The sequence below is a fragment of the Bufo gargarizans genome, chromosome 3, assembly GCF_014858855.1.
Source record: "Bufo gargarizans isolate SCDJY-AF-19 chromosome 3, ASM1485885v1, whole genome shotgun sequence".
NCBI lineage: Eukaryota > Metazoa > Chordata > Amphibia > Anura > Bufonidae > Bufo > Bufo gargarizans.
Genome location: NC_058082.1, coordinates 421,058,934 through 421,347,291, shown reverse-complemented (window position 1 = coordinate 421,347,291; position 288,358 = coordinate 421,058,934). Strand labels below are relative to the sequence as shown.

Below are 288,358 nucleotides of genomic sequence, written 5' to 3'. Positions count from 1 at the left end.
AAATAGCCTGCCAGATCTTTAAACGCTAGTGTGAAACTAGCCTAAAAGGGTTGATCCTAAGATGTAAACACTTCTCGAGGGTCTGAAGAAGTGAGTAGTTTTCTTTTTTAAATATTGCTCCACTTTTTTTCTTTCAAAAACTGGACAATCCTTTTAAGCCATGGTAGAGAAAAAAAATCTATGAGATCAAGAGGACTAAAGGTTTTAGGCTACTTTAACACTGACGTTTTGGATTTCCGTATGTGAGATCCGTTTTGGGCTTTCACAAGCGGTCCAAAACGGATCAGTTTTGCCCTAATGCATTCTGAATGGAAAAGGATCCGCTCACAATACATCAGTTTGCCTCTGATCCGTCTCCATCCCGCTTTGGAGGCGGACACCAAAACACTGCTTGCACCGTTTTGGTGTCCATCTGACGAAACTGAGCCAAACGTAATGTAAGTCAAAGGGGACGGATCCGTTTTCTATGACACAGTCTGGCACAATAGAAAATGGATTCGTCCTCCAATGGTGTTTAAGACGGATCCATCTTGGCTATGTTAAAGGGACACTGACAGGCCGAATAAGCATAATTAGCTGTATATATGTATGCACACCCCTGTCCACCTTAAAATGATGTTTTATAACCTGATAGAATTGCTCGTTTTTCTGCCCAAGGGGCGGCGTTTCAGCTTTACTTCTGCCCAGGCAGCCGCCCCCCAACCGCCATTTTGAAGCGCCGCCCAGCTCATCAATATTCACTTCGCTGGGTGGCTTCCGCACTGCTGAGAAAAGTGCCTGGCGCAGGCGCAGAACGCAGAGGCTGAAGCGGCCTCAAAGAAGCAGAGGGGACGCAGGCACAATGTGATCCCGGCCAGTGAGGGTGCCGGGCGCATGCGCCGGATCTCGGAACGTCGGGGACAGCAGAAGCCGCCCAGCGAAGTGAATATTGATGAGCTGGGCGGCGCTTTAAAATGGCGGTTGGGGGCGGCTGCCTGGGCAGAAGTAAAGCTGAAATGCCGCCCCTTGGGCAGAAAGACGAGCAATTCTATCAGGTTATAAAACATCATTTTACAGCATTCATAAGGTGGACAGGGGTTAGACTTATATGTTTTTATTACACAATAGAAGACCCGTGCATACATATATACAGCTAATTATGCTTATTCGGCCTGTCAGTGTCCCTTTAAAGATAATACAAACCGATCCGTCTTGGCTTTGTTAAAGATAATACAAACAGATCCGTTCTGAACGGATGCAGATGTTTGTATTATCTGAACGGATCCGTCTGTGCAGATCGATGACGGATCCACACCAAACGCAAATGTGAAAGTAGCCTTAGGCCTCCTGCACACGACCGTTGTGTGCACCCGTGGCCGTTGTGCCGTTTTCCGTTTTTTTTGCGGACCCATTGACTTTCAATGGGTCCGTGGAAAAATCAGAAACTGCACCGTTTGGCAGCCGCATCCGTGAGCCGTGTTTCCTGGCCGTGAAAAAAATATGACCTGTCCTATTTTTTTCACGGCCAACGGTTCACGGGCCCATTCAAGTCAATGGGTCCGTGAAAATCACGGATGCACACAAGATTGTCATCCGTGTCCGTGATCCGTGTCCGTGATCCGTGTCCGTTTTTTCCTATCATTTCAATGGCAAACTTGACTTAGATTTTTTTTTCATTTTTCATGTCCGTGGATCCTCCAAAAATCACGGAAGACCCACGGAAGAAAAAACGGGCACGGATCACGGACCTACGGACCCCGTTTTTGCGGACCGTGTAAAAAAACGTTCGTGTGCAGGAGGCCTTAGTCGTACATGGCACTTCTTTCTGTTAAGCCATAAGGATTTTGTTCTTGTTAGTCACCCACTGCTTTGGGCAAACATTTGCTGTCTGTGCACACAACCATGCACAGATAATATACAAGTCAAGACAAACATTGTAAATATTGTCACTTCTTCGGTTTTCTGTTTGTGTCCATACACAATGCTGTTCGACTGACAACTACCTCTTCCAACCTCCTCCACATACACATTTGGTTTGGCCGTGTATGTACGTGCATTCACTGGGAAGAGAGGAGGAAGACGCTGGCAAACACAGGGCCGTATTTAGTGTTCATGCTGCTCTAGGCTGCCCCCCCCCCCCCCCCCCATTGATGTCCATATAATTTAGATCCGGAATGCTCAACCTGCAGCCATTCAGCTGTTGAAAAACTACAACTCCCAGCATGCCCTAGTAGCTGTATGCTGTCCTGGCATGCTGGGAATAGTAGTTTTGCTAAAGCTGGAGGGCCGTAGGTTGGGCATCCCAACACTTCCTAGGCCATCAGCTATCCCTCACAACTCCCTCATATACATGCACGCTGAACTGAAAGACACACTTAAAAAAAATCTACAAAACACTAACCCTGGGTTCACACCTAAGCGTTCCTCAAACGCGCGTTTTACGCGCGTTTTTGTCGCGCGTTTTTATGCGCGTTTTTTGTAATAGTAAACGCGCGTTTGACGCGCGTTTGTGTCATTGACTGCAGTGTCCTATGGCCACAAACGCGCGTCAAAACGCCCCAAAGAAGCTCAAGTACTTGTTTGAGCGTCGGGCGTTTTACAGCGCGTTCGTACGCGCTGTAAAACGCCCAGGTGTGAACCCTTCCCATAGGGAAGCATTGGTTTTCATGTCTTAAGCGTTTTACAGCGCGTTTGAACGAGCTGTAAAACGCTCAGGTGTGAACCCAGGGTTAGGGACAGATCACACCTAAGGTCCATTTGCACCACCATATTTTTGGTTTGCATCCGGATGACCCATTTATTTCAGTGGGGCCAAAAAAGATGTGGAGTGCACACAGGGACTAAATTTTATAAGTACCAAATTACCTATCTCTATATTTTTGGAGTGTGGAAGGAAAACAGAGGAACCCACGCAAACACGGGGAGAACATACAAACTCTATGCAGACGTTGTCCCAGGTTGGATTCAAACCCAGGACCCATATATCGTCTGTATAATCTGTACTCTGCAGCTACAGACCTCTTGGCACACATGGCACATTAGATCCTGCCCAGGTAGACTTGGGTCAGAAATGATTGAAAATCTAAAATGTAATCACCTCAGTCAGTCCATATATAAAATTTAATCACCCCAGTCCATATATAAATAGTAATCACCTCAGTCCATATATAAAATTTAATCACCCCAGTCCATATATAAAATGTAATCACCTCAGTCCATATATAAAATGTAATCACCTCAGTCCTTATATAAAATGTAATCACCTCAGTCCATATATAAAATGTAATCGCCCCAGTCCATATATAGAAATGTAATCACCTCAGTCCTTATATAAAATGTAATCACCTCAGTCCTTATATAAAATGTAATCACCTCAGTCCATATATAAAATGTAATCACCTCAGTCCATATATAAATGTAATCACCTCAGTCCTTATATAAAATGTAATCACCTCAGTCCATATATAAATAGTAATCACCTCAGTCCATATATAAATGTAATCACCTCAGTCCTTATATAAAATGTAATCACCTCAGTCCTTATATAAAATGTAATCACCTCAGTCCATATATAAAATGTAATCACCTCAGTCCATATATAAATGTAATCACCTCAGTCCTTATATAAAATGTAATCACCCCAGTCCATATATAAATAGTAATCACCTCAGTCCATATATAAATGTAATCACCTCAGTCCTTATATAAAATGTGATCACCTCAGTCCATATATAAAATGTAATCACCTCAGTCCATATATAAAATGTAATCACCTCAGTCCTTATATAAAATGTAATCACCCCAGTCCATATATAAAATGTAATCACCTCAGTCCTTATATAAAATGTAATCACCCCAGTCCATATATAAAATGTAATCACCCCAGTCCATATATAAAATGTAATCACCCCAGTCCATATATAAAATGTAATCACCTCAGTCCATATATAAAATGTAATCACCTCAGTCCATATATAAAATGTAATCACCCCAGTCCATATATAAAATGTAATCACCTCAGTCCATATATAAAATGTAATCACCTCAGTCCATATATAAAATGTAATCACCTCAGTCCTTATATAAAATGTGATCACCTCAGTCCATATATAAATGTAATCATCTCAGTCCATATATAAATGTAATCACCTAAGTCCTTATATAAAATGTAATCACCTCAGTCCATATATAAAATGTAATCACCTCAGTCCATATATAAAATGTAATCACCTCAGTCCTTATATAAAATGTAATCACCCCAGTCCATATATAAATGTAATCACCTCAGTCCTTATATAAAATGTAATCACCTCAGTCCATATATAAAATGTGATCACCTCAGTCCATATATAAAATGTAATCACCTCAGTCCATATATAAGTTTCAAAAGGCGATTATTGGTTTTTAGCATAGATGGGTATGCATTTACATTAATCAATAAAAAATATGTTATACAAAAACACCAACAATTCTTGGAGAAGAGCATATCAAAATATACATTGTTTTGGCATGTTAATAAGGATAGAGTAGATCCTAAACATGAGGAGAGAGTGCAATAACTCAGTGACATAGTTCTGACAAGCAAAATAATCAGTATCAAAGAGAGACACTATATCTTAAATCTGGGGCATGTGAGGAAGATAGCCAAGGTTCCCAGACCTTTTCGAAAGTTAGGAATGTGTCGGAACGGACAGCCGACAGCTTTTCAGAGACCATGATTTTATTAATCCTCTCAATAACAACTTGGAAAGACAGCGAGTCAGATCGCCATTTGTAAGCTATATGGATTCTGGCAGCTAACAGTATATATTGAGAGAGTTTAAATCTGGCAAAGGTTAGCCAATGAGGCTTATCCCCCAAAATGCAAAGTGGCAACGCAAGGGGATAGTTACAATCTAGAACCGCAGAGATCAGGTTTGTTATTTGGACCCAAAACCGTTTAACCACCGGGCAAGTCCACCATGTATGAATCATGGACCCTTCCTCACTACATCCTCTGAAACACATAGGGGAAATTTCGGGATATATAGCATGCAGCCTCGTAGGGACCAAGTAGGTTCTGTGTAGAACTTTTATAGAGGTTTCCGCCAAAGTAACCTGCCAGGATACCTTCGTAAGGGTTAGTGAGCGCTGGGACCATCTAGAAGGGGAAAATTCTTGATGCAAGTCTCCCTCCCAAGCTCTCATATATGCTAATTTGTGATCTCTGGGGATAGAATTAAGAGCTTCATACATTCTTGACAGGAGACCTTGCCTATATAGCGAGAAATTAATAGAACGCTCAAAGGGGGAGAATTCTACTTTACGGTCAGGAATCTGAGTAGACCTGAGGTAAGAAAAAACCTGGTTCATGAGGAGATATTCTCCTACCGGAGGTGAGTATTTTTCTTTGAAGTCCGAAAGGGATATCAGTTTACCTCTAATAAGGAACCTATGGAGAGTACACAGATTATTAGGCTACTTTCACACTTGCGGCAGTGTGATCCGGCGGGCAGTTCCGTCGTCGGAACTGGCCGCCGGATCCGCCGATCTGCTGCTGACTGAAAGCATTTGTGAGACGGATGCGGATCCGTCTCACAAATGCATTGCAAGGACGGATCCATCTCTCCGCTTGTCATGCAGACCGACGGATCCGTCTTGTACATTTTTCTCATTTTTACCGATCTGCGCATGCCGGAACGACGGATCCGGCATTCTGAATGCCGGATCCAGCGCTAATACATTCCTATGGGAAAAAATCCCGGATCCGGCGTTCAGGCATGTCTTCAGTTTTTTTCGCCGGAGATAATAGCCTAGCATGCTTCGGTTTTCTCTTTTGCCTGATCAGTCAAAACGACTGAACTGAAGACATCCTGATGCAAACTGAACGGATTACTCTCCATTCAGAATGCATGGGGATATGCCTGATCAGTTATTTTCCGGTATAGAGCCCCTGTGACGGAACTCTATGCCGGAAAAGAAAAACGCTAGTGTGAAAGTACCCTAAGGCCTCTTTCACACTTGCGTTGTCCGGATCCGGCGTGTACTCCACTTGCCGGAATTACACGCCGGATCCGGAAAAACGCAAGTGTACTGAAAGCATTTGAAGACGGATCCGTCTTCAAAATGCTTTCAGTGTTACTATGGCAGCCAGGACGCTATTAAAGTCCTGGTTGCCATAGTAGTAGTGGGGAGCGGGCGAGCGGTATACTTACAGTCCGCGCGGCTCCCGGGGCGCTCCAGAATGACGTCAGAGCGCCCCATGCGCATGAATCATGTGATCCATGCGATCACGTCATCCATGCGCCTGGGGCGCCCTGACTTCACTCTGGAGCGCCCCGGGAGCCGCACGGATGGTAAGTATGCCGCTCCCCCGCTCCCCACTACACTTTACCATGGCTGCCAGGACTTTAGCGTCCCGGCAGCCATGGTAACCATTGAGAAAAAGCTAAACGTCGCATCCGGCAATGCGCCGAAACGACGTTTAGCTTAAGGCCGGATCCGGATCAATGCCTTTCAATGGGCATTCATTCCGGATCCGGCCTTGCGGCAAGTGTTCCAGATTTTTGGCCGGAGCAAAAAGCGCAGCATGCTGCGCTATTTGCTGTGGCCAAAAAACGTTCCGTTCCGGAACTGAAGACATCCTGATGCATCCTGAAGGACGGACTGTCCATTCAGAATGCATTAGGATAATCCTGATCAGTATTCTTCCGGCATAGAGCCCCGACGACGGAACTCTATGCCGGAAGACAATAACGCAGATGTGAAAGAGCCCTAAGCTAACCACCAATTAAGTTTGTGTCCTTGCAGGCCTGGGAGGAAGGCAGGGTTACCTACAATACTCAGTAAAGGTGAGGGCCTGGATTGCATATTAATTTAAGTCAGGGGGGATTTATTACGGACTGCTTGAGGGGCCTCAGTCCATATATAAAATGTAATCACCCCAGTCCATATATAAAATGTAATCACCTCAGCCCATATATAAAATGTAATCACCCCAGTCCATATATAAATAGTAATCACCTCAGTCCATATATAAAATGTAATCACCCCAGTCCATATATAAAATGTAATCACCTCAGTCCATTCAGGTCTCTTATTCAGCCTTCGGCGGGCTGTGTGGCTGGCTGCTGCAGTTGGTGCTCACTGCTCAGACTTTAGTTCTAAGCTAGCCAGGGCTCAGGGGCAGGAGGTGGCCGCGGTGCTCACAGGCCGGCAGGCGGATGGGCCAGTAGTCAGAGCGCTCCTGCTTCCTCCTCCGTGGCGCTGATAGAGTCCGTCACTGCTAGAATGTGTGTGACACATAGAATCGCAGTTTGGGTGGCCGATTTGCAAAAAACTGATCCGCAAAAAATATGGATGACATCCGCGTACATTCCGTATTTTGCGGAATGGAACAGCTGGCCCCTAATAGAACAGTACTATCCTTGTCCGTAATGCGGACAATAATAGGACATGTTCTATTTTTTTGTGGAAAGGAAATACGGACATACGTATATGGTTCGCAAAAAAAATGGAACGTAAACGGAATGAAAATACGTTCGTGTGCAAGAGGTCTTAGGGCTCATGCACACAAACGCATTTTCTTTCCGTGTCCATTCAGGGTTTTTTACGGACCGTATGCGGAACCATTCACTTCAATGGGGGCCGCAAAAAAAAAACAGAAGTTACTCCGTGTGCATTCCGTTTCTGTATGTTTGTATTTCCGTTCTGCAAAAAAATAGAACATGTCCTATTATTGTCCACATTACGGACAAGGATAGGACTGTTCTATTAGGGGCCAGCTGTTCCGTTCCGCAAAATACGGAATATACACGGACATGATCCGTATTTTTTGCGGATCCATTTTTGCGGACCACAAAATACATACCCTAACAGTATCAGCAAAGTTAAATTAAAATACATAAGATACATCATTGCTTTGCTCACCAAAGGCCTACTTTTATCACTGCCTCTAAGAGTTTGCTATTGAAGATTACAGGGAGGAGATTGAAGAATAAAGAACTACAATGCCCAGCATGTCCAGGGTATTATTATGTGATATCAGAGGACATTACAGAAATGAGGTATAAGAGGAGAGAACTGCAACTCCCAGCATGACATGATGTGATATCAGAGGACATTACATGCAGGAGGTATAAAATGAGAGAACTACAACTACCAGCATCTCCTGGCTATTATTATGTAATCTCAGAGGAAACTACAGGGTTGAAGTATAAGAGGAGAGAAGTAAAACTCCCAGCATGTCCTGGCTATTATTATGTGTTATCAGAGGACAATACAGGGAAGAGGAGAGAACTACAACTCCCAGCATTTCTCTGTCTCTCGCACTAAATCCATCACTTTGGCTTCATATAAAGCTCCACCCTTTGTGTCACATGATATTACCCCCAGCTCACTGCCTTGTCATCAGAGCAGCATATACAGAGCAGGTCGGTAGTCCCTACTGTTGTATCCGCCGCTGTCTTGTGTCCCTGTTATCAGCCATTTGCCGAGTGCCACAGTCCCCCAGGTGACCAGGTTCCCCGGAAGGCGTGGGGGATGGGAAAAAGACCTCTCTCTGACACAGCCCCCTCTGCTGGGCGGCACCCTAGGCACGTGCCCTTGGGTGCCTAATTGTTAATACAGCCCTGGCAAGATATCTACAAAACCAAAGGATCAGACATTGAAATGAAACCCTCCCAATTCTTTTCTACAGATGAGTCAGAAGCTTCCCATATACCTTAGCTCAGAGGTCAGCAACCTCCGGCACTCCAGCTGTTGTAAAACTACAACTCCCAGCATGCACATTTGGCAGAACTCCTATATGAGTGAATGGAGCACGCTGAAGTTCTGGAAGTTGCTGACCCCTGCCTTAGCTTGTAGGCTGGTCCCACAAGAAACGGCAGTGGTGGCATACAATCATCTGATGTGTACGAGGGACTGAAGTCCACAAAGTCCAAACCAACACAATCTTGTTTTATTATTATTTTTATTGTATAGGGGGTGGGTGAATTATAATACTGGACAGTACATGATCTTAGGTCTCGTAGGGACGACTGTTCCTGTTTTTAGAGGGAGCCTGATGGGTCATGCAATGCTCCCTGGGAAAAAGGGGCCTTGCATCAAAACTAAGGCTATCAAACAAATCAAAAGTCTTCTCCAAAAGAGTCAGCTGCAGAAAGCTGCATTCCAACAACGTACCTGTATAAAGGTTATTGTTTTGCGCAATAACTTGTATTTTTCAAAAGCATCATTTTGGGTGTGCATATATTACTAATTGATTTGAAAAAACAATTCTGCCTTTATTTTGGGGGGGGGGGGGGGGGGCGACAGAACCACAACATACAGCCACATTATCATGTATTGAATTCTTGTTTGAAGAAGGTGTCAGATATGCAAAAATCAAGGAAATTATGAATTTCTATGACCCTATGCAGTGTATTCTGGCCGTATTCTACTTTTTTTGCACTGTAACACCATAACCGATCTTGTGAACACATTCTAAAATTGTCAACATGGATCAGTAACTCATTCTTTGTGTCTGTTTTCTTTTAGTAGCCCTTGGGGCAAGTGGAATAATACTACATGTGATGAAAACGGTTGATGTTTGTGAGCCGTAACAGTGGTGCTATTGTACAGTGCCGCCTCCCTAACACCAAATACATATTTTGCCTGTCCGTATCATCATGTTTCTTGAGGACAAATACTGCCATGTAAATATAGTAGATGACAACCTCTTTCTAACAAAGCTAGAACCAGCCCTGCACCTCACATGGATCCAGAGACCTCGACATTGTGGCAAAGGGGTTAGGTTAAGTAATTGGCATGGGGTGGGGGGCACCGTTTCAGTTTTCGCCTCAGGCAGCATAAAAGCTAAGGGGGTGTGTCCATGCTCTCCCTATTACAGCTCAGGAGGCAGTTGAAGGATGTAACTGAGCATGTGCGGCCTTCTCAGTGAGCTGGTCAAAGAAATAAGAAAAAGAACAAACAGCAGGTGGCGCTATACAGATACATCTTATTGAATAATTCAGTGGCTATACAAAATTTTTAATTACATGCAATTATAAAAGTATTTAGATAGATCGCCTGGTTTTAAAATTGCAGAATACTTTTCGTGGGACACCCCTTTAAGGCTAGGGCTACACTGTGACTTTTTATAGCACTACTGATTGACTTTTACTATTGTACTACAGCTGCGGTCCACAAGTTTGCATTCAAATGAATACATTCATTTGGACTCAGCTGTAGTTCAATAGTTCAAATCAATCAGTTGCACTACAAAAAGTTACAGTGTAGCACTAGCCTAAATATATATATATACATATATAAATATATATTGTAAGGGATCGCTCTCTCTCAGGGGGTCACAGACTTCGTCGCAGACAACAGGATTTGTATCTATGACACCGGCTGACCTGTTACATGTGCACTTGGCAGCTGAAGACATCTGTGTTGGTCCAATGTTCATATGTGCACTTTGGATTGCTGTGTTGAGACTCTTAAAGGAGGCTCCACAGTGTTTTCTGTAGCTGGTCTCCCTAAGATCAGCTATTGTTTTGTTTGCGTAGTCTCCAAGGCATTGCTCCCGGTTAGCCAGAATCCTACTCCACACTGATGAGGGGCAACACCCCGAAACAGCTGTCTGTGGAAGGATAACTGACTTAGGTCTTCCCCGTCACACCCTTAAAGCTTGTAAAAGAGCGGGATCTTGACATAGGGGCCACTTAGTATGGTGGATTTGGTGATCTCTGTAATGGGGACACCCCTTTGCTTGGTTTTCCTTCCTTTGAGGGATATCTGGCTTTCACTGTGTTGAAAACCAATAACTGGGGCTCCACCGTTATTTTGCATATCAATGTTCATATGTGACCGCATTGCTGAGAAAAATTAGGTTTTATTGTATGCAAATGAGCCTCTAGGAGCAACGGGGGCATTGTCTTTACACTTAGAGGCTCAGCTCTCTCTGCAACTGCTGCGCCCTCTGCACTGTGATTGACAGGGCCAGGCAGTGTAAATGTGATCATGCCCCCTAGAGGCTCATTTGCATATAATAAGGCACACATGAACATAGGACCAACACAGATGCCTTCAGCTGCCAATTGCACATGTAACAGGTCAGCCAGTTTCATAGCTACAGATCTATCGAAAGATGCCCTTTAATGAAAACGTGAGTCCTGAAGAAAAACACAAAGGACAATTTATGCACTAAGGTCTGACTGCTGGGACCTCCATTGATTCTAAGAACGGCGGTCCCATACACCCATCCTGATGGAGAGGCTGGTAGTGCTTGTCTGTGCTGGAAGTCCCATAGAGTTGAATGGAGCAGTAGCAGAAATGCATGACTACCACTCCATTCAAACTGGGTTCACAGGGCACAGCTCTCAAGACTGATGGGGGCCCCAGCAGTCAGATCCCTTACTGATTACAAACTTGTGGGGCACGAGTAGTTATTAACCACTTTCAGCAGTCCCCCCTTCAGTGAATGGGGGACTGCTGAATTGTGTTAATAACTACAGTGAAGGGCCTAGCCGTCTGGGCAACCCCACAAATCATCCATAACAGTGCCATCCACAGATCCCCATAAGTGTCATCCACAGATCCCCATAAGTGTCATCCACAGATCCCCCATAAGTGTCATCCACAGATCCCCCATAGGTGTCATCCACAGATCCCCCATAAGTGTCATCCACAGATCCCCCATACGTGTCATCCACAGATCCCCATAAGTGTCATCCACAGATCCCCCATAAGTGTCATCCACAGATCCCCCATAAGTGTCATCCACAGATCCCCCATAAGTGTCATCCACAGATCCCCCATAAGTGTCATCCACAGATCCCCCATAAGTGTCATCCACAGATCCCCCATAAGTGTCATCCACAGATCCCCCATAAGTGTCATCCACAGATCCCCCATAAGTGTCATCCACAGATCCCCGTGTCATCCACAGATCCCCCATAAGTGTCATCCACAGATCCCCCATACGTGTCATCCACAGATCCCCCATAAGTGTTATTCACAGATCCCCATTAGTGTCATCCACAGATCCCCCATAAATGTCATCCACAGATCCCCCATAAGTGTCATCTACAGATCCCCCATAAATGTCATCCACAGATCCCCCATAAATGTCATTCACAGATCCCCCTAAGTGTCATCCACAGATCCCCTCCCCTAGCTAATTTATTCACTTCACTTGCCTCAGTGTAATCTCGCACAGGTGCACTGGCAGAGGCATCGCCGAACGAGGTGCGCTAGAAGACGGCACATGCGCACTTCGCTCGACGATGCCTCTCCCGTTGCGCCTGTGCTACATTACACTGAGGCAAGTGAAGTGAATAAATTAGCTAGGAGGCGGCGCCGCGTGCCAGTGGCCCCCACCGGCCCTGCATTCAGGGCACAGGACAAAACATCCGGGGCTCCAGCCCCGAATGTTTTGACCTAACAACGCCCCTGCTTGTGAATAGGGGATACGTGTGTTTTCTGGGACAGCCCCTTTGTTAGTAATAGGTCCTCTTTACAGTGTCCATATAAATAAGATACAAGTAGGTTGATGATTTTACAAATGTTGAATAAACGATTCTATGGTGATCGTTATAAAGACAACACCACACACATTTTAGCCGTTACAGTCATTCATATTGGCCATCCATGTTCAATGACTTCGGGCATAGGAGGAACCATCTTTCTGGGAACATGCTTTCAAAGAAAGTTCATTTGTCTATAAAAAGATCTTTCATAAGCTTCATAAGATCTTTGCCCGACTTATTGGATGATGACATCAGTTGGCTGAACTGATCATTCACTGTTAAATTTACCTGATAGTGATCAGATGGCCAAGAGAGGAGAGAAGGCGCTCATAGGTGAGGGTAAACAGATAGATGTCCCTTCCCCCTAACCAAGATGAGTGAATTTACTCACCTGGTTTGGTTTGCACTGATTGTGCTGCAACCTTGGTGGAGGGAAGTTTGAAGAGTTGAGGTTGTCTGGGTTGGTGCTGCCGGATGGTGTCCGAAGTAACCCTGGGCGGGGGCAGACCGCCACTTGGGTGGGTATTGGAATATAAAAAAGTCTCGTCTGCACTGGATACGTGCGGCGAGCCAATGGACTTAAGGCGCAACTCACAACCCGAGCTTGGATACGAGAATTTTTTTATTTTGAAAAGACGACGCGTTTCGGGGTACTCAGGACCCCTTTATCAAGTCTGTATCCTTGGCAACGTGAGTCCGCTGGTGCCCTCTCCTGGAGGTCCCTTTCAGAAGGAATGCTGATGGGGATTGCTGGAGAGTGTCCTGCTGTTGCGGCGCTGTTGTGCTTGCTGCACGTGTAGTGTGCAGTGTCAACTACACGTGCAGCAAGCACAACAGCGCCGCAACAGCAGGACACTCTCCAGCAATCCCCATCAGCATTCCTTCTGAAAGGGACCTCCAGGAGAGGGCACCAGCGGACTCACGTTGCCAAGGATACAGACTTGATAAAGGGGTCCTGAGTACCCCGAAACGCGTCGTCTTTTCAAAATAAAAAAATTCTCGTATCCAAGCTCGGGTTGTGATTTGCGCCTTAAGTCCATTGGCTCGCCGCACGTATCCAGTGCAGACGAGACTTTTATATATTCCAAATTTACCTGATAAACAGTCATTATTGTTAAAATCATCCATTTTCATCAACTTTCACATATATGGCCTTCTTTACAGCTGACCTATTGAAAAGTAATTTCTCTGGAAGTGTGCATCATTTTCACAAATGGTGATTCATGTCTAGTTTCATCCAATGCCAAGAACAGATGAGGTCCCACCAAGCAGATCCAGGTCTACAGGACAAATGTAATCTACATTTACTGTAGAATCGAAGCCCGAAGTTCTTCACCAATTTTGCCTCTGCGAAGCCCATACATTTTAATGCCAATAACAGGTCATTAAATGAAGTTGGGGAACTAATCAACTTTGGATCTAGGACCTGAAGGGCAATTCGCTCACCCCTAGTCATAACTATGGAAATGAGCAGTGTATATGATAGAAAACTGAATCCAGCCAGCAAAGGAGGCAACATGGACGATCCCAAAGCATCAGTAAGTGCCTTGTATTAACCTCCTCTACATAATAAATGCCACTTGCTGAAGTGAGACAACCCCTTTAATTGTACATCCCCTTAAAAGGGGTTGTCCAGGTTCAGAGCTGAACCCGGACATACCTCCATTTTCACCCAGGCAGCCCCCCTGACTTGAGCATCGGAGCAGTTAATTCTCCAATGCTCTCCTTTGCCCTGTGCTAAATCGCGCAGGGCAAAGACTCTTTTGTTTACAATAACACACTGCTGGGCGGAGGCTTCCGCCCGGCAGTGTGTTCGGTGACCTCACCTGCTATGATGGGCGGGCTTTAGCGCTGCCCTAGCCGTTTTACTGTCTAGAGCAGCACTAAAGCCCGCCCATCAGTGCCGGTTACTCCCTGAGCAGCTGGAAGAAGAGGCTTCAGCGCTCCGGTACGTCACCGAGTCTAAGAAAAGTTCACTTCCGGTGATGAATTTCCTATTAGAAAACACGTGCGCGTTCGCGGCGCTGTACTATTCTGGCCAGGAAGAAGTCCCCATTGCGCATGCGTGGCGGCGTGCGCGTTCAGGACAGCGAGAGGCCCGGCCGGGAGAAAAGAAGGAGTCTTCTGCGCAAATGCGGCCACCAGGATTCCGGAGAAGAGCCGTGGCCGTAACCAGGGGAGACTGAATGACAACAATGAGGTAAGTGGGGATGAATTTTATCCTAAATGGTAGGAATTTGTTAATCAAATATATTTACAAAAATGATCACTGTCACATGATCAACAGTGATCATTATGATGGAATACCCCTTTAAGGAGGGACAGGGCCTCATGCAGGACGGTGGGAATTTTTTATATAACCAGTCTGGTCAAACCTATGGGCAGCTGCCCAGTCTAGTGCAGGCTACACTGGCTGTATATAGTGGATTGTTACGTTGAAATATTCCAAAGTATAGCAGGAGGTCAGTACTTCCCACAGAACAGCCACCAGTAACTAACAGCCCACCCTGCCCATACTCTCCTCGCTCCCTGATTAGACTTCTGCGACGTTCCGTTTGGGAACTACATTTCCCCGCACCCCCCGCGCCGGCCGCAGCGCATGCGTGCGAAGCAGTAGCTGTCCGCCTCACCCCCGGGCGCTGATCATAAAGGTTCCATCCCATGGGCAGTGCGCTGCGCTCGTTGTTGTGTCGGTTCCTGGCCGCTGAAGTGTGAGCGGGCACGGGCTGAACCGGGAATGGAGGCGGGCGATCGCCGGAATGGCTCTTCTGGGGGCTCCGGCTCCTTCCAGCGGGAGTTAACCCGAGGCTTCGCCTACTACACTAAGCACCTAGCCAGGCTGCATCAGAATCTGCGAGACACTAAGAGATTCTTCCGGGACATAAAGCACACGTACAGCGGAGGGCCGGACTCGGAGCTGAACGCTGGAGAGCTCGGTAAGTGTACGTCAGAGCTGTGGGCACACTGCCAGGGGACTACAAGTCCCAGCATGGCGCTGTCAGGTGTGTGCGTGCAGTGGTGGCATCTGGATGCTGGGGACACCCTGCGCCATCAGCTGCCGCTGGTCCAGGGATCCTCCAAGTGACATGGAGTTTCCCATAGCAACGAGAGTTGGCCTCTGGCTGGTATAACTTGTGATGTGGGCACAGTGTGAAGGACCTGATGTTGGGAGGTCTTCTGCTGGTCTTGTAGGTTCTCAGCTTGCAGCCTCACTTCTCTTTGTGGTCCAGTAGGACTGTGGATGGCATTCCTTGCATGGATGTGGCTCTGCTACATACAGGTGTCTGGCTGTGAAGGTATGATGGCCTTCGGTTGGGTCTTGGCTTGAATTGAGCTGCGGACCATACTTTCTGGAGGACCACAGCGCCTCAGAAGTGGTGGACGCCTATGTATCTAAACAGGGGCCCAATAATAGGTCACATCCAATGAGGGGAAGAACATGGCAATCTCCCCATGAGAGCAGCTGATTGTGGAGCTTGACCATGATGGACCTACTTACAACCTCACAGATACTCAGTCTCATGTGCCCAGCTCTCCCATTTAGGCCTCATGCATGCCATCCAGTCAGTTTTGCGGTCCGCTGATCTGCAGAATACAGATTGGGTCCATGTCCCGGCCATGTTTTTTGTTGTGGACCCTTTGACTTCAATGGGTCTGCGGTCTAGTTTTGCAGAGGAACATGGTATACGTTCTGTCTAGAAGTCACCTGTGTGCTTTCCACATCTGTAAATTCAGCTAAGATAGACCATGTCTTATACTTCGCTGCAAAATGCAGACCGCGGACCCATTGAAGTGGGTTTGCAAAAAAAATGTTGGCACACGGACCGCTTTTATTTTTTTGTGGTTGGTAGACCTCAAAATGCTCAAGGCTTTTAGGGGTTGTCCAGGATGTTAAAATGGATTAAAAAAGCCCTAAAACCTTGCCCGCCGATCCTGCACTGTCACTCTAGCGCTCTCTGCCATTTTTGATTACCTCTCCGCAGCGATGATGTCACATACATCCACTAGGTACTCGCTGACCTCAGCGGTGCTAGCATCACAGTAAGGCCAGTGATTGGCTGCAGCGCTCATGAGGATGTACGTGATGTCATCACTGCAGGGAAGGAAACAAACAAAAACTGAGACCACCAAAGCATCACACTAGAACTACAGGGGACTGAAGAGATGAGAATTGATGTTTTTATCTTTTTCCAACCCTGGAGAACCCTAATCTTAAAGGTGTTGTCTGGTTTGGAACCTTTTTTGTTTCCGTTTGAGGTCTTTGTGAAAACTCTTGAGGGAGTAGATATTGGATGGATTGTTTACATTGTGTCCCCCATGTAGGTGGGAAACCTCCTCCCCTTTATTAAAAGGAAAAATCATTGTATGAAAGCAGATTACCCCTTTAAGATGCTTCTACAAGACCAGAGTTTAAAAACTACCCCGGCCACGTGCCGGTCACCCCTGAAGCCATTGATTGGCTGTCAGTGGTGACGTGTGTAGATGGCATGTCACACTTTGGCTCCAGCGGGGAGAAGGGACAACCCATTTAAATTGATGGGGGCATTGCTGCAGGAAAACAGGTGCTGATCTTTCCTTTCCGCCGTTTTCTCGGTGTAGCCTCCACTTTGGTTTTGACTCCTAATCACTGATGGAAAACAGAGGCTTAAACTAAGTTACAGGGTTTTTCTGGAACTCTGATATTGATGGCCTGCCCTGTAATATAGGGTATCAATATCAGATCAGTGGGGAATTGACCCCCGCACCCCTACCGGACAGCAGACTGAAAGGGCTGCTCTGCTCCAACAGTCCCCTTCATTGTTTACCAGACACAGCGCCGTACGTTCAATAGTGGTTGTTCCTGGTACTACAGCTTACGTGGGTAGGTTCACACATTTTAACAGCCTGCTAGAGTTGACAGGGTCCGGCCTTGCCAGGTACTGCCATTCACAGTGGTAATCCTATTTGCTACAATGGGGTCCGTCTTCTTTCTGCCATGAGTGTTGGGTTTCAACCAGACAGAAATTGGTGCGTGCAGTGGATTTTGCCTAGCCAAAACCTGGTGCTCATGTAGTATATAGTCAGTGAGGTCCGGCGGTGCCTGTCAGTATCAGGCTAGGCCACGGCCAGTGAACACATCTGGCGGAACAGCCTGCCAGATCGGGTAAACGGAGATGTGAACCTACCCTTACGGGCATCACCAGGCAGATCCTATAAGCAGTGCCTGGTACGCTTACCCAACCCCACATTCAGCGCGTTACTTGGCGTTCCTGTACGGTCTGACATGTGAACATAGCCTTAGATGTGAATGGAAATAATAAGAATTGTTAAATTTTTTTATTTTATTTTTTATGTACCTCCCACAAATCGTCACAAGTTGAGTAAGGACTTTCACACGGGCATGTGCGCCCCGTTGCCGTATTGCAGACCGCATTTGCGGATCCGCAATACATGGGTGCCGTTCTGTGGGCATTCCGCATCACTGATGCGGACCCATTCTCTTCAATGGGTCCGCAAATCCGTAGATGCGGAATGGAAGCACTACAGAGTGCTTCCGTGGGGTTTTGTCCCGTACTTCCGTTCCGCAAAAGAGAGAGCATGTCCTATCTTTTTTGCGGAATGTCCGGATCGCGGACCCATTCAAGTGAATCGATCTGCTGCGGCTGCCCCACGGACTGTGCTCGAGCACGACCACGGGGCACACACGCCAGTGTAAAAGAGGCCTAAAGCAGAGGTTTTACAAAGTTGCTCATTGCTGTAGATTCATAGAGGTTGTCCAGTTTAGGAAACGCTATGTATCCCCTCGTATTGTATCCGTAGGACCTGTCCTTTATTACATGGACAACCCATTGATTTGAATGGTCCCTGTATAATACTTAAAGGGGATCTCTGGGAATCAATTTTAATGGCCGCCAGCAACCTTGCACTTGCAGAGCTGTCTCGGGGAGTCGGGGCCTCACTACACACTGCACTCTGGCACTTGCATATACTACATATTGGTGAGTTTTCCTGTCAGGCTGCTCAGCCATGATGGCATATCGTAGGCACAATCTCATCATTACCATCCCCTAGAATCATTGGGTTCCATGCATGGGGGACTTTCCTGGATATACAGTATACCTCCATCATAAGCCACTGTATGCCATACCTCAGCTATATAAGGGGTTATCCAGGAATTTGATATTAATGGATAGGTCATCAGTATCAGATTGGCAGGCACTACCACCGATCAGCCGTATAAATGGGCCCCGGCACTCTGCAAGCATTTAGTTCTCTTCCTAGGCCAGTGATGTCGCCGTACATCAGTCATGTGACCTAGTCGCAGCTGTAATACCAAGCACAGCCACTATACAATGGCGCTGTGCTTGATCCGCCTCTTTAAAGTGGGGGTCCCAGGTGTCAGATACTCGCCAATCTGATATTGATGACTTGTCGTAAGGGTAGGCATCAGTGTGAAATTCATGGATAACCCCTTACTGTAAACAAATATGCTGTGGTATACACTGGGTGCACAGGGGCTTATGGATACCTTTGCTGTATGTGTGAGTAGCTTTCTTGATACATTTAGCAAATCAGCGAATGTGAAAAGAAAACCAGGTCTGAACAGAGCCTGACAAGTAGGCATTGTACAAAGTCTAGGATATTTTGGTAACGTATATTCTGGGTAATGTCGCCATATATATACATAATGAGCAGTCCTATACAACTTTCTAGATTTAGAAACTTACAGAGAAATCCTCCATTCTGCACATAGACTTACTGACACTGGCATCCTCTGGGATAAGCCTAGGTAAAGAGTCTCATTGTGTGCGTGCGCCGCTCATATAGGGATGCATGGCTCCCTTGATTCTTTCATCTTGTGATTCAGTCGCACGGGACTTGAGCTGGGGTCCTGGGAGATTTTCTTAGGGATATAACTATGACCTGAAGGCCATTGCTGTGTGAGAAGTTCTGTTCTTCCTCTGGGACCAAGATGCATCTTATATTTTAAGTGAATTAGTTGGATCCTGTTTGTCCCAATCATGTGATGCAGTGTCGCTGTTAGCCTGACAAGATGAAAGGACGGCCGTGCCTAGCGGTTACCGCGGATTAACACTGTGCAGCGTCGTTTCATGCAAGTATTTTCCGTAGGCTTTCCTCACACTTTTAAAATATTTTTGGCTTGTGAAAAAAAAAGTGAATTTTATGTTTTCTAGTTACAGTCTATGGTGAAAAAAGCCACACCCAAAGCATGATGCATTTTGAATGAAGGACCTCTGACCTTAAAAAAAACACCCAAAAGTAAAGAAAAATGGCACAAAGAGGGTAATATTTTCTTACTGATGTACGGTAAACACTGGCTGCAGCATTTTCTGAAGAAATAAAGGCCCCAAAAAAATGCTGCAAAAAACTGTCCCACATTTTCTATTGAGTAATTTTGCCCCAGAACTTGTTGCATGTCATTATAGACATGTTAGGGCTCTTTCACATGAGCGTGTCCCTTGCGGGAATCCGCTCCGTGTGTCAGAGGGGGATGGTGCAGTCTGGACTTAGGAAGCACAGGACATTATCATGATTGATACTGCTGTTACGGAATCACACTGACAGCTTTATGTCACTATTATTCCGTTACAGAAAGGTCAGGCAGAGGCACAAGGGACACGCTCGTGTGAAAGAGCCCTTAGTGTTCATCTTAATATATTCTCCTGGCTTTGCGGGAAAATAGGTTTAAATTGTAACACTTTGAGCCAAAATGCTTGCACAAAAAATGTTGCAAAGTTAAGCAGCGTTCTGGTGTCCGCCTCCAGAGCGGAATGGAGACGGAACGGAGGCAAACTGATGCGTTCTGAGCGGATCCTTATCCATTCAGAATGCATTAGGGCAAAACTGATCCGTTTTGGACCGCTTGTGAGAGCCCTGAACGGATCTCACAAACGGAAAGCCAAAACGCCAGTGTGAGAGTAGCCTAAGCCAACCAATAGTTGGTGTAAAGTCCGAGAAAGGTGCCTGTCCCGGCACCACATTTATCATCCTGCCCCTGTGATAAATCTGACGCAGCTTTAGACTTTACGCCATTTAGACAGGGTTAGTAAATCTGATCCACCGTTGGGCCCCTTTCACACCGGTGTGTTCAGGCTACATTTCCCGGACCGAGCATGAATTATGGCGCTGTCAGTTCTTGCTGTACTCCCAGCGTTATCAACACGCTCATGTTAGAGGCCATAAATCCTAAATTGTCATGTGTCTGGTGGCCAGCCCTGCTTGATAAAGGATTAGTCACTGCTGTAGGTGGATAGCCGTATTCTGTAGTATGCTCATTGCAGGTTTACGTCAGCTTGGGCAGAGACTGACACTTGTCTAACGCCAGGTTCACGTCACCATTTTGTTTTCCATTCTGTTGATCCGTTAAAAGAAGAAAAAAAAAAATCTGAGCTTTATTTTGAGCATCGTTGTGCTCATTTTGCGTGTTTTTGTCAGTTCCATCAGAGATCTGTTTTAGACTGCAGAAAAAGTTCTGCATGACGGGTGAGAAGAACGGGACCAGAATTGTGGTGCAGTTTGGGGGCAAAATGTAGCATTTTAGGCCACACGTCTCTCCAACTAATCTCTGCTTCCCTTGATGAGTAAGTTATAAAAGTGTAGAGACTCTAGTTGCCCCAAACTGCACCAATTTGTGTCACTTTTTAGACCAGTTCTAGGTGCAGACACATTAGTGAATCTGGGCCTTTGTCTTTTATTTTATTTTATTTTTTTGTGAGTGAGAGACCTCAAAGGTATTGTCCAGCCTATGTTGTGACGGCTATCACTAGGGTAGATGCACACAGCAGTGCCGTTTATGTGGATTTGCCACGCAGATATTGTGCAGTATTCGCTGCTTTTCCACATCAAAATTTGCATGTGTTACTTTTGCATGTGCAAATTTTGATGACAATTTGCCCCAAAGCTCATACATTCCATTGCAAATCTGCACAAACAATTGGCATTATGTGAATTTCATAATCTGCACCACAGGTCAATTTCTGTGTTTAAAAAAAAAAAAAAAAAAAAAACTCATCTACTTAGCTGGAACTGTATGCTGGGATAGAATGTAGGCTGCGGATATTCTGCATAAACTTAGAGGTTGTTCCATGATTAATGTAAAAAAAAAATCAGACCTCATATAGTACATGACAACCTCTTTGTAACAATGCTAGAACCAGCCCTGTACCTCACATGGATCCAGAGATATCCAGCTGACAGCTCAGGGGGCGTGTCCTTTCTGCTGCAGCTCTCTTCCTATTACAGCTCGGGATGTGGCTGAAGGATAGAACTGAGCATGTGCGTCCAGCTCAGCAAGGTCGACAGAGGTAAAAAACAAAACAAACAGCAGGTGGTGCTATACAGATAGTCTATTGAATAACTCAGTGGCTGTACTAAATTTTTAACTACATGCAATTATAAAATAATTCAGATCCACATGCTCGTTTTAAAACTGCAGAGTATTTCTTGTGGGACAACCTCTTTACATGGGTATTGTAGCCATGGCAAGTGATATGCGGCTGTCTTCTGGTCTGTGAGTTCTGACCTCGGGGACCTGTTGTCATTCTTTAGCTGGCCATACACTTGGGCCGCATCCACATGGGATGTACTTTGCTGCAGAAATTTGCTGTGGTTTTCGCAGCCGTGAATTCCATGGTGCTAAGAAAGCCATGCAGCTCCACAGGGCCCTGCAGACCCTTCATTCTAGTGATCAGAGAGGGTTTCAGTGGCAAGTCCCCACCATCAGTAAGTGACAGCGTATTCTAGGAATATTGTGGGAATTCCCTCAATTATCCTCCTAAAATACTTCAACAGCCCGATATAGTCTAAACCGAGCATAGTCAGCGACATATAGAGTTGGAATTATTATAGGAGGAGGATGGTACACAATACTAAGCCAGTTTTGATCAATGAGATTCCAAATTTCATTTTCCAAAGGAGCTGTGAAAAATAAAATGCGGAACCTGGTTGCTATGGGCAACTAAGCCAGTTTTCCCTTACACCAGTTTTGATAAATCTCCCCCATTGTGTTTTATTCCACTGCAGGACTTTCCGTTTGAATGCCCATAAATGAGATTCAAACATATACCGCGACATTTACTTTAATGGGCCAAGCAGGGTTCGCAGGATTCATCTTCAGACTCCATTTGACCTGCTTTGTTTCCGGATATAATAGTGGACTTGTTGTTTAGGCACCCTCACATGCAGCAGATTTTATTACGGAAATTTTCTACAACAGAAAATTAGTTCCATTCATCTGAATGGGTCCTGCAGAATGCCATGTGCTTGCCCCCAAAGAGCCCCATTCAGATGAATGGAGGTGCAATAAAATCTGCTGTGTGCGATGGCACTCAAAGGCCACATGCACACAGTGTGTTATGCACAGATTATCCGTGTGGATTTTTTGTGGAAAATCCTCAGTATAAGGGCTCATGCACACAACCGTATGCCCTCCGAGACATACGGTCCGTGAGCGGGCCATATGTCCTGGAGTGGCATACATCATGCGCACAGCATCATGGGTTACTATGAGACTGTGCGCATCGGGCCGCCCGCTGGGATCTTGTCCCGCACCCGTATGATTATGAGTGCAGGACAATAGTCACAGTAACCTATGATGCTGTGCTCTCCCGTGCACACAATGTATGCCGCTCCGGGACATATGGCTCGCTCACAGACCATATGTCTCGGAGCGCATACCGTCGTGTGCATGAGCCCTAATACAGTATCTGTGTCATCTACACAGTGCGGATATTTTCCATGTGTAAATCGATCTGCGGTAGGGATTTCAAGATCCGCAGCATGTCAGTTGTTTGTGCGGCTTTAGGGTACATTTACACGACTGTAAAACGCGGATATGCAAAATATGGATGACATCTATGTTGCATCCATTTTTAGTTTTTATGCGGACTTATTGACTTCAATGGGTCAGTAAACCACATTTTGTGGCCAAGAATGGGACATGTTCTGTCTATTGCAGAACAGAGATACAGATGTCTTCTGTGTGCTTCTCACACCCGTAACACTGTTCCACAAAGTAGGGATGTACCGATACCAGTATCGGTATCGGGGCCGTTAATGGACATTTGCACGAGTACTTGTACTCGTGCAAATGTCGCCGATACCTCATGGTTCAGATCAGCGGTGGCGGAGGCGTGTCCCATCTTCTTCCGGGCGGTGGCGTGTCCCATCTTCTCTTCCGGTCGGCGGTGGTGGTGCTCCCAGCTGATCAGCGTGGTGATGGCAGCGGATATTATGCACCTGGGGACGTGCTGGCTCGGCAGCGGCAGGAGGAGGCCGCCTCTGGCTGGGGTTCTGGACATTATCCTCAGGGGACTGCAAGAAGCTGGGCCGGAGGTGGAGAGATGGCAAGAGCTGCCGGAGCCCCGGTACTGCAGTCCGTTCTTAAGTTTGCCAGCCACATCTGATTCTGAGAAAGCTGTGTGACAGCCAATATGGCCGCCTCTCATACGCAGAGCCATCCAGAGCAGAAGTAGGAGGAGCTGGCATTGAGAACTTCAGGGAAAGTGGCTGACCACCCCTGTGACTGCTGTGGTTGTCACCAAGGATCTACCAGACTGGGAGCACTTCTGGCCATTAAAGGGGTTGTCACAGATTTATGCCGGAAATATGTAAAGAATATCGAAGAGGTCACGTGGCTGTACTCTGTGCAACTGCATGGGAAGGATTACATCAGGCCAGGTGGGTATGATGCATGAAATGGAGAAGAAATCCAGTTAATTTCTCTCCATTTCATGTTAAAACAGACAAACAGTGAATAATGAATAAATGTGGGCAGAGCACTCAAAGAAATCCAGGACCATGTGATTACACAAGAAATATATAATTTTATTTAATTATGCTGTTGGGTAGCACACAATAAAATCAATAAATGAATAACAGCCTAAGGTGTAGATAAAATACTTGGCTCTATAGATAACAGCACCATACGAATATAAACAATGCATAATGTAGCAGACAAATAGAATATTGATAGCTGGAGACAGTGCAAATGATCATAAAATGCCAGATACAATATTCAACCCAATGTCCATAGAAGGGGTATGGATCCCCCTAACAAAAATTGAATGGTACTAAAAATCGATCCTATCCAAAGTCCTGCAGACAATCGATTAGCTCCAATAGATTTTCGAGACCAAGAGAAATGTTCATATGGCAATTTACCAGTGAATAATAAAATAATGTGGTGGTGGGGGGCAATGGGCATATAATAGTGATCCCCAACCAGTGTGCCTCCAGCTGTTGCAAAACTACACCTCCCCAGCATGCCCACACAGCCAAAAGCTGTGCGGGCATGCTGGGAGTTGTAGTTTTGCAACAGCTGGAGGCACATTGGTTGGGAAGCACTGTTACATGCCCATTTATTAACCCTTGTACAAAGGAAAAGTAAAGCAGTTGTCCATAGCAACCAAATTCCAGCTTTATTTTTTTTTTCATTGCCATCAGCAACTGCGCCGCTATTTCTTTGTACAAAGTTTGATAAATCTCCCCTATAACTAAATTAAATTTGAAGTAAAAACATTACCACACCGTAATTGGTATTGGTGAGTACTTAAATAAAAGTATCGGTACTCGGTCTTAAAAAAATAAAAAATGTAACATTTAACAAACACATGCAGCTTTTGGTGTGGATTTAGCATAGAATGGGAATAAACTACCCTGCCATGTGCATGTACCCTAACTGTTCTTGGGAAGGGTTACATTTAATGGGGTTTTGCCACCATAGTCAATGATGACATTGCTGGGTCATGCCACCACTTACTAATTGGTTGGTGTCTAAAAGCTAGGAGCCATAATGATCCCTAGAAGGAAGTCACCATAGAACTTGTTAAAGGGGTTGTCCCCCGAAAAATATTCCAGTTTTCAAACCAGCACCTGGATCTGAATACTTTTGTAATTGCATGTAATTAAAAATTTAGCATAGCCGCTAAGTTATTGAATAAAATGTATCTGTATAGCGCCACCTGATGATTTATTTCTTATTTCTTTGACCTGCTCACTGAGAAGGCCGCACATGCTCAGTTTCATCCTTCAGCTGCCTCCTGAGCTGTGATAGGGAGAGCTGAGACACGCCCCCTTAGCTCCAGCAGAAAAGACACTCCCCCCGAGCTGTCAGCTTGATATAAATCTAGCCGAGCAATGAATGGGGAGATCTCTGGATCCATGTGGGGTACAGGGCTGGTTCTAGCTTTGTTAGAAAGAGATTGTCATGTACTATATGATGTCTGATTTTCATTTTTTACATTAATTATGGAATAACCCCTTTTAAGCATTGCAGTACCTTGAGGGTTTATCCCTGCTGCCTGCTATATGGGGGACAGCAGTAACTCTCTATTCACTTGTATAGGGCTGCGTTCTTATCTCCTGTGAAGCGAGTGACTATGAGCACCGCTGTGCAGAAGACAGCCTGGGCCCCTCTGTTCTCTGGGTCAGTGGGATCCCAGGGGTTGGACGCGTAGCATCATGATGTTATACAGGAGTGGATTTCGTATCTATGGGGCACAAAGCAAAGTTATGTCTGGGGGACCTGTCACACTTTTCGATGTCAAACTGTGCCCCATCATACTGTGAAGCTCCACACCCATCAGGTCGCTAACCCCCACTCTCAGCCTGGTACAGGTCTACAGCTGGGCAGCTAAACGGGCTGCAGAGGTGGCATGTCTGTCCTTATAGATTTTTTTTTTTTTTTTTTTCATCCAACAGTTTGTGGCCAGCAAGGGGCATTTGTGTGGTAGTAACGTCCGCCACTGATGCCCTGGTCCAGGCTTGATATTTTTCTCTTTTGACCATTACAGATTTCTGATGAGCGCATTTCCACCCTCAGACAGATCAGATAGTGGAAAGTCTCTCCGGTTGGTTTCTATGACAGTCTAATGACTTCTTTCCTCTATTTATAGACGACATGATGTTGTGATGCAGAGAAATACGAGCCGTCATCTCATCCCCTTCCTTTTTAGATGTTGTACTAAGTGTGTGTAGATTTCTCATCATATACCTAGTTTTCTTTTCTAATGATGTATAGAAATAAAGTTGAGTGAAAACAAATGTCCCTCTGAAATGTAAAGTTTAATAATTGCAGTTTCCTTTTCTGTATGTAATACAATTTTACAGTAAGGAATATTCAGTGTAAAACACAAATTGTGTCGATGTACTACTACTACGGAGGAGGGGGCATTCACTGGGGGAGGTTCATCAAAACTGGGGGCTTAGTAGTAGCCCATACCAACCAATCAGATTCTACCTTTTCATTTTTCAGTGCTCATTTGGAAAATAAAAGGATCAGTCTGATTGGTTGCTATGGGCTGGCTTTCCTTTGCACCAGTCTTACAGAATCTCCCAGAGTGTCTCCAGGATTAGTCTAATTGGCTCAACTTGTCAGTCGGCCATTACATGGTGTGACTGTCTGTCAGGCTACTCTCACACTGGCGTTTTGGATTTCCGTTTCTGAGATCCGTTCATGGCTCTCGCATGCGGTCCAAAACTGATCAGTTTTGCCCTAATGCACTCTGAATGGAAAAGGATCCGCTCAGAATGCATCTGTGTGTTGTGTGTTTTAGATGGAATCGGTTCTCACGAAATGTTCCAAATTTGAATGCTTGGATAAATTTGGTTAACGGGGTTAAAAGCTATGAGAATGTCCCATATAAGCATAGAAATAGTCAGGAGAAATGGACTAAGATTTGGGAGCCCTGGAGGTTTTAACTGTTCTCCCTCCAAAGATTGGGTCCGGAAGATGCGGTGCTGAAAAGAGGCACGGAGAAGAAGCCCGTAGAAGCACTGCGGACTGCTAACTTGGGTTTTCTATTTGTGCCTCTGCACCACAAAAGTATTGCATGCACTACTTTTTTGCGGTTTGGATCACGGACCCCATTCAAGTGAATGGGTCGGTAGACGATGGGCACACGGTCTGTGCCCGTGCATTGCGGACTGCACATGTTCGTGTGAATGAGCCGTAGGTTGGCGAGGCATTGTATACCTCACTCACATAACAATGGTGTTGCAAAGTCTCATGTTTATGGTTGCACACATAAGGGCATATGTATCAAAACTGGTGGAAAACTGACTTGGTTGCCCATAGCAACCAATCAGATTCCACATTTCGTTTTCCAAAGGAGCTTGGAAAAAATGGAAAGCAGAATCTGGTTGCTATGGGCAACTAAGTCAGTTTTCCTTCACACCAGTTTTGATAAATCTCCCCCACAATTATTATTTTTTATTTATTTTTTTGGTTAAACCAAGAAAACACCAGATCCGTATGTTACATATTGGTCAATAGTAAATTCTAAAACCTCTTGGGCCCCATTCCATCCACATCCTTATGTCCATTCCATAGTCCTGCGAAAAAGATAGATGTTACAATGGATCCGCAAAAAAAGCAGATGCAACACGGATGTTGCATGGACCTCATCTGTATTTGTTTTTATTTTATTTATACACATGTAGACCCCAGAATACATGCGGTTGTGTGAATGCACCCTTACACACATTGTGTTGTGGTGGTCCTAAACATTTTCCGTGTTTTTTTTTTTTTTTTTTTTTTTTTTTTTTTTTTTTTTTTTTTCCCTCTCTAAATCACAGCATTTTCTGGGTGTGACTTTTTTTTTTTTTTTTTTTTTTTTTTTTTTTCTTTAGATATTTTCCCATAGACCTCTGTAGAAAAATAAGCCTGTAAAGTAAGGACTCTTGCAGACGAGCCCGTGCGGATTAGGTCCGGATGCGTTCAGCGAAAAGTGCTCTATTTTCAGTGTTGTCTGCGATCGCATTCAGTTGTTCAGTTTTAATCACGCAGGTACAATGCGATTTTAGTGCGTTTTTCACGACCGGGATAAAAAACTGAATGTATATAAACAACATCTCTTAGCAACCATCCGTGAAAAACGCATCGCATCAGCACTTGCTTGCGGATGAGATGCAATTTTCACACTGCTCCATTCACTTCTATGGGGGCCAGCGTTGGGTGAAAATCACAGAATATAGAACATGCTGCAATTTTTCACGCAACGCACAAGTGATGCATGAAAACTTACGCACATATACACAGCCTCATTGAAATGAATGGGTCCGGATTCAGTGCGGGCGCAATGCGTTCGCATCAACCATTGCACCCGCGTGGAATACTCACTCGTGTGAAAGGGGATTAAATAAAAAATAATTTTAAAAGCCACCACGTAAAAATGCTTGAGTAGTTACAAGCCAACCTCCCTAAGCCCTGAGGGTACTTTGACACTTGCAGCAGAAGATTCTGGCAATCCGGAAACAAACTGATGGCATTTGTCAGGCTGATCCGTTTTGCCGGAACACTTAATGCTGGATCCGGCACTAATACACTTCAATGTAAATTAATGCCGACTCTGGCTTTCAGGCAAGTGATCAGTATTTTTGGCCGGAGAGAGAACTGCCGCACGATGCGGTATTTTCTCAGTCAAAAAAACGTAAGAGGGACTGAACTGATGCTTCCTGAACAGATTGCTCTCTAATCAGAATATATGATGGAACTCAATACCGGAAAACGAAAACGCTAGTGTGAAAGTACCCTGGATGGGTCTTTTTGCCTAATTTGCACATTCCTCAGTCCACAGAATACAGTTGAAGGAAAAAAAAAAGCAAACCTGACATCCTTTCACTAAATGTCTCTTGACGACTGGAGAACGGCAAATGAACGTGGCAGATCTGTAGTCCGCATGGGCACAGCTTATTACCAGCGGCTTTTGTATTGGGCAGAATTCTTCCATCAGTCGCTCATTTGGTTTGTCCTGCAATACAAGATGGATGAGAAAACTGATGTCCCAATCTTCGTCTAGAGACAAGGGAGCGCCTGTGTAAAACCGGCAATACAAGCAAGATGGCTGCTGGCCAAAAGCAATTTCTCCCATGGGCATAGACATGGATGCTCAGCTTGCAGTAGGGAATACTGTGATTTTAAAAATGAAGAAATAAAACCTTAAAATGTGGCGTCTGACTGAATTATATGAATGGGCTTTAAAAATGTGTTTTTATTACAATGTGATTTTGTATGCAGCCCGACTGCAAATCAAGGTGTGTTTGAACACACTCCCATGGACAGCTTTGTAATGAGGTTCTCCTCAAGGGTGGGAAAAGTTTCCTGTAATAAGTCTGGTCTTCTCTGTCCACTTGTCACTCTCTAATCAGTGGCAGAATTTTTCCCCTCTAATGGGTTGTTAAAGGGGTTGTCCTGTTTCCCAGGATAGGTCATCAATATTAAAATGTAGATGCATTGGGTTCTCTTCCCTGTGTTCCTCTTTGACAGCGGAGCAGTGTAATTGTGTCTTCTCCGTCCCATTCCCTCGACCAGTGCACACTGATGTGGTTGAAAATTAAGAATAAGAGTGCTGCCCTTTTACTTTTGAAGTTCTAACCATAAGATAGTCCATCTCTTAAAAGCAGGAGAACCCTTTTGGCCTCATGCACACAACCACAGTTTCGGTCCACATTTGCGGATTAGATGCCAACCCATTAATTTCAATGGGACCGCAAAAGATGCTATCCGCATCCATAAGGCCATTCCACAGCCCCGCAAAAAAGAACTTGTCCTTTTTGCAGACAAAAATAGGCATTTCTAACAAAGGGGAGGGAGTGCGCATACGCAGACCGGAAGGACTGATCCTGCATTCCGGCAAGTCTTCAGTTTTTTTTTTTTTCCCGCCGGAAATAAAACCGTAGCATGCTATGGTTTTCTCTTTTGCCTGATCAGTCAAAATGACGGAACTGAAGACACCCTGATGCATCCTGAACGGATTACTCTCCATTCAAAAAGCATGGGGATATATCAAGTTCTTTTCCGGCATTGAGCCCTTTTGACAGAACTCTATGCTGGAAAAGAAAACCGCTAGTGTGAAAGTACCCTTATTTCAGCTAATGGCATTTATTATGTAGAGGAAGTTAATACAAGGCACTTACTAATGTACTGCGATTGTCCATATTGCTTCCTTTGCTGGCTGGATTCATTTTCCAATACATTATACACTGCTCTTTTCCATAGTTACGACCACCCTGGAATCCAGCAGCAGTGGCCGTGCTTGCACACTATAGGAAAATGCATCAGTCTTTCTGGTGGCCAGGACCGTGTAAGTGCATATAGGCCGGCACTTTTTCCTGTAGTGTGCAAGCATGGCCACCTCTGCTAGATTGCAGGGTGGTCGTAACTATGGAATGGAAAAATGAATGAAGCCAGCAAAGAAGGCAATATGGACAATCGCAATACTTTAGTAAGGGTCTTGTATTAACTTTGCCCACAAGATTAATCTCATTTGCTGAAGGGAGACAACACCTTTTAAGTTTTTCACTTTAGTGCCTTTTTCTTTTTTTAATTCTCAGTTTTAGGCCCCTTTCAGATGAGCAAGTTCTATGCATTGCAGTGGCAGCATGTGTCAGCGAGAGCACCTGTCCAGACCTCCCAGCACTGACAAGTGGCATAGCATTATATTGATTTACGATGCTATGTAGCCCTTATTGGATAACGCGGACAGCATTATGTAATCCAATACATTCCAGAACTGTAAGGGTTACATAGCATCATAAACCAATATAGTGCTATGTGACCCCCTTAGTGCTGGGAGGTTAGGATGGGTGCTGCCACATACTCATGCTGCGAATCTGAAAGGGGATTTATAGAAAAGAGGACACAATTTGCATTTCATAGTCTAAAACCAAAATTATAATATACTAGATACCATTCAATGTATGCAGTGTATAATAATGTCAGACTGACCTATAGACCCAGAGTTCACCTGGCACCAGAACCCCATTGTAGACATATATAGACTCTCCTAGTGATTCTAAATGTGGAAACCCTCCATACATACATTTAATTAGTGCCAGAATTCTGGTGGAAAAAGTTACAAATGTTGCCACATGCCATTTTTGAGCAAAACTTGCTATCTAAATTTTTACAAGTTACAGGCTACTCTCACACTGGCGTTTTTTGCTTTTCCGTTTGTGAGATCCGTTCAGGGCTCTCACAAGCGGTCCAAAAAGGATCAGTTTTGCCCTAATGCATTCTGAATGGAAAAGGATCCGCTCAGAATGCATCAGTTTGCCTCCGTTCCGTCACCATTCCGCTCTGCAGGCCGACACCAAAAGCTGCTTGCAGCATTTTTCTGTCTGCCTGACGAAGCAGAGCCAAACGGATCCGTCCTGGCACACAATGTAAGTCAATGGGGACGGATCCATATTCTCTGGCACAATAGAAACCGGATCCGTCCTCCATTGGCTTTCAATGGTGTTCAAGGCGGAGCCATCATGGCTATAGAAGACATCATGCAACCAGATCCGTTCATGATGGATGCATGCGGTTGTATTATTGTAACGGCAGAGTTTTTGCAGATCCATGACGGATGTTCAAAAACCACTAATGTGAAAGTAGTCTTGCATATTAACTAGGTGAACACCCAATCTCAACCTTTTCTAAAAGGTGCAAAAAAGGATGTGGCGTAACCCCTCTAGACAAAGGTGTATGGTTGGTTAAAGGGATTCTCACTTCAGCAAATGGCATTTATCATGTGTTGAGAGTTATAGAAGGCACTTACTAATGTATTGTGAGTGTCCATATTGTCTCTTTTGCTGGCTGGATTCATTTTTCAATCACATTATATGCTGCTTGTTTCCATGGTTACACACCACCCTGTAATCCATCAGTGGTGGCTGTGCTTGCACACTATAGGAAAAAGCACCAGCGTATATGAGCTCCTGCTGTCCCAGACACCAGAGAGGCCGGCGCTTTTTCCTATAGTGTGCAAGCACGACAACCACTACTGGATTGCAGGGTGGTTGTAACCATGGAAACGGGCAGTGTATAATGTGATTGACAATTTAATCATGCCAGCGAAGGAGGCGATATGGACAATCACAATACATTAGTAAGTGCCTTGTGTTAACTTTTCTCTACATGATAAATGCCACCTGCTGAGGTGACAAAACTCCTTTTAGAATGCGCCAGATTTGAGAAATTTGGTGCAAATTGCAGCAACACAGACTTGGGCCTCTTGCACACGAACATGTGCGCCCAGTGCCCGTGCATGAACACCCACCATGGGGAAGCCGCAGCGGATCTCGGACCCATTTACTTTAATGGATCCGTGATCCGGCCGTTCCGCAAAAAGATAGAACATGTCCTATCTTTTTGCGAAACGGAAGTACGGGACGAAACACCACAGAAGCCCTCCGTAGGGTTCTGTTCCGTTATGCAGAATGCACACTGAACAGTGCCCGTGTATTGCGGGTCCACAATACGGCCACGAAGCGCACACGTTCGTGTGCAAGAGGCCCTAGGGCTCATGCACAAGAATGCGTGTATCGTGGCCTGCAAGCACGGGCATACACATTTAGGAACATAGAATGTGTCGGCAGATAAGAACCATTTGGCCCATCTAGTCTGCCCAATATACTGAATACTATGGATAGCCCCTGGCCCTATCTTATATGAAGGATGGCCTTATGCCTATCCCATGCATGCTTAAACTCCTTCACTGTATTTGCAGCTACCACTTCTGCCGGAAGGCTATTCCATGCATCCACTACTCTCTCAGTAAAGTAATACTTCCTGATATTACTTTTAAAACTGTCCTCTTGTAGCAGTTTTTCTTCTTTTAAATATTCTCTCCTCTTTTTTACCTTGTTGATTCCCTTTATGTAGTTAAGTTTCTCTCATATCCCCTCTGTCTTGTCTGTCTTCCAAGCTATACATGTTAAGGTCCTTTTAATCTTTCCTGGTAAGTTTTATCCTGCAATCCATGTACTAGTTTAGTAGCTCTTCTGTGAACTCTCTCCAAAGTATCAATATCCTTCTGGAGATATGGTCTCCAGTACTGAGCACAATACTCCAAATGAGGTCTCACTAGTGCTCTGTAGAGCGGCATGAGCCACAAAGCCAAACCCTTGGTTCAGACACCATTCACCAAGCCATACATTGAATTCCTTAATGCGCATCTTCCTGTCATGCTGAAGGTTATGCACAGGCAAAACTGCAGAGAATGAAAGTTGATGCAACCTCTCATATATCCTTTCCAAGTGTGTAAAAAAAAAAAAAAGCTTCCTTCACCTTTTGAAACCTTATTGCAAGCCAGGTCATTTGTCCCAAGATGGACAATAACATCCACCTCCCTTCCCTGCTTTGCTTGCCTAACAATATTAAGGGTATGTCATCTATCCCTGCTAGTGGTAGCACCAGCGAGACATCTCGCAAAACCATTTTCCTCAAACTTCACACCTCTTATGATGGAATCGCCTACCAACAGCTGCTTACTATCAGTCCTCTCCTTCTCCTTTTTGTCTTTGGCTGCAGCCTTGCATACTTTAGGCATGGGAGATGATTGTTTCTCACCCACTGTGCCTGAGCCATCTTCCATGTTGCTCTTGCCCTCTGAAAGTGCTGCAAATGAATTATGGAAAGCCACAGACTGGGAGACTGGTCTTCTATCCACAACTCTGTCTACCAGACCCATCTTCCATTTCTAGGGGGCCTCTGTGGCAGTGGCATTGCAACGTTTTCAGCCTGAGTTTAACGGTTAATTTACAAATCTCATATTTCAAAAATGCAATTTCCTGCTGCATAATGGAGAGCTGTCTACAGATCAGACAGCATCCAAACCTCCGAAGAGTGGAACCTGAAATAAAAGCACAACAATTTCTGCACAGAACCAGGTCTGCCATTTTAAAGAGGGGAAAGATTTTAAACAAACAAATCATACTTTTTTTTTTTAATTTTATTTTTTTAGATTGTATCCACCTCTAGATTACCTCCTGAGTATCTCCAATGTAGTTATAAAAGCAGCACTTTGAAAATGCAGCAAGGTATGCTTGGACAGGCATTTATGTCCATGAGCCCTTTGGCTTCATTCACACAGTGAATCACAGACGTGTGTTGTCCATGTTTTCCATTGACTGCACTCTATTTATAGGCCTCATTCACATTTTCATTTTTCACTGACTTGTGCACTCCGCATTTTCTATAGGTGGCACACCTACTTATTGATTTGTATGTGTATTTTTATTTATTTTTTGCTGTAAAGACACACACTACTTTGGTTATGTGGACCCATTGAAGTCTATGGGTTTGTGAAAAATCACTGACGGAACATGGATGGCATCCAGGTTCTGTCAGTGTTTCCCGGACCATTGGTAGGAGATAATCTGGAAATTAATTTTCAGCTGAGCAGCGTCTGTGGAATAGGGCAAAAAACAGACACTTGGAACAAATGCTGATCCTTCCCGAATATCTTCATGGATGAAACACGGATGGATGTGGACTGTGAACGTGGCCTTATTCATTTTAAAAAAAAAAATTGGGTGGGGGTTTATTGCCTAAGTTGGGACTTTGTCCTAAGAAGAGATGTGTCAAACTTTCAGTAATACCATTACTTTAGGCTTCACACCTGACTTTTACATAAACATGCGAAGAGTGCACACAAGCCGGTGAGATCAGCATGGTTCCCTCGGGCAGAAGAAGCAGTCTGACGTTGCTGGATCCTTGTTTGCCAGGTCATGACCTGCCAGAAAACTGTAAAAATGTGCACATATTTGCATGTGGATTTCCATATTCTTTCACTACAATTTCCCATGAGGTAGCATACGTAATGGTGCTTACTAAGCATGTGGATCTAAGTATTGATAAGAGGACCTGTCCGGTCTCAGGACTTGTACTCTTCTTCAGATGGCTATTCTGACGCATCTTTTCTTACAACTCTGTAATGTTCCTCTGTTATACCTCCTAGAAATGTGTAAGAAAATTAACAACTGTGCGTTACCGTTCAACTTTCAAAAAGGGTGAGTCTCTACACAGTCGGACACTGGCAGCACTGATTGGATAGTGTCGGTGTGTAGGAACACTCTACCCAACAGGTAACACGCAATTGTCAATATTTTCATACCTTTCTAATAGGAATAACAGGAATGGCACAATGCAGAGTTGTAAGAAAAGATGCTCCAGAATTCTTGAATTGGGCATGAGACATCCAGAGATCTGTCAGGTTTTCCTTCATGACCAAGATAGGAATAACCTGAATAAGGCCTCATACACACAACCGTTTTTCAGGTCCGCATAACTGCGGCTCGGATGCGGACCCATTCACTTCAACGAGGCCGCAAAAAATGCTGACCTCACTCCGTGTGCTGTCCGCATCCATTGCTCCGTTCCGAGGCCGCGCAAAAAAAAAAAAAAAAGCATGTCCTATTCTTGTCCGTTTTGCTGACAAGAATAGGCATTTCTACAATGGGCTGCAAAAAAACGCACGGTCGTGTGCGTGAGGCCTAACCCTTGGTTTGGTAGGAGCACCGTTAAAGGGGTACTCCGGTTGTGATAAGTTATCCCCTACCTTATCCAAGATGGGGATGACTATTAGATCGGTGGGGGTCACACCGCTGGGGCTCCTGCCCATCATGAGAATGGGGACCACTTACCTCTTCGCAGGCCCCCCACCCCCCGAGTTAAATGGAACATCAGTGCACATGCCTGACCTCCTTCTCTGTTCATGTCAGGGGGCTCTCTGTTCTAGCCTTCTGTGCTGCATTGTTTGCATGGCTCCCATTCACTGCTGTCCGGTATAAAGAGTTGGTGTAGGAAGGCCACATGCACATAATTGCACCGTGTTTTGCTGTCTGCAATTTACGGATCCGCAAAACACAGATGCCACTCCAAGCAGAACTGGCCACCCATTATAGAAATGCCTATTCTTGTCCTCAGGACATGCGGGGGCCACAGAACTGAATGGGTGCTGTCTGCATCTTTTGCGGTCCCCATCCAAGCTGCAAAAAATGCAGCCTGGATGCAGACCAAAACAACGGTCGTGTACATGAGGCCTAAGGCCGTTGTTTTGGTCCGCATCCGAGTTGCATTTTTTTTGCGGCTCAGATGCAGACCCATTTACTTCAACGCAGACGCGGGTGGCAGTTGTAATTTGCGGACCGCAAAACGCAGCGCTGTCGTGTGCATGTAGCCGAAGGCTACATTTGTCAAAATTACTGCGACAAATGATCACACACTTTTTAGAATGACAGTCATGGTGTCGGGCTCTGACATGCGACATGAGTCTCATAAGAATCCTTCCAAGTTGGATTTTTGTATGACACTATAGACCAGTAATGGTGAACCTTTTTATAGACAGAGTGCCCAGTATAGTATCTTCCATGTACTTTATCCTTTAGCTATAATAGCCGGCCTACATAGAGTGCCCTGCCTGTGCTGTCCATAGTGCGCCCTGCGCTGATGAATGGCAGGAAAAGTCTAAGGCAAATTGCAGAACGCACACAGATGACATCCGTGTTTTGCGGACCGCAAAACACACAATGGTCGTGTACATGAGGCCTTAGTCCTGTGATAATGTAAGTGTTCTTCATGTGGTCTTGTGTTTAATCATTTGCATCTCTTGCTGCTCGGGTAGTTTCTAGAGTTGAGCCGGACATTTCTGGCTGCACTTCTCACAGTGGCGTGTGGAACTTGAGAGCTTGGCGTAGAATCTTGTAAGTTGGTGAAGTTTGACATTTAGCAGCAGTTACGTGCACTTGTAGAAGTGGGTTTATTTTTATTTTTTTAGACCTACTTTTAGAGTGTGTGGAGTGTAATTAAAGGGGTAGTCCCATCTTATAAAGTGGTGGCATGGCATATTTCATCTCTGATAACTGGGGTCTGACAAGGGCACCCGACCACCCATTGTTTAGGGAGATCTACTATAGTCCTTTTCAATTCAATGAGGTTGGCTGCATTTCCTTGCTTCTCCGGGAAGATGGGAGCACCACTGTACAGAATCACAGCCCTCTTACACGAGCCAGGGCTCGGAGAAAATATTGGAAGCGAGTGTTCAAACGAATGCTCATTCCCCATAATTGCCCTGTTTAAAGATGCCACCAATCGCGTAGTGATTACATCTTTTATGCGGCACATAAAATCTTTGTTTGCCGGCAGCATACCGCCCTCTGTAAACCAAAATGTTCTACGAACAATGAATTTGTATGAGGATAAATGATCACAATAGCAATCGTTTATTCCCATACCACGAAGATGATTGCTCTTCCCTTGGATCAATAATCAGGTAGTTATGGAGAATAAACTGTTCCCGATAATTGTCAATGTATCCCCTTAACTTGGGTTATATTTACATGGTATTAAGGGGAGACAGAAAAATCAGTCGTTGAATGCAGGGCTGTGGAGTCGGTGTCAAGGAGTTGGAGTCGGAGGCAATTTTGGGTACCTGGAGTCGGCAAAAAATACTCAGACTCCTACTAGATTTAAATTGGAATAAAAATATAAAAAAGCAAGTTTAAATGTCCCAATTCACTAAAAGTTATAATTAATTACCGTATTTTTCGCCCTATAAGATGCACCTGCCCATAAGACGCACCTAGGTTTTTGAGGAGGAAAATAAGAAAAAAAATGTTTTGACCTAATGGGGGCATCTGTGGGGGCACCGTTATGGGGGATCATTGTGGGGGCATCTGTGGATGACACATATATAGCATCTTATCTTATGTGTCATCCACAGATCCCCCCCCGCCCCCCATATAACAGTGTTTCTGTAATGGCAGCGGGGCCCGGTGCCTGCTTCATTCATAAAGTGGGCGGAGCAGGCGCGTGACGTAGTGAGCTACGCTACGAGCGCCCGCCTGGCCTCCTGACTGCCAAGAAGTTTTTAAGATGATTGGAATACTTTAACAATACCCACAAGTTAGATATGATTACCGTATACTACAGTGAGCGGGGCCCAGTGTAGTAGAATACAGTGACTGCACCGGGCCCTGCTGCCATTACAGAAACAGATTCCGCCCCCAGCCCCTCCTCCCACTCAGCCTATTCACCGGACGGTCGCAGCATTCGCCCCCATAAGACGCACTGCTATTTTTCCCCCACTTTTGCGAAAAATACGGTACTTCTCTACTGTAAGAATAAAGGCCAATGCATCATGTCATCGCAAAACGAACACGATAAGTGACCATGAAGAAGCTTTTCATATGCTTCACTATATGGCACGCAACGCACAGTTAAGGAGCGGCAATACTTATACTTTCCATGGTGTTGTGTTCCGCTGTTACAGGGAACGCAACGCCCATGGTTAACCTTGCCTCTTACTGATAACTGATTAAGTGAATATGTTTTTTGCAGGACTAGGCACTTGTATAAGTGAAGGCAATGGATGGTCAATAGCCCAAGATTGAAGCTGTAAACCATTTGAAAAACTGCTGTCATTCAGCTAAGGCTATAAAAACCTGTAAACTCGATTGTTAGCTTAAACTTTAAACATGACTATGGGATTCTACTAGGGAAATCAGGTTTTACAATAAATGCCCCGTCCTGGATCCCCCCACTGCCCGATCTGCAGCAGAAGATCAGCACACAAAGGAGAAGGCAGCAGCTTCCCAGCCAGTAGTTCTGTGGTAATGACATTCGCATATTAAATACAGAGGAGTCGGAAGTACCAAAAACGGAGGAGTCTGAGTTGGACCATTTATCTACCGACTCCACAGCCCTGGTTGAATGTACCTCCAAAATGTTATGTTTTCCACATTAAGGTGGGACGTGGGTTTCGGAGTGCACCGTTTTTGTCCATTTTAATGGCACTGATTTCATCCAGGTTAGGGCAAGAAAAACAAGTCCTCTACAATGTGAAGGAGGTGTAGCACTGAATCAGTGGTTTGGCCTGTTGGAGGCCTCAGAGGTCAAACGCCTACATATGATAGTTATAGTGGTTCCTCGAGCCACCCTTTAAAAGAGTTGCGCTGTTACGTTTACACTGGCCAAGGAGCAGCCGATTATCGGGAAGGAAGCATTCCTTCCTGCCAGTTGGCTGCTTGTTCAGTGAAGGAGACTGCTGCATTTCCATGCTGAGATCTCCTCCACAGTATGTGGATGAGCGATGGCTATTGTGGTTGCTCTTCGTAGAGCTGCACTTTTCTGCTGCCTAGAAACTATTATTGATGTACCTGCAAGAATGGAAGGATCACCCAATTGAGTGAGTGTTTTGCTTGTTCATCGGGTGATCGGGGGCAGATTGTTTGGAATTGGCGTTCACAGGAACACTTGTTTCCTATAATCAGCCCGGCAATCTTTATTCTCTATTTATTCTCTATTCACAGGGTAGGAGAGAAGTGTCTGTCGAGCTGTGGTCTGACCGCTGAGGCCCCAGCTGGTCACTAGAATGGAGGGGGGCATGTGTTCTCCTGTTTGTATCGGTGGAACCCATTGAGCTTTGTCACTGTGCTTGTACTCAGCTATAGTCAGCCACAGAGTTTGATGGAGCAGCAGCACGTGTACATGAGTCCACTGCTCCATTCAAACAGGGGAACATGGACTCCTGTTCTATTGATCGGGGGGGGGCGGCGCCCGGCGCCCATTGGTCAACCCCCCCCCCCCCCCACCAATCGCCCTGTCCTGTGGTAATTATCCTTTTTTTTATTGTTAGGTTGCAATTTATCTAATCCCCCGCACTGGATTTGGCTTTTTCAGATCCAAAATATATATATATATATATATATATATATATATATATATATATATATATATATATATATATATATATATATATATATATATATATATATATTATAATCTCTATCTATATCTCTCTCCTCGTAGTACAAAAACACTGCATTTGTCCAATCTAAAGCGGTCCCTGAAATTAGCATATTAATTAGTTATGGGGAGACCATTTTCAGTTGAAAAGATTGTTTTACATAGTTATAATCATTGGTTCTAGTACAGAGCTGGGAAGTTATATACAGGTCCTTCTAAAATTTTTTGCATATTGTGATAAAGTTCATTACTTTCTGTAATGTACTGATAAACATTAGACTTTCATATATTTTAGATTCATTACACACAACTGAAGTAGTTCAAGCCTTTTATTGTTTTAATATTGATGATTTTGGCATACAGCTCATGAAAACCCCAAATTCCTATCTAAAAAAATTAGCATATCATGAAAAGGTTCTCTAAACGAGCTATTAACCTAATCATCTGAATCAACTAATTAACTCTAAACACCTGCAAAAGATTCCTGAGGCTTTTAAAAACTCCCAGCCTGGTTCATTACTCAAAACCGCAATCATGGGTAAGACTGCCGACCTGACTGCTGTCCAGAAGGCCATCATTGACACCCTCAAGCAAGAGGGTAAGACACAAATAAATTTCTGAACGAATAGGCTGTTCCCAGAGTGCTGTATCAAGGCACCTCAGTGGGAAGTCTGTGGGAAGGAAAACGTGTGGCAGAAAACGCTGCACAACGAGAAGAGGTGACCGGACCCTGAGGAAGATTGTGGAGAAGGACCGATTCCAGACCTTGGGGGACCTGCGGAAGCAGTGGACTGAGTCTGGAGTAGAAACATCCAGAGCCACCGTGTACAGGCGTGTGCAGGAAATGGGCTACAGGTGCCACATTCCCCAGGTCAAGCCACTTTTGAACCAGAAACAGCAGCAGAAGCGCCTGACGTGGGCTACAGAGAAGCAGCACTGGACTGTTGCTCAGTGGTCCAAAGTACTTTTTTCGGATGAGCAAATTTTGCATGTCATTCGGAAATCAAGGTGCCAGAGTCTGGAGGAAGACTGGGGAGAGGGAAATGCCAAAATGCCTGAAGTCCAGTGTCAAGTACCCACAGTCAGTGATGGTCTGGGGTGCCATGTCAGCTGCTGGTGTTGGTCCACTGTGTTTTATCAAGGGCAGGGTCAATGCAGCTAGCTATCAGGAGATTTTGGAGCACTTCATGCTTCCATCTGCTGAAAAGCTTTATGGAGATGAAGATTTCATTTTTCAGCATGACCTGGCACCTGCTCACAGTGCCAAAACCACTGGTAAATGGTTTACTGACCATGGTATTACTGTGCTCAATTGGCCTGCCAACTCTCCTGACCTGAACCCCATAGAGAATCTGTGGGATATTGGGAAGAGAAAGTTGAGAGACGCAAGACCCAACACTCTGGATGAGCTTAAGGCAGCTATGGAAGCATCCTGGGCCTCCATAACACCTCAGCAGTGCCACAGGCTGATTGCCTCCATGCCACGCCGCATTGAAGCAGTCATTTCCGCAAAAGGATTCCCGACCAAGTATTGAGTGCAGAACTGAACATAATTATTTGAAGGTTGACTTTTTTTTTGTATTAAAAACACTTTTCTTTTATTGGTCGGATGAAATATGCTAGTTTTTTTAGATAGGAAATTTGGGTTTTCATGAGCTGCATGCCAAAATCATCAATATTAAAACAATAAAAGGCTTGAACTACTTCAGTTGGTGTGTAATGAATCTAAAATATATGAAAGACTAATGTTTATCAGTACATTACAGGAAATAATGACCTTTATCACAATATACAATTTTTTTTTAGAAGGACCTGTATTATATTGATCTTTCTGACGTACCATAAGTGTACGGACACATGGCAGCTGAAGGCATGTGTGTTGGTGCAATGCTCAAATGCTGAGGAAAAAAAAATTGTTTTAATATATGCAAATGAGCATCTAAGAGCAACAGGGGCGTTGCTGTACACCTAGAGGCTCTGCTCTCTCTGCAACTGCTGTGCCCTCTGCACTTTGACAGAGACGGGCAGTGACCCGGTAATCCCCCCTGGAGCGGACCTGGCGTTTGTGTGAGGGCATTGCTTGTTCTCTAACTTGCCACTTCTATCATCATTCTCTTGTTTGAATCCTTCTATTTGGTGAAAAACAGCGCGTTTTCCATGACCTCTGCTGATTTTGGCACCTACTCATTAAAAGGAATTGTACTTTCCGGATTCTCTGGAATTGTTTGACCATGCAGGCCTGCTTTCCCATATGCTGGCAAGAGAGAACTTGTTAGAAACTACAGGATGTAGTGTTTATCTGGACCTGGGGGTATGCATGAGGAAGGTTATCTTGGGCAGCGGTGTCTGCGGCGTCACGCCTTGTGCCCTTGGAGTGTTTAAAGGAACGAGTTATGATCACATGGAGTAACCCCGGGGCCGCCTTATCTATTTATGACAACATGTAGACAAAGACTATATTATTTGGGTGTTGGGTTCTTGTGTGGATAGCATCCCTAGACTTTTTTTATTTTGGGTTATATTTTAAGACCGGAGAAGTGTGGAATTTATTCAACTACAGAAGATAAGCCCCTGTCTAACAATCGTTATCGGCTCATTGAGGCTCAAAGGGACACTGACAGGCCCAATAACCATAATTAGCTGTATATATGTATGCACAGGTCTTCTAATGTGCATTAAAAACATATAAGTATAACCCCTGTCCACAGTATGAATACAGTAAACTCATGTTTTATAACCTGAAGTAATCGCTTTTTTTTCTGCCCAAGGGGTGGGGTTTTAGCTCCACTTGCGCCCTGCCAGCCGCCCCGCAACCGCCGTTTTGAAGTGCCGCCCCCAGCTCATCAATATTCACTTTGCTAGGTGGCTTCTGCTGTCCCCGACCTTCCGAGATCCGGCGCATGCCCAATAGAAAGCTATGGGTGCCGGGTGTATGCACAGAAGCTGAAAGCGAGTCCGATGCCCATAGCTTTCTATTGGGCATGCGCCGGATCTCGGAAGGTCGGGGACAGCAGAAGCCGCCCAGCGAAGTGAATATTGATGAGCTGGGCGGCGCTTCAAAACGGCGGTTGGGGTGAGGCTGGCTGGGCGCAAGTGGAGCTGAAACCCCGCCCCTTGGGCAGAAAGAAAAGCGATTACTTCAGGTTATAAAACATGAGTTTACTGTATTCATAATGTGGACAGGGGGGATACTTATGTTTTTAATGCACATTAGAAGACCTGTGCATGGATATGTACAGCTAATTATGAGCATTGGGCCTGTTTAAGGGGAACCTGTCATCAACTATATGGTGTCTGTACTAACGACAGCATAAAGCAGAGACTGTCATTTAAAAGTGGTTGCCAAGAACCAACATGACAATCATTGCAGACTGGGCCTGGAAAAGAGTCACGGCCACCTGAGAAGAGTCCTGGTTATTCATGAATTCCTGCTCTCCTGCCACCTGCTGATGACTGACAGTCTCCTACCTAGTTTTCTCCCTTTCTATCTAGGAGAGAACGGCCAATCATCAGCAGATGGTGAGAGAGCAGGAGATGATGAATAACCAGGACTCTTCTCAGGTAGATTGGACTCTTCTCAAGGCCTGGGCTGTAATGATTATGATGCTGGTTCTCAGCAACCACTTACTTTTAGCTCATGAATGGCACACCGCTGACATCGGCATTTCTGTCACTACTTTATGCTTCCCTCAGTGAGATCAGCATAAAACTGATGACAGATTCCCTTTAAGGCTACTTTCACACTAGCGTTCGGCTAGCGTTCGATCGGATCCGTTCTGAACGGATCCGATCATAATAATGCAGACGGAGGCTCCGTTCAGTACGGATCCGTCTGCATTATTTTAGCAAAAAAAAGCTAAGTGTGAAAATAGCCTAGTACGGATCCGTCCAGACTTTCAATGTAAAGTCAATGGGGGACGGATCCGCTTGAAGATTGAGCCACATTGTGGCATCTTCAAACGGATCCGTCCCCATTGACTTACATTGAAAGTCTGGACGGATCCGCACGCCTCCGAACGGCCAGGCGGACACCCGAACGCTGCAAGCAGCGTTCAGCTGTCCGCCTGTCCGTGCGGAGGCGAGCGGAGCGGAGGCTGAACGCCACCAGACTGATGCAGTCTGAGCGGATCCGCCTCCATTCAGACTGCATCAGGGCTGGACGGCTGCGTTCGGGTCCGCTCGTGAGCTCCTTCAAACGGAGCTCACGAACGGAAACCCGAACGCTAGTGTGAAAGTAGCCTAATAAATGTACTTTTTGGGCCAGTTCACACCACTGGTTTACAGTGCAGAATCTGTTTGTTTTAATTATTTTGCACGTCGTGTTTTATTTTTATTTTTAACATCTTTTTAAGGTTGTTCACTTCAATACAAAGCTGCATTTTCAGCGTGAGGTTTTTGGTGTGGATCTGTGCCAAAAAAGTGCAGGAAACGCACAAATAACGCATGGACTTGCATGGAGCTGTTTTTTAACGCTTCGCATTGATTCTACCCCAAGATGGGGCATGCTGCTGCTTTTTTCCACACCTCTTTTACAGTTGCTACTTCCCATTGAAATTAATGGGAGGCTGTTTTGATTTTGAGGCAGGTGCATTGTATGATGTAGAAACTAGTGGACACTAAAAAAAACCTCCTGAAATGGACTTTACACCGTGTCATTACATAGGATGGCATCTTGCTAAATCTAGCAAACTAGTGCCGGATGAAAGCCAGTTATTTGCAGATGGGACAAGTATTGCGGATAAGGCCCTTAAGTACACTACGTGGAGTGAATGACAATAGACACCAATGGAGTTTAGTCATTTGCTCCTCAGGGCGCGCTCGAGGGCCTAGTCTGCAATATTTAACCTATATAGACGCTCAGGTTAAAAGTCCATTTGTGTAATAAACCAAATGCTAAATCTATGAGCTTGAGGACTAAAAAGTGCTGTTAAAGGGTTTCTACCACCAGAAATACTGTTATGTAGCTGACTGACATTAGCGATGCGCCCATGTCAGCACTACATAACAGTATGTTTCTAATGTTAGTCCCTGCAGCCGTTTTTGTTAAAAATGCACTTTTATTATATGCTAATGAGCCTCTAGGTGCTATATGGGCGTACAATCGGCACCTAGAGGCTCCGTCCACTCACCCTGTATTCCGCCCAGGTCCTGTGTTGTGCCCGCCCAGCTCCTCTTGATTGATGCCACTGTTCCCTGCATCGTTGGCGAAATCCCACGCCTGTACCGTTCACTTCGGTCTTCGGCGCAGGCGCAGTGAGTGATGCGATCCTGGTGCCGGCTTCCTCACAGCGCCTGCGCCGACTACGTCACAGTGAGGAAGCTGGCACCAGGATCGCATCATTCACTCACTGCGCCTGCACCGAAGACCGAAGTGAACGGTACAGGCGTGGGATTTCGCCAACGATGCAGGGAACAGTGGCATCAATCAAGAGGAGCTGGGCGGGCACAACACAGGACCTGGGCGGAATACAGGGTGAGTGGACGGAGCCTCTAGGTACTGATTGTACGCCCATATAGCACCTAGAGGCTCATTAGCATATAATAAAAGTGCATTTTTAACAAAAACGGCTGCAGGGACTAACATTAGAAACATACTGTTATGTACTGCTGACATGGGCGCATCGCTAATGTCAGTCAGCTACATAATAGTACTTCTGGTGGTAGAAACCCTTTAAGAAAGTTAGTGCAACCAGTCAAATCATATCTTTCATTCTGAAATTTTCTGTGGTAAAATGAAAGTTGTCATGTGGGCAGTGTGCTTTTCTGAGGCCCTCGGTGCCTGTACAGCGGCCATGTTATCTGACAGATTGCAGCGCGCTGACTGTTGCTCTTAGCTCTCTTACATAGGGTTAATCCGTATTAAAATAACAGGCATTCATGGTTTGATTATGAGCAGTTTTTCACTTTCACATTTTTTCTTAATTGTTCCAACTCATGTTCAGCAACAAATTTGTTGGCCTAATTCTTAATGCTGCTGGCTGGCATGTGACTCTAGTAAGGCTGTATAACCCCTTACCCGCCCATTCCTCAGGGGGGAATTTGTCATCAAGGGAAATTTTTAAGTCAATTTTGCTGGAGTCTGCCTTGTATCCCCTAGTTTGTGCTACAGTTATCAAAGGTCACATATTGTGTGATAAATTTGGCTTTTGATACCTCAGAGACCCCCAGCGATCGCTAGAACAAGGAGAGAAGCGCACACCTCACGCTCTCTCTCCTCGCTCAATTGAAAGTCTGTGGGCATGTCTCGCTTCCATCCTCTGCAGTGAGGAGTGTAATATAGAAGTGCTTCTCTCTAGTGGTTCCAGAGATTAGTATGGGTCTCAGTGCTCAGACCACCATAGATCAACCTTGTCATATGTCTCTGACGTATCAAAATGTTGCCAAGACTTTTCTTTTTGTCTAGAGATGTTACTCCACTTTTTGTATAGCATCCCTTACTGGAGTGACCACCCTCCTGTTCAGTAAATTACCCCCACAGTGTTTCTGGACAACCCATTTATAAGGGTCACGCAGTAATAAGCTGGTAAAGGGATCTCCTACTGCTGGGACCATCAGTGATACGTTTTCTGTTGTGGAACCTGGCTGCAAATATTCCTTTGCCGTGCCACCAAAGCGGCCACATTTTTGTGACCGACTGCTGCTTATGTGATCCAAACGCATTATCATAGAGATCTATGGTGCGGTGATTTCCAGCCCGACCTCGGGTCTACTGTCCTGTACTGACAGCATTTAATTACGGGCCAACAGACCTGCGGGTGAGCAGGAGCTGGAAGCATCATAATTCCCTGTGATGCAGTGTGTCTGGCTTAAAAACATGAGCTGCATCATAGTGCTCTATGAAGCTGTGTGTACCAACCCAAACGCGGGCCTGTCGTCCTGAGACCTCTCCCTCATAAAGGAAACGGGACGGATCCGTTTTGCAGCCATAGACTTCTACTATGATGGAATGCCTCCTACAGGCATTCTGTTATGCATTCAGTCATAGAACTGCGTTATAGTCCGTGGTAACGGAATCCATAGCGCAATTCTGCTTTTACCAGTAAACGAATCGCAAACAAATTATATAAGTGAATTTGCTACGTTTGTCTCACTTCAGCAAATAGCATTTATTATGCAGCAGAAGTTAATACAAGGCACTTGCTAATGTATTGTGATTGTCCATATTGCTTCCTTTGCTGGCTGGATTCATTTTTCCATCGCAAAATACACAGCTCATTTCCATGGTTCTGACCACCCTGCAATCCAGCAGCGGTGGCCGTGCTTGCACACTCTAGGAAAAAGCACCAGCCTATGGGGGCTCCCACGGTCCCAGCCACCAGAGAGGCTGGCGCTTTTTCCTATTGTGTTCAAGTACAACCACTACTACTGAATTGCAGGGTGGTTGTAACCATGGAAACAAGCAATGTTTAATGTGATAGAAAAATGAAGCCAGCCAGCAAAGGAAGCAATATGGACAATCACAATACATTAGTAAGTGCCTTGTATTAACTTTCGCTACATGCTGAAGGGGGGACAATCCATTTAAAGGGGCATTCCTATCTGGTGCATTGATTTCAAGTCGCTTGGACCTTCAGCTATCTGATGGCATATCCTAGTGATCTCAAATTAATGTCAATGTCCCATATGGGCCAACCCCTTTAACTGGATTTTTTTTTTTTTTTCAAGGTTTTCTAAGCACCTCCATTAAGTTTTGGTATGCAGCATTTTATATAATGGTTTCATTTTTGTGTGGGCTCTTTCTGATTCAGCTTTTTTTTTTTTTTTTTTTTTTTTTTTTTTTTTTTACTGATAACGGCAGACACAGGCTTTCCCCTGTGATAACTTGTTGTTCCAGTTTTCTTCATATTACATTAGGGATGGGTCAGAATGAAGTGACAAGTCATTTTAGCTGGATCAGCGCTGAAGGTTCCCATTGTTTGACTGCTGGTACTTGGTAAAGGGTTACATGGTGTGTATGGAGAGATCGAGGTGGAAAAATCCACTGTGCGGGCAGAAATTGATTGCCTCTTAAAATGTTGGCGTGATTTAGAAATTTTTGTGCTTTCTCTAATTCTTCGTCCATAGTAACATTTCTTCTCGCTCGCAGGTCAGCTGAATTGCATCAGTTTTTCACGACAAGAAGAAGACTACTTGAAGGTGATTGTTCGCTGTCGGCCATGTCTGTTTGTCCTGGGACAGAACTGTGCTGCTAGAAGCCGAATGGTTAATGCACTTTTAGGGGATCACCTTTTACCAGTTGGCGTGTGTTGCAACCCCGAAACCTGCAAGAGGAGGCGCATCCGTTTTAGGCATGGGCAACAGACGCTGGTGAGCTTGTCATTACCGGACCAGTATGAACTAGTTCATCAGCTAGTAGCCCATCAGGGCAAGTGGCATACCATTCCTGATGAAGACTTGGAGGTGCCAGAGGACGAGGAGGACCCTGCACACAGGCTGGCAGAGTTAGAGGTGACTCTGCCTCATCAGTTGCTTCAGGTAGGTATCCAGTCTCATGAAGTTATGTGGCTTTACCAAGAGTTTTCTTCTGTTAGAAATGGAAAGATGTAGAACATCCCCCTCCTTGCGATGGGAAATTAATGTACTATGCCAGGACCTTCACTTCCTTTAGATTGCAGTGATCACTTACCGCTAAACTGCACTGCAGGTATTTTAAAGGGTTTTCTGAGACTTCTCTACTGATGTACATATTATCCAGAGGATAGGTCATTAGTATCTGATCGCTGGGGGTTAGACACCCGGGATCTCGTTCTGATCAGCTGTTTGAGTAGGCAGTTGTCCTCACAGTAGCGCCATGGCCTTCTCTCAGCCCACCAAGCACAGTGCCTAGGTCATGTGACCAATGAAAGTGACGTCACATGGTCTAGACTAAGCTGTGAGAATGCCGTGACCCTACTGCGAGCACCAGTGCCTCTCAAACAGCTGATCAGCGGGTGTCCCATGTGTCAAACCCCCACCAATCAGTTACTGATGACCTATCCAGAGCTTAGGCCATAAGTAGTAAAGTCTCAGAAAGCCCCTTTTATATTCTGCGGTGTTCTACACACAGTCCTTTTCTATGCAGGAATGGGAAAAATAACCCTTTTCATGCAGAAGAATGCCATACTAATCCTCCTAAAATATACTAATGTTTGTTCGGCTTCAGTGGCTGTGTTCCAGCACTGTTCTTAGATGCAGTTGTTAAGGTTTTACCCAAATAACCTGTTATATACCTGTACTTATTCACATTTTCATGGCTTCTGCTTGTTGTCAGTGAATGTAGTATATTTTTGTTCAAACCCAGAAACTAAAATTTGGTTCTAAAACTGTCTACGGCCACGTTCACATTCATTGTTTAATCGGTGATTCCTGTCAGGCCTCATGCAGACGGCTGTGCCCTATTGCGGCCCACAAACAGCGGGTCCGCAATATGCGGGTACCGACCATGTGCTCCCCGCATCACGGATGTGGACCTATTCACTTGAATGGTTCCGCAATCCGGAGCTTCGGTGCGGATGAAGACACGGAAGCAGTACACAGTGCTTCTGTGGGTTTTCTGTCCGTGCCTCTGCACTGCAAAAAAATATTGTGTTATTTTTTTATTTTTATTTTTGCAGTGCAGGCGGATCACAATCAAGTGCACAATGTCCCGGCTGCACAATGGTCGCGTGCATGAGGCCTCAGTGATTGTGAGCCAAAACCAGGAGTGGACGCTACACAGAGATAAGGCATAATGGAAAGCAACTGGTTTTGGCTCTGAATCACTTATGGAAATCACTTGGTCTTCTTTCAAATGAGCTTGCGGAAATCGTGCTCTGTGTGTGAGCTTGATTTCCCGTTATAGACACTGCATCTGCATCGCTTGCATCTACTGAATTGTACTGGCATAATGCTGTGTATTTTAATTCTGTAGAAGTAAGGGCAGGCAGAGACACACAGCATTATAAATTGTGATAATGCTGTGTCCTCCTAAGAAATGAGCAGTGTCCATAATGGGAAATCTTTTGCACAGGGAGCGTCACGGGCCCAAAAGATCGGTCTCCACTCCTGACGTAATTGCTTGAATTCTTCATGAAGTATCTATCCTGGAGCAATCTTCTTACGACATTGCATTTCCTCCACTGCTCCATTCAGCTCTGTGGGAGCCCTTGTACTTGGCTATCCTCGCCAGCCTTGTAGAGTTGTATGGAGCACTAGACTCGCGTGTGTTTCTGCTGCTTCATTGATGGAAGAGTGCCCCAGTGGTTGGACCCCCGCTGATCAGACACTTATCTCTTATCCTGTGTCTTGGTGTAACCACTTTAAGGTGGCCTTACACCTAAAGCCTTATCCACACGTCAGTGATTTCCATCAGTGATTGTGAGCCAAAGAGGTTCCACAGACACAAGGTATAAGGGAAAGATCTGCCCCTGTTCTGTGCTTAGAACCGCACCTTGTTTTGGCTCAAAATCACTGATCAAACACTGACATGTAATTGGGGCATAAGACGGAACATTCAGGCTCCCCCCTTCCCCCAAACACATGCATGCTGGGTTCAGATCAGGGTGCATGTATGCTGAACAAAACCTGTCCAGGTGGCTTATCTTCCTTGAGAACAAAAGGATCAGGCCTGTTGAAAATCCAACATGCCTTAGGGTCCATTAACATGTCCGCATCCGTTCCGCAATTTTGCGGAACAGGTGCAGACCTATTTATTTTCAATGGGGCCGGAATGTGCTATCCGCATTTGCGGATCCTCAAAAAAATAGAACATGTCCTATTCTTGTCTGCAATTGTGGACAAGAAAAGGCATTTTCTATGAGTGCCGGCGATGTGCGGTCTGCAAAATGCAGAACGCGCATTGCCGGTGTCCGTGTTTTGCGGATTCGCAAAACGCATATGGACGTGTGAATGGACCCTTGCCCATCTTACTCCTGACATAGGCCGTCGGTGGGGAATTAAAAATGGTGGTTTCATCTAATTCACGGTGGCTCATTTGGTTGGCACTGGTGCCTTGCTGCGCTGGGGTCCTAGGTTTGAATCCGACCAAGCACAATATCTGCTTAAGGGTTTGTATGTTCTCCCCATGTTTGTGTGGGTTCCTTCAGGTACTCCGGTTTCCTCCCACACTCCAAAGACATACTGATAGGGACCTTAGATTGTGAGCCCCATTGTCTGTAAAGCGCTGCGCAATATAGAACGGCTATATAAGTGCATAAAATAAATAAGTGTGTAGGGCCAGATATAGGGTGCGTTCACACATAGGCTTTTGCATTCTTGGTGGATATTTTGTGGTAAAAACACCAGCTCCAGATGTAAGGTGAAGGTCTGTGGGAGATTTAAAATGTAGGACACACGTGTGTGTGTGTTTTTTTTTTTTTTTTTTTTTTGAGCTCTTGCCGTTTTTTAGTGGGCAAACACACTGATCTATATTTTTATTATTTTGTCTGCACCTAAAATCTGTATAAAAACTGGCCAAAATTTGTGCGATTTTGGGGTACTTATGGTTTCTACACGTTTTTCCAACATGCTTGAAAAGGGGATAGGGCTTATTAGAAAGTGTGTTGTATGTGCACCACTTTGCACTAAAATTCTGTCTTGCAGTAAGGCTCCTTTCACACTAGCGTTTTGGCTTTCCGTTTGTGAGATCCGTTCAAGGCTCTCACAAGCGGTCCAAAACGGATCAGTTTGCCTCCGTTCAGTCACCATTCGCTCTGGAGGCGGAGACCAAAACGCTACCCGCAGCGTTTTCCTGTCCGCTATGTGGTGCGGAGTCAAACAGATCCGTCCTGGCACACAATGTAAGTCAATGGGGATGGATCCGTTTTCTGACACAATAAAAAATGGATCCGTCCCCCTTGACTTTCAATGATGTTCATGACTGATCCGTCATGGCTATAGAAGACCTAATACAACCAGATCCGTTCATGACTGATGCATGCGGTTGTATTATGGTAACAGAAGTGTTTTTGCAGATCCATGATGGATCTGCAAAAAAAGCTAGTGTGACAGTAGCCTAAGCCAACCAATAGTTGTTATAATGTCCGTAAAAAGTGTTTATTCCTGCACCAGATGTACCATGATAAATCGTCCGCAACTTATAGTAATTATGTTTTTATTTTATTTTTTGCTGGTTGAGAAAAAAAAAAAAAAAAACAGCAGTGCAGGGACCATGAGGGTGCAGATCTGTATGCGTAAAATCTGCACCAAAACTGCATTAAAAAAATGCGCATAAATCTGCGCCATTTGTTGCAGGTTTTTTTTTTTTATGCGGTTAAAATTTTGTATTTATTTTTTGGGGTGCAGATTTTCTGTTCTATGCAAACAAGCCCATTTAAGTCTGTGTGGAAAAACCCTCCACGGAAAGAAGCAAAGTCTACATGACATTCGACAAATCTCAATTTCTTCAATACAGTACCACAAAATCTGTTGGTACTGTATTATGCTGCATTATTTTTTCTGCATGAAAATCTATACGGGACCATGCACAGATGAAGGATTTTGGGTGCAAGTTTCAGAGCGGATTCGGTGCCCCCCACGACTAAGGGCTTTTGCCGCACAGTTTTCAAGACCGCAGCAAGAATCTACAGGTCCATTGACATGGTTACCACGTGGACCCCTCATAACGCCGTGATTTAGCTTCATTCAGTAGACCTAGTCCTAGAGTGGGTCCACGTGAAAACCCACGGTAGAGTTGTTTTATACATGGCGTTTTCATGCAGCTTTTGAAGCCAAAACAGAGTGGCTATTAAAGGAAACGGAACGTCTGTAGACGACGCGCAGCATCTGACATTTCAGTGGGTTTGCAGTGCAAGTAACAACTTTTTAATATTTCCCATAGACCATGATATTTGGTTCGTCCAGTTGCCCAGACGTGCCACTTTCACAATGCTTGGTGTGGAGTAAGTGGGTTAGCCTTTGGATGTTTGTTCCACCTATATAAGTAGTGCTGAATGTTTAGGAATATTCCTACTGTATTTGACCACTCTGCAAAATGAAGTCTCTAGACTCCCCTTCCTTTTTACTCTTAAAACACATTTTTTATTGCAGGAGCCCTGGGAGTAGTGGCACTTAAGACTGATGTGGGCCATATTTCTCCTGTGACCTGTCTGTGTGGCCCTTGTCAGCATTTAGATTTACTGTGTGAGTTTTGGCTTTGCCGTCCTCCACTCCATTTCTCTCCCATGCATGTGATTGTCTCCTCCCTGGTAATGGGCAGAGGGCCCTTTGTTCCCATGGGACTAATTTTTTCCCCATAAAATAGTAGATATAAATTATTGTTACTTACGTCCTGGAATAGTCTACAAATAAACATGTACATGGTAAGAACACGTCATCCAGGATTTCTGGGAAGATGATGCCTACTATTGAGGGTGAAAATGTGGTGAGAGACCCATGCAAAAGCTGGTGTCAGTCATGGGGTTGTGGGTGTTAGTTTTTTGTTTTGGGTTTTTGTGCTACTTTACTGAAAACTCAGATGTTAAAACACACCATATAGGTAAAAACGCTGATTTTGCCAGACTTTTCTTTTGGTTGAATAATAAATAAAATGGTGTCGGTTTGTATGCAGAAAATCCGCATGAAATATGCCTCAAACCCACACGAAATCCACACTATCACTGTTTTGGTACCTTTTTTTGTGTGGTTTGGATGTGGGTTTTTGTTGCAGATTTTCTGTTTTGTCAACATCCCCATTGAAGTCTATGGGGAAAACCACTATATATAGGGTGCCCAAAACGACATGCTGTGGATTATTTTAAAGGGAACCTGTCACCAGGATTTTGGGTATAGAGCTGAGGACATGGGTTGCTAGATGGCCGCTAGCACATCCACAATACCCAGTCCCCATAGCTCTGTGTGCTTTTATTGTGTAAAAAACGATTTGATACATATGAAAATTGCCCTGAGATGAGTCAGAGCTTGAAAATTGACTCTCCTCTTGTCCCACAAGTAAGACATGACTTATGTTAATTTGCATATGTATCAAATTATAATTTTTTTACACAATAAAAGCACAGAGAGCTATGGGGACTGGATGTTGCAGATGTGCTAGCGGCCATCTAGCAACCCATGTCCTCAGCTCTATACACAAAATTCAGGTGACAGGTTCCCTTTAAAGCCACATGGCAGGTAAATTTCCCCACAGAAAATATTTGACAGATCTCATTCACTTTGCTGCTATTGTATTAGGGCTCCTGCCCACCACCGTTGGTGTTTAGCGGTCAGCAAATTGTGTATCTGCAAAACGCAGACTGGCCATGTGCATTCCGTATTTTGCGGAACGGAAGGGCTCGCCCCGTAATCTGGACAATAGGAGATGTTCTATTTATTTTATTTTTTGTGGAACAGCCATGTGGACATACAGATACAGAGTAATTTTTTGCGGCCCAATTGTCCTTTGCCCAAAGGGGAAAAAAAAAAAATAATGTTCCAGCACTGGAAGAGCTAAAGGACCTATGGTGAACTCACAGGTCATGTGACCATTAAAACAGGTGGTTGAGAAGGACCTGCGATGATATCACCATCATGTGACCACTGAAGGGGAGGACGGTGATGAAGAGATGAAGAAGCTGTGGTGAGGTCTTCTGCATGAGGAGTGGTAAGTGAAGGAAGAGGCACTCGTTTAAAGGGAACCTGTCACGTTGAACATGGTGTCTGAGCGTCGGGCAACCTGGTATAGATCAGGAGGAGCTGAGCAGACTGATATTAGGACCACCTCTTTGACTTTAAAAGCTAAAACAACTGAAATGTTGATGTATAAATTAAAAGTTTTACAGAATCTTGACCCCTAGAACAACATATCAATCTTCTCAGCTCCTCCTGCTCTAGAACAAGCTGGAACCTTCTTTTTTTAATTTTAATTTTATTTTATTTTTTTTACACGTGTTTTTGTGCAAAACCTGCATTTACTTCTCGTGTACATAAAACAGTAAGGGTTTTTTTTTTGTTTGTTTTTTTTGTTTCCCCCCCCCCCCCCCCCCCCTGCTTTCCATTAATTTCAGTTGAAGATTTAGCATGGATTCCGTGCCAAGATAGGGCATGCTGCTTCTTTTCTGGCGTGATATCAACATGGTTGCTTCCCATTGAAATTAATAGGAGGCTGCTTGGAGTCATTTCTGGTGCGGAAAATGTGTGAAAATTAGCGCCTCTCCCTGAGTGTTTAGCTGCATTGAAGTGTACTCTCCCATGCCTGTCCAGTGCTGGTCTCCTTTTGAAATGGGAACTCCTAAGCCTGTGATGGCTAACCTCTGGCACTCCAGCTGTGGTAAAACTACAACTCCCAAGATTCACACTTGCTTGGCTGTTCTCAGAACTCCATAGAAATGAATGGAGCATGCTGGTAGTTGTAGTTTCACCACAGCTGCAGTGCCAGAGGTTGGCCATCGCTGTCCTAGGAGAAGTACTTCTAGTCCTGACGGCTCCTCTCCCTTGATTTTGAGCATGCTGAAAAATCGCACAAGGCAGATTCCAGAGCAGAATTAGTTAGGTTAACATGGGAAGAGGTGAACTCCGTTGTGGAAATCTGCAGCATAAGGGCTCATGCACAGTGTGTGCACGCCGTTTGCGCATGCAGACCCATTGACTCGACTGGGTCCGTGACCGCAAGAGACAGTCCGCACTGCACAAAATTAGGACATGCACTGCTCCATATCTGGCGGGTCCCCATCCTTGATGAGGAGTGCACAGGGCCGGCGCCTGTACATTGCGGACCCGCTGTATAAGGGTCCGCAATACAAGCACGGGGCACACATGAGTCCTAAATTGAAGTACTGCAGATTTAAAATCCTTGTGGCTTTGCCTAGTTGGCATAACCTAGAAGCCTAAATCTACCTGGAATGACCAGACGGAATGTTCCGATACATGTGCATTTACCGTATATTGTGGGTTTCAACTTTTGCAATACAATGACTGAATTCCACGTAAAATCTACCCCATTTGGTCTGGATTTTGCTACTGTGGAATTCGGGTAGATACACTGTGTATACATTGTCGGGGTTGTCTCACTTCCGCTAATGGCATTGATTTTGTAGAGAAAGTTAATACAAGGCACTTACTAATGTATTGTGATTGTCCATGTTGCTTCCTTTGTTGTCTTGGTTCATTTTTCCATCATATTATACATTGCTCATTTCCATGGTTACGACCACCTGGCAATCCAGCAGAGGTGGCCGTGCTTGTACACTATAGGAAAAAGCGCTGGCCTCTCTAGTGCAGGGTTCCTCAACTCCAGTCCTCAGGGCCCACTTGCTGGTCATGTTTTTTTCAGGATTTCCTTAGTATTGAGCAGGTGATAGAATTAGTGTCCATGCATCAGGACTTTCCTCAGGCATTCATTCTGTGGGATATTCTCAAATCATGACTGGTAGGTGGGCCCTGAGGACTGGAGTTGGGGAACAGTGCTCTAGTGGCTAGGACCGTGTAAGTGCACATATTCTGGTGCTTTTTCTACGAGCACGGCCACTGCTGCTGGATTGATTGCAGGGTGGTTGTAACTAGGGATCGACCGATATTTTTTTTATTTTTTTTCTTAGAGCCGAAACCGATAATCTGTGATCTTTCAGACGGAGAGCTGATAATTTATAGCGATATTTTTTAGATCTCATAATATATATTAGTTGGTAGTCACTGAGGTGGTGGAAATTTGCATTTGACACTAGTATATTATAAATTGACTACCAACTAAGGGCTTTATTCATTTATAATTGACATTTATACTAGTGCCAAATGCCAATTTCCACACCATCCCCCTCCTCACTGACATTATTAACCCCTATCAGAGCTCAGATGAATAAAATAAAAAGCTCCTCACCTCTCCTGCGCCGCGGCTCCTCTTCATCTCCGGGTCCAGTGTCTCGCTCCCCTGTGTTCTCCAGCCCGCGCTGCTCTGTCACCTGACAGCGTGCAGTGTCAGGTCATAGTGCGCGCACTACGTCCTAATGCTGTATCGGGTCAGGACAGTGCAGCATGCGCCACATCAAAGACGACCAGGGAGGGTGAGTATCAGAAGCGCTTGCTGCGCTTCTTCCCTGCTCCTGGCACCCGATGCATACTAGTGCGTGCTTCCATAATGGAAGTGCTCACTAGTATTCGCTTTATACGCATTATCGATATATCTGCAAGGTTAGATGCTTATACCGATGATGTACAAAATCCTGAATATCAGCCGATAATATTGGTACTTCCGATAATCGGAGATACCTAGTCGTAACCATGGAAACGAGCAATGTATAATGTGATGGAAAAATGAATCAATCCCCTCATTTGAAAAAGGTGAAATCTGCAACTAAAACCACAAACATAATTGACATGCTGAGGATTTAGAAATCCGGACAGCAGTTTTGCAGAGTTTTTCCACATGGGATTGTGCGCAGAAAAAAAAAAAAAAAGTAAACGAGTTCAGGCGACCTAAAGACATTTTTATCATGCACGGCTTGCTTTAAATTCTGTGTGATCTGTAACCAAAAATTCAGCAGTTTGGATGTTTAATGGCTGACATGTTTAGTGACTACATTTGCAGTCATTACTCGTCATGTCACAGTGCGATCTTGCGGTCGCCATCTAGCGGTATGTCAGCCAGCAGACTAGTGTAAAACTGGTGTCCATGCGCTGTTACATGAGTACATACAGAGTGTTTCCAGTCAGGTAAACACCTCATGTTCGAGGGCTGATGTCCTGGAAGAGTTCCCAGTGAATGTATTTTTCCAATAAACTCAGCAAACGTCTTGCTCAGAACTGTTATTTCTGCGTTCTCTCGTTGCTTTTCATGCTACTTTGCTTCTCCCTTTTTTTTTTTTTTTTTTTGTTTTTGAGCTCTGGCTTCCTCCTTTGTATAACGGTCCTGAGTCTGACTCATCTGTCCCATCTCTCGCTCTCATGCAATCCCCTCCCTCCCCTTCCCCCGGCATAGAAGATGAATTTCCTTTTGGGAAGTTATAAAGTGGCGCAATCGCTTTCCGATACTGCAACCAGCCTTGTGCAGCTTTTATGTTGAGCTGTGTCTGCAGGCACCAGTAAACACAAGTCTTTCGGATTTGGGCTTTGTCATTTACAAAGAAGGTGCAGGCAGACTGTTGCAGAGTAGAAAGGGGGAGAAACGGGCAAATACTGCCTGCAGATTATTATTATTTTTTTAACCCTTTGGAGTCTGTGGCTGACATTCGTGCTTGTTGAGGGGAAATGTATCAGTCCCCACACTCCAGAACTCCAGGGTTCAAAATGTCACAGAATATTTTTTTTTTTTTTTACTTTTTGCACTTCTTTGCGCAAAAACTTTTGTGCACACTTTTTCCCCCTTTTTTTTTTTTTTTTTTTTTTTTTTTACATCACTCATTCCAGTTTTGAAAAGTGGTCGTAGATCGATGAAGGAAAAAGCGGGTTGCTGGTGGCTCACCTGGCCAGTACAATGCCTAGGTGCTCTAGGTTTGATTGAGGAGGAAAGTATGCAATAAAGATGTATAATGAAAACCGGCACTCTACACCTGGTGATAACGTAGACAGATTGATGGATAAAATTATGCATTTATTAATTATCTATATCGATAATATAGGAAAGGGTTTGGTTTAGAGGGTAATATTCAGCAATGATTGGTAATAATAACCACTTTCGTAAAAAAATTGAAGGAAAAAATAGGAATTATTAAAAAGTAAGAATAAAATGTACAATGGGAGTGCAAATGGAGCAATGCGGTGGTCGTATTGCGGTAATTACCACCTTCAATAGTTTGTTGGCACTCTGGTGGGGGACATCTACCCACCAGAGTGCCAAAGAACTATTGAAGATGGTAATTACCGCTATACGACCACCACATTGCTCCATTTGCACTCCCACTCTTTCATTGTACATTTTATTCTTACTTTATTATTTCCCTTTTCATTATTTCCTATTTTTTCCATCAATTTTTACAAAAGTGGCTGAATATTACCCTCTAAACGAAACCCTTTCCTATATTATCGATATAGATAATTAATGAATGCATATTTTTATCCATCAATCTGTCTACATTATGCTTTAAGAGTTATTACCAGGTGTAGAGTGCCGGTTTTCATTAGGTCATAGATCGATGTCAGATTTACTAACTGCAACTTTTCAAATAATAAGACACTTGCTAAATTTGACGTCATACGCCAATGCATAGTCATAAAAAAAAAGCAAATGTCATGTAGCCCTAGCCTTACCAACAGTGTAGTAGACATGTTTCATGTTGATGCAGCGTTGTCTGTAAAACAGAGTGATCTGCTCCTGGTTAGGATTTCTGTTACAGTGGGGCAGAATCTAGGTGGAAATATGACCGTTTGGTGCTTTCCATCTTCTAACAATTTCAGAAATGAGGCTTGAAGATTTTTTTTTTTTTTTTTTTAAGCTGATTGATGGCAACAACCATTGAGCCAAGTATTGGTGGCTTTTGTGAAGCTGGCGTTTGTTCACCATCACTTTAGCTTGGGAATCCAGCAAGATGTAGAAGACAGATAAGTTGATTGCATTCCGTTTATTTTGCTGCTGACCTTCTAAATGAGGAAAGAACCACTTCCTTTTTTTTTTTTCTTGCATCATTTGTTGCCATTGTTTTGTTTTCATTCTTTAGATACATAGTATGGGTTTAGAGGCAGATGGCTCTTGCACGCCATTGAGGGTTTGAGGTGCTGGGTGGAGTACTCCAAAAACAATTCCACATCACCCAAGGGTTTAATCCAGTGTTCTCATTGTACGCAGACTACATCCATATAGTCAGTAGCAGATATTCATCAAAGTACAGCCACTTTGAATGGGGAAAATGGGTCAGGAGAACCCAAATTGGGGAAAAAAAGCATAGGGAAGATGTACATCAGGTAAGCAGCTACATGAGCAAATCTATAGTAATCCTGGAAAACCCCTTTAAAGGTTACGTTCTTGGTAGTAAAGATGAAACAGAGGTGTTCGGAACTAGTAGAAGCCACCAGGCCTTCTTCTGTATCTCCACATTTCTCATGAACTTTTCTTTGTTATCCAACAGGATGTTGACATTGTGGTTTCTCCTTGTCGTGGATCTCAACCTGCAGCCACTACCCTGGAAGATTATATTGACCATGTGCAGTCAGTGGTTGTATATACCATAAGTGAGGACCGCCTATCTACGCAGGATGAAGAGGAGCTTACTGATCTTAAGACAAAGTATAAAGTTCCCATCTTCTTTATTCGAACAACTCCTAAGGACAAACTGATAAGTAGCTCAGATGGTGGGCGCTCAGCACTACACGAGCAGTTGACAGAACTTGGCTTTCTGAAAAGAGGTTTATGTAGCTGTGGAGCTGCAGGGTCTGGTAGTCCAGCCCCAAATGTTCTGGTTGAACAGTTTGAGAAGTTGCGTCAAATCGGCAGTTTCTCCCGGCAAGTGCTGCAGATGCACCTAGTTGATGCAGCAATGGTCCTTAATATGGTGCACAGTCGTTGCTTAGACTTGTTTATCAATAAGGCTTTCGACATGAGGAGAGATCTTCAGATTACTCCTAAGAGACTAGAATACACCCGCCAGAAGGAGAGTGAGCTTTACGAATCTCTCATGCGAATCTCTGATCGCAAACAAGAAGAACTGAAGGACATGATTGTAGAAACTCTGAACAGCATGAGGGAGCAACTCCTGGAGGATGCTGCCAACATGGAATTCAAAGGTTGGTGTTGAATATAGTCTTGCTGCACTGTAGGGGGCACAGACAATGAGTTGGTCACTGTAGAGTATATTATAACCATGGGACATGGGTTTTATTTATTAACAACTAAAGATAATCATTAAAATATCTGTATCCTAGTTATATAAAATTGTGAGGTTGGATTTAAGAGTGACATTTTAGCCATGTTCCACTAGTAGGGACTGACTTCTCACTGGTCAGCACAGACTTTGTCCTGCGAGATCAGTGATCTTGGTGTCATTCATCCAAGGTCTTATTGTGATTACCATATTGGGAGGAGTTTTGCTGACCTCTGGATCATCAGTCACTACTGAAAAATAGGTTTAAAGGGGTTTTCTGGTCAATATCTTTTTCTGTGTCAGAATGGCATAACTAAATAAAAAAAATAAGAAAATCAATGGACGCAAGGTCCCATTATATTTAATGGGCCCCGGCAGTGCTGTCGCAGTTTCCGGCTATGCCGGATGTGATTGACTCCGGCAAGCTGTTCCTTTGCCAGAACTATTTAGCTTAAAATGGGTTAATGGAATAATAATTTAATTTTTTTTTTCCAGTTTATCACTCGTGTACAGATCTCTTTGGGAGTTCACATCTTCACAAACAATTTGAATTTTCAATTTTATTTTCATTTTGTTTCTACAGCCACTATGCATCTCCATGGTAGCAGATAGCAAAAGGGGTTCTCCAGGTTTTAACAATTGATGACCTATCTAGGATACCTGATCAATATCCGATCGTTGGGGGGGGGGTCAGACACTCCAGTCCTGGTGGTTAGCTGTTCGGGGTAGCTCCAGCGTCAGAAATGCACCGCTTCGTCCATTGTGGATCAGACATCAATTGTTAAATCCTGGCGCGCCCCTTTAACTTGTATTTAAAGCAAAGTAGGGGACAAATGGAAGAAGGCATTAGACCGCAGGATTACACATTGGCTTGCTGTTGGTTTCCATTGAGAAGCACAGTCTGCATGGGATCTCTAGAAACAAAATGATAGGACGTTTTGTAATCAAGACCTGTGTGATCAGTACAAGATAAGCAAATTATTTTTTGTCGTTTATTCAGCATTGAAACAGGTTTTCCTATCCTCAGGATAAGTGGTTAATATCCGATCGATGGCGGTCTTACTCCTGGCAATTCCCCTGATCAGCTGTTTGAAAAGGCCACAGCGCCATAGATTATATAGTGGCAGTGCTTGGTATTGCAGGTCAGCCCAATTCCCTTGAATAGGACAGACCTGCAGAACAGCCATTTGACTGATGGGTGTGAGGAAGAAGAGTCCAGCAGCTAATCGGTGGGGGTGCTGGGACTCGGACCATACCCATCTGATATTCATTACCTATTTTTCGGATAGGTCATCAATGCAGATTCTATATAAACTGTAATATGTTTGCAGGTCAATCTATGGTACTAAAACAAAAAGTGAGACAACAGCAACTTTTAGGTGGCACACCGCTGTGCTATAGGTGTTGGCCCTTGGTAGTAAAAATGTGACTGATACAGAAAAATGGCATAAATGCTAACATGTGAAATGTAGGGCTAAGTGAGAGAGACCTCATTTGTATACACTTCCTGTTTTATGTGTGGACTGTATATAGTTGGATAAATGCAGTATATATTTTTTGGAGTGGGGGGAGTGTACCGTTTTTCCTGCCATCTTGTTACTGGATGTGATCCGCACAGAACCATTTTACAGAGGTAGTACTAAGCACTATTTTTGTATGAAAATCAATGTATCATTTTTTCCTCCTCTTATTCCAAGGCAAAGTAATTATATTCCACTGTCACAGAAAATTAAGTGTGAGTCGTCTCTTGTATGGTACAGTTTAGTTCAATAACCCATTCAGCCTCTTCCAGCAAATGTGTATGTGCCCACTCTGTACATGGCATGCCCAGCCACCTGGTGGAAGTATTCTGGATGGCAGAAAAAAGACTCTGCTGCTCTTTTCTGACTTTTTTTTTTTTTTTTGTGCAGTTTTGTAAATTGTCTGAATGCATTACATAGTGATAAAGCTGTACTGTACTGTGTTTGTGTTTTTTTTATTTTTATTTTTTCCCATAATGATTGTGGTTTCCTCAGTGTGTGTGCCCGTTGGTTTACAAACCGCCCTTCTGGTCTTCAGCAGGTTGCTGTGTTATTGCGGTATTTTTCCTAAACTACATGGCATTGGTATCTCTGCCAGCCCAAGACATCTCCTGCACACCACTCTACTAGCTACCTAGCGCGCCCACTCCACGTGCACTAGTGCAGCCCCATCTTGTGACATCATGCAGGGACACCACCAGACCTTCCATTCGATATCCTCAGTATCTGATCTGTGGGGGTCTGACAACCAGGATCCTTGCTGATCAGCTGTTTTAGAAGGCATCGGCATGCACAGTAGCGCCACTGCCTTCTCTCAGCTTGCCAAGCACAGCACCGTACAGTGGCAGTGCTTGGTATTGCAGCTCAGCCTCATTCACTACGATGGGGGGCAGAGCTGTGGCAAGGCTGCGTGACTGAACGTGATATCACTGGCCTAGGCAAAGCTGCAAGAAGCTGGCTGTCAGACCCCCAGGAATCAGATAATGGTCTATCCAGAGGGAAGGGGGGACACACAGATTTGCCTTTATGGGGCCCTTAAAGGGAACCTGTCACCATGTTTTTACATATTAAACTAAAGGTACCTTAAATCTGGTCTACTATGAGAGTTTCCAGCGATCCATCCATAACCTTCTCTGGATCCCCATATCCTAATATATTGCCCCCTAAAACTTTCCCGCCGTTATACTCATTAGCATATTTTATTCCTTCCCTTCACACCATCAGCGCCTATTTCCCTCCCCCTAGATTTTGATTGACGGACAATGTTCTGCATCTTCGCTCGAAATCGCATCTGAAATTGCGCACATTTCTTGGAACAATCAGATGGCTCAGTGTATGTCCCCTCACGCCACAACATGCTAAAATGTTCCCAACTATCCGGTCCCCCAGCGATAGTAGATAGCGGCGCGTTAGTTCCTGCTTCGCAGCGATGCAACCTCGTTTTCAATGATAAGAATAATGCGCATGCGCGAGATAACATCGATATGGGGCGTTTCTGAGGAGCTTGACTCCGGGAAGATATGACTCTTCTCGTCTGGCCGTGCGGAGGCAAACTGATCCGTCCAGAGTTACAATGGAAGTCAATGGGGGCGGATCTGTTTGAAGGTGACACAATATGGTGCAATTTTCAAACGGATCCGCCCCCCCCCCCCCCCCCCCCATTGACTTTCAATGTAAAGTCTGGACAGATCAGTCTGAATACAAATTACACTTAGACTTTTTTCTGAAATATAATGCAAACGGTTCCGTTCTGAATGGATACCATCGTTTGCATTATAGGAGCGGATCCGTCTGTACAGATACCACACGGATCCGCTCCGAACGCGAGTGTGAAAGTAGCCTTAATTCTAACTGTGATTTATATAACTGGGGAAACACAAAGATTTAGAAAGGATAAGTTTAATAGCTAAATTGAAGATGGCAGGTTCCCTTTAGGGAGACCCCAGGCATCCAGTGAGCGCCATGGCTTTCTCACAGCTTTTCCTATTCCTAGGCAAGTGAATATATGTTCGTTTATCACATAGCCTAGGAGCAGCTCAGCCCCATTGAAGTGAATGAGGTTGAGCGCGATACCAAGCACATCCGCTATATAGTGTGCAACGCTGTGCTTGGAAAGCTGCAAGAAGGCCATAGCGCTCACAGGAGCATCGGTGCCTTCTCAAAACAGCTGATCGTGTCAGACCCTCACAGATCAGATACTGATGGCATATCCAAAGAATAGGTAATCGGTAAAAAAAAAAATCTTGGAAAACCCTTTTAATATTAATTGTTCTTCTCCCATTGCCTGTGGCATGCCCCAATTAAAAGCATAATAATCTGGGAGATGAGACACACAGGCCTAGATTCCATGGTGTGATGAGAAGTGTTATGTAAGGGCCTCAGTTGGTTATAACCCTACCATGTGAGCCGTTAGGGTGCAGCAGCTTGTCTGGGCTTCACCCATCCATGTCTGGGTGAGAAATGGACATACTATATTGGTGTGGGTAAAACTAGTATCAAATAATTAGAAAAGGCTCCACCAGCAAACTACTGGAGCTCAGCCTTTCAGTTACCAGCTATAAAAGAGGGATAAATCAATAATAATAATGCAGGCTGGCTCACAGTATTTTTGCGTAAAATGTATTAATACACTAAATCAATAATAAGATTTGGTGTCAGTATCAGCATACATACATAAACAAATACGTAAATAGGTATACAGGTCCTTCTAAAAAAATTAGCATATTGTGATAAAGTTCATTATTTTCTGTAATGTACTGATAAACATTAGACTTTCATATATTTGAGATTCATTACACACCAACTGAAGTAGTTCAAGCCTTTTATTGTTTTAAATATTGATGATTTTGGCATACAGCTCGTGAAAACCCCAAATTCCTATCTCAAAAAATTAGCATATCATGAAAAGGTTCTCTAAACGAGCAATGAACCTAATCATCTGAATCAACTAATTAACTCTAAACACCTGCAAAAGATTCCTGAGGCTTTTAAAAACTCACAGCCTGGTTCACTACTCAAAACCGCAATCATGGGTAAGACTGCCGACCTGACTGCTGTCCAGAAGGCCATCATTGACACCCTCAAGCAAGAGGGTAAGACACAGAAAGAAATTTCTGAACGAATAGGCTGTTCCCAGAGTGCTGTATCAAGGCACCTCAGTGGGAAGTCTGTGGGAAGGAAAAAGTGTGGCAGAAAACGCTGCACAACGAGAAGAGGTGACCGGACCCTGAGGAAGATTGTGGAGAAGGACCGATTCCAGACCTTGGGGGACCTGCGGAAGCAGTGGACTGAGTCTGGAGTAGAAACATCCAGAGCCCCCGTGTACAGGCGTGTGCAGGAAATGGGCTACAGGTGCCGCATTCCCCAGGTCAAGCCACTTTTGAACCAGAAACAGCGGCAGCAGCGCCTGACCTGGGCTACAGAGAAGCAGCACTGGACTGTTGCATGTCATTCGGAAAACAAGGTGCCAGAGTCTGGAGGAAGACTGGGGAGAGGGAAATGCCAAAATGCCTGAAGTCCAGTGTCAAGTACCCACAGTCAGTGATGGTCTGGGGTGCCATGTCAGCTGCTGGTGTTGGTCCACTGTGTTTTATCAAGGGCAGGGTCAATGCAGCTAGCTATCAGGAGATTTTGGAGCACTTCATGCTTCCATCTGCTGAAAAGCTTTATGGAGATGAAGATGTCATTTTTCAGCACGACCTGGCACCTGCTCACAGTGCCAAAACCACTGGTAAATGGCTTACTGACCATGGTATTACTGTGCTCAATTGGCCTGCCAACTCTCCTGACCTGAACCCCATAGAGAATCTGTGGGATATTAGGAAGAGAAAGTTGAGAGACACAAGACCCAACACTCTGGATGAGCTTAAGGCCGCTATCGAAGCATCCTGGGTCTCCATAACACCTCAGCAGTGCCACAGGCTGATTGCCTCCATGCCACAGCCGCATTGAAGCAGTCATTTTTGCAAAAGGATTCCCGACCAAGTATTGAGTGCATAACTGAACATAATTATTTGAAGGTTGACTTTTTTTGTATTAAAAACACTTTTCTTTTATTGGTCGGATGAAATATGCTAATTTTTTGAGATGGGAAATTTGGGTTTTCATGAGCTGTATGCCAAAATCATCAATATTAAAACAATAAAAGGCTTGAACTACTTCAGTTGGTGTGTAAGTGAATCTAAAATATATGAAAGTCTAATGTTTATCAGTACATTACAGGAAATAATGAACTTTATCACAATATGCAAATTTTTTGAGAAGGACCTGTATATGTGCGGAGCTCACGCACAAACCTAAATAACCGGAGTACTCCTAGGAATGAGACCTAATGGCTAGAGTTAGGCTGCAAGGGGTAATGTGTTGAACCATTCAAATGTCCATGATTATAGTTACCGATTCACCGAATAGTTGGAACCATAGGTTCAGGATTGTCCTTGTTGTAATTTCCCACAAGGGGACTCTGTGTTTTGGATGTCGTCTGACAGATCGTAACCACGCTTTCTCCGATCTGTGGGGCTCCACTTGTTCTTTGCGGAGCAGACCATCAGACTCGCTCGCTCAGCGTCCCACGTGTCCAGCCAGGTAGTTGATCGTTGGTTTGTGACGCAGGTGCCTGAACCGTCAGGCCAAACGGAAGCTGGTATAGCTGAGCCGAGCCGGTAATTGCCTGAACTTGTCAGGTCAGGGAGAGTGAACACAGCAGGATTTACCTTGTGTTTGTGGCAATGTCAGGTGTAGCAACACAGTTTCAGTCCACTTAGTGGATTCTTGGTGAACAAAATCTTTGTAGCGGTATATCGTTTGAAGGAAATCCCAGCATGTAATCTTTATTGTATTTTATTTATAATGTCATCTATTTTTTATTTTTTATTCTTTATTGTAATATACAAATGTGAGCATTTATTTAAATATGTGTTTTTATAGTGTAACATTGTAAAACGTATGCAGCAATGTACTGGAGTATACTGACTATTTATGTAGGGTAAAGGTTGAGACTGTGTGCTCGGCCCAGTCTAAAATCCGACCCACATTTTCTATCAAACCTTTCTATGTAAAAATCCAGTCATTTCAGCATGTGTTATAATTTAATTGTTTTATTTTGTTTTATTTTAACATGCAAGTCACAATGTATAAATATAATGTACAAAGTAAGACATACACTGTGATATGTTTGTAGTCAGCTATTGATTATATTAAAAGTGAAGATTGCGGCTGTGCAATTAGCCCAGTCCGCAATCCGACCCATATTTTATAATAAACCCAATTAGGGTATATAAAGCAACAATTTGTGTCTGTATCTAGCATTACACAACTATCTACTGAGGAAGGAACTTGTTTCCGAAACGCGTCTAGAGTGTATTGAGACCTGGCTACCGGTGCGGCTTTTTCCAAAAAACGCAAGAAGATTTCCTTCAAACGATATACCGCTACAAAGATTTTGTTCACCAAGAATCCACTAAGTGGACTGAAACTGTGTTGCTACACCTGACATTGCCACAAACACAAGGTAAATCCTGCTGTGTTCACTCTCCCTGACCTGACAAGTTCAGGCAATTACCGGCTCGGCTCAGCTATACCAGCTTCCGTTTGGCCTGACGGTTCAGGCACCTGCGTCACAAACCAACGATCAACTACCTGGCTGGACACGTGGGACGCTGAGCGAGCGAGTCTGATGGTCTGCTCCGCAAAGAACAAGTGGAGCCCCACAGATCGGAGAAAGCGTGGTTACGATCTGTCAGACGACATCCAAAACACAGAGTCCCCTTGTGGGAAATTACAACAAGGACAATCCTGAACCTATGGTTCCAACTATTCGGTGAATCGGTAACTATAATCATGGACATTTGAATGGTTCAACACATTACCCCTTGCAGCCTAACTCTAGCCATTAGGTCTCATTCCTAGGAGTACTCCGGTTATTTAGGTTTGTGCGTGAGCTCCGCACATATATACCTATTTACGTATTTGTTTATGTATGTATGCTGATACTGACACCAAATCTTATTATTGATTCAGTGTATTAATAAATTTTACGCAAAAATACTGTGAGCCAGCCTGCATTATTATTATATTGGTGTGGGCAAGGTGACTGGGAAGCTTTTGAGAAGTTATACCATAACTCTTGTATGCCAAGAGGAAGGAGTTGTGAAAGGGGCTTTTGAGAGGTTTCCAGTCTGAGGGTCAACCCAGTAGAGCGAGATAATGGAGAGTGGAGTCAGTTATTTTTCCCTGGAAACCCACAATAGGTCTTCATCGTTATGGTGCAATTTGATCAACAAGTGACTATGTCAGTCTGGTCCAATTGGGTGTCAGAGGTTAGGCCAGGATTGATGTGCTAGTGAGAGAGTGAGAGCTCTTCAAACCTCTTCAAAAAGCATTTTTTATTGATGGGAAGGTTTAAAGGGGTTGTCTCACATCAGCAAATGGCTTTTATCATGTAGAGATGTATCTGGCAGCATGGAGTAAACTCCTAGTATACCCTGGTAATAGGTTCCCTACTACTAACCTATTACCAGGGTATACTAGGAGTTTACTCCATGCTGCCAGATACAAGCACCGTGGTCACCTTGGTCCTTCTGTAACCAATCACAAGGACCTATCTCCACTGGATGTGGAATCTCCCACAAGACGTGGTAAGATCCACCATTTTTTTTCACTTACTTGTGATTTATAAGCAGTGGAGTTGTTTGTACTATTATTGTCGCTCACCAAGTGGTGCTATACCTATTTTAGGCTGCTTTCACACTAGCGTTCGGGTGTCCGCTCGTGAGCTCCGTTTGAAGGGGCTCACGAGCGGACCCGAGCGCAGCCGTCCAGCCCTGATGCAGTCTGAATGGAGCGGATCCGCTCAGACTGCATCAGTCTGGCGGCGTTCAGCCTCCGCTCCGCTCGCCTCCGCACGGACAGGCGGACAGCTGAACGCTGCTTGCAGCGTTCGGGTGTCCGCCTGGCCGTGCGGATCCGTCCAGACTTACAATGTAAGTCAATGGGGACGGATCCGTTTGAAGATGCCACAATATGGCTCAATCTTCAAGCGGATCCGTCCCCCATTGACTTTACATTGAAAGTCTGGACGGATCCGTCCAAGGCTACTTCCACACTTAGCTTTTTTTTGCTAATATAATGCAGACGGATCCGTTCTGAACGGAGCCTCCGTCTGCATTATTACGATCGGATCCGTTCAGAACGGATCCGGTCGAATGCTAGTGTGAAAGTAGCCTTAATTGATGTAGTAAAAGTTATATTTTAAGCTACCCAGTTCACATATAATCTCTGCTTTAATTTGGGTGTGACTTTATACTGCCACACACACAATACCGTGTGGCAGTATAATCAATATTTTGATTACAGGGTGGTTGTAATCATGGAAACAAGCAGTTTATGATGTGTTGGAAAAATTAACAAAGCTAGCAAAGGAGGCAATATGGGCAATCCCAGTACATTGGTAAGCATGTAACAGCAGTGAATGGAAGTATAAACCAAAATATGGCACTGCAAATAACACATAGTAGTATACAGACCAAGAAGTGTGCTCCTCCAAAAACACCCCAACACGTGTTTCGCGTGAGCTTCCTCAAGGGAAAACTCCCCCTCCCTCAGGGAGCTGATGTGAAACACGTGTTGGGGTGTTTTTGGAGGAGCACACTTCTTGGTCTGTATACTACTATGTGTTATTTGCAGTGCCATATTTTGGTTTATACTTCTATTCACTGCTGTTACATGCTTACATTACTATCTGTGATCTATGTTATAACTCCTCCATGTGGCTGATCTGTCGATATAATATGTTATATTCAATAAAATATTAATTTTATTTTCATATAAATCTGTGTATGCAGTTTGCTTGATATATATATATATTTTTTTTGTGTGTGCTAGTTTCCATGGTTACAACCACTCTGCAATCCATCAGTGGTGGTCGTGCTTGCACATTATAGGAAAAAGAGCCGGGCTCTCTTGTGGTCGGGTCCGTGGGAGTGTGCGTAGGACACAGCTTTTTCCTATAGTGTGCAAGCATGGCCACAGCTCCTGGATTACAGGGTGGCCGTAACCATGGAAACGACCAGTGTATAATGTGATGGAAAAATAAATCCAGCCAGCAACATTCACAATACATTAGTAAGTACCTCGTATTAACTTCCTCTACATAATAAATGCGGTTTGCTGAAGGGAGACAACCCATTTAAAGAGGACTTGTCACTGCTCCTGACTTGTCTGTTTTTAAAAGCTTCATGCATTCCCCACATACCAACAATTCTAGAACATCTATTCTTATGGCTCTATGTTGTGCCATTCCTCTATTATTTCTACTAGAAGTTATGAATAACTGCTAGCAGTCTGCAGTAAGGGTACAGAGGGGAGTTACCCAGTTGGGGGTGTGTACCTGCACAGTCTGAAAATGCCAGCACTGATTGGATAGAGTGAGTCTGTGCAGGTATACCCCCCCAACTGGTTACCTCCCCTCTGTACCCATACTGCAGACTGCTAGCAATTATTCATAACTTCTAGTAGAATACGAATTCTGGAGACATACGAATAGATGCTCCAGAATTGTTATTACATGGGAAATGCAGGTAGCTATTTAGGCCTCTTTCGGACGGGCGTTGCGGGAACACGCACGATTTTTCCGCGCGAGTGCAAAACATTGTAATGCGTTTTGCACTCGCGTGAGAAAAAGCGTGTGTTTGGTACCCAAACACAAACTTCTTCACAGAAGTTCGGGCTTGGGATCGGTATTCTGTAGATTGTATTATTTTCCCTTATAACATGGTTATAAGGGAAAATAGCATTCTGAATACAGAATGCATAGTAAAATAGCGCTGGAGGGGTTAAAATAAATAAATAAAAATAAATGTAACTCGCCTTAGTCCAGTTGATCGCGCAGCCCGGCTTCTCGTCTGTCTCCTTTGCTGAACAGGACCTGTGGTGAGCATTCATTGCAGGAACAGGACCTGTGGTGACGTCACTCCGGTCATCACATGATCCATCACCATGGTAAAAGATCATGTGATGACCGGAGTGACGTCACCACAGGTCCTGTTCAGCAAAGGAGACAGACGAGAAGCCGGGCTGAGCGATTAACTGGACTAAGGCTAGTTTCACACTAGCGTTCGTCGGTCCGCTCGTGAGCTCCGTTTGAAGGAGCTCACGAGCGGACCCGAACGCCTCCGTCCAGCCCTGATGCAGTCTGAATGGAGCGGATCCGCTCAGACTGCATCAGTCTGGCGGCGTTCAGCCTCCGCTCCGCTCGCCTCCGCACGGACAGGCGGACAGCTGAACGCTGCTTGCAGCGTTCAGCTGTCCGCCTGGCCGTGCGGAGGCGAGCGGATCCGTTCAGACTTACAATGTAAGTCAATGGGAACGGATCCGCTTGAAGAGGTCACCATATGGCTCAATCTTCAAGCGGATCCGTCCCCCATTGACTTTACATTGAAAGTCTGAACGGATCCGCTCAGGCATCTTGCGCACTTAGAAAATTTTCTAAGTTATTAATGCAGACGGATCCGTACTGAACGGAGCCTCCGTCTGCATTAATATGATCGGATCCGTTCAGAACGGATCCGATCAAGCGCTAGTGTGAAAGTAGCCTAAGGCGAGTTAAATTATTTTTTTTTTTAACCCCTCCAGTGCTATTTTACTATGCATTCTGTATTCAGAATGCTATTGTTTTCCATTATAACCATGTTATAAGGGAAAATAATGATGATCGGGTCTCCATCCCGATCATCTCCTAGCAACCGTGCGTGAAAATCGCACCGCGTCCGCACTTGCTTGCGGATGCTTGCAATTTTCACGCAACCCTATTCACTTCTATGGGGCCTGCTTTATGTAAAAAAAAAAAACGCAGAATATAGAGCATGCTGCGATTTTCATGCAACGCACAAGTGATACGTGAAAATTACCGTTCATGTGAACAGCCCCATAGAAATGAATGGGTCGGTATTCAGTGCGGGTGCAATGCGTTCAACTCGCGCATTGCATCCGCGCGGAATTCTCGCCCGTGTGAAAGGGGCCTAAAACAAACAGTCTTACTTCAGCATGAAGACCTTTCACCGCTTCCGACATGTCTATCGTGTTAAAACAAACAATATCTCAACATATACCCTGCTGCAAAATACATATTTAAGGGTGCACCACCTTGGTTGTGTGATCATTGACCAAATCCCACTAACAGTATATTCTAGGGGTGCACCGAAATGAAAATTCTGGTCCAAAACCGAAACCGAAAATTCAGGCTACCCCTTGACCGAGACCGAAACCGAAACTGCCTTTTTGCCCAAATACTTTTAAAATACTTTTTTTTTAATGATTTTATTAATAATTCTTTTTCATGAATCTAATAAATCATATTACCCACCCACCCCATAACAGTGCCATCCACAGACCCCCACCCACCTCATAACAGTGCCATCCACAGACCCCCACCCACCTCATAACAGTGCCATCCACAGACCCCCACCCATCCCATAACAGTGCCATCCACAGAACCCCCCCCCCCCCCATTGCCGCTCCAGTACAGACTAGTTATTATAAAATGTGTACAATTAATAGAAAATAGCGGGGAGAAGCTGGGGGCCGGTGCGTTTACTGTGCTCCGGCCCCCAGCTCCAGTAGTTATAAAATGTTGTACAATTAATAAGGATTCTATTCATGAGGCCCCCTCTGCAGTAGAACATTCAATATAGCCACATCCTACTCACAGGGCTGCTATCTTAATCCTGGCCGGCCGGGCAGACGAGCGGCAGCGGCAAAACTGACGTCATGTGCCCGGCCTACTTTCTGAATGAAGGAGGCGGCGCAGGCATGTGACGTCAGTCGTGACGCTGCCGCTCGTCTGCCCGGCCGGCCAGCATTAAGATAACAGCCCTGTGAGTAGGATGTGGCTATATTGAATGTTCTACTGCAGAGGGGGCCTCATGAATAGAATCCTTATTAATTGTACACATTTTATAACTACTGCAGAGGGGGGCCTCATGAATAGAATCCTTATTAATTGCACACATTTTATAACTACTGGAGCTGGGGGCCGGAGCACAGTGAACGCACCGGCCCCCAGCTCCTCCTCCCAGTCCCTCCCCGCTATTTTCGGCCGATATGTACAAATATCGGCAGAAATGGATTAGATGCATTTTCGGCCGCCGAAATTTCGGTGCACCCCTAGTATATACTGTACTTTGTCAATCTCACTTCAGTCGCATTTATTCCTAGGCATTGTTACAAATTTCCAGTAGTGTATATAAACTGCCTGCGGTTTACATTTTGCCATTTTTTGCAGTTGTCACAGTTCACCAAAGTACATATGTGAAAACAAGGATCTCTGAGTAACAGGAATATTCTTCTGCTGTTTTTGCAGGTATCGCCATCCCACAAAATGGTGAGCCTCTAGGAGCCCAGGAAGTGAAAAACTGCATCTTTCAGATCAAAGAGCTGATCATTTCACGGCTCAACCAAGCTGTGGTGAACAAACTGATCAGCTCCGTGGATTATCTGCGAGAAAGCTTTGTGGGGACTCTAGAAAGATGTCTCCGTAGTCTGGAAAGGTCCCAGCAAGAGTGTTCTTCTCATATAACAAGCAACCACCTGAAACAGGTAAGTCACAGATTTGGGCAGGACTAAAGCTAGCTCTATGCAGTGGTTGTATGAACACTTTGCCAATTGTTATATTACATAATCGGCAAGGGAGCAATGTCCGTCACATATAATCGGTCATGTTAAGGTTGCTTCAGTCATTTGGTGACTATAACAAGTTCTATATGGCACTTTAAAAGGAAAAGAAGTCTATAGTCAGCACATTGATGGCTGATGACTGGTACAACTGACCTGATGTAAGAGCGACATTTTTCATCTTGGAGGTCGTGTAGATCAAGAACGCAGTGATGTTATAGTGTAACGTGGCATAATGAGAAACTTGGTTGCCACCACATGGTAGCAGTCAGCGTGGCTTGCTGTATTTGAGAGTTGATGAGGCTTATAACATTTTATTTTGTGAAAAATCGTTTAATTCTATGGACACCTTAGCTTCACTTTTTTTTCTTTCGAATTGCATCTATTATGTGAATTGGTTTTAATTAAAAATTGTTCACGTACATTTCAGGCTGCTCAGTCCCGTTCAGAGTAAAATCAGTTGGCAAGCTTGCTTCTACTGCTAGCTCCAACCCCTTTTTTGATCTCTTTAAAGCTCTCTTAACCAAGTAAAGTAAACCTAAATCAAAGAGTTGTCCGCTCCAAATATCGTTCAGGAGAAATCAAGGCTACAAAGAGCTGTCAGAGAGCTCGTGTAATGGGACTCAGCAGCCTGCAATGTATGAGGTTGCATGCTGGCTGCAGAAGATGAACAGTTGAGAATTTTTAATCAAAACCAGTTATGAAAATGATTTTTCACGTAACAGACTCAATTCAACAAGAGCAAAAACAAAGTTGCCCACCGCTAACTACAGCATGCAATAATAGTTGTTTTGTATCCCTGTATATCCCGTTCCAGCAAAGCTGCTAGTTTGTCAGGTACTGCACTGTCAGCAAAACCGTGTTTTACAACCTCTTTATTTAGGCATGAATTCACAGCGGGTGATTGCAGTCTGATGAATGATTGCAGGAATGAAATACATTTTGTATAATCAGCGAAGACAGGAGTAACCCTGTTTGTACTCCTTTCTAAGGAAGTTGTATGTCTTGCCAGATCCTGAATGCTGCCTATCACGTGGAGGTCACTTTTAACTCTGGATCCACCGTCACCAGAATGGTGTGGGAGCAGATAGTCCAGGTGAGAAGGGTCATTTTGCTTAGACATAAATATTCAGACTCTTTACTAGGATACTTGAAATTTTAGCTCTGGGGGTCTCCCATTTCTCTTGATTATCTTTTGAGATGTTTCTGCACATTGATTGGAGTCAGTGTCACGGTCTTGTTGTGCGCCGTGACACGTTGGCCGTGCTTGCTGGTTGCCTGGGGCAATGTGGGGTTTTGCAGCATGTGTGTGTGCTTTCTCCTGGTTCCTTCTCTGTCTGGTGCTGGAGGGGTTAAAGGGATTCTGTCAGCTGGATTTTTAGTAAGAGCTTTTGACATCACCACCTCAGTCTCCTCGATTTGTTTTAAAATATACCAGTATTACTGCCATCTGTCTTGTCGCTTTTATTAATATGCTAATTACCTCAGTAATGTGCCCCCTGGCCGTTGGTGCCCAGCCGCGCCCATTCTCTAGGAGCCCAGCACCGCCCCACTACTAATTATTCACTCCTAATCGCCAATGGTGTGCCGTAATCTCATGCATGCACCCTGGATCCACTAGTCAGCGCCCGCGAGGTGTCTTGGCAGCAGCCTCCGTGAACTAAGCGTGCATGCGCCAGCTGTCTGCGCACTTGGCTCGCGGACGCTGACCAGTGGATCCAGGGCGCATGTGTGAGATTACGGCACACCATTGGCAATGAGAAGAGTGAATAATTAGCAGTGAGGCTGTGCTGGGCTCCTAGAGAATGGGCACCAACGGCCAGAGGGACAGCCCCTTGGGCACATTACTAAGGCAATTAGCATATTAATAAAAGCGACTAGACAGAGGGCCGTAATACTGGTATATTTTAAAACAAATCGAGGAGACTGATTTGGTGATGTCAAAAGCTCTGTTACTAAAATCCAGCTGACAGAATCCCTTTAACTGCCTGTCTGGGTGTGATCACTTGGTGTTTATATTGCCTATGGCTTGTAAACTGGAGTCAGCTGGTGCTGGAGCTTTGCTGGGTGTTCCATCTGCCCAGTCCTTGAGGGCCACCTAGTGGGACATACTGTCACGGTGAGAGGGGAACTCTCCAGAGAAAACCGCTAGGTGGCCCTCAAGGACTGGGCAGATGGAACACCCAGGAAAGGAGCAAAGCTCCAGCACAAACAGAGGCTGGAGTCAGTTGTACTCCAGCTTACAAGCCACAGGCAATATAAACACCACGTGACCACACCCAGCCAGGTGATTAACTCCTCCAGCACCAGGCAGGAACCAGGAGAAAGGAGGAAAGCACACACATGCTGCAAAACAACACGTTGCTACCGGCAACCAGCATGCACGGCTAACGTGTCACGGCGCAAAACACCAAGGCCGTGACAGTCGGGGGAGAAGGGCCTTTGTAAGAGAGGTGGCCAAGAACCCAATTGTCACTCTGGCTGAGCTCCAAAGATACGGACAACCTTCCAGAAGGTCAACCATCACTGCAACACTCCACCAATCAGGACTTTATAGCAGAGTGGACGTAAAGATGCTCCTGGAATTTGCAAAAAAGACTGTCAGACTGTGAGAAACCATATTCTGTGGTCTGTTGAAACCAAGATTGAAGCTTTTGGCCTCAATTCTAAGTGTCGTCAATCTGGGTACTGCCCAATACCATCCCCATGATGGTGGCAGCATCATGCTATGGGGGTGTTTTTCAGTGGCTCGGACAGGAAGACTGGTATAAAATGGTCTTCTCTTAAGATAAGACTTCGTCAGACTTTTATTTCTCAGTGCCCTAAGGGGCACTAAACATTTTAGGGCACATGCAAATTATGCCCCTGTGTCAAACCTATAATGGCAAGAAGTTCTTATCTTTGTTTGGTTAGGAAAAGTTTTCTTCATCTATCAGGACAGAATTCAATTTCGTCCATTCTTTCACTGTGTGGCTTCTGCAAGGAGCAGTAATATGTCCATGTGCAGGAACCCTTGTTTGGGCGCACCGGCCTCCTTTTGTCGTATGTCATGAAGTCTCTACTGTCTCTGCCAATAAGGAAATATGTTTTTAATTGTGTATGACTGCCTCACGTTTATGATATTGATGCTGTTTTACACCTTTAGATAATACAGCGCATTACTTGGGTGAGTCCCCCATCCATAACCCCTGAATGGAAACGCAGGGTGGCTCAGGACGCTATTGAAGGCTTGAGTGCCTCTAAACTTGCAAAGCGGATCTGCAGCCAGTTTTGTAAGCGTCTGAAAAGCTCTCATGAAGCTTTTGCAGCATCTCTCAAACAGGTGGGTATTAAAAAAATGTACATGCATTGTGTTATGAGACTGTAATATTGATATTGATATTGGTCTGGACTCCTTATCTGGTGACAGATTCCATTTGAAAATGTGTCTCCAACTTTTCAATGCCAACTTGTATTCAGAAATATCTAATTTACATACAGTCTCTATGTAAATGAATTCCATTACTTGTACTGCGATTAAATCACAAACTCTATTTTATCCCAGAGCTGTATTCATAATTCTGCAGATTCCAGTAAGGCCTATTTCACACGAGCGTCGCAGGTGAGGGCTGGATGCATTGAGGGAAACCCGCACGAGTGCGCACACAATTTCAGTCAGTTTTGTCTGCGATGTCAGCGGAGGTCCTGCTGAATGAACATAGGAGTGCAGGTCTTTTTGCAGGTCCTGCAAGAAGAAGAAAGGCAAGAACTGCTGCGCGATCAAGTGGATGAGGTAAGTAATTATTTTTTATTTTTTAACCCTCAATGGTCATTTTACTTATCATTCAAACAAAACTGACTGAAATTGCGTGCGCACTCGTGCGGTTTTCCCGCAATGCACCCGGACCTCTTCTGCGTCGCCCGTGTGAAAGGGGCCTTATAGTTACTAGAATTCTAGAGAAGGGTCGTTGATGCAGAGTTATTCTGATCGCCCGATTGAAGTCAAGATTTTTTATTTTTTTCCCCTTAGGCCGAATGCACACAGCCGTGAATGGTCCATGGTATCCTGGCCTGGCATCCTGCTGAGAGCAGGAGCACAAGGCGTCATTGGTTGCTATGACGCTGTGCGCTTCATGCCACCGCTGCACTACAATAATACACTCGTATGATCTATATGAGTGTATTACTGTAGTGCGGCGGCATGAAGCGCACAGCGTCATAGCAACCAATGACTCTGTGCGCTCCTGCTCTCAGCAGGATGCCAGGCCGGGATACCACGGACCGCCCACGGCCTTAAAATGAGGAATATTGGCTTTGTTTTACTTTCTCTAGATCAACTTTGCAGGATGATAGGCTGAACTGGACGGACTTGTCTTTTTTCAGCATTACAAACTACCGTATGTTACTTTGATCTCAGCATATAGCATAATCTGTTAATTTACTTTTGATTTATACAGCCAGTCTGCAGTAAACTGATGTATGAGAAAACATTCTTCATGCTTTTATCACCGAGGTTCCTGTTCAGAATGTAACGTAGAAAAAGCACACAGCTCTTCTTAAAGATGGGTTCACTGGAGTCGGGTTCCCACCTCATTTAGTAGTATTAAATAAACTCCAGGAAGAAGAAGAAACGAAAATATGTATTCTTGCTGGGAAATGTATGTTTTATTGTATGACTGCAGCAATTTCTTAGTGACGTTTCAGCCATTTAAAGCCTTTTTCAAACTAAGGTATGGAAGAAAATAATAAATATAAAAAATTAAAACAAAAATGATTATTTTGTCCCTTTTTTATATACATTTTTCTTTGTATATTTTTCTTGTATTATATTTCTTTTTTCTTTTGCACTACATATTTTTTTCTCCTTTTTTCATTTTTTACCTTTTCTATTACGTTATTACTATTTTTGTTTTCATTTTTATATTCTTCTAAGTTCTTTGCCATTCCCATTTTCCTCTTTTCCCCTTTTCTTTTTTTTTTTTTCTTTCTTTTTATATTTTTATTTTGCTTCACTACCTTAAGCCTTTGCCACGTTTTGACATGTCTTTATTGTAAATATCTCTATTCCTTGTCCTTATAATGCGCTTCACATATGGCTTTGCGTTCCATACATAGCAGACCCCATACCAAGACTTGACCCACTACATACTGCGCATGTCGGACCCATGATATCACGCTCTTAAATAGAACACGTGTTTCGCATTACTCCTGCGCAGACTCAAATCTTCCTTACTGAGCCCGCACCTCCAATATTCTCTCTGGCACCAGGTAACCTCACCACGATACATCCTTCTCCCTTACTAGGTTCTATTTCTCCAAACTCAACTATGCTTTGGCTATTTATCCTTTTTCCAGTAAGATCTTTCCCCTGTTGCCCTCATATATGTCCTCCTTTATATAAGTCTGCCTTTGTAAATGTGTGTGTGTGTGAGATATATATATATATATATATATATATATATATATATATATATGTCCTTCTCAAAAAATTAGCATATTGTGATAAAGTTCATTATTTTCTGTAATGTACTGATAAACATTAGACTTTCATATATTTTAGATTCATTACACACCAACTGAAGTAGTTCAAGCCTTTTATTGTTTTAATATTGATGATTTTGGCATACAGCTCATGAAAACCCAAATTTCCTATCTCAAAAAATTAGCATATTTCATCCGACCAATAAAAGAAAAGTGTTTTTAATACCAAAAAAGTCAACCTTCAAATAATTATGTTCAGTTATGCACTCAATACTTGGTCGGGAATCCTTTTGCAGAAATGACTGCTTCAATGCGGCGTGGCATGGAGGCAATCAGCCTGTGGCACTGCTGAGGTGTTATGGAGGCCCAGGATGCTTCGATAGCGGCCTTAAGCTCATCCAGAGTGTTGGGTCTTGCGTCTCTCAACTTTCTCTTCCCAATATCCCACAGATTCTCTATGGGGTTCAGGTCAGGAGAGTTGGCAGGCCAATTGAGCACAGTAATACCATGGTCAGTAAACCATTTACCAGTGGTTTTGGCACTGTGAGCAGGTGCCAGGTCGTGCTGAAAAATGACATCTTCATCTCCATAAAGCTTTTCAGCAGATGGAAGCATGAAGTGCTCCAAAATCTCCTGATAGCTAGCTGCATTGACCCTGCCCTTGATAAAACACAGTGGACCAACACCAGCAGCTGACATGGCACCCCAGACCATCACTGACTGTGGGTACTTGACACTGGACTTCAGGCATTTTGGCATTTCCCTCTCCCCAGTCGTCCTCCAGACTCTGGCACCTTGATTTCTGAATGACATGCAAAATTTGCTTTCATCCGAAAAAAGTACTTTGGACCACTGAGCAACAGTCCAGTGCTGCTTCTCTGTAGCCCAGGTCAGGCGCTTCTGCCGCTGTTTCTGGTTCAAAAGTGGCTTGACCTGGGGAATGCGGCACCTGTAGCCCATTTCCTGCACACGCCTGTACACGGTGGCTCTGTCCACTGCTTCCGCAGGTCCCCCAAGGTCTGGAATCGGTCCTTCTCCATAATCTTCCTCAGGGTCCGGTCACCTCTTCTCGTTGTGCAGCGTTTTCTGCCACACTTTTTCCTTCCCACAGACTTCCCACTGAGGTGCCTTGATACAGCACTCTGGGAACAGCCTATTCGTTCAGAAATTTCTTTCTGTGTCTTACCCTCTTGCTTGAGGGTGTCAATGATGGCCTTCTGGACAGCAGTCAGGTCGGCAGTCTTACCCATGATTGCGGTTTTGAGTAATGAACCAGGCTGGGAGTTTTTAAAAGCCTCAGGAATCTTTTGCAGGTGTTTAGAGTTAATTAGTTGATTCAGATGATTACGTTAATAGCTCGTTTAGAGAACCTTTTCATGATATGCTAATTTTTTGAGATAGGAATTTTGGGTTTTCATGAGCTGTATGCCAAAATCATCAATATTAAAACAATAAAAGGCTTGAACTACTTTAGTTTGTGTGTAATGAATCTAAAATATATGAAAGTCTAATGTTTATCAGTACATTACAGAAAATAATGAACTTTATCACAATATGCTAATTTTTTTAGAAGGACCTGTGTATATATATATATATATATATATATATATATATATATATATATATATATATATATATATATATATATATATATATACATACACACTCACCTAAAGAATTATTAGGAACACCATACTAATATGGTGTTGGACCCCCTTTTGCCTTCAGAACTGCCTTAATTCTACGTGGCATTGATTCAACAAGGTGCTGATAGCATTCTTTAGAAATGTTGGCCCATATTGATAGGATATCATCTTGCAGTTGATGGAGATTTGAGGGATGCACATCCAGGGCATGCTATGGGGGTGTTTTTCAGTGGCTCGGACAGGGAGACTGGTATAAAATGGTCTTCTCTTAAGATAAGACTTCGTCCCGTTCCACCACATCCCAAAGATGCTCTATTGGGTTAAGATCTGGTGACTGTGGGGGGCCATTTTAGTACAGTGAACTCATTGTCATGTTCAAGAAGCCAATTTGAAATGATTCGAGCTTTGTGACATGGTGCATTATCCTGCTGGAAGAAGCAATAAGAGGATGGGTACATGGTGGTCATGAAGGGATGGACATGGTCAGAAACAATGCTCAGGTAGCCTGTGGCATTTAAACGATGGCCAATTGGCACTAAGGGGCCTAAAGTGTGCCCAGAAAACATCCCCCACACCATTACACCTGCTGTTGTAGCCCATCCGCCTCAAGGTTGTGCGTGTTGTGGCTTCACAAATGTTTTGCTGCATACCTCGGTTGTAACGAGTGGTCATTTCAGTCAACGTTGCTCTTCTATCAGCTTGAATCAGTCGGCCCATTCTCCTCTGACCTCTAGCATCAACAAGGCATTTTCGCCCACAGGACTTCCGCATACTGGATGTTTTTCCCTTTTCACACCATTCTTTGTAAACCCTAGAAATGGTTGTGCGTGAAAATCCCAGTAACTGAGCAGATTGTGGAATGCTCAGACCGGCCCGTCTGGCACCAACAACCATGCCACGCTCAAAATTGCTTAAATCGCCTTTCTTTCGCATTCTGACATTCAGTTTGGAGTTCAGGAGATTGTCTTGACCAGGACCACAACCCTACATGCATTGAAGCAACTGCCATGTGATTGGTTGACTAGATCATTGCATTAATGAGAAATAGAGCAGGTGTTCCTAATAATTCTTTAGGGGAGAGTGTGTGTATGTATGTATGTATGTGTGTGTGTATATGTATGTATATGTGTGTGTGTATATGTATATATATATATATATATATATATATATATATATATATATATATATATATATATATATATATATATATATATTAAAAAAATTGTTGTTGTATACATGTCTTTAACCTTAACCTACATTTAGTGTGACTCTCACCTCTGTGTCGGCCCACGTTCCGTTTTTTTGAGAAATCAACGCACCCTACATATGACCACCTATATTACTGCATTATCCCGTCTTTATATTATACTGATTGTTTCTACACCATATATTCCTATATGTTGTTTGTAACTAATCTGGTTTTGTGTTCTGTAATTATACTTTGATGTTACCCAAGATAATGCTGGAGATTTGTGTTTTTTTTTTTTTTTTTTGTTTGTTTTTTCTTCTTCTTTATACCTTAGTTTAAAAAAGGCTTTAAATGTCCGAAACGCAACTAAGAAATTGCTGCAGTCAAACAATAAAACATACATTCCAAGCAAGAATACATATATTCGTTTCTTCTTCTTCCTGGAGTTTATTTAATACTACTGTTCAGAATGGAAACCATGGTGCTGTACTATATGTATTGAGTGAGAGATCCTAAAGACAGCGAACTGACCCTATTGATTTTCATTGGTGTTGTAAGGGATTCTGTTGAATTGACAAGAATAACACTGCAGAACTAAGATTGCAGCTCTGGATTGCAGAATATAGGTGTAGTTTTTGTAATGTTTAGTATAATAAAGGTAAATGCAGAATAGTTGTAGCTGGAGTATATCTATATGAAGTGTATGAGGAAGAAGTATGACATTGGTATGAGGGAAATGTGAGCAGTATAGATAAACCCCACGCCCATATCTACTGAATAACTGAGGTGGGAGTAGGAGGCGTATGAGAGTTAATCAGTAGTTTTAGTACTGTATAAAAGCTCTGTCCACCTAAGAGAAAAACACTTTATATTCACAACCTGGGCTAAAAAAAAAATGTATGTTTTCATTCATTGATGGCAAGCAGAGATGTTGTATATTCAGGGTCACATGTAGAAATTATTAAACCGTTTTTTCATATGTAACTTTGTAAGGCTACTTTCACACTAGCGTTCGGCTGTCCGCTTGTGAGCTCCGTTTGAAGGGGCTCACAAGCGGACCCGAACGCTTCCGTCCAGCCCCAATGCATTCTGAGTGGACGCGGATCCGCTCAGAATGCATCAGTCTGGCGGCGTTCAGCCTCCGCTCCGCTCAGCAGGCGGACACCTGAACGCTGCTTGCAGCGTTCGGGTGTCCGCCTGGCCGTGCGGAGGCGTGCGGTTCCGTCCAGACTTACAATGTAAGTCAATGGGGACGGATCCGTTTGAAGATGACACACTATGGCTCAATCTTCAAACGGATCCGTCCCCCATTGACTTTCAATGTAAAAGTCTGGACGGATCCGTTAAGGCTAATTTCACACTTAGACATTTTTTTACAATATAATGCAGACGGATCCGTTCTGAACGGAGCCACCGTCTGCATTAATATGAGCGGATCCGTTCAGAACGGATCCGATCGAACGCTAGTGTGAAAGTAGCCTAAGTGGTACAGGCACATGCTCCGAAATAATAAAGCTTCTGGCAGCCTGTTCTTGCACAATTTCCTCATGGTCGACAGTTTTGTGATTTTGAGCTTTTAATAACAAAAATCTGTAGGATAAACCAGGTCGACCATTCGTAGAGTTACAGAAAGTATCTTTTTATTTAAATTTATATACACTATGTATGTATGTATGTATATTAGATCCACATAATTAAGATCTGGAAAATTATACACATTTTTATGACCACCCAGGTATAAAAAAATTTAATTCTCCCCCCCCCCCCACCCCCTTTTCCCAGTTGAGGTTTACACAATTAAATTACTTTTTTAGGATACCGCAAAACCCCTTTAAGGCCTATTGCACACGGCCGTTTTTTTTTCCCGTTTACTGGCCGTTTTTTGCGTTCCGTATACGAAACCATTCATTTCAATGGTTCTGCAAAAAAAACGGAATGTACTCCGTATGCATTCCGTTTCCGTATTTCCGTTTTTCCGTTCCGTTTTAATATAGAACATATCCTATTATTGCCCGCAAATCACAGTCCGTGGCTCCATTCAAGTCAATGGATCCGCAAAAAAAACGGAACACATACGGAAATGCATCCGTATGTCTTCCGTTTCCGTTCCGTTTTTTCCTGAACCATCTATTGAAAATGTTATGGCCAACCCAATTTTATCTATGTAATTACTGTATACTGTATATGCCATACGGAAAAACGGAACAGAAACGGAAACACAACGGAAACGGAACAGCGGATCCATGAAAAACGGACCGCAAAACACTGAAAAAGCCATACGGTCGTGTGCAATAGGCCTAAAGCTGTATCTCAAATGACAAACCCCTTTTTAAGAACTACATTTTCTCATAAGGTTTTGTTCTTGGCAATGGTTTTGACTTTTTTTTTTTTTTTTTTTTTTTTTTTTTCCCCCTTCTCTCTAAAGCTTGAGGTTGGTCACTCTGGCAGACTTGAAAAAACTGAAGATCTTTGGCTAAAGGTTCGTAAGGATCATGCCCCACGCTTGGCACGACTATCACTGGAAAGTAGATCTCTGCGGGATGTTCTGCTACATGGTAAGAGACCGTGTGTCTGAACTTTTGGTAGCAAAACGCCTTTAAGGGAATCTGTCACCACAATTCGCGATGAGCGAGTGAAACATACAAAGTCGATTTGCATAAAACTTTATTAGAATACTGTACAGAGCGAGTGCTCGGTACAGTATTAGAATGTATCGGCTCAGACGAGCCGAAGGTATTACTTTGCAAAGTCTTGCGGGACTTCGGGTAATAACTTCAGAAATTTAATTTCTACTGTAAAAAAAAAAAAACTTTTACCGAACTTTTGGTTCCGTTCCTAGGTACCACTTGGAATAGTCGCAGAAAATGGGAATTGAGACAGGTTCCTGACTCGTCCCCTTCCCTGATCACACCCACATTTTAGGCGTATTTCTCTTTAATAAATGACCCTCTTAGTGTAGCGGGGAGAAGTCGCAGATCATGACCCCCTTAGTAGATGGCTGAGAAAAAAGGATAGCCATTTAGTAAATTTGTTGTATTTATCATGTATGCTGCTAGTTGTGACAGTCCACAAGGTGGCCACTACTCTCAGCCTGCAGACCCAGTAGCAGCATCTGCAGGAGATATACTACTATAGTGGCCAGTCACCCTGCAGGGGATAAGTTGTCCCTGCTGTTATAATGCTTCCAAAATGAAGTGTAAGGCTACATTCACACGACTAAGTGTTTTGCGGTCCACAAATTACGGATCCGCATAACATGGATACTGGCCGTGTGCTTTTCGCATTTTGCGGATCGCACATGGCCAGTGCTGTATAGAAAATGCCTATTCTTGTCCGCATCTGCAGACAAGAATAGGACATGCTCTATATTTTTGCAGGTCCGCAGAACGGACATACGGATGTGGACAGCACACAGTGAAAGGAATGGGTTCACACCTGTTCTGCATAATTGCAGAACGGATGCAGGCCCATTCATATAGTCATGTGAATGGATCTTACGGCTGTCAGTTGTTTCAATATTGCATCCTATTGTGACTCATGATCTAAAATTTGCCTTTAACAGAAGTTAAAAATTAAAATTGGCTGCATTAAACAGTTTTTCCTTTACCATCCCACCGATCCTGAGAATGGCGTTGAGGACTTCCAAAAATGGCAGATCACGCTTATGCGTCTGGTTTCCCATAGACCTGAATGGAGAGAGCCATTCAGAGTGACTGTGGGAGGGGGTCCCCGACCGCCATTCTCGAGAGATGGGACACACACTGATCAAAGACTTATGGCATATTCTGTAGCGATGGGAAAACGTTGTTGTTGTGGTTTTTTTTGTTTTTTTTAAGCCCTTTTATATTTCCAGCTTTTCTATCTGTATTTCCCTCTAATTTTTAAAATCTACAGGCAAGCCAAGACTGGGCCGAGAGCTGGGAAGGGGACAGTACGGTGTTGTGTACTTGTGTGATAGTTGGGGAGGCCATTTCCCTTGTGCTTTAAAGTCTGTTGTACCCCCAGATGAGAAGCATTGGAATGACTTGGCACTGGAGTTTCACTACATGAGGTAAGCTGTCTGTGAAAGTCTTTGTACAGTTATAGGCAGAAAACTAGATGTAACGGAACGCCTAGCACCCCGACCGGGTACCTCCGTCGATAGATGCTCCTAGTGCTTTCCGAGGACTCCAAGCACTCCACCTGACACAGTCAGCACTGCAGACCCCACGAACCGCCGCAGCTTGGTGGGGGTCTCGCCGTCTCCTACCCACCCTGGACCTACGACAAGGCTCCAGTGGGTGAACCTCTCCTAAATGCAGAGACAGGAACCAGGAACAAGCTCTTACAAGAGCTTATACTCAGGGGAGTATTGTGATATAGCAATCCCCAAGAGTGTAGTTATCGCATTCCCTAAACATGAGCCAAAACTTCATGAAGGTATAAAAGCAGCCTCCTTTTATTCACAATCCACAAACATAGTACTGCCCACAGGGTTTTGAAATACAACCAATCAATATATTACAACACATACAATGTAAGTACAGCAACCAATTGTACACGCCCCTAGGGGACCAGAAGGAAGACTGACACAGGACAGATATGTAGCAATTCAGGATACAGACACAACACATCCCCACAATGCATCATGGTTTCCTCCTCTCTGCCCTGGAGACACCCGAGGAGCAATCCCATTATCTCTCAGGACAAAGGGAAATCGCCAATACACATGTGGAGACAACAGGACAGAAATCGCCATTTAAACACACAATGGGACAATAGAAACACACCCAGCATATTCCTCCCCTCTGTCTAGGAGATAATTTGAGTCAATTTCTGTATCTACTCAACTATCTCCTACGCTGAAAAGTTACACTTCTTATAAATTGTTACAACTTTGTGAGTTTACATTGTACATACATATAACTTATATCAATTTAACCAGTATAACTTGGGGACAAACCTATCCAAAATTCACTTGAATAGGTTCAGGGTTTTAAAAGTTAGTAAAAGTATTTTAAAGGGCCGTAATCCTGGGGCAGGAGGCTGGTAAACGGGCCTCTCCAAAACCCAGTGGCGAGGTTGGTTTTCGCCACACTAGAACTGTGTGAACTTGGTTCTCTTACAAGTATCGGGGCAGCCTCCCCTCACTTTCATGTGCATTACACAAGTTTGGGATATGCTATCGATTAGGGAGATTCATCAAAACTTATGTAAAGTAGAACTGTCTTAGTTTCCCATAGCAACCAATCTGATTCCACTTTAGATTTTTCAGAGCTCCTTTAGAAAATGAAAGGTGGAATCTGATTGGTTGCTATGGGCAATTAAGCTAGTTTTCCATTACACCTGTTTTGATAAATTCCCCCCACAGTCTTTTAGGGTATAGCTAGACAGCACCACTGGTCGCACAACATGTGACGTGGCCAGAATAGCAAAGGAATGATGATCCCATAGAGATTGATAGGATTGCTGCACGAGTCTCCAGTACTGCATTTTATTTTTATTTATTTTTTTGCAACTCGCTCAGCAATCCCCTTCATTTCTATGGGATCACTATAGCATCGCTACTCTGCAACCTGACTGTGACACGTCGTGCGACCAGTGTCTCCATGTAGCCGTACCCTTATACTTACTCCAGTATAGAATGATGGCAGATCCACATTGTGATTCTAGAGAAGCATCCCTGAACCGAAAGAACGATAACTGCTTATTTCTATCCTATTAATGAATTGGCTTTTGGAATATGAAATAAGTCTCATATGCAGGAACTGCTGAATTTAAAGAAGTCACAATGTCATATTAAAATAATAGTAGAAAGGCAAAACCCATGTTACAACTTTAGTGTGCAGTAACTTTACACTTCTAAATATTACTAAAATGTGTGGACAACTGAAAACCAGTATATCTATCAAAATAATGCAACATGAAGCCTATTTGTCACGGCCACATCTCCATGCCGTCCCAGTTTATAACCATTTGATGGTTTGTGTTATTTCTGCTCTTCTAGGTCGCTGCCAAAACACGAGCGCCTAGTGGATTTGCACGGCTCTGTGATTGATTACAGCTATGGCGGAGGCTCAAGCATTGCCGTTCTGCTGATCACAGAGCGTCTTCATAGGGACCTCTATGCAGGTCTTAAGGTCAGTGCACTGAGCGTTTCTTCTAAATGGTGCTACTTTTCTAAAATGTAGTTGGAATGCAATAATGTCAAAAAGGGGGTCCCCGGTAGTAGGAAAAAAAAGAAATTGGCACATTTGTCAATTAGTTTTGTGTGGTATTGCAACTCTGCTCTGTTCATTTTACTGGAGCTGAGCTGCAATACCGGAGAAAACCCGTGGACTATGTGCCACTGGTTTTGGAAGAAAGCAGCCATTTATTTCTGTCACCATGAAAATGCAGTGCTCTCTTTGGGGAGAATGTTATAGAACAGGAGATGCTGAGAATATTGTATAGGTTTATGGGAAATAAGGTACAACACATGTTGTTATCACTTACTAATAGCGACTGTTTATATGTAATGCCCCGTTTTCCTGCTCTGTCTCTATCACATTTTCCACTGTGTTGGTTCCCTATCCTGATGACATCACATCAACCTTTGAGGCGTAGTAAGGCTTTGCACTATAGACACAACGGGGGTCAAATAACTTTGGTGGAACCAGCGGCTGCTTAGGGGCTTAAGACCAGCGTCTAAAACACTGGTCTTAATAAATCTGCCCCAACGTCATCGGTGACCTTGCCTCTCAGGGTGGTGTTCTGCTCTTCCTACTGGACCCTGCCCTGTAGATGTGATGTCAGCAAAGGTTAGGGAGTTTCTTTTTTTTCCAGCAGGGCTTCAAGCAGGCTTGGATCCAGGGCTGCCATCAGGAATTTCAGGGCTCCATACAGCCAAACACTGTGTCCCCCTCAACCCAGTTTTTATTTACGCTATTTGCCAATCACTATAAATAATATGTTCAATATATTGTACAGGTTATTATAATTACAGGGATACCAAATACTGTTTTATGATATTTAATAAAAATTATATGTGGTTCAAATCTCACTGAGATCTGTAAAGTAATCCTTATGGCAAAAAATAGAATTTATACTTTCCAGCTTTTTTTCTTTTATGGCAAGTTAAAAAATTTCTGTAAAGTTATTGTTGCTAAAAAAAAAAAAAAACAATTTAAAGGGCTTCTGTCACCCCAATAAAACTTTTTTTTTTTTCTTCTTCTTCTTACTTATAATCCCTACACTGCGATTTATGGCTACATGATCTAATTAATCATTTTGGTCCTGTAGATTTTGTTAAAAACATGCTTTTAAAATATGCAAAATACCTTGCTACCAGCAAGTAGGGCGGCTGCTTGCTGGTAGCAGCCGCATCCTCCGATCCTAAAGACGCCCCCTCCGCATTGTGATTGACAGGGCCAGGGAACGGAATTGTTCTCTGCTGGCCCTGCCTGTTTGCATTCAAAATCTGGCTCCATCCTCCATGCGCCTGTGCCGGGTGTAGATGTGACGTCATCTGCGCAGGCGCATTGAGGATGGAGCGGCCGCGTCTCTGGCGCCTGCGTACCCGTCTTCAATCGGCGCAGGCGCACTGAGAAGCGGCCGCTCCATCCTCAATGCGCCTGCGCAGATGACGTCACATCTACACCCGGCGCAGGCGCATTGAGGATGGAGCCAGATTTTGAATGCAAACAGGCAGGGCCAGCAGAGAACGATTCCCTGCCCTGTCAATCACAATGCGGAGGGGGCGTCTTTAGGATCGGAGGATGCGGTTGCTACCAGCAAGTAGCCGCCCTACTTGCTGGTAGCAAGGTAATTTTGCATATTTTAAAAGCATTTTTTTAACAAAATCTACAGGACCAAATGATTAATTAGATCATGTAGCCATAAATCGCAGTGTAGGGATTATAAGTAAGCAAATAAAAAGGTTTAGTGGGGTGACAGAAGCCCTTTAAGTTTTTATAACATACTTAGTATAATTTGGTATTCCTGTAATCATAATAAGCTGTATAATATAGTGAACATATTATTTATGGTGATTGGTAAATAGCACAATTTTTTTTCCCTTCATTTCAGCAATATACGATTTTATTTCACATTATGCCTGTGAAGAAAATACCGTAACTTGAGCACAAAAAAAAAAATTCAGCCCTTCCAACAGAGCAGGTCTGTAGTGTAATGGTAACTCTTTGGCTTGCTATACAGCAGGTCTGGGGTTCAAATCTTGATGAAAACCTGTTAAGTCATTTTAAGTAGAAGTCTATGTGCTGTGTTGAGTAACAGTGATAAAAAAAAATCATACATACCACAAAGATGGTACTAATAAAAACTACATTTCGTCCCGCAAAAGAAAACTGCCCTCATAAAGGTCTGTGGACAGAAATAAAAAAAAAAATTATCACTGTCAGAAAATAGCGATGCAAAGAATTTTTTTCCCAAGGTTTATAAAAAAAAAGTTATAAAATTCACCATATTCGTATTGAGCTTCAGAATAAGGTCATCATGTCCATTTTAGCGCACGGTGAACACAGTGTCAAAATCCCCAAAACCTTGGCTGATTTGGGGGACTTTCAATTTTTAAACCGACAGAATTTTTCCCTTCACCCATGACAGCACCATAGAGAGAGATGGATCCGCCCCCACAACTGGACAGGAAGCCCCAGAGCAATCAAAAAGGGGAACACCCACTTCCTCCCTCAGTGTGGTTTCCTGTCCTCCGGACACAGGAGCCTGGAGCTTGCAGCCTCCAGGGCTGTGAAACAAGGAACACCGTATTAACTTAGGTTATACAGCAAATATTTGTGTTGTGTGGTTGGTATGAATCTGTTTGGTGCCTTTAGCCCGATTGATAGGTTATTTGTTAGGAATTGATAGGAATATTTGTTTGGCTTCAGGGCCTGGTTGGCTGCCTCATGGCTTCAGAGCCTGGTTGGCTGCCTCATGGCTTCAGGGGGAGGCCTTGGATCTTATGTTGGTTTCATTGAATTGCGATGCCCTGTGCATGCTTGGCTGTATGCCTGTCTGGCTGAACATTTTTGCATCTATGCCGGGTTTGTTGAACGCCTGGTCTGCTGAGCACCTGTGCATCTATGCCTGGTTGGTTTAACACTTGTGCGTCCATGCTGGGTCAGTTGGCTGCCTTTGAGTCTGCGTCTGGTCAGCAACCATTTCTTGGTGGCGGTCTACCTTGATGGCTATGCCTGCATGATGAACTAGTTCTGTGGCTGTGCCTGATTGACAGTTTGTAGTTTAATGATCTACAATAAGCATAGTACACCAACAAAGCCCTATAATGTTCCTAGTGAAGAATGAGAAGATCGGCTGGACCAGATGGTTTAGAGCCCTATAAGTTTCCTAGTTAAGAGTGGAGATATGGGTTGGACCATGTTGTTTGGACGGCCTACAGGACATATGGCGTACCAACAAAGCCCTATATTGCTCCTGGTTGGGAGTAAGATGGGCTGGTCCATTTAGTCTGGATGGCCTACAGGAGTTATGGCTCACCAGCAAAACCCTATAAACATTTGCTGCCAATCTAAAACTTTCCAGGGAGTCCCTGGAGGGTTGGTGGTTGTCTGCTGGGGTCCTTCTTGCGATAGTTCTGGCGGTGGGGACCCTAGGAGGTCTGAAGGGTCTATGGGGCTCTTTGGAGCTCTTGCAGCAGATCCGTGAGCTCCTCCAGATAAGGGATTGATGCCACGGTAGAGTTCCATCATGAATGCCAGATTGCGATAAAATTTGGTGATTTTGGTATCTGAAGTTCTTCTGGTCCTCCAGTGGATCTTGTATCACTGGGTGGGGAGCGTGCCGGGTGAGTTCCCTGCTACACGCTCCCTGAAGATTACTCAGTGCAGGTGGCGTGACTTGGAAGGGCCTCTCCAGGGGAACTTTTGGTGAGGTAGGAAGAAACATCTGTCTCGGAATATAATCTGCACCAAAGGAATCGGTGTTTAGCAATCATCTTCAGTTTGCTTATTCTGCGTCAAGATAAGTACTTCTCTAAGATGGTTTGTTAAATCTGCTATGATTTATGTTAACACGTGTTGAGGAACCCATATAAAGTTTCTTTTATAAGATTATCCTGGGTTTAAGGTATAATGTTGAAATTCCTAGGTTAGGATGTCTATTGTTCCCACTTTTTTTAGTTTGGACCTTTTGTTTTTCAAGCATGTCCCTCCCGAGGGGTGTTTTTTTTATCTATTGTATTCGATCTCTCTATGGAGCGGTCATGGGTGAAGAAAAAAATTATTTACCAGTAATTGGATTTTCCAGAACCTATGACTGCACCCCTGTAATTCCCTCCCTGGAGCTTATGGTTGATGAGAATTGTTTGTCTTTTCAAGTAAAAAGGAGGAATGAGGTTATAGGAATTCTATTTTGTACGGCTCCTAGTGATCTACTCTGGAATCAACACTGAGGGAGGAAGTGGGTGTTCCCTTTTTGATTGCTCTGGGGCTTTCTGTCCAGTTTTAGGGGGGCGGATCCATCTCTCTTTATGGTGCTGTCATGGGTTCTGGAAAATCCAATTATCGGTAAGTATACTTATCACTTTTTTTTTTTTTTTCCTGTTTTCCCATAACAGACATGGTGAATTAAACTGTGCCCTTATAAAATGCAACTTATGCTGAAAAAAATAAGTCCTCATTTAGCTATATGAACAGAAAATTTAAAGTTATGGGTATTGGAACTTGGGGAGCAAAAAATAAAAATACAAAACAAAAAATGGGCCCAGTACTTAAAGGGAGTCTTTCACGCAGATTCACCCTATTAACCGAATAACAGTGTTATGTCCATGGCATCCCCCCTATTAAAACTGTTTACCGTTAGTTCCTTGCTGGCATCGTTGTGCAGAAAAACACTTTAAATCCGTATGCAAATGAGGCTACGAAGGTGCCCAGGGACGGCGTTACGACCGGTGCCCAGGCTCCTGTGTCATTTTCATACGAAGCCACTCCCCCTCAGCCGCGTCTGCCCGCCCACTCTTAGTCTTTGCTCTAACTTCCCTCCTCCCATCCGTAATTCCGCGCATGCACCGATGAACGCTATAATGCACCGATGAACGCTATAATGTACGGTAAACTGCGATGGCCCGGCCCGACTGTGGTTGTTCATCGGCGCATGTGCGAGATTACGGACGGGAGGAGGGAGGTTAGAGCAGAGACTAAGGGCAGGCCAACGCAGCGGAGGAGTGGCTTCTTATGAAAATGACCCAGGGGCCTGGGCATCGGCCTGAGGCACCTTTACAACCTAATTTGCATACGGATTAAAAGTGTTTTTCTGCACAACGATGCCCGCTAGGAACTAAGGCTTCGTTCACATCACCGTTCAGCCTTTCCGTTCTCCTGCTGCGTTTAGGAGCAGGAGAACGGAAAGGATGGAAAAGGCACATAACTGATTTATAAGCAGAGACAAAAGTCCTGCATGCACAACTTTTCTCCGCTTAAAAATCCTCTTCTGAGCGGAAACATGACTGAACCTATTATAGTCTATGGGGTCCTAAGGACTCAGTTTAGCGTCAGTTATGTGCCTTTTCCGTCCTTTCCGTTCTCCTGCTCCTAAACGGAGCAGGAGAACGGAGAGGCTGAACGGTGATGTGAAAGAAGCCCAACGGTAAGCACAGTTTTAATAGGGGGGATGCCGTGGACATAACACTGTTATTAGGTTAATAGGGCGAATCTGCGTGAAAGACTCCCTTTTAAAGGGGTTGTGTCATTTCAGCAAATGGCATTTATCATGTAGAGAAAGTTAATTTAAAGCAGTTACTGATGCATTGTTATTGTCCATATTGCTTCCTTTGCTGGTTGGATTCATTTTTCCATCACATTATACACTGCTCATATTCACAGTTTACGACCACCCTGCAATCTGGAAGCGGTGGACGTGCTTCCACACAATTTAAAAAAAAAAGTGCTGGCCTTTGCGCTCTTCCACAGTCCCAGCCACCAGAGAGGCCGGTGTTTTTTCCGATAGTGTGCAAGTAGGCCACCGCTGCTGGATTGCAGGGTGGCCGTAACCATGGAAACTGGCAGTGTATAATGTGATGGAAAAGTGAATGAAGCCAGCAAAGGAGGCAATATAAACAGTCACAATGCATTAGTAAGTGCCTTATATTAACTTGATCAATGCCATTTGCTGAAGAGAGACAACTTTCTTTTAAGGGGTTAAATATTATTAATTATAATATTTTTTTAGTTTTTTTTTCTTCCTATTTTTGGGGAACTTTTCCTAGCGAAATAGGCACCTAAGGTTCACGTGCCTATCGCACTCGCTCAGCTCTTCTAATAGTCTGCATACCACATTAGTACAGAGTAGTGGCAGAGCAAGTACATTACAAAATAATTTCTATCCCATTTAGAATAGGTTTTTAATAAGATGTGTGAAGACTTGGGGCACACTTTAGCGTTGTGTCCTGGATTAGAATAGTAGCGGTCACACCATTATTGTATAAATTAAAGCCTTTTTCAGTGCAAAAAGGTAAACTGAGAAATCTCTCAAATTTCCTAAAGCTTGTCAGACAATGAGCAAAATCTCATACCCGAAACAGTAGGTATAGGCAATATCCGCTTTTACGTAAGCTCACATTATATGGTTCCGAATTAAATGGGTTGTCCGGTTTAGGGAAAAAATTGCCCTGGGGAAGAGGGTGAACATGATGAAATAAAACTATGCATTACTTACCTATTTATGCCCTCAGTTTCAGCACTGCTACTCTGGTCTCTGTTTACTTGGCTGCAGCGGTGACATGCCCTTATAACCCATGAGGTCAGTGATGGACTGCACAGTAGTCATGTCTCCACTGCAGCCAAGAAAGCGGGAACAGACATTGAAGACCAGAGTAATGGTACTGGGACAGTAAGGGAAAAACTGATGTGTGCATGCAGACATGGTTAAAAGGGGATTGTATGAACTCAAAAATATTTCTTCATCTTTTACTAAACTTTACAGTTTGATACAAAATTACTTGGAATGTTAATATACACTTGGGCTGATTTTCATGTGGCCGTGTGTGGTCCACTGCGATTTGATCCGCGTCCCGGCCACATTTTCTGTACCGACCGCAGCCTATGTGGGCTGAACTCACGGCATCATATTGACCTATAATGCTGTGAGTTCCAGCCCGGCCATGGGTCTACTGTCCTGTACACACAACATGATTTGAGTACCGGACATTAGACCCATAGGCAGGCTGGAACTCAATGCATCATTGATTACCGGGTTCATGTAAACCGCGGTGGGTCAGGCAAATGAGGCAATCACGCGGACTGCATTTTACACATGGCCATTTAAAAGTAGCCTTATACAGTAGTACAAAAGCAGACTTTCTAGTACCACCTATTGGATGGCTACCGTATAAGTCAGTTTCTGTCCTTTTCCAACATGCCTTGAAACTGAAGTGACTTGAGATATAATCACGTCTTTGTTCCTTGGCCTGTTTAAAAGGTTGTGCACTACATTATAGGGTAGCCATCCAATAGGTGGCACTAGAGAGCCCCTTTTTTCCCCTCCCTGGATAAGAGGTTGTTCTTAGCATTTACTTTTTCTCCAGGAGCATTGCCTGGCCTAAATAACTGAACGGAACAGAACTGGTCATGAAGGATGAAAAAATTGCCTGATCTTGATCTAGTGACATGCTTTTTTTATTTGTATGCTAATTTTTTATGGGGAACGTATTAGATGGGGCGTTTTCATGGCATTTTCTTTTTTGATGTTAAGCTCCAAGCAACCTCCCCTCTGCAGTTCTCAAGTACAAGCAGCTACCTCCCCAAAAGAGAGCAAAATGTTCAGCACATCTTACTTGGTCCTTCCCGGTGTATATATACGGCAGAGAATACAATAATTGTATTATAAGTTTATGCTCATTCATCAAGTAATTGGATCTTTTGTGCTGCTTCGTTTCCCATTGGCTGTGTACACACGATCTGCGTTCGGGAGGAGATCTCTGCATGTAAATGCAGCGATCTCCTGTGCAGATGGTCTGAAAGGAACACTTCCTTCCCGACAATCCTGTGTAAAGGGACCATAAGGTTATTAGGAAATCCCTGATTCACACTCTATACTCTACTACAGAGCTCTGTTTTCTTCACAGTCTGGACTTTCTCTGGAGATCCGGTTGCAGATTGCCTTAGATGTGGTGGAAGGCATCCGTTTTCTACACAATCAGGGCCTGGTCCACAGAGATATTAAGCTAAAGAATGTACTGGTAAGAAGCTAGAAGTAGAAACCTGCTAACTATTAGGTATTCTAGGGTCCGTAGAGGTGTGTTTTTTTTATTTATTTTTTTTTCTCCTTTTTCCCTAATTTATTTTTGGGCGTTTTTCACCACTTTCACACTTGTTCCTGTAGCACATTCAGTGTAAGCTTCTCATTGCATTGGCAGACTGGGTTGCACTTTGCCGATGCTATCACAGGGTCTCTGTAACCTGGGTAATATAGGTATTCGTGCCATATCAAAATGTCTGATAGAGTTCCTCCTCCCGCCCCTGAGAGGAGAATGAATATTGTCTGGCTTTCTCCACTATCTAAGGGTGGGTTCACATCACGTTTTTATGTGTTTCCCATCCGTTTGACGTATATGTTGGATACTAAAATGCAGCACACCACATTTTTGTTTCTTGCAGAGTCCACGGGATGTGAACCCACCCTAAGATGTGTATACCCTTTAAGAGGATCTGTTACCAGTGACTACCCTATCCAACTGCGTAGACAGACAGACATATTTAACCTGATTAAAACACGTGTTTTTTTTTTTTTTTCTGTTGATCTGAGGCTCCTTTCCTGAGTTATACTTTTCAATATGCAAATTAGGTCTTTGATTCAATGAAGACGTCACCATTGCTCTTGTTGCACTCAAGCTTCACTCATTTCTGTGGCCAGGCGCCTCACTGGCTGCTTTGACAGGGCCAGGAAGCGGCAAAGGAGAGGTCCGCCAAAGAAATGAGTGGAGCTTGGATATTATAAGACCAATGATTTGCATATTAATATTCTGCAGTTTTCACACTGACCTCTAAGCCCAATAATAGGTGACACTTCTTGGTCTGTAGAGAATACTTTTCAGCAGTCCTCTTATTATCACAGGTAGGAATACAATGACAGATATTGGATGGGTGAAATGGATAGCTTCACAGACACCGGATCCGCCATTCACAATAGGTGATGGTCTCCTCTTACCTACTCCTTCCTTGCACAAGTCGCAAGGCATGCCTAGAAAACTCTCCCATAGCAGTCCAAACCCTGCAAAGCTCATTCTCCATGCCAAAAAGGTTGTGACGCTGGCAGACATATGCATTGTATTGTGTTTATTACTTTTACAGTTGGATAAAACGAACAGGGCAAAGATAACTGATCTGGGTTTCTGCAAGCCGGAGGCTATGATGTCTGGCAGCATTGTAGGAACTCCTATACACATGGCACCAGAGCTCTTTTCAGGTAAATCTCACATTCAAACCTATATATGGAAATCATTTTGGACATTATCTAATATACATGCTTTTAGAGAGGCTCAATTGGAAAGATAAGGCGTATAATATATTATATGATCTGGTGACAGATCTTATGGAACACCCTAAAGATGATGTTCTCTGTATATTCACAATGCTGAATTTGTCCACACGTTACTATATAACCTATAGTAATGTGGTGACAGCTCTTATGGAATACTTCTACATGTAATGTTCTCTGTATAGTAATACTACTACAGAATCTATCCACACAATAGTACATGATCAGTCCTGCTCCGTTCTATGGACCTCTGTTTAGGATTTTTAGTTTCAGTTTGGCATAGCCCAGTTAACAAACCATTTCCATGAACAGGAGTATTTTCTTCCTATTGTTACTATGGTAGAGGCTCCCTCTTGTGGTTACATGTAAATACTGTAATTTTTTTGAGCCAGAGACAGACATCAGTTATACAATATTTTTCAGACTATAAGATGCACCTACGATATTGAGGAGGAAAATAAGAAAAAAAAATGTTTCCGCACACCTCAGATCAGACCCCTATTAAGCCCACATGCTGCATCAGACCTAGGATCAGACCCCCATCAGACCTTAGATAAGATTCCCCATTCATCCTCCGACTTCATATCAGACTCCCAAGCTCCATAAAATAAAATAAGTACCTTTCCTGCTGTGTACCACTCTGACACTCACCGCTCCTTGGTCTTCTGCCAGCCTTGCACTGCACCACGACCTGAGATTGCACAGCGTCAGGTCATTGTGTGTGCCTACACGCACCAAGTCCTCATGCTGTACACAGTCAGGACACTTGCAGTCCGGCAACTGAAAGAAGATGTGGCAGCAGTGAGTACAGCCGGCGCAGTGCTACACTCCCCACTTCCCGTGCCTCCTGCATACTGATGACTGCTTCCATAATGGAATCGGTCATTAACATTCGCACTATAAGGCGCACTGCCATGGGTTGACTAGATCAACGACAAGAACTTTCAGACCAGCGAGTGTTTCGCTCCGGGAATGCAGTATGAGTATGCAACAGCTCCTGTCCTGACCTCCCAGCACTGACTGGGTCGCATAGCGTTATATGGATTTATGATGCTTTTTAACCCTTACAGTCCTGGAATGTATTGTATAACACTGACAGCATTATGTTCTGATACTGAATACAGCTGATAAGATCTCTGTTGGAATTCAGTTCATGAGCGAAAATGTGGCTAATGAGCAGCAGCACTTGTCTGCTGTCTCCGTTATCACAGTCTGTCCTGTCCTCCTCCTTTGTACTTCATGTTTCCTGATGAACTCCATTCCCACAAAGATTCAGCTAAATTTCATATTAAAATTGTGTTATTGAATACAATGTTACGATACTTCAATAATTTCAATGCTGTATTTTTCCTTTAAACATTGACTTCCCATAATTGTCTTGGGTGTCTGCGTACACCACTATCTTTTTATCTTTTTGTACTTTCCGACTGTACAAAAAACTAAACTCCTCCTTTTTGATGTTCATCTGATGTTTATTTCAATAAAAATAAACTGATTTAAAACAAAATTCATTCACTGCCTGTCCAAAAGAAAAAAGTAGCCACCTGGATTTAACTAGACAAATAGTTATGAGCCTATTATAGGATAATTACTGCATGGGCGATTATCTTTCAGCTGGTAAGAAGTTATTTAACCCCAACTGGTGCAATGAGTTGCTTCTCATTTCTTAAACAACCATGTAGAAAGACACATCTCGTGGTCGTGGAAAAGATGTTAGTCTGTTTGAGAAGGGTCAAATCATTGGCATGTATCAAGCAGAGAAAACATCTAAGGAGATTGCACAAAATACTAAAATTGGGTTAAGAATTGTGGCGGGAAAAAAATCCTGAATGATGGTGACAACAGTAGAACTCAGGGCTATGTTTAATAGTGAAAGTAAGAGCATTTCCACATGCACAATGCGAAGGGAACTCAAGGGATTGGGACTAAACAGCTGTGTAGTTGTAAGAAAACCACTAATCAGTGAGGCAAACCAGAAAAAAGGCTTCAATTTGCTAGGGAGCATAAAGATTGGACTCTGGAGCAATGGAAGAAGGTCATGTGGTCTGAGTCAAGATTGACCCTGTTCCAGAGTGATTGGTGCATCAGGGTAAGAAGAGAGGCAGATGAAGTGATGCACCCATCATGCCTAGTGCCTACTGTGCAAGCCTGTGGGGGCAGTGCTATGATCTGGGGTTGGTGCAGTTGGTCAGGTCTAGGTTCAGCAACAGTACGTGCTCCAAGAATGAGGTCAGCTGACTACCTGAACATACTGAATGACCAGGTTATTCCATCAATGGATTTTTTCTTCCCTGATGGCACGGGCATATTCCAAGATGACAATGCCAGGATTCATCGGGCTCAAATTGTGAAAGAGTGGTTCAGGGAGCAGGAGACATCATTTTCACACATGGATTGGCCACCACCAAGAGTCCAGACCTTAACCCCATTGAGACTCTTTGGGATGTGCTGGAGAAGGCTTTGCGCAGCAGTTAGACTCTACCATCATCAATGCAAGACCTTGGTGAAAAATTAATGCAACACTGGATGGAAATAAGCCTTGTGACATTGCAGAAGCTTATTTAAACAATGAGACAGTGAATGCGTGGCGTAATGAAAGCTAAAGGCGGTCCAACTAAATATTATGGTGTGTGACTTTTTTTTTTTTTTTTTGACAGGCAGTGTATTAAACTGTATTCAGGATCATAATCTCTGACAAACAGATCAGAGAGGAGGATGAGGCAGCTCTTTAGCTCAGTGTTGTGAAGTAACTTGTCCTCCTGTGTGATTAGGACAGGTTTTGTGTGCACTAATAGGACGGCGGACATTTTATTTCTCCTAATCATTGCTCCCTAGACAAAATGAGCCATCATAACTAATGAAGGGTATTTGGGAATATATTTATAATGAAGTAATATTTTGCGCATTTTCATTTTATTAATTCCTGGAGAACTTCTTTAAAGGGTTTTCTCACTTCAGCAAATAGCATTTATCATGCAGAGAAAGTAAATACAAGCCACTTAATAATGTATTGTGATTATCCATATTGCCTCCTTTGCTGGCTGGATTAGTTTTTCATCACATTATACATGCCTCGTTTCCATGGTTACGACCACCCTGCAATCCATCAGTAGTGGCCATGCTTGCACACTATAGAAAAAAGCACCAGCATATGTGAGCTCTCACGGTCCTGGCCACCAGGAGGTCCGGAACTTTTTTTCTTTAGTGTGCAAACAAGGCCACCGCTGGTGGTCATAACCCCTGGATACAAGCCGTGTATAATGTGATAAAAAAATTAATCCATCCAGCAAAGTAGGCAATATGGATAATAACAATACATTAGTAAGTGCCTTGTATTAACGTTCTCTACATGATAAATGCCACTTGCTGAAGTGACACAACCACTTTAACATACTGTGTATATAATCAATATGAATTTGACATGCTCTATTCTGCTTTCGATTTGTAAGAACCAGGCTTTCTTAAAGGAATTGACCAGGATATTTGTATTGCTAGCCTTTCCTGGAATAGGCCATCGATATCTATCTGGTTTGTGGGGTCTGACACCCCTCACCCCCTCTAATCAGCTGTTCCAAAGTGGCCCCGGAAGTAGGTGCAGGGACTACACAGCTCTGTCCCTTGTGCAGGGAGCAGCACTGCAGTAACCTGCTCCCTGTTCTGCATGGTTTATTCTAACGATAGAAAATCCTGGGCAGTACCTTTTTTAAAGGGGTTGACTGGCCTTGGAACCAACCCCTGGGGTTTTCAACTCTCCCATTCAACATAAAAATAAAATAAAAAAACGCACATACCTGTCCATGTTTCCATCCTCTGCTCTGTATCCAGCCATTTCCGATCCCTGCATGACCAGGTAGCAGCTAGTCCCATGACTACTGCGGCTAGTCATAGGTCTCAGCGGTGCTTTGAATGCTATATCATTGCCTGTGATTGGCGTCAACACTAATGGGACCAAGCCACTTCTTAGTTCTGCAGAGACCGTAAGTGGCCAGGAACAGAGCAGTGGTGGGACTGTGGACAGGTGAATGGGTTTTTTATGTTCAGGAGAACCTCAGGGGTTGGCTGAAAAACCCACTTAACTCCAGTCCTCAAGTACAATGCCCACAACAAGTTTCTATTTGAGAATCTCCCATCGGGAGAAAACATGTAGCCTTTCTGAAACGCTGAACATATCACCTGTGAAATCCTGAAACTTCACCTGTTTGCCGTACATGCTGACTAGAGATTCACTTACATCCAAAAAACAGCCTGACTTGTAGCCTTGTTCTATTTCTCCTATAGGAAAATACGACAATTCTGTGGATGTTTATGCATTCGGGATCCTGTTTTGGTATATTTGCTCAGGATCAGTGAAACTTCCAGAGGCCTTTGAGAAATGCTCAAGTAAAGACCATCTGTGGAATAATGTCAGAAAAGGTAAACTGTTGCTTGGCAAAATGTCATCAGTGTAGTCTATAGTATGGTGCCCTATTTAAGAGCAGCACAGTATGAGGGTCAGTAGCCAAAATGGCACAAATAAAATATTGTGCTGTTTGACTAATAGGTGCTAAAAATACATGTCTAGGCACATAGCGGGGAATATATCAAGCTCTGCATGCTAGTTTTCTGGCATCGAAAAGCCCCAAAAAAAATTGGGTAAGCCCTTTCAGCTTTTTGCTTTTTTCAACCAATCATCGCTTTTTAGAAAGTCTCTTGCATGTACTGAAAAGGACTGGGCCTGCCGCGGCGTGTAGTAGAAAAGGACTGGGCCTGCCGCGGCGTGTAGTAGAAAAGGACTGGGCCTGCCGCGGCGTGTAGTAGAAAAGGACTGGGCCTGCCGCGGCGTGTAGTAGAAAAGGACTGGGCCTGCCGCGGCGTGTAGTAGAAAAGGACTGGGCCTGCCGCGGCGTGTAGTAGAAAAGGACTGGGCCTGCCGCGGCGTGTAGTAGAAAAGGACTGGGCCCGCCGCGGCGTGTAGTAGAAAAGGACTGGGTCCGCCGCAGCCAACAGGTTTATCAGGACCTATACCAGACAGCCGTATGTTAATCCACTGGACTTTTTAATAAAGTAAATCTGCCCCATAGTTTGAGGGGAGCATTGGAAGACTCCCTTTAAGTGTCCTTTTGTTGTGTGTGCATAGAAAGATAATCTGCTTTAGCACAAGTACATTGCACTATGGAAACCTTTTTGGGTTCATACCCCCCCCCCCCCCTCCAATTGGTCTTAATTCAAAATTTCCAACAGTTTTTGTTCTACAGCCTTCACTTTCAGTGCTTCTGCAGACCATTTCTTTCTGCCTTACAGTGAAGCTGTAGAGGAAAAATTATTGAAATGTGTTAATAAAGACCAAATGAAAAAAAATATATATTTTTAGCCCAAAATCTGTTAAATGCCATGATACAAAAAATTGTTCCCCGAAGGTGTCTGAAGCTTTAAAAGAGGACCTGTAACCACAAAATGCAATACAATCTACTACCAGCATATTATAGAGCGGGAGGAGCCGAATAGATTGATTATATAGGTTCTGTAACACCTGTAGTTGATAAATTTATATCTCAGCTTTTTTTTTTTTTTTTTTTATATACTTAAAGGGAGTCTGTCACCTCCATATGGCCATATACAGTGCTTACATGGCTCTGTAGCACACCTATACAGGATTGTAATGGTACCTTTTGTCTTTGTCTTTAGACTTGCACAAGCAGGAAAACCGGAGTTTAATTTATATGCAAATGAGCACTCGCAAGTGCCCAGGGGCGGAGTTCAGTGTGTAGGTGCCCAGGGGCGGAGTTCAGTGTGTAGGTGCCCAGGCTGCCCTGCCTTTTCACTTTACTCCTCCCCAACCTCTTCCTTTACCCGCCCTCCAAGTCTCTTGCCTCATCGATGGGGCAAAGGCAGAGGCTGGGGAGGAGTAAAGTGAAAGGAAGGCAGAGCAGCCTGGGCACTTACACACTGAACGCCGCCCCTGGGCACTTGCGAGTTCTCATTTGCATATGAATTAAACTCCGTTTTTCCTGCTGGTGCAAGTCTAAAGACAAAGGTACTGTTACAATCCTGTATAGGTGTGCTACAGATCCACGTAAGCACTGTATATAGGCCATATGGAGGTGACAGACTCCCTTTTAAAGGGGATGTCTCACTTCGGCAAATGTAATTTGTCATGCAGAGAAAGTTAATACAAGGCCATATTGCCACTTCTCGTTTCCATAGTTGTGACGACCCTGCAATCCAGAGGCGGCCGTGCCCTCACCCTATAGTAAAAATTTCTGGCCTATACACACTGCCGCAGTCCCAGCCGCAAGAGTGGCTAGAGCTTTTCCCATTTGCAAGCATGGCCACCGCTGATGGATTGCAAGGTGGTCGTAACCTTGGAAACTAGCAGTGTGTATAATGTGATTGGGGGGGGGGGGGGGGAGCCAGCAAAGGGGCAATATGCACAATCACAATACATTAGTAAGTACCTTATATTAACTTTGTCTACATGATAAATGTTATTTGCTGTCGTGAGACAACTCCTTTAAGTTCAGAAAAAGCTGACTTTTACTGAACCTTTTCCCACAAAACGAAGTACCACCCTGCAAAGCTCTTCCGGCTCTGAATTGCTGCATGGAGATTACTCTGCATTTCGTGGTGACAGATCCTCTTTAATGCATTCCCCTGTCACAACATTATGAGCTGAAGCTATCGCTGTTCTTTTTCCCTCACAGGAGCACGTCCTGAGAGGCTTCCAGTCTTTGATGAGGAGTGCTGGAAGTTAATGGAGGCATGCTGGAATGGAGACCCTTCTCAGCGACCCCTTCTGGGCATTGTGCAGCCCATGTTACAGGGTATCACGGACAGACTTTGCTGTAACCAGGAGTCTAGCAAAAACCTGGAAGATTCAACCTGAAGATAAGCACTTGTGGATGTTTAGATGCTGCCTACTGACTCCTTGTACAGAAGGAAGGTGAACGCTCCTTGTACGACCTGGCACTCCTAGCCCTGTGCATGTTGTCTTACAATACAGTGACGCTATGGAATGAGCTTTTCCATGTTCTCGCATGTAGTCGCCTTCTGACCCTATTTACTCCAAAGGACTGGTGGCTATGGGCAGACTTGAAGAAGTTCCTGTTCATAGGATTGTGGTATGTTTACAGAGCTTGCTCATGAACCATCTCTTGAGCATGGAATAGTGATGGGTTCTTGTTCCTTCCATGAAAAGTCACTGTATGTGGCTTTTTTGATTGGGAAGGAATTTTATGCTCCAAATAGAATCTATACACAACTGAACACTATTGGGTTGTACCAGAGATGTTCCCTTTTAAAGGCCTGTTACCTCCCCTCTTTTCACCTAATTTTCAGTACGCTGTCAGTGCCGTTGTTTCCTCTGGTATCGCAGTCAGTTGTCTTATACTACACACCGCATTCAACCCATGGTGTGGAAGACCTGATTGGATTTTCTAATTCTGTGTTTAAAGGTGCTGCACGTTTTAAAAGCACTATATATATATTTTTTTTTTCTTTTCTTGTTTTCTTTTTTTCTTTTTATATTTTCTATTTTCATTTTAATTCTGTTACCCTCTTAAATCTACAGGAATCATTCAGTAAGGTTCATACCATTATGCACTCTAGGTATTGGGAGAGAATTCTGGGAACAACAGCTGAACAATGTATAATAAAAAGTTTCGTGCAACTTTCTGTTATAATTCCACCAAGTTTTAAAGATGCGCTGGCTGTCAGTGAATGGACCACTCCTGCTCACCAAGGAGCATGGCTTATGGCTGTGTACCTATGTCAGCAGGACACAACCAGAGCAAGGTTTCGGCCTCTACGTGTAAACAATGCATGTTTCCATTAGCTGACAGCAAGCAGGGATTTTGCGAAGTGAGGAATCGATTACATCAAGTTTATTAGAAAGCTTTAAAACTTTTTAAGACAAGAATAAACCTAATTTGGGGTACGGCCAAACGTAGCTGGTCCGCAGCGGAAAATCCACAGCATATCTACATCGCAAAGCGTTGGAGCCACATCCACAATTGACATGCTGCAGATTTAATATCTGCGCTGCCTGTCAAGATATGTGCAGATTTCAGTGCAGAAAGTCAGCAGTGTTTTGGATGAGATTTGTGAATGTGACAGATTTTCTGCATGCAGTTCTGCTGTGGAAAATCTGCAGCGTTTCCACTACATGTGGCCATTTCCTAAACCTAAAATCTGTCACTGGTACCTATAGTATATAAGTACTCTTTCCGCTAAGGTTTTAAGCATTTCACTGTGTTCCAGGGACCAGTAGAATTGACAGTGCTGATGGTTTTTGATGTGTCGTGCATTGGTTTACTTAGTAATGAAACACTATCAGCCATGAGCAGTGACTAGCTTTCTGTCCTGTGATGTACTGTACTTGTAGTGCTCCTTTGTACTGTTATATGACTGTGCTCCTGTTAAACCTCACAAAGGACGTGACGTGTAAACTATGGCAACATGGGCTCCAAGTTTTAGAAGTTTGATGGTCTACAGACTCAGTTTATTAATAATTTTATTAAAAGCTATAATAATAAACCGTGCCTTGCTAATGCATTGTGTCCACCTTCTACCACCTTTCAGTATTAGACGTACAGATGTATTCACATGCACCATAATTTTACACCGCAGGCAAATGCACTGCATAATCCCTATGGCTTTGATGCGGATTTCATCTTTTGTAATGCAGTGCATAAGACTCCTATGTAATGCGTGCAGGGAAATTTTCAATGGTGTATGTGTGAAGCCAGCATAGACTGGAGGATGTCCACTGCATGCACAAGCAGCCATCATTCTCAGTAAGGCCTCATGCACACGACCGTTACATATTTTTTTTATTTATTTTTTTTGTATTTTTTTGCTGTCCGCAAAACACTGAAGCCGCCCGTGTGCCTTCTGCAATTTATTGAAGGCGCGGCCCATTGTAGATATGCCTATTCTTATCCGCAAAACTGACAAGCATAGGACGTTTTTTTTTTAGTTTTTTTGTGGGGCCACAGACGGGAGCAACTGATGTGGACAGCACACTGAGTGCTGTTCGCATCTTTTGCGACCCCATTGAAGTGAATGGGTCCGCACCCGAGCCACAAAAACTGCAGCTCGGATGCGGACCAGAACAACGGTCGTGTGCAGGAGGCCTATAACTAAGAATTGCCTGTTTTTATCTTCTTTAAAATCCTGGTAAATGAAACTTGAAGACATGGATGTAGAGATCTGACTTTGAAAAGATTTCCCTTTTCTTGACAGGTTAGAGACTCTTTGCCAGAGCAAGCAGTGTTATATTTTTTTAAATATTAGATGCATGTCTGTTTTTCATTGGCGACTCTTTCCATGTTCACTGGCCATCCACAATAGTTAGTTGTTAACTGGCCAATGGCTCTACCCCATTTCCCCACACACATGCATGCTCAGCCAAACATTTCTGAGTCCTGAATGGGTGGAGGGGAGAAAACCCTTTGCCAGGTGTCTGGCATTGGCCATCACCCCTAGAAAAAAATAACCAGGTAGTTTAAACTGAGAGTCAGGAGGCCCCCTACACATTATATGGTTGGCCATTTTTGGCTGACCTTTTATGTAATGCATAGCAGAATTTTTGCATCGGACTCCCACCGATCAGATATTGATGACCTAAGATCACGGATGTTGTACTTCAGGAAAACCCTTTAAGGGGTTTGTACTAAGATTTACTTTCCTGTGGATGGGGGATACATGTCTGATAGGTGAGTGTCTGACCGCTTGGACAACTAATGATCATGAGAAGGGGCGGGGGGTCCTGTGCCCCCCATATAAATGGTGTAGCTGGCGAGCATGAGTTACAAAATTACCAAAGAACTCAAACTTTCCGTTAATATAGTTGGTCTTCTGTATAAAGGCAGTGTCTCTTCAAACAAAGGCATCCATAAGATTCTCATAGGGGTATTAGGTGTTTGAAGGAACTCTGCTGGCTTACTGAGCTCTTCTATACGTTGACAGAAATTGTGTATAAGGCCAGAGACAGATGAGCAAGTTCAATGCGAGAAACTCTCTGCGTGTGGCAGTGTGAGTTCCCTTTCTGAACTCTGCTCTTGTGACAGGACTGCATGGTATGATGATGATTTATAATGCTGTGTATCTCCTGGATCTACCGAATTACACTGACAGCATTATGTCAGTGTAATCCAGGTCTCGCAGGGACACACAGCATTCTAAAACATTATAATGCTGTGCAATCCCGTCACAGGAGCAGAGTTCAGAACGGTGTCTTGCACTGCCACACGCAGTGAGTTTCTTGAATTGAACTTGCTCCTCTGTCTCTGTTTTAACCCCACTAGACTAGGGGCTGAATAATTGGACACTGCCGAAACCTTTATGTGCATCATGACAGTGGAGTATTTTTTTTTATAATTATTTTTTGTTGTTGTTGAATGTTATCCTAACTATTTAGACAAATGTCAAAATTGCAGATAGAGGGTACATGCTTTAGTATATTGTAGTCACTTGTTACACACGTTATCATATTTGTTCTTTCATGATTAGTGCCGCTAATGAAATAATCCTGGTTTACAGTCGGAAAGCTCTTAGATGGACACTTCCGTCAGCATTTTTTAATCGCCCATTGACAACCTACACGTAACTATTGTCATTTTATTTTTTATGTAAAGAACAAGTGGATGACTTTCTATAATCTAAGTCGCTCCACTCTTACTAGTACCGCGTCTGATGGAAATGTCCCTTTAATAGACCATTACATTACCAAATACAGTACCCTATGTCCCAAACACTTTATGTAAATGACATGATGGTGTGTATATATTCAGTCACTGAGGATGACTAGCAATAGGAAAAGCACTGAGTAGATTTGCAGCTTTTCTATGGCATATGAAAACAGAATGGGTGAGATTTATCAAAAGTAGTGCAAAGAATCACTGGAAAATGAAAAGGCCAATCTAGTTGCTAAGGGCAACTCTTTTTTTCCTTTTGCAGTTTTAATAAATCTCCCCCAATGAGTTATACTGGAGTTAACGCTTTGTATATTGCGTTGTCTCGGCTGATATTATAACCAGTCTACATTCCTCCTTGTCTTGCTTCTCTTACTTTTGAGGTTGACCATATTTTGTTCCCTCTATTAACCATTTTGACGTTAACTCTAAAGTATCAATGCGAAACAGGTTTATTGATGCAATTTCCTTCAGTGAAGTACCGCATGTGAACAAATCCACCTACATTGCGGTCCTCCCAGACCTTGTGATTTGATCCTGAGAAGCACAGATGGCTATAATCTCTGGTCTTGCAGGACCAAAACTTTGGCAGATATGTTCATACGTGCTACTTCTCCACAAGCAATTCATCGACTTAAAGGGCATCCGTCAGCAGATTTGTACCTATGACACTGGCTGACCTGTTACATGTGCACTTGGCAGCTGAAGGCATCTGTGTTGGTCCCATGTTCATATGTGCCCGCAGTGCTGAGAAAAATGATTTAATATATACAAATGAGCCTCTAGGAGCAACGGGGGCGTTGCTGTTACACCTAGAGGCTCAGCGCTCTCTGCAGCTCCGGCGCCCTCTCCACTTTGATGGACAGGGCCAGGCATTGTGATATTTACACTGCCTGGCCCTGTCAAAGGGCAGAGGGCGTAACAGTTGCAAATATCACACTGCCTGGCCCTGTCCATCAAAGTGGAGAGGGTGCAGCAGCTGCATTTTTCACAGCACTGCGGGCACATATGAACATGGGACCAACACAGATGCCGTCAGCTGCCAAGTGCACATGTAACAGGTCAAGCAGTTTCATTGTTACAAAGCTGCTGACAGATGCCTTTTAATAAAAGTTATTTGCATCAAAGAAGTGCTCGAGTTTTCTATGGGATTCTTTGATAGACCGGGCACTACTATTCCTATACCAGGGTCCCATGTTAAAAGTAATTTGATTGTTGCATTTGCTTTACCAATATGAACACAGATCTTAAACAGAGACTTGATGTACTAGCAGATGAATGGAGAACGTGACCACCAGAGTCCAGCCTTATTATTGGCTATGTTCTCTGAGATTCTGGCTGGAGTGACAGTAAACATGAATAAAGTCTGACTTCAGCTAAATTGGGCAGCTATCCCACTGGCCGGAGCACAGCAGATGGACTGTGACATCGCACAGGAATCGGTAAAAGTACAATGGACACCAGTTATAGGAAGATATCTTATATAACTGTGATCGTTCTATGCTCCATACATGTAAATGATGTCCCACATGTAGGTGGAAAATTGTGCTGAGGTGATTGTGCTGATTTTTCTCTTCATTATGTATGTTTACGTGTTTGTATATTGCACTTTAAGAGCTAGGGGTGCAGAAGAGCTACAGTCTATTCTCTAGCACGTCTGCACTTCCAGATAGATTTACTTAAATTAGCACTTAAGAGATTTTCCTTTACTCCACTTTACCCTATGTATAAAAAAAAAAGTACATCCATATATCTTCACACAACTGTAGACCTGGCAACTGCTTAAATAGTGAATCCCTAAGTCTGTGCCCTCCAGTAGCAGATGGCCCATGCTTGCTATACACATAATACAGACTGCTGTAACTTTCCAGAGCTAAACCCCTAAAGTATTGCATTGTCTGATCTCTACTAGAACATATCAGGGAATTGCTGTTTATGCAGTTCCTTAATATGGGTTAACCTAGACTGCATGGTTAGGGGGTACATGGCAAGATTTGTTTGGTCCAGATGCACATTTGTTTTGCAGAAAATCCACCTGAAAAGGCATGAAAAATGCTATAAAAACCGCACATAAATCCCACAGTTTTTGTGCATTTTTTGGTTTTGGATTTTCTGTAGCATTTTACGACTATTGAAATTAAAGTCTATGGGGGAACCACAGTTCATCAGACACGGAGCCGCACAAACAACCATGCTGCGGATTGTAAAAGCCACACCGCAGGTCAATCTCCATGTGCACAAACTACACACGGTGTACATGAGATTTGGCAAATCTCGTTCACTTTGTTACTGTATTAGGGCTCATGCAGACGACCGTTGCCTGGTCCCTATGCCAGATGCAACTTGAATGGGTGCGTGATCCATCTGCACCTCTAAAAAAAATAAAACATCTATATTATTTTTAATTCTTTTTTTGCGGTGTGGGGCACGGAGAGAAAGCACAAGTGCAGACCGGCAACACTGGAACGACCGCCTGTATGAGCCCTTACACTGTATGTAAATCTGGGTAATATGCACTGCCTGCAGGTACCCTTAATGGAACAGTACTGTCATGCGTGAGGCACGCCAACCGTTCCAGCCCCATTTATTTCAATGGGAGATGTGGAGCAGTCATGTGACTTTTGCAGCATAGAGATTTATACATGGATTTTGGGATCAGAAAATAAAAAATTGCATGACAAAGTTGCACCCTGTTCACATGACTAAGATTAATGCACCAGTTTGACACAGCTGGGAATAACATTAAAAGTTGCCATGTAACCAAGATATATGGAGTGGTGGTTGCCAGGTTCCTGTTTTTATCATTTTAAAATAAAGTAGTTCCAGCAATAATGTATTCCCCACCCTATTTAAAATCTCTTGTATGGAAAAATAAGTAATGTTTTATAATATGCTTTTTCTTTGATTTGTCCAGAGAGCGGTGGGCCTTATTTATCAAAACTGTCTAATAGCCTAATTGTGTTGCTCATGGCAACCAATCACAGTGCAGATTTTATTTTTCCAGAGAACATAGAAATCTAAGCTGAGCCCTGATTGGTTGCTACAGCCGAGAGGGCCCAGTTGTCAGTTGAGGCCTGTAGGAGTCCTAGTTGTGCTCTGCTTTTCCCCGTTTCTCAAACTCTTCTCCAGAAAACACTAAATAAAATCGGACTATAAATGTTTATTTTATGAGAATGTCACCGTAGTTATTTTTATATATGTAAAATATTAGACTATACTGTATTGTGCAATTTCCCATTAAACTCCTTAACGAGATGAATATTTTTGTTGTCTGTATTTTTTCAGGTAGTGGGGTGCCTGTATTTTCTGGTCAGGGCTATAGATTACTGAACCCGTTTTCTAGCAGGTCTTTGGATAGCTTGCACGTCTGGTTACTGGGACAGGTCTGGCATGTACAAATGAAAGCAGAAAACCGTATTTTTCATCCACGTGGCACAGTGACCCAGTCATTTCCATGCACACATCCGTATTTCCGTCGATCAGTTTGTCCCTATTCTTGACAATACTACAGATGACAACAGCCATTTCTGTTGATGGGAATGAGGAAAAAAAAAAGCGGGATGCACATGAAAGGGGTCTGTATTTTCTGTGGTTTGAGGTCTGAAATACGGACATAGTGAATTTTTACCCTATGAATTGCAAAGGGTGAAATTTGTGTCTTTTTGGCAATGTAACGTATCCACGTGTATGGCACTGCAGAACAGCAGCAACTCTGGACCGGACCTTGTACGAGTACTATGGAACTGCAGTCTAAAGGAATACATTCAATAGTATTCAATAGGGGTCTGTTAAAATCAGCTGGTAGTACTACAAATAGTCTCATGCGCACAAGCGTATGTGATTTGTGGTCCGTAAATCGCAGATCACGGCCGTGTGCATGCTGCCGTTGTCTTTTTCACTTCAATAGAAATGTCCTGTCCTTGTCTGCAAAAATGTTTTCTTTTTTTTTTGTGGGGCTGCGGAAAGGATGTGCAGATGCGGACAGCTCACTGAGCTGTCAGCATCTTTTGCAGCCCCATTGAAATGAAAGGGTCTACATCCAATCCGCAAAATATGCAGATCGGAGGCCGAGCAAACGTAAGGTCATGTTCATGAGCCCTAACCCAGGCCTTATGGGTGACCCCCGTTCAACCTGACATGTTTTACTGGCTGACAAAACAGAGGTTGATGGACAATTCCTTTAAATTTGTTATACTTCAGTCTTCCACTACAGATTTGTACCAGTTACTCTTCTATACTAGCAAACATTTATATCCTCTATCTCCACATTGGGCTTTTTTACACTATTTGTGTGTTTTGTTGGCTCTTACTTTTTTTTTTTTTTTTGGGAAAAAAAAACTGTGGAAAAAAACACACGCCAGTCACCGATAACCCCTACACTGCTGGAGAATGCACGGAATGTATGACTAGGCACAGGCCTCCAGCAGCCCTTGCACCAAGACTGAAATCTCCAGTTTCTAGCTGGAATAGATTTCAGTTGTCATTTACGTTGGCAAAAGTGGCAAGGTCTGCAGACAAATGCCGCATGCGCAGAAATTTAGACCTTCAATAAGAGGCTTGCAAATTTTCTACACCAGTTTGTGGCCTAGGAGGCATAATAAATGACCCCCAGTATGTTAGGTTCTCATCTGAGGTGGTGGTGGGTGGGGTTCTGTTATGGACCCCTCACAAATTCAGGCTAAAGTACAGGATAAAATACCACTGCATGCAGAGAGATATTGTCTGGGAGAAACCATACTGTAAATTCAATGGACCCCATTATACTCAATGGGTCCCCTGGGCGCTGTTGGTTTTTGGTATAGTCCTGGATCCAGCGCTTCATGTGTGTTCATTGGAACATAAAAATGGAAAATGTGCTGCAGATGTGGCTCTAGTCTAAGGCTGTGGCTACACTGCAACATGCGTCGCGCGACACATAGGGCACAACTACACTGCAACATGCGTCGCGCGACACATAGGGCACAACTACACTGCAACATGCGTCGCGCGACACATAGGGCACAACTACACTGCAACATGCGTCGCGCGACACATAGGGCACAACTACACTGCAACATGCGTCGCGCGACACATAGGGCACAACTACACTGCAACATGCGTCGCGCGACACATAGGGCACAACTACACTGCAACATGCGTCGCGCGACACATAGGGCACAACTACACTGCAACATGCGTCGCGCGACACATAGGGCACAACTACACTGCAACATGCGTCGCGCGACACATAGGGCACAACTACACTGCAACATGCGTCGCGCGACACATAGGGCACAACTACACTGCAACATGCGTCGCGCGACACATAGGGCACAACTACACTGCAACATGCGTCGCGCGACACATAGGGCACAACTACACTGCAACATGCGTCGCGCGACACATAGGGCACAACTACACTGCAACATGCGTCGCGCGACACATAGGGCACAACTACACTGCAACATGCGTCGCGCGACACATAGGGCACAACTACACTGCAACATGCGTCGCGCGACACATAGGGCACAACTACACTGCAACATGCGTCGCGCGACACATAGGGCACAACTACACTGCAACATGCGTCGCGCGACACATAGGGCACAACTACACTGCAACATGCGTCGCGCGACACATAGGGCACAACTACACTGCAACATGCGTCGCGCGACACATAGGGCACAACTACACTGCAACATGCGTCGCGCGACACATAGGGCACAACTACACTGCAACATGCGTCGCGCGACACATAGGGCACAACTACACTGCAACATGCGTCGCGCGACACTTTTTATAATAGTCTATTGTGTCGCACTGTGACATGACAGTCGCAGAAAAATGGATGGATTTTTTTGCTATGGTTGTGTCGCAGCATGTTGGAGTGCAACACCATAGACCAGGGATGGCCAACCTGTGGCTTTCCAGCTGTCGTAAAACTTCAACTCCCAACATGCCCTGCTGTAGGCTCATAGCTGTAGGCAGTCTGAGCATGCTGGGTGTTGTAGTTTTGCAACTGCTGGAGAGCCTCAGGTTGGCCATCCCTGCCATAGACTATCGTTAAAATTGTCGCACGACACATGTCTTCGTGTAGCCCTAGCCTAATGGAGAGATATAGATAACGCTACAAACGGAAACCATGACACTATGCCAGACCCGTTGTCCAGCCACCTCACACGTTGGCCGGTGGACCCCATTATATGTGACTGCGTTCTGTGCTATCAGAAGTAATGGAAACCCCAACAGAGAGGTGACCCTAGTTACACGTTGGTGAAAACGGCTCCAAATGTATTAAAATATTGCATGCAGAATTATCCTTTCTATACAATGGGGCTAAGACCAAGTCCACAAATGTATTCTTACAATTTGCAGAAACCCCAGCGGTCAATGTGCATTGCTTTTACATTGAGTGAATCCATGTGACAGACACCTGCAATGCACTGCAACTCCATATAATCTCATATCTGGTTTCCACTTTAGAAGAAAATTCCACCAGCAAGAACTGAGGAAGCGACAATGATGCGGTAACGCCAGACCAGTCCCCTCACTATATAATGTAGACTACATTAGGTTCCCCGCAGGGAGGACCTGACGAAATCATTGGCCGAATGTTCTGCAATGACTTGGTTCCTCTCAGGGTATGTAGTTTATTACCGCGCCATCTCCCCCTTTGACGCGTGCAACGTGGTTCAGTCCATGTGGTCTCCAGTATATAAGCGAGGAGCTGCGGCAACAGCGCGCCGCGCGGTTCTGAAGAGAGAGCTTGGACAGTGCTGTAGCGACGTCTGACCTGTGCGGAAGGATGTGGGGTGAGGTGTTTACTAGACAGTATGTCCTTGCTGTTTGGAGCACAACCCATTGACGGGCTGTAGCTGTAAAGTTCGGCTCCTGTTTATTCGTCACGCGAAAATACAAGTGGACCAAGTAAAAGTAAAAATAGACCCCTCATTAGAACATGGTATGATCCGAGTCCGCAGAAAAGTCCACTTTCAGCGCATCCCTGGAGAAGTCCTCCATGTTGGTTTTGCTGCAGAAATGCCATTGGATTTAATCCCTTTTCATTGCGTGGTATAAATTTGGATGCTGCAGATTTCAAATGCACTGAAGCCACATTTACCCTGTGGATTTTTTATGCAACGTGTGGATTAGATTTTGCAAAATTTTATCCACTTTGCTGGTACCGAACAACTGTGCGGATTTGGATCACGAAAATCTGCGACTCTGTGACCCCACCCATTAGCTGTAAATTGGTTTTTCATAACTATAGGCAGCGCATGTAAAGGATTATTCCCATCTGGGACATTGGCGTCACCCTCCATTCATTTCTGTGGTAGTGCCGAAAATACCTGAGTGGCGCACTTGGCTATTTTCGGAAGTGCACTGTGAAAGCGTTGGCGACAGCTCCATGCACTCCTATGAAACTTACAAAAATAGCCAAGCCATTGGTGCACCCATAGGAATGAATGGAGGGTGGCCGCTAGGGATGAGGGAATCGGCATCGGATGAAACATAAAACTTTGTTGGAATACTGTACGGAGTGAGCGTTCTGTACAGTATTAGAATGTATTTATGACTGATATTGTATATGACAGTGGTCTACAAAAGGTCATGTGATTGTTGTAAAAAATGAATGAAAATTGATAATAAAGAAACATCTGATCTAAAAAAAAAGAATGTATTGGCTCAGATGAGCCAAAGTTATTACTTCGCAAACTCTCACGAGACCACATAATAACTTCAGAACTTAATTTCTGCTGTTGCAAACCTTTTACCGAACTCTGTATGGTTCCAAGTGGTTTTTAGATTTATTTATTTTTTTATGCATTTTTATTATTATTATTATTATTATTATTATTATTATTATTATTATTCCCTCTAGGGGACTTGAATGAGTGATTATACCATAGACCAGCGGTACTAGTTTTACAAAGTGTCCGCTTACCTGGGTCTTAAGTTAGGTGAAGGTCCGAGCTGAACGCCAATAATTAAGAAGTCGTCTTGTTAAAGGGAACCTGTCACCGGGATTTTGTGTATAGAGCTGAGGACGTGGGTTGCTAGATGGCAGCTAGCACATCCGCAATACCCAGTCCCATTAGCTCTGTGTGCTTTTATTGTGTAGAATGCAAATGAACCTGAGATGAGTCCTGTCCCTGACTCATTTCAGGGACAGGACTCATCTCAGCTTAATTTGCATATGTATCAAATAGTGTTTTTTTTTGTTTTTTTACACAATAAAAGCACACAGAGCTATGGGGACTGGGTATTGCTGATGTGCTAGTGGCCATCTAGCAACCCATGTTCTCAGCTCTATACACAAAATCCCAGTGACAGGTTCCCTTTAACAATTTGCTAACTTTGTAGAAGCATTCACATAATACATAATGTACTGTATTTTTTGCCTTATAAGATGCACTGGGGGGAAATGTCAGTGCATCTTATGGGGTGAATACTAATGAGCACCTCCATTATGGAAGCACTCATTAGTACAGTAGGACTGGAAAGAGGTGAATACAGTACTCACCTCTCCCTGGTCGTCTTCTGCCGGGACGCAGGCGCGCTCTGAGACCTCAGTGTGTGACGTCGGCTCACAGCTCAGCGCAGCAGGAAGAACACTGGATCCTGGCGGCATACTGAGCAGGAGAGGGGAGTTTATTTATTTTTGTCTAAGCTGAGGTCTAATTAACATTGGGGGTTTGATCTGAGGTCCGATTAACATCGAGGGTCTGATTGGTGGCCTGAGGCAAAGAAATTATTTTTTTCTTATTTTCCCTGGCCATTTTTGCACCGTATCACTTGAATGGGTCCGCAATCCAGAAGGTGCGGTGCCATGCGGATTGGAGGCATTGAACCCCAAGGAAACACTACAGAGTGTTCTATTTTTTTACGGTGCGGACGTATCATGGAGCTATTCAAGTTGAATGGGCCTGGATCCATCTGCGCCAGCTGCACAGATGTTACCAAAAATTGTGGTCCTCTATGCACGGAACGGCCATGTGCATGAGCCCTAAAACCTATGTGCTTCTTACGGACAGGTGAGTCTTTTAGGGCAGAAAATACTATAACTTTTTACAAATATTTACAGTAATATTATTTTTTAGAGCAAAAAAAGGACCAAACCTCAAAACCAATTCAGACCCCAGACCAAACCCATAAATATCAGACCCCAGATTAGATCCTTACATGCCCAAATATATATATATATATATATATATATATACATACTTACTGCTCCCATATCCTCTTTACTTCCAGGCATCCTGATGCTGGCCAGATAGATAGATATGAGATGGAATGAAGACAGATTGGTAGTTCTCACAAATACAGACCCAACAATAAAAGAAATCAGTTCACAAGAGGTTTTCATCCCGCTAGGAAAAGCAGAGGCCCCTGTAAACCGGGTGGTAAGAAGGAAAGCTCTGGTTAACACTCTTTTTACCAATAGGTACAGTAACCTGAATAAGTATCAGTTCTACTCCCACAGAATCGACTGTAGTGTAAAGAAAGCCAGCAAATAGATATGAAGCCGTGAGACAGCTTAAAGGATCACCAAATTTTGGGAAAAGTTTTGATTCGTCATAGAGACATATTAAAATCTTTGATCCCTAGAATGAGAAGAGAGAAGTGTATCGAGCTCTCTCTCCTTGCTGCATAGGATGGAATCGAGACAGGCCCATAGACTTACCTACCTATCAAAACTTTTGATATGACTCTATAAAATATCCCAAAGAAAAATCACAGAAAATAATGCACTAACACAATAGATGCAAAGACTATATATGGACTAAGCCCTCACTCTGATATGATAAAATCTGAGACTGTCAGCCAATATATTTTGATCAAAACATGTGTGCCCACCTACCCAGCGCCAAGGTGGTCTCAGTCAGGCAGGACCTACTCTAAACCTATCTATGCCGTTGGGCATCTATAGTTAGGAGAGCAGACCCTGCACATATAGTGTGCTGCTCCTGGTTACCTCTGTGTGCATCCAGCAACCGATGAGAGGAGGAGCACACACATCTATATGTACCACCTTAATCAAGGTCGCCTATTAGATAGGTGGGGCAAAAAGTGCACAAAAATGCTACTCCCGAGATAAAATAGAAGTGCATTCACACTTGAAGGTGCCACTCCTTCAAGAGTATACAATAAAATATCCCCATTAAAAAATACCCTTTAACCTCCTGGAAACTTTAACCATTTCAGGAACTTCTACCTATCATTGCTCTATGGCTATTCTCTATGAAGCAGCCATGTGCAGATATGTATAATGCCACAGGTCCACACCGGTAAGGCTGGCATGGAAAATGGAAGCGTACAAATCGCTGGGGCAGCAGAAATCATTTACTGGAGGCCTTGAGGAGTTAATGTAGTCCTTTCCATCATGGATACATTGGAGAAGACCTTGTCCTCTTCCAAATCGTCTGTGATGGAAGATCTTCAAGGTCCAGTCAGCTGTGTTGAGTACATCTGCCATAGACTGTAATTCTATAGTATGGCAGTTTGTAGTGCTTTTGATGGATTTTGACTACGTGCTCGAATATCTCAGGCAGTCCCATAGAGATGAATGGAGCATCTGCACACTGGTATAACCTCCACTCCATTAAAATGGGGGAACACAAGCCTCTGTTCTTATGATGAGCGAGGGATCCATCAGTCAGTGGTTCATTCATGGTCAGCACAAGGAGCCAGCAGCATGAGGCAGACAGTAATGAGGCGCTCCCGCACATGTCCTCAGACTTTAGTCTTGTTGCTGATGCAACTAGTTCATGGTAGGGTTCGGTTTTTAGAGCGGCAACCAATTCTAAAGCTTGTCATTGCTCTTATATAGAAGATAGCACTTGTGTGGATGGTTTACAGACCTTGCATGTTCTACTACTTTCACAAGCTGAATATCACTAATATATCTCTTACAGGTAGGAGGTCCTACTCAGAGACCATGAAAGGTAAGACTGCATATGTAATATTATAGATACATTCTTTGTTGCACACTGCTTGGTAGTGATGTGTGTAGGGATCCAACCCCGTTTTATAATAAATGATAGAAACCAAAGCACATAATCTTGCTCATTAATAGGAGGATTTTATTCGATATGCAGCATAGGTTGCATATCAAATAAATCCTACTATCAATGAACCACATTATGTGCTGTGGTTTCGATCATCATGTAATATTATAGTTCCGCTTGAATAGGCCAAATCATAATTATGGTGGAAATCCAATCGTGTGTCTATAAGTTATGTAGGAATGGAGTATAAGGCTAGGGCTACAGGACCAAAGGCCACATAATGAAAGTGAACAAGGTCTCGTTGTGACCCTCAAGCAAGTCACCTGAAATCCAGTAAGTTTTAATTTCTGGCAGATTGTTGGCCTCGGTTACAGAAGTTTGCAGGTTGAAATCCACTTTTATTGTATTGCGATGCAGCGATCTTCTGCTGTGTAATCCTAACCTTTGCACTCTTCCTTTTTGGATCCACTCCTGGCACGAGCACTGTTCTGAGTCCACAAGGCTTAATAGCTAACATTATAATGACTACTTTCCACTACTGTATTGAACTTGAGCCCCGACTGCAAACCATCGGGTCTGTTAAACTCATTAGAGGGTGGAATGATAGTTTGGGGAATTCCATAATCAGCTAAAGCAGTTACTAGGGTCCTGGGATGGAGCAGTGTTTGCACCTAGCAATGCGGTCCCTTCATTCTGAGTAGTTGGACAATCACAAATCGGGAAGTAATGGTCGATCGATATATGTTATGAATTCTTGGGCCTCATGCACATGACCACGTCTGTTTTGCAGTCTGCAAACCACAGATCCGCTAAATACAGATGCAGTCCACATGCTGTACGCAATTTTTTGCAGTCCCATTGACTTCAATGGGTCTGTGATCTGCATTTTATGGACATATTCTATCTTTTTGCGAGAAACAGACATACAGATGCGGAAAACAGACATATGGGTCTTTACAAAATGCGGATGCAACACGGACAGTATCTGTATTGTGCGAGTCCACAATTTGCAGACAGCAAGATACATACAGTCATTGTGCTTTTATAATGGAAAATCCCTTATGGGTGAGTCCTTATGGTGGGAAATCCCATCTAATAGCTAATTTAAACCTCAAAGATGTAGACAAGGGTGGGCACTGAATGGCAGGGGCTACACAGTGCAGTGTAGCATAGCCTGCATCACAGGTAATAAAAGTGAACAGGCTACCACCGAAGCCCACACGGTACCGTGATCCGTCAGCTGCAAAAAATCCAATTTTGCACGGTTAATACAGTTGAAAAACAACATAACATTTTGTCACAGCACAACTCCATGCACTGTTCTTACTTGCAGTTCAGGGTGCTTGCAGCCCAAGTCTCTGTAGCCACAGCGTTATACCGTACAATATACCTTACTTTTGCAGTTTATCCAGGGCAGCCGTCTGCACTGCGCCCTCTCAGCTACCAGGCCTTGAGGGAACAGGACACTAGATTTTTTGTATCTCATACACTTTCTGCTTAGACACTTTTTCCACTTGCCGTACCTCCTCTAGTAATCTTCATAATTGCATCAACATTTCTAAAAAAAATGTAAAAAAAAAAAGAGACGGGACTTACGTGGCTGGACACACTTAACAGTAATTGTGTCAAAGCTGCCGTATATTACACTAGATTTCATATGCTGGCGCATGGTCCTCCTAAAGATGTGCCAAAGTTATTAAGAGGCACGTGCCTCTCAATAATTTTGCAGAAACCTTTGCTAGCATATATTTTTAAATTATTTTATTAAAGGGCTTGTCTTGCCTACAGATATTGATGGCATATCCTCAGTGATAGGTCATCAATATTCGATTGGTGGGGTGTGTCTGTTTTGGACTGCTGTGGCACCGGAAAGTATACTGTATATGGAAATGTGGCAGAGAGCTCCGTACATCTTGTAGTGGCCGTGCTGGGGTACTGCAGCTCAGCTCCCATTTGATTGAATGGGAGCTGAGCTTCAGTACGCCATTGCCGGAAACTACACAGTGCACAGAGCTTTCTACTTCTGTCTGTACGCTTTTAGTTTATGTGCTCTGGTAGCCTCACAGCTGATTAGTGGGTTGTCTGGCATCGGACCCCCAACGATCTGATCCTGAGGACAAGCCATTATCGTTAGCCCGGAGAATCCTTTTCAGACTAAGTAATACATGAAAACCTCTCTCTAACAAAGCTAGAACCAGCCCTGTACCTCCCATGGATCCAGATATCTTCCCATTCATAGCCCCAATTGTTCTGCTAGATTTATTTCAAGTTTTCAACTTAGGGGTCGTGTCCTTTCTCAGAGGACGGGTTCTTTCTGCTGCATCTTGTGGCAGTGGACGGATGGAACTGAGCATGTACTTCAGTCTCAATGAGCAAGACAAAGAAATTAGAAAAAGTACAAACAGCAGGTGGCGCTATACAGATACGTTCAAAGGGCAGTGGCTGTAGTGGGTTACTGCAGCTCAGCTCCCATTCACTTCAGCACAGCCACAACACACCACTTTAAACCTGCGCGGCCCCCCGCTCCCATTCATTTCTATGGGGCTGATGGAAATAGCCGAGCCAGCGCTCAGCTATTTTCCCATAGAAAATGAATGGAGGGCGGCTGCGCATGCGCAGTGTGCCATCATTCACTTGCAGGGCTCCGTTCTCGAGCGGTGGGACCCGCCCCTATAAGACAATGGGGGCATATCCTAGTGATATGTCCCCATTGTCCATGATGAGACAACCCTTTAAGGCATTTCCTGGAAGATGAATATTGATAGCCCATTTTGAGGATAGGTTATCAATATCCATTCAGTGGACGTTCAACACCCCTGCTGATCAGCCGGTGAGTGCTGCAGCCTCTTCAGCTTACCAAGCACAGCGCTGTGAATTGTATAGGGGATGTGCTTGGTATTGCAGCCCAGGTCCATTCACTTGAATGATACTGAGCTGCACCTAGACTACATGACCAGTGAACATAATGTCACTGGCCTAGGAAGAGGCTGCAGTGCTCGGCGGAGAACCACAGCCTGTTCAGACAGCTGATTAGCTGGAGGGCCGTGCATCGTATCCCCAATGATCAGATATTGATAACCTATCCTGAGGATAAGCCATCAATCTTAAACTCCCAGAAAACACCTTTAGGATAAGTTCAGTAAAAAAAAAAAAATATGAAACTAATACTCAAATTTGATGTGACCATTACTCATTGATGTATGAAGTGTTATTCTGCAATGTCTGTAAGAGAAAAGACCTTGGTAGCGGTTCCTCAGGAACAGAGCCTATTTAGAGAAGATAGCTATGTTACAAATTTGTACTAAACGAGATAGACGAGGCGGCAAATCATAATGAGGTGGTTATTATGGGGGACTTCAACTACCCAGATATAGACTGAGAAACTGAAACTTGTACATCTCATAAAGGAAACAGGTTCTTGGCAATAACCAAAGACAATTACCTTTCCCAACTGGTTCAGGACCCGACTAGAGGGACGGCCATACTGGACTTAGTATTAACCAATAGACCTGACAGAACAACAGACGTGCAGGTTGGGGGACATCTGGGAAATAGTTACCATAAAGTAATAACCTTCCAATTATCATTCAAAAGAGCGTTTCTACAGGGAGGAACAAAAATACCAAACTTCAAAAAAGCAAAATTTAGCCAACTAAGAGAAGCCATAGGCCTAACTAACTGGGACAAAGTCATCAAAATGGGATATCTTTAAAAACATCGTAAAAGCTCATTGGGAGAGGTACATACCGTATGGGAATAAAAGGTTAAGGAACAAAAAGAAACCAATGTGGATAAACATAACTGTAAAGAAAGCAATAAATGACAAAAAGAAAGCATATAATTCACTGAAACAGGAGGGTAGCACGGAAGCACTGAAAATCTATAAGGAAAAAAATAGAACATGTAAAAAACTAATAAAAGCAGCCAAACTAGAGACTGAGAGATTAATTGACAAAGAGAGTAAAACTAACCCTAAAATGTTCTTCAATTATATAAATGTTAAAAAGTATAAATCTGAAGGTGTCGGCCCTTTAAAGAGTAATGAGGGGGGAGTCACAGAGAGCGACGAGGAGAAAGCAAAGCTGTTAAATATATTTTTCTCCAATGTATTCACTGAGGAAAATAAACTGTCAGATTACATGCTGAATGTTGAAATAAATTCCCCATTAAAAGTGTCCTGTCTGACCCAGGAAGAAGTACATCAGCGACTTAAAAAGATTAAAATAGACAAATCGCCAGGACTGGATGGCATACACCCCCGTATCCTAAGGGAATTAAAGTAATGTCATAGCCAGACCCTTATTTCTGATATTTGCGGACTCTATACTGACAGGGAATGTCCCACAGGATTGGCGCATGGCAAATGTGGTGCCAATATTCAAAAAGGGTCCAAAAATAGAGCCTGGAAACTATAGGCCGGTAAGTTTAACATCTGTTATGGGTAAACTGTTTGAAGGTTTTCTGACAGATGCTATCTTAGAGCATCTCAATGTAAAATAAGCAAATAACGCCATATCAGCATGGCTTTGTGTGGGATCAATCATGCCAAACTAATTTAATCAGTTTCTATGAGGAGGTAAGTTCTAGACTTGACAGCGGCGAATCAATGGATGTCGTGTATCTGGACTTCTCCAAAGAATTTGACACTGTACCACATAAAAGGTTAGTATATAAAATGAGAATGCTCGGACTGGGAGAAAACGTCTGTAAGTGGGTAAGTAACTGGCTCAATGATAGAAAACACAGGGTGGTTATTAACCCCTTAAGGACACAGCCTTTTTACACCTTAGGACCAGGCCATTTTTTGCAAATCTGACCAGTGTCACTTTAAGTGCTGATAACTTTAAAACGCTTTGACTTATCCAGGCCGTTCTGACATTGTTTTTTCGTCACATATTGTACTTCATGACACTAGTAAAATTAAGTCAAAAAAATATTTTTTTTTGCACCAAAAAATACCAATTTATCAAAAATTTTGAAAAATTAGCAAATTTCAAAGTTTCAGTTTCTCTACTTCTGTAATACATAGTAATACCCCCAAAAATTGTGATGACTTTACATTCCCCATATGTCTACTTCCTGTGTGAATTATTTTGGGAATGATATTTTATTTTTTGGGGATGTTATAAGGCTTAGAAGTTTAGGAGCAAATCTTGAAATTTTTCTGAAATTTACAAAAACTAAATTTTTAGGGACCATTTCAGGTCTGAAGTCGCTTTGCGAGGCTTACATAATAGAAACCACCCAAAAATGACCCCATCTAAGAAACTACACCCCTCAAGGTATTCAAAAGTGATTTTACATATGTTGTTAACCCTTTAGGTGTTGCACAAGAGTTATTGGCAAATGGGGATGAAATTTGAGAATTTCATTTTTCTGTCTAATATTTCATTTTTACCCATTTTTTCCACTAACAAAGCAAGGGTTAACAGCCAAACAAGACTGTATCTTTATTGCCCTGACTCTGCAGTTTACAGAAACACCCAATATGTGGCCGTAAACTACTGTACGGCCACACAGCGGGGCGTAGAGTGAAAGGTGCGCCGTATGGTTTTTGGAAGGTTGATTTTTATGGACTGGTTTATTTACACCATGTCCCATTTGAAGCCCCCTGATGCACCCCTAGAGTAGAAACTCCCTAAAAGTGACCCCATCTAAGAAACTACACCCCTCAAGGTATTCAAAACTGGTTTTACATACGTCGTTAACCCTTTAGGTGTTGCACAAGAGTTATTGGCAAATGGGGATGAAATTGGAAAATTTCATTTTTTTGCCTTATTTTCCATTTTAACCCATGTTTTCTACTAACAAAGCAAGGGTTAACAGCCAAACAAGACTGTATCTTTATTACCCTGACTCTGCCGTTTACAGAAACACCCAATATGTGGCCGTACACTACTGTACGGCCACACAGCGGGGCGTAGAGTGAAAGGTGCGCCGTTTGGTTTTTGGAGGGCTGATTTTTATGGACCGGTTTATTTACACCGTGTCCTGTTTCAACCCCCCTGATGCACCCCTGGAGTCGAAACTCCCTAAAAGTGACCCCATTTTGGAAACTACGGGATAAGGTGGCATTTTTTGGGGGAGTATTTTTAGGGCAAATATAATTTTTGGTTGCTCTATATTACATTTTTGTGAGGCAAGGTTACCAAAAATAGAAATTCTGATATTTCATCTCCATTTGCCATTAACTGTTGAGGAACACCTAAAGGGTTAATAAAGTTTGTATAATCATTTTTGAATACCTTGAGGGGTGTAGTTTCTTAGATGGGGTCAATTTTAGGGAGTTTTTACTCTAGGGGGGCATCAGGGGGGCTTCAAAAGGGATATGGTGTCAATAAAAAAGGCCATCAAAATCGGCCTTCCAGAAACCATGTCGGTCCTTTCCTTTTGCGGCCTCCCTTTTACGGATACAGCAGTTTACGACCACAAATGTGGCGTTTCTGTAAGCTGCAGTATCAGGGTAATAAATTTTAACTTTTGTTTGGTTGTTAACCCTTGTTTTGTTACCGGAAAAAACGGACTGAAATGGAAAAGTGCCAAAAATAGCGGTTTTGGCACCGTTTTTTTAATTTTTTTTTTAACCGTGTTAATCTGGGTAGTTAGGTCATGGGATATTGTTATAGAGGAGATTCTTACGGACGCGGCAATATCTAATAAGTCTACTTTTTTTTTTACAATTATTTAGGTTTTTGACTATATTATCTTTTTTGATACAACATTTTTTTTTGGGTATCTCTAAAGTCTAAGTGTCATTTTTTTTATTTTCTTTTAGCCAATTATCTTATGTGGGGGCTCATTTTTTGCGGGATGAGCGGACGGTTTTATTGGCACTATTTTGGGGGCTATATGACTTTTTGATCGCTTGCTATTAAACTTTTTGTTATGTAAGGTGACAAAAAAAATATTTTTTTGCACCTATTTTTTTTTTTTTTTTTTTACTGTGTTAATCTGGGGGGTTGGGTCATGGGGTATTTTTATAGAGGAGATTCTTACGGACGCGGCGATACCTAATAAGTCAACTTTTTTTTTACAATTATTTAGGTTTTAGACTATATTATCCTTTTTGATACCCTAAAAAAAAATGTGTATCTCTAAAGTCTAAGAGTCATTTTCTATTTTTTTTTTTTATCTGATTATCTTATGTGGGGGCTCATTTTTTGCGGGATGAGATGACGGTTTTATTGGCACTAATTTGGGGGCTATATGACTTTTTGATCGCTTGCTATTAAACTTTTTATTATGTAAGGTGACAAAAAAAAACTTTTTTTGCACTTTTTTTTTTTTTTTCTGGACCGTGTTAATCTGGGGGGTTAGGTAATGGGGCATTTTTATAGAGGAGATTATTACCGACGCGGCAATACCTATGTCTACTTTTAATAAATTATTTTAGTTTTTTTGGGTGTCTCAAGTCTGAGAACCATTTTTTTTTATCCGATGTCAGTGCTAAATTGGGATATAAATTTAGTACTCCATGGAAGTGTGATACTCCCTGAAGCAACCGTCAATGCAGAGGCCCGGATGATCGGGGCAAGTGTCGCACTGAGTAGTCGTGTCCTTCCGTATCCCCCTCCTGCGACACACTCTGCACTTTTTTTGGGTTCGTCCCTTCTTTCCAGTATGGGGGACCACACCTGGAAAGTGTTGGCCAGGGACGATCTGGGCACCTACAGTTCCCGAGGTACTCCGGCCTGCTCTTTCCCGGTTCGAAAAGATCAGGGCCTTGAGGACTGCCTCATAGAACTGGAGGAATGTCCCTGTGCTGCCAGCGCTTCGGGATAGTACAAAAGAGTTGTACATGGCAACCTGCACCAAGTAGACCGCAACTTTTTTGTACCATGCCCGGGTTTTGCGCATGGCGTTATATGGTGTGAGGACTTGATCAGAGAGATCAACTCCTCCCATATACCGATTGTAAGCGACGATACAATCGGGCTTGAGGACCGTTGCCGCGGTACCTCGCACAGGGACAGGGGTGATGCCGTTACCATGAATTGTGGACAGCATAAGGACATCCCTCTTGTCCTTATACCTGACCAGCAACAGGTTTCCAGTGGTAAGGGCACGGGTCTCACCCCTGGGGATAGGTACCTGGAGGGGGTGGGCAGGGAGGCCGCGTTGATTTTTCCGCACGGTCCCACAAGCGGACGTGGATCTGGCGGCAAGGGACTGGAACAAGGGGATACTGGTATAAAAGTTATCCACGTAAAGGTGGTAACCCTTATCCAGCAGTGGGTACATAAGGTCCCACACAAGTTTCCCGGTAACACCCAGAGTGGGGGGACATTCTGGGGGTTGAATCCGGGAATCTCGCCCCTCGTATACACGAAATTTGTAAGTGTACCCTGAGGTACTCTCACAAATTTTGTATAGCTTCACGCCATACCTCGCCCGCTTGGAGGGCACATACTGGCGGAAAATGAGTCTCCCCTTGAACGCAATGAGAGACTCATCAACCGCGACCTCTCTTCCAGGTACATAGGCCTCCATGAATTTGGCCCCAAAGTGATCGATGACCGGCCGTATCTTGTACAGACGGTCATGGGCAGGATCACCTCGGGGGGGACATGCTGCATTATCGGAATAATGCAGACATTTCCGGATGGCCTCAAACCGGGAGCGTGTCATGGCTGTACTGTAAAGTGGGGCCTGGTATAGGACGTCCCCACTCCAGTACAGCCTGACACTGGGTTTTTTGACCAGGCCCATATGCAGCACGAGGCCCCAAAATGTCCTCATTTCGGCTGCACTGACCGGCGTCCAGCCACCGGGCCTGGCCAAAAAGGAGCCCGGGTGTTGAGCGACGAACTGTTGGGCGTACAGATTCGTCTGCTCCACCATCAGATTTACCAGTGGGTCACTGAAAAAATGACAAAAAAAGTCATATTCAGTGTAGCCCACTGTGGAAATCTGGATTCCTGATTGGCCTACAAAATCAGGAATCACAGGCTCGTATCGCTCTGGGCTACACCAGACAAGTTCACCGGCAGGGGGCTCCGGTGGATTTAACTGGTGGGCCGGGAAACCAGTACGAGCCCCAGAGCTGCTCGTACTAGTGTGGGCCACAGGGTCCCTAACATGGCGGTCCCCTTGCTCCGCCTGGCGGCGTCTCCGCCGCCTTGGGGGCTCATCCTCATCGCTAGATGATGAGGAGGATGCGGATGACAACAGGAATGTGGGGTCATCCTCATCCTCACTGGGACTCTCGGAGTCCGAGGCAATCTGGGCGTATGCCTCCTCGGCCGAGAACGTCCGGCACGCCATAGGGGAGTGTGTGTCTGCGTGTATATGTGCGTGTGTGTAACTCTTTATTTTGTGTGCGTGTGTGTGGGGGCACGGGTGTTCACGAACTCACCCTAAAACGAACAGAAATAAAATAAACTAACTAAAAAAAGGGCAAAAAATGTGGGGAAAAAAATTCAAAACCGCTGATCAACCGTCCGAAGTTGATCAGCGGTGGGGTGTGCGATGCGCTAACAGTGGCCGGACACTAAGTGCCGGCCACAGTCAGCGTACACGAAAAAAAAAAAATGCACCCCAAAAAAGGTGGGGGGGGGCAGGGGGCAGGGGGTGGGGGGGCAAGTGGCAGCACCCCTGGGGGGTCTAGGGTCACACAGCTGTGCTGTGGACCCCAGACACCCTAACTAGGGTGATGCAATCAAAGTTCAAAAACTAACTTTCCCTTTTTTTTTCCCTGCCTAAACCAAACTTTCCCTAGCTGTCCCTATGTACCTGATGGGGTCCTGGGGGGCACAGATCGGGTCCTGGGGGGCACAGATCGGGTCCTGGGGGGCACAGATCGGGTGCAGCAGACACGTGCAGGCAGCTCCTCTCTCCTCCGGCTCCGGAACACAAAAGGAGGAGGAGAGGAGCGCCTGCCTCTTTTGAATCTGCCGCCGGACCGCCCACAGACCAATCAGAAAGCGATCCTGAGTGGTGATGTCACCATCACCACTCAGGATCGCTGGATGGTGATTGGTGGAGTGAAATCACACCACCATCACCATCCTGTTCCGGGTTATCGGGACTTCAGAGACCCGAATAACCCGGAAACGCAGAAAACCGCAGGTCTGAATTGACCTGCGGTTTTCGGCGATCGCATACATGGGGGGGTCACCGGACCCCCCGGCGCATTTGCTCCAAGTGCCTGCTCAATGATTTGAGCAGGCACGGTGTTCCGATCACCGCCCGCCGTGCGGCGGTGATCGAAAATGCACAGGGCGTACATGTACGCCCTGTGTCCTTAAGTACCAGGGCACAAGGGCGTACCTGTACGCCCTATGTCCTTAAGAGGTTAACAGTACACACTCAGATTGGGTCACTGTCACTAGTACCTCAGGGGTCAGTATTGGGCCCTATTCTCTTCAATATATTTATTAATGATCTTGTAGAAGGCTTGCATAGTAAAATTTAAATTTTCGCAGATGACACTAAACTGTGTAAAGTAATTTACACTGATGAGGACAGTATACTACTACAGAGGGATCTGGATAGATTGGAGGCTTGGGCAGAGAAGTGGCAGATGAGGTTTAACACTGACAAATGTAAAGTTATGCACATGGGAAGGAATAATACAAGTCACCCGTACATACTAAATGGTAAAACACTCGGTAACACTGACATGGAAAAGGATCTAGGAATTTTAATAAACAGCAAACTAAGCTGCAAAACCCAGTGTCAGGCAGCTGCTGCCAAGGCCAATAAGATAATGGGTTGCATCAGAAGGGGCATAGATGCCCGTGATGAGAACATAGTTCTACCACTTTACAAATCGCTAGTCAGACCACACATGGAGTACTGTGTACAATTCTGGGCTCCTGTAAACAAGGCAGACATAGCAGAGCTGGAAAAGGTCCAGAGGAGGGCAACTACAGTACCCTGAAAGATTATCAAAATTTGGGTTATTCACTTTAGAAAAAAGACACCTGAGGGGAGATCTAATTACTATGTATAAATATATCAGGGGTCAGTACAGAGATCTCTCCCATCATCTATTTATCCCCAGGACTGTGACTGTTACGAGGGGACATCCTCTGCGTCTGGAGGAAAGAAGGTTTGTACACAAACATAGAAAAGGATTCTTTACAGTAAGATCAGTGAGACTATGGAACTCTCTGCCTGAGGAGGTGGTGATGGTGAGTACAATAAAGGAATTCAAGAGGGGCCTGGATGTATTTCTGGAGTGTAATAATATTACAGGATACTAGAGAGGGGTTGTTGATCCAGGGAGTTAGTCTGATTGCCTGATTGGAGTCGGGAAGGAATAGTTTATTCCAGTGGGGAAAATTGGCTTCTACCTCACAGTTTTTTTTTTTTTTTGCCTTCCTCTGGATCAACTTGCAGGATAACAGGCCGAACTGGATAGACAAATGTCTTTTTTCGGCCTTATGTACTATGTTACTGTAAGGAATCTTAAAACTCAACAAAACTGGATAAAAATAAATAAAAAAAAGTATCCAAATTTGTTCCACATTAAAGGATTTATATTCCATATTTCACACATATTGAGTGGACAGAAGAATGTTACCAATTAGACTGCAACAAACTTCTACTACAACTAGGACGATGCCTCTTCAAAAGAATTCCTGTGGGAATATCTAAAAATAAAGAGAATACGTTGGCATCAAGAGAAAACTGGAAGGAGGTCTCATAGTTTTAGATTTATCCCGTCCAACTATAAAAATGGATAATATCACATGTCTGTGACCTCGACCTTCTGATGAAACCATGGCAGGGGGAGCAGTGAGCTGATTCCACATCATTTATCATATTGGTGTGACTTTGCATATTTATGAACCATTCTTAGTACTCAACAGGGATTCTCCAAATTGGCTTGTTACAGTGGTCACAAAGGGCTAACACATTCTGCCATTGTCACCCAATACTCATAGAAAAAGCATCATGTGGAGGAAAAAAAAGTTACATGCTAAAACTATATTTTTATTACTATTAATTATTTTTTTTGTACCTTGGAAGTATTAAAAAACTCTTTATTAATATTGTGCATGTTCCACTTATTACCACTGGAGGGCAGCATAAGCCTGTTGGACAACATGGGTCTCTCTCCAATCACACTATAACAAGACTTTCATTTCCGGTGAGGTCACACAAAGGGAGATGGAGAATAGGACAGTGGAGGTGAACTCTGATCCCCCCCAAAAAAGGGGAGGACGGATGACGACATGAGAGCACCTTCCAGAACATGACACAAAGTATCTAATAAAAGCCATGCTTTTGTCTGGACTGAATTTATTATCTGCTACATATAAACAAAAAATTGATCCAAGCCACATCTATAGAACATGCCTGGAGTGGAGCCCCAGCTTTCCGGAGTAACTACTCGGCTTTAGGCCTCATGCACACGAACATATTTTCTTTTCGTGTCTGTTCAGTTTTTTTTTTTTTTTTGCGGACCCTTTATAGAACCATTCATTTCAATGGGTCCGCAAAAAAAACCTGAAGTTACTCTGTGTGCATTCTGTTTCCGTATTTCCGTTCCACAATTTTTTTTTATATGTCCTATTATTGTCCGCATTACAGACAAAGATAGTACTGTTCTATTAGGGGCCAACTGTTCTGTTCCGCAAAATACGAAATGCGTATATTTTGCAGACCGCAAAATACATAGGTTCGTATGCATGAGGCTTTACCCTGGAGCTACAACGTTCTTACCAACATTCAAGACATTTAAGCACGGCCTTTGGACCACCCACAAAATGGCTATCCTCAGGTTAGACGATCAGAATCAGATCGACGGGGGTCCAGCACCCCGCCGTCATCTATTATCTTGTAATCCCGGAATTACACAACTCCGGACATTGTGCAGTGGACGGAGCTCGTGGCTGCAGCTTTGCTCCAATTCACCTCCATGGGCTCAGCTCTACAAGTAACCAGCCTCCTGCACTGCTCAAATGGACAGAGCTGTATAGTTCTGGGGCTACAAGATAACAGCTTCTCCCCAGGGATGGCAGACCACAACCAATCTGAGGATAGGCCATCGATATGAAAATCCAGAACAGCCCTCCAGGGTGGTTTCACACATCCTTTCATATAGTGGCGTTTTTCTGCACCTGTGCTTTTTGCAGCAAAAAATCCAGCTCCAGATGTTAGCTGAAGGTCGGGAGGAAATATGTAGTGCAGGACACACAAGCATCTTTTTGCTGCCAAAGTTTTAATTAACTAGGTGTCATTTTATTTTTATTTTTTTGCTTCTTTTTAAAGTTGCAGCAGGCGTTGTGACAACACCTTCTGTATACAGGAAAAACTCTGTGAAGAAAACCGTAGCAGTAAGACCCATTGGGGGAGACTTGCTTTCATTTTTCAGAGCTCCTTTGGAAAATAAAAGGTGGAATCTATGGGCAACTAAGCCAGTTTTTCTTTACACCAATTTTGATTAATCTCCCCCAATGTGTGCAAATAGCTGCAGAAAAAATTCCACAAAACCCACAGTTGCCAAACAAAAAAATTACTAGCAGTAGCACTTAGGGCTCATGCACACGAACAATGCAATGCACAGGCACCGACCGTATGTGGATCGACCGCCGCATGTGGATCGCGGACCCATTCACTTGAATGGGATCCGCATCCGACGGTCTGCACCGCAAAAAAGTGCATGCACTACTCCATAGTGCCTCCGTCCCGCACCGACCTTTCGGATGGCAGACCCATTCAATGAATAGGTCCGCGTCCGTGATGCGGGGTGCACACGGCCGGTGCTCGTGTATTGCGAACCCGCTGTGTGCATGAGCTCATCTTTTGGCATTTCTTTTTTTCCGTATGAAATAAAATAAAGCAGACACCAGAGACAAATTCAGACTTTTAAGATTAAGGTGGACTTCTAGCTTTCTTGAAAGGGGTTGTCCCACTCAGACAACGTATCCCCAGGATAGTGAATAAGTGTCTGATTGGCAAAGTTCTGGCCACTGGGCCCCCATCAATCTTGAGAATAGGGGCCCCTGCTCTAAATTTAAATGAAGCAACAGACACGCATATTTGTCTGCCACTCCATCCAACTCTATGGGACTGCCTGAGATAGCTGAGCTATCTCCGGCAGCCCCATAGAGCAAAATGGAGCAGTAATGCGCATGTGTGTTTACTAATCTCTTCAAATGGGGGAGCATGGGCCCCAGCAGTCAGGCCCCAGATGATCAGACACTTATCCCCTATCATGTGGATAGAGGATAATTTGTCGTAATGGTACAACCCCTTTAAGTAACTTGCCGTGCAGGTGCAAAGGAATAGAGACCCCACTAACCAGATTGCTGCTGCACACATTTTTGCATGCATCATATTAGGCTAGGTTCACATCTGTGGTGACGGTACCTGGAAAAATGCTGCAAAATACTACTGCATGCAGTAGAATAAATGAAACCCAGTTAACCTCATTATAGTCAATGGGTGCTGTTGGTGCCTGGCATATGTTCTGGGTCTGCCCCCACACTTTACTATAGTTAGGCCCCCTTAGTGCCCCATACTGTAAGTCCTCCCACATATTCATTATATGCTTTAGTGTCCCCTCACAGTAAGAATGTCCTGTTGGTGCCCCCACAGTATAATGCCTCTTAGTGCCCTCTAACAGTAGTTTTGCCCCCTTATTGTTCCAACACAGTACAATTCCCCCTTAGCGCCCTCATAGTGCATGGTTACAGTAAGAATGCCCCTTAAGTGCCCCCACATAGTCATACCTTGGTGCCCCCTTAGAATAGTACTGCCCCCTTACAAAAAGCCTCTGTAAAAAAAGGAATGCTTATCTAGCCCGTTCCCCCAATGAATGAAGCACATCATACCTGGGTTTTGATCTCTCCTGCTCAGCAGGCGCAATGCAGTGACGTCATCACCTGCTGAGAGAGTAAAGGCCAGTGAATGGTGGGGCAGGGAGCTGACATTTCTCTGCTTCACCATTTTATTGAACTGAGGACGCAGATACAGTCAAAGTCACGACATGCCACAGCCCACCTGTAGCTGAAACCCTGCACTGTCCTGCCAAATCTGGGATGGTTGGGAGGCATGATGCTCTTGCTCAAATTTTTTTTAGGCAATTTAACCTAGAAATGAATGATAAAAGTAAACAAGAAATATAGTTTCCCTCACGGTTTGTAAATCTGCAGTATTTTCTGTGTGCTTCCAAGTCCATGCCTCAGCACTGCAAAAGATAGGATATGTCCTATCTTGGGCCGCATCTTGCAGATCGTGGACTCATTGAAGTAATAGGTCCACACCAAGATGCGGAGGTGCCCGTGTTTTGCTGATCCGCGGTTTGAGGTCCACGGTTGCTTAAATGCAGCCTAAAAGGTATGGGCAACTCCCAAAATTAAATCCCCTGCCTCCTTTCCCTGACCTCTGTAGTGTCCACTATGGTACCATCTGTGAATCATTTCTTGCCCACTTCCAGCCACACAGAGACAATGGACTTAACAAAACATAAGATGTTTATACTACAGGCACCTAATAGAGTTACAGCTAGTGTTGAGCGAACTTCTGTTTTCAAGTTTGTCGTACAAGGTTCGGGTTATCTAAGAATTCCGTTATGGATTCTGCTACCACGGACCATAACTTACCTTGTATGCTGAACTTGAAAACAGATGTTCACTCATCCCTAGTTACAGCATTATAACCAATGGATAAACCACAAATGTTTGATAAATTCAGGTGCCACCTCTGAGGTCTGTGCCCACTAGCCACCAAATCCAGGCAGCGAGAGGTGGCTGGGTTTACGGAAACAGCCAAGTTCACTCCCATAATGTAACTCCCATAGAGAAGGGGAGTTACAGAAACACTTACTAGTGACCCACAGTGTATGTGTGTATATATATATATATATATATATATATACAGTGCCATGCAAAAGTATTCACCCCTCTTGACTTTTTTCGTGTTTTGTTACATTACAGCCTTAAGTTCAATGTTTTGTTAATCTGAATTTTAGGTGATGGACCAGAACACAATAGTCTAAGTTGGTGAAGTGAAATGAGAAAAATATATAAATAAAACTAGAAAACAGAAAATTGGCATGTGCGTATGTATTCACCCCTTTTGTTAGGAAGCCCATAAAAAGCTTTGGTGCAACCAATTACCTTCAGAAGTCACATAATTAGTGAAACAATGTCACCTGTGTGCAATCTAATTGTGACATGATCTGTCATTACATATATACACCTTTATTAAAAGGCCCCATAGGCTGCAACACCTAAGCAAGAGGCATCACTAACCAAACACTGCCATGAAGACCAAGGAACTCTCCAAACAAGTAAGGGACAATGTTGTTGAGAAGTATAAGTCAGGGTTAGATTATAAAAAAAATCCAAATCTTTGATGAGGCCCAGGAGCACCATCAAATCTATCATAACTAAATGGAAAGAACATGGCACAACAGCAAACCTGCAAAGAGACGGCCGCCCACCAAAACTCACGGACCGGGCAAGGAGGGCATTAATCAGAGAGGCAGCACAGAGACCTAAGGTAACCCTGGAGGAGCTTCAGAGTTCCACAGCAGTATCTGTACATAGAAAGACAGTAAGCCGTACGCTCCATGGAGTTGGGCTTTATGGCAGAGTGGTCAGAAGAAAGCCCTTACTTTCAGCAGTAAACTAAAAGGCTCGTTGTGAGTTTGTGAAAAGGCATGTGGGAGACTCCCAAAATGTATGGAGGAAGGTGCTCTGGTCTGATGAGACTAAAATTAAACTTTTCGGCCATCAAAGAAAACGCTATGTCTGACGCAAACCCAACACATCACATCACCCAAAGAACACCATCTCCACAGTGAAACATGGTGGTGGCAACATCATGCTGGGGGGATGGGACTGGGAAACTGGTCAGAGCTGAGGGAAAGATGGATGGTGCTAAATACAGGGATATTCTTGAGCAAAACCTGTACCACTCTGTGCGTGATTTGAGGCTAGGACGGAGGTTCTCCTTCCAGCCGTACAATGCCCCCAAACAGTGGCGTACCTACCATATAGGCAGACCACGCAGCTGCTATGGGGCCCGTGAGGAAGAGGGGCCCGCAGTGGAGGAGAGTCCCCGCCCCCATCTATCTTCCTGTCTCCCGTCTGCTAGCTCCGCCTCCCGCCGGCTAGCTCCGCCTCCCGCCTGTTAGCTCCATTATGCCTGATTCCTCTCTGGATTGCCACTGCCCCACCAGTAATGAAGTAAGTGACCACTTGTAGGTGAGGACAGTGCAGGGGGGGGGTCACTTAGCTTTCCCAGGCTATTCCTCTGCACATATGCCATTCAGAACGGGAGGAAAGCTGGGTGCTATTATGTAATGTGACTCGGCTTTCCTGATGTCCTGCATGGCACAAGTCCAGAGGCAGGAGAAGATATGGGGGGAGGTGGGAGCTGTGTTACTCAGCTTTCTCAGACTATTCTCATGTCTCTATACATGTGCCATGCAGGACAGCAGAAAAGCTGGGTGCTATTACATCATGCAATGTCCCTCAGATTTCCTGCTATCCTGCAAGGCATAAATGCGGATAATAAGAACATGGAATGGCAGGGGAGAGGGGTTCACCCAGCTTTCCCAGAGACTCCTGTCTCTGCACATGTGTCATGCAGGATAGCGAGTAATGTCAGTGTCTCCCAGCTGTCCTGCATGACACAGAGGATATTGGAAGGGGGGCACTCGCTTCCTCAAACTTTTCTCATGTCTATGCACATGTGCATGTGCCATGCTGGACAGCAGGAAAGTTGGGTGGTATTACATCATGTAACGCCCCAGATTCTTGTCAATATATGCTGAACACTGCCGGGACCTATCAGATCCCATTCTCTATAAGGCTACTTTCACACTTGCGGCAGGACGGATCCGACAGGCTGTTCACCATGTCGGATCCGTCCTGCGGCTATTTAGCGCGACCGCCGCTCCGTCCCCATTGACTATAACGGGGGCGGAGCTCTGGTGCAGCATGGTGGTGCACGGCGAAAGCTGCCGGACTAAAAGGTACTGCATGTCTGACTTTTTAGTCCGGCGACTTTCGCCGTGCACCATATAATCAATGGGGACGGAGCGGCGGTCCGGCGGCACGGCGAAATAGCTGCAGGATGGATCCGACATGGTGAACAGCCTGTCGGATCCGTCCTGCCGTAAGTGTGAAAGTACCCTAATGGGTCTTTTGGGATCCGGCATGAGTACTGCCATTTTGTAGAACAAAATACTTCTGCATGAGGTGGGGCAGGGGAGAAGTTAGGGAGGGTAGTGAGAGGAGCCAGGGTGCATAGTAGGAGGGACTAGGAACGGGCATGGGGGCCCAATCTAAATTCTTGCTATGGGGCCCAATGATTTCTGTGTACGCCCCTGGCCCCCAAACACACTGCTAAAGCAACACTTGAGTGGTTTAAGTTGAAACATGTAAATGTGTTGGAATGGCCTAGTCAAAGCCCAGATCTCAATCCAATAGAAAATCTGTGGTCAGACTTAACCCCTTAAGGACCAGGCTCATTTTCACCTTAAGGACCAGGCCATTTTTTGCAAATCTGACCAGTGTCACTTTAAGTGCTCATAACTTTAAAACGCTTCGACTTACCCAGGCCGTTCTGAGATTGTTTTTTCGTCACATATTGTACTTCATGACACTGCTAAAATTGGGTCAAAAAAGTTAATTTTTTTGCATAAAAAAATACATTTTTTACCAAAAATTTTGAAAAATTAGCAAATTTCAAAGTTTCAGTTTCTCTACTTCTGTAATACATAGTAATACCCCCAAAAATTGTGATGACTTTACATTCCCCATATGTCTACTTCATGTTTGTAGCATTTTGGGAATGATATTTTATTTTTTGGGGATGTTACAAGGCTTAGAAGTTTAGAAGCAAATTTTGAAATTTTTGAGAAATCTTCAAAATCCCACTTTTTATGGACCAGTTCAGGTTTGAAGTCATATTGTGAGGCTTAGATAATAGAAACCTCCCAAAAATGACCCCATTCTAGAAACTACACCCCTCAAGGTACTCAAAACTGTTTTTTCAAACTTTATTAACCCTTTAGGTCTTCCACAAGAGTTAATGGCAGATGGAGAAACAATTTTGAAATTTCTATTTTTTGGAAAATTTTCCAATATAATAAATTTTTTCCAGGAGTAAAACAAGGGTTAACTGCCAAACAACACTCAAAATGGGTTGCCCTGATTCTGTAGTTTGCAGAAACACCCCATATGTGGTCGTAAACTACTGTTTGGCCGAACGGTAGCACATAGAAGGAGGGGAACACCATATGGGTTTTGGAAGGCAGATTTTGCAGGACTGGTTTTGTTTATACCATGTCCCATTTGAAGCCCCCTGTTGCACCCCTAGAATAGAAATTTCAAAAAAGTGACTTCATCTAAGAAAGTACACCCCTCAAGGTATTCAAAACTGGGTTTACAAACTTTGTTAACCCTTTAGGTGTTCCACAAGAGTTAATGGCAGATGGAGAAACAATTTTGAAATTTCTATTTTTTGGAAAATTTTCCAATATAATCAATTTTTTCCAGGAGTAAAACAAGGGTTAACTGCCAAACAACACTCAAAATGGGTTGCCCTGATTCTGTAGTTTGCAAAAACACCCCATATGTGGTCGTAAACTACTGTTTGGCCGAACGGGAGCACATAGAAGGAGGGGAACACCATATGGGTTTTGGAAGGCAGATTTTGCAGGACTGGTTTTGTTTATACCATGTCCCATTTGAAGCCCCCTGTTGCACCCCTAGAATAGAAATTTCTAAAAAGTGACTCCATCTAAGAAAGTACACCCCTCAAGGTATTCAAAACTGGGTTTACAAACTTTGTTAACCCTTTAGGTGTTCCACAAGAGTTAATGGCAGATGGAGAAACAATTTTGAAATTTCTATTTTTTGGAAAATTTTCCAATATAATCAGTTTTTTCCAGGAGTAAAACAAGGGTTAACTGCCAAACAACACTCAAAATGGGTTGCCCTGATTCTGTAGTTTGCAGAAACACCCCATATGTGGTGGTAAACTACTATTTGGCTAAACGGCAGGACATAGAAGAAGGGGAACGTCATATGGTTTTTGGAAGGCAGATTTTGCTGGACTGGTTTATTTACACCATGTACCCTTTCAAGCCCCCTGATGCCCCCCTAGAGTAGAAACTCCATAAAAGTGACCCCATCTAGGAAACTACGGGATAAGGTGGTTGTTGTTTTGGGACTATTTTTGGGGTAAATTAGATTTTTGGTTGCTCTATATTACTCTTTTTTGAGGCAATGTAACAAAAAAATTAAATTCTAAAATTGTTTCTACATTCGCTATTTAGTTTTGTGGAACACCTAAAGGGTTAACATAGTTTGTAAAGTAACTTTTGAATACCTTGAGGGGTGTAGTTTCTTAGATGGGGTCACTTTTTTGGAGTTTCTAGTCTAGGCTACATCAGGGGGGGCTTCTAATGGGACATGGTGTAAAAAAAAAACTGTCCATCAAAATCTGCCTTCCAGAAACCGTATGGAGTTCCCTTCGTTCTATGCCCTGCCGTGCGGCTATATAGCCATTTACGACCACATATGGGGTGTTTCTGCAAACTACAGAATTGGGGCAATAAATGTTTAGTTTTGTTTGGCTGTTAACCCTTGCTTTATTACCGGCAAAATGGATTTAAATTTAAATTTTGCCCAAAAATAGGTGTTTTGGCACCGTTTTTATTTTATATTTTTAACACCGTTCATCCGAGGCGTTTGGTAAAAAGTTATTTTTATAGCGACGACTTTTACGCACGCGACGATGCCCGATATGTATGGCTCTCAGACTTTGGAGACACTAAGCAGGCATCCTAAAACTGTGGCCCTCCAGATGTTGTAAAACTACAATTCCCACCATGCCCTGATGATGGCTGTAGGTTGTCTGGGCATGCTGGGAGTTATGGTTTTACAACATCTGGAGGGCCGCAGTTTGAGGATGCCTGCACTAAAACTAATATTTTTTGGGGAAAGAAAAATTGTTTTCGTGTCTCCAAAGTCTGAGAGCCATAGTGTTTTATGTTCTCTAGTGGACTGTTGGGGATTATAAAAATTTAGTACTCCATAGAAGTGTGATACTCCCTGAAGCAATCGATAATGCAGAGGCCCAGATGATCGGGGCACGTGTCACATTGAGTGGTGGTGTCCTTCCGTATCCCCCTCTTGTGACACACTCTGCACTTTTTTTGGGTTCGTCCCTTCTTTCCAGTATGGGGGACCACACCTGGAAAGTGTTGGCCAGGGACGATCCGGGCGCCTCCAGTTCCCGAGGTACTCCGGCCTGCTCTTTCCCGGTCCGAAAAGATCAGGTCCTTGAGGACTGCCTCATAGAATTGGAGGAATGTCCCTGTGCTGCCAGCGCTTCGGGATAGTACAAAAGAGTTGTACATGGCAACCTGCACCAAGTAGACCGCAACTTTTTTGTACCATGCCCGGGTTTTGCGCATGGCGTTATATGGCGTGAGGACTTGATCAGAGAGATCAACTCCTCCCATATACCGATTGTAGTCGACGATACAATCGGGCTTGAGGACCGTTGCCGCGGTACCTCGCACAGGGACTGGGGTGGTGCCGTTACCGTGGATTGTGGACAGCATAAGGACATCCCTCTTGTCCTTATACCTGACCAGCAACAGGTTTCCACTGGTAAGTGCACGGGTCTCACCCCTGGGGATAGGTACCTGGAGGGGGTAGGCAGGGAGGCCGCGTTGATTTTTCCGCACGGTCCCACAAGCGAACGTGGATCTGGCGGCAAGGGACCTGAACAAGGGAATGCTGGTATAAAAGTTATCCACGTACAAGTGGTAACCACTATCCAGCAGTGGGTACATAAGGTCCCACACGAGTTTCCCGCTAACACCCAGAGTGGGGGGACATTCTGGGGGTTGAATACGGGAATCTCGCCCCTCGTACACACGAAATTTGTAAGTGTACCCTGAGGTACTCTCACAAATTTTGTATAGCTTCACGCCATACCTCGCCCGCTTTGTGGGAATGTATTGGCGGAAACTGAGTCTCCCCTTGAACGCAACGAGAGACTCATCAACCGCGACCTCCCTTCCAGGTACGTAGGCCTGCTGAAATGTGGCCCCAAAGTGATCGATGACCGGCCGTATCTTATACAGCCGGTCATAGGCAGGATCACCTCGGGGTGGACATGCTGCATTATCGGAATAATGCAGACATTTCCGGATGGCCTCAAACCGGTGACGTATCATGACCATACTGTACAGTGGGGTCTGGTACAGGACGTCCCCACTCCAGTATTGCCTGACACTGGGTTTTTGGACTAGACCCATATGCAGCACGAGGCCCCAAAATGTCCTCATCTCGGCTGCACTGACCGGCGTCCAGCCACCGGGTCTAGCCAAAGGGATGCGGGGGGGGCAAGTGGCAGGGGGGGTCTGGGGTCTGAAAGTTGAAACAAAAAAGTTTGGAATAAATGTGCTTTTTTTTTTTTTTTTTCTCTAACTTTTCCCTTCTATCCCTGCCTAAAGGTGCCTCTCCCTCACTGACCCTAACCTACCTGGGTGGCGATGGGTGCAGGAGGGTGATGGATGCCGATTTAGGGGGACACAGGAGCTGGTGCTAGACGATGCTGCACGGTCAGGGTGCTGGACAGGAAGAGGAGGGGAGAGAGGAGCGCAGGAAGTTTGAATCTCGCGCCTCTCTCCCCTGCACCAATCAGCACCCTGGACAGCGGCGTTCAGCACCAGGGCCAGCACCGCCTCCTCAAATCCTCGGACTGCGATTGGTGGTGTAAAATTACGCCACCGATCGCAGTCTTTTTCCGGTTCATCGGGTCACAGGACACCCGAATGGACCGGAAACGCAGAAAACCGCAGGTCTGAATTGACCTGCGGTTTTCTGCGATCGCCGATACGGGGGGTCCAATGACCCCCCCCCTGCGTTGTTACGGGATGCCGGCTGAATGATTTCAGCCGAAATCCCGTTTCGATTAACCCCCGCGGCGCCGGAATTCAGATTTTAAGTCAGGACGTACCGGTACGTCCTCGGTCCTTAAGGACTCGGGAAATAGGGCGTACCGGTACGTCCTCGGTCCTTAAGGGGTTAAAGATTGCTGTTCACAGGCGCAAACCATCCAACTTGAAGGAGCTGGAGAAGTTTTGCAAGGAGGAATGGGAAAAAATCCCAGTGGTAAGATGTGGCAAGCTCATAGAGACTTATCCAAAGCGACTTGGAGCTGTGATTGCCTCAAAAGATGGCTCTGCAAAGTATTGACTTTAGGGGGGTGAATAGTTATGCACATTGACTTTTCTGTTATTTTGTCCTATTTGTTGTTTGGTTCACAATAAAAAAAAAAAAAAACATCTTCAAAATTGTGGGCAAGTTCTGTAAATTAAATGATGCAAATCCTCAAACAATCCATGTTAATTCCAGGCTGTGAGGCACCAAAACACGAAAAAAGTCAAGAGGGGTGAATACTTTTGGCACTATATATATATATATATATATATATATATATATATATATATATATATATATTAAAAAAAGAAGAAAAAAGACAGCACTCCAGATTAGTGATGAAAAAAGTGGATGGTTTATTCACCCATCTAGCAGCAATGTTTCAGCTCTCTCACTGGAGCCTTTGTCCAGCTGAATAACATGTGCATAGTGACATACATTAATAGTGCGAGCAATTTGCATAATCAAAAATACATGATTAAGTAATAAAGTGCAAATTCATCAAAGCATAGCAATATTAAAAACATAATTCATTTGTGACCATGATCATAGCAAAGTTATTTGTGAGCATCGTCTAATAAAGTGCATGGCGTGGTAAAAACAGTAGTAATATTGATGTGAGTACATAATTATCAATAAAAATATATAAAGTGCACAGTGGGTATCAATAACAACTTGATTGAAACCTTAAAAACATTTGGATCAGTCACGTTCGGTTGTAGAGACATGATGGAACCTGCTTGGTGTCCGGAAAAGCGGTCTGCGCGTGCGCCGCTACTCGTGCTCTCGCAAGACACCGGACAATGCATATAGGTGTGGGAACCACAACAAAGATGGCCGCTGGCTATCTTTCGTACAGGCGCATGCTCATGCCCATACAGGCTGGCAAGTTCCTCATACAAAATTGCAAAGACATACTAAATGTGTTCAAAGCTCCACAGTTCAAGCAGATAAAATCTGATCCGCAAATGAAAGACCAACGGGCGACCATCAGTCTCCGTGCCGGGGGGTATCACGGAGTGTCAAACCGTATTCTCTTCCCCTCCCAGACCTATCAACATATCTGCTCCATGTCATTATCCCAGGGTTGCAAAGGGAGCATCCAAGAGAAACTTGGGACAGTCTCCCAGCAACAGTGGGGGTAGGGCATCAGGGTGTCACAGTAATGTGACCCCGGATCCCTCCCAAGGCAAGGGAAAGGCATGGATAGACTGAATCAGAGCAGTACATAGTATACGTATTTAAATTATGAACGGACCACCCCGTAACAAGTCCGGGTCACCCAGGCCCCAAAAGGGGGCAGGGGGGGCACGGAGTCAGAGACAAGGGTGTCCGTGATCATGGTTCCCTTAAAAGTGGTATCTAAACCAAACAAGTATATAATATATGTTCCTATAATCATGGATCGCCTACATGGTCCCTCCAGTCTTCACCAAACGTGACCATTCCTGACAGTGTAATGAATAATTGCTGTCCTACGAAAAAGAAACACAATTAGACATATAGCACATGTTGTTTTCCACAAGAGGAGGCACAAGTAAAAAACACATGCATGAATGATGGAGATGACTAAATTACCCTGAATTCTATGTTTAGACTGTGGCTTTAGAGTTTCTAGTGTATAAATCCAATAAAGTTCTCTTCTCTTCAATAATTTGGTCCTATCACCACCTCGTCTTAAAGAGGGTATATGTTCCAAAATTCTGAACCGTAAATCCCTTTCTGAGTGTTTGGCCTCAGTGAAGTGTTTTGATACTGGAAGGTCCATTTTTTGCTTCCTGGTGGAATATCTATGTTTCACCTATGTATAGGAGGTGACAAGGCAGGTCAATAAATAAATAACACAGGACGAATAACATGTTAGATATTGTCTGATTTTGATTATTTTGCCCGAAACGGGGTGAACAAAGGAGTCACCCCGTAGCATCAGGGTACAATTAACGCAATTATAACATGGTAAACAACCCTTCCGGGTAGATCCAAAGTATGTCTCACAAGTTCCCTTAGATAAACCTATATCAGATTTGACAAGTCTGTCACCCAAATTACAATTTCTCCGATACGAACATAGAGGCAGGGATTCAAATTCTTCAACATTCTCAAAAATTACTTGTCAGTATTCTCCAGTGTTTTTTTCAAAATGGCTGAAATATTGCCACTACAGGGAGTGCAGAATTATTAGGCAAGTTGTATTTTTGAGGATTAATTTTATTATTGAACAACAACCATGTTCTCAATGAACCCAAAAAACTCATTAATATCAAAGCTGAATATTTTTGGAAGTAGTTTTTAGTTTGTTTTTAGTTTTAGCTATTTTAGGGGGATATCTGTGTGTGCAGGTGACTATTACTGTGCATAATTATTAGGCAACTTAACAAAAAACAAATATATACCCATTTCAATTATTTATTTTTACCAGTGAAACCAATATAACATCTCAACATTCACAAATATACATTTCTGACATTCAAAAACAAAACAAATCAGTGACCAATATAGCCACCTTTCTTTGCAAGGACACTCAAAAGCCTGCCATCCATGGATTCTGTCAGTGTTTTGATCTGTTCACCATCAACATTGTGTGCAGCAGCAACCACAGCCTCCCAGACACTGTTCAGAGAGGTGTACTGTTTTCCCTCCTTGTAAATCTCACATTTGATGATGGACCACAGGTTCTCAATGGGGTTCAGATCAGGTGAACAAGGAGGCCATGTCATTAGATTTTCTTCTTTTATACCCTTTCTTGCCAGCCACGTTGTGGAGTACTTGGACGCGTGTGATGGAGCATTGTCCTGCATGAAAATCATGTTTTTCTTGAAGGATGCAGACTTCTTCCTGTACCACTGCTTGAAGAAGGGGTCTTCCAGAAACTGGCAGTAGGACTGGGAGTTGAGCTTGACTCCATCCTCAACCCAAAAAGGCCCCACAAGCTCATCTTTGATGATACCAGCCCAAACCAGTACTCCATCCTCCACCTTGCTGGCGTCTGAGTCGGACTGGAGCTCTCTTCCCTTTACCAATCCAGCCATCTGGCCCATCAAGACTCACTCTCATTTCATCAGTCCATAAAACCTTAGAAAAATCAGTCTTGAGATATTTCTTGGCCCAGTCTTGACGTTTCAGCTTGTGTGTCTTGTTCAGTGGTGGTCGTCTTTCAGCCTTTCTTACCTTGGCCATGTCTCTGAGTATTGCACACCTTGTGCTTTTGGGCACTCCAGTGATGTTGCAGCTCTGAAATATGGCCAAACTGGTGGCAAGTGGCATCTTGGCAGCTGCACGCTTGACTTTTCATTTCATGGGCAGTTATTTTGCGCCTTGGTTTTTCCACACGCTTCTTGCGACCCTGTTGACTATTTTGAATGAAACGCTTGATTATTCGATGATCACGCTTCAGAAGCTTTGCAATTTTAAGAGTGCTGCATCCCTCTGCAAGATATCTCACTATTTTGCCTGTCAAGTCCTTCTTTTGACCCATTTTGCCAAAGGAAAGGAAGTTGCCTAATAATTATGCACACCTAATATAGGGTGTTGATGTCATTAGACCACACCCCTTCTCATTACAGAGATGCACATCACCTAATATGCTTAATTGGTAGTAGGCTTTCGAGCCTATACAGCTTGGAGTAAGACAACATGCATAAAGAGGATGATGTGGTCAAAATACTAATTTGCCTAATAATTCTGCACGTAGTGTATTAGTACTGAACTCTGACACAAAAGGGATTCTGGCCTTTTGAATGGCATCATTAGTCAGAGGCTTGATTTTTGCTAAGTGTTCTTGAATCAGCTTTTTGGGGTATCCCTGTGTCCGGAATTTGGAACCCATTTCATGTAGCCTAGTGTCTACCAGAATTGGATCTTGAACAATCTTCTTGACCCTGAGCAATTGACTAAATGGAAGTGATCTAATCATAGGTAGGGTGATGACTCTCAAAGCGTAGTAAATTGTTTTTCTCTGTGGGTTTCACATATAAATCAGTAACTAACCTATCCTGGCAAATGCTGACCTGAGTATCCAAAAACTGTATAGTCCCCTCAGAATACGTCAAAGTAAATTTGACACTGGGGTCAATGGTATTCAAAAACTGATGATACGCCATGAGGTCCTTTGCGGCGCCGACCCAAATAAGGAAAATGTCGTCTATGTACCCCCAGCACATGGCTGAAGTGGTGGCTCACATAGACGACAGACTCCTCAAGGTGTGTCATGTAAAGATTTGCGTAGGTCGGCGCCACATTGGACCCCATTGCGGTCCCCCGTAATTGCAAAAAGAAATCATCTTGGGAAAAAAAAATAATTGCGAGTCAGTATAAACCGCAACAAAGCAATCAGAAATTGTTGACAATCAGTACTGTATTGTGTCCTCTGTAGATTCGCCTGAATTACCCGTATGCCCAATTCATGTTCTATGCAAGTATATAAACTTACCACATCAAAAAAAGCTAGTAAGGCCCCTGTAGGAATTCGCTAATTATCAATCTTAGTCAGAAAATCATTGGTATCTCTAATGTAAGATCTGGCCGACATGGCAAATGGGCGCAGGATTTTATCGAGAAAAATAGCTGCATTACAAAACAACGAGTTTCTACCCGAGACTATTGGGCGCCCTGGAGGGGAGGTCAATGACTTGTGGATCTTTGGCAAGGTATACAGTATAGGTGTAACTGGTTTATCACAATATAAAAAGGTGAATATCCTCTCATCAATAATGCCGTTATCTCTAGTTCTATTCAGCATATCCTTTCTCTCTAAGTAGCATAAACTTGGGATCATTAAAAATCCTTTCATACACATAGGTGTCTGCAAGCTGCAGCCCGATTTCCGCCACATAGGATCTGGTGTCCATGACCACAACCCCACCACCCTTATCGGCTGGCTTGATGGTGAGGTTGTGATCTGAAGCCAGATCCCTCAGTGCCGTCATCTCTGCTGCAGTCATATTGGCAAACCCAGGTGGTTGCTGGGAACGCTCCTGTTTGAGTTTCTCGAAGTTGCATTTGACTGCGATACCGAAAGCCTGAATGGCAGGATGATTGATGACTGGAGACAAATTGCTCTTTAAAAATAAACCCATGCTTTTCCAATTTAGCTCACTAGTTTGTGTAGTCTCAGATTGCCGTCTGTCCTTTTGGTCCGCAAACCAAACTTTCAGTTTAATTGCACGTAAGAATCTCTGGAGATCCATTTCTAGGTCAAACCATTTGGTTGTGCTTACGGGACAATAGGACAGACCTTTGTTCAATGTAGATAACTGTGCGGCATTAGGATCAATAGAAGATATATTTACCACTATATCTTGTGTCTCAAAGTCTCTGGGGCATCATATTTTTCTCTTTTCCTCTGTTTGTGTTGTCGCTTTCCCCCTCGGCGTGTCCTGCCAGTGCAGGATCTCCTAAAAACATAGAAACATAGAAACACAAGGTGTAGATGAAGTAGTAGGGTTAGAGTCCTCTCTGGAACCTGTAGCATTCTCCCTAAACAGATGACTCTAAGACTTCTTTGGAGTGGATGGAGTAGTGGATCCATATTTCTCTCCACCTGTCTTCCGATTTCTCCTTTGGTCCCCTTGCCAGTTGTACACATAGCCTGTGGAATAATCATCCATGTCTCGCATCCATTTGCGGTGTTTCTTGCTCTGTAGATCGCTTTTAAATTTTTGTAGATGAGGCATACAATTGGACATATAGGTTTCAAAGTCCTAATCTAGAAAAATTTAAAAGCGATCTACAGAGCAAGAAACACTTCAAATGGATGCGAGACATGGATGATTATTCCACAGGCTATGTGTACAACTGGCAAGGGGACCAAAGGAGAAATCGGAAGACAGGTGGAGAGAAATATGGATCCACTACTCCATCCACTCCAAAGAAGTCTTAGAGTCATCTGTTTAGGGAGAATGCTACAGGTTCCAGAGAGGACTCTAACCCTACTACTTCATCTACACCTTTTTTAGGAGGAGATATTGCACTGGCAGGACACGCCGAGGGGGAAAGCGACAACACAAAGAAAAAGAGAAAAATATGAAGCCCCAGAGGGGCAGGACTTTGGGACGCAAGATATAGTGGTAAATATATCTTCTGTTGATCTTATTGCCGCAGTTATCTACATTGAACAAAGGTCTGTCCTGTTGTCCCGTAAGCACAACCAAATGGTTTGACCTAGAAATGGATCTCCAGAGATTCTTATGTGCAATTAAATTGAGAGTTTGGTTTGCGGACCAAAAGGACAGACGGCAATCTGAGACTACACAAACTAGTGAGCTAAATTTGAAAAGCATGGGTTTTTTATTTTTAAAGAGCGATTTCTCTCCAGTCATCAATCATCCTGCCATTCATGCTTTCAGTATCGCAGTCAAACGCGACATTGAGAAACTCAAACAGGAGACTTCCCAGCAACCACCTGGGTTTGACAATATGACTGCAGCAGAGATGATGGCACTGAGGGATCTGGCTTCGGATCACAACCTCACCATTAAGCCAGCTGATAAAGGTGGTGGGGTTGTGGTAATGAACACCAGATCCTATGTAGCGGAAATTAGGCTGCAGCTTGCAGACACCAATGTGTATGAAAGGATTTATAATGATCCCAAGTTTATGCTACTTAGAGAGTTAAAGGATATGCTGAATAGAGCTATAGATAACGGCATTATTGATTAGAAGATATTCACCTTTTTATATTGTGATAAACCAGTTACACCTATACTGTATACCTTGCCAAAGATCCACAAGTCATTGACCTCCCCTCCAGGGCGCCCAATAGTCTCGGGTAGAAACTCGTTGTTTTGTAATGCAGCTATTTTTCTCGATAAAATCCTGCGCCCATTTGCCATGTCAGCCAGATCTTTCATTAGAGATACAAATGATTTTCTGACTAAGATTGATAATTTGCGAATTCCTACAGGGGCCTTACTAGCTTCTTTTGATGTGGTAAGTTTATATACTTCCATAGAACATGAATTGGGCATACGGGTAATTCAGGCGAATATACAGAGGACACAATACAGTACTGATTGTCAACAATTTCTGATTGCTTTGTTGAGGTTTATACTCACTCTCAATTATTTTTTGTTCCAAGATGATTTCTTTCTGCAATTACGGGGGACCGCGATGGGGTCCAATGTGGCGCCGACCTACGCAAATCTTTACATGACACACCTTGAGGAGTCTGTCGTCTATGTGAGCCACCACTTCAGCCATGTGCTGGGGTGGTGGCTGTACATAGACGACATTTTCCTTATTTGGGTCAGCGCCGCAGAGGACCTCATGGCGTTTCATCAGTTTTTGAATACCATTGACCCCAGTGTCAAATTTACTTTGACGCATTCTGAGGGGACTATACATGGTGGATTTCCACCATGGATTTCACCCTTTGCAGTGCAGAGGGTGAAATCCACAGCAGAATCTGGAACTAATCCCCAGCGGTGTGTCCACTGCAGAATCGCAGAAAAACCTGCAGTGCAAATTCTATCCTTAAACATGTAATTTGCCCAAAATATTAGTTTTGACATAGTGATGTGAGTAGAACACCTCATGGAGTCTTTTACTACATATATTGGTGTTTTTTTCTCTGTATTCGTACAGCAACCATTTCAGATATCATCTTTGCATTAAAGTGTCCCTACAGTGTTACTCTAGTACCCAGTACAATGTACGGTGCCCAGTAGATATGGATACGGAGGCATTACTATTACTGGGAGCACTGGTCCCATTCTAACAGTTGTCTCAGCCGCTATACTTCTCATGGTACAATAACATTTTTAATGCCTGATGTCAAATCAGGCAGGAGTGTAACATTAGACACTTTAGGGACACTTTAAATGGGTTGGCCAGCTTTTGGTGTTAGCAAACCCCCCTCCTGGCCAGACCTCAAAATGAAGCATACTTACCTGCTTCCGCTAGGTCCCAGCTTCTTTGCTACCCAGCCTCAGCTGCTTTGCTCTGGTCCTCCCCCATCAACATCCATTTGGCCGCAGTGGTAATCTGCTCCTCTTGCATCAGGTCAGTTGCTCAAGTTCCTCGAGGGGGGCAAGTCACTGCTGCGGCCAGTGACTGGCTGCAGAGGCATCAAAGTGGATGTTGACAGTGGGGGACCAGAGTTGAAACAGCTGGGAACAGGAAGCAAAGGAGCCCAGAGGCGGAGAGCAGGTAAGTATGCTTTCCCTTTTCCATGTCTGGACGAGCCTGCAACAGTGTCATTCACCAGGGCTTCACTTCCTGTTGTCTTTTACAAAAATAACCATCATAACTAGGGTTGCCATCCGGCCAGTATGTCACCGCCCAAGCCTGTATTTTAGTGTCAATGCCAGGGCCGTTCATTTTTTTTCTACCAGCAACAATAATTGCCAGTATTTTCCTATATGGACTGTTACTAATGAGCGCTTCCATTGTGGAGCGCTCATTAGTACAGCCTTTACGTCCTGCCCCCTATCCCCCCCCCCCTTTTTGTGTTAAGAAGTAAAAAAATAAAAATAATCACCTTCTCCATTTGCTCGCGCTGCGGTCAACACTCGCTGCTGACTGGATGTGCAGGACAGGACCTGCAAAACATCATCCTGCTGGAACGCAGGTCCTGTCCTGAGCTTCCAGTGAGCAGCGAGTGTTCACCGCAGCGCGAGCAAATGGAGGAGGTGAGTTGTTTTGTTTTTTGTTTGTTTTTTGCACAGAAAAGAGAAGGAGGCATTACTATTACTGAGGGACAATAATCATTAACGGGAGCATTACTATTACTGGGGGGCACTAAAGGGGTCATTACTATTACTGGGGGGCAGCACTGGGGGCATTATTATTACTGGGGGGCACTAATGGGGGCATTACTATTACTGGGGGGCACTACTGGGGGCATTACCATTACTGGAGGGCATTAATAATTCTGGGGGACACTAATAGGGGCATTACTATTACTGGGGGCACTAATGGAGCATTATTAATTCTGGGGTGCACTAAAGGGGGCATTGTCCATTCTGGGGTGGACTAATGGGGCATTATTAATTCTGGGGGGTACTAATGGGGCCATTAATAATTGGGGGGGGGCACTAATGGGGGAATTCATTCTGGGGAGCACTAATGTGGGGCATTAATATTACTGGGGGGGGGGGCACTATTAATACTGGGGGCCACATTATGATATAGAGACGCCCCCACAACCACACACCCTTTGGGGTGTGGCTTAACTTGGTCCGTATTTTTTATTGGGAAAGGTGGCAACCTTAATCATAAGTGAATAGAAAAATGTTGAGACAGTTAATCGAGAGGTAGACTTTATTAGTGGTACATGACATATAAGTGTCCATATAGCTGACTTGCTATCTGCCTTCTGGAGCTTTGCTCTTACAGAATGTTGTTTAGGTGTTTGGAACCTGCACAGTGTTTACTCAGGGCTGGAGGGACTTGGGTAGGAACGTGTAATAGGCAGGTGGAACCTTTTACTCAGGGCTGGAGTTGAGGTGGGGACAAAAATTCGGGCCGTACAGACTGGAAGGCCCCAAGCTGACCGCTGTAAATGCCTGTTTACAGAGCTTTAGCTGCCCATGCATTTGCCATATTGAAATCAATTTGCTAACGTTTGGAGGCTGTTTACAGCCACCGCTTTTTATCCATCGTGACTCGCGTTACCCGGAGCAGGAGGCGTCGGCCCCGTTTTAGGGGCGGCGGTGAAGCCACGGAACGTTAGGTAAAAACCGGAACCATGAATTTGGAATTACTGGGTAAGCGCAACAATAGGAGCGGGATGTATGAAAGATGGAAGGGACGCCAAAGGCCCAGCGGCCGTCAGCTGTGTGTGCAGTCTGGTCATTCGGCGATCAGCCCTGGTTTTTTAATACAATGTGTATTTTTGTGCAGTTTAATGTCATGAGTTATCACAAGAAGTTAAGATGGAGATTTATCTCAGCAGTGAGGGGAGAAGGGTATGATAGAAGGGTGACTGCAGGACAGCACCCCCGAAACAAAATCCGGAGCATCTTTTCTTACAACTGTACATTATGCTATTCTTCTGTTATTCCTCTTAGAAATGAATGACTGAGTTGTGGGTGTGGCCCTGGACTGTGTAATCAAGGTTGGCAGTCATAGATGACCCTTTACAGCGGGAATATTAGCACCCTGTTATACATACATTTCTAGGAGGAATAATAAGTATACACAGTTATGGGAAAAATGCTCCAGAAATGTTATTTCTTGGAAAATGTGAGTATTTACTGTAGCTGACATTTTAGGAGCGGTGACAGGAATAGACAACTCCAGCACAGTATGAGTAGTATGAAGATTGCTGATATTTATTCGATAGTCGGCTGTACAATTATTGTAACGTTTCGGCCCATTCAGCCTTTTTCTGGTGCCATGCGCTCTGTAGGTAAGGAATGAGCCACGTGCAGTTGCACAGATTACCTACAGAGCACACGTCTCCTTATTTCATTCTTTCCTTCAAGCGGCACCAGTTTGAAAAAGCCTCCAATGACAAGTGATAGGGAAAGAGGAGGGGAGGTGCTGCACCTGAGGGGTTAACTGACGCAGATTACAGCTCCCTGTCATAGAGGCGGGTGCCGTCTGTGTGATTCTGCCGCCGGCACCCGCCTCCTGTATTTGTATTAAACGTTAGTTATCTTCATTGGTGGCAGTGACCACAGGGTCCCCTCCCCTTCCTCATTGGTGGCAGTGACAGTACTGATCGGAGCACCAGCAGTGTAGTCGTGAGCTCCGATCAGTTACCATGGCAACCAGGACGCTACTGAAGCCCTGGCTGCCATGGTCAGGCAGCAGGGAGAGTGTAAAGTCCTATTCACCCTAATAGAACTTTATTAGGGTGAATAGGACAAGGGATCAAAAGATCCCAGGTTCTAGTCCCTAAGGGGAAAATACTTATTAAATAAAAAGTTAAAAATACTTTTTTTTTTTTAAAACACACCAAAATATTAAGTATAAATCCCCCCCCTTCCCAATTTTACATATAAAATATATAAACATATTACATATCGCCACGTCTGAAAAGTCCAAACTATTAAAATATAAAAATAATATCTCTTATGCGGTTAACGCTGTAACAGAAAAAAAATAAATAAAAACTGCGCGATTTGCCATTTTATAGTCACCTTGTCCCCCCCAAAAAAATAGGATAGGACTGTTGGTTTCTGGGCCGTACGTTCCATAAAATGCAGAATGCACGTGGCTTGTTTGGTGTTTAATTTTTTCGCGTGGTATTGAGTATCGCAATACTTTTTTATATTATCGAAATCAAATCAAAATCTTGATATCGTGACAATTATAGGGGTTGTCTGGGTTCAGAGCTGAACCCAGACATACCCTTATTTTCACCCCGGCAGCTCCCCTGAGGCTCCGCTGCGCTCCCTTGCCCTGCGCTAAATCACGCAGGGCACGGGCTCTTTTGTTTATCATAACACTCTGCCGGGCGGAATGGGCGTGTGCTTTAGCGCTGCCTTAGCCGTTAAATCCCACTAAATCCCGCCCATTAGTGCCAGTGATGTCACCAGCTTCATGGAGAGCCCCGGTACGTCACCGGATCTCCAAAAAATGCCTTTTCCCTGTGCAATTTAGCACAGGGCAAAGGAGAGCATCGGAGCATGAACTGCTCCGATGCTCAAGTCAGGGGGGCTGCCGGGGTGAAAATGGAGGTATGTCTGGGTTCAGCTCTGAACTGGGACAACCCCTTTAAGGACACATTCTGGTTCTCTATCGCTGTATTTGGAGAGCCATAACCTCTTTCATTTTTCAGTTGACTTCTAACTGTATGAGGGCTTTTTTTTTTTTTTTTTGCTGAAAAAGCCATATTTTTAATGCCACAGTTTCAGGGTTACATATATTATAATTTATTTTTAAGGTGGAGATCGGGGGGGGGGGGGGATTATTGTACAGTGGTCACGGCTGCAGTGATGTCTGTTGTGTAAGCGTTTTTATTTTTTTCTATTATGAAGCAAATTTTTAGGAGGAAAAACCTTATCAGTCAATCATCCATAGAGTGCAAAAATGTCAGTTCAAAATTAACATTCAAAGGCCTATTCACAGCTCATAAAGTGTATGCATATTGCTAAGATACGTCATCTCATGGCTCGTGGTGGTCTGATCTCTGGGATACTCGCCACTCTCAGGAATGTAGTACTGCGTCACAGTTTGACCCTGCATGGTGCCGCCTCCAGCCACCCACTATGCAAGGAAATGTAGCAGAGCTCCACTCTTTAGAATAAGGGTTCACGACCATATGTTTTTGCGGTCCGCAAAAAAACTGATCCGCAAGAAATACGGATTTCATCCGTGTGCATTACATGTTTTGCGGAACGGAACAGCTAGCTCTTATTAGAACAGTTATATCCTTGTCCATAATGCGGACAATAATAGGACATGCTCTATTTTTTTTGTGATACGGAAATGGAATGCACACGGAGTATCTTCAGTTTTTTGGGGCGGACCAATTGAAGTGAATGGTTCTGCAAAAAAAAAAAAACGGAGTACTCCGGTGCTACAGCCCCTTTATTCGTGGGATCAATGAGGATTTGGTGGATGGGAATTATCCTTTAATTTTTGTTGAATGCTTGAGATTTGTTTGCCAATCTGTTTATATATGTTTTCATTTCTTATTGTTCTAAGGAACATTGAAGGAGCTGTTTGTGGAAACCAGATTATGTGCGAAAGATGTTTGTAATGATTAGGGGGTGCAAATAGCGTTTCTGCTGCCTGAGGCGAAAACTGACACGGCCAATTTCGTTACCTAACCCCTTTGCCACAAAGAAAGTGCTCATTGCCCATGGCCCTTCCGCTGTCCCCCTCTTGCCCCTATCTGGTGCTGCCTGAGGCGATCGCCTCACCTTGCCTCATTGGTGGTGCACCCCTGGTAATGATTCTGTAAATGTATATAATAGAGGGGGGGGATGCAGGTTTTTGTGTGTGTAAGGTCAAGGAAGAGTGGTGCATAAATGAGGAGGCATCACAGGACCTCACCCAAGGAATACTCTTCCCACACAGTAATTGGGTCGGGGAAGTGTGCAGATGTTAGTCATTTGTGTGACAGTAAGCACGCTGTTAATTACTGTTATAGTCTCTCCACGTCAGTAAGGATCTCCTTATGAAGACGTAACATATTATTTTTCTTCTTCCAGAATCCTTTGGTCAGAATTACCCAGAGGTAAGTGCATACAGCGTTCTCTCTAATAATATTATATGTAGAGTAAAAAAAAAAATCTCCTCAAAACAACCTTTCCTTCATTTCAGTGGGGAGCAGCACTTTTTTTCCTTGTGGGAAAGAAGTGGCATGCCCTATTTTGGGGCAGAATCTGCACTGAAACTCCCATTGAAATAAGTAGAAAGCATAAAAAAATAGCTACATACGTACTTTTTTTGGCGTGGGTCCGCACTAAACACCGATTGGTTAAAATAAATGCTGGAAAAAAAACGTGTGCAGATTCTGCACTGAATTTTGAAGGCATATTTTCAAAATCTGTCGTGTGACCGTGCCCGAGATTCACCCATCGGCTGCAGTGTGAGGGTTTTGATGTGGAATAGACTGTGAATTTCACCCTTTGTAATGTCAAGTGTGAAATCTGCAGAGGAAACCACTAACTGTTAGGGTCCATTCACACGTACGTAAGTGCTTTGCAGATACGCAAAACACGGACACTGGCAATGTGCATTCCTCAATTTGCGGACTGCATATCGCCGGCACTATAATAGAAAACTGCGGACAAGAATAGGACATCTTCTATTTTTTAGCGGAAACGGAAGTGCGGATCTGCAAATGCGGATGCGGACAGCACATTCCGGCCCCATTGAAAATGAATGGGTCTGCACTCATTCAGCAAAATTGCAGAACGGATGCGGACCGATTTTGCAGACGTGTGAATGGACCCTAAGCAGCATGATATCTGCAGACCCTCAGTACCAGGTTTCTATAATAGAGATAATGCTGTTCTACTTAGTTATTGGCGTTTGGACATATTTAGGGTATATTCACAAACTGCAGCAAAAACATGTGCATTTTTTCCAAAGTAGTTTTGACCACACCTCGGCCGCTATGTGTGAATACACCCTTAATGTGCTACCTGAATTTCTTGTCTTGTAGGAAGCAGATGGCACGTTGGATTGCATCAGCATGGCCCTCACCTGCACATTTAATAGGTGGGGAACACTGCTTGCCGTAGGCTGCAATGACGGTCGTATTGTCATCTGGGACTTTCTAACAAGGGGCATTGCCAAAATTTTAAGTGCACATATTCATCCAGTGTGCTCTCTGTGGTGAGTGCCCTTTTTCTTTTGTCTGTCTTATTTTCCTGTCTGTTCTTACACTGACCACTTTTTTTTTTTATCCCGGCTAGTGTTTGTGTTCAAAATCGTGGCATCTGCTCCATATTTGCAATATAAAGGAAATATATTACCCTTTACTTTAGAGTTTGTCCAGTTTTCTCATATTGATGACCTATCCTCCTGCAAACACTGCCTTCTCTTCACTGTTTAACTGCTCGCTGTCAGCCTTGAAGCGGTGAGCAGGTGTAATTACATCGCTGTAGTTCTACTCTGTCTCATTGAAGTGAATAGGGCTGAGATGCTGTAATTACACTGCTCACCACTACAATGTTGACAGTGCGTTCTCTTCAAACAACTAATCGGTAAGGGTGCTGGGAGTCAGCCCCCCGCTGATCTGATATTGATGACCTGTCCTGAGGATAAATCGCCTACAATATCCTCTCAAGTGCTATTTGATTAAATAATAGGAGCCCACGGAAGACTACAGGATATACCATCCAAAAATAGTTAGATCAGAGCTCATGAATAAGCCGCACTCTTCTCAGAATCCCCTTGATGATAGATCAAATTCAGCATGTCCATCAGTGAGGGCAGCATGAAATAGTTGACTGGTTCCCTTTAAAGGAGATTTCCGGTTTTCTCATATTGATGAGCTATCCTCAGGATAGACCATCTGTGAGGAATATGGATCATTATTTAATGGCAGCCATGATATTCATCTGATTCACCTTTGTCAGTATGCCTGCAAAATAAGTTCTCACACCAACCATCTGCTTGTCAGATAGCAGAGGTAGTGAACTCCACAGGGGTCCTGGCTTCAAGGAGGCCACGTGCGTACAAATTCACACCTCAACCAGCCAGTACGGAGGCCAGCTAATCCTACAGGAAAACATTTCTGTAAGGGGTCTCAGCCCTTGCCCAGATCTATCATTTTCCCCCAGACATCATGGAACCGGCAGTTCATAAGGAATTATGAATCGCAGACATAAGTCAAATATATTTATGCGATCCTCGGGCAAAGACTAACATGCCCATGGTCATAGGTTGGAGGTCGGGTGCCAGGGAGAGGAGATATACATATCTCCCCACAGAACCCAAATAACGGTACCATGCTTGGACTCTACTGGTAGCCGAAACCCAGGCAGATCCGTTGGTCCCAGAACCATCTCCCTGTGACCTTCTGGTCTGGATCTGTGAACCCTAAAGGGTTTTGTGGGTCATTGAGCTGCCAGGATCAACAGGGAGGGGGGGACCCTTCCCAGAGGCGGGAAGAGGAGGGGCCGGCTACAGTTTCAAAGGCTTGTGCCAGCAAGCAGGCGTGTCTTTTCTCTGAAGGAGGGTCACATCGTGCCATGTGTTTAGACCAGTGTTTCCCAACCAGTGTGCCTCCAGCTGTTGCAAAACTACAACTCCCAGCATGCCCGCACAGCCAAAGGCTGTCTGGGCATGCTAGGAGTTGTAGTTTTGCAACAGCTGGAGGCACACTGGTTAAGAGGGACCTGTAACCTGCTGACATCACTGCCCTCCTTGTGAATACACCCTCCTTGTGAATACAGCTAAGAACTCATCACAACCCAAAAGGACTTATCCATCTGGTAAACTGACTTTTTTGTTTTGCTTAACCCTGTTGTACCCTATTACCTGTATTTGTAACCTCAGACCACTGTATATATTCTTAGTGTGTATAGTAAATCAATACAATGCTATGCGACCCCCCCATCGGTGCTGGAAGTTCAGACAGGTGATGGTAGGTGTGGAAAGGTTTTTATTTTTTGTATTTATTTTTTTATTCCCCAAAGAAAGAGTTAAAGGGGTTATCTGGGCTTTGAATATTGATGACCTATCTTCAGGATAGATATGTAGAAAGGAAGATGGCTTCGGCAGCATGTAGCAGTATCAAAATTTCTTTATTCGTACCTCCAGACACAAATGGCAACGTTTCGACTGTTCACCAGTCTTTATCAAGCCTAATGACATCAATGCTGGTAGGCATATATATACCCCCCCACATTAAAAAACACACCCCATATTACATTAACATGGCCAATCAATACATAATGGAAAGAATCTGTGCAAGTTGCTACTTACTGCAGCTGACATGGCCACCATCTCCGTCATGTGCGCCACGGCGTGCTGTCACCTCCAATGCGCAGTCGCGGCTTGCCGGCTTTGCATACCGGAAGTGTCATCCGTCGCCATGACTCCGGCCGGCACTGACGCCTTCAGCCAATGAGCTGCTAGAGGCAATCATTGTCGTCATCGCTTGCGCGACTCTCACGTGACATCCAGTACGGTGCGCACAGCCGTGCGTCAATCTCGTGGGTCACATGGATAGCACAACCAATGGAAACACAGTGCAAACACCGGAGTCATGGTAACGGCGACGCCGTGACCAGCGCAACCGATCATAGAGAAATGTGCATAATCCATATGACAAAATGGATAACCAGTACATGGTCCATATACAAGGATGGATAGATCGATACTATCGGATCACAGACCACAATAGTGATCGCCACACCATCAATAGACAATCAAAGTATGTACATGCACATATCTATGGAGGTGGAGACAATGTACAGCGCAGCATCAAGCAATCATGCAAGATCGGCATATACAGAATACATTCTCCAAAATTTCACCCATCGGATGCTATGAAAGGCATTTTATCATATAAATCTAAAAATCCCTGTTAGGGATGTGTATCACATATAAAAAATTATGATGTCCATATACTGAAGAGGACCATCCAGCGACCAATGTCAATCGATGGATGTGACGTTAAACTCCAAATTTAACCCGTGAGGTTGAAGGGATCTAAGGGTGTGGATCCACTTAAGTTCCTTTTTCCTAAGTATAACCTTCCTGTCCCCACCCCTTCTCAGATACCCAACGCTGTCGATTGCTCGAAATCTTAATTGATTAATAGCATGTTTACAATCAATAAAGTGTTTTGCAACCGGTTTGTCAATAGCTCCTGTTCTTATAGTGCTTTTATGCTTATTAATTCTTTCCCTCAGTTCCATTGTGGTTTCACCCACATATATTAGGCTACATGGACACTGTATCATGTAAACCACATCTGTGGATTTACATGTGTAGTGTCCCTTAATTTTAAACCGTTTGCCACTATAAGGATGAGTAAAACCATCACCTCTCATGATGCAACTGCAGTTGCAGCAGGAGAGGCAAGGGAAATTACCATTCTTAAGTGGTGCTAATCTTTTCTGTTTGTCTATATCCTTACCCCCTATGTCCGCTTTGACCAATCTATCGCGTAAGTTGCGGGTCCGTTTGTATGCCATCATTGGGGGGACAGAGAATTCCTTAACCGTTGGCAATCCTTTCTGAAGGATCTGCCAATCCTGACGTAGGATGGTGGCAATATTACTACTGTCACCCCCAAAGATGGACACAAATGAGATACGGGCAATCTCTTGTTTCTGTGGTTTCCTCACCAATGTAGACCCACGTTTCATGGATACAATCCTATGTTTGGTACGGTTAATTAATTTATTGGGGTAGCCTCTCTTTGAAAATTTCATACACATCTCATCCATTCTATAATCAAATTGGGTGTCATCAGATACGATGCGACGTACCCTGAGTAGTTGGCTCCACGGGAGAGAGTTCACCATGGTCTGAGGGTGATTGCTATCGTACATTAGTAGGGTATTCCTGTCTGTAGATTTCTGAACAGATCAGTGCTGATCCTTCCATTGTGCACCTGAACTCGGACATCAAGGAACTGCAGCTCACGGGCAGAATGCATCACGGTGAACTGCAGGTCCCGGACCCCAGAGTTCAGGTGCACATGGAAATCATCCAGTTCAGGTATAGTGCCTGCCTGTCCATATCAGGAAAATGTCGTCGATGTAGCACCACCAGCACAGAACTCTCTCAAAAAATATGGAGCGATACACCAGCCGATCCTCGACCTCCGCCATGAAGATGTTTGCGTAGGTGGGGGCCACGTTGGACCCCATCGCCACACCACGCTTTTGTTGGTAGAAGGTGTCCCCGAAGAGAAAGTAATTTCTCCTCAGGTCGGAGATACTGGCCATTTCTTGACTAAGTTGAATTCACTTGTTTTGCCGGCAGAATTTTTACTTGTAAGCTTCGATGTTGTATCGTTGTATACATCCATCGATCACTCCTATGGTTTAAATGTCGTCGATGTGGCCCTGGCCAGCACGGAGCTCTCTCCTGGGGCGCGCCGGCTGATCCTCGCCCTCCTGGAGGTGGTCCTGAGGAGAAATTACTTTCTCTTCGGGGACACCTTCTACCAACAAAAGCGTGGTGTGGCGATGGGGTCCAACGTGGCCCCCACCTACGCAAACATCTTCATGGCGGAGGTCGAGGATCGGCTGGTGTATCGCTCCATATTTTTTGAGAGAGTTCTGTGCTGGTGGCGCTACATCGACGACATTTTCCTGATATGGACAGGCACTATACCTGAACTGGATGATTTCCATGTGCACCTGAACTCTGGGGTCCGGGACCTGCAGTTCACCGTGATGCATTCTGCCCGTGAGCTGCAGTTCCTTGATGTCCGAGTTCAGGTGCACAATGGAAGGATCAGCACTGATCTGTTCCAGAAATCTACAGACAGGAATACCCTACTAATGTACGATAGCAATCACCCTTAGACCATGGTGAACTCTCTCCTGTGGAGCCAACTACTCAGGGTACGTCGCATCGTATCTGATGACACCCAATTTGATTATAGAATGGATGAGATGTGTATGAAATTTTCAAAGAGAGGCTACCCCAATAAATTAATTAACCGTACCAAACATAGGATTGTATCCATGAAACGTGGGTCTACATTGGTGAGGAAACCACAGAAACAAGAGATTGCCCGTATCCCATTTGTGTCCATCTTTGGGGGTGACAGTAGTAATATTGCCACCATCCTACGTCAGGATTGGCAGATCCTTCAGAAAGGATTGCCAACGGTTAAGGAATTCTCTGTCCCCCCAATGATGGCATACAAACGGACCCGCAACTTACGCGATAGATTGGTCAAAGCGGACATAGGGGGTAAGGATATAGACAAACAGAAAAGATTAGCACCACTTAAGAATGGTAATTTCCCTTGCCTCTCCTGCTGCAACTGCAGTTGCATCATGAGAGGTGATGGTTTTACTCATCCTTATAGTGGTAAACGGTTTAAGATTAAGGGACACTACACATGTAAATCCACAGATGTGGTTTACATGATACAGTGTCCATGTAGCCTAATATATGTGGGTGAAACCACAATGGAACTGAGGGAAAGAATTAATAAGCATAAAAGCACTATAAGAACAGGAGCTATTGACAAACCGGTTGCAAAACACTTTATTGATTGTAAACATGCTATTAATCAATTAAGATTTCGAGCAATCGACAGCGTTGGGTATCTGAGAAGGGGTGGGGACAGGAAAGTTATACTTAGGAAAAAGGAACTTAAGTGGATCCACACCCTTAGATCCCTTCAACCTCACGGGTTAAATTTGGAGTTTAACGTCACATCCATCGATTGACATTGGTCGCTGGATGGTCCTCTTCAGTATATGGACATCATAATTTTTTATATGTGATACACATCCCTAACATAGGGATTTTTAGATTTATATGATAAAATGCCTTTCATAGCATCCGATGGGTGAAATTTTGGAGAATGTATTCTGTATATGACGATCTTGCATGATTGCTTGATGCTGCGCTGTACATTGTCTCCACCTCCATAGATATGTGCATGTACATACTTTGATTGTCTATTGATGGTGTGGCGATCACTATTGTGGTCTGTGATCCGATAGTATCGATCTATCCATCCTTGTATATGGACCATGTACTGGTTATCCATTTTGTCATATGGATTATGCACATTTCTCTGATAGGTTGCGCTGGTCACGGCGTCGCCGTTACCATGACTCCGGTGTTTGCACTGTGTTTCCATTGGTTGTGCTATCCATGTGACCCACGAGATTGACGCACGGCTGTGCGCACCGTACTGGATGTCACGTGAGAGTCGCGCAAGCGATGACGACAATGATTGCCTCTAGCAGCTCATTGGCTGAAGGCGTCAGTGCCGGCCGGAGTCATGGCGACGGATGACACTTCCGGTATGCAAAGCCGGCAAGCCGCGACTGCGCATTGGAGGTGACAGCACGCCGTGGCGCACATGACGGAGATGGTGGCCATGTCAGCTGCAGTAAGTAGCAACTTGCACAGATTCTTTCCATTATGTATTGATTGGCCATGTTAATGTAATATGGGGTGTGTTTTTTAATGTGGGGGGGTATATATATGCCTACCAGCATTGATGTCATTAGGCTTGATAAAGACTGGTGAACAGTCGAAACGTTGCCATTTGTGTCTGGAGGTACGAATAAAGAAATTTTGATACTGCTACATGCTGCCAAAGCCATCTTCCTTTCTACATATGTATTCCAAGGCCTGATGGATCAAGGGCCTACGGCTAGGCTGCTGCATTGACCAACGCATTATCTTGAGACCACAAGGTGCTGCTTCTACACTCTCACGTTTATCTATCTTCAGGATAGGTCATCAATATCAGATCAGCAGGGGTCTGATAAAGAATTATTAGGAACACCTGTTCTATTTCTCATTGGTTGACTAGATAATCGCATTAATCACATGGCAGTTGCTTCAATGCATGTAGGGTTGTGGTCCTGGTCAAGACAATCTCCTGAACTCCAAACTGAATGTCAGAATGGGAAAGAAAGGTGGTTTAAGCAATTTTGAGCGTGGCATGGTTGTTGGTGCCAGACGGGCCGGTCTGAGTATTTCACAATCTGCTCAGTTACTGGGATTTTCACGCACAACCATTGATGAAAGTTCAAGTTTTTAAGTTCAGCTGTAAGAGGACCAAATGGAATGAGGAGGAGAGAGATGCGGGACACTGCACACAGTAATGCCTTAGGGCTCATTCACATGACCGTGGCTTTGTTCCGCATTCGAGACGCATTTTTTGTGGCTCGGGTGCGGACCCATTCACTTCAATGGGGCCGCAAAGGATGCGGACAGCACTGTGTGGCCCCGCAAAAATTCCATTTTGTGGACAAGAATAGGCATTTCTATAAAGGGAAGTCCGTTCTGAAAATTGCGCAAGACACACGAGTGGCATCTGTGTTTTGCGGACTTCAAAATACGGCATGTTCGTGTGAATAAGCCCTTATTCACACAGTCAGTGTTCAGTCAGTGATTTCCAGCCAAAACCAGGTGCAGCTTTAAACACAGAACATGCACAGATCTCTACCTTATGTCTTTGGAGGCTCCAATCCTGGTTTTGGCTCACAATCACTGATGGAAATCACTGACCAAAACACTGACGTGTGAATGAGGCAATTTTTTTATATCATAATTATATATGTTTTTAAATTTGGCGACTAAATTTTTCAGTTTAGGAGCCAATAGCCCCTAGGTATTTTTATTTTTTTTGTTTGGAGCACTGTTTGTCTAATAAAAATTTCCCTGACAAATGGTGATTCCTCGCAAAAAAGTTATAATTAACATTCTCCATATGTTGGCATGATTTTGTACACTTAAAGGGATTCTGTCACCTCCCCTAAGCCAAAAAACGATTTTAAAGCAGCCATGAAGCACAGCTTACCTGGATTAGGCTGTGCTCTTTTATCTTGAAATCCGTCCAGCAGTTACTGCAAAAAACGACTTTGATTGATATGTAAATGTGTCCTGAAGGTGCCCAGAGGGGCGTTTTGTTCATCTTAGAGAGCCCAGTACCGCCCCTCTTACAGTGCCCAGCCCGCCTTCCTTGTACTGTCTAACCGCCGCCCCCAGCCTGCCACAGCCTCTCCTCCCCCTCCCTCACGCCGAACGAACTCTCGCACAGGCGCAGTACCCACTGAGGGCTGCGCCTGTGCGATCAGCAGGAGACTGAGGGCAGCAGCTTCATCTTCGTCACTGGGCATGCGCCGAGCCCAGTGACGTCCGATGCTCGCTCTTACCTGGATTTTCCATTTAAATCAATTTTTCCTGTAGCACAGCAAGGGTTAACAGCAAAAAAAAAAAAGATTGCCCTGATTCTGCAGTTTACAGAAACACCCTATATGTGGTCGTGACCTGCTGTATGGGCACACGACAGGGCACAAAAGTAAAGGAGCGCAATATTGTTTTTGGAGGGCATATTTTACTGGAATGGTTTTTAAGTGCCATGTCACATTTGAAGAGACCCTGAGGTACCCCTAGAAACAAAACCTACCCCTTTTTGGAAACTACACCCCTCAAGGAATTGATCAAGAGGTGATGTGAATCCTTTTGACCGAACAAGCGTTTCATAGAATTTAGAAACACTTGGCTTACATTTAAGTTCCAATAAAACGTTGCTTTAGCCTCAAACTTTTCATTTTCACAAGGCGCAACAGGAAATAATGCACCCTAAAATTTGTTCGGAAGGCTGCCATGCCCCCAATCAGCAGTTTGACAACATATGGGGTGTTGCGGTATTCAGGAAAAAGTGCATAACAAATTTTAGGGTGCATTATTCCCTGTTGCTCCTTTTGAGGCTAAAGCAACGTTTTATTGGAACTTAACCGCCTCCGGATCGCGGTACGGAGGTGGTCGATTTATTCCTCGGCGACGCATCTGTGCATCATCTCGCGAGATTACGCACACATCCGGCCCGCGCATGCGCATTGCGGACCGGCAAAAGTTGAAGGAGTATTTCGTCACCAGCCTGCCAGCCAATGATCATCGCTGGCAGGCTGGTGATTTTCAAAAAAACGAATCAAAAGCCATTTAACACTTTATATTTATAAATATAATGTGTTAAATGGCTGCTGTGCTCCTCTGCTGGTCCTTTTCGTCGGTTGGTCCCAGCAGAGGAGCACACATCAGTGAGTACACGCCAAACACTAGACTTAGCCCCCAGATCACCCCCCATCACCCCAATTAACCCCTTTATCACCCCTGTTAATCACTAGTGAAAGGGAAAAAAGTGATCAGTGTACACTGTCACTTTTTTTTCCACTAGTATTGACGGTTAGGTTTTAGGATAGTTTAGGCCCCTTTGTTAGGTAGTTAGCGTCGGTTAGTGCCCAGCCCACCGCACCACAGTCACTGATTCGCTGATTAGCGTATCGCTAATCAGCATTGGTACTTTTATAGTATCTGTAAGTGATCAGAACTGATCAGTCAGATCTATAATAGTATTAGTGTCACCTTAGCTCGCCCTCCACCCAAGACGCAGTGTTTGCCCGATCAGGCCTGATCGGTCGCCCACACGTGCGTTCCCCCACGCCCACCCCGCCGCAGTGAAAAAAAATATTTGATTTTTGATCACTGCACAATCACTTTACAAGCGCTGCGGCGATAAAAAAAATCAGTTTTAATATTTATTAATCGCAGCGGCTTTCGGTACTTCGCTAGCCTCCCATTTGTAAGACAGGCTTGCTTTTTTTCTTGGGTAGTCTCAATACCCCCTAAATTTAGTTGACCAAATGGCAAATAAGGGTTATTCTTCTGAAGAGGCCTACAGGCTTCTGACCCAGTCGGATGAGGAATGGGAACACGGCCCTGTGTTGCTAGACCACAGGTTGCGCAGGATCCGCTTCAAGGGCAGCAGAGTGGGGCTGGCGCTGTCGGATTACGTGGTGAGGCATACACCAGCAGCGCAGCCCATCCTGGACCTAGTACCAGCACTGCCGTACGGTGGCGCGTGCAGTAGTTCCCCCGTCGCAGCCACTGCACAGACAGGCCCATAGAGCCCCTAGAGTCCCTGAGGTGCTGGCAAACCCTGATTGGCAGCCCCCAACTTCAGCCGCAGCAGTAATTCCCCCTTTCACCGCCCAGTCTGGAGTTCGGGTTCAGACAGCTCAGATCGGCACTGGGGTGTTTTGAACTGTTCTTGACTGCGGAGCTCTTGGATAAATCGGTATGCCACTTAATTTATAGCCGCCAACCCGGGAAGCTTTTATGCACAGTCTTTCCGGTGGAAACCCGTCCAAGTTTCCGAATTTAAAACTTTTCTGGGTCTTCTCCTCAACATGGCCTAACAAAAAAGCATGAATTAGTCCTATTGGCCCACGAACCCAATTCATCACATGCCCATGTTCTCTGCTGCCATGTCCAGGACACGATTTGATACCATCCTGCGTTTCCTGCACTTTAGTGACAACAGCACCTCTCGTCCCAGAGGCCACCCAGCTTTTGACCGGCTCCACAAAATTCGGCCCCTCATAGACCACCATAACACCAAATTTGCTGATTTGTATACCCCTGAGCAAAACATCTGTATAGAGTAGACGAGTCCCTTATACATTTTACCGGGCGCCTTGGCTTCAAACAATACATCCCAAGCAAGCACGCCCGGTATGGGGTCAAATTGTATAAGCTCTGTGAAAGGGCCACAGGCTATACGCACAAATTTCGTGTCTATGAGGGTAAAGATCAGACCCTAGAGCCAGTCGGTTGCCCTGACTACCTGGGGAGCAGTGGGAAGACAGTCTGGGACTTGGTGTCACCCTTTTTTGGCAAGGGGTACTATCTTTATGTGGACAATTTTTACACAAGTGTGCCCCTCTTCAGGCATTTGTTTTTAGAACAGATTGGCTGCTGTGGCCCCGCACGACCTAGTCGCCGGGGCTTCCTCCAACGGCTTGTTACCACCCATCTTGCAAAAATACCCGGCAATGATTTATTCATCCACATCGATTGATGTGAATGGAGAAATCGGGTTTGCCAGGGCATACGGGCTGAGTGGGTTTGGATGTTGGGCGGGGCTCCTATGTCCTGGCAGACGCCTTTCCCCCTTTTTTTTTTTTTTTTTTTTTTATGGCAGAGATTTTTTCATCCACATTGATTGATGCGAATGAAGAAATCTGTGCCGTTCAATTTTTCTTTCAGCCCAGAGGCTGTGACAAAAAATAAAAACTTCTATGAACTCACTATGCCCATCAGCGAATACCTTAGGGCAGGCATGTCCAAACTGCGGCCCTCCAGCTGTTGCAAAACTACAACTCCCAGCATGCTCTAATAGCTGTAAGCTATCCAGGCATGCTGGGAGTTGTAGTTTTGGAACAGCTGGAGGGCCGCAGTTTGGACATGCCTGCCTTAGGGTGTCTCCGAAATGGGGTCATTTGTGGGGTGTTTCTACTGTCTGGGCATTGTAGAACCTCAGGAAACATGACAGGTGCTCAGAAAGTCAGAGCTGCTTCAAAATGCGGAAATTCACATTTTTGTACCATAGTTTGTAAACGTTATAACTTTTGCGCAAACCAATAAATATGTAGAACAATAGATAAGACATGTAGAACAATAAATTTAGAGAAAAATTTATATAGAAATGTAGTTTTATTTGAAAAATTTTACAACTGTAAGTGAAAAATTTCATTTTTTTGCAAAAAAATCTGTAAATTTCGATTAATAACAAAAAAAAAGTAAAAATGTCAGCAGCAATGAAATACCACCAAATGAAAGCTCTATTAGTGAGAAGAAAAGGAGGTAAAATTCATTTGGGTGGTAAGTTGTATGACTGAGCAATAAACCGTGAAAATAGTGTAGTGCAGAATTGTAAAAAGTGGTCTGGTTATTAAGGGGTTTTAAGCTAGGGGAGCTGAGGTGGTTAAGGAGCCATAACTTTTTTTGTTTTTGTCTTTTTGTTTTAGGCTACTTTCACACTTGCGTTAGACGGATCCGCACCTATAAATGCAAACGATGGTATCCGTTCAGTGCGGCTCCGTCTGCATAACAGCTTTTTCAGATCTGAGTTTTCACGATCGTGAAAACTCAGATCCGACAGTATATTCTAACACAGAGGCATTCCCATGGTGATGGGGGCGCTTCGTGTTAGAATATGCTAAGAACTGTGTACATAACTGCCCCTTGCTGCCTGGCAGCACCCGATCTCTTACAGGGGGCTGTGATCCGCACAATTAACCCCTCAGGTGCCGCACCTGAGGGGTTAATTGTGCGAATCACAGCCCCCTCATCGGGTGCTGCCAGGCAGCAGGGGGCAGTTATGTACACAGTTCTTAGCATATTCTAACACGAAGCGCCCCCATCACCATGGGAACGCCTCTGTGTTAGAATATACTGTCGGATCTGAGTTTTTCAGACCCCCCTCCCTCCCCAGTATTAAAAGCATTGGTGGCCAGCTGCAAGCTGCGTTTTGGTGTCCGCCTCCAGAGCGGAATGGAGGCGGAACGGAGCCAAACTGATGCATTCTGAACGGATCCTTATCCATTCAGAATGCATTGGGGATGAACGGATCCGTTCGGGGCCGCTTGTGAGAGCCCTCAAACGGATCTTGTAAGTGGAACCCCAAACACAACTGTGAAAGTAGCCTGACTGAGCTGTGTGAGGATTTGTTTGTTGCGGGACAAGCTCCATTTTGAAGCGCAACTGACTTTTTGATCATTTTTTTTTTTATATATCATTTTTTAGGAGGTGGGCAAAAGTTACAATTCTCATGCAGAATATAAATAAAAATAAATGATAAAATCCATACCATTTTTATTTTTTCACTAATTTACCTGTGTGAAGGTTGCAATTCTGTAAGTGTTTTTTATTTTTTTTTATAGGGTTTCTCATGTAGTATATTTGATATAATTTTATTCTGTGGGTTTATATAGTTTATTTATGTTTTGCAACTTTTTAGCATAAAATCACTTCTGTATTAAAAATAAATGATATTTTGCATCACCATATACTGACATCCATTTTTATTTTTTCACCAAGGTAGCTGTGTGAGGGCTTGTTTTTCGTGGGACGGGCTATAGTTTATTAATTTTTTTTTCATTTTTTAATCAATTAGAAACTGATATGCAGGGGGCACAATTGGGTAATCTGGGGCACAGAGTATGTCATGCCTGATCTTGACTCTGGAGATCAGAGCCTAAAATCGTCATTTTCACACTGCCACTCTAATTGGTTAGCCTGCAGAGAGTAACCAATCAGAGAGAACGCCAGCAAGGCACCACTCTGATAGGTCCCTTGCTGCCTTCTCCGGTGTCTATGCTCTCGGGGAGAGTGGAGACTCCATGGCTGTGACACTTTTTAGCAATTTGGACGTAATTGTACGCCCGATCACCTTAAATTACATGCAATTTGGACATACATTTATGTCTAAATTCGTGAAGGGGATAATATTGATGACCTATGCTCAGGAGAAGTCATCAATACCAGATTGGCGGGGGTTCGACACCTGGCACCCCCTGTGATCAGCTGGTTGAAGGGAAGCTGCGCTATACTCTTGAATAGGAACGAGCCATCCCATTGAAATGAATGGGACGGTTTGTAATTGCATCTGCTCAGCACTGCTCTGTCAACGACTAGCAGGTAAACAAACGAGGTTCCTTCAACCAGCTAACATCTGTGTATAGTTGACTGCTTTCTTCTATAGAAAGGGTACAGTGTATGGCCAGTGACCATTTATGAATAAGCCAGACTTGAGACTCTTCTCTGGCGCGCACTGCCAGCATTATACAGTAATTGCATTTACGTGCATGCAGTTCAAGTATTCAGATCAACATTCTGGTTAGAAGAATGTAGAGTATTTATCGTGAGACAACCCAGTGTGATAACGGAGGCTCAGAAGCTGTATCCGGGCAGTCACAACGGAATCTGGAGGTGATTGACAACTGGGTTTCAGCTGAGGTTTTCGGAGGAAAACTGATCCTGATCCTGATCATTTACTACCTTAGTCGCCACTGACAATGACTAGAGCAAGGTGTTTGACAGAGAGCGGCACCGATGTCTTGTTATGCGATGGGGAAGCATTGGCATGTTACCATTAAAGCCAGTGGCAAAGCAATGGCCTTCAGCTCTGCTATAAGCAGAAAAGTTTTGGGTGGAAAAGAAGCTAGCAACAAAATGATGAATCAGAAGTAAAAATATATATATATCTCTGTAAATTGGAGGGTCCTGTTCACACTGTTGCTCTCCACTGAAGAGGATGGGAGAAGCATTTACAAGTTCATCCATTTTTGCTTTCTTTGCAGCTGGAGCAGAGATGGGCACAAGCTAGTGAGCGCTTCCACTGATAACATTGTGTCCTTGTGGGATGTCCTCTCTGGAGATTGTGACCAACGGTTTCGATTCCCTTCCCCTATCCTGAAAGTCCAGTTCCACCCACGGGATCAGTAAGTGACGTGTTTTATGGAAGGGCCTGTGTGTTTGTACATTAGATTTGTTTTGCACATACGGTTGTGTTCGTAACTTGTCCATTTCACTTCTGTACACCATACAACCAAAACTTGGAAACTAACAAACCAGTAATGAATATGCACATTTTATCTATCAGTAATTCAATCCTTCCAGTGTTGTTTGCCTTACAGCGATACTACACATTTATGTCCTTTTTCTTCTGCTTTAATATTGAAAAAAGATGAAAACGGAAAAAATAATTTATTTTCTTTCCTTCGCCATATACTGAGCAGCATAACTTATTTGTTATGGTTATGTCTTTGGAGCTGTGTGGGGGCTCATTTTTGGTTGGATGATCTTTTAGTTTTTATTGATACCGTTTTGTAGTGTGCCGGACAATCTGATATTGATGACCTATACCGTGTATAGGTCATTAGTATTGCACTCCCTGGAAACCCCTTGTGAGAAAATGAAGTACTTGCCCAATGTTCCTTTTGAGTATCTTTTTTTTTTTTTTTTTTCTCTCTATATTTTTTCTCTCTATATAGCCCTGACCCATTCTCAAACTATGGGAACCGTTACTCCTGGCGCCTAGTATATAGATGTACTAGTGTTTTGCCAAGGGGGTAATCATCATGACTCTTCTCCCAAGCATGAGTTATCTTCATTACTCTGATATTGTCCCCTTTCGCAGAAAGTGGAAAGCCTTGGTCAGCCCAACCTTCCTGGTTGCTGGACTGGAGCTTCTCCAGGGCAACTTCGATGGTGCAGGTACCTGCTGGTTCCTCTCTTCCCCGGCTGTGCATGCTTTCACTGCGGGCTGAAGTGAGGACTCAGGTTTATCTTGTGTGTTGAGCTTTTAGCTCTGTTGTCTGTGATAATTGGAGAGTGATAAAGGTCGCTTACTTTTGGCAGAATCTTGGGAGAGTCTTGGTGACACCCGCTTGACAAACCACTGGTGACCACTAGCTTAGCTTTAAGTATTTAAACTGGCGACAGGTCCTCTTTAAAGGAGCTGCTCACTATCGCCTAGATTTGGGAAAACATAATATTATTTTAAATGGGATATAAAAAAATTAATAAATAATGATCCTGTGTCTAGATCAGGGGTGCACAACGTTTTCTGGTTGGGGGCCACATTGCCAGACTGAACCAATGACGAGGGCCGCAATTAAAATTTAAAGGTGTATTAACAACTGAAATATTGTACTTATGGCATGTTGAACACACATTATATACCATTAATGTCTAGTTACACTTCTAGGACTCCCATCTAATGGGAGAAATACATAAAAAATGCATGTGAGCAGCCACAAGACATAGGCATACATGTCTGTTACCAGATGGTTGGGGGCCGCACAGAATGGTATCAAGGGCCGCATGTGGCCCCCGGGCCGCAGGTTGTGCACCCCTGGTCTAGATATTGCTATTCATTATAGTGCCCCTGCTGTTCTTTTTACTCCCTCTCGCAACATTCACCAAATATATCCTTTGCCAGAGTTCACACATGCTCAGTAGGTCAGCCCCACTGCCTGGATCTTTTTGTACATAGATACTATTGAGTAGGCACCAATAAGAATTGGGGCACTAGGAGCAGCAGCTTCTCATCACTTCTGGACATATTAGGCATTCGATCTGAGAGGGAATCAAAATATCACCAAGGGGTCCATAACAAGTATGTACCGTATTTTTCGCCGTATAAGACGCACCGGCCTATAAGACGCACCTAGGTTTTTGAGGAGGAAAATAAGAAAAAAAATATTTTGAACCAAAAAGGTGCACTTTTGGTGGGTTTTGAACTAATTGTGGTCTGTGGGTGACGCACTGTTATGGGGGATCTGTGGGTGGCACTGTTATGGGGGATCTGTGGGTGGCACTGTTATGGGGGATCTGTGGGTGGCACTGTTATGGGGGATCTGTGGGTGACACTTATGGGGGATCTGTGGGTGACACTTATGGGGGATCTGTGGGTGACACTTATGGGGGATCTGTGGGTGACACTTATGGGGGATCTGTGGGTGACACTTATGGGGGATCTGTGGGTGACACTTATGGGGGATCTGTGGGTGACACTTATGGGGGATCTGTGGGTGACACTTATGGGGGATCTGTGGGTGACACTTATGGGGGATCTGTGGGTGACACTTATGGGGGATCTGTGGGTGACACTTATGGGGGATCTGTGGGTGACACTTATGGGGGATCTGTGGGTGACACTTATGGGGGATCTGTGGGTGACACTTATGGGGGATCTGTGGGTGACACTTATGGGGGATCCTCTCTGGATGGCACTGTTATGAGGATGAGGATCTGTGAATGACACATATATAGCATCTTATGCTGTCATCCACAGATCCCCTCCATAAGTGTCCCTGTAGTGAATGACCCTCAATACAGGGGGTGGGGGTCGCATCTGCTTTAATGACAGCGGGGCCCGTGCAGTGACTATTCTACTACACGGGCCCCGCTCACTGTATAATCATATCTCTCTAATAGTTAATTGTTCTATGCATGTAATCGCATAATGAGCGCTGTGTATTACCGTACTTAAAACTAGCAGCGCTCGCCGTTCGGAGCAGAGAGGAGGCAGGAGGCAGGCCGGGAGGACGGGCGCTTGCAACGTGAGTCATACGTCACGCGCCTGCGCCGCCTGCTTCATTCATAAGTGGGCGGTGCAGGCGCGTGACGTATGACTCACGCTGCAAGTGCCCGTCCTCCCGGCCTGCCTCCTGCCTCCTCTCTGCTCCGAACGGCGAGCGCTGCTAGTTTTAAGTACGGTAATACACAGCGCTCATTAGCGCTCATTATGCGATTACATGCATAGAACAATTAACTATTAGAGAGATATGATTATACAGTGAGCGGGGCCCGTGTAGTAGAATAGTCACTGCACGGGCCCCGCTGTCATTATTAATGCAGATGCCGCCCCCAGCCCCTCCTCCCTCACAGCTGATACACCCGCATCGCGGCGGGTGTATCATTGAAAACTGGGCAAAATCAGCTACATTCGCCGTATAAGACGCACTGCTATTTTCCCCCCACTTTTGGGGGGAAAAAAGTGAGTCTTATACGGCGAAAAATACGGTAACTGCAATTTCTAGACACAGGAAAATTTTCTAAAGATTTCCAATGAAAAAAATAGCATGATCCAGCAAAGTAAATTGTTCATGGGATAACCCCCTGGATGTATTAGTCTATATGATAAGTAATATTTGCACAGTTAGATGCATGTACTATATATATATATTTTTTTTTTTTAATCGCTTCCCTTATTTACATGTGTGTTTCTCAACAGGGACAAAGTTCTGGTGTGCCCCATGAAATCTGCTCCTGTCATGCTCACACTGTCAGACTCCAGTCATGTAGTCTTACCAGTGGATGATGACTCTGACCTTAACGTGGTTGCATCTTTTGATCGACGAGGAGAATATATCTATACAGGGAATGCAAAGGGAAAAGTAAGAGCTAGGATAGATTTTGTGAAAATCTGGTAGAAAAGTGTAGCCTCAAAGTTACACAGATTTTTTTTATCATTCTCTTCAGATCTTGGTGTTGAAAACAAACACTCAGACATTGGTAGCATCTTTCCGGGTTACAACTGGGACCAGTAATACAACTGCAATCAAATCAATAGAATTTGCTCGCAAGGGCACGTAAGTGGCACTGCCCGAAATCAATATGTCTTGTATCATTATGTGCGAGGTGTTTAGCATGTTGCGATCCCTCACCTACCAATCACCTGGCACTCCAGTGATACTTTTCCACCCCATGTGTTTTTGTTTCCTGGTCTCCAGTGATGGCTTGGCATCTCTAGATGCCAGGAAAAATGGGACTTACAGGGGAGCACGGAAACATCACTGGAGTGCCAGGGGATTGGTAGGTGAGTTTACTGCTTTCCCCCCCCCCAAAAAAAAATATGGAAATCCACAGCAAAATCCACACTATTTTCTTTTCTACTGCGGAGAGTTTGCATTAGCAAATTGGATGTATGTGGATTTACCCTTAACCCCTTCCCGACACATGACTTACTATTGCGTCAAGGAAGCCACTGCGTTCCCGCAATTTGACATAATAGTACTTCATGGTGATTGGGCGGGCATCGGTCCCTGGTAGCCGGGCTCCTGCTGTATCCGCTGGCATCGCTGTAAAACTGATGCCAGCGGATTAATCCCTGCGACATAGAAGAGGTTTGTGTCGGGTGAGGGAGCGCATCGAGTCTCCACGCTGCTGTGGCGGGGGCTCGATGTGTCAGAAGGCAGCCCGATGCTGTGCAGAGGCTGCCCAATGCCTTGCACGGCATCGGGACCTGCCTTCTACGGGTGCCTAGGAGATCCAGCCTCTCACTGTAGTACATGAACAGGCAATGCATTACAATATAGAGGGAATCAGACCCCCAAAAGTGAACATCAGAAATAAAGTAAAGAAAAAAAAGTTTAAAAAAAAGTGTTTTTAATAAAAAATAATAAAGTTTTTAAGTAAAAAAAAAAAGGAAAAAAACGCCACTTTCCCCTTATTTTCTAATAAAATACAGAAAAAAACAAAAACACACATTAGGTATCGCCACGTCCGTAATGACCGGCTCTATAAATATATCGCATGATCTACCCTGTCCGATAAACACCATAAAAAAAGGCGTATGTCCCACAAAATGGTATCAATCAAACCATCACCTCATTTCCCCCAAAAATTGACCTTACCTAAGACAGTCAAAAAATAAAAAATCTATGGCTCTCAGACTATGGAGACACTAAAACATCATTATTTCGGTTTCAAAAATGCTATTATTGTGTAAAACTTAAATAAATAAGAAAAAGTAGACCTATTAGGTATTTCCACGTCCGTAACGATCTACTCTATAAAAAAGACACATGACCTAATCCCTCAGGTAAACGCTGTAAAAATAAATAAATAAATAAAAACTGCGCCAAAACAACACATTTTTTGGTCACCTTGCCCCATAAAGTGTAATAACGAATGATCAAAAAATCATATGTACCCAAAAATGGTACCAATAAAAACATCAACTCTTTCTGCAAAAAACGAGCCCCTGCACAAGACGATCGGCAGAAAAATAAAAAAAATAGGGCGTTCAGAAAATGGAGACACAAACGCTTTTTGTTTTTTCAAAAATGCTTTATTATGTAAAACTTAGGGCTCTTTCACACTTGCGTTCTTTTCTTCCGGCATAGAGTTCCGTCGTCGGGGCTCTATGCCGGAAGAATCCTGATCAGTTTTATCCTAATGCATTCTGAATGGAGAGAAATCCGTTCAGGATGCATCAGGATGTCTTCAGTTCCGGACCGGAAAGTTTTTGGGCCGGAGAAAATACCGCAGCGTGCTGCGCTTTTTGCTCTGGCTAAAAATCCTGAACACTTGCCGCAAGGCCGGATCCGGAATTAATGCCCATTGAAAGGCATTAATCCGGATCCGGCCTGTTTCGGTGCATTGCCGGATCCGACGTTTAGCTTTTTCTGAAGGGTTGCCATGGCTGCCGGGACGCTAAAGTCCTGGCAGCCATGGTAAAGGGGAGCGGGGGAGTAGTATACTTACCGTCCGTGCGGCTCCCGGGGCGCTCCAGAGTGATGTCAGGGCGCCCCATGCGCATGGATCACATGATCGCATGTACACGTCATCCATGCGCATGGGGCGCTCTGATGTCATTCTGGAGCGCCCCGGGAGCCGCACGGATGGTAAGTATACTGCTCCCCACTACTACTATGGCAACCAGGACTTTAATAGTGTCCTGGCTGCCATAGTAAAACTGAACGCATTTTGAAGACGGATCCGTCTTCAAATGCGTTCAGTTCACTTGTGGTTTTCCGGATCCGGCGTGTAATTCCGGCAAATGGAGTACACGACGGATCCGGACAACGCAAGTGTGAAAGAGCCCTAAAACAAACAAACACATAAAAAGTAGACATATTTGATATCATTGCGTCCGTAACAACCTGCTCTATAAAAATAGCACATGATCTTCCCTCTCAAATGTAAGAAATAAAAGCAGTGCCAAAACATAAATTTTTTGGTTACCTTGCATCACTAAAAAATGTGTATGTGTGTGTGTGTATATATATGTATATATATCTCAATTAAAAATCATATGTACCCCAAAATAGTACCAATAAAACTGGCACCTTATCCCGTAGTTTACAAAATGGCGTAACTTTTTTGAGTTTCTACTGTAGGGATGCATCAGGGGGGCTTCAAATGGGACATGGTATCTAAAAGCCAGTTTAGCTAAATCTGCCTTCCAAAAACCATATGGCGTTCCTTTCCTTCTGCACCCTGCCGTGTGGCCATGCAGCTGTTTACGACCACATAAGGGGTGTTTCTGTAAACCCCAGAATCGGGGTAATAAATATTGAGTTTTGTTTGGCTGTTACCCCATGCCAAAAAATGGGTTAAAATTTAAAATCTGCCAAAAAAGTGAAATTCTGAAATTTCATCTCCATTTACCATGAATTCTTGTGGAACACCTAAAGGGTTAACAAAGTTTTGTAAAGTCAGTTTTGAATACCTTGAGGGGTGTCGTTTCCAAAATAGGGTAATTTTTGGGTGGTTTCTTTTATGTAAGCCTCACAAAGTGACTTCAGACCTGAACTGGTTCTTTAAAAAGTGGGTTTTTGAAATTTCAATTTACTTCTAAACTTCTAAGCCTTCTAACGTCCCCCAAAAATAAAATGTAATTTTCAAAATGATCCAAACATGAAGTAGACATATGGGAAATGTAAAGTAATAACTATTATATGAGGTATCACTATCTATTATAAAAGTAGAGAAATTGAAATATGAAAATTTGGGAATTTGTCAACATTTTTGGTAACTTTTTTTAGATTTCTTCACAAATAAAGGTGAAATATATTGACTCAAATTTATAACTATCATAAGTACAATGTGTCACTAGAAAACTTGGATAAGTAAAAGTGTTCCAAAGTTATTACCACATAAAGTGACACATGTCAGATTTGCAAAAAATGGCCTTGGCAGAAGAGCGAAAACTGGCCCGGGGTAGAAAGGGTTAAACAGGGGTCTGAATCTTGACGTGTTGATTTAAATCTGACAATATCTGTAAGCAAGCAAGATGTCTTTGGTTTTGGTTATTATAGATTTCCTTTGTTTTCCAGCCCCCACCCTCAGTACCAATTGACAAATATAAATCCAGTCCATGTGTCACATGTTTGCGATGTGTCTCTATCCTGTTTCTCTTTTATTGTTCACTAGTTAAAGGGGTTTTCTGACTTCTTCTTTTTTTTTTTTTTTTTTTATTATGATGACCTACCAAGTACTTGGTATGACAGCTCAGCCCCATTCACTTCGATGGGGCTGAGCTGTACCTAGGCCATTTGACCAATGAAAGTGATGTCACGTGGCCTAGGCTAAGCTGCGAGAAGCCCGTGGTACTACTGCAAGCTCCTTGACTTTCTGAAGCAGCTGATCCGCAGAAGTCGGACACCCAGAGGATAGGTCATCAGTAAAAAAATAAAAATAAATCGGAAAGTCCCTTTAACTCTGTGCTAAAGTTCTTATTACATTTAATAAGCGATGTATGTTATATATTTTTTTTCTTTTTAGCTGTTTTTTGATAAACACAGCTGATAGAATCATTAGAGTGTACGACGGACGGGAAATATTGACATGCGGCAGGGATGGTGAGCCCGAACCCATGCAGAAACTTCAGGATCTGGTGAACAGGTATTTTTCAGAAACAATGGCTAAATAGTCTGAAAACTTGCACAGATCTAATATTTCTCACAGCTGAGAGAACCCTTTAAAGTGTAACTCATAATCTTTATTTATTTTTGTAATGTAAAGCGGCAGTGATACTGACCATTTTTGTAATATACTTTAATTACTGAAATCGTAAATATCTATTATAAAAATAGCTCTAAAGTGGCCCATTTTGATCCTTAGCAACGCTCCCCTGTCTTCTGTTTACATAACACAGTCAGTGTTGAGTGTGTCTCCACAGTTAAACAGAAGACAAAGGAGCATTGCTAAGGCGTTTTCTAATAGAAATGTACGATTTCAGTAATTAAAATATATTGCAAAAATGGTCAGTATCACTGCACCTGCATGTTACAAAAATAAAAATAGATTGGCAGTTGCACTTGGAGGAGTCCAGTTTGATGCAATGTGCCTGCACTGGAGAGAAACGTAATTTTAATTTAATTGTACTTTTTTTTTTTTTTTTTTTTTTTTTTTTTTTTTCTTTTTTTTTTTTTGCTCCCCTCTTTTAGGACTCCCTGGAAGAAGTGTTGCTTTTCTGGGGATGGTGAATACATTGTGGCTGGTTCTGCAAGGCAACATGCGCTGTACATCTGGGAGAAGAGCATTGGAAACCTTGTGAAAATTCTTCATGGAACTCGTGGTGAACTTTTGCTAGATGTTGCTGTAAGTTTCTACTTTCATCAATTAAAAAATAATAACATAATTACATTTCATGTGATGATAATTTCTTTTTCTATTGTGTCTGTGTAATTTTATTTGTATTTATAGTGGCATCCGGTCCGACCAATTATTGCATCAATTTCAAGCGGTGTTGTTTCCATATGGGCACAAAACCAAGTGGTATGTGTTGTAATCCCATTCAGAATTGAAAAAATATATTTTTATTTAAGTGCTTCATGATTTTCCAGCCACTGCAGATAATATATTATGGAATCGCTTAAATATATTGGTGGGAATTTGGCCTTCAAAAAGTCGAAAATTTGTTTTTGAAACTTTTGGACGTATTGCTTATATAATACTATTCACTCCAGTTTGGGAAGGTGGGAATGGTTAGCCTGTCAAGCTGATTCAAGCTTGATTTATTAACTTTAAAGCATTGAAACTGGAGTAACATTACCAGACAAAAATATAAACCTTAAAGTTTACAAAGAATCTGCTTCCAAACCTTTTTCTCACTCGCTCAGAAGCAGCCCCAGGATCATGGTGGACAAAGGTACTCACATGTATCGGTGTGAATAAAGCACTTGGTCTGAGACAGAAATTGTCTGTTTATTTGGTGCAGTCTCTGTCGCTCTCAGACTGTGCTCTTGTGTTTAGCTCAGAGTTGGGGTTCTATTAGACCACGTGACTTCAGCCCCATTATCGGGTAAGTGTTTGTAGGAACGCTCATTCCCGTTAACTGGCCCATGTAATTGAGGAGCCAATGAACAAATTCGTCAAAAACTCCTTTGTCTGCATCAGGATAAAAGATGCACGATTATCGGCAGCTCATCTCCCTGTGCAATCAAGGATATGCAGCCGATAATCAGTGGAACAGAATGAATGACTGGTAGCAATTATTCCAATGGAAAGTAACAAACCCTCCGCTGTAAGCAGGACCAGGGAACTGGGTCGTGTCTTTGCTAGTTACCTGATACTATAAGATCCCATTATGCAGGTAGGCATGCTCAGCAGACATCATGTGTTTCCTGATGCTTATTTGTCTCTTGCTTTTTGTGCTTCAGGAAAATTGGAGTGCCTTTGCGCCAGACTTCAAGGAGTTAGATGAGAATGTGGAGTATGAGGAACGGGAATCAGAGTTTGATATTGAAGATGAAGATAAGAGTGAACCGGAGCAGACTGGTAATGGGTGACAGATACTGATTTGGACTTGATAAACTACTTTTAGCTACATCAAACAGTTCAGCTCTTACCTGTGTGAGGGCGGTGGGGGATATCATATCATAAACTGATAAATTGCAGCCAAGCCTTTCTGGACAATGCAGAAGTAAAAAGAATATACATGGCACAGTATATGTCACCAACTTATATGTGGGGATCGCCCTTTGGAGGCTATGACCCATTGGGAGAAAGTGATCCCTGTTTTGCGATGGAAGGTGGGCACTGTTAGTTGGCATTTTTGTTTGGCTGTTTCATTATAGGGTCTTTGGGGATTTTCAGTTGATGGCCTGACTAATGTCTTAGCCTTTAAATCTAGCCATACACCTATGTACAACTTTGCAGGTGTTTTTTTATTTATTATTGCAGTGCACTCCAGTGCTCCAGACTAAAAAAAAATACCTAGTAGCCATTGGCTCCTGAACTGAAAAATTTAGGAGCCAAATTAAATTTTTAGTCGCCAAATCGAAACCGAATCAAAATTTTGGTATCGTGACAACGCTACGCTGATCAGATCGGCGTAGGGTTGTTTCGATACCAAAATTTTGATTCGCTTTCGTCACCATAAAAAAGTATTGCGATTCTCAATACCACGCAAAAAATAAACGCCCAAAAAAGCGTGCATTTCGCATTTTATGAAACGTTTGGCCCATAATAGAACAGTCCTATCCTATTTTTTGGGCTGACAAGGTGATTTAAAAATGGGAATCGCATGGTTTTTATTTATTTATTTCTGTTACGGCGCTCACCGCATAGGCGATAGTTTTTAATAATTTAATAGTTTGGACTTTTCGGATGCAGCGCTATGTAATATGTTTATTTATTGTTTATATATTTTATATGTAAAATTGGGAAAGGGGGGATTTAAACTTAATATTTTAGGGTACTTTAACACTAGTGTTTTTCATTTCCGGCATAGAGTTCCGTCACAGGGGCTCTATACCGGAAAAGAACTGATTTAGGTATATCCCCATGCATTCTGAATGGAGAGTAATCCGTTCAGGATGTCTTCAGTTTAGTTATTTTGACTGACCAGGCAAAAGATAAAACCGTAGCATGCTCCGGTTTTATCGCCGGCGGAAAAAACTGAAGACTTGCCTGAATACCGGATCCGGCATTTTTCCCCATAGGAATGTATTAGTGCCGGATCTGGCATTCAAAATACCAGAATGCTGGATCCGTCCTTTCAGTCTGTGCATGCGCTGACCGGTAAAAATGTGTAAAAAGATACTAGATGGATCCGTCTGTCCGCACGACAAGCGGAGAGATGGATTTGTTCTTGCAATGCATTTGTGAGATGGATCCGCATCCGGATGCATCTCACAAATGCTTTCGGTCACATGCAGATCGGCGGATCCAGTGGGCAGGTCCGACTACAGAACTGCCCGCCGGATCACACTGCTGCAAGTGTGAAAGTAGCCTTAGTGTTTTTTTTTTATTTATTTTTTTTAAATACTTTACTATTAGCCCCCTTTAGGGGCTGGGGCCCTTGTCCTATTCACCCTTAGGCCCCTTTCACATGGGCGAGATTTCTGCGCGGGTGCAATGCATGAGGTGAACGCATTGCACCCGCACTGAATCTGGACCTATTCACTTCTATGTGGCTGTACACACGAGTGGTGATTTTCACGCATCACTTGTCCGTTGCGTGAAAATCGCAGCATGCTCTATGTTGTGCGTTTTTCACGCAACGCAGGCCCCATAGAAGTTAATGGGGCTGCGTGAAAATCGCTAGCATCCGCAAGCAAGTGCAGATGCGGTGAGATTTTTCACGCATGGTTGCTAGGATGAAAGTCTATTCACTGTGTTATTTTCCCTTATAACATGGTTATAAGGGAAAATGATAGCATTCTTTAATACAGAATGCTTAGTAGAAGGTCAATTAAGGGTTATCGCAGGTCCCTGTCATAGAGGTCGCGTGTCGGCTATTTGATTCCAGCACCCGCCTCCTATATTGTATTAACAGGTCATTTATCTTCATTGTTGGCGCAGTGGCCACAGCCCCTCCTCCTCCTGTCTCTCTTATTGGCGGCGGTGGCAGCAGCAGCACAGGGGGAGGGAGAGACTCCTCCACTGCGCTGCTGAGAAGAAAATCGGCGGCATGTAAAGTGCTCACAGAGGGAGCGGACTCCCTCTGTCTCCCATCGGCACCCCACAAATGTGATGGCGGGGTGTCGTTGTGTGTGAAGGCTGGCTGGGGTCTGATGTAGGCCCATGACCAGCCTTGAGTAATTTCCAGCAGGCTGTGCCTCTCTGGTGCAGTCTGCTGGTCAATTTCAGAATAGCACTGACATTAAAATGCAATGAACTATAGGGATAGTGCATTGCATGTTAAAATCAATCAAAAAGCTGTCTGTTATAGTCCCCTATGCTTTCCAATGAAAAAAATTGCAAAAAAAAAATCTCCACCATATGTTTGGTATTGCTGCGTCCATAACGACCCAAACTACATAAATATCATGTAACTTATCCCCTACAGTCCACGCTGTAAAAAAAAAAAAAAAAGACAGAATTGCTCATTTATTCTTAGTTGCCACAGAAAAAAAAAATGTAATAACAAGCTATCAAAAGCTTCATTTGCTCCAAAATGATACCAATGAAAAATACAAGTCGTCCCACAAAAATCCAAAATGGGCTAGTCACTAAGGGGTTATAGGGGTTGTCCAAAATATTAAAAGTCCCGAACAAGCCCTAAAATTGCTTTAAATGGAAAAACCTCTTACACTTACCCTATCTCCACAGTTAGTGCGGCGCTGGTCCAGTTCTCCTGCTGCAGCAGTGACGTGCCTGGATACGGCATATGACCACTGCAGCCAATCACTGTCTGTAGTGTTGTACCGCTGAGGACATATGTTACGTGTTTTCTGCGGTCTTTTGTCATTTGGCTCTCCTGTTTTTTATTTTTTCAAATCGCAGCATTCTCTGGGGGTGGCATTTTTTCAAACGTTTTTCCATAGACTTCTGTAATGAAAACTAAAGTCGAATAAACACTACAAGTTAAAAGTTGTGTGACTGAAAAATGCATCTAGGTCATGCAATTTTTGCAGAAAAAAAAATCCTTGGATTTTGCTGCTGTGGCAGGGTGACGTCCACATCAAGGAGAATACCAGATCAGGGGAGGAGCAGAGCAAACTGGGAATGGGCGTGGCTGGGCTAAGTACCGCTTCTTGGGCTTTTTTCAAGATTATTAGCATATTTATAAAATCGTTTTTTAAGGTGCACAAATACATTTATAATGCACCTACAGGTATGCGTAAAAAGCACTCCAGGAGACCTACACCACCCTATAAGCAGTTAAATACGCTTGATGGTGGTGACAAATTCCCTTTAAACAAAAGGGCATTTTCTGATGCTCCATGAATGCTCTTTTTTTTTTTAAAGTTTATTAGCATATTTATAAAATTGTTTTTTGACAGCACAAATACATTTAGAATGCACCTACAGGTATGCTTAGAACGCACTCCAGGAGACCTACAGCACCAGATAAGCAGTTAAATGCGTTTAATGGTGGTGACACGTTCCCTTTTTAAATAAAATTTTTATGTTTGTTTGTTTGTTGTTTTTATTTGGGGTGTTTTTGTCTTCACACTGGTCACTAGGTCTAAAAATAGGTCATTATTTCCTGTTCTGTACAGGTAACTTTTCAGTAGCTATGTTATCACAGGCAGGATTTCATTGTGAAGTAACACCTTTATATTAGGGCTAAATTGATTACTCGAGTAATTCGACAAAAAAAAAATCCTCGATTCAAATTTTTTACCCTTTGTCCATTGTTTCTATAGCCTATGTAGCTGCTCTAAAGACAGGAAGTCATATCTTAGACCTAGTGGCCAGTGTAAAACTAGGATTATATACATTTCTTAAAATATAGATGAATTAAAAAAACTCAACAAAAATATAAAAACGTGTGTTTAAACAATGTCCTTTTTCTGGTGGCACATTCCCTATAAGATTGCAATAGTAGTGTAGCTGCTTGATACTGGACTGTACTGGACAGTTGGCAGAACCATGCCCTCGTCTGTGCAGCTATTGGATGATGCTCCTCCACACAGACTTGCTGCTGTGCCCTGGGTACGACTCTTGGGTTAACTTTTCTCATGATACTGGTAATACTGAGAACGCTGCCCCATTTTGGCTACATGCACACGACCGTATGTGTTTTGTGGTCTGCAAATTGTGGATCCGCAAAAAAACAGATGCCATCCGTTTTTTTTGTTTTTGTTTTGTTTTTTGCGGATCCATTGTAACAATGCCTAAAACGGACAAGAATAGGACACGTTCTACTTTTTTAGCGGGGCTACGGAACAGACATGCTGATGCGGACAGCATACGGTGTTCTGTCTGCATTTTTTGCTGACCCATTGAAATGAATGGGTTCGCATCCTATCCCCCCAAAAAACGGAACGGACACTGAAACAAACAACGTTCGTGTACATGTAGCCTTTAGTAACTACTTTCCTGTCCAAATGCAAGGTGAAGCAGTTAAAGTGGATGAGAGAGCCCTCAGTAGTATATTCAGCCAGTAGCTGGAGAGCACTGATGCGGCATGTCATCATTTTGGCAACTTGTACAGCTCAGAATTGGGGTCCATTCACATATCCGTGTGTTTTTTGCAGATCTGCAAAACACGGACATCGGCAATGTGCCTTCCGCATTTTGCTGACAGCACATCGCCGGCCCTAATAGAAAATGCCTATTCTTGTCTGCAATTGCGGACAAGAATATGGCATGTTCTATTTTTCTCGGGAACGGAAATGTGGACCCGGAAGTGCGGGTCCGGATTGGGGCCGCACATCGTGCAGCCCCATAGAAATGAGTGGGTCCGCAATTCCGCATTTTGGGGAACGGAATTGCGGATGTGTGAATGGAGCCTTATACAGCCATTTTTGCTTTGGTGTTGGAGGTATTCCTAAGTTGGGATGAATCTAGAGGTTCGAGTGGCTGCGCTATTCCGTAGTTCCCATATGAGTTAATGGAGTTACGGAAAAGGCATGGCACAGCAAGCTATACACTGTGTCCCACACGTTACAGAAGCAGCATAGCACAGTCTGCTCGGCTGCCTTCCTAGTCCCAAACCCCTCTGACTGCTGACTCCAGGTGGGAGATCATCTCAAGATGAGAATTTAAGAACTTACAGTGTACATAGCTCAATAGCTCTTTGTAATTATTTGAGGGAACAGTGTTAAAGAATCTAGTAGGTTTAGTTTATTTCTGAAAATTTGCCAAGGGTTCAAGTTCAAGATGTTCACAAGGTTGAGATTTACGTGGTTCATTATAACGTTATCTGTTTTTCTAATGTTCAGGAGGTGATGCTGCAGAAGATGAAGAAGTGGATGTGACTAGCGTGGACCGTATTGCTGCCTTTTGCAGCAGGTACCTCACTCTTTCTAACATTTATGTTGTGTGCATTCCATAATGTATGTTTCTTATATATCACGTTTTGAACTCCTAGAAAACATTGGCTACACATCTTATTAGTTTGTCGGCTGAAGTTAGTTAACCTTTTGTAAGGCGAGGACAATGTACCTCATTAATATAGTGAATGCCTAAGCTTGATTTACTCTTAAAAGGGTATTCTGGTTACATGAAATTATCCCCTATCCACAGAGTAGGATGATAACTATTAGATCGGTGGGGGTCCTACGGCTGGGACCCTTAGTGGTCACAAGAACATGAGCCCTCTACCCCTGCAGTCCCCTGAAATAAACTGAGTGGCCGGTGGGTTCATTAATTTCGATGGGAATTCCAGAGATTGTCTAGTGCGCAGAACTCCCATAGAAATTAATGGAGCGGCAGCACACATGCCCGACCAGCCACTCCGTTCATTTCAGGGATACAGGGGCCCCGTTTGTGCGTCCCAACTATAGGACCCCCACCGATCTGATAGTTATCACCTATCCTCTGGATTGGGGATAATTTAATGTAACCAAAATATCCCTTTAAGTCTGCTTTTATTATTTAGGGGGGGGGGGGGGGGGGGAATTGAGCAGGAATTGCTCTCATAATGCAAAGACTATGTACATTAACCTCATTATTTCAAGCATGTCGTACCCCATGGTTCCATTATTCTGCTTTTGTGTTTCATGGTTGCAGAGAATATGAGAGAAACTTTATTCTAGTCCTGCCTCCTGTCCCTTGATTGACATTTTAAAGCAGTGGCAACATCATTCTCTCGCCTCTCTGCATCTCGCACAGACACATTTTGTCTCCTCTGGGGCACCTGTGCAGTGAAGCTGTGCACAGTTATGGGGTGCTCCTGGTCATCCAGGATGCATGCAAACCTTACAGACGCACACTGTCCCCCTTGTATGACAAAGGCACAGAGAAGTGCTGAAGCCAGGTGCTGTACACCCAGCTTCACTGCGCACCTGCGCGAGATGTGGAGATGATGTTGCCACTGCTCGGAGACATCAATCAACAGGAAGATTCGAAGAACTTGACTTGAAGGATGCGAGAGCTGGCCTCCTAGACTTAGAAGTGCCCTTTAGGGTGGAATAAAGTTGATTTTCTCTGCAACCTGAAACACAAAAGAAGAATAACAGCACCATCGGAGACAACATGGTTGAAATAATAAGGTAATGCACATAGTTAAATGTTGAATATCTGGATGTCAGGTTCCCTTTAAAGGTTATGGATACCTTTTTGTAAAAAAAAAAAAAAAATTATATATATTTCCTTCTACAACCTGCTGGGCTTCCTATGCTCAGCAGGCTACTCTCAGTAAATTTACGGAGAATCCGTCATAACCCCTTCCATGCCGTGGTGTGTGTGTGTGTGTGTGTATATAATATATATATATATATATATATATTATATGAAAATCTGCGGCACTCCTTGAAAGATGATAAAAAATTGCTATTTATTCGCACATGTCATACAGCAACGTTTCCATTCTCTCACAGAACCTTTCTCAAGCCAAGTGACCGAAACGTTGCTGTATGACATGTGTGAATAAATAGCGAATTTTTTTTCATCTTTCAAGGAGTGCCGCGGATTTTCATTATTTGTTCATCACCCTGAATCGAGGGATTACCGCTGGCACCCATCTTTCAGTCAACAAAGGCGTGCTGCCTGGCTTTTCGCATGTGTATAGGGGTGTGTGTGTATATGTATGTGTGTGTATATATATATATATATATATATATAACATAACATATATATATAATCTCTTACCCTTTTCTGTTGGCTAGTTTCTTTAAAAACTGCACTTTTATAATATGTAAATTACCTCTCTACCAGCAAGTAGGGCGTCTACTTGCTGGTAGCCGCCGCATCCTCCTTTAAAAAAAAACGCCCCCTCCTCCTGCTGATTGACAGGGCCAGGGAGCGCTCTCCTCCTCCGACTGGTCCTGTCTGCAATTCAAATCCCGCGCCTGCACCTCATTCGGCGCTGGCGCTCTGAGAGAAGAACGTTTGCTCCCTCAGTGCGCAGGAAGCGAGCGTCCTTCTCTCAGAGCGCCAGCGCCGAATGAGGTGCAGGTGCGGGATTTGAATTGCAGACAGGACCAGTCGGAGGAGGAGAGCGCTTCCTGGCCCTGTCAATCAGCAGGAGGAGGGGGGCGTTTTTTTTTAAAGGAGGATGCGGCGGCTACCAGCAAGTAGACGCCCTACTTGCTGGTAGAGAGGTAATTTACATATTATAAAAGTGCTGTTTTTAAAGAAACTAGCCAACAGAAAAGGGTAAGAGCCCTATATATTGAAAAATCGCAGTATAAGGATTTTAATTAGCCTAAAAAAAAAACTTTTGGGTGGTGACAGAAGCCCTTTAAACTCCTTCACTGTATTTGCAGCTACCACTTCTGCAGGAAGGCTATTCCATGCATCCACAACTCGCTCAGTAAAGTAATACTTCCTGATATTACTTTTAAACCTTTGCCCCTCTATTTTAAAACGATGTCCTCTTGTAGCCGTTTTTCTTCTTTTAAATATTCTCTCCTCTCTTACCTTGTTGATTCCCTTTTATGTATTTAAACGTTTCTATCATATCCCCTCTGTCTCCTCTTTCTTCCAAGCTATACATGTTAAGGTCCTTTTAATCTTTCCTGGTAAGTTTTATCCTGCAATCCATGTACCAGTTTAGTAGCTCTTCTCTGAACTCTCTCCAAAGTATCAATATCCTTCTGGAGATATGGTCTCCAGTACTGCGCACAATACTCCACATGAGGTCTCACTAGTGCTCTGTAGAGCGGCATGAGCACCTCCCTCTTTCTACTGGTAATGCCTCTCCCTATACACCCAAGCATTCTGCTCTATGACATTGTCTGCCTACCTTTAAATCTTCTGAAATAATGCCCCTAAATCCCTTTCCTCAGATACTGAGGTTAGGACTCACTGATTTTATATTCTGCTCTTGGATTTTTACGCCCCAGGTGCATAATCTTGCACTTATCAACATTAAATTTAAGTTGCCAGATTTTTGACCATTCCTCTAGTTTTCTTAAATCCTTTTCCATTTGGTGTATCCCTCCAGGAACATTAACCCTGTTACAAATCTCGCCTTCTCCCGGATCAGTTTTTTTTTTTTTTTTTTTCTCCATGTTCACACAGCCGGAACCTTGCCTGGACAGATTCCTGGGCAGTCGCCAAAGTGTAGCCCCAAATAAAGGATAACAGTATAAGCAGATATAATCACTGCTGACAATCTTTATCAGATAGCTTGAACTCCCCAACACCGAGTTTATCCATGAAAGTTGTTTTATTCTGTAAGCCAGCTAACAGAGTACAGCGGAACAGATGGATTCCAGTATTGTGCGGTCGAAAGATGATGCTTTCATAAGTGTACATGAGAATACATGTGTACCTGTGCATATGCTGGAGCAGTATAAAGAAACATGAAGTGAGGTACACAGAAGGGGTGGAGCAATGAAATGAATCACAGTTATCACGAACAAGAAAAAACAAGTGCATTACCAAAAATGGCCACTAGTTGGGAGCATATAACCAAATATAGAATATATAAATGGTTCAATGAATTAAACTATATAGATTTTAACTGGGAGGAATAGCAGAGATCAAGCTTCTACCATATAATATATATGAGGTCCATATACCCTTCTGACTTACTTTTATATTCTCCTGCCTCTACCCCCCGTTATTGGAACGCAAATCTGGTCACATGCCTGTAAGTGCGTCACGTGGAACGCACGCCTTACTGGAAGTGGCGTCCATCTCTGCCATTTCCTCCTGTGGACCGCATGCCGGGTAACTCCGTGGCGCTCGGACAATACAACTCCTGTTGAATGCCGGCCGCATGCGGCGGAATACACCACTTCACATGAGGGTGTTTCCTTCCATATTTTGTTCCAGCATGGCCTTGCTTCCATTGAGGAGCGCACACGCACCTGCCACAAGAGTCAGGAGGCAGCCTGGACCAGCATCGGCTCCTAAGGTCCTGCCTAGCCCAACATATGAGTGATGGCGATAGACCCCAGCAGGTATGTGCCACATAACTCTCCAGAGCATCTCTGGGACTTCCAAGCTATGGGCAGAACCTGAAAGAAAACTGCAGGTCTCCTGCTCCAGGAACAGGAAACCACACTGAGATGGGAGAGAGGCTCCACCTTTTTTATTCTGCAGGTTTCCTGTCCCTGGGGGCAGATCCTCTCTCTGGGGTGCTGTCGTGGGGGAAGGTAAGAGTGTCCTAAGGGATCAAAAAAACGTCCCCTTTAGACCTACGGCCAAGGGGTTTGTCTCATAAGAATGTCCCTCAAGTAGAATGACTGTGGTAAGCAGTGACATGGAGAGGAGGACCTTAAGCTCCATAACAAGAGAAGAGAGAAGCCGTCTGATACCTATGGAAGGCTGCCTGAAATGGCAGACCTAACCGGAAGCTAAAAAAAAAAATACCAAGGCCATGGGAACAGGTAGAAGCAACATACATGTCTGAAAACTTAAAAGGGGTCCTTAACCTTTAAATCATTACTTTACCGGATCTTAGCATATACTTACAATTTCTGTCCGTATTGATCAGACACCTCTCCTTGTGCCCAACTTTTTTTTTTAAAGGGAACCTGTCAGCCACAAAAGCCGTCCCGAACTGCCAGCAGTACCTTCAAGTAGCCGGCAGTGAGTTTCGAATTATGATTTTCTTACTGCATTCAGATGAGGCAGAAGTATGAAAAACGTTCTTTTATCCTCCATCCGCGCTATTTTCCAGTCAGGCTTGAAGTTAAGGGGGAAGCGGCCTCCTTGCTTCAAGTCAAGGTATCCCACCCACCCCTTCCCTGCCCCTTCGCTGTGACTGACGGCGCTTATGCCCGACGGCTGGCTGGCTTTGCCGAACAGCCAGCTGTCAGTCACAGGAGAAGAGGCAGGGAAGGGGGTGCAGTTACCTTGACTTGAAGCAAGGAGGTTGCTGCCCCCTTGACTTCAAGCCTGACTGGAAAATAGCGCGGACGGAGGGTAAAAGAACGTTTTTCATACTTCTGCCTCATCTGAATGCAGCAAGAAAATCATCATTTGAAACTCACTGCCGGCTATTTGAAGTTACTGCTGGCGGCTTTTGCCACTGATAGGTTCCCTTTAAAACTATGGGGGAGATATATCCCCCTACACCCAGTATTTGCACATTGATCTTGATAAATCAGGGCTTTTGTTCTTTATCTGAAACTCCTCAATGATTTAGAAAAAAAAACATGTTCCTAAAATGAGAGAACCTGCTCCCGTTTTCTGCTGCATGTGGCATGAAACTGATAGGTTCCTTTTATAGTAGGGGATATGGTATAAATATAGTGGCTACTTTGTTAAAGTAAAAACTATTTTTGTACCGTGTTACCCATTAAGTAAAAAATATTAAAAATGATATTCCCCAATTGTTGATACCTTGGCTAACTGAAAAGATAACACAACTCTAAATTTTCTTGAATACTCAGACCTCTTCCTCAGGCATCAATTACAACCGTATCTGAAGTATGTACATATTTTATACACTAAATTACATGGGAATAATGGGGTAGATTAGACAAGTGATGTAAAGCAGGCCAGTATGAGTGGAGGAGTAAACAGTTGTAGCAGTAAATTATTTTAGCAATTCTAGATGAGTGGGGAAGTTTTACCTTCCTCTAGATATCCAATCAATGAATGTGATGAGCCAAAGAGGTCTGAGGGACAGATTCCCTAAGAGATGTAGAAGGACATAAATCTATTTAAATCAGATAATTTTTATTAGATTTTTTTGAAAATCACAAAAATACAAAGGAAAATAGTCTGCACAGTATACATGCAACAGTTGATGACAAAAATACCATAGCATTACAAGATCGGACAAATAGTTACTTTCATGAGTATCCCAAGTTACATCAACCATGGTACAAGAAGTACATAAAATCACGTAATCTAGTTACACAGTATACCTGGTACAGAACCGCATTTCCCATCCAATAATTTATAAACATAAGACCATCCCTCCCTACCCAACTAAAGCCCACTACCCCCCCACCCCGAGCGATGGAGCGGATCCGAACTCCAAAATTGGTCGTCCTATTAACATATCAAAGGCATAGCCATTGGTGTACTCCTATCTGTTTAGCAGACCTCTTCACACCCGACCTACATAGCACTATACACCGTCATACAGCATACGTCATAGTCCAACTACGAGGAGAGGCTAAACCGGGCACTGTATCCTACATTTCTCTCAGTTATCCCATATTTTGTTAAACTGTACAACACCGTTTCTTTTAACATACACACCTTTCTCTAAGCGTATTATATCTGACATTCTATTGAGGAATTCTCCCCTAGTCGGAGATTGAGGTCTAAGCCAAAATCTAGCTATTAGTTTCCTAGCTTGAAATAGCAGACGCTGTACTCCCAGACGGTGATGCCGATCTTTGATGTCTACTATCCTGGCCACACATGTTCTCGGTCCAGGCGGAACCGCAATATTATATGCGTCTTCTATTAGGGCCAGATCCGCGGACCAAAAGTTCCGGAGCTCTGCACAATCCCAGAACATGTGTAACAAGGATGCCGGGCCCCTGCCACATCTAGGACAATCCGCATATTCCCGAACACCTATCTGGCATAAAAACTCTGGCGTCCTATGCACCCGGTGTATTAAAAACAGCTGGGACATACGCTGCCCCTCACAAACTGACAGTTGTGGAGTGAGCGCTAAGAGCGAATTCCACTGCTCTTCTGAGATCGGCCCGACCTCCCTTTCCCATTTAGATTTGACTGCTAAAACCTCTTGTTTCAGTGATTTCACATACAAGTTCCTGTAGGTAGATGATATCAGACCACTCGAACTGATTGTGAGAAGTTGCTGAAACAACGGGACCATAGTGCATTTCAACTACACGGATTTAGCCTGTGTCTGAAAGGCATGATGAAGTTGTAGAAATTGATAGAAGGCCGTGTGTGGGAGACCAAGTTCAGTTCTCAACTGCTCAAAGGACTTAAAAACATCAGCACTCTGTAGTTGACATAAATATCTCACTCCTTTGCGCTCCCAGGGTGAAAAGCCATCTAACTGGAACAGTTCAGGGAGGTGCGGATTTCTCCAAATAGGGGAAAACTGCGTAAAACCCCTTTACTGATAACGGCGCCCGGCATTTTTGCTAAACCTTGTGCATCATAAAAAGTGTGGGGTGCCCCGACAGCTTACCAACAATTCCGCTATTTTCGAATAAAGCCACCGGAGAACTGTGCCCAATAATGTGTGCCACCAATCTAGCTGAGGCAACGTCTCCAGGAGTCCTCTCCCTTCCCCTCAACTGTTGCAGCTGGGCCGAGATGTAATAAAGCCATGCATTCGGTACTGATAACCCTCCCTCCTCTTTCCCTCTCTGCAGAGTGTCCAGTCTAATCCGCGCCTTTTTATAGCGCCAAATCAAATCCCTAAACAACCTATCAATTTTTATGAATATTCTGTGGGGAATTATGCAGTATATACATGAGTTTGAGCATGAGAATCATTTTAAGAAGGTTACTCCTCCCAATTTCAGATAGCGGCAACTTGCACCAAGCCTTTATCTTATCCAGCATTGCGATTAAGAGCGGCTCCACATTCAGTTTAATATAACTGTTAGAATTTGCTGTAACCATTCTCCCCAGATATTTGACCTGATGCGCAATTTGCAATGGACAAGAGTTTGGGATAAGTTATAGCAGATTCATCTAGCGGTAGGAGAGTGGACTTATCCCAGTTGATACGGAGACCAGACCTATCACCAAACTCCCGTATAAGTGTCATGACAGGACCTAAAGACTGTTCCACATTACCCAAATAAATTAACATGTCATCAGCGTAAAGGGACACCCTCTCCTCCCATGTACCACAGGGAAACCCTACAATCTTATAAGATGAGTGCAACAAGCAGGCAAGCGGCTCAATTGCAATAGCAAACAAAAGGGGGAATAATGGACATCCCTGACGGGTTCCTCTTCCCAATCTGAATGACTTTGATGTTCCCCCATTCGCCCGTATCCTGTCCTTCTTAGATTTCAAATTCCTTTTTAATATCAAGACTTTCAGGTCTATGATGTTGTGTTCATGGCTGCAAAAGTATTTTGGTATAGATGGGAGTTCATTTTTGTTCTAAGCTTTTGACCAGTTTCACTGGCATAGAGGCCCCAGTTGTACATTTGGTACATACAACCATAGAGACCACATTTGGTGTGGCACAGGTGAAGTTACCTGAGATCTTGTAGTTCTGATGTGTTTTGGGATCTTTTATTAGTGGCTACACTGTTATTCCACATGGTGGTTATCTACCCCAAGTTGCATTCTTTGTGAAGTGGATAAGCTTGTGACATGGTGTACCATGGTGATTATTTTTAGGTTTTCTGAGGATATACAGCATCCAGTTTAGTGCATTTTTCTAGAATTCTTTTTTTTTTGTTGTTGTTTTTTTTTTTAAGTCTGCAACTCTTTTTTTTTTTTGTAGAAACCTTGCAGAAAACTAGACAAGATGGCCATGTCTCATTTTTCTCCACTATTCTGGCTGTAGGGATTTGTCAAGAAAGTGACGCATTCTGTACTGTGAAATGACGCCAGAAAGTTGTCATAACTGTGTGGACAGATATGTATTATTGTCTTTTGACTTCTGCTTCTTTTTTTTTTTTTCCAGTGATGAAGAATTAGAAGATTCAAAAGCACTTTTATACCTACCTATTGCACCAGAAGTAGAGGATCCAGAGGAAAATCCCTATGGGCCACCTCCAGACGCCGGTCAAATGTCACTCACAGAGGATGGGGCGGGAACAGAGAAGAAACGGCAGGCCTCTTCAGATGGTGTACAGCCCCCAAAGAAGAAACCAAAGACCACAATGGTTGAGTTACAAGGAGTTCCCAGTGATGGTAAGTGCGTGATTCTCTTTTGCCAAAAACATACAGTTGTGTGATTTCCCAGATATTGTTAGTGATTGCTCAAACAAAATGTCAAATACATGGTTAATATGTTTTATCTTCAGCATGTTTTGTTATGGATTTGGTTTTATTGATTTGCTAAAAAAAAAAAAACTCATTTGTCTTCCTTGATTTTGGTGACTTGGTCAGTATGGTGTATTTTAATCGTATTTAGTGGGAAAGTGGGGCTTTGGACAAATCTGCTTCTATCTTTCGTCATAGCTGCTTTCTTAAAAACTGGTAATAGATTGTTGTTTTTTTTTCCCAGCGCCAGGTCTAGAATAGTAATATTAACAAGACACTGTTAAAAATTGGCGATCAGTCTTTCTTTATTAAATATGAAATTGAACAATTGTCTACACGACCCAGATAAGGCGGCTTCCACATCACTGTTAATGATCTGCATTGTTCCACTCCAAGCAGAGACTTAAATAATGGAAGTTTCAGATCCCTCGCTTAATTTAATGTGACAGCACCAGAAGGATCCCATTGAGAAGTTGCCATAGTAACTGGACTGCTCCCGTGATCATTGTAGTGGGAGAGCCGCTCAACCGCTGGGAGCAATATGCTCCTGGTAAATGTCTGAGATGTAGTAGTTACAGTTGACCATGGCATCAGAGGGGTTAAAAGTCTGTGATGAGGGTTGTCTCCAACCATGAACCCTGTTATTGGTTGTCTGCTGTGTAAAATAGCAGGTACCCAGCAGCTATGGTGGTCGATCAGGTTCTGTGCAGATGCTATCTTTAAAGACTTGACATCCACTGTACATGTACAGTAGATGTGGGAAAGAGGTTAAAGGGGTTTTCTCAGATTTTCTATTTTTTTTAATCTTTTTTTACTAATGACCTATCCTCTGGATAGGTCATCAGTATCTGATTGTCTGGGGTCCCAGGTGTCAGACCCCCACCAATCAGCTGTTTGAGAAGACACTGGGGCTCGCACTAGCGCCATGGCCTCTCTCTGCTTTTCGCAGGCTGAGTGACTCGTTCATTTATCGGGCTACGTCTACACAACGACATTTGTCGCGTGACAGATAGGGCACAACTACACTGCAACATTTTGTTACACCAATGTTGCGCGACAATTTTTATAATGGCAGACTATGGTGTCGCACTGCAACATACTGCCACATACAACATCTCGAATGGATTTTCTGAGACTGTTGCGTCGCAGCATGTTGCAGTGTGACACCATAGACTGCCATTATAAAAATGTCGCGCAACAAATGTCATGTAGACGTAGCCTCAAGTGGCCTAGGAGCAGCTCTGCCCCATTCAAGTCAATGGGGCTGAGCACGATACAAAGCACAGCTAGTATAACAATGTACAGCGCTGTGCCTGGTGATTGGCAAGAAGGCCACAGAACTGCCAGTTCCTTCCCAAAACAGCTGATTGGCGGTGGTCCCGGGTGTGGTCCCGATCAGATATGATAACCTATCCAGAGGACAGGTCATTGGTAAAAATAAAATCTCGGAAAACCCTTTTTAAATCTCTAAATCTACTTTCATTAATCTCCATTTCATTAACCTTCTGATGCCCATTACTTAGAACTGGCATTTGCAGCATCTACAATTGCTCTTTATGAGGCTTTGCATACAATAAGATCTTCTTGAAGTAGGCATCCCGTTGACTCTAAAAGGTTCCATACATCACAGAGCTCACATTGTATGTTAAAACTAGAGCCAGGGTGGATGATTTCTTACTGTACACTATTTAAACACCAGGGTACAAATGGTTAATTAAGAATGTGGCAAGAATGGTTTTACACGCAGAATTTTTTGAAAAAATGTATCTATTTTTTTTTTACGTATTTTTTTTTATTAAACTGAAGCCAGGAGTGAATCAGCAGGAATGAGAACTATAAGTCATTCATGTATATTTCCAATTCCACCTGAATCCACTTGTGGCTTTGGCTCATAAAATGCACCAAAACAAAAGTTTTTGTCCAAAAAACAATGTGCGTAAGGGTATAATAGTTCCTTTGTTGTGCATGTCATCTGAGACGTTGGCATGCTGTTCATATTCTTGTGTTTAAAATTGACATATTTGTCCTGGGCAATTGATACTTAGAGTGCATTCCCCAAAGCCAAAGGTAGGTACACCCAGCGTCTTGGGGAGTATGTGCTCTGAGACATCAGTCAATCTAGATTAGGCCAGGGCCATCTTGATGTCTCTCCTGAGCATCTCCACTTCCTTGACTCCAGAAAGGTAATTGGCATATGACGCAAGTGGACTTTGAAGTTTTGTCTTTGTTTTGTTTTTTTTGTAACAAATTGTTGCTTCTGCTTTTCACCTTTTGAAAAGCACAGGTTTGGAGCAGTCATTCGGTGAGTAAAAAAGCATCTGACAGATTCTCCTTAAAAGGGTTATGCAAATTCTGAAAGATGCCCACCAATGCCAAGGCCCCTCATATTGATTATACTTACCTGCTCCCTGACACCCGTGTTGCTCCAGATCCCTGCAACGGCGCTGCTTCATCTCTGTCGCACGGATCAAAACATCCGGTGTCGGGGGGTGCAGCCAATAGCAGGTCGCGCTGATGACCAGCCTCCAGGGGGCTCATCACCGTTGCGGCCTGCTATTGGCTGCTCCACCCTGCTGCCAGATGTTTTGATCTGCGTGACATGGGGGATGCAGCGGTAGCCTGCAGGGATCCGGAGCGACGTGGGTGTCGGGGAGCACATCGGGAGCCTGGGCATTGGAGGGGATCTTTTAGACTTAAGATAACCCCTTTAAATTCTAGTTTTTTTTAAAATAAATTTTTAAAAGCTTGTTAATTACAATCTCTTACAAAAATGTGTTGAAACTTATCTGACAGAGGTTCACCCGCTGTTGGGAGCTAAAGGGGACAGTAAATCCAAGAAGAAGCAATCTGGACGACCAAAAGGAGCTAAAGGTAAAGAGAGAGACTCTCCATTTAAATCGAACGCCTTCAAGGGTGACAGGGGCATGCCTCTGGATTCAGCAATGAAAGGCAAAGCTCAGAGTGAGCTGCCACAAGTGCTGACAGGTAAGCATTGTACAAGTAGGTGCAGAACCTCACCTCTGCTTCCTGTGCCTCTGGCTTCGTGCAGCCTCCGTCTCCTCGCTCGTCTTAAACCTTTCATACCAGGTGGGAACTATCTGCAACATCACGAGACAGGGTGGACTAATTATGGAAGGGTATCTTTGCTGGGATGTTCATATTGTGTAGATTTATATTTCCACACATCTCCCATGTCAGCCAGCAGCACACATTATTTATAGCCGGTACTTTTCATACTGTTCCCCTGTTAATGATTGGTTTAAGACTCAAGTATTATCCTTGTCTTCTTGAAGGCAATAAATCAGTTCCATTTGTAGAAAGCAACTGAAATTGCCCCTCTGTATACTGATTGGCAGGCGGTTTATATAGAATGAATTTGTTAAATTGTTAGTACAGCAAATCTAGAAAGCTTGGTAAAGTGTGTCTGATAAAAAGAGCGCCTGTAATGGCCTTACTCGAGGTAGCATGGGGCTTTACAAGAAAACTGGATATGAAGCGTTTCCCATTAGGTGCTTTAGTGCTGTTCAGACTGCATTTGCTGACTTGCAGTGCTGGACAGTGGAGAGTCTACAAGCAGACTTTATTTTCTCGGAGCCTCCGTCAATGAATATAAAGATTGATCCCATATATAAATGAGCTGGCAAGTTCCCAGTAGACTGTCCTGAGCAAGGCAACCTTGCCCCCCTACTCCACCTTGATGCTGATTGAAAGCTCCCTCGTTCCCCGATGTCTCACAGCCCTGCAGTGAATCCCAGGATCCTGAATGTCCAGTACTGTCAATGAGGCTGATGCTGACGGAAGGGAAAGCACTGCACGTGCACAGTCCTTGGATCTCACTACTGGGCTGCGTGATTTTTAAACTGGGAGGGGACTTTTAGCTAATATCAAGGGGAAGGAGTGGGGTGAGAAGCCCCTGAGCACTTGCAATGCTCTTAATCACCCACTCGGCACCTCATTTTCCCTGCAATTGAACCTCCATCAACGGACACAAAGGTAGCAATTGTCACAGAGTTTAGTGCATGACATAATGGGTTGTCAGCTTATAGCCGCAGGATACACAATGCCAGTTTGCAGCCACATAAGTAATTTTAGAGTGACTGGAATAGACACTATAAAACCCTACATTGCATACAGTGTCAGTATAAAGTCTATATAATTACTGGTATTACTGACAAGACAAAACGTTAACTCCCTTGCGGTCTAACGGGGAGAAAGGCTGATGTAATACTTCTGGTGATTTGGGCTACTGAGGGATTAAAAGTGTTTTCCAAAATTTAAATATCTGGCCAAATCAAGTGAGTTGGATTAAGCTTGCAGTACATTTCCTGGGCACAACAGTGTATGGAGCTGTTCTAGTTCCAGCGCGCCATGGTATCTTTAATCAGATGATCAGTGGGGATGCCTGGAGTTAGAATCGACCAATCTGATAGTGATGACCTATCCTAGGGATAGGTCATCACTATTTATGTCCTGTCAAACCTGTCCGGGGTACTGAAGGATTCGGTGATCGGGGGACGAACGTCCAAACAATCTAAATGTTCATTCACAACATTTACATGCAGCAATCATCGCTGCTGTATGGTGATGAATGATCATTTTAGGATCATTCATCGCCATACAGATTCATTATTTCACAGCAGCACATCTCAGGGCCATATGCTGCCAGCAAGATTTTTTTTTTTTTGTGCCATGTCAACAATTGAATCACCTTACAAAAGAATGTTAACTCATTTGTCAGCTGATTACTGGCCCATAAGAAGATTGGTTCCCAATAATTGACCCCATCATCTACCCATGTAAATGGGCTCTTAGACTAGGCTTCCCCTTAAAATAAAATTCATCATATCCGTTTGGTTTGACCTGAGGATGAATGGTTTGGACATAAGAGGATCCTTGAATTGCTGGATTACGTTTACCAATAGAACCAGTTACCAAGTAGATGTCTTGCTAGACATGTGTCCACAGTGATATCTAGATGCTTCTGTGCTTTGCAGCTTCATCCCCCCCCTGCTCATGCCTTTGTGATTTTAAAGTGATGCTCCACCTTTTCATTTACATTGGCGATTGAGTTGTCAAGTGTGAAGTCCAGAATCTTTGTAAAAACAAACTATTCATACGCTTGAAGGGATTTTCGGTTGACAATATTGCTAGCCTGTTCTTAGGATAGGTCATCAATATCAGATTGATGTGGGTCTGATGGCCCCTTCAGATATCTAATTGCAACTTGGGTAATGAAAGTTAGAACACTACCAGTCTGATATTGATGGCCTATCTTAAGGGTAGGCCATCACAATTTTCAACCCGAAAACCCCTTTAAATTCAAATTGATGCTGAAGATATATTAGGAGAAAGATTATACATTTGATTACTTCAGAGCCAGTGTTAAAAAAAAAAAAAAAAGTTGGAGCCTCACCTTCAGGCCTAGTTCACACTTCAGTGATTTGGTCATTGATTTCCATCAGGGATTGTGTGCCAAAACCAGAACTGGAGCCTACACAGAGAAGGCCTAATGGAAAGATTTGCACTTGTTAAGGTTTTGGCTCATAATCATTGATGAAAATCACTGACTACGTGTGAACTAGGCCTCAGTTATCACGTTCTACTTCTGTGTTGTCTTTTTTTCAGGTGGAGGTGCCATCTCTGAGCTGTTGTGAGAAGACTTCTGGGTTTGGACCCTTCTGCAACTTGCCAACGTGGAGAATTCTGCAGACTCTTAAAATTGATATCGTCCTATCCAGTAACATCATGGGATATTTTTTATCTGGACATATCATGGGTTTCTTCTGCCATTTTCTTGCTTTATGTTGAATAGCAGACATACTTGTGAACCTTGCAGCAGTTTTGTGGAATTGCCTGTACATATATTTTGTTTTTTAATGCGCCGGTTTAGTCCCGCTGAGATTTAAAACTAAAAAATTCTCAGTTGCTTCTAGTTTACGCCTTAGCAACAGACTACAAGCTATAAGCATTCATAGTAACATGAAAGTGTTTGTAGTCTGTTGCCATGGAGACTGCATACAGCCAATCTCGGTGAGCCTGAATTTATACTAGATAGTACCGGCCCCTTTCTATTTTTCTACGGCAGTCTTTTTATTGGAGAAAGCCTCTTGTGAGGATTGAGAATACATGACCTTAACAATTTCAATACAAGCTATTCTTTACTAGTACTCTGAAAGGAAGCTATTCTGTCACCTGACTTTTTTTTTTTTTTTATTGTGTTTTTTGTCTTTTTTCCTCTGTAAATACATTTTGATCCCATGGATTTCTGTTTTACCATAGCTGCTGGAGGAATAAAATTCTTCTTTTGAATACATTTTGCTATGTTGATTTGAGTTCATGTATTCATTTAAATCCTATTACATTGAAAATCTGAAACGTCATTACTTTCTCTCGAAGCAGATCTTTTAAAGGACATCTGTCAGCAGATCTGTAGCTATGAAACTGGCTGACCTGTTACATGTGCACTTGGCAGCTGAAGGCATCTGTGTTGGTCCAGAGTACATATATGCCCGCAGTGCTGTGAAAATGATTTTATTATATGTAAAGGAGCCTCTAGGAGCAACGGGGGCGTTGCCCTTACTCCATAGGCTCTGCTCTCTCTGCAACTGACGTGATTAACAGGGCAGGCAGTAAAAACCTCATCAAAGTAGAGAGGGCACAGTGAGATGAGGCTCTAGGAATAACGACAACACCCCCATTGCAAGTTGTATTTTTTATTTTTATTTTATGTCAGCATTTACTTTACCATGTCTTGTATTGGAACATTGGAAAATATTTGTGTGGTGAAATAAAAAAAAAAATGCAACCATTTTTTGGGGGGTTTTGTTATTATGGTGTTCACGATGCATAAAAAAAAAATGACATTATTCTGTGGGTTAGTATGATTATGGCGATACTGCTACAGCATAATAATTCAGATATTTTCAGGTGCTTTCATACATATCATTCTCTTTCGGACATGTGCTGTTCATACACAGTAGAAGTATGAACTTTAAAGATGGTGCCTGCTCAGAAGCTGAGCTGGTGTCATTGTCACCAGATGCATGCTGCTTACACAGCAAACACCCCGAGGTAATGTCTGTGATGGGCGATAACACAGATCCTGGACATTTAACCCCTCAGATATCGTGATCATGGCATCTTTCACTGGGAATTCTGTGCTCCCAGGGTACGAATGGCTCTCCCACGCTAAGAACGAGGGAACCGCTTGCTGTGGCAGCCTCGAGCCCACTGAAGGATCCGAGGCCTGCCATGGCGATATACCTATAGAGCCCTAGCCTGTGATAGGTAAAAAGTTCTGAAGGTCAGAATATGGCAATGTAAAGAAAAAATTTTTTTTTTCAGTATAAAAAACCTGTATAAATATGGTATCGTTGTAATCGTTCTGACCCAGAGAATGAAGGGGACAGGTCAGTTTTACCGCATAGGGAACACCCTAAAAACAAAACCCAGAAAATTGTGGTGGAATTGCGTTTTTTTTTCCCAATTCCACCCCATTTGGAATTTTCTTCCAGATTTCCACTACATTGTATGAAATATTAAATACCATTTATAAAGTACAACTTGGCCTTTAAAAAAACAAGCCCCTATACAGCTATATGTTCAAATAAGAACGTTAGCCTCTGTGAAGGCAAGAAGTGAAAAAGCCAAAAAAATTGCAGGGTCCTGAAGGGGATTAGTTAGTTTTTAGTTTTTTATATGTACACTTAGGAATTATTTGAATCATTATTTTGTGGGTTTTTAAATGTTATTTTTTTTAACTGTAACTTTTAGTCCTCTTAGGGGACTTGTACATGCTATCCTCTGATTTCTTGCACCATACACTGCAATAGACTACTATTGCAGTTTGTGGGATTTCGACAGGCTGCCTGTCAAGCTGTGCCACAGGCAGCTTACTATGAGAGACCTGGGAACCTTCACCAGGGCCAAGGCTGTTATAGCGACTGAGAAGATATAGTGCTCAGAAGCCGTGATCGCTATTGACCACATTTTCAGAGGGGTTAAATGGATTGAAGTAATCTCTGATTCCAGTCATTGCAGCTAGTTATCTGCTGTATTATACATCGAGCACCTACCACAAATGAAGCGACCTCCGCTTCTGAGCCTGCTGTATACATAAATTTAATGCTAATGTCATTCATGTATGGAATTCTGTTTCAAGAGGTTAATGTATACGGTCCTAAATAATGTCCATATCTTACAGAAAAATACATTGCTGTAAAATTTTGCTGAAAATGGTACAGTGGGCTCATGAGTAGAACTAATAATGTTTTCTCTTCTCCCTAATTTTTGAGGCGTTGCCCACTTTTCCATGTATATGGCTGGCCCCGGGAAAGTTTTTGATAGCAATAAGTTCTCTTCTACATCTTTAGATTTAATGAAATTAAAATTAAATACATGAGATGTTCCTTTTAATTAAAGCATTTTAGTTGAAAGATCTGCTCCTTAGGGCTTATGCACACAAATGTGTGACACACGTACCGTGCATTAGGGACCGCAAATTATGGTCCCCAACGCACGGGCACTGTCTCTGTGGCCTGCGCTGACCAAAGCAGACCCATTCAATGTGTCCGTGATCTGTCTGCACCCCCAAAAAAATAAAGCATATTCTATTTTTTTTGTAGTGTGGAGGCACGGACCAAAATGCCTTGGAAGCACTCCGCTCCATATCTTCCGGATTGCGGACCCATTCAAGCTGTTTGCAGGGCACAGTACGGGCACAGCCGGCAAACGTTTGTGTGCATGAGCCCTTGAATGGATTTTCCAGGACTGATTTATTGATGCCCTATCCATAGTGAATGGGAGCAGCTCTGCAGTAACCAGGCATGACCACCTCACAGTATATGGAGATGTGCAATTCCAGTGACAAAACAGCTGATCGGTGGGGTCATTATAAATGGGTTAGTCCTGGAGAATCTTAAAATCCTTAGATCCGAGTTGCATTTCTTGCCTTATACATATACTGCCTTATACACTATTCTTATTCTTATGATTAAAATGCCATTCATTCCATGGCGATGTACATATGATCAGGGGTGTACATACATAGTTAACTGTTACGGAGGAGAGAGGACCCTGCTTATGAAGATGTATCCTTGGTGTATTATTATTATTATTTATTATTAAAGCACCATTCATTCCATAGCGCTGTACATATGATAAGGGGTGCACATACATAATACAGACAATTGCACTAATCATAAACAAGATGAGTTACAAACTGGTACAGAAGGAGAGAGGGCCCTGCCCGTTAGGGCTTACAATCTACATGGTATGGGAGAAGGACACAGTAGGTGCAGGTTAAGTTGGTCATGGCGGTATAGAGGCAGCAGAGTCACGGGTTGTAGGCTTGTCTGAAGAGATGGGTTTTCAGGTTTCTTTTGAAGGATTCCACTGTAGGTGAGAGTCTGATATGTTGGGGTAGCGAGTTCCAGAGTAAGGGGGATGCACGGGAGAAATCTTGGAGTCGATTGTGGGAAGAGGCAATAAGAGGAGAGAAGGAGGTCTTGTGAGGATCGGAGAGTGCGTGTGGGGGTGTATCGGGAAACTAGCTCAGATATGTAGGGAGGGGACAGGTTATGGACGGCCTTGTATGTATTTGTTAGTACTTTGAAGTGAATTTGTTGGGCAATGGGGAGCCAGTGAAGGGATTGTCAGAGGGGAGAGGAGTAATGGGGTGAGAGGTGGATTAGTCAGGCAGCAGAGTTGAGGATAGATTGGAGGGGTGCGAGAGTGCTAGATGGAAGGCCACAGAGGAGAATGTTGCAGTAGTCTAGGCGGGAGATAATGAGGGCATGTACAAGCATTTTCGCAGATTCAAAGTTAAGGAAAGCACGGATGCGGGAGATGTTTTTGAGTTGGAGGCGGCAGGTGGTGGAAAGGGCTTGGATGTGCGGTCGGAAGGAAAGGGCAGAATCCAAGGTCACTCCAAGGCAGCAGGCTTTGTTGACTGGGGAGAGTGTGCAGCCATTGATCATGATAGATAGGTCTGTTGGGGGGGTTGAACAAGATGGGGGAAAGATGATCAATTCTGTCTTATCCATGTTAAGTTTAGGAGAAAGTGAGAGGCGAAGAAGGATGATATAGAAGATAGACATTGTGGGATTCTTGGTAGTAAGGTGGTGATGTCTGGACCAGAGAGGTAGATTTGTGTGTCGTCAGCATAGAAGTGATACTGAAAGCCATGGGACTCTATGAGCTGTCCCAGGCCAAAAGTGTAGATAGAGAAGAGCAGGGGTCCTAGGACAGAGCCTTGCGGGACACCAACAGAGAGGGAATGAGACGACGACGAGGAGGTGGTGCGGGAATGGGAGACGCTAAACATCCGGTCTGTGAGGTATGATGTGATCCAGGAGAGGGCCAGGTCAGTAATGCCAAGAGATGAGAGTTTGCAACAGAAGGGAGTGGTCAACAGTGTTGAAGGCAGAGGACCAGGTCAAGGAGAAGGAGGACAGAGTATTGTTTCTTGGTTTTGGCTGTCAGTAGGTCATTGGTGACTTTGGTAAGGGCAGTCTCGGTCGAGTGGTGGGTTCGGAAGCCAGATTGTAGGCGGTCAAAGAGGGAGCAGGAGGAGAGGTGGGAGGACAGTTCTGAATGGACATGTTCAAGTAGCTTTGAGGCATACTGAAGAAGTGATATGGGGCGATAACTGGACAAGGAAGATGGGTCAAGTGAAGGCTTTTTGAGGATGGGTGTAATGGTAGCATGTTTAAAAGCAGAGGGGAAGACACCAGAGTTTAGTGATAGGTCGAAGAGATGAGTTAGGGCTGGGATAAACACTGTGGTGAGGTTGTGGATGAGGTGGGATGGGATTGGGTCAAGTGCGCAGATTTAGATTTGGAGAGTAGAGTGGAGAGTTTTTCTTCTGTAATGGTGGAGAATCAGGTTTTGGGAGAAGAGAACTGAGCAGTTGTGTAGAGGGTCTGTGGGGACTGTGCAGTAAAGCTTTCTCTGATGTGGACTATCTTTTGTTTGAAATATTTGGCAAAGTCCTCAGCTGAGAAGATAGGAGAGGGTGGGGGTGCTGGGAGACGGAGAAGGGAGTTAAAAGTGCTAAAAAGTTGTTTAGGGCTGTGTGACAGGGAAGATATGAGAGATGAGAAGTAGGCCTGTTTTGCATCAGCGAGTGAGGATTTGAATATGAGAAGGGATTGCTTGTATGCGGTGAAATTATCTTTAGAATGGGATTTCTTCCATCGCCGCTCAGCAGCCCTGGAAGCTTGTCGGAGTTTTTTGGTCAGGTTGGTGTGCCAGGGTTGTCTGTTGATTTTCCGGATTTTGTTGTGCGTGAGGGTACAAAAGTGTCCAGAGCTGTACTTATTGTGGTGTTATATAGGGTGGTAGCAGCTTCTGGGTCATGGAGACAACAGATGGTAGAGAGTGGGAGAAGAGAGTCAGAAAGCAAGCGAAAGTCAAGATGTTTGACGTTCCTGATGGGGGGGGGGGGGGGGGGCTTGGGGTGCTAGTGTGTGCACCAGGGGAGCTGCAGAAGAGACCAGTAAAGAGAAGGTGAGTAGGTTGTGGTCGGATAGGGGGAGAGGCGAATTAGAAAGGTTAGATAGGGAGCAGAGGCAAGTAAAGATCAGATCCAGAGTGTGGCCATCTCTGTGGGTGGAAGCTGAAGACCGCTGTGATAGGCCGAAGGAGGAAGAGAGTGACAGGAGTTTAGAGGCAGCCGAGTGGCATGTGTCAATAGGGATGTTGAAGTCACCCATGATGATAGTGGTGATGTCGGCAGAAAGAAAGTAAGTGTAGTAGCCAGGTGTTAAAGTGGTCAAGAAAGATGGTGGCTGGGCCTGGAGGGCGGTAAATGACTGCTACTTGAAGGTTGGAGGGAGAGTAGATGCGAACAGAGTGTACTTCAAATGAGGTGAGCGTAATGGAGGGTGGCAGTGGAGTTGGGCTGTAGGAGCAGGTATCTGATAGGAGAAGACCAACTCCACCATGTTTGCAGCCGGGGCGGGGGGTGCGAGTGAATTGAAATCCACTATAAGAGCGTGCAGCAGGGGAGGAGGTGTCTGAGGGTGTCAGCCATGTTTCTGTGAGACCCAGAAAGGAAAGGTTGTGAGAGATGAACAGTTCATGAATGTACGACAGTTTGTTACAGACGGAGCGCGCGTTCCATAATGCTCTTGCAAGAGGAACCAAAGGAGCAGGGGTCAGCGGAATGGTGTATGTAGACATTTGATATAAAATAGATTGTATGAGATTAAAAAAAAACATGGCTGTTTTATACCAGAAGAAGCATCCTTCTTGTCCATAGGTTGTGTGCCCTACTCGCTTGTGTAAGACTGAGCTGAATTTAAGCAGCCCATAAACAAGAGTGGTGCTGATTTTAAAGAAAAGCAGCCATCATTTTCTAACCTCCTAAACCCCTTTCAGTTTTGTGCCAGCGTTTATTGATTATGATGTCAGAATGGAGAATTTGATAAGAACGCTTCAAGACTGAACATTCCATGTCTGTACGGTAGATCCTGACCAGTCACCAAAATGGAATTTTTCAGAAGACAAGACCTGCTTATACTGTCCTCCTTGTTCCTAATCTCGCTTGCCCAAGATATGGAAGATCTAATTGCTGTCACTATACCACGTGCAATAGAAACTGTTTCTATCAGGGCAGTCATAGAAACCACAGAGTGTAGTGTGACATGTGGAATAGGCAGCAAGGTAGAAAAACGTTGCCTTGTAGACAGATTTGGCATTCACAAGGACTGTGAGGTGGTGAGGGTGGAATGTCTCAGTAATTGGCTGTGCGGTCCACAAGTGTCCACTTTGAGAGTTGGGGATCCCTTCACTATGGACTGTCAGATGCCACCCACTGGTATCTTAGGTGGCAGGAAGATTTACTACTGGAGAATAGCTCCTGGGATTATAAGCGTTAATGATAACTATTTTCGACCACTAAAAGTTTGGAATTCTACGATTGTATTTGACTCCATACAGGAGAAAAATGCTGGAACTTATCGCTGTGATGTGCAAAGAGAAGACGACCTGAAGTTAGTCAAACGCATTTACTTTGGAATTAGAATCATTACACCTGGCATTATAGATATCAACTATGACAAGTACCTTATCAGCAAACAGAAGTTGGCTGCTTTAGCAGAAAGACTTAATGCACAGGATGTGTTGAAAAAGCTTGAATTATATGGAGGAGGATACACCTATGTTGGAATTGGGAGCGCTGTGGGAATAGTGACAGGCTTAGTTATTTTAGTACTGATCCGATGTACTTGTAGATCTAAAGAGAAGGACGTCGACACTACTAGTGTATTGTAATGTTCCCAATCTTCATCATACAAGATATGCAGCTGATGAACACGTCTAATTCACCCCACCGATTACAGACTAGAAGAAGAATAGAAAATGAATCGATTTCCAGGAGAGTAACATTACGCTGGATAATAAAATATCACTGAAAATGCAGTTGTCACAATAACCTTTTATGACTTAATCAATTTGCTTGATATGTAATGATTTTGCATGCAAGTCTGCCATTACACTTTCTAGGAGTGCATTGTTTTCATACCGACCATCCATGTGTTTTGTTAATGCCTTGATTGGATCACGTGAAATATGGTTGAAAATATTGTTTGAAATCTGGTGTACCATGAGGTAGGAGTCTGTATTTTACCTTTACAGATCCTTTACTAAATTTCAAAACCAGGATGCCATGGCAGATGTGAATTTAGAGAGCCATTCATGCCCACCTCTCTCCATTCATTTCTGTTTGCTTTTATGGGAGTTCAGAAAACAGCTGAGCAGCCTATAGAAATGAGTGGAGAGAGCTACACAGAGAGCCACCTCTCCATTCCCAGTAGATGGGGTTTGAGGGGTACTCATTATGGAGTTTTAGGTTCTAAATTATAAATGTATTAATAGATCTCATGTTTTACATAGTATATGTCAGCAAGGCTCCCAACCATTCCAGCTCCAGTGAGACCATCTTAAATCTTCAGCCTCCGTAGTCTACAGACAGCTGTTGCATGTTCTGGTTTTATCAGGACGCAGATAAAGTTGAATACAACGGTGAAGCAGGAAGCTGTCAACGCCCTGCTCCACCATTCCCCTGCCGCCAGTGGTTGGAAGCAGCAGATGTAATGTAGTGATGTCATCGCACCTGCTGCACCAAGCCTCAGACAGCACAGACTGGAGAGCAGAGCAGAAGTGCTCTGCACCATTTGTTGTGGGAACTTGGGGTAGGTGATGATTCAATATGGAGGCATCCTCGTGTATACAGTTCTCACCTCTCCTGTCCTTATACAGGGTGACCCACGAAAAAGTAGCCCGCCTCCAGCAATAGGATGACAAGATGAATGAGCAAGTGGATTTTTATTTTAAAGTACCCACAAGTCACAAAAGATGCTGAAAGTGGTCCCTGTTCACGTCTATGTATCTTTGGGCATGTCGGATTATGTTGGCTGATATTGCTTGCAGCTCTTAAACAGTGATGCTGCAGAAAAAAAATATGTTCTGCTTTTTCCAACAGGATGAGGCAACATGCCACACCTCACCGAACGCACTGGCACAGATTCATGAACGGTTTACGGAGGAGCAAAATGTAAGCAAGGGGTTATGGCCACCATGTTCCCCAGACTTGTCCACATGTGATTTTTATCTGTGGGGAAATTTTAACCAGAAAGTGTACACTAACAATCCACGTCTCCTGGCTGAACTCAAGGAAAACATCACAAACACGATCTGCAGCATCACTGTTGAACATAATCCAATGTGCCCATAGATGTGAATGGGGACCACTTTTATCATCTTTTGTGACTTGTGGGTAGTTTATCCCTGGAAGCAGGCTACTTTTTTGTGGGCCACCCTCTACTTTAAACAGTGATAAGCAGGTTCCACTCATCTCTCCTGTTCTAATACTATAACCAGTGATTGGTGGGGTGTTCTAGTGGTGATAATCAGTTTTCACCTCTCCTTTGTTCTCCCCTGTCCCGTATACTATAAACAGTGATAAGCAGATTGTTTTAGTGGTGATAGATCATCAGTTCTCACCTCTCCTGTGTTCTCTCCTGTCCTTATACTATAAACCAGGCATCCTCAAACGACGGCCCTCCAGCTGTTGCAAAACTACAACTCCCAGCATGCCCGAACAGCCTGCAGGTATTAGCCTACAGTAGGGCATTGTGGGAGTTGTAGTTTTACAACAGCTGGAGGGCCGCAGTTTGAGGATGCCTGCTATAAACAGTGATAAGCAGGATGTTCTAGTGGTGATAGATAATCAGTTCTCACCTCTCCTGTCCTTATACTATAAACAGTGATAAGCAGGATGTTTTAGTGGTGAAAATCAGTTCACCTCTCTTGTTTTCTTTCCTGTCCCTTATACTATGTATCTTCATGCTGCTCCAAGCCCCTTAGCTACAATGTCTGAAACTCTGTTGCACATACTCAGTAAGTTCCTCCACTAAAGACTAGAAGAAGTTCACTACTGGCAAGCCTGCATTCATCTTAGAACTGCTAGACAGATAAAGAAGATGGTATTAAAGGTGTTCCCTGGGAACAATTAACTTTTCACAGGGGCCCTCAGCCTGCCTCTGCTATGGAAAGAATCATACCTGCTTTCCGCCACTCTGGTCCTCCACAATTTTTCCCGTGTGTCCATCTTCCAGTCTGCATCTTGTTTACTTCCTCCCTGGCATGGGCATGATGACCTGTGCTGCTGCAGCCAACCAGTGGCTTTAGCAGAGACATGTCCCATGCTGGGGAGAACGTAAACAAGCGGACACATGGGAGCCAGTGGTCAGGTAAGATTCTTTCCATAGTGAAGGCAGGCTGTGGCACCTGTGAAAAATTATTTATTCACAGGCAATCTCTTTAAGACATGCACTAAATATAGCAGCTATACTTTTTAAAGAGGACCTTTCATCAGTTTCGACATAGGCTAATTATGGTTTTACCTTGTAGGGTGGCCTCCACTGATGCCATGGGTGTTTTTCTTTTTTCAAAAGCACCAACCCCCCCCCCCCCCTTTTCATCCGCTGTGGCCCCCGATGATTTGGTGCGCTGTATTATAATAAGCAGTAAACTCGCAATGGGGAGGAGACACAGTCTTCTGCTGTGGGCATCTCCTCCCTGGCTGTGAGCGCGATCCAAACAGAGCGGACCGCTCACAGCCAGGAAGAAGGAATCTCGCTTCTTCATCCTGGCTGTGAGCTGTCCGCTCTGACTGGATCGCGCTCACAGCCAGGGAGAAGGAGATGCCCACAGCGAAAGACTGAGTCTCCTCCCCGTTGCGAGTTTACTGCTCATTATAATACAGCGCGCCAAATCATCAGGGGGTCACAGAGGATGAATGGGGGGGGGGGGATTTTGAAAAAAAACACCCATGGCATCAGTGTGGGCCGCCCTACAAGGTAATACCATAATTTGCCTATGTTGAAACTGATGAAAGGTCCTCTTTAAATATTCATTTTATTCCAATTTACTGTAGATTTATTAAAATTGTTGTGTAGAACAGTGTTTTCCAGTTATTAAATGCATAGTATATTGCATATTTACTCACAGGACTTTAGAAAATTGTTCATTGATGGTTCAATATCACATCACCATCGGTTGCAAGAAATGGGTCCGAGACTAGCCAATAATTTTGTAGAAGGACCACATTCCAGGAAATGAATTGCAGTATCCTTTATCATTTACCGGAATGCCACATAGTGAAGAAATTGTGGCGCCAAATAAAAAGGGGCCTAAGTCCAGCAGAATGGTGCCATTCGACTGGGAAGAACAAAGGCCATTGCGGCTGAAAACTTTTATTGTACTGTATATTTTAAAATTCATTTCCTGGAGTGTGGAATTTACTAAATACTAAGGAATTTAGAAAAACTATTTGTTCAGAAATTGTATTCCAATTAAGTTCCATCTAAGGGTTCGTTCACATCTGAGGCAGCAGATCGCCGGATCATACAATTCACGCCGGATCTCCATTGACTATAATGGGGTCTGGTGGTGATCAGGCAACGTTTGGTTGTAAAGTCTTTAGTCCGGCTAACAGTCGACATTTGTGCTGGATCAGGCATGCTGCAGATGTGAACATACCCTAAGTAGCCTCATTACCTAAAGGATGGTAAGAAAAAGTTGGATGTTACCAGAGATGAGCGTATTTCATATTGTAAGCATCCAAAGGGTGAGGTTATTGATGGTAAGTATGTGTCACTGAGGCTGCTGCTCTCAGTGATGTAAATCCCGCAGGTAAATGGCAACCAGTGATGTTAGATTGCTGAGTTGGTGGTAGCTGGAATTTGGGTCCGGGATTTAGGAGTGACTGAAGAGTTTGGGTGGGAAGGTCACTCCCATACTCCATCTCGGGTGTTACCACCTCACCCAGCTGGAAGCTAATTTAAAAGTCTCACGGTCAGTGTGTGGTTGGTGTTGGTCTGCAGAGGACTTAGGAGCATTCATCTCCACAGTGTTCCTGAGAAGGGAAAAGGCAAGATTCTGCACAAAGGTGACTCCTGTATTTTTGCCTGTTTAAAATTTGAACTGTTATATGACACATGAGAGCTGAAGATAAGTGCTTTATGTGACTGAACTTTGATGGGCTGAAGCCAAGCCATCCTGTTGGAACAAATTTGAGTTGTGTTTTTCTTCCAATAAAACCCTTATGTTGCATCCAATCCTGCCGACTGCCTACCATTTGTACAGCTAACCTCCACATATGGTGTCGGATGCGGGCAAGTGGTTGCTAAGGGTAACGGCTGCATTTTTTTTTTTGACTCTGTAACCTGCTTATGTCCTGGATAAAGGCTGCTACATTGTTGCCCAGTGAGACTCCTGCCATGGAGGAGCTGGTTAAGCAGTTTGTGCAGGTCAGTGCTGCCCAGCAGGAAACCAACCGTCTGTTGCTGGACCAGATTACAGTCCTGAGAGAGAGTGTGTCAGCTCAGCCAAGGAATATGGAGGAGTTAGCTGGGACTGTGAATGTAAAAAAAGCAGTGCACCACGCCTTGCAAAAAATGACCCCAGATGACGACATAGAGGCCTATCTGGCAGTGTTTGAAAGGATTGTGGAAAGGGAGAAACTCCCTGTGGCTGAATGGACTGAGGTTCTGGTGCCTTATTTGACTGGGGAGCCGCAAAAAGCATATTTTGACTTAACGGCAGAGCAGGCCAAAGACTATGATATCCTTAAAGCAGAAATCATGGCCCGGCTGGGAGTCACCTTATCTGTGCGTGCCCGCAGAGTCCATGAATGGCGGTTTGAAGAGAAAAAACCGCCCCGCTCTCAAATGTTTGATTTGTTACACCTTGTGCGCAAGTGGCTACAACCCGAGACACTGAGTCCAGCAGACATTGTCGAACGAATCGTGCTCGACCGCTATGTGAGTGGACTTCCTTGGGACATTCACCGCTGGGTTGCTCAAGGAGACCCCAAAACCCTGGATCAATTGGTTTCACTTGTGGAGCGATTTACGACTACAAAGACCTGTCTGAGGCCTGAAGGTAAACCACAGCAGTTTGTGGGATCCTCTGGTGGTCGTCGACAGAGAGCAACCTCCACAGCCATTTCTACCTCTGAGCAGGAGGACCGAGCCAACAGACAAAGCCTGGGTGGCTCACCCCGGGGAAAGAGGTTTTTCATTCCAAGAAAGGTACCCTCCCGTTCTGAAGCCCCCCTCGAAGGCCGACCTGAGGTCCGTTGTTGGAAGTGTCAGCAATCGGGGCATATTGCAGCACACTGTTCCCAGGAGGAGGAGCCAATGGAGTGTGGTGCCACCCACCGCCTCTCCATGTTTGCGCATCCTGTTTGCAGTGCTACACCCCTGCAGGAACCAGGTCCCCAGGAGCGTCAACTCCAGGTGAATGGGGTTAGTGTTGTGGCCCTTTTGGACTCGGGTAGCCTGGTCACCCTCTTGTGTGCTGCCGTACCCCATGACCTGGTCATCCCTGAAAGGCGGGTGGGGTGGTTTGTATCCAAGTGACTGTAGGGACTGGCTGCCGGACAGTGACCCATGAAGTGGGTGTGGTACCAGACTTATTACATCCATTGATTGTGGGACGTGATTTTCCGTTGTTCTGGGAACTCTGGTCTCATTCCCATTGTAATGATACGCCTGTTACATGTTCACCTTTTTTTTCTTTCAGCCCAATTCCTTTAGGGGAAGAAGCCCAAACAGATGCTGTAGGGGTGACCAATGAGGTATCAGACAGTTTTCCCCTTGCAGTGTTGGCTGGGGATGAGGGTGAGGAGTCTAACCCTGAGCAGAATGTACCGGACTTGGAAGTGTCACGGGAGAACTTTGGGACTGCTCAGTTACGAGACTCCACCCTGAAACATGCATGGGAAAATGTAACCGTACTAAATGAGGTACCTCAGGAGCCTAATGCTGATCAAAGGTTTCCTCATTTTGCTGTCAGTGATAATTTACTGTATCGTGTTACTAAGATGCATGATGAAATTGTGGAGCAATTGGCGGTACCCATACCTTATAGAAGAATGGTCCTTGATATGGCCCACACCCATTTACTTGGGGGTCATCTGGGGACTGATAAAACAAAGGAAAGAATCCTGAAAAGGTTCTATTGGCCAGGTTGTTACCAAGAGGTTGAAGGGTTTTGTCGCTCCTGCCCAACCTGCCAAGTAATGGCTCCGGTGAGTCACTTTCGGAGCCCCTTGGTTCCCCTGCCAATAATTGAGATTCCATTTGACAGAATAGCTATGGATTTGGTGGGGCCGTTAGTTAGGTCTGCCCGAGGCCACCAGTATATTTTGGTAGTGCTGGACTATGCCACCAGGTATCCTGAAGCCATTCCGTTGCGGAATACCTCCTCCAAGTGCATTGCTCGGGAGTTGGTTCATATATTTTCGAGAACTGGCCTACCAAAAGAAATACTGACTGACCAGGGTACACCTTTCATGTCCAAAGTTATGAAAGAGCTTTGCAACCTGCTGAAAATTAAGTAGCTAAGAACCTCTGTATATCATCCCCAAACAGATGGCCTCGTAGAGAGGTTCAATAAAACCTTAAAGGGGATGTTGAGAAGGGTGGTAGAAAAGGATGGGAGGGACTGGGATTGTCTGTTGCCATATCTCATGTTCTCCATCCGAGAGGTCCCCCAGTCCTCCACTGGCTTCTCTCCATTTGAGTTATTATATGGGAGACATCCCAGGGGATTGCTGGATATTGCCAAGGAGACTTGGGAGAGTGAGGCTACCCCTTACAGAAGTGTGATAGAACACGTGGCCCAAATGCAAGATCGCATCAGCAGTATTATGCCCATCGTGAGGGAACACATGCAGAAGGCCCAAGAGTCCCAGAGCAGGGTGTACAATAGAGCGGCCTGGGTGAGGCAGTTCAACCCTGGGGACAGGGTACTAGTGCTGGTTCCCACGGTAGAAAGCAAATTTCTGGCCAAGTGGCAGGGTCCTTTTGAAGTAGTAGAAAGGGTTGGAGAAGTCAATTATAAAATACATCAGCCTAAGAAAAGAAAGCCCATCCAACTCTATCACGTCAATTTAATCAAACCTTGGAAGGATAGAGAGTCCCTGGTAGCAGCCACAAAACCCCAAATGGATTGTCACACAGATATTGAAAAGGTTGCAATAGGTGACACCTTGTCCAAACCCCAAAAACAAGAAACCAAGGAGTTTCTACAGCAGAACAGGGATATTTTTACGGACCTGCCAGGCACTACAGATGTCATTCAGCATGATATAGTCACTGACCCCAAGGTAACTATAAACATTAAACCATACAGAATCCCTGAGGCTTGGAGACAAGCGGTCTCTGAGGAGGTAAAGCGTATGTTAGCTCTGCAGGTTATTGAGGAATCCAAAAGTGGGTGGTCCAGCCCCATTGTATTAGTGCCTAAACTAAATGGGACCTGGCGGTTCTGCAATGACTTCCGCCGTCTAAATGAAGTCTCTAAATGCGATTCCTATCCTATGCCCCGGGTGGATGAATTAATTGAAAGGTTGGGACCAGCTAGGTATATTACCACACTTGACCTCACCAAGGGGTACTGGCAGATTCCCCTATAGGAGGAGGCAAAGGAAAAGACTGCCTTCTCCACCCCAGATGGGCTCTTTCAATATACCAGGATGCCCTTTGGGTTACAAGGGGCACCCGCCACTTTCCAGAGAGCAATGGACAGGGTCTTGGGGCCCCATAAAAGGTATGCAGCAGCATACTTAGATGATATTGTGGTCTTTAGCACAGACTGGGAATCCCATACTGGATTCCCTCAGGAAAGCTGGCTTTACTGCTAACCCGGAGAAGTGCGCTATTGGGTTGGAGGAGGCTCGCTATCTGGGGTATATTGCAGGTAAGGGAACAATAAGACCACAGGTAAACAAAGTGGAGGCAATTCAGAAGTGGCCACAGCCTCGGACAAAAAAACAAGTGAAGGCGTTCTTGGGGATTGTTGGCTATTACTGCAGATTTGTCCCGAACTTTGCCTCCATTGCAGCACCATTAACACACCTCACAAAAGGGAGAAAGTCAGTAATGGTCCAGTGGTCTCAAGAGACAGAAAAGGTGTTTCAGGACCTTAAAAAAGCACTATGCAGTCAGCCTGTGCTGATCGCACCAGACTTCTCAAAAGAGTTTATTGTCTAGACCGATGCCTCAGAGGTTGGGTTAGGGGCAGTAATGTCACAAGAGGTAAATGGGGAAGAACACCCCATCATATATTTGAGTAGAAAACTCACCTCCCGTGAGAGAAACTACTCAATAGTGGAGAGGGAGTGTTTGGCAATAAAGTGGGCCCTCGTGGCTTTGCGGTACTATTTGGCAGGTAGGAAGCTCCGCTTGGTATCTGACCATGCCCCTTTAAAATGGATGTGCCGAAATAAAGGAAACAATGCAAGGGTAACACGGTGGTTCCTGGAGTTGCAGGACTTTAATTTTGTGGTAGAGCACAGGGCAGGGAAGCTTCATGTTAATGCTGATGCCTTGTCAAGGATTTACTGTCTATCAGGGTCAAGTGCCCAGTCCCCTGGCCTTGGGCAGGGGGGGGGGGGGGGGGAATATGTAAGCATCCAAAGGGTGAGGTTATTGATGGTAAGTATGTGCCACTGAGGCTGCTGCTCTCAGTGATGTAAATCCCGGAGGTAAATGGCAACCAGTGATGTTAGATTGCTGAGTTGGTGGTAGCTGGAATTTGGGTCGGGGATTTAGGAGTGACTGAAGAGTTTGGGTGGGAAGGTCACTCCCATACTCCATCTCGGGTGTTACCACCTCACCCAGCTGGAAGCTAATTTAAAAGACTCACTGTCAGTGTGTGGTTGGTGTTGGTCTGCAGAGGACTTGGGAGCATTCATCTCCACAGTGTTCCTGAGAAGGGAAAAGACAAGATTCTGCACAAAGGTGACTCCTGTATTTTTGCCTGTTTAAAATTTGAACTGTTATATGACACATGAGGGCTGAAGATAAGTGCTTTATGTGACTGAACTTTGATGGGCTGAAGCCAAGCCATCCTGTTGGAACACATTTGAGTTGTGTTTTTCTTCCAATAAAACCCTTATGTTGCATCCAATCCTGCCGACTGCCTACCATTTGTACAGCTAACCTCCACAATATTTAGAAATTCGTTCATGCTTCGTTTGGTGGTAAAAGCAGAATTGCGTTATGGATTCCGTTATCACGGACCATAACGCAATTCTATGACGGAATGCATAACGGAATGCCTTTAGATGGGACACACGCTTGATTAAAAATGTGCGCAAAGAAATTCTATTTCTTCATTTATATTAGGTATAATACCACTTTAATTTATAATGACCCCCATTTCTTAGTTCTATTGTTTGCATGTGAAATGGTATGCAGCCATGCTTTTATTATTTGTATGTTCCCTTTATGGTTATGCACCTATGACCATGTTTGTGTTAGTCAAAAAAATTCTTGTAGGAATGCCTTTAGAGGAATTCCGTTATGCATTCCATCATAGAATTGCGTTATGGTCCGTTGTAACCGAATCCATTACACAATTCTGCTTTTACCACCAAACGACGCGTGAACGAATTTCATAACATGAAATTCGCTCATCTCTAGATGTTACAATATTACTACTGTAAATTTGTTATAACAATTTATTGGCCATTTATGAAGGAGTCGGAGTGAGAACTTTGGCTTACAGTCCTGCTTGAAAAGACCACTACTTTAAAATGAATGTATATTTTTTTTATCCATGTGTACAATTTTTAATTTCTGTAAACCTCATGGAAAATTGTTGTTCTCTGACTGACATCAGTGATGCTCAAAGATCGCAGAACAGAAGATTTGGGTAAAGGAGAGCGAAATCTCCTAAGTAATCATAATTTTCTTCCATAGAACTGTGTCCTTCCTTACCTCTTGGCTTTTATTCTGAGATCAGTGGTCCAAGATAGCCAAAGCCGATCATCTTGTACCATTAATCTCTGGATATTTCTAGCAAAGAGGAAAGGTATAAATTTACCTTGTCATGAGATCCGGAAACTATGATATTTTTTTCTTAGGCAGGTGTCACACATTTTTGTCCTGCGCTTTCACAGGGTTTTGTAGCTCTTGGTGTGTTTTTTTTTTTTTTTTTTTTTAACTGGCATCTTCCGCAGTGTTTTTCTTGCAATAGTGTTTTTTTTGCAAATCGCGGCAAGCTTTGGCTCTGGTGTGTTGTTCCCTCATTGCCTGGAGTTTTTCTTCCATAGACGTCTGTTTTTTTTGTTTTGTTCTTTTGTACAGTATGTGTGGGCGTTCTTTTAATGGCTTGTTGGTATGCTGTGCTTTTGCCAATCCTTTTTTCCCCATACAGATATACAGGGGAAGTGACATTACAAGAGGGCATATACTTTCTTCTAAAAACACTAAGCATGCAAAAAAAAAAATTACATAAAAAAATGCCAAGGGCTAACGATATATGGGCAAAAATGTCTCCTAAAAATGCTTCTAAAACAATTGTCAAGTTAGGCATTTTGAGTTCTTGTTTTGGCCTGTGTAGAAACCCTTAAGAACTTTCGGGGGTCACTTATTAAGATCGTCGTTTTTGACGCCATTCTTAATAAGCCTCTGCGCTGGTGGTGAATCCGCCAAAGTTATGTAGAGGCACCGGCCTCTACATAAATTTGGTGTACCCAACGCCGGTCTAAATGTAAGCCAGCTTCCTTGCTGGCTTATATTTAGATCATTTTCCACACCTAAAACGTAGAATGATGAATGAGACAGGCCTGCCAGCCCGCCCACGCCACGTCCACTTTTATAGACCTGGCGCGAGCAGGGAAAAGTCACAGATTTGGGCGCAAATAACCTTTGTGCTGCAATTTGCTCCAGAAAAACACCTAATATAGGCGTATTTCTGATCATTAATGACCCCCTTAATTTGGAGCCGTTTATAAGCTTTAGCCCCTTCTAAAAGTACCAGAGAACCCAGTATGACAACTAAATGTGCTTCATGTTGCCCATTTGATATTTGAAGCACGAAAGAAATAAAGGAAGACAATTGTAGAAAAAATGCTATTTATAAAGCAAGTACACATGGCTTCATAAGACAAAATCCCCAAACGTATCCCATCAAAAAGTGCTTGCACCCAACCCACTTTCTAAAAGTAAATCCCACTTCAATTTTAGGAAAACGCATCTGCCACTATGCCCTTTTGCTTCTAGAGGGCGCTTACACTCTGCCGGCAATTTTTCCCTAATTGCCCTTTACAGAAGAATGCTGTCTTTTGCTGTTATGGGCTGTTTTTCATCTTCTGAGGGGTGAGAGGCTGGAGTTAACGAGCAAATCTTCCATCTTCAGGGTAATAGTGCTTCAAACTGCAAGATACCTGATTAGGACCAAGACTGCAACTGTTTTAGTCATGAATGGCTGAGAAGCAGAGTTTTCTACCATCATGCTGGTTCCTGTGGGGGAAAAAAAATAAAAATCTAATAATGCTCCAAAAATCAACTGCTAACCAGCTAATTACAATGAGCTAACCTCTGTGCCAGCAATGGACTCTATAGGAAGTAAGCGATGGCACAGAAGTAAGCAACTTCTCCTACACATAAAATACTGCTATAAAACTGTGGCAACATGTGCAGTACAAGGTAATATCCATGGTTTACTATATGATCAACACAATTTATGTGGAAAGTTTTAGCATTTCGGCAATGCACTAGAATAGAGACAATGTTTAGTTTCACCCACAAAATAGCAAGGAGGACACAGAGTAGGATCCTGAAGACTGAAAGAAACCATGATGGTCTCAAAGGTCAGGACTATCATGAGAAAAAGGTAACTTTAATTACCATTATAAATATTCCCTAAAATTTAATTAAAGGAGTGTGTATAGAAGGGAGTTTTTCTTGAAGATCGTACTAATGTGATCTGGTAATTCAATCATTAATGAAACTGATGTTAATGCTGAATTTATCAATGCAGTAATGTCGATATAACTCTGTAATATGTGGGGTTAAAGGGGTTGTTGAGCTTAGATGGTCTATGTTCAGCATAGGCCACCACTAGATGATCACCTGGAGTCTGATACCCTACACACCGGATCATCTCCTCTTTAGACAAGTCTATAACCTGCCCTAAGGTCTCCACTCGATCCAATACAGTACTACCTCAACTTGGCGAATTAACAGTACTGTATGCACAAGGCTCTCTCCCCTCATGTAACCAAATGTTTTGCATTTGTCCTTTAACTGTAAATGATATACTTTTTGCTTTTATGCATGAAAGGGATTTCATAGGACTGATTATAATATCACGTGACATATTATAGGCAATAATACCACCCAATACAAAAAAAGGTACCTGAATTTGTGGGAATATGCACCTCTGCTGCCTCCCCATCACCTCCCAATCCAGTGGCACGTAGCTGAATAGTCACATGATTGGCACCTTCAGGAACTGGAAGCTCTGCCTGTGTCTTGCTTGTCACATATAAGGTAGGGGTTGAATGGGAATCCACTCTATAAAGTATCTACAAAAACAGAAGAATTAATGGTACTAAGGAAAGAAAATAAAATGAGAATTGTCAACAGTCTCTTTTTTTTTTTTTTTATAATTACCTTGTATTCCGTTACAGAAGACTCATTTTTCATTGATATCAATGGATCCCACTTGATTCTGACACTGGAACGCGAAAGTGTCCAGGAAATATTTCCCGGAGGTCTGTTTGGAGCTGAAGAATGACAACTGGGTTAGTCACAGACTAAATACTATGCATGATATTAAGCTAGTTTCACACTAGTCTTCCTCTGCCAGAACAGCCTGCCAGAGTTCATCATATCAGGCATAGTAGGAAGGGACCAGAGGACTGCCAGGCCCCATTGACTGTAATGGGAACTGGTGGGGATCCGGCATTAGTGCCGGGATTTAGCTGGACTAAAACTGGTGCTTGCAGTGTTTTTTACTCATGCTGGATTCCATTATAGACAATGGGCTCTGACAGGGAAAGGCAGTATGAACTCCGGCAAGCTGTTCCTCTGCCGGAAGACTTTAACGGTAGTGTGAAACAAGCCTTATATGAAAAATTAATCATAACATATAAACAATACTAATATGATTATTTGTATGTATTTTTTTTGTTATACATACGTGATTTGGTGGTAGTAACATTGGCGATGGGGCTCGGTGGCCCAGTGCCAGCTCTGTTGTAAGCATGAACTGTCACATGGTATAGGGTATTTGGCTTTAGACCGCTCACTTTGGCAACTGTGTCCAGACTTTCCGACCTCACCCTATCGGCAGCACCTGCATTATCACCAGCCTTCCAGTATCTGATCTGTTTGAGGTTACACAGTTAATAAACCAGTTCTGGATCAAGGAGAAGCCACGCACACAATTTTGGTTCTCTTAGGCATTCTCTCAACCCCTTAACTGGTCATAGCATGCATTCCTTAAATACCATTGCCAGCTAAATGGGTACACAATAGCAGTTGGGTATTGATTACTGTGCACACCTTACCTCATAGCCCAATAAAACCCCCTTGACAGTCGCCACAGACTTCCACTCCACCTTGATTTCAGAAGATGATAGAACTGTTGTCTTCACGTCAGATGGTGAAATGCTCGGCTCTAAACACCAGAACACTTATTAATCATATGAAAAGCTCATGAAATGCAAAAATAAAATATATTACATATATGTCTACTTTAGACTAAAATTTACACCTAATAATTTCCCCCCAAAATTTTCTCTTAGGAAAATCTAACAAATATGCATAAAGAAATGCAAGCAGACAGGTATAGCTAGTACCCATGAAATCAAAGACTGCGCCAGTAATATCATGAATATCATACCCTCCTCTGCAGAATATACAATGGTTTCCAAACTGTAAGGTCCTTTTCCTTTTTGATTAAATGCCTTGATCATGACATTGAAGGGAGTGTAGGCTGCTATGCTCTCATTTCTATACACAAAGTGCTGCGACTGCGCCCCAAGAATTTTAACTGTCTGCCAGGTCTCCTCAGTCATTCTTTTGAAAGCAATGATGTATCCAAAACCATCTCCATTCTGGTACTTCCTCTCCAACGACTGTTATACCAAGAACAAGAAACCAATGATAATTCATCTGTATTTAGGTACTTATAGCAGCACAATTCCAAATGGATGGACTGTAGAAAAAGTGCATTTGTTTTACAGTGAAAGTGTCACAACCATAATGGCCCCTCAAACCACCCAAAGAAGTTTACAGTTCTGGTCAACAGTGATGTTTGTGTTCAGTTTCTCCGATGGATGAATAAAAAACACTTTATTCCCACTTCAGGCTGTATGCAAATTGACCATTTGAAGTTAAGGGCACTGTTGTCTTGATGCTAAAAGTCAAGACTTCCATGCCCTAATCCAGCCTCTTCAGTCTTGATGGACGTCTGTGCTGACTGTACATGCTCTAAATTTTCCCAAGATCCTGCTCAGGTGCCATCATCTAGTACATAGACTCAACACAGAGACATCACTCAAGAGTGAAGAGGCAGGATTGGGGCATAAACAGTTTAACTTTGAGCATGAAGACCGCTGCCCCCTTGACTTCAAATGCTGATTTTCATACAGAGCATGACAGGGAATTTTTTTTATTTTCCAGCAAAGTTATCCATTGGATGAACTAAACACAAAAATCATTGGGGACATGATCACCAAAGCCATCATGATCTCCGGGCAGTTGGGGGATCATTATAGTGGTGTCAGGATCTCCTTAACTTATTGGTATTTTTCCGGAGCCCATTAAATCCACATGCATCCAACTGTATTGGGAAATATTGTGTCTGCCTTCTGCCTTGCAGTCATGGAATTACTAGCAAACATTATTTAGGATTACGGTATACAGCCTTAATCAGATGACTTTAATATGGCTTCAATTAGGCTCCAAGAATTCTATGAGGTCCTACTGTATTGGCTTCTTCCATCAGATGCCATGTTACATAGATTGCTTTGCTCCATTATGTGGTGCTGTATAGAGGCCTCTTAAAGTGGAGAACGGTGTGCTGATTGATCCATATTACAGAGCAATAGGGACTCTATGCATTAAATGGACTCTAGGACCTCTAAGTTAACAGCTGTACATGTGGTCTAACATGCAAAAATTGTCAGACTTAACTAAATGGATTAGGAAATTTTATTTAACATACAGTATGTTCCTGTATACCAAAGCTGAAAGCAGCAGAAACCTGCAGAGCTTTCAATAATGGGTTGAAGCACATAATTTCACACGATCTTGTAAAAAGTATGGGGGTCATTTACGAACTTATATATTTTCAGGTGTATATGTGTCGGAGATAGGACTTTTCCCTGCTCACACGCGCTCTAAAAAAGGGGATGGGCTGCCAGACCCGTCTCATTTATCATTTTCCACCACAGAAAGAAAATGTTCTAAATCTACACCAGCAAGGCAGCTGGCATAGATTTAGACGGGTGGTGGATGCGCCAAAGTTAGGCCTCATGCACACGACCGTTGTTTTATTCCGTGTCTGTTCAGTTTTTCGTGATTTTCTGCTGACCCATTGACTTTCAATGGGTCCGTTGAAAACTCGGCTAATGCACCATTTGTCATCCGCGTCCGTGATCTGTGGTTCCAGTCCGTCAAAAAAATATAACCTGTCCTATTATTTTAGCGGAAAACGGTTTGCGGACCCATTCAAGTCAATGGGACCGCTAAAAAAACACGGAGGCACACAAGATTGTCATCCGTGTCTGCGTCCGTTTTTTTTGTCTGGTGGTCCTCCAAAAATAAAGGAAGACAAACAGAAACGGATCACGGAACAACGGAACCCCATTTTGCGGAATGGAACACAACAACTGTCGTGTGCATGAGGCCTTATGTAGAGGCCCGTGCCTCTACATAACTTCAGCAGATCCACCGCCAGCGCATGGTGTTATTATGACCGGCGTCTAAAAATAAATGACCCCCTATATGTTTTCAAAGCAGCTTATTCTAAAGAAAGAAACTGCAAATATGTGGGAAGAATCAAATATTCAATCATTTACTTACCTTCCAGGTAATTGTGAGCTCGTTTGGTGCCCCTCCTCCACCATTAAGACCTGATGGGGCCACAATTGGTGCTAAAGGGAAATGTTGGGTAGGTATAATCAGGTGTTATACATGCTAGAGTTACAATATTATCTTATATCAATATGAATCTTTATTGTAATTTGTTTTGGAAAAAAGATAGTATAGACCGCCCTGTGATTCTCAGAAATTTCCCTATGAAAGGAGTAACTATAGGAGGTGAAGATATTGCAGTTACACCTTGGCCCTATGGCCTGAGAGGGCCCCAACAGTCAACCTATTACATACTACAAGTGCTGGTTATCTCTGTATAGTGATATCACTGCCTAGTATCCCGTTACTGGGACATCATTGTGTTCAGTGGGCCAGATTTATCATTAGCTCAGGTCAGAATAATGGAGTGAAAAAGTCCCCAACGCTAAAACTGCGCACAAATTTGCGACTTTTTTCTGCTCTGCACTATGCTCGCCAGTTTTCTGAAAGTGGGCGTGTTTTCTTATGTAAATGAATCTCTAGACAGATTTACTATTGGGACTATTTAAAAAGTCGCAATTTCACTCCAGTGAGGACCATGCTTATCTTATGAGACTTTTTAATAGAACATGCGACTTTTTCATAAAAACATGCGACTTTTGTAAAGCTGCTTACTGACGAATAAACTGCTACCGTCAAACCACATTTATTAGTCTTAAAGGGCCGATCATAAATCTGACTTGGCTAAAACTGACTTTAGCCATATGTTAAAGTGGAGTGAGCTGTCAGTCATGATAAATCTGGCCCAGTACCTTTTAATTTTGATACCATGTTTATTCCCCTTGCTGTGACATTATCACTATGCCTTGACAGCACTATGTTAATTATACATGTGCTGTGACATGACTGTGTGCATTATCTTTCAGCTTTATCACTCTGCCTATTTCCTGTGTTGTGACATCCCTGCATTAATTATCTCTGTGTTTTAACATCACTGTGTTAATTATCTATGCACTGTCATATCACTATTCATTATCTGGGTATTGTAACATCACTGTGGTAATTATCTATGCACTGTGATATCGCTGCGTTCATTACCTGTGTATTGTAGCATCAATATGTTTATTAGCTCTGCAGTGTATGATCATTGGGGCTTATTTTTCATTTAAGGTTCTTTTTATGTCACTTTTAAGTCTGGCTTTGCTCTGTGTGCCTGCACCAAATGTATTAACTGGTGGACCATATTAATATATGTGGCGTGAGTGTAGTGTGGTTTACACCCTTAGGTGTAAAAGTAGACCAGGGGTTTGCCTGGCGTCAGATGCGACATTTGGAAAAGTCACAGATAATAAATGTGCCATAATCCAGGTCTAATCTGGAGTTTTCATTTAGAAAATTGAACTCTTACAGAATTCACATAGAGACAAAAAAGTTACAAAAACATAATTTGTACCTTTTGTAAACCAGAAAACAAGGATACTATAGTTCGTAAATAAGCCCCATTGTGTTTTTACCTCTGAACTGTGACATCACTTTGTGCGCTTTATCCTTTGTATTATGAGGCTATTTTTATTTGTCTGTTATGTATTGGGTGCCCTGTGATCTCCTACTTACACACACTTGTCTCCTATAGCTCTTTCCTATGTACTATTTCTTTAATGTTTAATATCTATGTACTGTGACATTACTGTGTTTTGATTTTCCTGTTTTGTGACATCACTGTACGCATTATCCCTGTCTAATTTGGGTCTCTATTACCAATTTAGCATTCGAGCACTGAAATTTCAAGTTATGCTTCTGATTATATTTTTTGTTATACCTTACATGAAATACAACATGGAGCACACCTTGTTGATGAATCTACTGGTTCAGGGCAGACAAGACATTGTTTTCACATATTTCTTTTCTAGCTTGAAAAGTGACTACAAAATTTTCTTAGCTAAGTTGCGTCAGTGTTGGAAAAAATGGTGCAAGGCATTTATAGGCATATTTTTCAATATATTAATGGCGGCAAAAGAGTATATTTACACACATAAATCTGACCATTCGTTAAAGGTACATATTTGATCACCATTTTTTATTGCATTGCATCAATTATTCCATTACAAAATTCCATTTGGCTTTCATTTTGTGGCGTTTGCCTTCTGCAGCTTGCATGTATTCTAGCACATAGCATACTGCAGAATGATGTTCACTGCTAAATCCTTCAGAGATGCTTGACGCTCTTCTCTTGTCCCTCTCTCTCCATTATTAACCACCTCCGGACCGCCTAACGCAGATGTGCGGTCCGGAGGTGGCAGCTCTGCGCACAGTCACGCATATATGCGTCATCTCGCGAGACGCGAGCTTTCCTGTGAACGCGCGCACACAGGAACGGAAGGTAAGCAAGTGGATCTCCAGCCTGCCAGCGGCGATCGCTCGCTGGCAGGCTGGAGATCCGAATTTTTTAACCCCTAACAGGTATATTAGACGCTGTTTTCATAACAGCGTCTAATATACCTCCTACCTGGTCCTCTGGTGGTCCCTTTTGTTTGGTGCGACTGTACTGACCTACCTGAGTCCTCTGGTGGTCGATCCTAACACCACACTACACTACACCCCCCCCCCCGTCACTTATTAACCCCTTATAAACCCCTGATCACCCATGATCACCCCATATAAACTCCCTGATCACCCCCCTGTCATTGATCACCGCCCTGTCATTGATCACCCCCCTGTCAGGCTCCGTTCAGACGTCCGTATGATTTTTACGGATCCACGGATACATGGATTGGATCCGCAAAACGCATACGGACGTCTAAATGGAGCCTTACAGGGGGGTGATCAATGACAGGCGGGTGATCACCCATATACACTCCCTGATCACCCCCTGTCATTGATCACCCCCCTGTCATTGATCACCCCCCTGTAAGGCTCCATTCAGACGTCCGCATGATTTTTACGGATCCATGGATGCATGGATCGGATCCGCAAAACACATGCAGACGTCTGAATGGAGCCTTACAGGGGGTGATCAATGACAGGCGGGTGATCACCCATATACACTCCCTGATCACCCCCCTGTCATTGATCACCCCCCTGTAAGGCTCCATTCAGACGTCTGCATGTGTTTTGTGGATCCGATCCATGTATCCATGGATCCGTAAAAAATCATGCGGATGTCTGAATGGAGCCTTACGGGGGGGTGATCAGTGACAGGGGGGTGATCACCCTGATCACCCCCTGTCATTGATAACCCCCCTGTAAGGCTCCATTCAGACGTCCGCATGTGTTTTGTGGATCCGATCCATGTATCCATGGATCCGTAAAAATCATGCGGACATCTGAATGGAGCCTTACAGGGGGGGGGGGGGTGATCAGTGACAGGGGGGTGATCACCCTGATCACCCCCTGTCATTGATAACCCCCCTGTAAGGCTCCATTCAGACGTCCGCATGTGTTCTGCGGATCCGATCCATGGATCCGTAAAAATTATACGGACGTCTGAATGGAGCCTTACCAGGGGGGTGATCAATGACAGGGGGGTGATCCGGGAGTCTATATGGGTGATTACCCCCCTGTCATTGATCACCCCCCCTGTCATTGATCACCCCCCTCTGTAAGGCTCCATTCAGACATTTTTTTTGGCACAAGTTAGCGGAAATTTTTTGTTTGTTTTTGTTTTTTCTTACTAAGTCTCATATTCTACTAACTTGTGTCAAAAAATAAAATCTCACATGAACTCACCATACCCCTCACGGAATCCAAATGCGTAAACATTTTTAGACATTTATATTCCAGACTTCTTCTCACGCTTTCGGGCCCCTAAAAAGCCAGGGCAGTATAAATACCCCACATGTGACCCCATTTCGGAAAGAAGACACCCCAAGGTATTCGCTGAGGGGCATATTGAGTCCATGAAAGATTGAAATTTTTGTCCTAAGTTAGCGGAAAGTGAGACTTTGTGAGAAAAAAACCAAAAAAATCAATTTCCGCTAACTTATGCAAAAAATAAAAAATTTCTAGGAACTCGCCAGGCCCCTCATTGAATACCTTGGGGTGTCTTCTTTCCAAAGTGGGGTCACATGTGGGGTATTTATACTGCCCTGGCTTTTTAGGGGCCCGAAAGTGTGAGAAGAAGTCTGGGATTCAAATGTCTAAAAATGCCCTCCTAAAAGGAATTTGGGCCCCTTTGCGCATCTAGGCTGCAAAAAAGTGTCACACATCTGGTATCGCCGTACTCAGGAGAAGTTGGGGAATGTGTTTTGGGGTGTCATTTTACATATACCCATGCTGGATGAGAAAAATATCTTGGTCAAATGCCAACTTTGTATAAAAAAATGGGAAAAGTTGTCTTTTGCCAAGATATTTCTCTCATCCAGCATGGGTATATGTAAAATGACACCCCAAAACACATTCCCCAACTTCTCCTGAGTACGGCGATACCAGATGTGTCACACTTTTTTGCTGCCAAGGTGGGCAAAGGGGCACATATTCCAAAGTGCACCTTTTGGATTTCACCGGTCATTTTTTACACATTTTGATTGCAAAGTTCTTCTCACACATTTGGGCCCCTAAATTGCCAGGGCAGTATAACTACGCCACAAGTGACCCCATTTTGGAAAGAAGACACCCCAAGGTATTCCGTGAGGGGCATGGCGAGTTCCTAGAATTTTTTATTTTTTGTTGCAAGTTAGTGGAATATGAGACTTTGTAAGGAAAAAAGAGAAAAAAAAAAAATCATCATTTTCCGCTAACTTGTGACAAAAAATAAAAAATTCTAGGAACTCGCCATGCCCCTCACGGAATACCTTGGGGTGTCTTCTTTCCAAAATGGGGTCACTTGTGGCGTAGTTATACTGCCCTGGCAATTTAGGGGCCCAAATGTGTGAGAAGTACCTTGCAATCAAAATGTGTAAAAAAATGGCCTGCAAAATCTGAAAGGTGCACTTTGGAATATGTGCCCCTTTGCCCACCTTGGCAGCAAAAAAGTGTGACACATCTGGTATCGCCGTACTCAGGAGAAGTTGGGGAATGTGTTTTGGGGTGTCATTTTACATATACCCATGCTGGATGAGAGAAATATCTTGGCAAAAGACAACTTTTCCCATTTTTTTTATACAAAGTTGGCATTTGACCAAGATATTTTTCTCACCCAGCATGGGTATATGTAAAATGACACCCCAAAACACATTCCCCAACTTCTCCTGAGTACGACGATACCAGATGTGTGACACTTTTTTGCTGCCAAGGTGGGCAAAGGGGCACATATTCCAAAGTGCACCTTTTGGATTTCACCGGTCATATTTTACACATTTTGATTGCAAAGTTCTTCTCACACATTTGGGCCCCTAAATTGCCAGGGCAGTATAACTACGCCACAAGTGACCCCATTTTGGAAAGAAGACACCCCAAGGTATTCCGTGAGGGGCATGGCGAGTTCCTAGAATTTTTTATTTTTTGTCGCAAGTTAGTGGAATATGAGACTTTGTAAGAAAAATAAAAAATCATCATCATTTTCCGCTAACTTGTGACAAAAAATAAAAAGTTCTATGAACTCACTATGCCCATCAGCGAATACCTTAGGGTGTCTACTTTCCGAAATGGGGTCATTTGTGGGGGTTTTCTACTGTTTGGGCATTGTAGAACCTCAGGAATCATGACAGGTGCTCAGAAAATCAGAGCTGTTTCAAAAAGCGGAAATTCACATTTTTGTACCATAGTTTGTAAATGCTATAACTTTTACCCAAACCATTTTTTTTTTTGCCCAAACATTTTTTTTATCAAAGACATGTAGAACAATAAATTTGGCGAAAAATTTATATATGGATGTCGTTTTTTTTGCAAAATTTTACAGCTGAAAGTGAAAAATGTTTTTTTTTTCCAAAAAAATCGTTACATTTTGATTAATAACAAAAAAAGTAAAAATGTCAGCAGCAATAAAATACCACCAAATGAAAGCTCCATTAGTGAGAAGAAAAGGAGGTAAAATTCATTTGGGTGGTAAGTTGCATGACCGAGCGATAAACGGTGAAAGGAGTGTAGTGCCTGAAGTGTAAAAAGTGCTCTGGTCATGAAGGGGGTTTCACCTAGCGGGGCTGAAGTGGTTAAGTGATCAGCAAGCTGTATTCTGATTAAATCAATGGAAGCCAAAACACTTGTTTAATTAATATCAATTTAAAAATGTTTTTATGGCATAATTAAAGAAGCACCACCAAAATGTCTATTCTCTCACCTTCTATTCTCTTACATTATATATATTTTTTTTTTGCGAGAGTGCTTCTTAAATACAAAGCAATAACAAAATATTGTGATCAAAGGTATACATATCCTTTAAATATTTAGACCCACATCTGCGGATGAACTGCGGCACTTCCATTATTTTGTTGTTCTGCTCTTCTAAAAGATCAGAAGAGTGGAAATGACTTGTGCTGGTGTGAACATACCCATACTGATGACCTATCCTCAGGACTTGCCATCAATATAAGATTGGTAGGGTTGTGATGGAAAAGGCCATCAGTATTAGAAAGTTGGATATCACCTTTAATATAACTAAGCAGGTATTATACAATAATGTGGAACAGATGGTTCGATACTAGGTGTATCCATTCATAGCCAATAGTATACCAGTGCAGAACATAGGAAAGATTACATTCATTTACTCACCTGCCTCTTTTGTTCTTATTATGGCTGATGGAAAACTGGATTCTCCAGCTCCTAAAATATTGCTAGCCACAACTCGGAACTGATAGTCAGACCATGGTGTGAGTCCCACCACTAAAGCTGATTCTGCATTTCCCTCCACAGTGGCAGGATCTATATACAGAAGGGACATTGCAGTTCACATAGATAAACCAAAGAAAAGTTTTAAATCCTTAAATATATTGGGAAAATGGCAAGATGAGGTGTAATCCTGATTTACTAAGCAATATTTTCTAAATGCTTGTTCTAGCCTCAGTTGCATATAGGCTATATTGTCTGCAGATTTTGTTTTCATACTTGAACACCAAGACAAGTAATGGATAAACATAGGTAACATCACACTGAGTAATAAACCAGACAAATAAATGTCATTATGTCCGACAAATGGTAATATCCAGGTTCGGGAACAGATGGCTAAAATTTCTGAGAAGAAAAGCATCAGGGGGATTATTTACTGGAAGGAAGAGAAAGGGTAACAGGAGGGAGGGTATGAGGTAATCTGAGTGGAGTGAGAAGAGATGGAGCACAGCTAAGATTGATGTTTCCTATCATTTACCGGAAATAACCATTACACAGGTGCCACCGTCTAGTCTAAAGAGATTGAGAAGCACAGAAAAGTGTTGGAGGTGATCATAAAATAGCTGGATATTTCTTAGTAGGTATCGAAGTTCTGAAGCTAAATCCCACCAGGAATGGGTACGAATGGTAGTTACATAGCTGGTTGAAAAGTCCATCAAATTTCATTAAGTTCATCTGTTTGAAGGCTTGTTCACATCTCGTTTTTTACTGTACTCTTGTTTTTTTTTTTTTTGCACAAGTGAATAGATTTAGACATAGAGTAAAAAACTGTTACAGAAACGTATGCGATTTTGTGGTTAGCCATCTTTGTTTAATGTATAGGTTTGACAGATATGCATACCTTTCAATACATTTGAGTCTGTTTTTTAAAGATTTGAAATGTATCAAAGGAAGTAGGAAGTGTCTGGATAAAAAAGGATATGCTTAATGGATGGAAACATATTGTCTTATGTTTCCATTCGTCTCTTATTCCATGCAATGTAAAAAAAAGTATACATTTCTATACTTTTTTGCAGGACAGAAAAGTGTGATTTGCTATGTTTGCCTAATTATAGTCTATGGGTACATCGAGCCAAATGTGCATAAATGAGCATAATGGATGCTTAAAATACAGGATTTTTTCTTAATTTTTCTGTTCCTGTGATGTGAACCTGGCCTAATTGTGGATAAATGCTGAGTTATTGTACTCTGAAAGTCACACACACAACCTGAGACAGTTATGAATTTTTTAATTAGCCTGAAATTGCTGGCCACTGGAGTCACCCTGCAGCCAGGGTTGTGAAGTTCAAGCTTTCCACTTCTAAAATCACCCAGTTACACTGACCTGTCCGAGCCGTTTTCCACTCTTCCATTTGTGGCTCCTTCACCTCCACTGTATAACGACTGATTGGGTTATGATTATCAAACCCTCGACTCCAGCTCAATTGGATACTTGTTTCCTTTGCATTTCTTGCAACCACACCTCCTGGAGGTCCAGGGGGGCCTATATGAAGCAACCACATATATGTTCTGTACATCATAACAAGTATATATTCTAAACCTATTTAATCAGTGAGCGCATATTGTAAAGGTCTTTAAAGGGCTTCTGTCACCCCACTAAAGTGATTATTATTTTTTTGGGCTTGTGAAATTAGTTATATTGTGATATATGACAATATAATTGTGTTACTTACTTTGATCCAGCAGTTTCTGCAAAAAACGAAGTTTTATAATATGTAAATTCGGTCTCTACCAGCAAGTAGGGCGGCTACTTGCTGCTAGCTGCTGCAGAAATCCGCCCCCTCGTCGTGTTGATTGACAGGGCCAGCCGGGATCTCCTCCTCCGGCCAGCCCTGTCAGTATTTCAAAAATCTCGCGCCTGTGTGGATTCGGCGCAGGCGCTCTGAGATGAGGAGGCTCGTCTCCTCAGCACTCCCTCAGTGCGCCTGCGCCGATGACGTCTTCTATTTTGGTGATGTCATCGGCGCAGGCGCACTGAGGGAGTGCTGAGGAGACGAGCCTCCTCATCTCAGAGCGCCTGCGCCGAATCCACACAGGCGCGAGATTTTTGAAATACTGACAGGGCTGGCCAGAGGAGGAGATCCCGGCTGGCCCTGTCAATCAACACGACGAGGAGGCGGATTTCTGCAGCAGCTAGCCAGCAAGTAGCCGCCCTACTTGCTGGTAGAGACCGAATTTACATATTATAAAACTTCGTTTTTTGCAGAAACTGCTGGATCAAAGTAAGTAACACAATTATATTGTCATATATCACAATATAACTAATTTCACTAGCCCAAAAAAAATAATAATCACTTTAGTGGGGTGACAGAAGCCCTTTAAAACAAACATCTGGTTTTATCTTGTGAGGTCAAAATATCCAAAGTTGGCCAATATTTGTATAAAATTTGTAATATAAAAACAGCTTGCTTTATTCAGAGCTTAGTGGCTATTTATTCTTTATGTGTTCCATATAGTTTCACTAATATAAATTTAAACTAGGTAAAATGTGGAGTTCCACTGTAATTAGAAAAGCTGGAGGAAAATTTGAACAGTAAATAAAAAACTGTTTTAAGGTAAGTTGGGCATTATTTCTCAATCTCAACACCAGTCTTCAAGTACCCATGATATGATATGATCTTGATAACACATGTAAAGAGTTATTTCTAATTAGGAGGCATCTACTAGGAAGAAGGTTCACTTATATTGCTATAGCTCTTGATGCATCATATTTAACAGAGTATTTGGGTTCTGCAGATAGAGCTTATTCATTGTGTAATTAAAAGTTATACAATTCTCCAGTATAATGCTGTCATTCAATAGGAACCTACTGAAACCTCCAGTAGATACAAATCTGTTCTGGTCATGTGATGGACAAACGTGTACATGGATCATTACAACACATAGCTATGATAACATTATAGTAAAGAACAGTGCGACTGTGTGTCCGTTATATGGCCAGGACAGATTGGTATCTACTACAAGTAAACAAAGACGTTTCTCACTGAGTGACTGCAAGCAGAGAGCTTTGAAATCATTAAGAAGTGATAGTCTATTGGAAAATTATATAACTTAAACTGTTTTTCCGAGACTTTATTACTGATGACATATCCTCTAGATAGGTCATCAGTATCTGATCAGTGGGGGTCCGACACCCAGGACCCCTGCCAATTAGCTGTTTGAAAAGGCACCAGCACTCGCAGTAGCACAGTGGACTTCTTTAAGCTTTCCGTGGTCCATGTGATATCACATTCCTCGGTCACGTGGCCTAGGACAGTGATGTCTAACCTCCGGCACTCCAGCTATAATAAAACTACAACTCCCAAGATATACACTTGCTTGGCTGCTCTCAGGAATCCATAGAAGTGAATGGAGCATGCCGGGAGTCGGAATTTCACCACAGCTGGAGTGCCGGAGGTTAGCCATCACTGGCCTAGGCGGAGCTCAGCCCCATTGAATTGAATGAGGCTGAGCTGCAATACTAAGCATAGCTACTATCAAATGTACAGCGCTGTGCTTGGTGAGCAGGGAGAAGGCTGTGGCACTCTTTGGCGTGCCGGTGCCTTCTCAAACAGCTGATCAGCGGGGGTTCCAGGTGCCAGACCCCCACTGATCTGATACTGATGACTTATCCAGAGGATGTAAAGTCTCAGAAAACCCTTTAATTAATTACTAAAAAACAGTGGAATATTATACAATGGGGGATTTGGAAGGCTGCCCGGAGCGCAAATCTCCAGCGAGGCCCTTGACTGCCCATACCACCCACCATCTTAACAGACATCATATCAATGAGAAGCAGTCTGTGACTGCACTGCCACTGGCCATGCTCCCTGATTTTGGTTATTGAGACACAGACACGGTCCCGCAAGGCCTGCATGTTAAGGTTGTGCCCTATGTGGCATATCTATGTAGTAAGCGTGATCCTGTTATCATATCTACTGTATGTAGTAAGCTTGGTTCTGTTATCGTATCTATCTAGTGTTAGATTTGTGGAGGGTCCCACATTCTTCAACATCCAGGGCCCATGGTAGCCTTACCGATCCTCTGCTAAAGAAACATAAAAAATGCAAACACCATGCTTACCTCGCACAAGGAGAGAAGCAGAAGCTGAGGCTCGGTCCACCACAGTCTGAGCTGTACAGGTGTATTTCCCAGCATGCCTTAATTTAGTATTAATAATGTGAAGGTCCCCAACTGATTCATCCTGCAAAAAGTGGTGCAAGTGTTGCCATCAGTGTAATACAAGGTAAGCCATTCAGACATTCCAGTTTATATAGTTGGTCATTCTGGCCACATATGTACAGTTGAAACCAGAAGTGTACATACGCTATATGAAAAGACACATATGCATGTTTTTCTCAATATCTGACATGAAATCAGAATAAACCTTTCCTGTTTTTGGTCAATTAGGATTACCATAATTATTATTATTTGTCAAATGTCAGAATAATGAGAGAGAAAATGTTTTAAGGCATTTTTATTACTTTCTGCAATGTCAAAAGTTTGCATAGACTAATATTACTATGCCTTTAAACAATTCTGGACTGCCGATATGATGGTGTCATGTGTTTGGCAGCTTCTGTTTGTTGGCGACATCTGAGTTAATTAGAGACACACCTGAGGATGTATTTAAATGCACACCTGAAACACACTGCTTCTTTGTGTACCATCATGGGAAAGTCTAAAGAAATCAGCCAAAATATTAGGAAGACAATTGTGGACTTGCACGAGTCTGGCTCAACTTTGGGTGCAATTTCAAGATACCTGAAGGTGCCTCGTTCATCTGTACAAAGAATTATACGCAAGTACAAACAAGATGGAAATGTCCAGCCATCATACCGCCCAGGAAGGAGATGGGTTCTGTGTCCCAGAATTGAACGTGCTTTGGTCCGACATGTGCATATCAACCCAAGAACAAAAGCAAAAGACCTTGTGAAGATGATTGCGGAAGCTGGTAAGATTGTGTCAATATCCACAGAGAAACTAGTACTGTATCAACATGGGCCACTCTACCAGGAAGAAGCCATTACTCCAAAAGAAACATAAAAAAGCCAGATTAATGTTTGCAAATGCACACAGGAACAAATCATTTTTGCAGACATGTCCTGTGCTCTGACGAAACTAAAAGGGTATTGTTTTTATCGTTGTCTTCTTTTTGTCATAAAAAAAATTAATAAAAATGATTTAATAAAAATAACTAATTAACTTTTTGGCCATAATGACCATCGTTTCATTTGGAGGAAAAAGGAAGAAGCTTTGAACCCTAAGAACACCATCCCAACTGTGAAACACGGGGTTGGCAGTTGTTTTTCTGCAGGAGGTACTGGTGCACTTCACAAAATAGGTGGCATCATGAGAAAAGAAGATTATGTGGAAATACTGAAGCAACATCTCAAGACATCAGCCAGGAAGTTAAACCTTGGGCAGAAATGGGTCTTACAAATGGACAATGACCCGAAGCATACTACCGAACTGGTTACAAAGTGGCTTAAGGATAATAAAGTCAATGTTTTGGAGTGGCCATCACAAATTTATGGGCAAAGCTGAAAAGGCTGGTGCAAGCAAGGCGACCAACAAACATGGCTCAGTTACACCAGTTTTGTCAGGAGGAATGGGACCAAATTCAGACCAACTATTGTGAGAAGCTTTTGGAAGGATATCTAAAACATTTGACCCAAGTCATACAGTTTAAGAGCAATGGTACCAAATATTAATGAAATGTATGTAAACTTTTGACTTTGCAGAAAGTAATAACATTCCTTAAAACATTCTCTCTCTCTCATTATTCTGGCATTTGGCAAATAAAAATAATTATGGTAATTCTAATTGACCAAAAACAGGAAAGGTTTATTCTGATTTCATGTCAGATATTGAGAAGAACATGCATATGTGTCTTTTTATATAGTGTATGTACACTTCTGGTTTCAACTGTAGGTACACAGCGTGGATAAAAGTAAATACTGTATTGTATGTAAAATATATGAATTAATGTAGAACAAATCATCAATTTACTAGGAACCAACCTTTAACTAAACATAGACTTCACCATTTCACTCACAATGTCATACAATTAGTCTGACAGAATGCATGATGAGTTTTCTTAACCTACCTCAAATTGTCACTAACTGCGGCACTGAGCAGGTTGACTGGTAGGATTTTCTCCAGTCCCAGAAATTTCAGCTAGAATGTGACTATGTTTTACAGAGGTACTCCTGCTGGAGATTATGGAGGAGCTTGCCTCTTGGCACTCTTGTAGGAGTGGAAAAGGTTTAACATAAGGTACACTGCAGGTCAAGGTATGGGAGGGGGTTAACATATGTATTGATGCCACAATGCCTGGTTCCTATGGTTTTGCTAAGCTGAACTTGGGTAACCTTAGGGTTCTGAGGCTCATTAAACTATGGGGGACCTGGGTCTCCTGTGCACCATAGAAATGGTAAAATGGAACTATAAAACAACTGTGTGAAGCTGACATTTCACTGTTGTCTTTCATAAGGATTGTGCACCATGACCATCATCATCACTATTTTTGTCCCTATGAAACATGGATATTATTTGTCCATTGACCCCAAATTCCAGCTCCATCAAGCAAATTCTTGTGAAATGGGTGAAAACCCCCAGACAAAGGTACAGCCAAAACGCATGTTGGGGTCGCGCCCACCGTTGACCACAATTGCAAATGGGTGAGTTTGAATATTGGTATTCGTTTTTTATACTCTGGTCTGGACACAGTTATTACTATTTTGTTCCTGGCACTATTTGTAGCTATGTTGTTTACAGGGTACTATCCCAGTGGGTGTAGTCCAGACCATACAATATAATATACACAACTTTCCATATACACCCCCATTTGTAAATGATGTGGTCTCTAGAGGATGCTTTTACTGACACCTGTCCTTGCATCATGTGATCTTTAATAAAAAACTTTTTGGGTACACAATGAAGCTTTATTATATTTTATGGGTACTGTTTTGGGCTAGTTTCTTCTTTGTAGGTTGCCTGAAACCTAATGCAGTTCATCTAGATATAGAATAAGCATATTGTATACATACATAAATCGGGACATGATTGTGATATATGAAAGTAAGTGTTAGATGTCCCTCACCCCAGAAACTTTTTGATAATGTTCTTCGTCCTTCTCAAAGTTTATGGGCATTCCATCCAGCTCCCACGTAAAGGTGAGATCCATGGTAGGATCATGGGAGGCATGGCACTGCAGTGTAACACTATCCCCCTCGTTGATGTCTGATCCTGAAGGGGCCAAAGTAATTCTTGTGGCTTCTGTAAGATAAAAATGGTTGGTCCTCTCAGTCATCTTTAACAACAAGCACTGTATGTATGTTCTTATGAAGCAGCAAAAGTATCCTACATTGTCATGTAGATGGTTACTAAGCAAAAAAAGGCACAGTGGAAAAATATATCAATGTATGCCAGTTTTCACAAATACATTGAAGAATATGGCATTTAGGGTAAACATCATTTATGAAGCCCCTGAGTCTATAAATGTGCCAAAAATGGAGGTTGGGGCTTCAAAGTTACAAGTGTGACTGATTAATTGATGGACAAAAAAAACCTAGAAAAGTGTTTGGAATCCAATGCCAGATACGTTATTTCTTATCATTGCCATTTGACTGTAAGTTAAAATGTACCCAAAGGAAAATGTGGATGTCTTGGTACTACAAAACTGGTCTTTGCCTATTGTGATTTGTTTTGCCTTCTTCAGGATCAACATTGCAAGATAATACATTGAACTAGAAGGGCTTGTCTTTTTTCAGTTTTTCTATGTATATTTTCCACTAGCCTTATTTGAGATATATATATTTATTTCCTGTTTAACATCCTTGGACAGACTGAGTTGCATTGCACTGCATGTCATTTTATATATCTAGCCATCTCACCCCGCACACTAAGGATGCCAGTACTGTTGGATTTTCCCATGATATTCTCTGCAAAACAGGTGTAGTTGCCTTCATCTGCACGAGATATATTCTTCAAGATTAATGTTCCATTAGAAGTGACTGTGATCCTGTTAACAAAAGATATTAGATTCACTAATTGTATTATAATAATAAAATCTTTATTTATATAGCGCCAGCATATTCGGCAGCGCTTTACAATTCAGAGGTTCATGTACAAACAGTCATAAATAACATAGCAACAGAAAAGTCAATAATTACAACAAGAGGAATGAGGACCCTGCTCGCAAGAGCTTACAATCTATGAGGAGATAGGGGGGACACAAAAGGTAAAAGTGCTTGTTTTGTTCAATGGTTCAGCCATCTTGGGAGAATAGGGGAGAAGAAGTAAAGCTGCATGAGCCCGTCAGCAGCCAATATATATAAAGTGCTTCTGGGTGCATGGTGCAGTGGAGAGTTTGCTGGAGGATCAGGTTCAGGAAATGATACATGGGCTATATATGGAGAGGACTTAGATCAGGGGATGTGATAGGCCACCTTAAAAAGATGTGTTTTTAGGGAGTGCTTAAAATGTGTATGTTGTGATTTAGCCTGATTTCTTGGCGTAGGTCATTCCAGAGAACCAGTGCAGCTTGGGAGAAGTATTGAAGCCGGGAGTGAGAGGTTTGGATTATGGTGGAAGTCAGTCGCAAGTCATTGGCTGAATGGAGAGCACGGGTAGGGTGGTAGACAGAGATGAGGGAAGGGATGTAGGGGGGTGCGGCACTGTGGAGAGCTTTGGGGGTGAGGACGAGCAGTTTAAATTAGAGTCTATAGTGTACGGTCAACCAGTGCAATGACTGGCACAGAGTGGAGGCCTCGGAGTAGTGGTTGGACAGATAGCTGACCCTGGCTGCTGCATTAAGAATAGATTGGAGATGGGAAAGTCTGGTGAGGGGGAGGCCAATTAAAAGGGAGTTACAGTAATCAAGGCGGGAATGGATCAGGGCACCAATGAGAGTTTTTATTGTTTCCATAGTCAGAAAAGGGGCGGATTCTAGACATGTTTTTGAGGTGCAGGCGACATGAGCGGGAGAGAGATTGGATGTAGGGGGTGAAGGAAAGATCAGTGTCAAACGTCACCTCGAGACAGCAGGTCTGCTGCCTAGGAGTGATGATGGTGTCGCACACTGAGAGGGAGATATCAGGTCTTGGTAGGTTAGTAAATGGAGAGAACACAAGAAGTTCAGTTTTTGAAAGATTTAGTTTCAGATAGAGAGAAGACATGATATTAGAGACGACGGAGAGACAGTAACCGGTGTCCTGTAATACAGCAGGGGTGATGTCAGGGGATGACTTGTATAGTTGTGTATCATCAGCATAGAGATGGTACTGGAGGCCAAATCTACTGATGCTCTTTCTAATTAGGGCTGTGTACAGAGAGAAGAGGAGAGGGCCTAGGACTAAACCCTGAGGAACCCCAACAGCGAGAGGGAGAGGAGAAGTAGAGCCAGCGAATGATACACTGAAAGAGCGGCCAGAGACAGGAGAGGGCATGGATTGGAGCATGGTGAGTAGGAGATGGTGGTCTACAGTGTCAAAAGCTTCAGAGAGGTCGAGGAGATGAGCATAGAGTGGTCACCATTGTGTATTGCGGTCAGGAGGTCATTTGTCACATTATAATTAATTCATTAATTAAATAAATTGTATTAATAATTAATACATTATAAATTAATAAATAATATATTAAATATTATAATTAATATGGACACTGCTCCAGTTTAACAGATTTTTCAGTTAAACCTAATCTTATTTATTATACGGGTGCCGTCAGTTTTTACTCCAGTTTTTACTGGGGACTGGTTGCTTGTCCCTTTTTTTTTTTTTTTTTTTTTTTTGCAACTTTTTAAAACGTTGCAGATGATGTGGCTGAAATTTTTTTATTCCGTTTGGAAAACATCTGTTAAATTTGTCGCAAATCCTACTCCACCAACAAAACACTCCATTTCTCTGGGGCAAAGCCTTTCATACATTACCCCCTAAGTTTACACTTCTAGACAGTATTAGTAAATCTGTCCCATTTTGTTTTACATCAAGAATTTAATTTTTTTTTTCCTGTCCAAAAATTATAAATAAAACTGCCTAGAATGCTAGGGATTCTCTGACGCTCCTGTTCCGATAATGCCTGGTTCCTGCCTTCCTGATCCAGTAATGATGTGTCAACACAGGGGCATGTGACCAATACAACCAATTTACTGGTTTGGCGTGGTGGGGGATCTGTGGGGTATTTTTTATTTCACAGCATTCTGGCTAGACATTTTTTCTCTACCTGGAAAACATTTTTACTCTTTGCTTTTGAGGCATCCATTACCTCCATACCTGCTACTGTTGCGTAGAAGTTCAGTCCCTTTACTCCATAGGATGACTGGGGTTGGGGCAGCCCGTGGGTTACAATGGATCGTGATTTCTCCACCACGAGCTGCAGGAATCAGGGGTTTCACTGGTGACAGACGGAAGTCAGGGGCCATAGCTTCATGGCAAAGGTACAAAAAAAGACACGGTAAGTATTATTTGGTAGACAGGTAGACATGACTATACAGCAGGTATAATCTATGTATACATTAAGACTAGTTTTTCATGGGGTGGTGCTAGTGTACTCTTCAGTTTCAAATTATTTTTTAATGATGGACGCCATGATATAACTCAACAGGCCTAAATTATTAGGGTACTTCCTGTTCTGCTGGTGTCCATTGTATGACAAATCATAAGCTGCAACACAGATGTGAACAGGGTCTTAGAGGCAGTTAGAGAAAATGGTTGTTGGCTAACGGTTATCTGTATGGACAACTTTAGAGTGGAATAAATTGTGTGCCATAGCAAGTGTAGTGCACACAGGTGTTTTTATTGTGTTTCTTAGTCTTAAACAGATACATTCTTGAAATATGAGTAGACCAGAGAGAGAAATAATCTCCACTGCTACCAGTACATTATTATTATTATTAGCAGTAGTAGAATTAATACTACATTACATCGCCATCTTGTGGCCAAGATGATAATTGCATAATTCATTTATAAACCTATTGCTAAAGAATATGTGGCCTCGTTGGAGCAACACAATGCATTTTCTTGTAGTTTTCTGCATATCAACAATAATGTTTCTCATGCTCTCTCTTTAAGCATGAGTTCCTTGCTGAGATATTAGGAAAAAAAAGTGCTAATCTTAAACGGATTATCCTTTTTTAATATGGCAATGTCAAGAAGTGCCTGTTATTGTTAGCTGCCATTTCTTACTTTGAACAGTTAGCTCTGCGCTTGTGTAAATGGTGCCATGCTTGTTTCCTGCTACACACTGGTACATGCCCGAGTCTTGTGGATCCAAATTGGTGATTTTCAGCTGCCCGTTGCTCACTTCCATTCGTGCCTGTTCCAGGGTGGAAACATATTTCCTATAAGGGACTGGTCATCTTATATTGCATTCATTCATTTCTCAATATCACAGTTTTTCTAAAAGATTACGCTATGCATACTGTTACAATGGCTACTTTACCACAACAGGAAGATGTTATGTGAGCGTGAAAATAATTTTTGTAGCCTTTTGTAAATGTCAATTTGCCCATTCTCACACTTTTCTTGCGTTTTTCTTAAAGGAGTTGTCTCACTTCAGCAAATGCCATTTGTAATACCCCAGTGTGGTATTACCATTCCTACACCCTGATACGGTCTCTAATGAGCTACCATTAGTGTCATCTGTGTATTTATTCCAGGTCCTCTTACACTGTGCATTAATTGTTCTGCTATGTAACTGTTATTTGTTGTATTACATGTCATATGTCTGGTTCATCAGCATTGCGAGGGGGTCAACAGCCAAAGGCTGTACTCCAAAAGTACAGAAAAATCCTAAAGTCCAGCGACTAAACTAAAGCCGACTATTTGTCCACCTCCACCATTACTCTCCCCTTTATTGCTTCGGAGCCTAACCCTGGGGAGTGACAGTATCCAGGTAGGAGCATCGATACACACATAGAAACTATTAAGGGCCGCACCACACCACTCGGCATTCCTAAAAACCTGCGACATGATCAGCCCTGGGGGCAGCACGTTGCACATTTATCATGTAGACAAAGTTAATACCAGGCATATACTAACATATTGTGATTGTCCATATTGCCTCCTTTGCTGGCTTGATTCATTTTTCCTTTGCATTATACACTGCTGGTTTACATGGTTATGACCACCCTGCAATACAGCAGCGGTGGCCATGCTTGTACACTATAGGAAAAAGTGCTGGCCTATGTGCCGTCTCGCGGACTCAGCCACCAGAGAGGTAATATGGACAATCACAATACATTAGTAAGTGCCTGGTGTTAACTTTGTCTACATGATAAATGCCATCTGCTGAAGTGAAACAACCCTTTTACGTGTTCTTCCTATTGACTTCATTGCAAAAAAAATGTATAAATTGAGGTGAATATAATTCCGTTTTGGAAAATTTCCCAAACTCCCCAAACTTCCTGTGGTTTGTTCAGCAGAACTTCACTGTCTACATACATACCACATGTACATACCTCATACATATGGACCTGGTTAGCCTGAAGGCAGCCATTGAAACATGTCTTTGATCTTGTTTTCCTCACCTGTGATGTCAATGCTTTTCCATCTTTCAACCAGCGAATCGTAGGTCGAGGTTTTCCTGATGCTGCACAGTTCCATAGAAGGTCAGATCCAATTTTGGCCTCTGTGTCAGAGATAATTTGGAGCCACTCTGGTTGTGCTGTCAAGAAAAAAGAAAGTAAGGTATGCAGATCGATAGGACCCCATAGCAAAACTTACTTCGGGCCCTCCCCTCCCCACCCCACCTAGTTCCCAGTATGCATGCTTCAAACCCCCATACGAATGCAAAGTACAGGCCCCCGGATTTCTGATGAAGTTAGGATTTTTAAATTAAGTGCAACTTTTTTTAATGAAAGAAATTTATAATAAAAAAGTTGCCCTCCTTCTTATCCATTTTATACAACTTCTATATTATACAACTTCAGCCACCACTAGGGGGAGCTCAGCAGATAGGAATTTAGACAGTTACTATTGCCTTGAATGGAACCTGTACATAATCTCCTTGTACTGAGATCCCCCTAGTGATAGCTGATGGAAAACTATGTTGGCAACAGGAGAAGCAGTTCAGCACCGGGCCCCTTCTTTCTCCAGGCCCCATAGCCGTTGTATGGTCTGCCTCTATGGTAGGTACACTATTGATTAATCCACACACAAGGGAAAGGATCCATGCTGGACGTTCATACAGGCACTGCTGTATTGTAATACACCTAATATTTCTAAAATTTGAAATACCCCTGGTCTATTCTGGAGAAATATGACTTATGAATTCATCTGACATCAGACTAGTTAACAAATGATGTTGGTAATGTTATTGCTTGGTAAAGATTTAAAAGTGGAATATGGATCATTTTCCCAGAGTTATTGTAAGTTTGATTTTCTGGCTAGCAAGAAATTTTAGAAACTTGACTCTCATTTTAAAAATGATAGAGGCATTAATTTCATAGAGACTCAAGACTTGACCTCTTACCTTGCACTATGACACGTCCTTGGTAGGTATCCCTGCCTTTAGAGTTTTCAGCTTCACACTCATAGGTTCCATCGTCATCAAAGCTGACACTTTCAATATGCAGAATAGGGTCTGAAGCAAACCACTGAGGGGGCTGTGATGTGTCTACCTTCCTCCATCGAATACGAGGCACTGGGCTAAAAGGGATATTCCATGTTGTAAAAGAACACTACATAAGACCAGTCCTGGCTAGTTTCCTTGTACACTCTGGTATATCTATATATATATATGTGGATATACTCTTTATGAGAGATGTCTATATAGAACAGTAAAGAGGAAATATGACATTATAGTGGAGATGTAGGAGGAGCACAGATGCCCATGGAACAAGACTTTCACCGTTTATCTTGTCGTACACCCCTTTAATCAATGTCTAAGAACAGGCATTTCCATGTGTTTTCACATAAAAAATGAAATCTACTTACTTTCCAAAGGCAAAGCATTCCAATGTAACTGACTGCCTGGACAGAGTATATGTCTCCCCTGGGAAGCGCACTTTAATACTGGGAGCATACAACCGTGGTTCTGCTGTAAGAGAAAAAGCTATATTTTATTATATTATTCATTGAACTCCTTTATTACACTGATTATATTATTAGTTTAATAATCTCCCGGATCTCAAAACCTGAATTAAAAATGCAGACTTGAAAGTAGCCTAACTGGTATATCATTTTTTTCATAAAGAAATAGTAAAGGTGATCATAGGAAACTCTTCTGCTCCATTCATTTCACTGCCCAGATCCATCTTCAGTGAAGACAGGCTGCCTGCTCACTGAAGGATCAGATTAAATAAAAGTATATGGAGAAGGAGACGGGAGGGGCTGCTGAAGAGTGGCAGAAGGAGAGATATTGACAGAGAGACCGCTGCTGGTTCGTAAGTGATTTACTGTCTTAATTAACTGCTGGATTTACATCTAAACTGTTTAGTTCTGCTGTGTAATGACCTCCATTACTGCTGCTGCTTCTGAGGTTTACAATGTCCTGGGTATGGGCAGATGTGATACCAGCTAGTCTTTGCCCCCTACCTCAGAAAAATATTTGAACTATAGACAAAGGGAAAGGGTGCTTAGAAAATGCCAGTTACAAGGTATATAATGGCCAAAAATAGTTACATTTTAAAGGAAAATGTTCGAGCTAATTTTGAAATTTGTATTTCATCTGTAAGTATAAAGATATACACATTGACCTAATAGCACCTTTTCAGGCAAAAGCAGGGTTTCATGTAGGGTCATTCCATCAATACTGAATACATTCTGCAGTAGTAAACCATTAAAAAGGTATAAGAAATACTGTATATCAACATATAAGGGGGAATTTATAAAATTTGGTGCAAAGGAAAACTGGCTTAGGCTACTTTCACACTAGCTGCAGCCTTCTCCGGCGGGTGAACAGTAACTACATGTCGTAGTTTTATTCCGGCCGCCTCTTGGCATGTTAACCGTGCTGCTGCCAGAACTCTGGCCCACCCCCATTATAGTCAATGGGGCCGAAGCGGACCTCCGGTGGCACGCATGCATTAGAGGCAGCACGGATCCGGCAGGCTGTTCACCTGCCGGAGAAGGCTGCCGCTAGGGTGAAAGTAGCCTTAGTTGCTCATAGCAAAGCATATAAGATTCCACCTTTCATTTTTCACAGCTCCTTAGGGAAATGAAAATTGGAATCGGATTGGTTGCTATGGTCAACTAAGCCAGTTCTACTTTACACCAGTTTTGATTCCACACTTACTTTGGTTCTTATACTTTAAGGGTGACTAACTTTTCACAAAATTTGATATGTCATAGAGACATAATAAAAGTCTTGATCAGTGGGGATCTGAGTGCTGAGATTCCCATCTATTTCTAGAACGAGGTGAGAGAAGCACAAACATATTGTGCTCCCTCTCTCTCCCTGCTGCACGAGACAGCCTCATCAGAAGCCTATAAGCCCGTCTCAATTCTGCCATCATCAGCGAGGAGAGAGAGCGCAATATGTGAGTACTTCTCACTCCGTGTTCTAGGTGTTTAGGTCCTGGAATTTATACACCTGTGGTGATGGGACTGAATGAAACCCAATGATTAATAGGTGTGTCCCAATACTTTTGTCCATATAGTGTATAATCAATGTTAAAGCCAACCGTAATAACACTAAGCTGTGAACCCAACCCCTCGCACAATCCCTTTAATTCATGATTTCTGGTTGACCTTGCTGATACACTGATCTACAACTAACCTTCTGGAGTAATACTAAGTCGAGTAAAGCTGCTGTAAACACTTTTGGTTGTAAATGCAATGTGGCTGGTGGTCAGACAGGAATATCCCCCTTCATCCTGGGCGTCAGTCTGTGCAATGTACAAGTTTCCAGTCACCTGAGACACAAATCTCCTGCTATCAGTGGGCAGAAACACTGGAAACTCATTCAGTAGCCATCTGTATGACAAACCTGTAAGACATTTACAGAAAAGTAAAATATTTCCAGAGATCAGATAAATCACGTCTGAGACATTTATAAGCTGAGATCATGAATTCTCTATACCATATATTGGTTGGGCAGTTAGTGCTGCCATAGATAATGTCATGTAATATGGCCTACATATTCTCCACTCATCTAGCAGCAAATCCACAGTGTTTCCACACCAAAATCTGCAGCAAATACAGAGTGCTTCCACATCGAAATCTGCTGCAAATCCAGTGTTTCCACATCAAAATCTGCAGAAAATTCAAAGTGGTTCCACATTGAAATCTGCAGCAAATCCAGTGTTTCCACACCAGAATCTGCAGCAAATCCACAAGTGTTTTCACACCCAAATCTGCAGCAAATTCACAATCTTCTCACACAACGATCTGCAGCAAATTCACAATGTTTTCATGCCAAATTCTGTAGCAAATTCAATTTTTTTTTTACACTGAAGTCTGCAGCAAATCCAGAGTGTTTTTACACTGAAATCCACTGGGTTTGGTGCAGAATTTGCTACTGTGGATTTCATCAAGATCTGCAGTGAACACGCTATGTGGCTGCACCCATAACTTTTGCACTAGTGCACAGGAGCTCAATGGAGAAGGGGCATCTGTGTTGGGGGAGAATATGGCTAGAAGGTTGGAGAAGTGTTTAAATTAGGTACTGGGGGTGAGGGTAATTACGTTATAGGATGGGAAGATAGTGCAGATAGAGACCGGGGCAAGGTAATGGGACTGGGGAGAGAATGGAAGGAGGGACTAAAAGAGCTCAAAAGGAAAGGTGTAGGGTAAGAAATATACAAAAAATATACAAAACCTCACTGGAATTAGTGATGTGTGAGGAGGACTATGACATAGTGGGAATAACTGAGACATGGCTGGATGATAGCTATGACTGGGCAGTTAATGTACAGGGTTACAGCCTGTTTAGAAAGGATCACCAAAACCGGAGAGGGGGAGGGGTCTGCCTTTATGTAAAGTCCTGTCTAAAGCCCACACTCCGGGAAGATATAAGTGAGGGACATGAGCATATACCAGAGTTCACAGAAAATCTGCTACTAAACGAGATAGACGAGGCGGCAAATCATAATGAGGTTGTTATTATGGGGGACTTCAACTACCCAGATATAGACTGGGAAACTAAAACTTGTATATCTCATAAAGGAAACAGGTTCTTGGCAATAACCAAAGATAATTACCTTTCCCAACTGGTTCAGGACCTGACTAGAGGGATGGCCATACTGGACTTAGTATTAACCAATAGACCTGACAGAACAACAGATGTGCAGGTCGGGGGACACCTGGGAAATAGTGACCATAAAGTAATAACCTTCTAATTGTCATTCAAAAGTGTGTCTTCAGGGAGGAACAAAAATACTAAACCTCAAAAGAGCAAAATTTAGCCAACTAAGAGAGGCCATAGGCCTAACTAACTGGGACAAAGTCCTCAAAAATAAAAATACAGCCACAAAATAGGATATTTTTACAAGCATTCTAAAATCTAATTGTGAGCGGGACATACCTTTATGGGAATAAAAGGTTAAGGAACAAGAGAAAAACAATGTGGATAAATAGAACTGTAAAGAAAGCAATACATGACAAAAAGAAAGCATTTAAATCACTAAAACAGGAGTGTAGCACGGAAGCACTGAAAAACTATAAGGAAAAAAATATGTAAAAAAACAAATAAAAGCAGTCAACCTAAAGACTGAGAGATTAATTGCCAAAGAGAGTAAAACTAACCCTAAAATGTTCTTCAATTACATAAATAGTAAAAAGTATAAATCTGAAGGTGTCGGCCCTTTACAGAGTAATGAGGCGGAGTTGCAGAGAGCGACGAGGAAAAAGCAAAGCTGTTAATTATTTTATTTTTTTCTCCACTATATTCACTGAGGAAAATAAACTGTCAGATAAAATGCAGAATGTAAAAGTAAATTCCCCATTAAAAGTGCCCTGTCTGACCCAGGAAGAAGTACAGCGGCGTCTTAAAAAGATTAAAATAGACAAATCGCCCGGAAACTATAGTCCAGTAAGTTTAACATCTGTTGTGGGTAAACTGTTTGAAGGTTTTCTAAGAAATGCAACTTGGAGTTCCTCAATGAAAATAAGCAAATAACGCCATATCAGCATGGCTTCATGAGGGATCGGTCATGTCAAACTAATTTAATCAGTTTCTATGAGGAAGTTATTAACGGTACACACTCAGATTGGGTCACTGTCACTAGTGGGGTACCTCAACGGTCAGTATTGGGACCTATTCTCTTCAATATATTTATTAATGATCTTGTAGAAGGCTTGCACAGTAAAATATGAATTTTTGCAGATGACACTAAACTGTGTAAAGTAATTAACACGGAAGAGGATAGTATACTGCCACAGATGGATCTGGATAGATTGGAGGCAGAGAAGTGGCAGATGAGGTTTAACACTGACAAATGTAAGGTTATGCACGTGGGATGGAATAATGCAAGTCACCCGTACATACTAAATGGTAAATTAACATTGGGTAACTCTGTCATGGAAAAGGACCTAGGAATTTTAGTGAACAGCAAACTAAGCTGTAAAAACCAGTGTCAAGCAGCTGCTGCCAAGGCCAATAAGATAATGGCTTGCATCAAAAGGGGCATAGATGCCCGTGATTAGAACATAGTCCTGCCAATTTACAAATCACTAGTCAGACCACACATTGAGTTCATTGAGCACCAAAGTGCTCTGGTAGAACACTTTGGGATGCTTGGGTGCTCTACAGAAGTCAATGGGAGAAACCGAGCATTAAACCAGGCACCCCTGCTCTGAAGAGGGGAGGGTGCCAGGTCCCACTGAGGTCTATGCCGAGATTTGAACTCACAAACTTCTACATTAGAGGTAAGGATCTTAACCACTCAGCTATAAAGCTGAATCGTAAACTGTGTCAGAAAAACCTCACAGTAGTTTGTCATGTAGTAAGTATTCCTATACAGCAGAAGTATCATTTTATATTTCACTGCAGGTTAACATGTAGCTGTATAGTGTAGTGGTTAAGGTTCTTGGCTCTAATGTAGAAGGTTGTGAGTTCAAATCCCGGCACGTTATAAATTCTTATATTCTGTGTAGTAAAGCACTCAGTCCAAGTTAATGGGCCATCAGTTAAGTTATACTACAGATGTAGCAATTCTCATCTTAATTCTTAACGTGTTATGTAAACAATGGCAAGAAACTTTTAATTTACTTTTTCAGTAGCTTTTAATAGCTTTTGTGACATTATATCACACTCAAGTTTAGAACTGCTCCATCTGTACCTTGGGATGCTTCTCTGCCAGTACAGTCTCCTAAATATACCACAACTGTGCCAGCTACACTTGTGCTTTCATTGTAATGAAACTCGTCATACAGGCTTTTCTATCTAGCATGGGTATTCTAGATAATTCTTTTATATCTTAAAATCTACAGAGGCACAAAATAGGTTGTTGTTTTGTATTGTTAACATAAAAGCATCAAACTGTAACGTATGAGAAAGCATATTTTTAAATTTTTGCTTTGTTTTCCCTTTTACAGGCAGGGCAGAAACCCCTAGTGCCATCAGTGAATTCATTTACCCATTGGAATATTTGAGACTTCCAGCGATAGGACTCTAGGGTCAGCAGATGTTCAGGGATGTACCTCTCAGCATGAGATGGTACACCCGCTATGTGGCTGCAAGGATTAGCAGGTGACTAGGCCTTTCTCTTTGTTCTATCACTTTATTTCATTCCCTAAGCTCTTGCCATCTCCATTTGCATTGTATCATTTTGAAGGGCATAGCAAGAGGGCTGCAGCCAAAAGAACAATATATGAAGTGTCACGTCTGGGTGAATACAATAAGATCCAGACGCCTTTAGATGGTTAATACACAAGGGCAAGGGTTTGGTAATTTCTGATGCTCATCATCATTTCCAAGCTGTCGCTCATCCATATCACATATGCCCTACTAACTGTAAATACACAAAGCATACACTGAATGGAAATATAATGGCATCACAGTTTATGAAACAGGATATAATGAGTTGGTGACATTAAGATGGACAAACAGGAAATGTATTCTGATGGATTACCAGGGTAGTGCAGTGGAGGATTACATGGCAACATAACTCCCCATCCTTCTGTTGTTTTAACCGTATCTCTCTCCTCTGGTGGGAATTCATGTAAATCTGAGGCATAAGAGAATGAAAAAAATATTATTCCTTGACTAACAATTCACCAACAAAGAGTCAATACATTGTACACTGATAATACAGGAAAGGTTACTTCTGGACACTCACATCCAAAGCGCAGAGAGGCTTCATTACTAAGCACTGTACCCCTTGGGTTAGAGGCTACACATTGATAGGTTCCTGTGTGCTTAGAATGTGTTGGGTTAGAGATGGCCAGGTTCCCTCCTACTAGTTGGTAACTGGAGTTTTCCATAAGATTGAGCTCTGTGCCATTCAGTTTCCACCTGTTGGTATACCAGAGAAGAACACATGTAGTTTCTGTGGCAATGAAGGCTTGTAATTACAAGTCAGTTGAAGCCATGGTCAGTGATTGTGTCCATATTATATTCAAATGGCTACATGTGTGATATATCTCCTGTTAATACCTGTATGTGGCAGGAGGAATGGCCCGGGCACGGCAAGCCAGGGTAAGTAGTTCTTCTGACCCCTCTGGAAACAACGTGTTCTGTGGCTGCTCCTCAAACACTGGTCCATATCCTCCACTTGATCCTTTGATCGGGTTGAAGGCTAATTGGAAATATAATTATTTTTATATAAAACGGCAACAGTTATTTTGAGCTTTAAATAGGCCTAAATGTGTGTATTAATGATGGGTTTCTAGCTCTTGGAACAAACTTCAAAATAGCCATCACACAGATCACAAATGCCTCTTGTTCCATTAAGATCCATCAGTGCTGCAAAAATATTCTACTCAATTATGAATGTTTTTACCGCTATTTATAAGTTGGAATCTTATGTTTCTTGAGTAGAAACATGTGGAGGAAAGACTATCACTTATACCACAATATAAAAAGTGCTATCACGTCTATACAGAGAATAAAAAAGTCAATTGGACCTGCACCTGGACCTGCACTGAAAAGATAGAATTCCAGAGACCAACGATCTTGTGAATACAGATTGGATTTTCTATGACAGAGTTTCAGTTCTATTATGTAGTGTACATACTGGTCCTCTTGTTAGAGAAGATCACACCCCAAGAAGAACACTTTTCAATGCACTTTTTTGGTGGTCATCTTAAAGAGAAATTGTCTTTATCAATTGCTACCTTTCAATTGGCTTCCTAGTGAATGATAGTAAAAAAAATGTATTGATTGAATATGCTGATACAATGACAATTTTACCATGAGTTTCTGAGATGGTTGTGCATTGGTGGCAACCAATATGACTGCATGTCCGGTTGTCACATTTGCAAAAATGGCCACCACAACAAAACAAAAATGACAATATGTCTGGATGTGAAATGAACATAATTACTTTTGATTTACTTATGGACAATTCTCTTTAAACATTCTTACATGCTAGTAATTATGTATCCATTAGTACAGAATTTATCACTTGGGTTAAGTCAAATGGTAAATTATTTTTGCCACAATAAGAATTATCCTTTTATTGTGTAAAAGAAGTATTTGCATATATACAGTTTCCACTATCTGAATATGTTCCAGACTCCATCCAGTTCTTTTTCGTCTGTTACCACCCTTAAAGGGAGTCTGTCAGTGGTTTTGACCACCCCTCAAAACTCCTAATAGAGCTATGTACGTAATGGGAAGATGAGTGTACACATCTCAAGTGCTTAGGGTTCTCTGTACTGAATGCTTCCTAGGTCCTCCCTTCAGCCTATAAATGACAGCATCCAATCAAGAGTTTGCTAGAGCCATCCCTCAGAGCAAAAAGGCCTTGGCACTGCACATGAGGAGAACACCCCTGGGCACTTGTGATCCTGGAGTCAGGAGCTGTATTTAGATATGTGTACACTACTCTTCCCTAAACTCTGCCAGCAATTCTGAGGGGTGGTCAAAACCACTGATAGACTTTCTTTTAATAAAATCTCCTGGCAAAGACAATTATAATCAATTGCTGTTTGGATATAACATAATAGGGTAACCATAGGTTGCTATGGGGTTCTGCTATACCTCAGTATGTCTCCGATTTCATACAGAAACATACGAATCAACATATGGTAGCACCACTCAGCTCAGCTCAGCTTTCCTATGGAACAACAGGAACTCCATGCACTCCAGTACAATCTACTAAACATGTTTCTGCCATGTGCAAGACATCTTAGGAAGATAATACAAAGAACAAATAGCAGACCATGTACAATAAGTATATTATAATGAAAAAGAACTGATTAAAATTGAGGCAAGAAATAGAATGGTGGAAATAAAGCTAAGCTTTCTGAACTTACCTGAACAGCAGAGAAGAACAGAGGACAGGAAGAAGGCAGAGGAAGGAGGCAGCATGGTGCTTCTGGATAGGAAGGAAATAGACTTGTAAATGGAAAGTGGGAAGACATACCGCATCAATTGATGCCTACTTATTTTTTAGTACAGTGATACCGCTTTGAGAAGACCACCCCTGACCTGATGCAACAGTTTTTTAATTCCCTTATATTTTGTGTATTGATCCTGTTCTCTGGGAGAATTTTTACTGCGAGTTTAGGTGGTTGTCTCAGAAAAGGTATTATAATGAAAATGATATGACGCCCAAAGGCTCAAGCAGAAAATAGCACATTCTGTATGAAGATAGTGTAGGCTCCAGAATTTTCATGCAGAAGGTAGGCCATTGTGGAGGAACAATTTGTAGTCTCCAGATTTTACAAGAAGAAGATACTGTAGGCCATTGTGGAGGAACACGCTGCGGTCTCCAGAATTTAGAAGCAGAAAACAGACCATTCTGGAGAAACATATCATGGTCTCCAGAATTTACAAGCAGAAGATAGGCCATTCTATAGGAATGCAGTGCAGTCTCCAGAAATGACAAGCAGGAGATAGGCCATTCTTGAGAAATATAGTGTAGTCTTCAGAATTAACATGCAGAAGATAGGGTATTCTGGAGGAACACAGAGTGGTCTACAGCATTTACACCAGATTTGACAAAACAAATGAAATGAACAGTCATACAAGTAGCTTCAATACGTGGTCAGGTTCACTTGACAGTGATGGCGCCTAATTCACTGATAATCATTGGAATAGGGAGTGAAAGTGAACATAAACTTTAAGGCAAAGAATTAGATCAGATGGACCTTCCTTCTTTAGAACACATATATTTGTAGAAGTTTTGTTGTCATTCCCAGTATGACATAAAGTTCATACATGATTTCAATTGTAAAAACATAGGAAGACTCTATCACTAAGTGCCTCACTTCCCCAGTGATCATTTATCGTTTCCATCTGCGGTGAGTGTTAAATGTATGACGACCTATTAGTGTTATTATAACTATCCATTATGAATATTGCAGATGGATGCAAGCTCTAGGGATGCCCATGAGTAATCTGTACTATTTGATATTACTTTTGATCTTGTTTGGGAGATTGCTAAATATTAACAAACAATATTAACTTCGATTTATCAAAAGGGGAACAATTCCTACTTATAGCATGTACCCAGCGGCATAATAGGATTAGTAGCGCAGATGTTTGGTGAGCCATATACTATTACTAAAATGCTTTGCTTTTTTTTACATATCATAGTTAATATTGTTTGTTAATATTGAGCAATTTCCTTTTCTAGTCTTGTCACACTCTAACTGTTCTATATAGCGCATAGATAAGTTATACCATTCATTACTTTATATGGATCACATGTGATTTTGCATGCTGATATTTGTTTGCACTTTATATGTCTTTTTCCAGGTCTCTGATGAACGCCTTGTGGCTGAAAATATTCACAAATTGATGTATGTACTGGGAATCTACACAATAAAGATTGAAAACACTTGCTCCAACATAGTGGATTAAGGAGTCTTTCATTTCTCTACTTTTAAAATACGTCATTGTTTTTCCAGGTAATTTTATAGCATCAAAAGCCAGTTAAATTAAATTGTAGGAATTCATCAGGACTGTAAAAAAAACAGAAATGCTACACATTCCTATAGGTTCCTGTAAAATGGTATCCATGTGTATTGTCACCTTCGCACCCTAGATCAGAGGTAGGCAACCTCCGACTCTCCAGCTGTTGTGAAACTACAACTCCCAGCATGGATACTTACTCTCCTCTTCTCTGAACTCTCATAGAAATGAATCGAGCATGATGGGAATTGTAGTGTCACAACAGCTGGAGTGCTAAGGGTTGCTGACCCCTGCCCTAGATGTTCAGTGTGTTAGATCCTGGTTGATTGTTTCTTCCTTCAGTGCACATCACGCTTTGCTAAATACCTTAAAAGGGGTTGTATGAAATATTAAAAAACTTGCTACTAAATGTGAATTTTTTTAAAATATATATATATACTCACCTGTTATTCCCCGCCATTTCCATCACATCAGCTCCAGCCTCCTGGCAGTTTTTGTGTTTAAGCCTGCAGCGGTGACGTCGCGGCATGCAGCATGTGACCACTGCAGCCAATCACAGGCTTCAGCAGCCTCATGCCACACACATGTGGCCAAAACATTACGTCACAGCTGGGAACTTTGGAGCGGTGAATATAATTTTTCTTAATTATTTTAAGGCACTCACTATATTGCCATTACAAAATGACAAAAAAATGAATAATTTGGACAACACATTTAAACTATCATATAATGTACCCATGTCTGTCTGTCTATCGATCTATTAACAATCTATCTATATCTATCTATTATCTATCTAAAAAAGCAAAATACCGCAGCACATCCAATAGTAATAAAAAAGGATAAATATATGTATTTTGGGACTTATTTTTCTATTGTGATATACATTCTTGTGTTTGTATAACTAATCAATTGTAAAGGTCCAGCGTTGGATACCTCTCCAAAATATTTTTGTTAGAACATATTTAGCTAATGGAAGGATTGTCCTTATGACCCATTCTCCATTACCAAAATCTGATAGTCACTTAGGGAAAACATAGGAGGTTATGCGCCTCTGCAGCAGGGACCCTTGGATGAACTTTTTAATTGGGATCAATAAATGGTATAACAGTTTTTCCATGGACAGATTTTCTATAAAGTAAGAACAGTTGGGGTGTGCTTATACAGACTCCCACCAGTGTCAAGAATGAGTGGACCATGCTCCTCAGTTTTAATGCAGGGATGGTCAGGTGTGTGAGGTCACTTTCAACTGGAATGAATGAGTTTCAGTATGGTTTGTGATATTTCATTCAGATCTATGAAGTGTCGGACCCTCATAGCTCTTCAGAATACATAAATTCTGTTCCACTTTTTGGTTATGTTTGAGTTGTCATTCTTGGTTAAAATAAACTAGCGACACCCTCTTCCGATGTTAAGTCTCATACCTATACAGAACATACAGGATTTCCTTAAAGATTTCTCCTGTAATGGAGGCTCTGGTCTCCTGAATGCAGAGCAGAAAAAGAAGTTGCCCAAAAATGCCAGTATTTCAAGCTTTGACTTCTTGTCTACAGCATCATTAAGCATTGTAATGAAATCATCCATAAACCACAAACAGTGATTTATAATACAAAAATCCCATCCTGGTAGAGATAAATGCCCCTGACTAGACTGGCACCAGCTGTCCACCTTACATGACCCCTTGAAAATCATCCTTTACTGTAATGTGTCTCTCCTCTGGGAGTTATGTAGTATGGAAACCAGGTTTAGGGTTTTCTTTATATATTTTATAGGACTGTAGATATACTGTACTTTATAGATTGCATCCATTTGTATGTTTTTGTTTCTAAATCAATATAGGAATTTACCGAGGAATCCATATAGCCCTTGTAATATACTGACCAGTCTCTCAATAGGACACACGCAAGCTGCCAGACTAAAAGGACTCTGCTAATAAATTTGTTTCTAATGACCATCTCCCTGGTGTGAGATGATGGGGGTATTGATGTTTAGGCCTACACTCGCTCCTTCTTTGTTGTTAATCCCTTATCATTGCTCCCTTGAGGGGTCACTGAATCCATTACAGTAGGTCACATAGTGTTCCTTCTTACAATAGTAAAATCTCCACCCCCAGTCATCTACTACATTGACTGTCTGCCGCCCTTTCCCCCTCCCCTTCTACTAAAAGGACATACTCATTTTGCTAAAGGCTCCTTATGGGATGGCAGGAAGAGGCAAGCTCATTTACAAGCTTTTAGAAGATGAGGACATAGTGTATCCATAATGTCATCATTTATTTATAGGACAGCAACATACTCCATAGTGAAGTACAAAATGAGTGTCCGTAGTATAGGAAGTAATCATAACTGAGCACTCACATGTCTCTGTGTACAATATGGAAAATTATGGGGAACTCTATTAGGCTGGTAGAAACTGGCACAAAAATGTGAGAAATGTAATATTACTTGTGCTAGAAAACTGGCGTAAATCCCAGCAGAAATTTAGCTCCTAGTTGCCGTACATTTCCGTTTCTGGTGCACAGACCCCGAGATGGGCCAACATGATTGAGATGTGTGTGTTTTTTTTAAATAAGACTGGCATAAAATCCAATCTTAATAAAATTCTCCCTTTATGTACTAAAATACAAGAAATATGGGGGAAATCTACTGAGACTAGCATTTCATACACCGGGCTTAGTGCAAAAGGGGAAATGTATAAATGTAGCATTTCCTTCTGGAGTGTCTGTTTGGTTTGAAGCAATTTTTTCTACAAATTTAGAAAATATTTCATGCCATTTGCTAAATTTGTCACATGAAATACCTATGGATTTTTCAATCTAAAGTCTAGCCTTACAGCATTCATTACAAAGGTTCCTTAAGTTTGTACGCCACCAGGGGACTGGAGTACACTTGCCACTTTTTGTGACTTTTTTGTAAAAAGTCACAGTGGTAGATCTGGCTAAAAAACTAACTTATCTTAGTATACATTGTTGACTTGTGAAAAGCAAAATGAAGGAGCTGTCACTTGAGGGACTTAGAGTGTTAACAGTGATAAAAGCTTAATGCATGAAGAAGTATTGTCCATCCCCCTTCTTCTCAACACAGGGTCTGGAAATCAGGGCATCCCGCCTGGTAATCATTGTTGAGCAGTATGTGATTCACTGCTGACCACACTTACCTTTCTGTGATTGCCCGTACCCTGCTTACATCTATTTCACATTAGTGAAGTAAATACAAAATCTATAAAACGACAGCTCAAAAGAACATAAATAATCAGGGGTGTAGCTTTTGGTATAGGAGTTTTAGAGGCAACAGTCACACCCAGACCCTAGTGTCTGAGGGGGGCCAAAATGCCCTTCAGCTACATATAGAGACACCAGCATGGCACATGGTGGGTTTGGGCCCTTTTAAAGATTTTACGTTGGGGTCCAAGAGTTTTAAGTTATACGCCTATAAATAATGTAAATGGTTCTGGAGGTTCCCAGAATTAGAAATATACATGATATAACCCTAATCATAGGAGTGTATTCGGTTGTGGACCTCATTGAAGAGCACGACAATCGCCCTCTTCTCATTCTGAATGGCTGATAGCAGAGAGCAATATAGTATATTTAACTGCACAGCTCACGGAGGTAATACATTAGACCTAAAACCTGACTAAATTGAATCTTTTGGTAGTTGGATTGGCATCTTCATCCCTGCGGATCCATTGACAGCTATTTATACACACATTTTAATCACCGGTAATATGTGGTAATCACACATACAAGAGTATTTTTCCTGTAATTACCCTCTGTGTATGCCAGGAAAAGTAATAAAAAGGCAGCAGAAGAGGAATACTGGAAATTCAGCTCTCACAGGTGACTTCTTCCTAATACCTTTGTGCATATTGCATGATTCAGCTTGAAGAGGTTTTAGACAAACCAAGGAACCAAGCGCTTCAAAGGAAGGAGACGCACATTGCTTTTACTGTAGAATAAGGGCATGTGCAGACAAACTTATAGACAAAGTGTAAATCTCTGGAAATATGTGATCCTCATATGTGCATGCTCTGTGAGACATGGCTTTTATTGACCTACGCTGAACCACAAGTCACAAGTAATAAAAACTGTCTATTATCCTCTGATTCTTATGATTCATAAAGCTCAAGCACTAGGAATTAGCTGTGAACCTTCCAACACAATCCTTTCTTTAGCAAAATATAGGCAAAACGCTAAGGCGGGACTGTATCAAGCTTGTAAAACCCTGTTTTGCTCCGAAATTTGTGGCTTCTTGGCTTTCACCGACACCTCACAACTTTTAGAAAAAATGGCTCTACTCTTTAACAATATGTGTGCCAAAAAACTGGTGCACATTATACCAGAAATCTACACCAGCTGCCTTGTTGGCATGGATTACTTTTTCTGGCAGATTGGACCTCCTAAAGATGTAGCAAAATTATATCGAGGCACATTGTATGTTAGCAAGTCTTGTATTATGACTGGCATCAGAGGCAACAGTCAATACATTCCTCCCTAAGAAACTAAGCAAAAAAACAAAAGTATTATATAAAAAATTGCACCAAAAAATGAAATATCTGGGGACCAATTATGTGTTTTAGACATTTTGTACACCAACTTCAACAATTTAGGAGTGTTTAAAAAAACAGACGTGACTTACTATAGGGTGGGTTCTAACATAGTTTTTTGCCGTTGTTTTTATGCACTTTTGTGGTTTAGTGACATTTTAAAACACCAACTCTAGATGTTACCTGAAAGTCCATCGGGAATTATGAAGCACAGGACAAACAGATTTTTTGTTACTGGTGTTTTTGTTAATTAGGTGTATTATTTTTTTGGGGTTCTCTGATGTTCTTTTGAAAAGCATAGCATGATGAGGGTTTGGGCCTTTTTGTCTGGGAAGCTATTTCTATGGAGTTTTTTTGGTGGTGGAAAAAAAACAAATTAATATGTGTTGGGGTCCTTAAATCACATATATATATATATATATATATATATATATATATATATATATATATATATATATATAGGAACCGAAAAAAGGACAGCACTCCAAGTAAAAGTGATGATGATTTAATCACCCATGTGCAGGCAACGTTTCAGCTCATACAAGAGCCTTTGTCAAGCAATGAACACAGTAAAAGAAGGGGCATATATAGGCCAACCCCATATGACATCACAAAATAATCAATTAACAATAAAGTGCAAATAGTGCATTAATAATGTATAGAAAAAATACACAAAAATGTGAGACAATGTAAAATAAAATGACCAATCAATAATATGTCCAATACATCATACAATAAATGCATAATCGCACAAAACTGCATAAAGATAAATTGATTGGACAATACATATCAGGTGTATAAGGTATATGCTAAGTGAGAAAGACTGAACGATGCTGCAAAAAAAGGAGGAGCGATAGCCTACCCTGTGTTGCCAGCCATGTCACACACGCCATGTATCGCCATTACGGCGTTCAGATGGATCCAGTGCGCAAGCGCCAAATCATGTGAACAGCAAGATGTAACTTCCGCAAATGACGCAGTCCGGACATGCGCATAGAAGTAAAGAGCTGCGTCGGCCATCTTGGAAATGGTACAAAACCTCAGATGTAGACAAAAGGCGCAAATAATGAACCAAATTGTACATATGATAATCGTATGGCGAAAATATGCGCAAAGAAATAAAGAAACAATATTGTTAAGCAATATGTAGTTATTCACCAATGTGTGTGCGCCAGCCTGATAATGGACAGAATAGCGCTAAACGGAAATAATGCCGTTTGCCTGTTAGTGTGCCCATGGGGAACAAGAAAGGGGATGCATACAAAAGATGCAGCCCATTTCAAGAAGGCACCAACTGGAACAAAACCCGCAACGCAGCTGCAGGTATGTCACAAAAGGGCCCATAGTTCCCAATGGACACACAATCATTGAGGACACACAATGAACAACATAATGCATTAAATAAGAAAAAATGCATCCAGACTATAAAGCATGGTCCATCGATTGTCCATACGCAAAAAAAGAAAAGATCTCCCCATTGCCAAACACTTCACGGAGCTCCAACACTCCGAAAGAGATCTTAAATGTTGGGCCATTGACCACATTCCCATGCCCAGACGTGGGGGCAATAGGGTATTGATTCTGAGGAAAAGAGAGCTTTTCTGGATCTATACCCTCAATAGTCTGAGACCCAATGGGCTCAATGCGGATTATAATCCGGGGTTATATATTTAGAGTGTTAGTTTGCCCCACAATTGTCATATATGCGTTATGTGTTTCCCTTGAGGATACTTAGTGTATTATGAACACTATTAAGCCAGTTTCTCATTTTCTTCTTTTTCTTCCTTTTTTCACAGACAAGAATGATGCTGCAGGTTGATGAGGTGAAGCGTACCCGATGTGTTCCACAATTGCCCACATGTCTTGAAACATTGTCCATGCTTTATAGTCTGGATGCATTTTTTCTTATTTAATGCATTATGTTGTTCATTGTGTGTCCTCAATGATTGTGTGTCCATTGGGAACGAAGGGCCCTTTTGTGACATACCTGCAGCTGCGTTGCGGGTTTTGTTCCAGTTGGTGCCTTCTTGAAATGGGCTGCATCTTTTGTATGCATCCCCTTTCTTGTTCCCCATGGGCACACTAACAGGCAAACGGCATTATTTCCGTTTAGCGCTATTCTGTCCATTATCAGGCTGGCGCACACACATTGGTGAATAACTACATATTGCTTAACAATATTGTTTCTTTATTTCTTTGCGCATATTTTCGCCATACGATTATCATATGTACAATTTGGTTCATTATTTGCGCCTTTTGTCTACATCTGAGGTTTTGTACCATTTCCAAGATGGCCGACGCAGCTCTTTACTTCTATGCGCATGTCCGGACTGCGTCATTTGCGGAAGTTACATCTTGCTGTTCACATGATTTGGCGCTTGCGCACTGGATCCATCTGAACGCCGTAATGGCGATACATGGCGTGTGTGACATGGCTGGCAACACAGGGTAGGCTATCGCTCCTCCTTTTTTTGCAGCATCGTTCAGTCTTTCTCACTTAGCATATACCTTATACACCTGATATGTATTGTCCAATCAATTTATCTTTATGCAGTTTCGTGCGATTATGCATTTATTGTATGATGTATTGGACATATTATTGATTGGTCATTTTATTTTACATTGTCTCACATTTTTGTGTATTTTTTCTATACATTATTAATGCACTATTTGCACTTTATTGTTAATTGATTATTTTGTGATGTCATATGGGGTTGGCCTATATATGCCCCTTCTTTTACTGTGTTCATTGCTTGACAAAGGCTCTTGTATGAGCTGAAACGTTGCCTGCACATGGGTGATTAAATCATCATCACTTTTACTTGGAGTGCTGTCCTTTTTTCGGTTCCTATTGATGGGGTAAGCTGCTACATCCCTGGACATAGCACCCTTTTTGTATTCCGGTGCCGCCATTGTTTTCCTTTTTTATATATATATATATTTTTTTTTTTTGCGTTTTCAGTCATTTTGTGCTGTTGGTAAAAAAAAAATATCTTACGGAAATTTTTTCTGCTTTTATAGGCAATAAACACCAGTTTCAGATGTTACATGGAAGTCTATGGCAAATATTAAATGCGGAACAAATATGCATTTCTTTCGTCGTGCCATTTTTTCACTTGAGGTACATTTGTTTTTTTCAGTCAATGGAGTTTTTTTAAATTGCAGCATACACTGGGTGTGGTGTTTTTCCATCATTACCTGATGTTTTTTGTCTCACGTACATCCATTATTTTTTTGCCTGTATTGTTTTTACATGGTGTTTTTGAATGTTTTTTCCCTAATGTATTTTTTTCATAGTGCTCTACAGAGTGAGTGACATGGGGGAAAGGGGCATTTTTCTATATAAAATAATGCAAGGTATTCAGGAAAAAAAAAAGTAAAACACTTATGCTGAAACAAACTATTTAGCCAAAAAACACCTAAAAAATGGCTAAAAAAAGGCTATAAAAATGCTATACTTGTACTTTGTATGCTTTTTTTGGGAAAAAAACCCACACACCATAAAACTACGTGTGGCAGCAACCTAATAGGTATTAGCAAAATGCACAAAATATGCAAACAGCATACACAGAGGTGGCTAGTATTATATGTAGCTAGGATATAATATCACTGTATGACTGGTGGGTACAAGCATTTGGAACCCCACCAACCTTGAGAATTAATTTAGCACCGAATCCCCTTCACTCACAGCCACCCAATGTTCAAGGAACTTTAGGACAGCTCCACCCAAGTGAATGGGGGGGGGGGGGGTGACTCAGAATGGGATGCAGAACTAAAACAGCATTGAATCCCCTCCATTCTCAGCATTTGTGGGGTCCCAATGGCATATCCTGGCCATCACTTTATAAGGTGGGAATACTCCTTTAATGTAAATGCACTGAAGTCATGAACTGGCTCAGGAAAGAGAAATGTGTCATTTGACTTGGGACATTTTAATAAATTTGCACCAATTTATGATTGCCTATGACATTATTTATACAGTTTTATTGCCTGCAGCCAGCCTTAGGGGGCCGTGCGGTCACACAACCATGGGACCGCAGTGCCCCTATTGTGCACCACAAGCCGTGGGTCCACAAAACACAAGCACTGGCCGTGTGCACTCTGCATTGTGGTGCGGACTTACTGACTTCGATGGGTCTGCGATCCACAAGATGCAGTGAAAGAAAGGACCTGTTCTACCTTTTGTGGGGTGGAGGCACGAACCCGAAGCACATGGAAGAGCTTCCGTGTGTTTCAGTGAGCTTCCGGGTCTGTGCCTCTGCTCCGCAAAAGATAGTACATATCCTATCTTTCACTCCATCTTGCGGATTGCGAGCCAATTGAACTCAGTGGGTCCACACCGCGATGCAGCGAGCACACAGCCAGTGCTGTGTTTTGCGGACAAAAGTACAGTGTGTGTTGGTACAGTGTGTGTAGAACATCTGTATGATGTATTAATTAGCATGATGCCACACTCATGTTGACTGAAACTGGTTTCTGTAATTGTACGGCGCTCTGTTCCTTAGCATAACCTCTGATGGAGGGACACGTGACCAGAACTATCCATGAGTAGCCTCCATTGAGTGCATCTGCAGTGTTATTCAGTATAGGCTGCTGAAGGACAGGTATGGTCCCATGCCCCACCTTTAGCGGTCATAATAAGGACTGCAGTGCTGTACAATTAGAGAATCCAGTTGCAATCAATAAGTGCGCGGCATTATGTTAATTAACACATCATCAAAGGCAGCACCAAAAATCTGTCCCAAAAAGTGGTGTAATTTTGCGCATCTAGGGTTTCTATACTTTTTTCCCACATGCTCCATAAGGAGGGGAGGCTTCTCAGGAAGGGTGTGGAGTCTAGGATGCGCAATTAGGTGCCAACATTTCAGTGCAATTGTGGCATAAAAATCTTTCTCAAAGTAAGGGCTCATGCACACATGTGATCCACAAAACACAGATCTGCAAAAAAAAATAAAAAATGGATGGCATCCGTGTGACGTCAAAAAAGAACATGTCACTTCCCTCAAAAAAATAGAACGTGTCCTATTATTGTACACATAACGGACAAGGATAGGACTGTTCTATCAGGGGCCAGCTGTTCCGTTCTGCAAAATGCGGAATGTACACGGATGTCATCCATATTTTTTGTGAATCCGTGTTTTGCAGACCGCAAAATACATAGTTGCGTGTATGAGCCCTAAGCCAGAGAAGGATAAAGTCAGAGGAAAGTGTCTATTCCTGCACCACATTTATCTTTTAGCCTGAGCCCCTGTAATACATCTGGTGCAGGTCTAGACAGCTGGTCTAAGTTTACACCATCTTTAAGATTAGTAAATCTGGGCCAATATATCAGTTAGTGGCTTTGTCATGTTTCCAGCATGTGTGAGAATAAGGAAAGAGGAGCCAACCCTTTAACAACTACACTTTAATCTAATTTCAGGCTAAGTAATGACTGTTCAGCCTAGTCTAGCCTTATAAATCACACTATGTGACGGTAATAACAGGTACAGCATGTCAAACTGCACGGTGAAACTTCTACAGTGTTTGGTATAATCTCTTAATGGATCAAAATGTCCTCTTACATAAAGATTGATTAAAGCAAGCTCTTTAGCCCCCCCCCCCCCCCACAAAAAAGCGTATTAGTGGTCACTAGGGGGTTAAATGGACTGTGCCAATGACTATGCCTCTATCAGAAAAGTGGTGAAAATGGGTCACTACTCTTGAGATTTGCTTTGTCCCCCCGATCCTGTTTGTATAGGTTTTCACAGTGTTCTCTGGTTTTCTATCAAAGTCTGTATACTTGTAGGTTCACTAAATTCCTATGAAATTGGTATAGCCCATATAATGCCAACGCTGTGGAATATGTTGGGTTATGTGGGCTGCACCAAGTGAATCTTGTAACAATTGGCTCTTTAGAAGGATACATTATGTCTTATGAAGGATATTCTGACATTGTTATATATGCCCCTGATTTAATTGGTCGAATGATAATTTTAAGATGTGCCCTTCAGGATAATTTACCTAGATGTGCCCTTCAAGATAATTTACCTAGATGTGCCCTTCAAGATAATTTACCTAGCAATAAGGCTCCTTCCAAGTGTCTGCCTATGGTTTGATTTAGCATAAAAGATTTTATCTGCCAATCTAATTGCTCTTTCTAAAAGTGATAAAGAAGATTCAAATCTTTGCTGTCATCTGCTAAAGAATCAGTCCGTACTTTGCCAAATTAGGCTTCATAACTATGACCTGCAGTAAAATGTATATTTCTAAATTGACATGTAATATCTCTAAGTGATTAAAAATATTAAATGGATCTGCATTAATGAACAGTATAAAAGATATCAGTGGCGGGTTCGTTGGACCTATAACTTAGCCACCATACATCATCTCATTAAGGAGCATCCCCAATTAATTTCCATGATCTCATCTGAGATTACGAGATGTTACTTAGCGTGTAATGAGAAGGATGAGCAGGTCTGACTTATGGTTATCCATTAGTGTTTGTTGAAGTTATAGATGACACTCGACCCTGTATCTTTTCTATCACACTCTACAGAAATTAGTCCCCAACCATTATAGTCAATCTCGTGATAGGACAGGTTACAAAGCATCCTTTTAGAATGATTAAGATAAGGCAAAGTGAGCGCCGTCATTGTGCAGCCAATCCTTGATATTAAAGATACGGTGGCATATGTAATACAGTAATGCTAAGTTATTGGATTTCGTTCTGGAAAAAGATTTAGTAATGAATTTGTGGGTAGTAATAATTTGATGAACATTAAAATGTTGAATGTCCATAGTGGAGACACTGAGAAACTCATGAGATGAGAGATGTCCAGATGATAGCACTTATGCGTTATAGTAGTGTATATATATATAGGTAGGTGCACATGTGCTTTATTCAAAATTCTGATATCCTCGGGATATGAAATCATCAGAGACAGTCCATGGAAAGGTGCAGAAAGACACACACGCACATTGGGGAGAAAGTATTAAAGGGGTTGTCCAGTTTCAGGAGTAAAACCAGACAGCTCTTGAGATCAGCCTGTAATAAAGAATTGATAAGTGTACTTATCTAGAAGATCCCGCGCTGTCAGTCCAGTTCTCCCAGCAGCGCTCTATTTACCTGGCTGCAGCGGTGAGGTCATGTCAACAACACATGACCACTGTAGCCAATCACTGGCCTCGTTTGTCCACCACTGAGGACAATGATTGGCACTAGAGTGGCAACACAGAATCTGCTAGGTAAGTACTTACCAGTTCTTCATTGCAGGCTGATACCAAGGGTTGTCTTATTTTGGCATAGACTTCTCATGTAATTGTGCCAGTTTTCTGGTGCACATGATATGGACTTACATGAGTTACGGTAAGCCAGGGAGACCCCACCTGTGGCCCATCTCCTCCCACCCCCAACTTTTGTAGAGTGGCAGAGAAATCCAAGTTTGGGTGCAAAATGGAACTTGTGATAAAATTTTAGAATTATTTTCTATGCAAGATGTACCTGCTTAATACATTAATACATTAACCCCATTGACGGATCCAATAAGCTGTAAGGGGGATGCTTCTGCATAGAACTCCTTACAAAATATTGTGCTTGTACTGACCCGAGTGGTGTGCATCTGAACTGTAAAGACACATCAATCCGCATTGCAAAATTGTAGTGCATGCAAGTGAAAAGGTCTGCATCCGTGATGCAGTGCACAAATTGCCAGTGCCCGTATATAGCGGGCCTCAAAATGGGCATGGCCGGGCAACAGCCGTGTGCATGAGCTCATATACCGTGAGTTGCTCTGTTAGCGTCACAGAGACTCCTATTCTTGTCCGTGATTGTGGACAAGAATAGCACATGCTCTATATTTTTTTGTGGGGTCATGGAACGGAACAACAGATGCGGACTGCACACGATGTGCTGTCAGCATCTTTTGCGGCCCCATTGAAATAAATGGGTCCACACCTGTTCTGCAAAATTGCAACACGGCTGCCGTTCCATTCATATGTTCATGTGAATGAGCCCTTAAGCTGTGTCCAGTCCTTGAAACCATCAAACTCTCTGTCCAGTTGTGAATGTAGCAGCCAAGCTCTATGCCATCGTCTGTATCCATTATGCCTGTTGCCCCAATTAGAGTACAGTTCTGTAACTTAGAACCCTTATATGTCTGCCTCAATTATTGTGCCATGGTTGAGTATGGCACCATGTCAGGGTCAAGGGCCACACCCAAAAACGTATCCTCTTAGGCTGGGTTCACACGGGCGTTGCGGGAAAAGGTGCGGGTGCGTTGCGGGAACATGCGCGATTTTACCGCGCGAGTGCAAAACATTGTAATGCGTTTTGCACGCTCGTGAGAAAAATCAGCATGTTTGGTACCCAATCATTGTTGTGTAGATTGTATTATTTTCCGTTATAACATGGTTATAAGCGAAAACAATAGCATTCTTAATACAGAATGCATAGTACAATAGCGCTGGAGGGGTTAAAAAAATAATAATAATAATTTAACTCACCTTAATCCACTTTCTTGCACAGCCGGCATCTCTTCTGTCTTCTTCGTTGCTCTGTACAGGAAAAGGACCTGTCACTCCGGTCATCACATGATCTTTTACCATGGTATTGTACTATGCTTGCGGATGCTTGCGATTTTCACTCAGCCCCATTCACTTCTATGGGGCCTGCAGTTGCGTGATAAACGCACAATATAGAGCATGCTGCTATTTTCACGCAACGAATAAGAGATGCATGAAAATAACAGATCATGTGCACAGCCCCATAGAAATGAATGTGTCCGGATTCAGTGCGGGTCCAATGCGTTCACCTCCCGCATTGCATCCGCGTAGAAATCTCGCCCGTGTGAACTACGTTCACACTGGCGTTTTGGTTTCCGTTTGTGAGATCCATTTCAGGGCTCTCAGAAGCAGTCCAAAACGGATCAGTTTTGCTCTAATGCGTTGTGAATGGAAAATCATCCATTCAGACAGAAGGCATCAGTTTGTCTCCTTCCGTCTACATTCCACTCAATGTAAGTCAATGGGGACGGATCCGTTTTCACTGACACAATAGAAAACAGATCTGCCCCCCATTGACTTTTAATGGTGTTCAAGACAGATCCGTTTTGGCAATGTTAAAGATAATACAAACTGGTCCGTTCTGAACAGATGCATGTGGTTGTATTATCGGTGCGGATCTGTCTGTGCTGATCCATGACAGATCCGTACCAAACGCGAGTGTGAAAGTAGCCTTACAAAGTACAAAGCTGTCATGCAATGACATGGAGTGTCCTATAGAGACCCGACCACATTATTATTTTAGTCACTTTGACAGTACTTCCAGTTCTTATTTTGGATTTTTTCAGTAGACATACTTGCAATTGTCATTAGTTTTAAGTGCAATTATTATCCTCCATCATTTACAAGCCTTGGGGGTTACTGAGCCTTTCACCCACATTCTTCTTGTAAAGAACAGGACTCTATTACTGTTGTCAGCCTGAAGTTTTCATTCACCGTTTTAATGGTCATTGGTGAACTATTGACTTTTGGATATACATGCAGAGGACATGGTGATCAATATACATACAGAACAAGCAATTGATTTCTTGGACTTGAATCTGTCTTTTCTTTAGTACCATCAGTAACTGACAATGAAATGGAAAATTTCTCCCACCCTACTTTTCAGATGCTTTCTTTCACTCAGGATTTACCATTGTACTTGCCTCAGAGTCAGACATTTTGCCGTTGCATGGTAATGCAAGGTATGGCAGATGCAGTATAGAGGCAAAGTACACAGTTCTTAAATCAAACAGCAGTGTTTATTCACACATTGGTGTATAACAAAATGCAGATAAGGTGTATCACAAAACTCAGGTGGCTTGGTGTTTGTTCACACACAAGGAAAGTCAATAAACAATATTGGGTGTTAGTTCACACCCTGTTAGCAGTTCAGCCTCATCAAGTCCATAGGCGGCCTGTTCGCCTTAAGAGGGGCCTGAGTCCTCCAGCCCGGCTCAAACCTCAAATCCCAGCACAGCCCTCAGTTCACAGCACACAGACTCCTGAGCTCCACTGTCACAGGGAGGTAAATCCACCACACCTGGCAGGGCTGGCTGTTTTTTATGCCTGGCAAAACCCGGCCTGGAACCTGGGGAGTAGTCGCCCACCCAGCACTTTGACTACTCCCAGTAAGAGCCGTCCCGGATCAGCTATGACAGCCATACTAAATCTCACGGTGTCAATTAGCAATAGCTGCTGCTGACACATCAAAATACTGGATCTTACTTCACCAAGGCCAGGAACCTCGGTGACACATATCTTCGGGGGTTAACATACCTGAGGGGGTGAATACCTGCCATAAAGTATACACAAGGTATCCGCATTTCCCTGCAACTGGCCTGCCCTGTGTTCCACGAACTTAAAGTTCTGTAAGGACAGGAACCACCTGGTGACTCGTCATTTCTCTTTTTGGCCTTGCTCATCCACTTGAGAGGAGAGTGGTCAGTCACCAGGTGGAACTTTCTCCCCAACAAATAGTAGCGGAGAGACTCAAGTGCCCACTTGATAGCCAGGCACTCTCTCTCCACTATACTATACCTGCTTTCGGCTGGGGAGAGCTTCTGACTTAAAAAGACAAACGGGATGCTCCTCCCCGTTGACTTCCTGAGAGAGTACAGCACCAAGGCCTACTTTGGAGGCATCTGTCTGTACCACGAACTCCCTATCGAAGTTGGATGTCACTAAAACCGGTGACCCACACAGGGCCGACTTCAAAGTGGAAAAAGCCTTGTCCGCCCGCTCATCCCAGCGAACCATCACTGATTTTTGTCCCTTCAAGAGCTCTGTCAAGGGCGTGGCTATAGTGGGGAACAACTCTTATGTAATAGCCTATCATTCCTAGGAACGACTTTACTTGTTTAGTGGTGACAGGTTGGGGCCAATTTCTTATCGCCTCTATTTTGTTTACTTGGGGTTTGATCACTCCGCGCCCAATGACATACCCCAGGTATTTTGTCTCCTCTAACCCTTATGCGCGTTTTTTGGGGGTTAGCGGTTGCAGTAGCTTTTCAAAGGGAGTCTACTGCAGCCTTCAGTTTGGGCAGGTGACTTTCCCAGTCGGTACTGTGGATGACAATATTGTCCAGGTAAGCCAAAGCGTACCAATGATGTGGTCACAGCACAATGTCCATTAGCCTTTGAAAAGTGGCGGGAGCGCCATGCAGACCAAAGGGTAATACCTTATACTGGTACAGCCCCTCCGGTGTGATGAAGGCCATTTATTCTTTGGCAGCTTCCGTTAAAGGGAGTCTGTCACCTCCATATGGCCAGCTACAGTGCTTGCATGGCTCTGTAGCACACCTATAAAGGATTGTAACGGTACCTTTGTTCTTTTCTTTAGACTTGCACCAGCAGGAAAAAAGAAGTTTAATTCATATGCAAATGAGCACTCGCAAGTGCCCAGGGGCGGCGTTCAGTCTGTAGGTGCCCAGGCTGCCCTGCCTTCTTCTCACTTTACTCCTCCCCAGTCTCTGCCTTTACCCGCCCTCCAAGTCTCTTGCCTCATCGATAGGGCAAAGGCAGAGGCTGGGGAGGAGTAAAGTGAGAAGAAGGCAAAGCTGCCTGGGCATCTAAACACTGAACGCCGCCCCTGGGCACTTGTGAGTGCTCATTTGCATATGAATTAAACTTAGTTTTTCCTGCTGGTGCAAGTCTAAAGAAAAGAACAAAGGTACCGTTACAATCCTTTATAGGTGTGCTACAGAGCCATGTAAGCACTGTATATGGCCATATGGAGGTGACAGACTCCCTTTAAGGGTACAGACCAGCTTTTTAGCTTCCAATATTTATGCTACTTGCCTACATATCCTCATTTTAAAACAAAATTAATGTTTTTATTTATTTATTTAATTACTCACGATCTATGGTGCATACCTGATGGTCTACAATGGGGATAATTAGGCAAGCATCATAAACAACTGACAGAACTGAAACATTTGCAAGAAAATTATATACAGTTTTGCAGTTAGATAGTTTTTTACTTACATTTTTATTGAGTTTTCAAAGATGTAGAAATGTACCATATTCCTGATACCAAGATTGACACCAGGTGTGTCTGGGGGGACAGGATGGTTGTCAACAGAAAGAACATTCAGACACCAATTATCTGAGATATCTGGCCGCCATAAGACTGGACAACATTTTGAACTATTGAAGACTTTTTTCCCACAATTTACCAGAAAATGAGTCTTTAACGACTCTAATCTTAAAAAGGTTTTACAGTCGGTGATGAAATAGAAGAGGGTTAGAATGGCTTTAAAAAAAAAAGATCATACTCACCTACCTGTTCCCCAACCCCTCCAATCCCCAAGCTTCCTGTAGCCCCTTCCTGTCTGTAGTCCTTTGGTCCCTTGTGGCACAGGAAACATAAGCGGGACCAGGCAGTAGAGGCCACCAGGGAGGCAATGGGGCAGGGGATCAAGGTTGGCAGTGCTTTTTAATTTTTTAAACCATTCTGACCCTTTAAAAATCCATCTGAGATGCTGTAAGAGAGGACACATTATATCTTATGTAGTATGGCTTTCTCTGCAGACAGGTCAACATGAATCACATAGCCACATCCATGGCACCTTGCTGGGGGCATTTTAGTGGAAGAAATAGCTCCCACTGATATGTTACAATTTCAGCATCTAACAAATTATTTCATTTAAATTGATCTCCATGATGTTCTTAATGGTCAAAACATACACTGAAGAGGTTCTTGTTCATAATTAGAAAAGGGCTTTTCCATGTTACATGTCTCACCAACAGCTATGTTCAGGTTCCAATCCTACTCCTTTCTAGGAGGAAAAGGAAGAATCCCACAATATCCAGATTTTCCAAGTTATTACTATCACCCACACTTCTGATCGTCCACGATCCATGAGCCGACCCTACTGTATTGTATGAGCTCTTAAATCATATGCAGCCAGCAGCTCTTTGTGACTGAGAACTGTGCAAAAACTACACATTTCTATTGTCCTGGTCTCATATACATGTTGTCAGCAAAAAACTGAAACACTGTAATTGAATTGAACATTGAATACTGCTTATTAGGCTTCCAGTTCTTCTTACTCGTGAGAATAAGTTTACGCTTTCAGAATTTAAACGACATTTCTTACTGGTGGCTCAAACACTGAAAATTACGAACTTGAAATTGTAAAACATGGTTCATTACTTTCTAATACCCTGCTGCTGCTACTCCTGTTTACTAAAGTTTTGTTCAATGTACGATCTGCCATATTTTGATTCCTAATAAATATGAGCACCTATAGAAGTCTTCCAGGTCCCCATGTGTTATACTATTGCCTCTTGTTGATCCCATTTCTAACCATACCTGCTTTGTCTCTATTATATTTAGTCTACTGCAAATTTGTATTTGGCACTGAAGCACCAGTTGGAGACTATTTTACTTGTATTCTTCATTTTGACATCCATAGTAAATCTAGATCAATAACAGGAAACATATTGTACATCCAGATGTGTGGTCTAGTGCAGGACATGTTCAGTTGCCAGCCACACTGAGAATTTGTCCACTTCTTAAGCTGCTTTTAATACGGCATCTATCACCCCAGGCTACTCATAGTCAGGGTATGCCGCAACAGATGGGTGAAAAACCATCCAGAGACAAGAGAACAAATGAACTGAATGAATGTGTTGTGCTCCGATGAAATGTATGCCACTTAAGAGTTTAATGCCATGAAAATGTATTTCAAATTAAAAAGATGAAACTAGCAGGACACCATCTAAATACTAGAAAACGAAGAGACAAAGTATTTATAAAACTGTGACAGATAATGTGTATGCTGCCCTACACCAAAATTATACTCCACCATATCTCAAGCTGAATGTGCTGCTTTTTCTTTCCTCCACTTCAAAGTTCAACAGGTTTCTTGCATAATGTATACTACAATGTACAGTGTGTGTAATGGAGGCATGGATGGAGTAGCTTGGGGCAAGACTGCTCTGACATCCCTTGATATCATTGAAAGGATTATCACTATACAAAAGTTCAATAAGGCAAATTTATTTAGACATAAATGTAACACTACATATGGCTGAACCTTTATGGTGGACACTACAATGAAGCCTTCATATTTGCAGCGATTGCAAAAGAGTATATACATGAGGCTAGACACTGTATTGTAACTATATATCAGATCTCTATTAAGAAGATTAGCTTGGAGGTTACATAGTTACATATAGTTAATACGGTTGAAAAGAGAAAAAAAAGTTTAACCAAGGGATAGGTGGGGACATGAATCCCAGAAGGAAGTGAGACTCGGGTCTTCAGAACAAAGAGTGAAACATTTTGTGCATTTTGCTAAATGGCAGATCCTTTTTAGAAAAGGAAAAGTGTATGCTTACTTTTGAGATGTTATAGTTATAGGAAAAATGTGAAGGTGTAAATTTACAAAAATATGGTCAAAAATCATTTTATAAGAAGCATGTAAATGGTTAAAATAAGTTCAGAAAACAGAACAGTAAATAGATCCATTTCATTACAACTACACTTCTTAATTTCTGTTACTTCTGAGTTGCTACCTTCACGTCAGTGACTATGACTTTGAAAACCGTAGCTATTTACTATGTTATAGCCATCACTTACAATGGATTTCATAAATACTTTACAAACTGCACTGAAGTATTTTTATAGAGCAGTGGCCAACATTCAACAAATGCTTTAGGCCTTCACTGAATGAATAATACAATAAGCTCTGAATGGATGTAATAGCCGTTGTTATCCATTCCTTTACTAAATGGTTATCTGTGCCATAAGACCAAAGAGTAATAGACGTTCTTGTACAGAATACAGAGGAAGGCAAATAAAATTTGCAAATCTGACTTGAACTTTTCAAAAAGTTCTGATTCTACCGAACCCGGATTTAGGGTCATTTGATTTAGGAGCATCATGGCAAGAGAGAAAGCGAGGAAGAGACTTTTCCAGGCAATCAGAAAACTTTCTGAATACATTTGACCTAATCATATCGGACGGTTGATTCAGCTATTGTACCAATATAGTATTTTAAGAAATGTGCTTATCTCTAGAAGGCAATGTATTCATTGAGGTTAATATGACCATAACTTTCCTCACCACTGCAACCTAAACTGAGCATCTTTTAGACAAGTGTTATGAGGTCAAAAGTCAGGACGCCTGTATTCTAGCCGCGGTGTTACTCTTTTATCTGTACCTTTATTTGCAACTTCTTCTTGTGCTTTATTTTATCTTTGTTCAATGATCTGCCTAGTTTAAGGCCTACTCAATACATACTTGTAGTTTATATGGAAGATGTTAGGGAGATAGCTCCTATTGTCCTATGAACCCATCAATCCCACAAAACTACTTTTTTCTTATGCTATATTGTGAATTTGCAGACTTCCCATCTCCTATGGATCCCAGCACCCTGCAGACCATTTATAATAACTGCACACAGCATCTTCCACTTTTACAGTTGAGAACGGCTACTGAACCAGGTATATAGCAATCTGTTTACTCACTTGGGTGGTACAGTCCTGCATGTCATTTCTTGCAGATGTTCTGGACCTTGTTACTCTCCTGTCATATTATGAAGTCACCCGAACACTAGTTGAGACTTTCATGCAGCACAAACACCATCATATCTGACCTGTGCTACCTTGCAGATGCTTCAGGCCATGCTGAAGATGCTAAGTCTATAGCGTACCTATCAAAGCTCAGCTATAGACTCAGCAGTCTGTGCCTCCTTGCCTCTAGATGTATGTTGCCAAGATATGCATTCCTTTGCACCACCAGTCCTTTAGCCTTCAATCATTTCACAGTGTAGACATTGAAAGACAAAATCTTCTGGCAAACTAAATATGTGCATATGAATAATAATAATAAAAAAGCTAAAGAGATGCTTTATGCCAGTGGTGCACAATAAACCCTACCTGAATTATAAAGACAGGTGCCAATGCAGCAGCGGGTACTTCTGTCGCTCTCTTCACATCACATACAGAAATCTGCAGCGAGGAGGGAGGGTGCAGGTCCAGTGCTGTGGATATATATGTGTGTGTGTGTACCAGGATGCTGCAAGCTGACTGCATCAGTATACGCTCCTCCTTTCTCTCTACTTCTCCCACTCTCTCTCTCTCATTCTCTCCCTCCCTTTTTCCTCAGCCTCTCACTTACTCCCTCCCTCTCTCTCCAGAGTCCTCCCTGAGAGGGAAGGAGCCCAGACACATTGGCAGATGCACAGACTGTGCCAGGTTTCCTTGCATTGGCACATTCTACTGTAGATAAATGTAGATGTTCTCCTGTTGTGTCATCGTATAACCGAGATTAACATATGCTCCATCGCCGCTGCATTACATTACATTGCACAGCAGCAAGTTACTTCATGATGCAGCCCTCAGATGGAGTAGAGCTGCGTCTCTCCGGTGTGGCATGTGCGTTTTTGTCATTGTGATAGCATAGCTAATCTGAAGTTTATAACATAGAAGTGACGGTGAACCTCCTGCATTATCTTTGAGTAGTTTTCCCAGTTTCATTTGAATAAAGCATAATCATTGTAAAATGAAAAGTTATGCAACTTACCAACATAGTTTGTAGTTCTAATCTGCAGTGCTCTATGTTAGACTACAGAGTCGTGGAGCTGTCCTAATGTCTTAAAGGGTTCCTAAACCTGTTGCTAAGAGTGCTCTGCCGCTTCTGCTTTTAACAAGTCTGCTTGGTTTTTTGAGCATGTGGAGTATTGGACACCATATACTCTCTACGGATCCATACTCAACAAGCTCGGAAAGCCGAGTAGAGTTGATGAAAGCCGAAGGGGCAGAGCACTCTGAGCAGCGCTTCTGTAGCTCTATAGTCAAATCTGGAGAACCATCATGTTATATACAGCCCAGCAATGAGACGTGTACTGCTTTTAATGCCAGAGGAGGTTTAGTACTTTGCAGCTATTGAGTCAGCAGAGCATTGGCAAATTGTATGCACCTCAGCACTCTGTAACTTGCGTGACTCCACTCTATGGCCGAGTTGCTGTGGTTTCTAAATGGTGGCATCCTATCAAGCTAACATGCTTGAATTAAAGAGGTTTTCCAGGCTCCTTAACTTGTGGCCATTCCAGGTTACTGTAGCTCAGCTTCCATTCACTTCAATGGCATCTGAGCTGCAATAACCCAGCACGGCCATTTTCTTTGAACAGAGTTGTGCCTCCTGCTCCAGTTCCCATGCTGAGAGTTACAAGGGACAACTGATCAGTGGGGCCGAGGTGTGTCCCAATACTTTTGTCCATACAGTGTATCATATCTTTATATCAAATTATGCAACAACACACGACTCCTATTCCTATATAAGCTGACTCTTTTCCCTTCCATTGCTACATAGCAGCTGATGACATGCATTTATCAGATTTGGTTTTCCACTTGGGGTACCACAGGATGACATCGTTCATGTTCACCTGCAGCTCAGTACATGAATCTTACCTTTACCCGACAGGACCCCCATGGCCACAGTCAAGGCTGCCCAAAGGTCACATTCCAAAACAGGAAAGCCAATGCACTGAATATGGTCCTCCGTGTGCGTACATGATCTGGATCAAGAGCTGCTTGGTGACCACCATGGAGACCCAGGGAAGCACTCTGGCAACAGAGGAAGAAACCTCTTCCAGAACAGGGCTGCGGGGAACCAATAGCTGCATGCAAAATGGGAGGGTTTACAATGCCCAGACCAATTAATACATGTAAATCTGCAGTGTCCCACTGCTATAAGGGATACAAATGTGTGGGAATTATAGTAGTTTCTTTCCTATCTACAGGCAAAAAACTGGTTAATTGGTCCTAGTTGATAGGTGGGCCTCCTCCTCAGAGACAGGATTAGATTGGCTGATGTACTCACATAGAACAGAGACAGTAAGGAGAGAGGAAGCAGCCCTGGGGAAATTATGCAGCCAGCTTGGAAGACAGAGACTCATAACACCTGCCTCTGAGGAAGCATATGAGGATTGATTCTTAAAGTAGAGGAACCTGTAAGGGTAACATAATTTAGTTTGTCATGAAGGGGAACCTCCCCATGGTTGAATCGCATTGTTTATTCAGACTGACGCATGGAGCATTTGGCCTATCTACCACCTTTGCAACCTGTGTAAGATATGCCAGTGGTGGTGGCTGACCTCATGATGTCATAAACTGACCAGACCACTGCCATTTTTCCCTGTAGTGTTAAAGGTCAATCATCCCCTGATCATAGTAATACTTCTGCCAGGCTGAACTCCTAGTACTGCCTATAGTCTTTGACTGTATAGAATGGCCGAAAAAGTGACTACATAAAGCTATATTGAATGTCCTGTGTGCCTCCTTGTGATGAACATCCAAAAATACATAGAAAAGGTACCTTCTAGTTTTTTTTCCGTATCAAACAATATGGCCGATATGCAAAATATATGGTGAAACTGAAAATCTTTCGGGAACTGTTGTCTGGATAATGGGCTGGTCTTCATAAAGAGGTGGTCATTTGGAGATTTCTCTGTAAAATCTATATAATCTAAGGCTAGTTTCACACTAGCGGCAAGGAACGCCGGTGGGTGTACAGGCTGTCTGATCCGTGCTGCCGCTAGTGCCCGCGGACTACCACTCCGGCCCAATGCACTAGCAGCAGCACGGATCCAACAGGCTGTTCACTCGCCGGAATAGCCTGTGGGAGTTCCTTGCTGCTAGTGTGAAAGTGCCCTAAGTCTTATTAATACAGCAAAAAAACATATTTGTACAGCTTCAATGATTTGTCACTATTCCTTGAACTTGTGTTCTGGTATTTTGCAGGTTTTCGAAGTTATGTAATGACTATTGCTATGCCAATGATATGGAGGTGTAGTTGTTATTACCGTATGTCTCATGAATTTGCTCAGCAATGAAGTGCACACTTGAATTACAGCCAAATCTAATAATACATCATCAGCACAAACATCTATCCTGTTGTGAATGTGTTTTCTACAACATATCAGTGTGGTTAATCTACATTAAAGGGGTTTTCTGAGACTTTATAACTGATGACCTATCCTCAGGACAGGTCATCAGTATCTTTTCAGTGGGGGTCTGACCCCCCTGATAAGCTGTTTGAGAAGGCACTGCAGCTCGCAGTAGCGCAATGGCCTTCTCTTAGCATTTCCTATGCCAATCACGACATATTCATCGGTCACATGGCGTAGGCACAGCCCATATAAGTGAATGGGTCTGAGCGTGATACTATGTACGACGCTGTGCTTGGTGAGCACGGAGAAGGCCGCGGCGCTAACAGGAACGCCGATGCCTTCTCAAACAGATGATAAGTGGCGGTACTAGGTGTCGGACTCCCACCGATCAAATACTGATGACCTATCAAGCGGATAGGTCATCAGTTATAAAATCTTGGAAAACAATTTTTTATTAATTTTGAGAAGACATACTTGTCAAAAGATCAGGGAATGAAATACATCAAGGAAAATGTAACATCAAATGATTATCCTATGACAAAGAAGAAACAAGTAATTGTCTGGAAACACAGTTGTCATACCAAGAAGATATCAAGACAACAATCTTAAAAGCGTGTCAAGAGAGGTGCACGGGTACATACCATAATGTTAACTACAATACTTTATGTAAAGTGCCTATAAGACTTCCAAAGAGTCCAGATTGAGAGGAAAATATTTCTAGAATGGAGTTCCCAATGTGAGATCTCTTCCAAACGGTAAAACTGGTCTACCTTGTTGATCCAATGGTCAACGTTGTGTACACCGGAAGAGCGCCAGAATGTAGGTATTAATAGGCGGACGGCCGAGATTAAGAAGAGAGGGATGCTTTATGGGTGTCAACTCCCTGGATGCCAAAGGATAAGAGAGCTATTTCAGGAGAGCAAGGGAAATTTGAAAGGAAAATTTTGTTACTCAGATGAAAGATCTCTTTCCACTAAGCAGCTATAAGAGGGCACTTCCACCATATATGAATGAACGTGCCTCTATCCGATCAGCATCTCCAGGATAGGTCTGGGATGGTAGAAAAATAAAGAGAGATCTTATTCAGGGTTCTGTACCACCGGGACAAGAATTTGTATCCACTTTCTTGCACACGGACACATTGTGAAATCTCAGCTAGTGAGAATTGCCTCTCTAGCTCTTTCTCCCATTGGCCTATTATAGCTGGTTTGACATCCAGGGAAGGGAGACCCAGTTTATTATACATAGTGAAGATTAGTTTAGAGTGGTATCTAAAAGAAGTCAATAGCCTTTCAAACCAATCCAGGGGATTCTGGGTATTAAAAGATTTAGCCCAACGAGCGACTTCCTTTCTATGGGAGTTGAGGAGTAAACTATGTGAAGGTGGGATACTCAATTTTGACACCAGCACCAACTCTGAAGGGATGCAGCTCTCTGCGTCCAACAGATCAATTATCGAAGTAGGGGAAGATCTGGCCGCAAGAGGACAAGATTCCCTGAGGGCTTTAGGGGTGAGAGAAATTATATCTTCAATTTGGAGAAGAGGGGACTGTATAGCAAAGGGCTTATAAGTGGTAGAGAACCATCCCCATACCTTTGGAAAACCCTTTTAGTTTCAAAAAGCATTTATTTGGATTTTTGCATATCAAAAAGAAAGGCAATTACATGAGAAATTCACGTAACAGGTGACATAACACAAATATGTCTCTTGGGTTTACACATGGAACATAGCACAATAAGCAAAGCATGTTATGGCAGAATAAATAAAAATATATCGATCTGACATACATAAGTTCAGAGGGAAATACTATATCTAACGTCCGGAGAGTGAGGAGAAGCTAGCCAGGGTTCCCAAACCTTCTCAAAGGCAGCATATGTATCAGTGCGAATAGCCGACAGCTTTTCAAATATTAATATTTTATTGACCCTGTCCATAACAGCTTGGAAGGATAATGAATCTGAGCGCCATTTAAAGGCAATGTGAATCCTCGCTGCCAGAAGGATGAATTGGGCAAGTTTGAATTTAGCGTAAGGAAGTTTGTGAGGTTTGTCACCTAATAGACAGAAGGGCACTGTCTTGGGACAGCTACAGTCTAAGACTGATGAAATCAAATGAGTCACCCTATCCCAGAATCGTTTCACTATATGGCAAGACCACCACGTATGAATCATATAACCCACCTCGTCACAGCCCCTAAAACATAGTGGGGATACTTCTGGGTATATACCGTGTAGGCGTGCAGGAACCATGTAAGTCCTATGAAGCACTTTTATGGAGGTCTCGGCTAATGTGGCTTGCCATGAACCCTTCGTAAGAGTTATGGAATAATCTGACCATTTGGAGGGTGTAAGTTCCCGACTCATATCTGCCTCCCAAGCTCTCATGTAAGGCATTTTGTGATCTGGAGGAACTGAGTTGAGTGCGCCATACATTCTGGATAGTAACCCTTGTCTATACAGCGAGAAGTTAATTGTATGTTCAAACGGCGTAAGCTCTACAGGTCGATCAGATGGAAGAATCGCTCTAAAAAAGGAAAGAAATCTGGTTCATGGTGAGGTATTCTCTAATGGGAGGAGAGAACCTCTCTTTAAAATCCGTAATGGAAATCAGTTTGCCTTTAGACATGAACTTAAGCAATGAACACAAATTATTGCTCGCCCACCAATCCAGATTGTGAGATTGAGTACCCGGTAGGAAAGCTGGGTTTCCCAATAGGTATTCTAGTGGTGAGGGCTTGTTCTGCAATGCGAACTTAAACCTGACCGACCTCCACAGCAGTATGGAGTAATATGACAATATAGAGGTGGTGCGTAAAGCCTGAGGGACGGGAGAGGTTGACCATATCAGTGCCTTCCATGTGAAGGGTTTAAAACTGTTAAGTTCCAGCCCAATCCAAAGAGGATGCACACGTGGATCAAGAAGTGTTAAAAACATCTGGGCCAGTCTCGCTGCTCTATAATATTTTACAAAATCATGTACAGATAAGCCCCCTTGGGATCTGTGTCTACATATCGTTACTCTAGATATGCGATGCCGCTTGTTTGCCCAAATAAACCTCAGCACATCTCTCTGCAAGAGATGTGCTGAGATCCCCTATAGGAACTGGTATTGGTAGGGTCCTAAACAGATATAGGAGCCTAGGGAGAATAACCATTTTAATAATGTTTATTCTGCCTATCCAAGATGTCTGTAAGGTCTGCCATGACGTCAAATCCTGACAGATCTTGCGGTAAATAGGTAGGTAATTTAACTTATAAACTGAGTCTAGGCTGTTCGGCATCTGGACACCTAGATAAGAGATGTGCTGAGGTCTGTGCTGGAAGGGAAAACTGTTTAGCAGTGCTGATTTAGTGGAGGTTGGTGTGTTGCAGAAAAGTAGTTCAGATTTGGCATGGTTGATTGCTAGGCCTGAGGCTTTAGTGAAAATGTCTAGGAGCTTTAGAAGGGAGGGAAAATAAACAATGGGCTTAGTGATGGTCAATAGCAGATCGTCTGCAAACAGGTTCAACTTGCATTCTGATCCCCCAATTGAGTATCCCGTTATATCAGGGTGAGCTCTAATATGAGTAGCCAGGGTCTCCATGGCTAAGGAAAATAAAGCTGGGGAAAGTGGGCAGCCTTGCCTAGTACCTCTTTTAATGGGTATAGGGAAGGGTTTTGTGGTGTGGGGAGTTTAAGGAAGGCCTCTGGATTGGAATAGAGGGTTTGGATAGCTGCTAGGAAAGGGCAATTAATACCCATCTTTGAGAGTACCTTATGGAGATAGGTCCAGGTGACAGTATCAAAGGCCTTTTTTAATGTCAAGGGCTAGGAGTGCTAGCAGGGTTTTCAATTTGTTAGAGGAATGTATGATATTTAAAATCTTTCTAATATTATCAGGGGCTTCCCTATTCGGTATAAACCCCGACTTGATCTTTGTGGACAAGTGATGGGAGAAAGTTTTTAAGCCTATTTGCTAATATAGAGGTGAAAATTTTGTTGTCGAGGTTTAGAAGAGATATTGGCCGGTAATTGGACGGTAGTAACGGGTCTCTATTGGGTTTAGGAATAACCGTGATGGACGCTTTTAGGAACTCCTCTGGAGGGGCAGCCCCCTGCATCAGTAGGTTACAGTAATTTGTTATATGAGGTATAATGTTATGGCTAAACTTTTTGTAGTATAACGCAGAGTACCCGTCTGGACCTGGGGCTTTGCCTAATTTCAGGGAGTTGATGGCAAATGTCACTTCCTTAGTGGTAATAGGAGAACTAAGCTCCAATTGAGCCTCAGAAGTCAATGAGGGAAGTCGTATAGAGGCTAGGAAACTATCAATCTGAGTGCTGGAATCACCTACAGGGGCAGAATAAAGGGATCTATAGTATCTTTGGAAGGTTGCATAGATGGTGTCCGGATTAGAGGTATTATGGCCTGTCCTGGTACGTATTTGGAATACATGATTGGTCCTTTGTTTAGCCTTAAGTTGGTTGGCAAGCAACTTGTCTGGTTTGTTCGCATACTTATAATAAAAGGAGTTAGTCCACCAAAGCGCTTTTTCTGTATTATTCGAGAGGACTATATTCAGTTGCTGCTTAACTTCTTTTATTGCTCTAAGTAGGTATAAAGAAGGGGTTCTTTGGTGTGCCCAGACTAGCCTGTTCATTTTGGCCTCTAACCCTATCTGAGCTTGTGTCCTATCCTTCTTCCTCCTGGAGGCAACTCTTATCAACCTACCCCTCATAAAGGCTTTGTGTGTCAGCCAAAGCATCATAGGGTTAACATCAGGTGTATTGTTTTCAGTGAAGAAGTTTGAAAGGTCTTCCTGCAACTGGGAAAATATGGCCGGGTTAGTCAGGAGAGATTCATTTAACCTCCAATGATAAGGTGTAGCAATTTGATGGGGTGTCATAAATTCTGCAATAACTAAATCATGGTCTAACCATGACGACACAACATGTCTGGAATAGGACATGTATGGTAGAAGAAAGGTGGAAGCCAGAATCATGTCAATACGTGTATAGGTCTGGTGAGCTGGTGAGAAATACGTATACCCCCTTTGCGGGCCATTGTGTTCCCTCCACGTGTCAGCTATAGCCAATGATTGCATAACCTGAGTGATCAGTTTCGCCTGAGTTGCCGGGCGTGGCGTTGTAGGGGGAACAGAACGATCTAAAACTGGATGGACCGTAAAATTTAAGTCCCCGCACCATATTAATTTCTGAAACGCGAGTTTCTCAATTACTTTACTGACAGATTCAAAAAATGTGATGGGGTTATCTGTGGGCGCATATGAGTTGACAATGCAGAGAGCTTCCTCTTGGTGGGTCCCAACCAAAATCACATACCTCCCGTTAGGGTCAATACATGTCTGAGTTATAGTATAAGAAAAGGAGTTTCTTAACAATGTTACAACCCCTCGACACTTAGATGCAAAAGAGGAGGAATGGAAGCTAGAGTATTGTGGGTGGAAGTACTTCGGGTGCGACGATGGTGTGAAATGCGTCTCTTGGAGACAGATGACGTCAGGTGTGTGTTTGAGATAAATTGCGAAGGTGGTTTTTCTTTTCCTAGGGGAATTGAAACCCCTTACATTATGAGATAGTAGTTTACACATCATAGCAATATAATGACAGTCTCCCTATGGTGGTGCCACCATCTGTCGCCTACACCCCGATGCACTTCCACCCTGGCCCTCCCCCTCACCTCCAGACATACATTGACCATCGTAGTAGTATTCCCCAAGAGCACAACATCAATACAATGGAACATCATAACAGCCTGAGTGAACAGGCAACATAAAGTGGGTCTACAAAGCCCCATCCTATGAAAAAAAAAATGGCGGGAAAGAGGATACAGCCTAGTAACGGCTAGCAACCCTCTCTCACAACATCCCATATCAGGGACAACATGAAAGTCTCCAAGATCGAGGCCCTATAATAATAAAACTGGCCCGATGTATAGGTTACGGGGATGAAACCAGAGGCCCCGAAGTAGACCTGTGCAGACAAACATTACTGTTACCGCTCTCTAGTCGAGGATAAGTGGAAAGTCAAGTGTTTCTCAGCCTGGTCGGGCCACTGGAGGCTGATGGAACGGTTGTCCAGACCCTTGCCGGCCTCTGTGGCTTCGGCGACGCTGATGGCAAGTCCTGATGGTCGTACTGGATCCCAGCCCGCTTCAGTGCTTCCAGGCCCTCTGCCATAGAACGGATAGTGTGAGGGAGCGAGTTCAGCTGAAAAGATAAGTTGAAGGGAAATCCCCACCGGTATCTGATGTTAGCCTTCTGCAAGGCCTGTGTGACCGGCCTAATTTCTCTGCGCCTACGGAGTGTGGATGGCGCTAGGTCAGCGTAGAGGTGGACTGATTGCGGGAGTCCAGGTAGGTCCGGGTTGTCCCTTGCTGCAGCGAGGACCTTGTCCCTTGTGTCAGGATGGTGGAACTTCAGAATTACATCTCTGGGGAGATCCGGAGTCCGAGGCTTCCCCAAAGACCTATGGACACGATCCATTTTCAGGAAATGTGGTTCCGATTGAGGGAGCAGGGTAGCAAATAAAGCCGACAGAGTGGATTGTAGATCGGTAAACGATTCTGGTAGACCTCTAACTCTTAGGTTACCCCTCCGGGACCTGTTCTCGAGATCTTCAATTTTAAGTTCCAACTCTGCTAGTTGATTGTCATGGGAGTCAATGTCCTCCCGGTCGTGGCCCAAAGCGTCAGACAAATCGTCTGTTCTCATCTCCAAGTCTGAGACTCTGTTACCGAGGTCTTGTATCTGGCGTGTAAAGTCTGAGACAGCTTGGGACAACTTGGTTTTAAATAGTGTCCGGACCCACCCGACTATCTGTTGTTTCTTGGGGCGGATCACCGCCATCTGACGAGGCCGGGCTGGCGGGAGTCGCTGGCGCGTCCGCCATGACAGTCTGCCTGGTCTGTCGGAAGATCTCCGGCAAGGTCTGCGACGAGACTGGGGTGCCCGTAATTCTAGCTTTCCCCTTAGTGCGGGTCATCTTCGGGGACCCCTGCATCAAATTTCAGGTGTGATGGAGCCCAGTAATAGGCGCTAAAGGTAGGGTAATCTCGATGTGCGGAGCGGAGCTCACTGAAGCATGACTGTGAAAACCCTTTTAACCTGAAATACAGGGGGATATTTATCAAGCTGGTTCAAAGGAAAAGTGATTTAGTTGCCCATAGCAACCAACCAGATTTTACCTTTTATTTTTGAAAGGAACCCTGAAAGATGAAAGTTTTCTTTTGCACCAGTTTTGATAAATCTACCTAAGGGTTTTTAGCTAACAGAGGTTTACCCAAAATTGGTACAACTGTAACAAACAGGGTTTTCTGGGTGTTCCCATCCGCATGCTGCTCAAATCATTAAAAGACCAATTCAGCTCTGCTCCATCTGTATAGCTAATTACAGCTATACTAGATATATATATACATTAAGATAATAGAACTGTACAATTAAGATGATACATCACTAGGCCTTGAACTGGTGTTCTCATATCTTGGATGTAATGTATGTAACACCTATTGCTATGATATGGAGGGAGGCCCTGTATAGTGATCACATGGTGTTTCTCAGCAGTGAAGTTCGCCCTTGAATTGTAACTAAATCTTCCTTACCGTGTAACGCATGTAATGTGACATTCAGATTCTCCATCTAAGTGTCTGATTCTTACGCCTGCCAACTTGACTCCTTTATGCAGGCCGCAGACTTATAAGGTTCTTTTCATAATTGTCATGCAACACCAACACTATGAACACAGAATTTTTGGCTCAATGGATAACAAAACAGGGTGCATTTACTAAAGACTGATGTCTCCCACGCCAGTAAAAAGTTAGTTGGAATAAAGTGACAATTAAGAGATGCATGACTCTTGATAAATTTGAGCTGCTTGTGCCGTGTGTTGGAAACTCTCGGATTTTTGTCCAAAATGGCATTTGTAAAAACTTCCGTACAGCTTTAGTAAATGTGCCATGTCTCTACATATCTTGGTAACCACGGGCGAATCTAAATACCCCTCGGTGACTATATGCTAACCTGATGAAGGGGACAGTCTGAGCCCCGAAACGCGTTGTTTTATGCATAATTGCTTATTATGTAAATAAAGAAGATTTACCCACAGAGACATATTGGAACCAGTGATTTTGCGCCTGATCAGAATTTCCTCTTACTATGTCTCTACATATGGTTTTGTGAAAAGACAAAAGATCTGCAGTAGTTGATAGCCCTTAAAAGTTAAGAATCTGTTCTTTAATAAGTAGGCAACATCTGAATATCTTTGGGATATTGCCTAATAACATTCACCTCAGCCTGCTGGTGAATATGATGGAGCTCATGAATCCTATATAGGCATTAAAAAATAACTGCCAGATTGCTGGTGGTGGTGCACAGTGATGGCGTTACCAATGGTGGACTGTACCACCACTTAAACCAACCAATAAAGGCACCCCTGCTTGCCCCAAGCAATTGTCTGAAAAAGACTAAGGGGGGGAGGGGGGGAGTTCAGCTGCACAGGGGCCCAGTAGGGTCCCTTCCAAGTTGTAGTGCAGTTGCAGAAGCACCCAGGTTGCACTGATAAGCTGAGGGTAAAGCTTAGTGGGCAGATGGGGTGGAGTTTAACAAGCGGAGCTTAATGGTACAATGGGATGGAGATTATCAGTGTGGCAGGGCAGAGCTTAGTGGTGTGACCGGGGCGCAGACATAACTTTGCTTGGATCTCCATAAAGGCCAAATTTGACCCTATACGTCTGGACATAGTGGTATTTGTGTAGATATGGCTGATGATACTACTAAAGAAAGAAGCTAAAAGTATGACTTTTACTGCCAAATAAATCATCTGTGTTAATGCCCAGTAGGGCCTAAAGGGTCAATACATGACTCAGAGAGTCAAAGAACACCAACAGACAGAAGTTATACCATATACTGTCACTTTAGGCCCTGAACTAGGAATAATTCATTCTGCTATTAAAACCCCATGATAAGAAAGTGAAAACAGAATGTTTAAGATCTTTGCTAATTTATTGAGAAGAAAAAAACTAAAATCTTGCATTGACATAAGTATTCAGACCCTTTACTCAGTATTTAGTTAAAGCACATTTGTCTACTATTATAGCCTCCAGTCTTCTTGGTTATGATGCCACAAGGTTTGTACACCTGGATTTGGGGATTTTCTACTGATCCTCTCAAGCTCTGTCAGGTTGGGGGGACCATCCGTGGACAGCTATTTTCAGGTCTCTCCAGAGATGTTCAATTGGCTTCAAGTCAGGGCTCTGGCTGGGCCACTCATTGACATTCACAGAGTTGTTCCTAAGCCACTCCTGTGTCGTCTTGGCTGTGTACTTATGGTTATTGTCTTGTTGGAAAATGAACCTTTAGCCCGGTGTGAGGTCCAGAGCACTCTGGATCAAGTTCTCATTAAGTATATCTCGGTATTTTGCTCCATTCAGCTTTCCCTTAATGCTCTCTCTGCCCCAACCTCTGAAAAACACCCCCACAGAATGATGCTGCCACCACCATGCTTCACTGTAGGGATGGTATTGGTCAGGTGATGAGTTGTGCCTGGTTTCCTCCAGACATGATGCTTAGAATTGAGGCCAAAAAATTCATTCTTGGTTTCATCAGATCAGAGAATTTTGTTACTCATAGTCTGGGAGTCCTTTAGGGGCTTTTTTCAAACTCTAGACAGGCTTTCATGTATCTTTTTATGAGGAGAGGCCTTAAAGCATCTTCATACAAGATCTTTGGAGCTCAGCCAGAGTGACCATTGGGTTTTTAGACACCTCTCTTACCAAGACCCTTCTCCCCTGATTACTTAGTTTGGGGGTATGGCAAGCTCTAGGAAGAGTCCTAGTTGTTCCAAACTTCTTCCATTTAAGAATTATGGAGGCCACTGTGCTCTTGGTAATTTTCAGTTTAACAGAACTTTCCTCATCATGGCTTGGTTTTTGCTGTGAGACCTGATACAGACAGGGCTGTGTCTTTCCAAATCACAGGTGGACTTCAGTCAAGGTGTAGAGCAGGGTTTTTCAACTCCGGTCCTCGGGACCCACCTACCAGTCATGTT

The 288,358-nt window shown here is 43.2% G+C and overlaps 5 protein-coding genes across 6 annotated transcripts; 4 read left to right on the top strand and 1 right to left on the bottom strand.

Moving 5' to 3' along the window:
- The first annotated feature begins 15,089 nt into the window (after positions 1-15,089).
- Positions 15,090-106,123, top strand: DSTYK (dual serine/threonine and tyrosine protein kinase). Its single transcript, XM_044288416.1, has 13 exons — positions 15,090-15,406; positions 48,071-48,459; positions 59,931-60,585; positions 73,539-73,774; positions 74,862-74,945; positions 76,995-77,171; positions 84,570-84,699; positions 86,039-86,195; positions 88,131-88,263; positions 96,201-96,314; positions 97,426-97,540; positions 101,891-102,025; positions 104,293-106,123. The coding sequence occupies exons 1-13, from the start codon at positions 15,208-15,210 to the stop codon at positions 104,472-104,474; spliced, it is 2,706 nt and encodes a 901-aa protein (XP_044144351.1). The 5' UTR covers positions 15,090-15,207; the 3' UTR covers positions 104,475-106,123.
- Positions 106,124-151,918: 45,795 nt separating this feature from the next.
- Positions 151,919-201,567, top strand: RBBP5 (RB binding protein 5, histone lysine methyltransferase complex subunit). Of its 2 annotated transcripts, none has more exons than XM_044288415.1 (14): positions 151,919-152,124; positions 155,524-155,549; positions 156,483-156,655; positions 170,635-170,775; positions 174,075-174,237; positions 174,323-174,432; positions 178,352-178,471; positions 179,017-179,170; positions 179,276-179,347; positions 180,232-180,349; positions 185,689-185,758; positions 194,458-194,687; positions 197,553-197,630; positions 200,385-201,567. In XM_044288415.1, exons 1-14 carry the CDS (start codon positions 152,106-152,108, stop codon positions 200,411-200,413), a joined length of 1,503 nt encoding a protein of 500 aa, XP_044144350.1. In that variant the 5' UTR covers positions 151,919-152,105; the 3' UTR covers positions 200,414-201,567. The 2 variants fall into 2 exon arrangements, with proteins under 2 accessions (XP_044144350.1, XP_044144349.1); XM_044288414.1 differs by having other exon boundaries at positions 197,553-197,744.
- Positions 201,568-207,248: 5,681 nt separating this feature from the next.
- On the top strand, positions 207,249-208,034 carry TMEM81 (transmembrane protein 81). The gene has a single exon (XM_044285717.1). The coding sequence runs from the start codon at positions 207,249-207,251 to the stop codon at positions 208,032-208,034; it is 786 nt and encodes a 261-aa protein (XP_044141652.1).
- Positions 208,035-215,902: 7,868 nt separating this feature from the next.
- LOC122931639 (uncharacterized mitochondrial protein AtMg00860-like) lies at positions 215,903-216,325 on the top strand. The gene has a single exon (XM_044285716.1). The coding sequence runs from the start codon at positions 215,903-215,905 to the stop codon at positions 216,323-216,325; it is 423 nt and encodes a 140-aa protein (XP_044141651.1).
- A 3,146-nt stretch (positions 216,326-219,471) lies between these two features.
- On the bottom strand, positions 219,472-285,162 carry CNTN2 (contactin 2). Its single transcript, XM_044285715.1, has 24 exons — positions 284,616-285,162; positions 282,488-282,644; positions 280,542-280,837; positions 251,426-251,567; positions 251,109-251,284; positions 250,902-250,997; positions 246,608-246,817; positions 244,825-244,927; positions 244,361-244,536; positions 243,417-243,553; positions 242,074-242,203; positions 241,162-241,312; positions 238,786-238,913; positions 237,993-238,168; positions 234,971-235,091; positions 232,233-232,391; positions 230,795-230,944; positions 224,159-224,229; positions 221,973-222,207; positions 221,638-221,747; positions 221,268-221,454; positions 220,739-220,851; positions 220,482-220,650; positions 219,472-219,583 (listed from the first exon to the last, which is right to left on the bottom strand). The coding sequence occupies exons 1-24, from the start codon at positions 285,160-285,162 to the stop codon at positions 219,492-219,494; spliced, it is 4,032 nt and encodes a 1,343-aa protein (XP_044141650.1). The 3' UTR covers positions 219,472-219,491.
- Between the last annotated feature and the right edge of the window lie 3,196 nt (positions 285,163-288,358).

Coding starts and splice junctions, on each gene's coding strand:
- LOC122931639 (XM_044285716.1), top strand. CDS start 215,903: ATGATATTGTGGTCTTTAGCACAGACTGGGAATCCCATACTGGATTCC.
- TMEM81 (XM_044285717.1), top strand. CDS start 207,249: ATGGAATTTTTCAGAAGACAAGACCTGCTTATACTGTCCTCCTTGTTC.
- DSTYK (XM_044288416.1), top strand. CDS start 15,208: ATGGAGGCGGGCGATCGCCGGAATGGCTCTTCTGGGGGCTCCGGCTCC. Junction 88,264..96,200: donor ACCTCTATGCAGGTCTTAAG/GTCAGTGCACTG, acceptor TTTTCTTCACAG/TCTGGACTTTCTCTGGAGAT. Junction 102,026..104,292: donor GTGGAATAATGTCAGAAAAG/GTAAACTGTTGC, acceptor TTTCCCTCACAG/GAGCACGTCCTGAGAGGCTT.
- CNTN2 (XM_044285715.1), bottom strand. CDS start 285,162: ATGGCGGTGATCCGCCCCAAGAAACAACAGATAGTCGGGTGGGTCCGG. Junction 251,285..251,425: donor ATTCCTCCTGCCACATACAG/GTATTAACAGGA, acceptor GTATACCAACAG/GTGGAAACTGAATGGCACAG. Junction 242,204..243,416: donor GAAAAGCATTGACATCACAG/GTGAGGAAAACA, acceptor ACCCTGGAACAG/GCACGAATGGAAGTGAGCAA.
- RBBP5 (XM_044288414.1), top strand. Junction 180,350..185,688: donor GAGTGAACCGGAGCAGACTG/GTAATGGGTGAC, acceptor TCTAATGTTCAG/GAGGTGATGCTGCAGAAGAT. Junction 185,759..194,457: donor ATTGCTGCCTTTTGCAGCAG/GTACCTCACTCT, acceptor TTTTTTTTCCAG/TGATGAAGAATTAGAAGATT.